This window comes from Aphelocoma coerulescens, chromosome 1A (genome assembly GCF_041296385.1).
Source record: "Aphelocoma coerulescens isolate FSJ_1873_10779 chromosome 1A, UR_Acoe_1.0, whole genome shotgun sequence".
NCBI classification, from domain to species: Eukaryota; Metazoa; Chordata; class Aves; order Passeriformes; family Corvidae; genus Aphelocoma; species Aphelocoma coerulescens.
Window position 1 is genome coordinate 62,342,137 of NC_091014.1, and position 242,040 is coordinate 62,584,176.

The 242,040-nt window shown below is 40.2% G+C and overlaps 1 protein-coding gene and 4 long non-coding RNA genes across 19 annotated transcripts in view; 4 read left to right on the forward strand and 1 right to left on the reverse strand.

Annotated features, from left to right (window-relative positions):
- Window positions 1–11,950, forward strand: part of LOC138104739 (uncharacterized) — a 104,076-nt gene extending 92,126 nt beyond the window's left edge. Inside the window, exons 3-5 of one of the 2 annotated variants that reach the window (XR_011148252.1) lie at window positions 6,369–6,459; window positions 10,704–10,858; window positions 11,067–11,950. This is a non-coding gene — a long non-coding RNA (uncharacterized lncRNA). Of the gene's footprint in view, window positions 1–6,368; window positions 6,460–10,703 lie in introns of both variants that reach the window. The other variant, XR_011148250.1, reaches the window with a different exon arrangement.
- Window positions 869–3,296, forward strand: LOC138104740 (uncharacterized). The gene is made up of 3 exons (XR_011148253.1): window positions 869–955; window positions 2,662–2,855; window positions 3,111–3,296. It is a non-coding gene; the product is annotated as an uncharacterized lncRNA (long non-coding RNA).
- Window positions 11,951–41,755: 29,805 nt separating the features above from the next.
- On the forward strand, window positions 41,756–101,574 carry LOC138104199 (uncharacterized). 7 transcript variants are annotated; one of them, XR_011147986.1, is made up of 12 exons: window positions 41,756–41,827; window positions 50,517–50,561; window positions 74,417–74,532; window positions 74,701–74,838; window positions 76,512–76,573; window positions 78,687–78,997; window positions 83,763–83,906; window positions 84,092–84,282; window positions 96,961–97,166; window positions 97,262–98,088; window positions 101,059–101,188; window positions 101,457–101,574. It is a non-coding gene; the product is annotated as an uncharacterized lncRNA (long non-coding RNA). The 7 variants fall into 7 exon arrangements; XR_011147980.1 differs by lacking the exons at window positions 74,417–74,532; window positions 74,701–74,838; XR_011147981.1 differs by lacking the exons at window positions 74,417–74,532; window positions 74,701–74,838 and having other exon boundaries at window positions 97,262–97,383.
- A 13,385-nt stretch (window positions 101,575–114,959) lies between these two features.
- Window positions 114,960–201,931, forward strand: CHRM2 (cholinergic receptor muscarinic 2). Of its 7 annotated transcripts, none has more exons than XM_069003132.1 (4): window positions 175,559–175,863; window positions 185,543–185,690; window positions 196,678–198,110; window positions 201,317–201,931. In XM_069003132.1, exons 3-4 carry the CDS (start codon window positions 196,717–196,719, stop codon window positions 201,336–201,338), a joined length of 1,416 nt encoding a protein of 471 aa, XP_068859233.1. In that variant the 5' UTR covers window positions 175,559–175,863; window positions 185,543–185,690; window positions 196,678–196,716; the 3' UTR covers window positions 201,339–201,931. The 7 variants fall into 7 exon arrangements, 6 of the variants coding, with proteins under 6 accessions (XP_068859234.1, XP_068859233.1, XP_068859236.1 ...); XM_069003134.1 differs by lacking the exon at window positions 175,559–175,863 and adding an exon at window positions 183,166–183,212; XM_069003133.1 differs by lacking the exons at window positions 175,559–175,863; window positions 185,543–185,690 and adding an exon at window positions 114,960–115,365.
- A 3,638-nt stretch (window positions 201,932–205,569) lies between these two features.
- Window positions 205,570–213,420, reverse strand: LOC138104741 (uncharacterized). Of its 2 annotated transcripts, none has more exons than XR_011148255.1 (4): window positions 213,298–213,420; window positions 210,565–210,631; window positions 207,253–207,308; window positions 205,570–205,772 (listed from the first exon to the last, which is right to left on the reverse strand). It is a non-coding gene; the product is annotated as an uncharacterized lncRNA (long non-coding RNA). The 2 variants fall into 2 exon arrangements; XR_011148254.1 differs by lacking the exon at window positions 213,298–213,420 and adding an exon at window positions 211,040–211,128.
- Between the last annotated feature and the right edge of the window lie 28,620 nt (window positions 213,421–242,040).

A 242,040-nucleotide genomic window follows, 5' to 3' on the forward strand; every position in this document is an offset into this window, starting at 1 on the left:
AGCCATCTACTTGCCAGGCACAGCTTAGGCACAGACTGACCAGATTTAAGAAGCATGAAGGTTGTTCTGGAGTCATACCTTTCCAGGGAAGAGGGGTTTGGCCTATGCTTGTGGTTTCTTCTCCTCTCTTCCTTTACACTAAAGATGTGATGCCAACCTGCTTCACATACAGCAGGCTGGCAAGGCAGTCAGAGAGCAAGCAGGTACTGTGCTAATGTATCCTGCAGAGACAGTTTTCTGCTTGTGTTTAGTGCCTTTTACTGAAGGTACCAAGAAAACCCACCACACATTTCTGTCTTTTACAGTGAGGCTTTATTCTGCTTTCTGTTAGGATGTTGTAGCAAGATGTCTTTTAAAAGGCTGTAGGATAAAGAGATAATGCTATGCAAGCTTTTCACAGAGAATTGAAAGCCATTTGTATTAAGGCACTGTCAGTAGAGGTTGTTCACCTACAAAACCATTAAATTTAAGGAAGTCTGAACACCGCATACAAGTTCCTGTAGTCAGCAGAAGTTATATCCCTATGTACTCCATCTTTTAATCTCATAAGTGGCAGCTGCTGCTAAGATTTTGTGACATGTGATACTAGGAGCAGGGAAAATTGCCTAACAGAGGAAGATATATGCACTGATGTGCTTTATCACCCAGAAGTCCAGAGGCAATCTAGCAAAACCAACTCTGTTCAGAAGCTAAATACAGCTACAGAGTTGTGGAAGAGTAACTCTCTCTCTGTCTCATTAATGTTATGCAAGGGACACTCAGCTAATGTCACAAAATGAATTGTATAAGTGCTAATGCTTCATTAAGAGTTCCCACTCTCAGTAGTCATTCCTCATTTATGTCCATTCACTGGTGTCTTCACAGGCAGATGGCTAGCAAGATATTTTGGCATAAAAAGGCAGAAAGGAGAAGGAACTCAGAAAAAAGCCACCTTTTCTCCTGGTTGGTGCATCAGGTAAGCTGCACCTCAGTTCATCATGCAGCTGCCTTGATAGAGCTGGCAACAGGCAGATTCCCAATCCCACCCCCCCCCTCCAGATTGAGTAAATTTTGAAAAAAAGTAAAAGGAAAACTTTAAATTCACTGCCATGAATCAGACCAGGAAACTAGATCCACAATAATCCTACTAAATAAATAAATAATAAACCACTACAGTGCCCCATTTTCTCAGATATAAAACCAGTCTTTCTCCAAACCAGGGAATGTTAAATTATTTATCAAAACATAACTGCTTCCCCAAAAGTGACCGAAAGGGGGACTATGTAGTCTTGTTTTGTCAGTCAGTTGGAGGGGGGAGAATTGCAAGTCTTGAAAATGAATCACCAAAATCTGAGAACAGTCTAAATAGGAGACTGTTGGCAGTTATATCTCAAGTCTCTCGCTCTTTGATTTGTTACTAGAAACATTATCTTCAAACATAGCAATCCTTTCCTGATGACACTTTCGTTGAAATTGTCACATTACTACACAGGATTTTAATTGAACCAAATCAGAATTTTCTGACAAAAAGCAGTCTGTCAGGAAATGCTGACCCATTTTTACTGAGACTATTTACTTTAGGTTTGATACTAAAGCCTTTTCTGTCAAGAAGAACCTGCTAGAAAATAAATTTCTAGTGGAAATCAAGTGAATTGAGAATACTGCTAACATTAAAGAAACATACAGTTTATTTTCACAAATAAACCTGTATTTCCATTATACTGCTATACAAAATATAACTACTTCCTACCTAAGAAAATACTATTAAGCACACAAATAATTACAAAGTAACTTTAAAACTTTACTAGATTTCTCTGGAAGATTTATAAAGACAGCTATTGAAGTGTGCTCATTTTTATATGTCTCGTAGGACTCTGCTAGTTCATCCCCTTATACCTGAGGAGCCTGGAGCCACAGAGCTCATATGTTTATGCCCTTCAGAAATCTTTCTAGGGAGCTGCTATGAAGCTACTGGCTTTTCAGATCTGAGTTTGGTCCTGACAGGATAAATAGCTCAGTTCTTCATTCCAGCATGGTATTTCTGTCCTATGTAGAAGATGTATTTCAGAATTTATTGCAGAGCAGAAATGACAGTTTACATAAAACCTTTGAAAATACATCATGGTCTTCAGAGTATTGGTGATTCTGTGCAAATCATCAGTAAATATGCTGTTTAAGGTACCTTTGCTCTCAACCATGCAGTAGTACTACTTCAAATGAACATTAGAAAAGGGAAAATTTCTGCTCATCATTCATCCCCCTCCATGCAGATGCTTGTGCAGCCCTGGGGCTTGTGGTAGATATTGTACAATGGGCATGTCTTACATCGATCAGCCCATCGCTGCTGGCAGTTTGGTTCAGGAGCTGTCAGAGGAAATTCTTAACCATCACAGCAGAACTGGAATTCAGCCCAGATGCTGGAGACAGCTCTGAGTTTATCATAGAGTCTATAAATAATTTATTCACACATTGTCTCATCATCCATGCACAATAGGAGGTGGGAGAGCTTCTTTTTGCCACCAGTGTAGCAGCAACTCCTTTTACAGTGCACCCATTGCACAGTGTTTGGGGGGTGCTCGCAGGAAATGTCACTTTCTGTGCTTAAACACAAAGGATGACAGGTTGGAATTGCCCATGCTTTTCCTACAGCAACCTCTCCACTCTTATGTCCCACTTTTCCAGGCAGAGGGGCCTTACACTTCTCAGCAACTGCAGAAGACTTTGTGTTGCAGAATACTGTAGTGACTGCTGAGCCTAAATGCTGTCACTAAGTTTAAACACACTTTCGTTTTGAAGCTCTGCTGCCCCGTGAGTTACTCAATGGAAGAAGGAAGCAGTCTTCATATGTAACCCCAATTCTGCCACTATTTCTCTGTGTAAGTTTCAATAGGCAACTTATACCGTGTTTTCACTGTGTTGTCTGTTAAATAGAGCTGACAGCACTTGCCTGTTTTAAAGACTTTTGGTGAGGTTAATTAGCTGATGTTTGTGCAGTGTTTTGACAAAATAAAAATGCTTTTTACAGTCTAAATGTTATTATAAGAAACTTCTGCATAAAAACCGTTTTCATTGGAAAATACCATTTTGTTGAAAGAAACATTATCCCTAAAAAGATGTTCTCTTTCTTCTAGAGGATATAACAAAACAGAAGAATGTTCCTTCCTTATGCAAGTAAAAACAATGGGGGAGGAACTGAGTGGTGTGTAGATCCTGCCTGTCTGCTCCCTGACTGACACTGGGTTCCAATCCTGTATAATGCCTATAGCCACCCTCATCTGAAGCACTTACACAAAGAAACACCAGAGCAGTCCAGAGTGGGCAATGTGCCAGAGCAAAGCCTCAATTAATTGTATAAACGGGATGCAAGATTAAAGTTTGCCTTCCTCGACTCTGTGTGTGTAAGATACTTGAAGAATGGGCTGGAGATATGGTTTTCTATTTATTCCATAACTGTATTTAAAAGCTGAGAAGCCTAAGTGAGCAAAACAGCATATCTTCAAATCTGTGGCAATTTGTTACAGGAATTCCCACAAATTTTTGATTTTATGATGTAGATACAGCTTATCATTTTCTTGTCCTAGTGTGGAAATGGAACAGAAATCAAAGCAAGTTATAAATGGATTTTCCACGGATACAAAGTCTGCTAAAATTTTGCCTTTGGCAACCGTGAGTGGCTAATAATAGAAATGAGCTACTTCTCTCATTTATTTTTCAAAACATAGAGGCAAAAGTTGGATTTCTTTATGCTCCTCCTACCCTCACACTTTCTATTTTTATCTGCTTCACTGGGACTGGAGGGAAATTATAATTTTTAGTGAAACAGGGCAACACTGCAAAGCCTGCAATGAATATTTTGACTTCTGGTTAATCTTTTCAGTTTTTTTCTGACTTCACAGAGCTCTAATAGAGATAAAAGGGGGTTGAGGTGTTAAATTTTTGTGTTTTGATTTTTAGTGAAAATTCTCACTGAAATATATATAGGAATAAGAGGAAAGTAAATTAAAAATTTTAATAATATTTCTCTGCTTCCCAAGCAGCTCTATCTCAGCTTTCCTGGCATATAAAATTCCAAATGAAAGAAGAATGTTTTCAGCAAGGTTTGCTTCCAGCTTTTCTTCTCTACAACAAATACATTTTCAAGTGGATAAAGGCAACAAATCAATCATACACATCTTTATTGCAGTTTTTATGGATTTTAAAGAAAATTTCTTTCCCACCAGCCTCAGAGTTCTGCTGTTTCCTGAGTCAAATACACAGGATCCTTTCTGGTTTTTCTCACAGGCTATGGCTGCTGAACTCCTTATAAGACCTGTCAGTCTCCCCCCAGTTTGTCTACAGCTTTTGTAGTAACAATACCCCAAAGACAACATCATGTTCTTGCTGAAGTCTCTGCAGAACTGCCAGGAGTTCATTAATTATTTTTATTCATACACCTCAGAATGATGGTTCCTTTCTCTATCACAGCACCATTCTGTTGACCAGTTCAGGCTTCCTTATAAGCCCTGAATTATTTTTTTTCTGTCTAAACAGACTTTCTCCATTTCCACTCATGCATTAGTACTTCTTAAATACTGAGCACTTCTTTTATTTGAATTTTATGCTAATTTTAAACTAATATCTCCAGCTAATTCTGAATTTGAATTCCATCTTCCCAGGTGTTAGCAACCTCTTCTAACTTGTCATTCACTTCCAGTTTTGGAATCATGATGTTTCCTTGGTCATGCAACTTCTTAAAAATATGGAAGTCAGTTTTAAACATGACCTTTCAACTCGCAGGTAACAAGCCTTCGCAGCTGGTTGTAAAGCACTTATGGTAGCCCTGATACTGAGAACTCTTTTCAAATTTTCTGTGTCCATCTGATAAGCCATGCCATATTCTCTAGAATATTGCCATAAAGACAGGATTTTGAGTTTCTTTTTTAAAAAGGTGACTTCTGCACTTTTTAATGTAAATATTCTTCTACCGTTTTTCATCATCTATTTGAGATTTTCTTGGAGCTTCATTTCTAGGAACATTTTCTCATTCAATTTTAGGATAAAGGTAACATTTTTTGCAGCTTCTATTATCAGTAGTACTCCTATACTCTGAGATCAAGCAGTTAAAAAGTTGAAAAGTTAAAAACTTACTGTTTGGAAATGACTTTAAGATACATCATGTTATGGGTCAGCATCTCAGAGGCTTTGCTTCCACTGGGTTTTAGAAATTGTCTCAGTTTTATTTTAGGCCTCTCAAAAATGGTTACAGGTAAATCATTTTACAGTGGACATATTAGAGCATTATTTTCAAACATCCCTTAGGCTAAGGGTTGATTCTACACTGCTCCTCACCTTTGCAGTCATCTGCATCTTTGCAAATTCTATGTGCCCATTCTAATCCAGCAAACTTTTAGCTTGCACCCACTGAAACAAATCATTCACAGGGGAATATTGATAATGCTGTATTAGCTTCAGCAGAAAAAGTCCTCTGTTATAAACTGGCTGAGGATGCCCATCCCATTTCCTTTAAGTTTTGAAAAATAACATCTAAATCCCTCCTTGATGGGTCCAGAACCCACCTGCACTAGTAGATAATTTTATTGTACAATCTGTTTAGTTGTGAAAGCAAAATACCGAGTAATTTCTGATAATTGCTTTGCATAAAAGGAGCAAAGAACACTACCTTTTTCAGTTCTAATTGCAGTGTAGATCACCTGGTTTACTGCCTCTAGCTGAATCTCCTAATTGCTGAAATGTTTTAATTATTATGTACTTTTGAAGTGAAGATAATATTATGACAGCTGTTTCCAATACAATGAACAGCAGTTGAACAGCATAACCACTCACTGCATGGAGCAAATCCCTTCAACGTCTTTGGGTCTCTCATCATTCAGCTCAATCCTTCATATCATGAATAGCTCAGGGGATTTTTTTTTTCCTCTCTGCCAACTGCTGTTCTTCAGTTCCAGGAGGCAATTGCTGGTGGGATTTGCAGACAGGTATGGTCACTTTCATACAATTGACTGGCTCATTAATGCTGTCTGCTTGGGCTGCTGCTGGCGGAGTGCAGGGATGTGAAGAAGGCTGAGATTTGACATGCTGAAGGGAAAAGAGTTGTTATCCAGTGTGGATCTTGGTTAGCTTGGAGAGCTGTGTTAAAACTCACAGGCAAAACCCAGAAAGGTATCTCTCTAATGAAAGATCTCATGGCTGTAGTTGTGAGCACTGCTTTAAATATTGATAGTGTTCAGAGAAACAGCTGTAGGCACATCAGGTTGTTTATAGCTTAAAAAAAAAAAAAAAATTACAAAGGAGTGATCTATGTCCCCTTGTGCCAAAATCTACTACATGATACAACTGTTTTTACAACTCCACTCCTGTAACTGCTGACTGCATTTTATGTTTTCTTCTAGGTGCTACTTCTCTCAGGAGCAGAAAGGTAGAAAAATGTGGAAGCTGCTGTTGTTGTAGAGCTGTTCATGGTGTGCAAGCTGTGTGGATAAGGTAAAGACCTTCTGATTTTCCCCTTAAATATAAACTAATGAATTTGTTTGATTAGCAAAAACTGTGTTTCTGGGAGAAATCTAGTCACTGAGTTAGGTGGTGAGAAAAGTCCAGCTTGATACAGCAAAGGGGCTGAACAGGCTGTGTGCTGAGTATGCTTAACCTTACAGATGTTGATGCCATGATGGTTTTTTGCCTTTTCTTTTATACCCCTGTTATACCTTTTTCACAACTTCTGTATTTTTAGTGCTTTTTGCCTACATTCTTGGACTTATTTGTCAAGCTAAGAGACAAAACATTTTAGAAGCTTCGTAGCCAGAGATCAGTGTGCCCCAGAGCCCAAGGTCCTCTCCAGAACACATTCTGTAAACCAAGATAGAACCATCCAGGGGAAGGTTCCTTGGGGAGGGGGGCTCACTTGAGCCTCTCATTGGGGAATCTTTGATAGATATGCTAATTAGTAAAACCTATAATGTTATACTTGATCTTTTGGGGGGCATTTTTGGCAGGGTGCATTTCAATGCACATGACCTAGACGTGTGCACCTAAGGATCCTTAAAATAAATACCAAGGTAAAATCCCTTTTCCCCTTCTAACCGTGTATGACTCTTGATATTAAGACCAGGAAAAGGCATCAATGTAAATAGAACTCCTAAAACCAATCCTGACACTGGCCTATCTACCATGTAGATATTTGAGGATTTGTTTCATTTATCAGAAATTATTATAGAAAAGATTAGTGGAAACTGCCTGGTCACTTGTTTTATATCTAGGAGTTAAGTCTGCATGTGCAGCACCTTTTCCAGCCTCCTTCCAGATTGCCTGATGTGGAATTGCTCCTTTTTTTTCTCTATAACCTGAGAACAGTGAGTGCAGTGCCACAGAATAACACTCTAACTACCATTGCCATCATCTGAAACTTATTTTATGCTTGTACTTGAACTACAAGCCCAGAGTCAAAGCCGGTAATCTGGAAGATTGTTCCCCAAGAGATTTTTACCAGACAGTGTTTTACAAAGATGTCACTCAAAGGTCAGATACTACATAATTCTTCTCTAAACCTGTCTTTGCATATTTTTCTTACTTTTACTAAGTACTTGCTCTGATCTAAGGGCTGCAAAGTCATAATGGCTTGCTTGTCAGTAAAGTAAAAAACACATTAAACATCATCTTTGTATTTCTTTTTTGGTGGGAGTAAACTGTCTCCAAGCAGATGAAAGGGAAAGAGGCATACAGACTCTCTGGTTTCACCCTTTCCCTAGCACCTGGAACAGGATAATACCCTGCTCATTTCCACGGTGAAGGGGAGCTGGCTTTCCCAAACTCCCGTGCAGCAAAGAGCTTTTCTTGTTACCTGTGTCTTTTATATTGTATAAACAAAATCATACTTGGAGTTCAGTGTTTCCAGGAAACTGGAGTAAGCAATGAAGAAAAATAGCAAATTTTGTAAAAAAAGATAGCTTTACTTTCAGAGAGTATGTTGGATTACTTCATAGTTGCCCCAGGCTAAGACTGTGTGGAAAATTGGGACCTGTGCTTTGGCTGACACATGGCAATTTATTAACCCACTGTAATTCTGCAGCATATGGGGATGAAAGGGAAAGGAACAGCACCCTGGGAGCATGTGGAGGTCACAGAAACTGGCTGAGCTGAAATTTGGTCCTACTGAGAATAAAAATTCCTGTGACCTATCTGCAACCTTCTGGATATTGATAATCCAAACCCTGTGAGCCAAGATGGACTTAATGCTCGTGTCCACACTTTCACGGTGTTTATCTTATGAGAAGGAAGGTGACACCTGGTTGTGCTGTCATGCTGCCTTCCTCCAGACACTGCCCAGTGCCCAGGCCCCACATTCGAGTGCATCACCTACAAACTGCAACACCTGTCTTTTACTATCCTAGTATCTCTAAATTCTACTGACATTCTCTAAACCCCACAAAGTACATCTGAGAGCATTAGGGCTATGAATTTTCCCTTCAGAAGCTGGAGAAGGTGAGAAACATAAATGTCCTGGGCAGACAGAAAATAACTTGTCTGCAGAGCCTGGGGTAGAAATCAAGTTTGGGAAGTCTTGCTGCCCCCCCCACCCCCCTTACTTGATCTCACTACACTTTCACATGCTAAAAAAAATTCCCCTCAAAGGCATCAGTGGAATTTCTTCAATTGCACTATATTCATCAGCTAGCAATTTAAACAAGAAAGCTCTTGCAGAGAAAGTTATTAGGCTATGAGGGAATAGGTCAGAGGGTAAATTCTGTCAGGGAATATGTTTAGAGACTTTTTCATTACGATTATTTCTGCAGCAGATTCTTGAAATTGCCTCCCTCTACCAGATACCCAGCAGCTTGTGACCCAGATGCAACATTGCAGACCCCCAAAGGTAGACACAGAAAAACTGTCTCTGAACAAGTCCATTTTGTAGCTATTTGACAAATGTTTAATAGCCATCTAAGTAAATCAGTGATTGTTATCTACTGCTTACTAAATGAAGCCCAACTACAGATTCAAGCCTCTCGAAATGTCAACACAGAATCTTACTGACAAGATGTAGTGGTTTTCCAACGGATCCATCTATATATTCGCTCAGAACTGCTTAGATGGAACCTTCTTTGGGGGGAAAATTACTTTCTCAAAACCAATCCTAAGAAGGGAAGTCCTGACTGCCATTTTTTAAATAGCATTTAGTGCTGAAGCTCTGGAAAAAACTTAAGCACACTTGCTAAATTTCTACTGCTCTTTACAGGAACACAGTTGTTACCTTCTGTTAAGGGACCTCTAACTGCAGTAAAATCTACTCTTACTGTTTACTTCACTCATTTTAGAATGCATTGCATAGGATTGTGTCCAGATGGTTTTTTGGTCTCAGTGAAAGGGACTCCACAACCTCCCAGGACAAATTTTTCCCTTTTCTGTTGTTGTATTGGAATAAGCCATTAAGTTTGAATGAATGACATGGAAAATGCCTAATCAGACAACCTGTGAAACCCAGAAAGTAGAAAACAGCAGAGATAGGACTTACAGGCAGCAACAAATTGTAGGGAACTGAAGACCTGATTTTCCCACAGGTGCTCACACTCAAACTCTTGGCTTCAGTTAGGGTTGTGGGTGTTAAGAGTTTCTGAAATCCATCCTCCCAAATTCACAGGTCGGGGATTGCAGCACTAGCTCAGCTCAGAATAGCTCTCAGGAGGTCTGACTCATGGTCTCTTGCTCTAATTGCCAGACATTGCAGAGTTTGCAGGGAAATTACTATTGTTATTCAGGAAGGGTGTATTCAACTGTATATATAGATCCATATGCTTGACTAGTGTAAATTGCAGTAATTCCATTGACTTCCAACAACTGAGAATCTTATCTTTACATTTTAGTAACAATTCACATAAAATTCTGACTATTTGAAAGAAAATAGGCTTGCTGGTTATAGATTCATGATTCCCTCTCCCCTCATTGCTAACTGTCCAGTCCCAGCAAGTATGTATAAATAGACTTACCATCATGCTTTCCTATTAGTACCTGCCTTTCAAACCTTTTGAAATTATTTCACAGGTATGATCACAATCCTTTCTTGATGCTGCAGCTAGTAATTATCACCAGGGAATAATGAGTGTATAAGCAAGGGTGATTAGGAAGGGTATTTTATTCCTTTTTTTTTTTTTTTTTAATGCTTTGTATATGGATTCACTGTTTAAAATATAAAGATGAATCTCCAAGGAGAAGAGCATTCAAGCTTATTAGGAGCACACACGTGTTCGTAGCAGTAGCTCTTTAAGCATGTGAATTGCTGCTTGCTGTAAATGATGTCCCACCTACAGAAGTGAGGACTGATGCACTGAAGGGCATTCTGTAGGTAGAAGCCCACAAATCATAACCCCTTGTTTTTGTTTCCCATTGCACTAAAATAATACACACAGCTATTAATTGCTTATACTAAAATATGGTTGCTTCTCTTTTTTCTTGGATGCTTTTTGGTGTAGTTCCTATTTCAATGCAACAATCCAATTGCATACTTTCCTCTAAGAGAAAAGATAGGTTATTTTGTGCAACATGAAAGTAAATGCTTAGTAATGACATAATGCAGTTCATAATGCAGTGCTTGGTCTTTGCTCAAGTTAGTCCTGGAAACTTGGGGTAAAAGACAAATTTTTAACAGCTTTCTGTAGCAATTGCAAGCATAAGAATCTGCTCTGCAAGCACATTCTGATTAACAAATTACTGCCACTTCTTCCCTCTTCCTCACATAGGCATCTTCAGCATAGATTGTGTGGAGGGCAGATAAAGCAGCTGCAGAAGAAAAAATCCCACTCATCCCAAAGAGGCCAAATGTTGAAGTGAGGCTGCTTTCATCCTGAGTGAAAATATGGCTCAACTAGAAAGGGACCAGCATTTTTTCCACAGGGTATGGTTTTATTGCTGTTGACTTTCCCTTTTTCATGTCAACCTCAGTGTACAAGTATATCTACCCTTCTTTTTTTTATCCTCCTCTATTATACAACAAAAGGCAGGATGTACTTTGCACTGACAGTTGCTCTGAGAACTCCGCTTGCAGGTTGTTGTAGTTACAGCAAATTCAAAGCTGGAGTGCAATGTCTGCTTCTTTATTGCAGATGGAAGGACTGACTTGGAAAAATATAAAGAACAGGCTGACTTCTATGTCATAACATGCCAAACCTGAATCTGATTCTGAGGAAAGGTAAAATACATGAGATCTGAATCTTGCTAAATCTGACCAAAAATAAATTCCTCACAATTACTTTTTGACTAACATAAAACATTTTTGTGTGTCTGTGTTAAGACTAATTCTTCTTTGAACTTTTGTTACTGGTTGTTTCACTTCATGTTAGTGATTCCTGATGAAGGAATGCAAGGACTTTTAACTCCCTCTGGAAGGACAATAAATCAAAAAGTTAGTTTAAGCAAAATTTCATAACCATCTTGTATTCTGCAAACCTTTTACCAAGTTTTTCTTATTCACAAGGTTTGGGCAAACAGCCTTATGTTTTCCAGCATTAATTAGAGCAATTCGGGCTACAACAACTGAAGCAGAGAAGGGGATATCAGTGCCTAAGTAGGACCTCTGGGCTCCAGCTACCACTCTAGAAAGCAGTGTCGCACAGGTTTTTCCATGTCTGTGAGCTGTGTGGACATGTCTCCAACATCATGCCACGTCCAAGGTGGCATGAGAGGCCAGTGGCCACCAGAATAGTTCTCAAGGTGTGTAGACATCAATTGTCACTAACCCTCCCTCCAGGGGATTGTGATGTTTCATTTTTTTCTCCCCATCTTTCTTATCAATATGTTCTGATGCTTTTATGGCATTTGTTCTTGACCTACAGAATTTTCACTTCATTCCTGACCTCAAAGAGTTTTCTGTGAAAGGTCTCTCTGGATTTATTTTTTGACTTGTATAAGCCTTTTCCAGTCACTTCTACACCTTAATCCTGCAAGACAAAACCCTGCTTCCAGGTGTAGACAGTTTTGCTTTTATTCATTTGGGATATATTAAAATAAAAATAAATTTGGAGTTCAGTCCTTCAGCACTGGCCTGAATGCTCAAGCTCAGTATATTTGTTCTTCTCTCTTTGCTCATTATGAACCCTGTGTTCAGCCTAGCGCTACCTAACAAGCAGTCTTCAATCCCTTACACAATTCCTGAAAACTCTCACTTTAATCAAGGCATTGAGAGAGCTGTGGTCTGAAAGCAGAATAATATCTGTGCTTTCCTAAAGTTCTCCCCAGTGGTGACCTTGCTCTCTCTGTGACCTTGCAGAAGTCATTTGGATCCATGCGTCCTTGGATTCACAAGCATTTAATTTGTGAGAAACAAGGCTGATGGCCCACAGGTATCTGTCAGGAGTGAGTGGTGAGGAGAAAATGAGACATAACTTTATAAGACAGAGGGCACAGGGTTTTGTTTAAAGGAATAGGAAGGGGTGCCTTTCAGTCTGGTAGGGATTCGAGGCAGAGTCTAAAGTGCAGGTAAGTTTAAAAGTTCGTGTGCTACTGTACTTGCAGAGCAATTACCAAGTAGGTTTCTGCAGAAATCTCTCCTGAACCAGATACTGATCCCTGTCTTTATTCACATGCAGAGTGATGGCATAGAGCATATGAATTGGAGGAGGGCAGCAAATTAGGGAGACCTATGAGCACAGAGAGGGCAGGTCAAAACTCAGAATATTTTTGCCTAATTGGAGAAAAACTATGATTCATGAGAGACAAATACAACCACCTGTGCTTAGGAGTAATTGTCTGCCAAAACACAGAGTGGGGAATGAGTGATTGGAAAATGATATTTCATTAGCCTGGGATATGGACAAGAAGCCAACCTTAATGCCAGTTAACTGTGTTGTGAAAAGGGCAAGTACTGAAAGAGAACATGTAAAAAAGAATAGATGTTACACACCACCTGAGATATTCCTTCTTTGGGTGCTTGTAAGGCATCAGTTGAGACACTGTATTCATTTGCAGGTACAGGACATGAAAAAAGAAGTGTGGGAATAAATAGCATTGCTATTCTAATTGATTGAAGTGACAAAGTATGATGGATAAATTCTTAAAGAATTTCAGTTTTATTTCCTGGTAGCTAACTTGGATGCTTTCAACAATTAGAAGGTCTTGGAAGGAGGGCTGGGAATCCTCTGAATCTGCCTGCTCTGCATAATAGGCGTTTTGCACTTTTCCAAAATACGTAATTGGTAAGGTTGGGGAAAAGGGAAAATTCCACTTAAGGAACATTCACAGTCTTGTTTCAACAGAGGTGCAATTTCCCTCTAAGAGGAAAAGGGGGAGTCGTAATTTAATTTTTCAACATTTTCTTTTGATCTGTATACTACTTTTCACATCTAGAGTTAATTGGTTTAAAGTGTGATTCTGGTCTCTGGCACCACAGGAGCTCTGTGTTTATTGTCACTCTTTAGTTCCAAGAGCAAGTTTGAAAGGGAATGAACAAACAAACAAATAAATAAATAAATCTACCTGTCAGTCACACAAATCCATCTTTAGTCAAGATTGGCTCTTTTATTTCTTTCTGACATTGCTGATATTGCTACAACTGTCATTCTTTATTGTGTTTATTTTATTTCTTAATTGCTCTCAAAGGTCCTCAGCGTTTTTTGAGAAATCCTTTTATTTTGCCATCTTATCATGTACAGCTATCTTGACCTCTGGGTGATGTGTGGCAAATGAAGTTAGGATGTAACCTCAGGAAAAACTTATGATAAAGTCGTAAGAACCATGCAGTACTAGGAGGTATCTATCAGAAATGGAAGAGCCACCTTCTGTGACCAAAAAATAAAGCAAGATGGTTTTAGAAGGAAAGTGGAGAGAAATCTATCAGAAGGGGTAACATCAGCCCTTGTTTTACCTTTGCTGTTAGCATGAAGATTATACTTTCAATGATGATCAAACCCCCTAATCGTCACAGGGTCCTTGATGCCTTTTGTGTACAAAACCAGTTTGAATGAGGCAGAGGAACAGAGTCCACTGGTAAGACCCGTAATGTGAAGCAATAGGAAAATACTGGTAAATCTGGGTCTTGCCAAGTGCCAGAGACTCTCTGTGCATCACTGGCCAACTCTGTTTGGTGAGGTTGCAGAGCTAAACAACACTGCAAAAGGGCAGAAATTTTTGCAGCAATATGTGAGTAAAGCATTAAGGATATTTAGATGCTTAATTACCTCTGAGAAATTGCTCCAAATCCCTAATGTGCTTCTTCTGGGACAAAGCTCTGGAAACTGAGAAACTTTGCAATTTCTCACAGGTCTCCTGAACCATGTATTTAAGAAGCTTACTCTAGACCTTGTTCAAAGTGGAATATGACACAATATCTTGATTCTCTGAGAGAGTGTGCAGGGATACAGTACAAATGTATTTTCATCTCTCCTGGTCAAATCAGAACCCCTTTCTTTCCTATTACTGGGATTATAAATTGCCTCTTTTATGCAGGAAATTCAAATAAAACTGAATACATATGATTAAAAGTATTAGTGGGGCTGTGATAAAGCTGATACAGGAATGGCTAGATGAACAATGAATCAGAAGTTTGTGTTGAATATTGAGGAAGAGCTTAAGACCATTAGCTCCCAAACAGTGGTTATGAAGCTCTTCTGAGCTGTCACTACCACCAATTTGAGAACAAAAGGTTTTAATCTACAATTCTTTTTGAACTGAAAATTTACAAGGAGCAAGAACAGTGCTAACAGAGATGAAACCAGAATAGCACTAGGTCAGTACACTGTGTGATTTGTGGTGCTATCACTTTTGCTCTTGGCTGATACCATCCCAGATTCAGATCAAAGTGCCTGTGCCTGGTGCTGACAGTGCAGTGCAGTGCTGGGGGTGGTAGGGGTAGCTGCTGCACCATAAGAAGGGAAGTTGTTCAGAGGACATATTAAATTGAGGCTCTGTTTGGTTGCCTATATGGAAATTGAAGATCCCAAGACAAGTTTTAAAAAGAGTGGAAGATAAACCAAATAATGATTTGCCTTCAGAGCCACTGGCCTATTCAAGCATCAAGCTCATTACTTTAGAAATCTTGTGGGAATACTTGCACAGCATATGAAGTGCACTAATCCCTCCATTTCTTCCTTTTTTTATTACCTGGAACTGTGTATGTTACACAGTCTCTCAACTCCATCTCTTTGCTTAGCTTAATTCTGAGCAGACTGAAACCCAACTCGAAACCAAATCAAAATCTCTCTGGAACACAGAGAGGAGTTTTCAGGCTGAACCAAGAGTTTTGCAGGCATACTGGTCTCGTTTGTCTTTCTGTGTTTGTGATTTGAGAGCAGTGATATCATCCATAATCACAGCTGCACTCTCCAGACTGTCCTGTCCCTCACACTCCTTCACAGCTGAAGTGGTGGCAGGTATTCGAGAGCCACTTACAACTTGTTTCAACTGCAGGTGCTGAGTACAAGCCAGGTGGCTTCATTTTTATCAATTTTATTTCAAGGCACCTGTCCAAAAGATGTTAAAATCTCAAAACTGAAATAAGATGATCTTGACCCTCCTTTATGAGAAAATAAGTTATTTACTTTGGTATTTGCTACAGCACCCTTGCATTCTCTGGTGCAGGCATCAAAGCATAAAGGCAAATAGGAATTATCTCAGGGCTCAGTTTGAAAGACAGGCTTGTTTGGGGAAGCAAATGGCAGAGGAAATTGTGAAGGATCCTGAACTCTGATCCTCCTGAAATCCATTGGTTTTATGGGTTACTTTTAAGTAGGAATCTCCTGCGTATTTAGAATGTCATTAGTTTTATTGTCTATCTCCTAAATAATGGAGATAGCTTTTGAACAACTTTGGGACAATTTCTAATTTTACCATGCACTCCTTGAATTTTGACCTGCAAAGCAATATTCTAAATTACAGAACATTAAAGCATTTGATAGCTTTCACAATAGAAAAGCATAAAAGTTGAAAGAAAATATCCATAAAAGTTAATTAAATCAAGAAAGGTATTAATATGAGAGTATTTAATGAATAGAATAATCAGCATCAGGGAAGAAGGATACTCACTATGTGGAAATAAAACTCTTTAGAAGACATAAAATACATGAGATATGAGAAGAGTTTTCTTAGATTGGAGAGATAACCACTGTACTCTTCTATAGGTCAGATCTTTTGGAACATAAATCAGGAAAACTTCTTTGGCTGTAACTGAACTATAATTATTTACTGCAACTGACAATCTGTTCCTAATACTTTTTGCAGTGAGCTAAGTACATCTTATGAAACAAAATGAAATGATAGGTTGCATCTCGGTATAGTTGTATGAGTTTGATATTTTGTGAAAGTTTCTTGTCTGAAAGATGCAGCCAAAGGATCCCTAGAAATAACTGTTTCTCCTCAGGATTGTCTAAATTGTTCCCACCACATAAGAAATGTCATGGAACTGTTTAAAATATTGGACTGGCCCAGAAAGTAAAAATTGGCTATCCTAGCAGAAATCCTAAGCACTGACTTCATTAGAATTAGATGGGATTAACACTGCTGAATGGGAAACTAGAGTTACTGGCAGCATTTAAGGAAATAAAGAGCAAAAGAAAGCAACACACTTTACCCCAAACCCAAAATGTGTGGCAGAGAAACAAAAGCATTGTTAATACTGTAGCTCCATGTATATCCTTACTGGAGTGGATAAAAAGGTGTGGCAGAAGGGACCTGTAAATTTGTAAGCTAAGAAAAGAAATTTCAAGGCACTCTCTCCAAATATCTTCTGGGCCCAAAGAAGTTTGGCAAAGCTTGGGTCCCACTATGCTCTGTGTGAGAAGAGCACCTGCAGGGTAACTGTAGGGAGGCAGTTGCTGTTACACTCATTAGAATGGCTCACGTTGAAGCACACTCGTAGAAACAATAAGATTTCTTGATGTGTGTTTATTTCCCACTGGTACACTGTGTTGAATTATGATAGGTTTGCAGTCACAGTGTGCTTGTTCTGGTTGAAGAAGCACATTCATTATAAGCTCCTCTTTTCAGATGCTTATAAATTTCTGGAAAGGACTATTCTTTGGCCTGACATTTCCTTTGTTCCTGTCCAACAAAAGGTGCTGATTGTTTTCACTCTTTTTCCTTCTGTATTTATTAAAACATATTTGTTGCTTTGGGGTTAACAAGCAAATAAAACTCATCCAGTTGGTTATCACATGTTCAAATAATATTTTTATCCATAGATAACTCAAAACATACTGTATTTTAACGTATTCTGTCTTAAGTGGACATAATCAGGATAAACTGTCTTGTGGAAATTTGAAGAAAATTGAAACAAAACTTGTAGTGATCAGAAAACTCTCAGGCTAAATGTTGCATAAACTTGATCCAGGATTCAGCTAGTTTCAGTCTTTCTTTCAAGTCATGAGCTGACATTTCCATTTTTACAGGGAACAAATTTTGTTGACTTTAATGAATTGAGCATTGATCTTATAATGCCTACTAGATGATTCTCCTGAAAAACCAAAGCAGAGTTTTGAGGCTGAGTATGGCTTTCAAAGTTTGGCTCTGTTGGCTATTCATCTGTCTTCCCTTGCTACAGTACTAAAATCCTGATTTCCAGTATATGCTTTGTGTGTGTGCCACTGCTGACATGTTTGCAGCATCACTCTCTGAAGCACAACAGCAGTTGTTTAACAGGTGTCATTTAGCCTGTCCTAATATTAACCACTCTTGAGCCTCTGCACACAGCCCTCCTTCCTATCAAGCCCCACCAGGATGTTCAGATGAAAGCGTGATTATCAGAGCTTTCACTCCAATTAGCTTTTTCATTCTTCACAGCCCTGCATCGTGCAGCACACCACAGTCTGCACTGTATGTGTATGCCTGCCTCATGCCTGAGCTGGGCATTCAGCAGCAAAAGGGAAGAAGAAAAAAGTCTGGCACATTTATATGGTTTACCATATCCATTCAAGGGTCATCTGCCAATTTCTCCATGCTGCTGCTAAGAACTGAGCAATGCTTATTAAAGTTGGTGGAATTTAAGTAGCTTGAAGCAGAGAATGCCAGGTTGAACAAAAGCTGCACCCAGATTTAAAAGTTTCTGTGTTTTCACCAGAGAAAAGCCAGGATGAGTACTGTGCAGGTTACCCCATCCATGAAAATTTAAACAGCAAATTTAAATGCCTCATACATTGTATTCGCTCATGAGATCCTAGGGGGAAGATTTATATTCAGATATATACAGTCATGCCTTTTAAAGACATTAGACATTTATCTTTTAACATGGGTTTCTGAATTGCACTCCTATATAAATGTGCTAACTCTCTTATTTCATGAAATGTGTTGAAGTATGAGTATTACATTTTCTTCATGGGTTCAGGGATACTCCTAGAGCTTTTATGAAGTGAAAGAGACTACAATAATTTACAGCTGCTCTTCCATAAATATGAGTAGTACCTTTCAAAACTATGTTTCCTGGCCCAGATTTACAGTCACCTTGGGAATGATTACTCTGTATTGTACATTTAGATTCTCATTGTCACATCTTTCCTGGTACTGAATCCTAGAAGTCACCCCCAGTGTAAAATTCCCAGCATGTAACATGATGACAGGCATGTCCCACAGCATAGGAACAAAATAAAGGGAAACTACACAATAATTTAGTAAAGGCAGTGAGGGTCTGGTGTATAAGGAGAGAATCTGTACAATTATAGTAAGCAGATGTTCTACTATTGTTTTTAGTGGAATATACTCCTTGTTGTGGAAGATATGAGGCTTAATGATGGGATCAATAAAAAGTACAAAAGGAGGAAAAGACAAGTCAGAATAAAAACAGAGACTGATGTGCTGTAGGAAAATATCATGGATGTAATAAACTCCTCAAGGAAGGAATAAAGCAATGCCACCTCTTATTCCTTCCTGCCTTCTGAAAGCAGAGCTCAGATCTGCAAACTTGCTCTGACCATGGAAATTATAAAGAGATTGAATATTTATTTCAAAGAGTAACTTTCAGAAAGTTTCTCCCATTGGTGAAGTCCAGGAATCTAATTAAAGGTATGTGTATCTTTGCAACGTACATGAACATTCACCCACAGCAGTTTTTTTGACACAGGGAGAGACTGGGCATACAAAAAAAAAAAAAAATGCAATCAATATATGGCAATCTTTAGGTGCAGAGAAATAATAAAATACCCACTGTCCCAGGGTATGGGAATGGGAGCTATGACTTTTGAGCCTACTGTGCTGTTCAATTGACTAAACCTCTCTTTGTACCTTCCAGCCCTCTGACAGCATTCTGAAATTCATTGAGCCACCTGTGTCATAAAGTTCCATCATGAGATAGATATGTATTAAATAGTTGGGTGCTACTGATCTTGAATCTCCTAGAATTTTAAAGTATTCCCACAGAGCTGGACCTGTGTTTACTGTATGGAGCTTTGTTGTGTCTGGATAGCAGCTGCATCCTCATGGTCTTATGTGAGGTGTCTGGATCAAGGATACCTCAAGTGTTTCACATTTACTTCAGATATATTTCACTATTCCACTACAGAAAGAGCCTAAAACCTCAAAGGAAAAAATCACTTTGCCACAGGTATAACAAGTTTTTAAAATGTTTAATTTTTAGAGAGCAGTTGCACCATTACCCAGAGAGGCAGGAGACAAATAAAGTGAAGACAGCATAATCAAATCCTCTCCTAAAAATCAGTCTTGTGTACCCCCAGGATATAATCTATGTGTTCTATAGAGGGGCTTTTTTTTTCCTAGGACTGTTAAATTTAATTTAAGTTGTTAATTGTTCATTTCTATTAAATATATTGAAGTAACTTTGCTTCTTTGGCCAAATCATACCTGGAGTACTGTCTATCCAATGATCAAAGTTACCTTGATTATAGGGTCTTCTAGAAATAGGAGGATGTGTTTGAAACCTGAGTTTCAAAGTTTTTTATCCCCATTTTAAATGCAGTAGAAATTAGAGGTAACTGATCTATCACTAGCTTGGAGCAACTTTATGTGGTATTATCAGGTCTCAGATCCTTGTCTCAGTTTTAACACAGATTTAAAGAAAAGATCTGGATATTATCACTAAACTCGCAGCATCAGAGTTTCTTGTAGGTAGTGCAGAAGTGACTGTAGTTCATTGCCAACTTCTGATTAGGGTGAGTTATGCTTGTAAAACTCTTTATAGATCAAATGAGCTATGTGAGCTTCACAAGGGCTAAGGTAATGTTCCTTGACTGTGGATACCCTCAGGAACTAGAGTATAATAAAAACCTTTCCTATTGCCACAGCAGTAACTTTTGGTGCTGAAGCAGACAGATAAGAGATGGACTTTGTCCTCTCTCCAGATCCCATTTGATCCTAGAGGTCTGGGATTAAAATCCAGTCTAAAATCGGTATTTGAAAAAAAAAAAAGTGTCTGGTGGACTCTGTAAATCTTTTTTTGATATATCATTGCCAAACAATGCCCACCTCTGCTTCCTCCTAAGGACAGTGACAGATGTGTGTCTGCACTTGAAAGGAAAATGGTGTAGGTTCCTCTGTTAAGGAAAACAACCCATAACTTTTCCAGCTGTCCTATTTTTGAAGTGATACTGAATAGATCATCCACATCTGTGATGATCTTGGCAAGCGAAGGAGGGACTGGCAGCACCAGGCAGTGATTTTCTGTAATGGAAGTAAGTTGGATGCTTACAGTTCCAAAATGATTATATTATGCATCCTTTCTACAGAAACCTCATTTACATAACTGAATCATGAAGCATCTTTGTGCTAAAGAAAGCTAATGTAAAAGACCACCAGAGCTTAGCTTTTGCCTAGCTAGCTTGCTTTTTCTTTCTCTCTCTGTTTTGAACATCTGGAATTAGCTGTGGACAAGAGTGACATTTCCAAAAGTGCTCTTCAGAGGAGCAGTACTGGGAATACCACTCCTTGTTCCTCCACTTTCTCTTTTTTGCCTGTCAGTGATTTTTTCCTCTCCATAAGCTCCTTTTCCACCCTTGCTTTCTCAAAACACCCCTTGAACAAAAAAGCCTTCCTACTCTTCCCCTTGCTACACCAGCAAATATCTTGCTTGGTTAATCATTTATCTACAGACTTCCTGTCATCACACCTTTTTGGTTATTTATCCCCTCACAGCACTTTTATGAGATTTTATGTATCTTTCCAAGCATGAAATAAGTACATGAATTTCCAGGAAATATATTTAACAGACCAGTGGGATAGATATTTTCACTGGCATTAACAGTTCTATTCCATGTTTTGAATGGCATGGGGACAGCTGGTTTTCCTTGAAACATTTTGATCTTCTTTTCTGGCTATTATTTTTCACAGCAGTAATATATTCATTTTTAAATTTACTGGAAATATTTTGATGATAATAATAATTTTAACTTAAAATCCTCATCGCCTTGAATATATGGCTTCATACCTTTGTGTCAATAGAAAGGTACTTGAACAAGTTAGTGAGACTAAGGACTTTTTAAAAGTGTTTTTGTGATAAATGTGTCAAATACTCCCCTCTTTACCATGTAAAAAGATACATTTGGGAATTTTGCTTCAAAATGCATTCAAAACTTTTAAAGATGTTTTAAAATAAAATTTTTAAAGATGTTTTTAAAACATGTTAGGATTTTGCCAATCAATTGCTTAAGGAACCAACCAAACAAATAAAAAAAACCCAAATATGACACAATGCATCATGGATGTCTCCTCCAGTACAAGAAAAGCAACGATTGAGCTTTCAAATTAATATACCAATCAGAATTTTGTCTGCTGCAAATTTCAAATTATCTTTCTGGAATACAGCGATCTATTCTTCAAATAACTAAAACAGTAGGAAAGAGGTTTTCCATCAGAGAAAAATTTGAAACTTAGTCTGAGGCAAATTATTACCTCCCATAAAGAGATTTATATTTATGCTCTGGGTGCCAAAAGAAATTACTAAGTTACTGAAGAACTGCTGTCTTGACACATCCATATTTAATCAATGTACTGAGTTATAAGGGTGATCTGTGTTAGCCTGTGTTGTTTGTTACTTTTAAGAGAGTGACAGTCAAGTGCTGTTTGAAAACATAGTAACTTGTGTCCCTCACAAGTAGAAAGCTGTGGCTTGATAATTTTTTTTTTTCCCTTGGGAGAGTGGGATTCAACTTACCACCTGCTTGAATTCTGGTGTTTTACTATGGGCAGTTAAATTTCCATGGCATAACTAGTAAGACTTTTTTATCATGTAACTGGGCCAAGAAAGCCGTTGTCCTTATGCTACTTAAACAAGTATCCACTCAATCATCAAAGTCCACAATCCTGGAATGCATCTTTTTTTCAATATTGAAGCATCTCTTTTTTTCAGCATTTAAACATATACTTAATTTTCAGCATTATCTTAGGCCCTGCTGCTGTCAATAGGACAGGAGCCTGTCACCAGATGCTTTCCTGAAAGAGGGTTTTATCTCAGCTAACTTTGTCATCATAAATGTTTTTTCTAGTATGGGAAAAATCACCTTTTGGAGGTTTTCCCAGTCCTTACTTGTCCTGACTCTTGTTGGGAGAAGAGACCCACCCCCACCTCACTAAACCTTCCTTTCAGGTGGTTGAAGGGAGCAATAAGGTGTCCCCTGAGTCTCCTTTTCTCCAGGCTAAACACCCCCAGCTCCCTCAGCCTCTCCTCACAGGGTTTGTTCTCCAGGCCCTTCACTGGCTCTGTTGCCCTTCTCTGGACATGCTCCAGCACCTCCATGTCTTTCTTGTATTGAGGGACCGAAAACTGAACACAGGAGGTGTGGCCTCACCGGTGCCAGGAACAGGGGAATTACCACTTTCCTAGTTCTGCTGGGAACCAGGGAATATATTCCACCAGAGACTCAATTAATGTTTTTTTGGCTTTCACTGAGCCTTAGAGAGGCTTAGTTCAGACCTTTAAATCATGTAGACAGAAATCCACTCAGTTTTGCCATTTCAAACCTCTTGGTTATCCAGCTCATGGTAGCAATAATGCTTTAAAAAGGCATGGATTTAAGTATAAAACATTGTTATTTTCTCATTCACAAGTCTTTCTTTGGCTACTGCCAGGCACTTGGGTGTGCCCTCCTGTAAGTTTCTGTGGCAGCACACCAATTTTGCTTGAGACACTACCCAATCCAGAAGGACAAAGATGCAGCTCTGCACCAAGCAGACTGGCACGTCACACAGTTTGCTCTCTCTAATGACTGGAATCTTTCCTAGGGCTTGCTGATGGGCAGGATGTGTGCTGAACCAGGGCTGCCTGGGCTGTGCTAGCAAGGCTGGCCTTAACTATTGTGCAAGTGTTTATAGATTCCCTGTGCTCCTGGCTCCCCTCGGCCCTGTGAGGCATGTCCAAATATAGAGAAATTGATTTCAGCCTTAAACCACAAGATAGGGATTGCTGTGAGCTTTGCATAAAAAGTACCAAATTGTTATTTCTTTTACTTATCTTCTCTTTATTCCTTTATTCTGCTCAGTCTCCCCTTCATGTCGGTGTTCTTAACACATTTCTCCTTTTAATTCACTTCTGGGGCCTTCTGGTTATTCATTTTTGGCTAATTTAACACAATAGTTTGAATTGGATTATTTGAGAGGCTATTAGCCATGCATTTCTCCATGGTGAGGAGCAGAAAAGTTCAAGTTTAAAATAGGTTTGAATGTAGCACTGCTGAATTTCTTTGGATAAACTTGGACTCTTTCCTAAAACTTTTCTGCACTGTTAGTGGAGAAAACGTGTAGCTGACCTTTTTTTAAAAAAAAAAAAATCCTAATTTTATATATGCATGCATAAATATGTATACTCCTTTTATAAATGTATACTCCTTTATAAATATACACTTACAGTTTTGTAGTCTTCTCACATTGATAAAATCAATTCTCTTGGTATTTCCAGCTGGGATCAAAACCAGAAATGCCAGGCAGCTTCAAGCAGATTGGTGAGATTTCAGGTCAGGCTTTACAGACCAGATTTATACATTTGGAATATTTATTCAATTATACTGAAAGCACTGTCTTTCATTGAAGCTATACAGAGTCACAAAAGTTTCCAATCTATGGTAGTTCAAGGCTTTACAACAGACTAGGAAGGTACATGTAAAGTGCAATTTTTGTTCTAAAGACATCACGCTTTATCCTCAGCAGATGATTCTGTCCTGGTAAATCGAATTCCTGGAGAGATTTCAGTAGAAACATACTCCAGAACCAAAAAAGAGTGATGTAGATGGTGCATTTTTGGAAAGACAAAAATTGAGTGAGAGATACATTCTGTATATTTCTGCAAGAGGAAAGGGACAAGGAAAATAAAACTTGCTCAAAGGTCAGAAATACAGGCGCTTAAGTAAAGTCTGACTCTAAAAGCTTTAGCACCCAGAGACTGTTAACTCCTCACCTGCATGACCTTGACTTCAAGTAGAGTTAAATATTGCAATAATTACTTTTCCAAGTTCACTACCAAGTAGCACCTCCGAGGCAACTCAGTTCTGACTGGTGATGTGCTCCAGCCTCCTGTTTTGGATCTCTCCCAGTGGACATTATTGACTGTGTGGCACTTAGATTGTAGCTCAGTGAAAAGGAAATATTTTGGCCCTTGGTGGCCCAGGCTGTGCATGACTCCAGCCCCAGAGGTTTTTGCTATAGCACTGTGGTGCTCTCAGGTCTGGGGTGAACAGTGAAATATGCACAAGCCCAGCAACTTGCAGCTCTTCCAGTGCACTCAGGTAGCTGCCAGCACCACCCCATCTACCAGGTCGTGGACTTATCCCATACCAGAAGCTGGCACTAATTTGCATCAGCCAGGGCAGACCATCAGCCAGACTTGCACTGCTGCTACAATCCAGGATTCACAATCACCTTGTCAGATTTATGGCCTCGGATGTGATGCTCTCCTCTTCCTTCTCACCCCACTGTCATCCAGCACAGAGAAATCAGAGTTAATGCCGTGGGAAACTATTCCTTCACAATTCCTTCTGTTTGGAAAAGCTCTTTGCAACTCTGATTCAGTTGACTTCTGTCTCTTCTTGTGTCATAACTACCATTTCAACTTTCTTTCTGACACACCTCAGTTTTGTAGCATTTTGTTTCTATTTCTTTTATTTATCTAATTTTTTCATTTTTCCAATGAAAGTTATTCTAGTAAATGCCAAACTATAGCTACTTCCTTAATATCTGTACACAATAGTTATGTGCTTGTCATCTCCCCCGAAATGTCTTTCACTTTTACCAATATTTGATTGCATTTTTTATATGGTTGCCCATCTCATAAATGTTCAGACCTCTGATTTCAATGGGACTTTACCTGGACTTAGTGGGGATAAGGCACTTACCTATTTTGAAAATGACTTTAATCTAGGGACTGGAGAAGCCTTTTTCAGAGCTCAATACTTTTCTTTCTTTTTTTTTCCCCAACTACTATGAATGAAGCTTTGCAGGATGGGCCCTCCTTTGTGGCAATGTCAACAATAAAATGATTCTGTTAAATAAAAACCCATGAAAAGTTATTTCAAAATGACAGGTTGTGTGACACATCACAAAGAGGCTACAAAGCACAAACAAAACTTGTCTAAACATAGACAACCCCACAAGATTAAAATAACTCTGTCTGACTTTGGTTCTCTCCTATATATATACAGACTCTCTAAATGACACATGCTTAGCAAAGCCACTGGAGTCCGTATGCTCCACCAGAGATAATGAATAACAACAGGGAGTTAGTTAGAAGTAAGACCAATAAAACCATGGCATTCACTTTCCTACTATAAGAGGATACTTTTGTTTGTCTGTGTGTCTTTTCATTTGGTTTGGTTGTTAGCATTTGATGATACCCAACAAAGCACTGAGCTCATGTGCAATTCAGTGGTTGATTTATTTTTCCTGTTTACATGTACATATATTTCTGGCTGCACTCTTTACCCTCTGAAACTATTTCTCTTTGCTCTTATGGACATAAATGACAAATACTGTGCATGACAAGACCTACTCAAATTGAGTGCCCACAGCCAGTGTAATTCCTCTAATAACTTTTCTCCCAAAAGCTATGAGATGATCACACAGCATATGCACAATGGTAGATTTGTCAGTCATTATCTCCCAAATGTGTTTGTTAACAGCTAGGTTCTGGGCAAGCAACCCAATATGCTTGAGTATATTCTGGCTCAAGAACTACCAATGAATGTCATAAAAATGTTATCCTATTTCATCTGAGAGAGGTCCTGTTTTGGTTTTTCTTTTCTTTTTCAGTTTCATTTTCCATAGTACCTTAAAGTCACCATTTTCACTCACTAGCTTATTTGGGTGCTTGCAAGATTTGGAAGCAGAATGCAGAGTATGGGTAAGATCAATGTTGTTTTTCTAGCATAGCAGTGTTGCATTTCTGTACCATGGCATCACTGTGTTTGAGCCTTCAGTAAATGAATATCACATTGTAGCTTAGTAAACAGTTTTATATTACACACTGCTGTAAATTCTGCCAGGGAATTAATTCCACAGGCAATCCACTGATGCCCAAAAAAAGCAGGTATGATCATATAAATACAAAGGTTTACTGAAACTAGATAGGATTAATTCTGTACAGGCAGTGAGATTAATTCCAAAGATAACAGGGTTTTTTTCATAGAGAGGAGGGAGCCGCTTTGAGGTTTTTGCAAAAACTACATAAAAGCTGAAGGTATTACCCTAGGTTTAAGCTCAGGAGAACAGGTTCAGAATCTGTGAATTTCACATCAGTTTTATCTGAGGCCTAGATAGTAAGATATGTTTAAGGAAATTCAGATTAGTTTTGTCTTAACATGAACATATTTCATATCTATAAATAAGAATAAACTGTGTGTGTGTGACTTTTTTTCATAGCAATTAGGGAGACCTGAAGAAGTAGTAGCTCAGTAGTAAGAATTTTTAGTAGTAAGAATTATCAGCCGTCTTTCTTTTCAAATCACCTGTGTTGTTTTGATAACACTAAAGGACTGTCTTGTATTTAGCATTTAGAGACAGCTCTCCCACCATAATGAGACATGAAAACTCTTTCAAGGGGTCCTTAAGAATCATAACTGTCCAGAAACTATAATTTCATGTACAGAGCTCTGATATATATATTTACCTATGCATGCATGACAAGGCAGATGGATGTGAACAATGTGCATGCAAGCACATGTACATATTCACACACTCACTAACTCATGCAATCACTGGGAATCGTGTATGCAAGTGCTTTATGACAGATAAACACTGGGAATGGGCTAATTTCTGCAGGAAAAATTGAAAATACTTCCATTGCTTTTGCTAACACGTGTTTCAAAAAGACAGCGGGAATTAATAACAATAACAGCACGAATTGTGAGGCATGTTGTTCCTGTTGTTATTATTATTATCATTGCCTCATAAAATAGCACAGAGAATTCTAGTTTTGCAGTGAAAGTGAGAGCAAAATATTAGGTCACTGTTTAATAACTGACAGCTTGCCTGTCTAAGGAAGACTATAGAATAACAACAACCTGCAGACAGACTCTGTTCCTTGTAAATGATCCTTGTACTGTTTTAATTTGTAGTAAACCGTAGAATTGAAACTCCTTGGAATTCATTCCTCTGCAGCTGAAAATGTCAGCTTTTTTTACAAAACACGCAAGCAGATATATTTGGGATAGAAAAACAGCGCTGAATTTGAAGTATTAAATGGTAAAAAGTTATTTTTGAAAATTCTGTAATATGGTTTTGAGTTATTTTTCCTATTTTTGCAGCAATTTTCTTCAACTGTACTTTAAAAAAAATTTATACAATGTTTATGGGGGCCTGTCCTCTGTACATCAGGCACTGTGCAAACACATGATGAGAAAGAGTACCTTCACCAAGATGCTTTCAGTCCCACCTGGAATTTCTGAAAAGAGTTGGCTTCTACATCCCACAGCTATTCAGTAGCTCCTCTCATCATTTTGTTTAAACCCCTTGGGAAAGTTCACCTGAGATTTTTATCAAAGAGGGATAAAGAAAGGAAACATAACAGGTTGGGAGTTGAGGTAAATGTACCTGATTGCAAGATGCTCTTTAACACCAAGGACATTTAACTGCATGTCAGTGTGATGTCCTTGTAGCTTAGGGAGATTTAAGGTGCTGTATCCAGAAGCAGTTCTCTCTCCTCATTTTAAGATATGCAGCTTCATCTATTACTGTTCTTCTTTGGAGTAGCAGAGTGGTTTTGAAGCAAGCTGCCTGGTTTGAACAAACCACATCCAGAAGCTCCACTTTCAGTCCACAAAATGCAGCCCACTCCCACAGGCACAGGAGAGTCCAGAACATTTCTTTTGCCACCACACAGGTTCCTTTTCATCCTCTTTCTTCGTGCAAGTAATCATACTAGAAACATTTCCTAAGCAGAATAGTTCCTTTCAGAGACCATGCTGGTTGAATCTCATGTGAATTGTTTAAAATTACATAGAAAATGAAACAAGTCAAATTTCTTCTTTCCAGGACAAAATGTGAAGGAATATAAAGGAACAAAGCAAGACAAGTCATCTTACCTAATATATTTTAGTGGTTATATTTTCTTAAATGACATATAATGTCATTTAATCTAATACCTTAACAGTGAGAAAAAAATTGTTTACAAAACAGTTTCTTCTTTGTATTTTCTTTTAATATTTTCCAGAGGGTTTTTTTGGTGGCATTTATGATATCATTAAGTGAGAATAGTATTTCCTGAAATTAAATAACCATTCCTGCCATTTTATAGATAATTTTGTACTATTCTATTATGTTCCGTGTGTCTTAGCTATTGCCAATTAAAATGAATAGAAGTGGCTTTGCGTAGTAAGCAGACAATTAACAAAAATCATATCAGAGGCTATTTTATATTCTGGATCCCAAGTGCTTTATATTCAGGAGTTACTTTATCACTGAAATGGATTGACCCAGTTGCAGAACAGTGGGGAGCCAGAGACAGGGACAAGGGATACTGAGTAGTTGTAATGTTCCTGTCAGAAAGGTCTAACCCAAAACTCCCTTGGACTCTACCCTGCATTTCAAACATCTGTAAAAATGCACACGTGTATAGTATTTTCCCCTACATCCAGGGAATCAGAAAAACCTGTCTCTATTTAATCTAACCTATTCTTCCTGAATAGGTTTTTGGCTGTGTAGCTTTGTAGCTAAATTCTCTGTCTTTTACTGCAGAGCTGGAGGTTTGAAGCCCAAGAGGTTTTAGTTTATTAGGAATGCCTCATATCTATTATTCGTGCAATTTCAAACAGATACATTTTCCACAGATAATTAAATTTGGCATCCAAGGGTACTCACCACATTTAACAAATAAATTTAATCTTTCTTTTATTTAAGCACATACTCATTATAGTTATAAGTACATGGAATTTTAAGAAAAAATAAACAATACATTTCTGCTTTGAATCACGCACATCTGTATGAACAACAATTACAGAGGTCAACAAAGGAAGCTGGCTGGACACACACAAACAAGCAGCTAACAGATATTTTGTATGGCTCAGAAGGAAGCAGGAACTTTCTCAATTTGAGAGGAAAAACCCAACTCTTCTCCTGTAAAATGCTACACATATCTCACTTGTCAGAGAGCTAATACAAACCCCCCAGTCACATTGATGGAAAACTTTAACTGGCATTCAAAGGCCTTTAAATGAGGCCTTAAATCTCCTCATGTAGGCCACTAAAAGTCTCCCATCAATCAGTTTGTGACTGTGAGCTTGTTTATCCCTTCCTGTTGTGTTCCTGTGTGAACAACCAGCTTTAATGCTACTGAGAAACTAATTAGACCATCATTCTTTACCCAGCAGCAGGACTGGAACCTGAGAGTGAATAGGTCTGTGGCCAGAGGAGATGGACAGAGTCTGCTTGGAGTTGATGCCTCCCGCAAAGAGTAACGTTTTCCTCACTCTTTGCTGCAATCCATCTGTCACAAGAGAAAGGGGCAAAGAAGAAGAGTTCAGTATAGTGAGTTTTGAGCAAATTAGCTCTAAACCAGGCCAGATGATAAGGAAAGTGAATGTGTTCCTGGTCTGGAGTCAGCCCAGGCCCAAAGTCCAGGTTGGCTGTAGTGGCCAAGGCAGTATTTTGCTGCTTTTGCCCTGTTTAACCATATTTGCCATTGTCCCGAAGGAGTGAGAGAAAGTGTCTTTGTTCTTCACCACTGTCTGCAGATATTAGGTCACTTTGTGCTGTGGAGCAGGTGTCCAGCATCCTGGAGAACCCATCAGGAACCATAAAATATTTAGATCTGTTCTCACTTATGCCAAGCCTTATCTTCAATTTCCAAATTCCCAGAGTGACAAGAAGTAACTATGTACAGTCCTATTGCAGGCAGCTTTATCTGACACAATTCAAAGACGTGGAGAGATGCAGAGTGTCAGTTTACCTATATCCAATACTGCTGTGCATGCCATACCCACTTAGCAAGCTATTGCTGTTTTGAAAACATATTGATTTCATCCCTCCTTCAAAGACAGCAGAGAGATTATAAGCACCAAAGGTTTTGTGGGACTTTACATCTCCTGCAGGTGAAATCCCTCTCCCCAAAGAGAGGGCCTTACATCACAGAGCATTGTATCCCCAAAACAGGGAGCTGAAGGTGTTTGTTCTTGGATTTAGGCATGGCAGAGACAACAGTTAAATAATATAGGTTATGGGCTTTACAAATGTCCTATCATTTTCATTCACTTTAATTCTGCTACAATACAAGAGTTCCTCCAAATCTGTCCTTCGAAAGGCATATTCACAGATTCTAGAAAGTTCACAAGCACAGAGAAGGAGAGTCATTTTTACAGGAAAATACTCAATATCATGGTGCACAGCTTGGTATGTGGGGACCCCAAATCTGAGCAGTGAAAGGCAGCTCATCTCACTGCTCTGTGTCTTGGCTTTCCCACTCTCCACACATGGACAGGAGAGCCAAACTTACCCTTTTTCACGCCACTTTGGGATCTCCTGGTAACAAATGCTGCAAAATAACTAGAATTTGTCAAGGATCTTAGTAGTCACCCTGCTGTGACACGGTGCTGCTCTCTGTTGTTCCCCATGCCAGTGATGTCCCTTGTAACATATGTCCCTTAGGTGTTCAGACTTCTATAAAAGCAAGTGTCTTTAACCTCTAAGTACAGCCTGTAATGATATGGGCTGTCTTGAAAGCAGAGTTAGGGAATTCATGATTTGTCAAACCACAATCAGTTCACTGTATAACCTTAGTCCTTGAAAGTCCACTTAAGAAAAAAATCCCTTATGTTTTACCTAAAATGTAAGCTTTTTGTAGTCCAGTAGTCTTCAGGTGATATGCACAAAAGTGAAAGACATAGGAAAACGAACCTGTGGTTGCATTATGGTTCTTTTTGCTCCTTCCTATGATGTTTGGGTACATTGGCCAGTTTCAAAATAAATATAGTAAGAAAGTAAAGACCTCTGAAAGTTTTGTGAATGAAAAAAAAAATATTGAAGACCTTTCTCAGCTTAAATTAGGCGTTAATGAATCTACTTCATGATATGGATACACCAGTTTTAAATTTGTGGCATCATAGTACAAACATGAGACAAGCAGTATCACTTTATCACCCCTCATCACCTTATCCTTTATATCAGCCTGGAAACTGCATCTCAGTTGACTGTCAGCTGACAGACCTCATAAACATAATGGAGGCAACCTTGGATGAGTCACTTTACTTCTTTTTTCATTTAAAAAACTGGTATAATAATAATAATAATGATGATCTAATATGTATTTCACAGGGGCAAGTAGCTTAATTGTTTATGAAGTACTTCTAGATGAGGCCTGATGATGAAAGCACTGTGCAAGTGCAAAGTATTATTATTTTTTATTATAGTTTACAGCTACATAATTGATGAAATAGTCCAAACCTAATCCCACACAGACTCATTTCTGCATTATAAACCCTGATTATCCTCATGCACAGACAGCTGATACTTGACTTGTCCTGATGACATTAACTGCATCAATAGTCTCTTTTTTGTTGCTATTTCTATGTTCCAGATGCAGACCTACTCCTCCATTATCCTTTTTGTCTTTAAATTCAAATTATTTGCTCTAGTCACTAATGAATGCCAGCAAAACCTGGCTTTGGTATTAAATAACATCTTTAGGTGGCAGCTATCATTCTTTAATGATTTAAATTGCTTGGGCCCATAAAAGTCATTTAAGCTTTCCTGAAATCTATGGGTTGATGCCAACACAAAGCACCTGGAGAGTCCAGGCACCTTCATTTTTACCATGGTCTCTGCATGGGGAAGAGTGGCCACACTTTAGCTGGGGAAGAGAGGATAGAGGCAGTGGACAAGGCAAATAAATCCCTGTAAAGTTCCTGAAGCCGAAGCAACGGAGGAGAGTGAGTTAAGGGGCCAGGCCATTAACAGCAGATAATGGAGTCCTGGTCAGATCCTTTACATGATTTCTTCCCATTTATTTGTCAGACTCCAGAATGCTGACAGTGCCAACTAATACCTTAGGACTGTCAGATTGTTGTTGGATTCCCTCTTTGCCATATGGGCAAAGAAAATGTTTTTATTGTTACACTGAGATTTTAGTTTGTCAAGCCTCTTACAGATTTATCACGTTTGGCACTCTCACTTCCCAGAAGTTTTGTGGAGAATAGTAGCAGACATCTCTGAGGCCCTGACCCACAAACACCTAACATCCAGATCCTTATTCCTTCCATGAACCAGAATGACTGGATTTCATCTCTGTTGGTAGGATGACAGGAAGAGTAGGAAACGTGATGCCAAAAGCTGACAGTCCTTCATGAGCTAAAGAAAGGTTTCTGTTCAGAAGAAAACTGTGGAATGAAGTGCACCAAACCCTGGATTTAAATCAGCTAAGATAAGCCCAGAACTGAGCCTTTTCCTCTGTATGAATCTAACAACCTGCTTGGAAATTGTGAAATAGAGTTCAGAATCCCTAATTCAGAGCTCACAGACCAGTCATACAAATGCCTTGTCTGGGGACACGTAAGAAGGGCTTTTTCAAGAGAAAGAAGGGTATGGAGAAAGATAGAAAATGACAGACTAATCAGGGTTGTGAGGAAAGCAAACTTGAATGCAGAGAGTAATAGAATTAAAGCTCTTCTTGACCTTTTATCCAGTTTGCTTTCACACTGAAGAGCTCTTAAAGAGATTTATCTTAAGACAGTGGCAAACAAAAATCTGCAAAGAAACTCCCAAGTGGCAAACTGAGTTCCTGACCTGTGTCTGGTGTCTTTGCTGGCTTATAGATTCCAGTTGCTCTGTGTGAGCCTAGAGCCATACAAGGATATCACAGAAAATACAAACCATTAACAGGAGACATTGTCAGGCATGTTGATGTTGTCTTCCAGCAGAAAGGAAGACTGGAAGGTGCTACTGCAATGCCAAATCCCTTCTTTGTTGGTGCACCTGTAAGAGAAGTCAGATTTTTCAGTAAAATAAGACTTCCTCTTCTTCCTGAACGCAACAATGAGGTCTCACGATGGGAATCAGTGCTGCTGGGTGGGTCTTATGTCAATGGGCCTACTGCAGGACTGTGTTGGGTATGGAGATAGGCAAGCCCAGGTTTCACAGGACAGAAAATTAAAGAGTGTTACAAGAGCCTCTGGGTATCCTGTTTATTTAGAGATTCTAAAAGAGAGTCTGAGTGTTGACAGCACCCCTACTGTGACTGAGGGTAAGTTTCTTTAAGGGTTACAAGAATTTATAAATAATCTTTCCCCTACCACTTCTCTGTGTGAGGAAAAAATTATCCTCTTGCTGAAAATACACAAACAAATGAAGTTTTGCGGTTTTAGGAATGACAATGTCACAGATTTTTACAGTCAAGTGTGGGTAATCACAGTGTTTGAGTTTGCTTGCTTTATTTTTTTTTCCTTCAAAACCCTTCATGTCTGTTTAATTTGTCTCAGGTTTTACCTGGGGTCTCGTTACACCGATTTACAATTTTCCTGGTGCCCTGTGTTCTCAGTATTTCAGGGGCTCTTGGGAACTTCATTTGTGCTGTCCAAACGTTGACTGAAAGGGAGTGACAAAGGAAAAGATGGTTCTTTGTAATCTCTAATGGCAAACAGTCCTGACACCCTGAGAGACCCACAAACCTGACTGAAGAAAAAAAAGTCAGGATACACAGACTGTCATCCTCAGCACTAACAGTGTAAAAGGGGACAGGGGCTTGCTAGGGGAGCTTAACTAGCTTGTTTCCATGGCAGCAAGTTTGCAAATGTATAACTAGCTACAACCCTTGTTAAGAAGAACTTATTAACATAGATCTGTCCTGAAATCAGGAGAGGTACCAAAAGGTAATGGCTCACAGAGCAATTCTAACTGCAGAATTACATTTCCCATTTCCTGTATCCTCTTGCCCTTTTCACTGTACAGATCTCCTGCCAATCTCGTAAATACTCAATTCTTTCAAAGTAAAGGAGATGTAGAAAAGGCTACATACAGATGTGTGCTACACATCTGCTAGGTGGAAAAACTGAGAGCCTGAAGAATGCATGATAAATCTTTCTCCATTCTGTACACTCTCATAGACAAAAGGATTTAAACCAAGTGGCACTAAATGTTCCTTTTTTCTAAAAATGCTAGGAAATCAAATACAATCTTAATTTTACAATCATGTCTATATGTACCCCTTCCTTATTTTTTGTTTTCTTGTCTTGCTCTTCCTTAGCAGAGTTGGTAAATGTTTACATTCTCATAATCCTCTGATGCTTTTCAAAGTAGATTCCACTTCATTATCCCCAAGTTATGGTATCATAGAGAAATGCCATATAAATGGTGGTCTTCCAGTATTCATGTACCAAACCGAAAGTTAAAAGTTAGAACAAGAATGCAGCCAAGAGATTTGGACTACGTATCTCTTACTCTGCTTCATCTGTCCCTGCCTTGGCTTTCCCTACAGAAGAGGATGTGTTGCCTTGCAGAAAGATGTGGGCAGACCCAAGGTTATATGCTAGAGTAGCTGAGGCCTTGCAAGCTGGGCAGTTGCAAGGAAGTGTTGAGGTTAATGGCCAAAGCAAACTTCAGTCTTGCCCCTGGAGGGAGAGAGTCTGACCTGATAGCTCAGATTCAAAAAGCTCCTCCAGAAAAGCACAGAAAACTTTCCAGTGGCACAGGTAGATCCCTTTTTGCTCTTGCACATGTTCATTTGATACCTTCTGCCAGCGTTGTCAGTCAGTTGCAGCCAGAGGAAAAAATAGCTTTGTGCATACTGTAGTTGATGGAGAGAATATCTTCTGTCAGGGTTCCTTGTTCCAGTCTCAGCACGAATCTTTACTTTCTGCTTTATTTGTACAGGGAACTCCCCTTGGCATCAAAAGGGCTCTCTCTCCAGAGAGAGCACTCCTATAGCAGTTGTGGAAGAAGCAGCTGGGTCTTATAGAATTGTAATTGTATAATGAATATGGGAGCTGTTTTGCTTCTGCAGGATACTGTGCTAAGCTTTTAGTCCTCTGGCAATCCAGCTGTGGAGCTCCACCCTTCACTATCTAGTCTGTGGGCTGATTTTTGTCCCTTAGGAAGACAATCAGTCAGTCTTGATCCAGATTTGTTGGGTTTCTTTTCTTTTCTTTTCTTTTCTTTTCTTTTCTTTTCTTTTCTTTTCTTTTCTTTTCTTTTCTTTTCTTTTCTTTTCTTTTCTTTTCTTTTCTTTTCTTTTCTTTTTTCTTTTCTTTTCTTTTCTTTTCTTTTCTTTTCTTTTCTTTTCTTTTCTTTTCTTTTCTTTTCTCTTCTTTTCTTTTCTCTTCTTTTCTTTTCTTTTCCTTTTTTCTTTTCTTTTCTTTTCTTTTCTTTTCTTTTCTTTTCTTTTCTTTTCTTTTCTTTTCTTTTCTTTTCTTTTCTCTTCTCTTCTCTTCTCTTCTCTTCTCTTCTCTTCTTTTCTCTTCTTTTCTCTTCTTTTCTCTTCTTTTCCTTTCCTTTCTCTTCTTTTCCTTTCCTTTCCTTTCTTCTTTTCTTTTCTTTTCTTTTCTTTTCTTTTCTTTTCTTTTCTTTTCTTTTCTTTTCTTTTCTTTTCTTTTCTTTTCTTTTCTTTTCTTTTCTTTTCTTTTCTCTTCTCTTCTCTTCTCTTCTCTTCTTTTCTCTTCTCTTCTTTTCTTTTCTCTTCTTTTCTCTTCTTTTCTCTTCTTTTCCTTTCCTTTCCTCTTTTCTTTTCTTTTCTTTTCTTTTCTTTTCTTTTCTTTTCTTTTCTTTTCTTTTCTTTTCTTTTCTTTTCTTTTCTTTTCTTTTCTTTTCTTTTCTTTTCTTTTCTTTTCTTTTCTTTTCTTTTCTTTTCTTTCTGTATTAAAGTATGTGAATAGTTCCTGTTATTTCTGCAGAGAAGTATTTTGCAGCCTTGACTCCAGTGGTCATCACAGTATTCTTGTGAGCTCTAAGTTGTAGAATTTGTTCTAGAAGAGAGCCTAGTGGTGGTCATGTCGTGTCAGGAGGGAAGACTGCCCACCTTAAGTGACATGACATCAATGGACATCTTGATGGACCTTTTGATGGCCCTTTCATCCTGTATCCTTTTTCTCTTGACTTCTGCCATGGTCAAGTCACCTGAGGTTGTAGGACTGTGTCCCTAATCCACAGCCACACAGAAGTACCCACTGTCTCGTTTCAAAATCCTGCAGAGGTCAGAAGATTTTCCTGGGGAATGTGACATGCAGGAGGAAGGAGCCAGTGGGACAGACAGTCAGCAATATGCAGGACTTGCACAGCAGCATGGGGAGCTAGGACCAAGGCAGGTGCTACCCCATGGCAGCGAGCATCTGCTTGTTAAAGTCACAAAGAAAATTTATTGCAAAGAAGAGATTTGAACTTGTTTCTCCCAAGCCTCTGAGTTATTGCAAGAGGATAAGCACAGAAAATGCCCATGGACCTCAGTACTCACTCGTTTCCAGGTGGGCCCCCTCCATGTCCCAGCGTGATAAAAAATATTGCAAGCTCTTCACAGGTGTGAGAAAACAGGTTTTCAGAGCTCTGCAGGGAAGTCCCTGCAGCCATTTCAGCCTGTTTCCTGAAGGCTGCCTTCATGGGAGAAGAGGTGTGTCAGAATTGGGCAATTTAGGCTCTTTGGCATTTTTCTCTAGGTGCCCCAGGCAGAGCACACCATTTTGCATGCAGTGCCATGTGGTGTCCCTGCAGTGGCACCTTCAAGGCTTAAGGAGGACTGTGTGGAACTCAGTGCCACGTTGACTTGCTGGTTTCTGACTCACTGACAGCTTTAGCTACAACTTGGAGGGACATGAACCTTTCTGTGGACTATTGAAAAGTCTAGTGCAGGTCTTGATATGTGTTTTCTGGAGACAAGCATACTGATACCCAGATGAAAATAAATCCATCAGAATTAAGAGAGCCAAGCAGAATTAAGAGTGGCTGGAAAAAGAAGACCACAAATTTCCAGCATCTAAAATGCAATTACAGGACAGCATGCTTGCAAAAAATTGTTGGAGCAACCTAGTGAATCAGAGAATTGACAATGTTCTGTCTTCATTTCATTTTTTCTTAATATATAGAGACTTATATTATTAGGCAAAAAGACCTCTCTGTTTATAATGCTGGTTGCTTTTGTTCCCCTTCTCAGAAAAAGGAAACATTTGGAAAAATTAAATAACCTGATGATGTCTTGATTCAATATTTGCAGTGAACAGTCTGGGCTGATGGTACTTCTTGCAGAACAAAGAGGCAGACAAAACACAATGAATACCCAGGATGGCTGAAACCCAAGGTATTTTGGACTCAGAAGCAGGAATAAGCTTTTAATTGGTGTTGAAAAATAAACTAGGCAAAGAAATAGAATAAATAATAAATATGTCTTGTGGCAGCACAGCAAGAGTCTTCTTGTTTGCTTGCTTCTAAAGATGGCCAGTACATCGTGTTCTTCCCACACAAGTTCCAAACAACTTTGTTTGGACTGAGAAATTTAAATCCATGTTTCTAAAACAAATCTATCTAAATATTTTTATATTAACAGCAGCACAAGAAAACCCAGCCTGCCTGCACTTTCTACACAGCAGTGATGTGTTATTGTTATTGTTGCTATTAATTTCAGCTGCTATTATTGCTGGTGACAGCAGAAGACAGTCCACAGCCACTGCATCTCATCCTCTGCTGGAGGAGACCATCCCTGCTCCAGGCAGGCTGTAGCATATAGATAGGATAGAAAATATTATCCCCACAGTTCTGCAGACCTCTAATGAAATGGTGACAGAACAATCTTACTGCAAACTCAAGAAACACATCTCAGGACCACAGTCCTAATAAACACACAACAGTATTTGTATGCAAGTCGAAATGACAGGTTTAGAACAGCTGCCTTTAGATATAAAAAAAAAACCAACAAAACCTTTGTAAACTTGGCCCAAAGCACTTAGGCTTCTTTAACAATTGAGAAAAAAATTTTAAAAAACAAAGGTCCCTTCGTCCTTCCACTGAAGAAGCCAAAAGGTGAGACTTAATCTAACTCTACAGTTTTTAGGGTCCCCTTAGAGTCCAAACTGTGTTCAGAAAGAAATGACATTTGCTGATCAACTACATTTTTAACACACAAAATGGCTACAGGAGCAACAGTGATGTAATTCTGTTGGTATCGTGAAGTGGGGAGTGATGGAGTAAAAGTATCACTACATACCCAGGGGAGTATTTATCTCTTAGTTTTCCTGCCAGCCCATTTTCTCTCCAGTTATAGAAGTTCATCTCCTTCTTAATAAAATCAGTAAATTAAGAAGAATAGTAAATCAGTAAATCAGTAGATTAAAAGAGAAAATCAGTAAATTAAGAACAAGGATAATTCCATCTCCTTTATTAAAAAAGCTGTAAGACATCTCATTTATTCTGAGTGTTGCAGGCATAAAACTTAAGAAAAATAATTTACTAGAGATGGTTGGATCTTTGGAACAAAATGCCTTCATCTTGAAGGGCACACTGATTTTTCCAATTAAATATTTAGCAAAAAGTTGAATCTATTCCTATTATTTTTCAAGCCTTATGAAAAGTGTTACTCCATTAAAAATTAAGATTATTAAAATGATTATTAAAAGTGATTAGCAGAAGGGAAAATATCCATAATCATTAGCCTGGATTTCTTAATAATATTCACTGAGAAAATCTACAGGTAAAGGTTATAAAAAAAAATTTAATGGAATGGAAAATTGCCCTACATTTTTCAAAAGAGAACAATTTTTCTTTCTGAAGACTTTTTTGTGTGTGTGTGAGTAGGCAAATGAAACTGTTTTTAATGGTTTCCTCAAGCTTTCTCCAGAAAATTCAACTTGTGTTTTAAGCTAAGGGCTATTTCAATTATTCCTTGCATATAGAATTGCTCTTCTATAAGGAAAAATATTTTTTCAGGATAACAGGAAGAGGGGGGAAAAAGGAGGCTTTTGTGCATACCAGGAAGCATCTGATTATCATAAATGAGCTAATGGATCCAAGGCATATCCGAGATGGGGATTCATCTCACTTGCTCTCAGACGTTTGAAAGTTATCTGAGGTGGCTTAATTCTGTCTATAACCAATGGAGGGAGCCAAGAGTCACGGGCTGACAATTCACTGTCCTCAATTAGTGCCTCTGATAGATGGGATGTGCTTCCTTCGGGGTACACCTACACTCCTAGCTTGGATGCTGGTGGAACCTGGATAAATCCAAATTTCAGGTGAATCCTTCTCTGTCTGCTTCTCTCTAAGCATTCCTACCAGCACACAGGAACCTCTGCCTATTTCTATAGTGGAAAAGAAATTATCAAAGCTGCTTGAGCAACAAAACAAAAAGACATTGCTTTGATATGTACAGCAAAAATATGTGGGTAATGTTTCCTGGCTGTGGAGACAAGTGAATGCCTCTTTTATTTAGATGGTAGTAATTTCTACTGACTCAGAGTACTTCTCAACTGCTTTTTTAGCTGTCACCCTAAATTTATGGCAATTAGATATGCAATTTAGTTTTCTTTTTAAATTTTCCAGCATATGCAGTAAGTGAATTCTAAGGGTTTTACATCTCCAGTGTGATAATGATTCAGAGCAATGGATAAAGAAAGAAAATGCCTTTATGCCATAAATGGAAAAAATTGTGTGTAATCTTAAAATGTACTCTATTATCAGTGAAAAGTTCTTACACTTGGAAAGGTACTTCACAGGATGACTCTGAATTGTTTATATCTTCCCACCTTGCAATATTATTCATGCATGCCTTGTCTGCCCATTCAGTCCATCTTCTCCTCTGCAGATGATGCTTGTTTGCAAAGAAAGAAGCTGTAATAAAGTTAAGCCTCTCTTTAAACTGACAATTCAGAATTTTGAAGGAGACCTGACATCAGCAGAAAAATAATCAATCTCCTTGCTATTTAGTTTAATTTCATGCAAATCTTGTTCCCTTCCCCTTCTCAGGCTTTGCACAAGCAGATCTGGACAGATCTGGCCTTTTGTTTTTACTTGCAGCTTGTGGTGCCATACAATAATGACAAAACCTCAGCTTAAAAATCAAAGCCCAAACTGTAGTCTTTAACTTTTTGGAGCTCCTGCTCACTGAGCTATGTATAACTCTCCCTGTGTTGTCTGGCTGAGTCTGCAGCAGCTGCTGCTGCAGAGCTGCGTGGGAGACACACCAAGGTGTGGTGCTGGAGTTATTGCAGTGAGTCCTGTCTGATGGGCTGTGAAGTCAGCGGATTTCCATCCTGTGGGCCTCTAGAAGTGCTTTCCTCTACAAATATGCTGAAAGAGCAGCAGTTCTTCTACCATAAACCCAGGGTTTTTTTTTGTTTTGTTGTTTTGTTTGTTTTTTTTTTTTTTTTTTTTTTTTTTGATTTGCAAAGAGAAAGAAAATTCTAATTGCTACTCAAGAATGTGAGCAAAAACACTCAGGCAAAGCCAGCAGTTTATAATCTGGAATAAGTACACACTCCCAGAACAAGCTATATTTGCAAGGAAAATTTGACACAGGATTAAGGAAGAGAGGGATGAAACTCTAAATACATGTCCATACATGACTGCAAAGAGGAAAGTCTTGAAGGTTGTGAGTGATCCTGGGATTTGTAGACACAGTTTCTAAGCAAAGCTAAACAGTTTTAAAACATTAGCCACTGAATCTCACCCCTACCATCATCTGAAAAACAAGTCAAAGACCTTGATCAGAGTCTTGGACTTCTGGATTATACTTTTTAACTGTGATAGAAGAAAAGATACTACTACCTGAATCTTTTGCCCCAACAGTCATTTATTTCCCTCTCACCTCCCCTGATACCTTTTAAAAGATAACTCATCCAGGTTTCTCAGAAAGAAGTCTTAAGTCTCCTTCCTGTGTAGAGAAGCTGGTCATACAGCAATTTTTGTGTCTTCTGTCTACAGTAACATCACAACTTAATGTATTGTAAACCCCAGACTGCTCTCCTGAAACATGAGAAAAACTTCCTACCCTTGCCTTCTCTCCTAAAGGGATGTGTGTGTGTGTGCATGTGTAATACACCTGGGTTTCTGCCAGTGGATAACCTTACTGATAGTTTGGAAGCCCTAATAAAATTATGATGTCCTTTCAGAATAACAGTTGCTGTTCTTAAGTGGTCCTTGACATTTAAAAATGTTATATACTTTGATTTACCATTTGGTTAATCTTGCTAGTTAAAAGATCATTGCTAGACTAATGCACCCCCACTTCTCAAAAATCCCATGAAAAACCCCATAAACTCCTGTTGTGGTCTAACCCCAGCTGGTAACTAAGTATCCCCAGTTAAAACCAGCACAATTTAACACCCAGGCAACAAACAACAGCCATGACTATATCCAAATCCTCTCTGTCTTTGTATTGCCCGCAAACCAATAATAATAAGCAGTTCAATATGGATGGTATTAAAGCAGATTAGAAACAGCTGTTCACAGGGGCTGAACCAGATTTGCAACTGATATAAATCAGGGAAAAACCAATGGCTTTGGCTGTGTGTGGTGGATACCCTCTGAAGATTTGGGCTGCTGCTTTTCATGTCTAGTGGGTTTTTCCTTGCAATTTCCTATTTTAAATGGCTTATAAATGACTTATGCTTTAGACAGAAAAGGCAGCAATAGTCGGCTGGTTTTGTTGGACAGAATTTGTGCCAAGGCTATTACCTCAAATGGTTTGCATCAGTAAATTTGGGAGGAGATAATTTTAAAGAGTTACTAGTGATGATAAGCTTTTTTTGCTGCTCCCCGAGAAGTAAGGGCACTTCTCATGTAAGCAACTTAGCAAAGTTTCAAGCTATTGTTTAATTAAATAATGTATGTGAGAAAGAGCTAATGTAAGAGAAGAAGGCTGAGTATAGCAGTTCCTTGTCTTTCTAGGAGCTGAAAGGCTTGCCATGGTTTTACACAGTGCAAAAGTGGGGCTATTTTCCCAGAAGACAAGTACATAAAACAAACAGCTATGTTTGTAAAGCAAATCCTGCTTTCTTCATCATTCTGGAAATATTTTAATGTTAGTATAAAAACCAGGAATCATTTCCAACAGCAGTAACTGATATCTGCTTATTACTGTATACTTCTCTGTTATAATCTCTGTGAGGCAATTAGAAAAAGCCTTTAATGTGCAGCTCTAACTATTTATCATTTCACTAGGCTAAATATTTGCAAATGATGAAGAGGACTCTAAATTTCTAGGCCAGACTTGAGAGTAGGAGTTTAGCATTTGATTTTTTTTGTTTGGGTTTTGGTGAGGGTTTATTTGTTGGGGTTTTTTTAGTGTCTTAAGGATGGGACTCTTAACTATGCAGAACAGAAGAGACTAAATTTTTCTACAAATTTTGGTAAAGAAAACTTAGATGGCAAATCTGTGCAACTGCAACTTATAAATTTCTTCTGTAGCTTTCCATAGGGCAATTCAGATGGGAAGGGATGTGGGGTGGTCTCTAGCTGAGCTTAGTGGTTAGAGCAACTTGTTCAGGGCTTGATTGAATTATGTCTCAGATTTTCAAGGATGAAGATTCTGCAAGCTGTGTTCAACATTTAGAACGGTCAGTTATCTGCATAATGAAAACTTTGTCTAGAGACAGTGGCAGTCTATCCTGGTTCAATTTAGGAGCCCTGTTTTTCCTTTCTTTCTATACATCTTTGGGGAGGGAGGACACATATCCCTCTTCTTGGTATTCTCCTCATAGGCATAAAGTTACTTTTAAGTCTTTCCTAAGCTTTCTCCTGTTCCAGGATAGGGTTGATTCCTATGCAACCTCATTCTGAGTCCAGGAATCACATTGGGTGGTTTAGTTTTTGTTTGGTTTTGATTGGGGTGAGGGGGCTGAGGAGTGGTTTCAAACTGAGCAACCAAACTAAAATGTTCAGGAAATATTAACCCCATTTTGTCTCTCTAAGTAATCTACTCTACACACCTGTCTGTATATAAATGCACAAGTGTGTAATGAGAAGCAATAGTAAGCATGTGTTAAGCTTTTCATCTTGCCTTTTTTCCCCTATCCTTTGTTTTCCTTTTTTTTTTTTTTAATTGTCAATTCTTCAGAAACTGAATTTTCTAATTTGACTCTACTAAACTTAAGCCAGTGGCTAAGGATCTCATTTGTGGTACTTGAGTGTGAGCAAAATAGTTGTCACTATTAGAAATATCAACATTGTTTTATGACAGCAAAATCCTGTTTTATGACAGCAAATAATGAGATTACTTCGTTCTCTGCAACTGTCCCCAGCCTTTGTCACTGGCTACAGCACCAACTCAGGAGATTATTTAGCCTAAAAATAATATTTAATCCAATTGTACCTGAAGAGAGGTTTTGAGGTAGATGGAATCACTGCATTTGTCATACAGTATTGTCTTGTAGTCCTCACAGCAGTGCAAAGAGGAGGCCAGAGTGTGTTTGTGTTCATGGTTTTTGCACTATTAAGTTGATATTTGGTAGGATACAAAAGCAGTCAAACAAGATGGACAGGTCCTTGATGGCCACTGCCTTACAGCCCAGCATGATACAGAACTATTTCATGGGAATATGACAAACAAAAATGGAATACATAATCAGGCTTTCTTTCAAAAATGATGCACCTGTCAAGATCTTTTGACACAAAGAATTAAAATATTCCAAATATTTGAAATTATCCAAAAATTATTTGTCTCAAATTTCCTGCTAAGTAGCTACATAATGGGAGAGCTGGAAAAGACAGGAAATTTCACCTGCTGGGTGAAAATTAATACCTTCTTTCTATCAAGACAAAATAAATAAAATTGAGATTTTTTTTTTTTTTTTTTTTGTGAGCTGCTGTTTCTAAGAGAAAAGAACTACCTCTTAACTTTAGAGACATTGACAGATCGTGATTCCTAAATTGGAAACCAGGTACCAGCTGTGGTCCTGCTGTCTTCAACATACACTTGACTCTGCCATGGTCTGCAGTGGCTCCTCCGAGTACAATGGATCAGCTGACTGACTCTAGCTCTTCAAACACTCCTGTGAATGCAGGACGAGGGTTCACACTGAAAACAAACGTAGTGGAGAAGTGGCAATCACTTGGAAGGCCAGCCTCAGCTAGTCAGTTTACTCTGTCAAATTCTGAGTGTGACATAAATGATATTTATGCCCAGCATTTAGAGTAAAATGACACCACTCTGTTCAGTATTGCAGTACTGAACACATGCCAGCAATGGTTGTGGGGCATACAAGTATTGTTCTGCAAACTGTCTGAGGGAAGTACTGGCAGCAACTACTCAGTCCCCTCTGATTGTTATTGCATTTAACACCAGCAACACCATTCCAAAACTTTCAAATAAGAAGGAAACAAAAGCACTGAACCTCACATCATCAACATCAGCTGGTAGAAATCTTGCAGACTCATTAGGCAGCAAATTAGCACTGTTTATAAAAATTATGATGCAAATATGAAACATGATAATCAGCTACAGCTAGTAGCTCCAGCTAGCTAATTGAGCAGATCTGTAGATTAGGTGTATCTATCCCATCCTTCACTTTCTGCAGAGAAAACCTTCACCTGCACTTCAGATGAACTGAAAAAGTCCCTGTGACAGTCTAATTCTGTCCTCACTGAGGTCTGTGGAACCACTGGGAGCAAAGTTACCTCAGCAATGAGTCCTGTTCTTCACATGCAGCTATCTGGCAAAACAAGTACAGAATGAGGTGGCAAATTCTAATGACATAAAATTAAGTGAGGTGATAAAGTGCTATGTGAAGTAGCAGAATCTCCTCAGAGTACTAAATGATTGGGTAAAGAAATTGCAGGAAAAAAATTGGTGCTGATGGATATAGAATAATGCAGACAGAGAAAGCCTGTCCTAAATACTAAGTGCATGCTGATTGATACCAAAATGTCTATTAAAAAAAAAATCTTCCCAGTGCTGTAGCTGATAATTTTTATGAAAATGTCAGCTCTTCGCTCAGTCATTAGTAAAGAAAAGTCAATACCAAAAAACCCAGCAAAACAAAACGAAAAACTGCTGTGTCACAATGTTAATCCAGAGTATGTCCAAATTATGAAGAGCCAAAGAATTTCTGGTTGTAGCATCTTGAAGAATTGATGCAGCAGAACCAGAAAAGGTGCAGAGAGTAGTAATAAGAATGATCAAAGGTATTAATGTTTTCATCTGAGGGATATTAAATAAATTAAGGCTCATTTGCATAAAAAGAAGAGATAATTAAAAAGGGTAGAATATGGGGCTGTGAAACTATCGGTGGCAAGGAGATGGTAAATGGGGAACCATTATTGACTGGTTTTGGTAACATGCAGATGAGAGGCCATCAGGTAAAATTATCAGAAGGCAAGTTCCACTTAAATTATGATTTTTTTTTTTTTCCTTACCTTTCAATTCACAAAGTGTCATTAAACCCAAAGGTAGCGCCTCTGGCCTAGGAGGGTTTTGAACTGCATATCATTGGTTCTGGGCCAGTAAATAAAGAAGAAGCATTATATGCTTGCTCTGCTCTTAGGATTTTCCATTGCTATCCATGGCTAGACATAGCTGGAGACATTTTAGAGGGTAAGTAGACCTTTGGCTTGACTCTCTCTCTGTTGTTCTTAAATATTAGGTACTGAAAAGTACTACACATTTGCAGATGAAGCAGAATCAAAATGCTTGTCCTTGCTATAAAGGCTTAAAATGAACTTTTCCATCCTAAAATTATTGGCTCGTGGTGGAGAATTCCTGGTGTTTTGCTTCAAGCACTTAAGAATTTACATGTAACTGCTATAGAAGTCCTAAAATCCTCATGTGCCATAGAAATTAATTCCCCAATTCTTCTCTAAAGAGAAGTTTTTTAGTCTGGAGTTAAGGTAGGCATGAGGTACTGAAGGGAAAACTCTAACAGAGATGCACTGAGCTTTGTTTTGAAGATTCTCAGTGTTTCTTTTTTTTTTTTTTTAATTACAACTTTCCCTTAATTAATGTATGTGTGCAGCCTTATTATTGCTCCTATGAACTTCTTAGTGCATTTTTCTGGTATAATCTTTACCCCATGGGGCTGCAGAGATAAAGTCCCTTGTTTGTGATGCCTACCTTGTTGAGTGTTCTACGTTATGTGCAGAAGAACAGCAGTTCCCAGTCATCTATTTTCCTTTTGGATTAAGAGATATTTTACATCTGTGAACCCTGAAAACTGGAATCATTCCTGAGACATATAATTTAGCATCAAAACCACAGTAGGAGTTCCTGAGTGCCCTGACAGTAACCCATGTGCAGGTGCACAGACAGAAAGAAAATACACATGAAGAATGAACCAGGCTTCTATTTCTGGCATCTGTCATTAATCATGAATAGAATAATAACTGAATTGTGTTAGACAACAGCTTGACAGGACATGTTACTTCATTTTCTAAGGAAAATGAAAGCAGTATAATGCTAGTACAAAAGAGAAGATCATCTCACTGCAATATATCTTTATACTTAGCTTAAGGCTGTGGTTCAGCTCTGCAAAACTACAGTTATGGTTTCTTGATTTACAAATGTCCTTCTGTGCATTCAAAGCTGTGGTTTAGTGCCAAAAGTTAACAGTGCAAACACAGCCCAAATATGAGGAAAGGAGCTGAATTTTTCTCCTAACAAACCTGCCTTCAAGAAAATTTTTAACTGATTTTGAGTGATGAGGGTAGAGTCTGCCTTCAATAACAGTTTGGGATTATACAAGTTTTATGGCACACAGAATATTACTCGTGATAATGAGCAAGCTAGACAAAAAGCAGCTGGGCTTTTAAACCCCAGGTTGTTTGTAGAGCTGACAGTTAGAAAAATCCCTTTATTTTTCCCTCCAACTGGCCAAATTGCTATGAGAGGAACAAGGAGAGAAAAGAAGTGAAACTTAGGTTGAGATTTTTTTTTAAAGAGGTACATTTGAAGGCTGAAAAAAAACAAAACAAAAAGAAACCTATCAGAAAAATCTCCTAGGTTATGTTCAATTCTCCAAATCAACCTGATATCAAAAATCTGGTTTTTGTTTCCAGAGCTGCTGCTATGTGTGCTCACCACATTGTCAGTTCCTAGAGATTGCTTTACTCACCAGATAGATGTGGGAACTCTAGGATTCCCATGACCTCAGAGGACCCAAGTGTCCTGAAAGTACAGTGTCTGAAGCAAAGGGAAATAGGAAACAAATCATAAACCTCCCTATTTAAGGTGAATGAGTGGAAGCAAAATTTAACATTCAGTGTCTCTTTTTTTGCTATCCTTTAGTTTTCCATTCTGCTTCCCCATCTGAAGTGAAGCCCAAAAAATACTTCCACCTCCCATTTATATCCACAGTACTAAGATCCAGACCCCTTTTGTTGTTGAGTGATCCCCTAATAGGCACCCTTCCCATTCTGTTGCTAGGAGAATATTTTCCCCTTAACATATGGTTCTTGCTGTGCTGTAATTTATTGTCACACAGATATTTGGTTGTTTAAATAAGTTATTTTTATTGCCCTTCAGAAAGGTCATGTAGGACTATTCTTGTAATTCTCCTCAATGAACACAGGTGGCTGGGAACTTAGACTATATACAAAAAGTGGTAATGAAACATTAATTTATTCAAATTTAGAAGGAAGGAAGAAAGACACAGCACAACTCTGAGGTGGTTACTCTGCTGTCAGCACAGAGTCTGCTTCCTCTGCTGCTGTACAGCTCTTGAACATAGTGATGCTCTGCATGACATCAGCAGTCAAAAGTTTCTGGTGTCATGTCATGGTTTAATTTTACCTCTTGACTCAGCAGTGTTAGTTCTAAGATTTATTTCTCTCTGTAATTTTTTTTTTTGATGAACATAAGTTCCCTTTTATACAGAGAGTGTGTGCACTATTAAGTCCCTTTTAAGCACTTTGTGCAGTAGTTTATAGCCATTTGAATTCAAATATCTCTTTAGATTCCTAAATTTGAACAAAAATCCAGCCTCTCTGGATAGCAATTGCTCAGCAACTATTGATGTTTCCAGTGGAAATGCTTTAATTCTTCAGCTTATTTCAGAAAGTTTACACCTAACAAAATGCTCATTCAAGGAGCCTACGAAAGGTGAAGGTTAAAAAGCCAATTATCTTGGTGTACACTTCATGGTCTGAAAGGAGAAATACTCATTTCAGGTGTTTTATATGTTTGATTTTGCATGGAACGTATTTTACTCTTCACTTGAAATATGAAATATATAGTAAGAGGCATCTTGATATCCTATCTTAAATAATATGAAACAGAATAAGGAAATGCCTGTGAAATGTGTTCAAGAGCATGGAAGAATCATTTCTACACTGTAGTTTTAGCAAGTGTCACTCTCCTTCCTGTACTAATGTGGGCACAGAGGATGGTCTGAGTGCTCTTCTTGTGGCAATGGCTACCTATGGCATTCTCTAACCAAAATGTTTAATGATACCACACATGTACCTTTGCTCTGTCCTTCCCTGCAGGCATGAAACCAAATACAGAACAAAGGTGCAGAGCATGCGTGGTCCTTCTTGCAGTTTATGAGCCTTTTAGTGGAGCCCAGAAACCAGAGAGCACAGTATTCATTTAGCATATGCAGCTGAAAATTAACATATTTGCCTCTTGCAAGTGGTTACCCTACACCAATGCCCTTTTCCATACTTTTATTACTCTCATATGTAACAGAAGCTTCTGCAAGGGTTATTGTGGGTTTGTTTGGTCGTTTTTTTTAGTCTCATCCTCTTGAAATTAAGAATCAATGGTGAAATAAGGTCTAAATAGTCAAAATTCTTTAACATTAAGTCTATTGCAAGATAATTTGGCAGCAGACAGATACAAACGAAGGATAACTTTATTCTGTTTTGTGTAATGAACATCAAGTGCTGATAGCATCAGATAAAAATGTGAGTCCCGTTCTCTGTGCATAATTCACTGTATTAGGGTCAGTGGTGCATAACTTCAGACATTTATTCACATTCATACAACCTGATCCTATGATGATGTTTTATGCTTACAGCAAAATGGAAATACTCTTTTAGAGATCAGAGCACAGATGACTGAAAAATAAGTCATCTTAAGGGGAACCATGGAGTTTTCATATAATGATTTAACTTTGATCACAGAGATCAGAGTGTTCTACTGGAAAAGCAAACAGGGAATAGTTTAAAATATTTATTTAAAATGAAGCAGGGGAAAAAAAGCCCTTCTATGACATGTACTTCCAAATGTGTCATGGGGAAAACATTAGAAATGCTAGTTGATGACAAACCATTTAATTAACATACGGTAATTGGCTTAGGTATGCAGCAGTCAAAAAAATAGGTAGCTTTTACATATTTAAGATATTAGAATATTAATCAGGGGAGAGCTTATCATTATTATCAGACCAGAAAGGATGCAGACAGAATAGTTAAGCAGAGATTAGCTAGAATATATTTCCCAGTGTAAATCAGGCTGTAAATGCATTTGTTTCTCTGCTAAGCAATATTTCTGGTACCTGTTCAGCAAGGGCAACACCACCCACCACTGCTCTCCACCTGGACATAGAGCCCTTGAACACAAGTCTTTGAGCATGACCATCCATTCCTTATCCATCCAGTGGTCCGTCCATCCAATCCTTGTCCCATCAGTTTAGAGATCCAGATGTGTCAGATGCTTTGCACAAGCCCAGATAGTCTGTCAATTGCTCTTCCCTTATCCATCAATGTTGTAACCCCATCAAAGAAAGCTACCAAATTTGTCAGGCATGATTTACCCTTAGTGAAGCCATGGTAGCTATCACAAATTGCCTTCTTGTTTTTCATGTGCCTTAGGATAGCTTCCAGGAGGGTCTGCTCCACCATCTTGCCAGGCATAGTGGTGGGACTGACTGCCCTGTAGTAGTTCTGGATAGAACTCAGCAATAATGAACATGTGAAGGACAGAGTTTTGGGCAGCTTGCAAAGCACCACAAGCTCAGCTGGCTGGGGATTGCTGCAGGAACATCTGCTGGGAACATCAGGACCAAAGCAGGTGCCAGCCATGAGCTGCCCTGTCAGGATGGACACTTCTGTCACACAGCAGCCCATGAGAGTGTGAGCACCAGTCCTTCAGGCCACAGCTAATGCCTTGTGTATGCTGGAGAGCATCTGGCACAGTGGAGCAGTGTAAGGAGATGAGCTGTGAGCATAGTCTCTCACCATCTCCTTCTGGGAATAATCAACACTGGGGAAAGTAGGGCCATGCATTTTGCTGGAAAAAGTTAATTGCTCTGGCTGTCTGAAGGAAGAACAGTGTATAATTTAAACTGTTTCTTTTCTTTTGCTTTCAACAGGTTTCTCATCATTTGCTTTGGAGAGACATAGTCCTCTTCAGACTGGTGAGGATTTTTTTTTTTAAGTAATTAATGTTTCTGCTAAGTAGTTATGAAGCATCCAGCTGTTAAAAGCCTTTAATTGGTGAGTCTGCACTTCTTTAGCCCCTAAGGGCTGGAGAAAAATAAGCTTGTCTTTTAGAAATACCAACAATAACTGCGGATGTTATTGAAGTCAAGGTGAAAACAGACAAGTTTGACTTACTAAAATCAATTCAGAATCTAAGCACACCTTTTTCTGTGAAATTATAGTAGTATACCCAGAATTTTCCATGCTGCAGGGCAATGATTTTCTGTTTGCCTTGTTTTACACTTCTTCATTAAGACTGAGGCTACTGGGAGCCCCAAAAATTGACCTGGAATATTGTGGCTTATCTCTGTTGATTACACTAGAGCTTAAAATACATCTGTATCCACCAGTATATTCCTAACTTTCCTTAACATGATAATTTGAGATTTGTGAGCTTCAGTGCACTGAAACACATACCTAAGAAGCAGTAGCTGAATTCTGGATTATCTTCAGTTTATTCAAATATTTGTATCTACTTAAGTTATTTCAGAAATTCAGTCTTTCTGTGACAAGCACATTAGTTTCTCACCTGAAATCTGTGGTTTCTGTCTTTATAACAACACAAGTTGAAAATCTGGCAGCAGCTTCTTTTAAACTTTTTTTCTGAAGTTTGTACTGCTGTCTGTTGTACAAGCATACAGAGGTGCAGCAGTTGTCCTGCTGCCTGGTTTAAAATTCAGCTGAAGGTACTTTGCATTTTCCTCAGGTTTTCTCTGTGCTGTGGCTGCTTTAATTTGTTACCAATTAATGGCATTGTCAAGGCTGCTTTGGGAAAATGACTGACAGAAAGAAATGGAGTCTGGGGGTATAAGAGATAGGATTAAAGCATTTTGGAGTTATGGGAATAATTAATTAGTGAGGTGGCTTGGAAGGTGGGTGGTTAATTCCCCAGGAAAACGCCTCCCATAATCTCTCTCTGCCTTGTGCTTACTATAACTCATGTTCTCCCTGTGCCATTGTCTGGTTCCAACTCCACACACTGCTTGTGAAAGAGGGACTGGCTGTTGCCTGCTGGGGTAGGTGGTGTGCAGGATGGTCTGTAGCACTGCCGTGTCTTCCTTGGCTCCTGCAAGGCAAAGGATGGGAATCTCCTATCTCTGCTCTCCTTCCTTGAGGTGCCGGAACCCCAAATTCCCAGGACATCAATCTGGCCTGGGCAGAGACACATTGTCTACAGAGACAGGTTTGTCCAAGTCCAATTCCCACCCAGTTCAATATTATTACCTGACAGGGTATAAATGAAATCATTAGTTCAGGTGAGAGTTAAGCACTTATTTACAGCAATTACTGGATTATGAAGAGATAAAATCTTAAAATAAGTTGTTTATGACTTCATTGCACTCTTAGTTGAGCACTAAGGATTTCTCCCTTAGGCTAGAGGCATATCCCAGTTAACCTTAGCTCTGCCGGGACAGTGTCCTTACTCTGTCCTTTCCTTTAAGTCTAGCTCATTGTTTGGACCTTTGTTTCATGTGAGACATCAGGGAATGTGAATGATATCTCAAAGGGGGTTTCTCTCAAGAGTGTTTACTGACTGAAAGATTCAAAGCATGGCTGAATAACTCCCTTTCCTTGAAATATTTGGGAGCTCTGTATGTAATGATCTTTGTCATATGGTGCTGTTTAACGTCAGGAGACTGCTATGGGAATGCTCTTTCACCTGTGTAAGAATTCATGGTACATGAAGAGGGTTACTGATGTGCTCATCCCTTTGTATCCTCCACTGTGATCACAAATCTACATTTTTGTAAACTCTTCTACCTTTTGCAGTAATTTCCCCTTCATTTTTCCCTGCCATGCTCCTCCTGTCCCTTAGCTAAAGCGAGATACAACACAAGACTTTCTACCTGATTCACAGTACCCTTTCATGTACCCAATAATAAAAGAGCACTAGTAATGTATCTGAGAGACCTAACAGTGGCTTGTAATGCCAAAACTCTGTTTCCCATGGATTCTATATAACAAGCCAGAAATTATATAATTAACTTGTTAGCTGAAGTCTCTCCATCTTCCTGCCTCTGACATATCTGATCAGTTCTGTCACAATTCCTACCTAAAAAATAGTGATCCAAACTATACAAAGGCTTTATTTAAAAACTTTTAAAATTGATTAAGGACAGAATAAATTGAGAAGTGTTGTTCTTCACAAGTGCTGCTTTTCTCAAAGTCTTCTATGTCAACACTGCTGATTTTATACATCAGACCCTAATGTTTCTAAATGCTGGGGTTGAAAATCCAAACCACAGTGGAAAATTGAACTGCATTCTTTCTCCATCATCAGAAATAGAAGTCCTGCAATCAGATCTGAGCTGTGACAGGTTTATTAATGATGTGTGAAGCAAAACTGAATCCAACTCAGCCTTCCTTGGCTGTGTAGGCTCTGCAATGATAACAGTAGTAAAATCATCATTACTGTTACCACTAAAAAAAAATATACCCAAATGAAATTCAAAGAACCGCAGAGGGAGCCAATATATTGAGTATGATGGTGCTGGTTTCTACAATCCCTCTGCTTGCTATAATCACTTTTTAAGTAACAATTTTTTTGTGTATGCCTAATTTTTTCTGTATTCATACAGAAATAAAATGTAATTTGATGACACCGACTTCCTTGGAGAGTGAGGCTATATTTACAATACGTTTGGAAGAAAGCAAAATATCTCTCTGGAATAACTAAATAACAGCTAGTCAGAATCAAAGACTGGAAAAAGAATTTAACATGCTGACAAATGAGAGAAAACATCCAAATATATGATCCTAATCTTTGGGAAGCAGTAAGACATATAGAAGTTGTGAAGTTAAATGTAAAAAGACAAAATTCTTCTAGTAGAGAAGGTCTCTATAGTACTGCTAAGTGTTTGAAGGTATGAGATTTTTTTACATTAGAACATGTAAGAGAACAGAGCAGCATTCCTTGTAGAATAGCTGCCAGAAAATATTATACAATGCAGTATATTTTCCTGTTTCTTCTTATGATGATATGTTTAGGACTACTTTGGAAGGAAAACCATATGGGATTATTCTTCTCTTATTTTCTTCCCTTGAATAATATATCTGTAAAGCAGGTCTGTGAATGTCAATGGCTGTTTGTCATTGAAGACATAGTAGAACACCATCTGAACTCACAGTTTTGCATTACAAAGCACAGTATTTAAAGGATTAGAGTATAATTTCCAGATAGTTTTTAAAAAGAGGGTCTGGCAGTCCAAGAGGAATACACTAGATAGCGCTACTTTTTGTCCAATTCTGTGCCTGAATAAATGTCAAACTGTGAGTAAATGACTTGGATGTCATCCAAGAATGAAAGTTTTCAAACAGTAATTGTGCTACATAAGCAAATCAGAAATCCTGATAGTAATTTAAATAGGAAAAAGATGTTATTCATGATCAGAAATAAAAGTTTGTGAAGGAGCCTTTTTAGATGTACATTATCTTGTGATTTTGCTTCAAATGGAAATGCTTCAGTATGACTACCCCCTTGCTAAAGAAAGGGTTCCACTTTGGGATCAAGCTACCATGAAAGCCTTGTCCTCAAGCTGAGTCAACTTGTAGTTATTTACTATTGAACAACTTCCTTCTATTTTTACTATGACAAGTAATTTTTGTCTATTACATCACCCCAGAAAAAGAGATTGTGAATGGGAAGACAGGGTACATAAGATCCTATGTACCCTAAGTCCAGGTAGTCTGTCAATTGCTCTTCCCTTGTCCATCAGTGTTGTAACCCCATCACAGAAAGCCACCAATTTGTCAGGCATGATTTGGCCTTGATTGTTATTGCTCTTCATTCACACCAATCATTAATTAAAGCTCTTCTAATTAAGTGCTTTCCAGGCAAAAAACCCACCAGTTTTTCTCAATTAGAATCATGGGCATCAGAAAGTGTAAAGGTAAACGCAGCTGAATATTCACCTGTGTATTGCTTGTTTAGGTTGCAGCAGTGACCAGGCTGTTTCCAGGTGGAAAGTCAGAGACCAGAATTCAGCAGTGCAGCAAATGCTGGTTTAGGACTCCTTGTGGTGTTGAATGAAAGATAATGATGGGACATGGTATACTACTGCTGTAAATTAGTACCAGTATTTAAAATTTGCTCATTCATTTGTAGCTGTGATTATGATGTTTTACTAGGTATGCTCTGACATTCTAATGTTGTGCTATACCAAGTGCTGCAGCTTCTTCTACAGCTGCCATCAAAGCAAAAAATCAGTATAAACTTTATATTGTGTGTTCTTGCACAGGAGAGAAATTCAGTCATATGCACACATTTATTTGGATTAGGTTTATATTGGAAAAAACCCTGCAGTTACTGATCAGATATTTAAGACTGTGAATCCAGACACACCACTGCTGCCACAGACCATGTTTAGTGTTTGCTGTAGAAGGGCGTGGAGCCAAAGTGAAACCACAGTCATCCATTTTGGATTGGGTGTAGAATTCCAGTCCCTCCTGGCCCTGCAGCTGGAGCCACAGGTATTCTCTCTACTTCTGAAAGAACAAAGTATGTTCCTGCCCTCCTCATGTAGGAATATTGTTCCTGAAACTCATTCCTCTTGTACTTAACAGCCCTTTAAGAGGAACCTGGATGTACTCATGGGTCATTTATCCCGATCTGGTTTTGTGCTAGCATAATTCTTTAGTTCAAATTACCCTCCCTTTCTCCTTTGTTTTTAGCACACACTACATTTAAAATGAGCAGTCATGTCTTCTACCACCTTCCAGTCTGATGAGATTAAAGTCTCAGCTCGCCAAGTTTGTTCTGACAGAATAAAACTCTTCTGCTCATCCCACAAACTTCATTCATTTAAGCTCATACTGAACTTTTCTGGGCAGGTGACCAAACTTGTTCTACATTGTGCCACCAGCATTTTCCCAGTGAAGTGTCTTTCCTAAACACTCCCTACCTTCAGCATTTGCAGGCTGCATTTGCCCTCTTCACTGCTACATCACAGAGGGGTAGAGTCAGGTGTTCATCAACTCAAGTTCCAAGGTTCCTCTCTTCTTTTGGGTCCAATGGCGAGATCCAGCTTGTGGCAGAAGTTCTTGGTATAAGCCCTTCTGCATATGGCCTTGCATGTTGCATTTCACTTCGTTTCTGTTTAAAAAGGTCAAGCACTGTTTTTTGTGATATGCCAAACCTTAGCAATATTTGTATCTCCCAATGTGACACTGTCAGCAAATTTCATGAAAGCATGGTTCCACTCTTGCTGTTTGAATCACTAATGAAGAACAATAAGAAGTGTAATTAAGCTCCAAATAATTATGTCTACTGGTTCTATAAGATTGCATACACTCTGGTAATATTTTACATTATTCACAAAGAATATTTGTGATTGTTTCCAAGTTTATTCACTACATGACCTCTAAGAACATACATGGAAGTAAATTGTGTACTGCTGCATGATTGCAGGGCTCAGAGAGAAGGTGGTGGTCACTTGTCTCCAGACTAACTTTTTTTTTTTTTTTTAAAGTTTCTGCCTTCTACACAGAGCCAACTCTCAGACAGTAACCAAAAGTATTAACTACTACTTTTGTAATTCCTGGTTCTTCTCGGATTTTGTAAATTAACCAGTAAACAGATGATGGAGTCATCTGAACAAATAGTCTTCATGGTGCAGAGGCTGGCAATCTAATCTGAAAGACTAAGAAGAAAGGAATACTGGTCTGCAGGGCAGCCAGCAATCTGCTTCTCTGCATCTGGTTCAGAATTTAACAGTGAGATTACTCTATAGCATAAACTCTGCTCCTCCTCTGGCTCATTGGAGAAACAGGGGAAGTCAGTGCTCTTTGTCTGCAGCCAAGCCCTGTCTGTTCTCATTCAGGGTGGACACGGTAGGACTGACTGACCTGTTCACCCTTCATTACCTCTACAGCTAAAGCAAACAGGTCTCTGAAATGAGTCAGTGCTTAGGAGGGTCTCAGAGGTTGATGCCACAGAGACACTGCTGTATTAACCTTTATGATCACTGCATAGCTCTGACACTCCTCACAAATCCAGTAGAAATAACTGAAACTCACACAAAGGTCTCCTGGAGAAAGAAAGAAAATCCAATGACATTCCTGTTGAACAAGAAAATGATGTCCTCTTTGGTGAGGAGACAAATCTTATGTGCATTCTCTTCTAGGCCAGGGAGAAAGTAAAGGGGTGATCCCTTAATGATGTCATTTCTTTGCCCTCTGCACAGCCTTTAGATGGCTGTGACTGGGAAGGTGAGATCTGGTGGAGAAATTACATTTTGAGGCAGCTTGGGGCAAAACCACATAATGTTATTCATTGTGTCCTAGGAACCTGGTACATTTTTTAATACTGAAGAAAATTCCAGCATGTTGGCTGGATTTTTTTTTTCCTTCTCCAAATCACAGCAAAAGTTAAGAAAAAAAGTGCAACAGAACATTCAAACAGAAAAGGGGTTGAATTTACTTGCAGACTGATGTTAATCCAGCTGAAAAGATGCAGCCCTTCTGCCAAGTTTGCCTCGACTCTTGTGCTCCTTTTCTTGCTCCTTCATGCTCTGTGGTTTGTTCATGATGCAACCCTATCAGGAACTGGAAACAGAATGATTTCCTTATCTTCCTCTGGTGAAAATATTCAAATTATATTATTTTTCTAACAGGAATTTGTTTAAACTTACAAAGTTATTTCTGATGAAAATATTTTCAGTGTGGTCTTCCATGCAGTCCTAATTTGAGCCTGTTCAAACAGATTCATTTGGATGGCAAAGAATCAGACCACAACTTCAGCGCTGTATATATAAAGTGTATTCTTTCTTTGGCAAGCACAGTGCCCTTTCCACAATGAAATCAGAGTGTTTTAGTTTGGTGCCAGAGACAAGCCAGTTAGTTGTGTTTATCCAGCATAAGAGAATGAAGATTGGTTTTGCTCCCAAAGCCAGTTACAGGCTTGATGTGAGCATGGTGAGTGACCAGCACATGGGAGAGTGTGGCTCTTTGTCCCATGGCTGAAACCACAGCCTCATTACTGCTTCATTCTAGTAGCCACTTAGAAATTTGTGTTTGTTTGGTCTGCTTACAAGCACAAATTGCTGCTTTTCAGCCTCACAAATACTGAAATGGCAAGTTTTGCTGATGTTTGCTCCAAGGTTTTGGTCTGTCCCTTAGCGGTGTTTGGGCTCTGCCACTTGCTGCTTTGCATGATGCCTTTAACTGTGGGTCAGCAGCAAACATGGGCAGACTAGAATCATGCTTAACTCCTACTATCAAACTACACTTGATGTTGACTAAACAAACCTTGGGGAAGGAAGAACTATAGAGAAGTCACTGTGAAGACAAGGGATCTGCTTGTGGGAGTAATCCAAAAGCCCTGCAGAATTGCTACGCTCGTAAGACTGTCTTAGGTCTGACTATTATTGAACCCTAGGTTTTAAAATATTATTTCTGTGACACAAAAGCTGATTTTTTTTTTAATTAGATTTTTAGTAAATGGAAATTCTGAAAAGATCTTGAAGCATTTTGCTGTTACATGTATCTGCATAGCTTGATTCTCATTTTGCTCATGTTTCTTCTGCTTCGTCTTTGAGGAAAAGCAAAGGCACCCATTTTTGGCACGAATTTACATTCTAAAGACAGTCAATTTGCACAACACTGATATTGCCTTGTGCTCTTCCCACTTCAATGCACCCAAAGGAAATATCTAACTGCAAAGAAAAGTGATATTTTTCTTTCTCAGGCTTTAAAGTTGCAGAGCAATTGTCAGCCTGGCACAATGATTAACACACTGACTTTCTTTTAAACCTGAAAGAAGGTAGTGTTTGTCTCCTATATTTTGCTTTGCTAAAACTGAAGTTTCCAGTAATGAAGGCTGTCCCCTAAAAGGCTTTACCAGTACAAAAAGGGAGCCCTAGATAAAATGTTTCCTGAGAACCAGGTGTTACCACCTTTTCTGAAAGAGAAAAATTACTTCATTAGTACAAAAATTTCAGTCTCTTAAGGTAGCCTATGTCACCAACACCTTCAATTCCAATAGGATAAGTCTTTTCCAACACAACCTTAGTTTATATGTCCTGCTTCCTGTTAAATTATCTGTCATTTCACCAGTAGCGATCCAATTACCAAGAGTCTGCTAAGAGCTCAACATTCACACTTATCCAAGTTCTGTCCTGCAGACAAATAATTCTTCTTCTGTCTTCTAATGAGTATGTCATTCATGTGTGCAAGCATTGCTATTATCACCTTCCCAATGACCAGAAGAATGTTAATGAAAATGTCTTAGGTGGCAGGAGCTTGTCAACTATTTTGATTACCATGAGAGGAAAACTAGTCTGGGCCTGGTTAATAACTGCATAACTTTGTACTGGCAACACTGCTTTCTTGTATTCAGTCTGAAAAGGCAGACTGTAGCCTGCTGTTTGTGTTGAGCTGCACTGGAGAAACACGTCAGGTTTCAGCAGGGTCTTTTGGGTTGTTTATAGTCTCCTGCTGATGAGATGAGACAATATAGATTTTAAAAAATCCATTTATCTTTGTATACCTTGAGGGTAATAAGTAATATCTCATTAAAAAAAAATTAAATTGCTTTAAAAAAAGTAAAAGAGAAAGGCATCCTTTGGAATTAACATTGTAATTAACTATAACTAAATAGGAAAGGTTGTCAGGACACGTAACAGATGTTCCTTACTTTTATGTCACCTCAGCTTGTAGCACTGCTGATGTGTGTCATGCTGGAGAGATTAGAGAGTCTGTTCTGAAACTCAACCTGAGGAGAAAGAGGAGAATAGTTTGGATGTACATATTTGCTCAATATTTGATCAATATCTTCTCTTTACCAACTGTTCTTCAAAAAACACAGAAACTATTGTTCCTTTATAGCTGTGCTAACTGCTTGGCAGGTATGAGTAAAATATTTTACATGCTGTTATACTTCTTTGGCCCATCCTGCCCCTTTGAGTGGTGAAACTTTCTGAATTCTGTAGAAGGACTTTATTGCTTGGAGTGAAATTTTCTCACTTTTGGAGAAACAGAATAAGTTGCATTTGTCTTTCCTCCATTGTCTCTCTCCCATTGTACTCCACAGACAATAGCGGGGGGGGAGTGTTAACAGCATGCATGGGAACAGTCTCATTATTTGTGAACTGATTGTGTGGAAAACATCTGTTTTCTGCCCAGCTTCACTTGTTTGCACACATTCACTGCTTCCAATGATGCAGTGCAGAGGAGAAAAAGGAAAACAAAACATAGCAAATCTGCCATGCTTGTTGGTTGTCCCCATGTCTCTCAGCCCCACTTGTTCAGTAGCTTTCAGTTCAGCAACAAGTGATGATGAGCCGCTGAACCAAGTGTATTAGCTGAACTCAAGTCAGTACTGGAATGGCATCTAGAGAGTTTTCATTTGTGTATGCAGAATAGTAAGCTTGGTCTTTGCCTTTTCCACTGCACTGTGGACCACTGGAGTCCTTGGTCCCAGTGTGCAATTTTGAGTGCTCTGCTTACTGTTTGCTGCTGGACATAACCATATGATGACATAAAAACGAGTGATAGATGACAAACAGCACTACTCAGCTGTATCCCAAGACTAGAAACAGGGCTACCAAGCAGGGGAAACATTCCTTGTATTTAAATAGATCTTTACCTTTATCAAACTTTAAACCTGTTGCCACTTCTATCTCCCCCTTTGCAACTGAAGCTGTAGAGGAAGTTTCCATAGGGTTGATATTTGACAAAGGAAAGGAAGCCAATAACGTTATGCTTCCTACCTGTTTCCAGTCACCTGCTTTTCTTCACTGCTGGATTCTATTTCTCCTTGTAGAGCAACCTTTTCTCTTTCAAACTGGGATGCTGATGGGTCTCACCTATTCAGTTCAGCAAGGACCCCTTTTGTCATTGGGTGATCTTTTTTTACACTTGACATCCTCACTGCAGCCTTGAACTTGAATCTGTAGTTGTTGTTTTCTCTGAATAATACTGAGTTCTGCTGGATGGCCTGTACATGCCTGTACATTATTTTTGCAGTACAGTTTGACTCAGCATGAGCCTGTTTTGATGTTTTCTCAGAAGGTCCCAAGCAAGACCAGGGATTCAGCTGTATATATCCAGTTGTACAGCAAGAGAAAATACTGACGAGAACCAACAGGGCAGGAATGGGTTCTTACCTCACTGGGCTAATCCTTTCACAAGCTTTATTCTATTCATGCCCTCCAAGACTCTTTTATGTGGTAGCTCATGGCCTCTTCCATATTGAGATGAAATTCTGTGGCTCTAAGGCCCTGCTATCTGTTCATTATGAATACACTTCCTAGAGCTGGCTTTTCAAAAATGTCTTAGTGAAAACAAGTGCCTGTACATATTCTGGTATTGCTAATGGACCCAACATTTTTCTCATTTATTCCCTTAAGAAAGCTTCTTTTTCTTCCCATGGCAACTTTCGTAAGGTTGGATAAAGAGCAGCCCTTAAAGTGTTCCAAAATTTTATCTTTACTCAGCCCCACACTGATATAATTCAGTCCCATAAAGAGGTACTTGCAGAAATCCCACAGGGTAATTCTGCCCTAAGCTTTCAATCTTCAGTGTAGACCCTGGACTCCATAAAACATTCACAATTGGGAAGGGGGCCAGGCTATATGAAGATAGACACACCCTGAAGTTGGTTCAGATTATTCCTTGTTGACCTAACTTTTGTCTCCTCTAACAGGGTGTTTTCCGACTGAAATGAGAGTTTATGTTTTATAAACTGTCCCATGATCAAAAAAACCTCAAAAATTCTGTTGGTAACACCAGTCTCAAAACCAGATGTTCATCTGCATGATTTTCCTGTTTCTTGCCCCATCATTCCCTGCAACTGGTAGTACAGAAGGGGACACAAATGGTGTTTCATATCCCTTGACCTGTTGTCCCAAGGCTCTTAGGATGGCTTAATACTAAAGGCTCTTTAAGACACAAACACTTGGAAAGCTTAAGCTGGCTTTGCTCAAGGAGGATAGGATTGTGTGGACCCTAGAAAATGACTCTGACTGAACACAGAGGAAAAATATTGAGGACATCCTCTTCAATTTTTTAAAAAATAATTTCTGTTATCCCTCAGGAAGGGTTCTCTCACAATCCTCACCTTTTGTAGGGGGTCATGTTAAAGAGTATGGCTTCTTCTTTAGAACAAATACTAAACTGGAAGTGGAGGAATTCCTCTTCCTCCTCCATCCCCAAAAATAAAGACTGATCATCTACTCCTTCAGTTCTACCGTCAATGTTGTCTTCTTTTATCACCTAGAAATAATCTGTGTTCAATGCCAATTCAATAAGCTTGTTAAAAAAAGAATCTGTCTTTTAAAGTATTGGTTATTCTTGCCATGGCCAAGGGCAGCAGTCCAGCAACCATAAAAAAAATCTTAAAAGAGAAAAAAAGTGCACAAAAGACACCACTACCAGACAACCTGCTCTTTGCAAACTTTATTTTGTTAATGTTGGGTGAAAAATAGAAGGAAGAGAGGACACTTATTTCACCCACCTGAACACACAGACTCACTGTATGGGAGACCCCCCAGACCCTGTAAACAATATGGCCACATTATTCTACAGGAACAATATCAGTAAACATCCTGGCAAAAGTCATTCTGTAGTTCAGGATGCTTACTGCAACTTTTCCCTTTCTATTGGCATTTGCTAGGCTGAGCTCCTTCCCTTACTATTATCTTCTCACTTCTCATTTTCTCCACTCTTCAGTGCCACATAAGTTACCATTCTGCAAAGACTGGAATTACTTCATGGTTCTCACAGGACAGTACAGCTTGCCAGCTTTTGCCTCAATGTCCTTCTTCTATTGTTTGTCTTATACAATGCAGGCAAACCACAGTGTCAAAGACAATTGTATTGCAGAACAAATAGTGTTCTTGTGTTGGAGAAGGCAATGATCTGGGTTTTTTTTCTTTCTTGGACACAAAGTATTTGGCTTTGTTGACCTTTCTATTTAGAATTTGGATTAGTACCCATAAAGGAGTACCCTTGAGCTCTTTTTACTTAATTATAGCTCACAGCCCCTGAAAGTAATTTTACTTGGATTTCTGCAATCATGACAAGCAGCTCTTGCACGGTGTTTTTCTTGCATAGATCTCAAAGTACTTGATGCAGGATGTTAAGGTCATTCTGCAGATGTAAAATCCAAGAACTGAGGAGATGGAGGGAGTTGCCGAAGTTCATCCAGAGTTTGAATAGGAAAAAAAACAAACAAAAATGACATAGAAGAATATTAGTTCTCAGTAGTCCTGGCATTGCAACATAACTATCTTGAAGGAAAAATACAGTTTCCAGTACAGGGGGCAAGCAGAAAGATCCTAAATACAAAGGAATTAAAAGCAACCATCAGAATGTTTTTCAAACTATAAAATGTGTCTCTCTTTTCTTTTAATTATTTCCACAGGAAAAGATGTTCTGGTACAGAACCAATTCTCTCTATCCTCACAACTTTTTATAATAATGCTGTGGATCCAGACTTTTTATCTTCTCTCTCTTTCAGCATGAGTCTTTGGTTCTGGAACATGCTCTATTTAAGTCAATGTGTAGATGAACTACTCAGGGAAGCACAATAGAAGATGATAAATTCAATGGAGAAGGTGAAGTGGCTTTGGCCACTAGAAGAAAGGGACGAACATTTGAATTACCCCTCAAAACCCTGAAATCTGGCCATTAAAAATGTGGTCTCCAAACTCCATGGTGCAACACAAGTCATATGTATATTTTCAGCACAGTTTGAGTAGCTTGGCTGAAGTAGAAATTATTTCTGGCTATTAACAAAAAGCAGGTAACACCAGCTTTCCATTTTAAAGGATTTATACAGCAATGATACAGACCTTAGCATTTTTAAACTGCCTAACAATTTTTAACTTGGATGGGACTCCCACAGCTAGCTGAATATATCTCTCCACTGTCATTTATACCAGCCTTAGGACAGCTAGCATTTTCTAGATGAGTAGCCAGATTACACAAAGTGGGTTTAGATCCAAAGATTCCTCACAATGTTACAAGTAGTATAAATGATGAACAGCTGCATTAAAAGTTTCCCATCTTTGTTGTCCAGGTCAGTCTATGACCTTCATGGTATACTTCAATGAGACATTAGTAGTTTAGCATTCACATCAAAATCATGATATTACCTGATACATTAAGAAATCTTACTGAAAAAAAAAGGTGAAAAAACTTCATTAGCTGACAAATGGATGTGTCTTCTCATTAAGGTCAGAAGACACAGGCTTCTATAACCCTCGGTGTGTTAGGATTTCACAGGAAAAATATTAAAACCAAACAGCACTCTTTAGATCCCCTACTGTCCATCCTCCAAACACAGCAGGCCACTTTGAAAGAAGGAAACTGGGGACTCTATCTCAATACTTGTTTTCTTCTCTCATACATTTTCTAGTCACAACCCAAGTGTTTTATCATCCATTTCTGTTATGTTGAAATCAAAGGTTGATCCAGATAGATGGCTTTCAGCATGTCCACGTGCTTTTGCAGCACACTTTGATCGTTGGGAGCAACAGAAAAGGCATGATAGCCTCCAACTGCAGACATGGATCAGTCTGTGGGAGGGACAGGTTCTGCACCCAAGTCATCAGAAATCATCTGAAAGTGGGGCATCTACCTCCTGTTGGCTCCCTTTAAAAACTGTAGCTTGACTCTGTCCTCGACTTTGTTGCTTCTGTTTTAAAAGGAAGTATTGCCTCACCCTGATTGTTTGCTTAGGTGATACCTTCAGTGGGGTCAAAGGCCATCTTTTGCTATGCAATTTGAGTTACATTCTTAAATAAGAATCTCTTATTGCAACCATATTGTAAATCTCTCTGATAACAGCAGAAATATTCTCTGCAGTCTTGAACACAATGTTGCCTGTGACCCTTTAGCCTCAATGCTAAAAGCAAACTTCCCCTAAATTATTGCTACATTTCAAATGCCATTCCCTTTTTTTCCCTGAGGAATACAGATTTTGAAGAAATAGTTGCTTCGAGTATGAATAATCACAGCTAAGAAACTTTCAGTGTGCTCTTAATTTGCAGATGAGAAGCACTGATTTGGCTCTAACAGAATGGTTACATGCTCCACAGAGACATCAAGTACAGAGATGTCACGTGGCCTCTTCATTTAATGGAATGACAGTGAGAGGGAAAGAAAGCACTTGAGGGATTAACGCAATCATTACTTTCAAGATGCTTCTGTTTGAAGGAACCTTGAAGAAGTTTCCATCATTCTGCACTGATTAATTCATTGGAAACAACCTAAAGCAAAGACTGGAAGGGCTCACTGACCATCTGAGAATGGTACAGGTCCAGAAAGGCACAAAAGTTATTCACGGAGCATTTTTGTTGAAACTTTTCACACTTAGCTGTCAGTACCAACATTCATATCCTTGCCACCTGGACTGAAAAATCTTCTCTATGAGTCTTGCTTTAGCTATAGCTCATAAATCAAGTCACTAAATTCAGCTAGTTCTTTCACTGCAACACACCTGAAAGCACATCCCTCTTCAGGTCCCACTGAAATAATCTCTCATATATCTTTCATCACAGTTACTTCTACCTAGTCCTCCTAATCCCCACAGTAGACAAGAGTGACAGCAAATCCCACAAAGCACTTTCTGTTTGTATCAGCTTATACCTAATTCAGCTCCAAAAACAATTTAGAATCTTGACAGAGAAAAGCCTGAAACCAAACATGTGAGCTTCACAACCCAGCAAGGTCCAGGTACCATGTTTAAAAGGGAAGAAAGCCTTTCAGGAGCTTTTTGAGGGTAGGGCTGGGTCTATGAAGGTGATGCCCTATTATTGATGTAAGAAGGGTTTTTACACTGAAGCTCTAGGGAGGGTACAGGAAGGTTATGGAAATCATCATCAGTAGTCAGGGAAAGATGGAAGTGCCCTGCTGTTAAGTGGAATAATGTTTTGAGACATTAAAGTATAAGGAGTGGCTTCTCTTTCTAAATAGCTTTCAGTCTATCACCAAAGTGATGGCTGCTAAATTTTTGGAAATCCTTCCTAGGCAAACTATTACCATGCTACTGCTTCCTTCTGAATTTAGCAACAAATTAATTTGCTCCATCTCCACTTGCAGCTCTCTGAGCATAACTTCTGCATGAATCTCCACTCTCCTTTCTCATCAAACTGGTAGTTCTTGCAGTATTGCTTTTCTATCTCATTACCCTCCCCTTTCTCTTTATTTTCTCTGCATTTCCATCTCTATATTTAATGATCTCTCAGTTCACCCCATTGGAAAATCTTACCTCTATCCTTATAACATCTAACTAACATTCAAATGTTAGTTCACACTACTTGGTTAGGCAAGGAACATGTCTTGTAGTGCATCGTATTTTGGTAAATTAGCATCTCAGTGTTCATACATCACCACTGAAAAATTACTTGAAGAGCTTCACTGTCTCTGAGCCTGCATTTTTTCTTATGCTGGATTATTAAGGAAAGGAGCCAGGTATCTAATGTAATTTTATGTAAGAATTTGGATGTCAAAATGAACTCATGCACTGGGATAGATTCTTACTGTCTTCACATCCTTAAGATAGTCACAGTAATGATTGTTCTGTATGAAAGGAGAGGTGCTTAGGGAAAGCACAAATAGGAAACTGAGGACAGGACTTGAGACTTTACTCTCATATTTTCATTTTTTCAGGATTTTATTTAGCAAACAGATCCTAAGAGCAAATACCCAAACCTAAAACTCTGCTTACTTTTAAATGCTCAGTATTGATTATGAGGGTGAAGCTGTCAAGATGACTACAAAGAATATTATAGTATGTATTCTCTAGATTACTATGATAACACTCTCTCTTAACATTTGTAATGGACTTTCACAGATGAAAACTGACTATATTATGTGTGAGAGTTACCACATTTGATGAACGACAGGGGCCACAGGTACCTGGACATGAACGTTGTTATGGCTGCTCAAGTGCAAAATGTAAAGATTCTTGCCATATTTGGAAGTCAGAAACAATTATTTCTCTGTAATACAGACCTGTGTAAGTTGTGGTTATGCAGAATGATTCATATTTTCCTTGTGCTTGTCAGAAGTTAATGCATCAAAAGTGTTTTCCTTGTTCTACAGAAGCTATCTGGACAAATACATAGATAGAGTCTGATATTATTTAGGTACCCCATGTAATTTTAGCCATAAACTGAAGCAAATATTCCTTTAAAGAAGAAAAAACACTCCCAGATTTGAAGCTTACTTGTTATCTAAGAGGCACAGAAACTTTCTTCAGAACAGTAATAAAGATGGAAATGCCACTTACTGATCTAGGTTTCCTCTTTCTCATTTTTTTCTAGTATAGGCTGTGCACTAAATGTTCACATTTTCTGTGCATGTGTGACCAGGATACTCACTAAAATGGTTTTATGAGAATGAATATTGAGTCTGGCAGTATGGAGAACAAGGCAGACTGACTAAAAGCAATGACACACAGGCAATTCTGAGTTCAGAAATACACTTTATCTCCTTCTGTTTCTAGCTCCCTGGGTTTTTCATGAGAGAATTTCTTTTGCATAATGCACACTGTGTTCTTCTTTCCCTGTCTCCTCCCTGTGGAGTCAGGTCAACATTATAATTTCAGTCTCCCTGAAGTTTTTTATGACTTCTGCTATCACTAGATGAAATATTTGCTCTCTGCATTCTTGTCACGTCTTGCAAGGAAGCACTAAGGCTGGAATTTAGCAGCCCTGTAGAGGGAGTGTAATTCCCAGACAATGTTCTACAAATTGACAATTTCCCTGTGCCTTTATAGTGTGTAACCATCAGTAGCTGTTGTCTTTCCCCCACTTTATTTTGTTTCTTACCTGAGTGCACACAGGGTTGCCACCGTGGGCTGACAACTTTACAAGATGAAAGTGCCACCAAGCACTTGAAGCTTCCAGCCCTTTTGCCCAACAAACACTAAGAGACTTGCACTGATGACATTTTTGGATTTTTGAGAACAATCAAGGCCCTGCCATGCTGATTGATCCCTTGTGTTCTAGATGTTAGTCTCCTGTCTACATTGCATAGAAATTATGCAAGCAATGAAAGGTCATGGACTATGAATAAGGCTTACTTAAAAGAGTAGGAAATAAATGAAGAAGTTGATAATTTTCATGAAATCTGTGTAGATTGCAACTATTTTTAAGACTGAAGAATTCTGCCTTCTAAAGGGTCCACTCCAGGAAGGGAGGAGTTTTATCTAAGATCCTAAAAACAAAACAATGTAAAGAAAAGATCCACGTGTAATTACCAGAATAAAATGAAATTATCATGTCCTTTCAGGTGTGCTGTAAAACACTTTGCTGTCTGAAGGCTTGAGCTATAGTATCCTCCTTTTCCTTGTGCAAAGATTGCAGTTTTGTGTTAGAGACATTAACAGCTCTCCCAAAGCCTTCATAACTATCAATAGTAGACAGGGAGAGGTTATGAAATGCTTCACATTAATTTTTTTTTATTCTAAGACACTCATGAGGCCTGTAGACATTTTGAAGTATTAAAATAAAGCATCTATCTCCATTAAGGGATTAACAATAACATGCTCTGTGTTTTATAAACATTTATTGTCTACAAGAGAGACAGATATGCATACATTGAAGTTACAGGGGTACAGAGCTGTGGAAAGAAATTGGTGTAATTGAATGAGGTTCTTCATTAAGGGAAACTGATTAGTTTATGGCTATCATTTTGCCAACTCATCCCAGTAGTCTCCTCACAGAGAAGTGGACAGTTAAAACACAACTTCTCCATCTGCTTCTCTTGATTGGAAAGAATAAGCTCCTGGTTTTCTTCCCTCACTTCTCAGGTTTCCATCTTTCTCCTTTTTTCCCCAGCTCATTTCCCATCTCGTGTTCATTTCTCTCACGTCATGCCCTTTCCCTCTCATTTTGTGTTTTGCATAAAGTATGCATTTCTCCTTGTTTTCCTGAGATTAATTTTTGTTCATAGTTTCCAAGGATCTCTGTGGTATCCTAGACCATCACCACCATCAAACTGAATGCCTTTGTTATTTATAAATGAAGAATCTCTGAAGCCTATAAAAGGAGCTAGTGAATGTGGCCAGAGTTTTCTTTTTCCTAGGTAGTTATCTCATGTTTGTATTTTACCTAGTCAAGCAGGTGACTACTGGAAATATCTAGCTGAATTACTGTATGAGAACAAAATACAAAAAATTGTTTTCTCATTAGATTAGGAAAAAAAAGTGATAAAACACTTGAAACAAAAATAAAAGTATGAAAAAAAGGGAAAACACAAAACCAAAGAGCAGTTACATCAAAAGAGAAATGTCCTGCTCAAATTGTGTCCTACTTGCTTAGGTAAGGGGTTGTTTAAACACATGTAGCTCTGTGTTTCTCTAACAAACTACAAAGAATTTGGATCATGGCTGGTATTTCCAACAGTAGGTGCTGACACAGTTTTAGACACAAATGACAACATCCAAGCATGGCCCATGTCACAGTGAAAGGAAGGAAAGACTAAACTAAACTACAGATTTGAACAAAGTTAATGAATTCCCTTCTCAAATTTCATATCCTCAGTGTCTTTTTCACAAAATGACTGTTGATCAATAGATACTCATGGCAAGCTTTTGAAAAATACTTACATTATTATGCAATTCTCAAATATAGAATAGTTGTGAAATGAATAGCGGTAATGTTCACTAAATGCAACCAATATAAATTATATACATTTAAATTTATTTGGTATTTTTATTTCAATTTATTAATGCTATTCTAGACCCTTAAGGGACTGTGTGAAACAGCTTTATCTTTTCTTCCCTGTATTTCTTGCTATTTATTTTGCAATGGGAGTGAAAAAAATAATTCCTTTGAAATGCAGGACCAAAGTTTTGGTTTATTTTCATGTTTTCCATTTTTCCCTTGTAATCTAAACCAAGTTACTCTCTAGCCTTTCATTTCAACAATCTGTCTTTAAATGGTAAAGTAAGGAGACTTCTTTTAGCCATCTTTTTTCCTGTCTTGTCTATTTTAGTTTAAAGTATTTGAAGGCCAGAATTCTCTTTTTCTTTCCCAAATATTGCTTAGTCCAGAGATGCCTGATGCCTGAGACTAACTGGTGTCACACAAAGGTGTTGCAAGACAAACAACCCACAATCTCACAACTTTTGGTAATAATTCCATATAATTTATAACATGCCTTTCTTGGGTGGTTTTTGTTCCTTATCAAATTCAGAGCTGTTCAGTGTGCTGAGAGTAATTTCTCTGTAGAAAGCTGTGGAAGGCTCTGTAGGGAAAGGCAGTGTTAATTTCTTTTTTTTTTTTAGCTCAGTTTTCTGCGTTTGGGACTCAGCATATGCAAAAGCACCTAATGAATCCTTTATAGTGGATATCTACTCATCAATAGGCAGTTTTGCTCTTGCTGAGTCCAAATGGAAAATGATGCAGCAGAAAAATTTGCTAGGCTAAAACTTGAAGTCCTTGGTTGTTCTCACCTTTATTTAATCACATCTCCAAATAAGCCGGATGAACCGCAGGATTCATCTTCCTACGTTTCTCTTATTGTTGAGTTTATCTGGGAGGTTATTTCATTCTCTTACCCAGAAAAAAAGAAAGAGGCTGCTATCAAATAAATATGACCCATCCAAATGAGCTGCAGTAAATTTTTAAAATGTTGACAACCACATTACACCAACAACTTCCATATTTTGGCCCTTGGTAAGAGACTTCAACAGACATTAAAGAAAAAAAAGCTTTTCCTGAGCCCAGCCTCAATATATTTCTGAAGCAGATAATTTTCATTAGATTACAAAAAAAAATGGGAAGGAACATGCAGAAGGATGAGACAGGTCAAATTCTCCTCTGATCAGCCAAGGGTTTAGAAGAAAGGGTTAAGCATTGCTGCCCATCTTTCCACCCTCTTCATAAAAACTCAGATTAAAAGTTGCAAGCCCTTACTTTTCATGAGCTTCCTTTAGTTTCTCTGGGACTTAGAAGGGCTTTTTCCAAAACAGGAAGATTTTGAAAACCTTTTAGTTGGAGATTGAGTTGACAATATGAAATTTTCTTCATGTTCCTTTGCAAAGGAGCCCTGTGAGGAAAACAATTCTTCAGAGCTTAGAAGTTCTATATCACACTGTTTCTTCATGTGTTTCAGAAAACTTCTGTTCTCATTCTTCAGTTAGGGCAGTCCTGTGTTTCCTTCAGAGAGGAATAAAGACAATTTGAAATATTTCTTCTTTTTATTTTTGTCCCACCACCATCTGCCACCTTGTCCCTCTGAGTGTGGGACATACAGGATTACTGAAGCTTTATTGTACCAGGCAAAATATGAGAGGATAAGAGGAAAGAAAATTTGAGTGAGACATGAAGATGATGAACCTGAATTTCAGCAGAGACTGAGACACCTCTGACTCCAGTGGCAGACAATGACCTCCAGGCCGTTAAATTGAGTGGGATAAAAGCACTACCAAAGCCACTTGTTTCCCTACAGATGTGAACTATTCCCACAAAATTCCTGAGATCCAGGCAGAGAACGTGAATTCCCTCATCTGTGTTTGCTAGTTATTAAATGAGAGAATTTTGAGTATAATAGGAGTGGGTATTTTGAGCTGGTCCATTCCAGTCCTGAGGAGAATGAAGAAACAGCAGCTCTCTAGTGCACATCTCCACTGGAAACAGATACTCTTCCATATCTCCATTGAATCTTCCCAGAGCAGTGTCTTTTGAGCATCTTTCCAAACCCTGCCTCAGGTACCTGTTTATGGTTCATTTCAAGAATACGTGACCTTATGAAAAGCCTGCTATTCAAACATGGGCACATAATTAAAACCTCCAAATTTTGCATTTGTACATTCAAACCTGTCACCAAAGGCGCTAGCAGCTGCTCCTGCAAATAAAAAGAACAGTCGTGCATTTTAGCACAGCACCTGTCTCTGGCAAAGGTATCTTTGCTATGCTAAGGAGAATTATTACAGATAAGCAGAGAGTGTATTTGTGGTTTGGAATTGGCTTGTCTATTTCCACCTGTCTCTAATACAAAAATAAAAATCTCCCCTGTAATTTCTGAGTTAAAAGTCGTGGTGACCCTGGCAAATATACTCAGAAACTCAACTCTTTGGGCTGAATTTAAAACTTTTTCTCAGTTTGGGATTCGACAGTAGGAAATACCTTCTTAAAGGAAAGGCTGTTAACCTTAAAAATCTCTATCCCATCAGCAGTTAACTTTTCTGTACAATGAATCATTACACTCCCCACAGTCCAAAGGGCCCCAGTGCAACCAGCTCTCCTGGGCAAGAAAATGAGGGCTTAAAAAATCTAAATGATCCTCCCAAACACAGGTTGCTCGTCATTGACTATCTTTGGGGTATTTAGAAGTGAAACCTCTCTTCCTCCTCTGTCAATCTTCCCCTCTCAAGTTTTCCTCCATTCTAAGCTTATGCCATGTTTCCAGTCATAACATCAGCTCAGCCTGTGGCACAGATTTGCTCCAGATGAGAACACACAGTCAGGTTTGTGCCCAACTACCCCAGCACTGACAGAAGCAGAACCTGACTTTCTGCTCCTATGTCAGCTGTGGGAAGAAAGACAAGACTTAACTGGGCATAAAGTCTGGTCATGTAGGGTAGACCTGTGTTTAGCAAACAGGAGTCTTGATGGGATATATAAATATAGATGATATAGATAGATGATATAAATAGAGATATATTAGATAGAGATAGATATAGATAGATATAAATATGTCTGGCCTTGTTTTGTTTGGATTTTTTGGTTCTTATTTTAAATATAAATCCATTCCATAATCTGGTTTGCATATAAACACAAAAAAAATTGTGTTGGTACAACTGTGACATGAAGGCAGGAACAGCTGGGAATGCCCAATGCTGGGATTTCTTCACATGTCTCTGGAGTATGGGTTTATGACCTCAGTCTCTGTCACCTGTAAAAAGTGACAAAGAAGGAGCAATCTCTGGCTAGTTTCCCTCCTCGTTTAATTTTTTTTTCTTCTTCCACAGCAGTCTTTCTGCCTGTATTTTAACACACTGACAAACTCCTTAGTTTCTTCTATTGAGTGGGATAATTAACACAGGTGTGTTAATTGTGCAGGTGAAACCTTATAGATCACAGTAAATACATTTACATGACGAATGTATTACTTATGCTTTTATATTCCCATGCAACATGGGCATTTCAATACCATCTTCTGTTTCAGGGTAACAGTACACAATGCAGTCAAGGTGGAAATTAATGTATAGCAATGGACAACTTTGTGCCTACAATTTCCATGAGGATTGGTAGGTAAGGGAGAGAAATCTGATATTGGTACAGGTGGTGTTAGTAACTAAAGCTAAAGTGTGCCCTAAATAATTGTCTCAGTATGTTTCTCCAAGGCTGTAGGCTAGACAGGGATATGACTATAGCTGACTGAATATATTTGGTAAAGTGAGGAAAAATAGAAAATAATTTCCAGGCTTAGCCTAAAAATCTTACAATTGTTTTGACACACCAGAAAAGTTATGTGTCAGAGGTAGAGTAGTTTCCTGATGATTTGGCTGCTGCTTGAGTTCATTATGTCTTAACTTAGGGCTGAAGTGACCTGTTTCTCTGAGGAGTGAAAAAAAAAAGAAAAAACCCACAAAGAAATGTGATAAAGGAAGTGTTTTAGAGAAGAGTAAAGTGTTCTTTAAACACAATCCAAGTATTTTAAATCATCTATGATTCAGTATGACACATTATATAAATTACTAGTTTTTCTCTCTTGCTCATTACTGTCTGCCATTCCTCCCATGGTCTGAATTCCCATGCCTCCCTGCAGTTCCCAGAGAAGGCAAAACCTGATTTCAGCTGCACACTGCCATTTCCAAAGGTCTTGAGGAAAGGGTGCTGCTGGCAAGGTGATGTACTGCAGGTTTGCTGACCACTGTCCAGGTCTGTCTGGAACTCAATTAATTCATGAGCCACTAAGTAAATGGCTGCTTCCCTGTTTCTCTGAAGTATCAAGGCATTAGTGCAGTCTGCTTGGGACCCAAGCCATTTAAATAACACAGTCATTTAAACCCACACACTCATCATTTTCAGGGAGTTCAATCTCATGCCTTGCTCTTCTCATTAGAAAGAAGACAAATCATATTTGCCTCTTTTTTAAATTCCTTTTGTTTTTTCCCTCCTATTTATATTCCCCCATCCTTCCTTCTGGAAACCTTCCCAGAATAGCATCCCCTCTCCTTACCTGCCTTGCCTGGGGAAGCACCTCGCTGCCAGCTGTCTTCCCAGGGGAGGTGAGGCAGCCAGATTTATTGCAACAGGGCAACCTGAGCCATTCTCTTGTCTGGGCTGGGAGTGAACAGGAACAGCAAACCCTTTCACATCAGCTTGCCATGTCACCAACACATTTGAAACTTTCTGGTCACCCAATGTGCTATTTAGTCAGTGCAAGCATTTTGCTTGCCAAAAGACCAGAAAATTATATTTGGCAATTAAGATACCGATTGATGGACTATTGTCTATGCTAGGTACTTATGTGTCCTGTGTGACTATGTCCCCAACCCACAGGCTTTCACTCACCTATCTTCAAATGATGCCTCACAGCACACTAAAGAGACTCCAGAATTGGTTATTATTTATTAACTGTAATTTTTTTTTTTTTTTTTTTGCTATTGGAATGAAAAAGCTGAATACATGAGGAAGATCTGAGTATTCTGATAATATTACCAACTTCTCTTAAGGAAGAATGCAAGTTTTGCCCTTACCCTCTTCTGTCCTGTGTGTTGCACACTTCCTGCTTTACATGGTTTTGCCTGTGGGGTGATGAGTAGATACTTTGCCTGTTCAGGCTTTGCCTACAGCTTGCATCATGCTCACATTCCAAATATTTTCTGCAGTTCTTATCCTGGATAAGAAAAGGTGCCCGAAAAGGAATGAATATCTATTTGTTGGCTTGCTAATGCTGTACAGCCCAGTGGAGGATGACTTCTTTTCACTCCCTAAATTAAGTAAGGTACACGGCTTCTTTTTGTCTCATTTATTCCTTCTATACAATGAGAGGTGCTTGCCTTCTTTGTCTGGAACAAACAAGTTTCTTCTTTACATGGTCTTGGATGCTTTGATGCTTTCCTGGATCTTTTTCTCCATGCTGCTTATAAAAACAAATGTCTGTATTCTGTAGTCATGCCCAAAACAGCATCAAGAAATTGTATTTCCAATGCTTCTGAACCTTCAGTCAAGCTGTTTCTGGCTTCCGCTGATGAAAACCCTAAACTCAAGCTTGTGCAAACTCTGTAATGATTCCTACCAGCCCCTCCAGGCAAGTGCTGCTTCATACTACATGCAAAGTAATGTCTTTGGATGGGCTGTTCTAAACCTGTTTATTTCAAGTCTAACTCAAGAAATCTCACCTTTTGGTTGTTAGAGGTTTCTTCTCTGTGCGGGGGCTCAGTGGCCAGCTGCACGGTGTTTAATTCCAAGTTAGGCTTAAACCATGACAGTTGTTTTTCAGATACCCCGAGACTGCCACAATATTTCTTAGCCTTTCCCCAAGGCTTGGATTTTGGTTTATGAGCTGTCAGATAACTGCTCAAGCAGTAAAGAAACCACAGATTTGGTTTATGCATTGGTAGGAGGTAGGTGAAAAGTAGTCTACTTGTAGCTATGCAAAAACTGAGAAGAATCAACACTTTCAAAAGCAAAAGTTTTGCTTTAAAAAAAAAAGATTGCTTTATCATCAATAAGGACAGAGTCATCAGTAATGATGAAAAGAGAGATGTTGTATAGTACCACTGGCCTCCAGTCCTGCTTCCCCTCACTGTCTCTCCCTGGATATTTTCAGTAAAGGTTGTTCTTTGGTTCTGCTCCAATGGTTGGCTTCTTCTCACTGACCATTTGAAATCAATTTGGGTACCTGAAACACTGGCTGTGGCAAATATGAATAACCAGTATTTACTAGACCCTTGAAAATGACTTAGCGAGCACAGCAGGGTTGCTACTTGATATTTATTTTATTTTGAATGTAGAGAACCAAAATCTGTGATGTTATCTTAAGGAGAAAATGTCTGGGTGTGTCAGAACTGAAAGAGTGATGGCAGAATATACACGGTTGTCAGCACATCCACAGTGAGGCTGTTCTTTGCTGTTTCCATAGAACAATAAGGTCTTCTCATTGGATCACTACAGCTGTATTATGTCTAGGGATGGTGGAATTGGGGCTTCCATTCAAAAATAGCCCAATTCAAATTCTGTGCTCACGCCAGAATAACTACCAAGTAATCTCTGAAGGCAACGGAAGTATTCCACAGTGAATGGATAGAAGAGGATTTGGTTCAAGTAGGGCCGTTTGTAAACTAGTGGTAATTGGTGAATTTGGTGCTAACCTTTGCAACTCCTATTGATGGTTGGTTGTCTACTTCCAAATATATTTGCTATAGCTACAAGAGGTCCTCAGAAGTCTCCATACAGAATTTTCCAAATGATGTTAATGTAAGGAAACCTCCCATTCCTGCTTCAGAACCTCTGACAGCCATCAACCACAAACCCTTGAAATTCTTTTTTTTTTAATTTGATTTCTGTAAATTCACACAGCCCAGTGTTACATCTCATTAGAGGTTTTAAAGCATGCATAACCATTTTGGTCTTCTAGTTTTGTGGGGTTTTTTACAGTTGAAATGTGAATTATAACTTTAATATGTTCTTTTGTGTTACTTTAACTTAGTGTTAATTTTAGAATTATTTTTATTGCAAAGAAAAATTGAAGATCATTAACTGAGTTCCCCATTGAGTAACTGACTTTCCTCCTGGAAAACAACAGTTTTATAATTTTTTATAAAAAAACCCTGCTTTCTTTCACTCTGTAAACTGATATTGTCACTAGTAGAAATACTGGCTTATAGCTCTGAATAGTAAATGTGCTGATTATCTATAAAGTCCCATGAAACATTGTCAGCAATCACTCCATAAGCTTTTCATCTATGTCTAATATTACAGTCATCCATGCAGGAAGGTCAGACCACATCTTGGAGTGTTTTGGGAATTCTGCTTCTCTAAAGGTATTGTTTCCATTAATTATTTTATCAGAACTGACCTTCTGTAGCTATTTCAGATGTTCCTTTCAGTCTGCCTGTCTGGATGTTTAAGTGAGTAGCTCTCTGAAAAGCAAGCACTGTTAGACTATCAGAGGCTCTGTCTAAGGATGGACACTGCAAACCACGCTGAAGAAAATAGAAAGGCCCAACTGATTTCAGTGGGATGTAAGTTAGATCAGATTGAAACTAATAATACCTTTGTGGCTTGAAGAAGATTTTTTTATATATATTTGCTTTAATCTCCTTTGACTAAAGCAAACAAAAAAATCCTTGAGGAATAAGCCGGTTTCTGTTGGCAGGTTATACTTGCACAAGTGAAACATGAAATGATGCCAAAACACTGTAGTGAGGTTTTATTTGAAGTGGACACCTGCACACTGGGAGCTGGCTTGCAACCAACGATTCATTCCTCAGTTCAGTTCAATTCAAAAATATTTAATTGGCATGAGAAGCTATACAAATGTATCCAAAGGATCAAAGAGGAAGATGCTTTAGACGATGAATCTGATCTACTTATCTGTGCTTAGAAGAGTTTGGTGTCCAACACACATTCAGCTACTGTTAGGTTAGTCCACCCCTCATCTGATATGAAGTTAACATATGTTTTTATCTGTACAGACTATGCAGATTTTTCCTTGCTTTGTGTGTATACCTATGAAAAATTATGCTGTCATGAGTTTGATGCTTATTCCTAACTACCCACAGTAGAAAAATTTCTTGCTGGTCACTGTGTTTTGGGCATTACAATGGAAGCCACACTTTGTCTTCCCACTGTCACTTTGTTTGCAAGGACAGTAATGGATGGGTTCGTCCTGTGGCTTTCCTTAACTGTTTGAGGAAGCCATAGTCCAAATGAGTACATTAAGAAGAAGGTATTTGAAACAAGTGGCTCTGTTTCTTATGAAATTTTTTTTTGAGACAGGCAATCCTTTCCTAAAATATATGAATATCTAAATGCTAAAAAAAGTTCTTCCCAAAGAAGATTAATCTCTGAAATACAAAACTAAAAATTTACAATTTTTTTAAAAAGTATTTTTTCTGAAGTAAGCATCAATTGTGATGGCAAACCAGAATCTTTTTTGACAAGGTAAAAATGCTGAAGCATCTTTTAAAATTCACAGTTCACATATGGCATAATGCAGCTGAAATTTCACTTCATTCTTCTCTTTGTACCAACAGTAATCTTGGAAGACTGTCCAGTAAACAAAAAATTAATGTACCAGGAAAGAGCATTTACATCTAAGTATGCAGAATAGTTTCCCTAGGCAACTAATTCTTTTCCCTTTTTCCACCTTTCCTGTGATTCCAGTGCCGTCAGTAAAACTTCTTCAAACATGGTCAAGCACTTGCACTGTGGAACCTGCAAAGAGAACATCTCTTATTGCCCAACCTCAACCTCTTCATAGGTTTTAAAAACACCATCTCTGAAATATTTATCCCAGATATCTTAACTGACCTAAGAGTTCAAATGGATAATACAAGAAAGAATCCCTTGGAAACAGGAAAAAGCCAAATGTAGAAATCGCATTGGAACTAAATGCTAGAAGTGCACAATTGACTATTTGGCATTAGTACCAACCATGATGAGCCCTAAGAGATGCACTCTGAGATTTGCTGAGAGTCCCTAACATCTTTGTGCCCTGCCCACTGGGGCCTCCACACATGAAGCAGTGGCTGAAGTTTGAGCTGCTGGCTTGCAAAACCCAGGCTTCAGCATAGGGCAGGGGAGAAGATAGAAAGGGGAGCCCTTGTTCTCTTCCCAGGAGGATGAACTCTATGTGCCTATTCCTTTTCACTTCCATGAATGTGTTTTGTAACTTTATTTTATGAAATTTTAAAGGCAGGATTTTGGTTGCTAAATCTTTAAGGAAAGCCATGGTCCTTATCTTTATACTTGAGTTTATGTAGTAGCTACACCAAGATAATTTCTTTTTGGCTGAAGCATCTCCTTTCCTGCATTTAAATAATTTTTGTGTCTGTTGTCACAGTGCCCATAGGCTTCAGTTCCACTCTACTCTGTGTACATAAATAAAACAGAAATCCTACTCCTACAGATTTAAAACTTCTACATTTGCAGCCCTTGAAACAGCTTCTGACTTATAAGCACAGCTGATAAACTGCAGAAAAAGGAAACTGTCCTTCAATCTGAGGTAATCTGAGTGACCACTGATACCACCCAAAACTGAACAGGAAATGAATTTTCACCAATGCATATTTAAAAGTTCCTCTTTCCTAGGAAAACTAAAAATATGAAGGCTACTTTGGTCTTTATTTTTTTTTTCTTGAAGGGGAAAGAAAAGAACTAAGCAGACTGAGAGAAAGACACCCTAAAAGACCCCGACTCTGCAACAGAGAGAAGACTGGAGCTCACACCTCTGCAACCTTTTGGTGAGCATATTAAACATCCTTCCCTCTGTGATCATTGCTCTCAGGGTCTCTCTCACAGTGCAATTCCCAGCCAAAGCATCCTCCTGAGATAAGGAAGACTGGGAAATGCTGTGCTCCATAGCTTGCTGAGCCAGCACTTGGACCTGAACTTGGACTGATCTTCAATATGCCCTAGGTCTGCAAAATCATCATGAGAAAAGTTCTACTAGAACAAGTAGTTCCTTCCCCAAGAAAAAGTTCTGTTTTGATACTCAAAGCTTTTTTTCAGTAAGAAAAAGAGAGGTTCATTAAAAACACTGAATAAATTTTACCCAATATTTCTGTTGCAGAACTGGCACTACCTAATGTGTTTCTTGTGTTTTCTGCATAGGAAGTATCTTACCTGTGGAGTCAGACCTGTTCATCTTCTGAGCAAGAGAAAATCTGTTTAACTGAGCTAAAAAATACAAGCCTAAGTAGTGTTAGACAGAGAGTGACTGGTTGAAATGAACACAAGCATGTAAATGCCACATCAAACAAAGCAAAATGCACAAGTACAGTAGGGTACAATGTTGTTAATTTGGAAACATCGAGACTTGAAAGAGACATCACAGGCTTGAAAGTTACCTTTCAGTCTGCTGGATATGGAAACTCTCTGCTTTGATAGCATTCTGATAACAGCTCCTGCATCTACCTTAGTCAATACTGCAGAGAGAGGGCAGCTGTAAGATCCTATTGTATGCTGCTAAAGGGAATGCTGATGAGGCTCCTGAAGCAGCCTTCCTAGTTCCAACAGGGGATGTTAAAAAATAAAGAAAACCTGTTCTGTAAATAAGAAAAAAAAAAAAGAAAAGAAAAATCAGACACAGGTCTAACTTAACAACCTTCTATGATGAATTGTCAAAATACAGTTTCCCAAGGGGTCTACTTCATCTGATATCTAGTTCACCTTTCTAAGAACTGGTTCTATTATAAGAATCAATCTATGTGGTTGGTGGAAGAAAAAAAAACAAAAAAACCAACACTGCTTTAACCAATTCTTGATAACCAATTGCTGGAAATTTCCTTCTTTCAGTAAGCTGTATTTAGTCTTATTCAGAAAGAAGCTAAGATTTAGATTCCACAGAACATCACTTAAAGCACCATGTGCTGGTCTTGTGTCCATACTCCACAGACACAGGTGTAATTTTCTGACTCCTCTTTGAAAAACCATCCCCCACCCCTCACCTCCATATACATTACAGCGATGTCTGTCTGCCTGCAGAGATCCTAAAAGAATAGTTTCAAAGGGAATTGCTTGATCCTGTCACCTCAAAGGCTGTTCAGCCCTGAGGCTACTCCTCATCTCTCATCACCAGCAGAGAGCTCAATGTGGGGCGGGACTGAGAAAGGACAATCAGCTCCCCAGTCAGAATCTCTGGGATTTCCTTTCCTGCCAGTGTGCTTCCCTAAGAAGAAAAAAATAGAAAGGTCTCCAGCTACCACTTGTAGAAGCATAAAATCATTTAGGATGAAAAAGACCTTTAAGTTCCTGAAGCCAAACCATTAACTGAGCACTGCCAAATCCACCACTAAACCATGTTCCTAACCACCAAAACTCCTATATTTCTTTTAAACATCTGCAGGGATGGTGACTCTAGCACTTCCCTGGGACGCCTGTTCCAGCCCTCTTCAGTGAAGAAATTTTTCCTAATATCCGAACTAAACCTCACTTGGCACAACTTGAGTCTGTTTCCTCTTGTCTATCACTTGTTACATGGGGGAAGAGTCTGACCCCCATCTCACTCACCCCAAGTAGTTTTAGAGAGCAATAAAAGGCCTCCCTTCAGTCTCCTTCCCTCCAGTTTAAACAACTCCAGCTCCCTGAGACACTCCTTGTAATACTTGTGCTCCAGACCCTTCCCCAGCTCCCTTGCCCTTCTCTGGACACATTCCAACACCTCTGTGTTTTTCCTGTAGGGGCCCAAAACTGAACACAGGATTGGAGGTGTGGCCTCACCAGTGCCAAGCACAGGGAGACAATCACTGCCCTGGTCCCACTGGCCACACTATTGCTGACACAGGCCAGGACACCCTTGGCCTTCTTGCCCACCTGGAAACAGCTGGCTCTTGTTCAGCTGCTGTCAACCAGCACCCCAAGGTCCTTTTCCAACAAGCAGCTTCCCAGCCTGTAGTGCTGCATGGGGTTGTTGTGGTCAGTGTGCAGGACCCAGAACCTCATCTGTTCTAGTATTTGATGCTAATATGGCCAGATTCCAACCACTTCCAACAGCAGAACTGCGTAATCTTATGATGAGACATCACAGTTTCAGGACTAAACAGCCTTCTGAGAATACAGCTGCTGAACAAGGACTGGAGAAGCCAAAGGGAAGGCAAAATAACAGCCTGCAGGTGTGTTCATCATCCTGTTTGTCTCTCTCAAGATCTCCTTCTGAACACACATGCTCATGCACTCAGGCAGACTAATTTTGCATTGGTCATAGACAGTTCTTTAATAAAAGATTATATTCATTATGTGAGCATTATTACTTTGAGGATGCTTCATTTTATGCTCACCTTGAAAACTACTGGCAATCAGCCTGTCTCAGGTGGTTCTGTGCCAAGCCCAGCAGGTTGTTGGATTTATTGCCCACAATCACCACTTTTGTCCAGATTTATCACGCCTCACTGTGACCATTAGCACCCTTGATTATCTCTTCATCTTCACTGTTTTGAATCATGACTTTGATGCATAATATCTCCTCAAGCAAGGACATTTCCCCTTCGACAGCAATTCTGGATGGTACACAAACAACTGGAAATATCCCATCAGCCTTTTCAGGTGCAGAGAGTTTGTGACAAGGCTTTTATTTTTAAGAATATCAAGGATCTTTTTTTCTGATGATTATTCAATTCTGTCCAGTAGTCATCATGGTATGCCTGTGCAATCCAGATCCAGGACAACAGTCTTAAATAATAAACGCTAAAAGGAGCAGAAACTTATCTAGAAACCACAGGACTTCTTAAATGATTCTTCAGACAAAAATATTCTTCCTTATGATCACCTGTGCTTCATCAGACCTACCCAGAAATACCTGCAAACTTCCCTGCAATTGTCTATTAGCTTTCAAGTGAGCAACAGGAAAAAAAACAACATAACTCTGGCATATTGGTCAGTTTTTTCTGACTGACACAAGGCTGTTGCAGTTTTCCCTTGTTCTTCCTTTCTTCCTATATTCACCTTTTGTCTCTTGCTGCAGGCTACAAAACTGCTTGGAGCAAAGATTAGGTTGGTTTGGCCTGGGTTTAGAAAACACCTATTAACAATTCATGCTAGACCAGTTATGCATCTAATGATAGTAGTATAGTGAAAATTTCTTTAAAATGTATTTCAGAAATAAAGGAATTCTTTTAATGAGTTTGTTTTCTCCCCCAGTGGAGTATAATGTTACAGTAGGCAGCAAACTTCATGGGAAAAGCTCTGAGGGACAAAGTGCTTCTGCTGGCATTGATGACAAGTAAGGTGTTTCCTAAGATTCCTGCAGGACTTGTGTTTGAATATTTCTGACCTTGAGAAATGTGATTCAGAGCAATATTGTCCAGGAAAAAGCAAGTGGATAATTATGAATGTTCTTGCTTCTTGGGCCCAGAGTACAGAGGCAACAGGTGAACTCAATCACATTTCCTCAAACAGCTTATCCTCCTGCCTGGCACACCAAAAATCCCCAGACTTATGGCTGCTGAACTAGCTGTGAGCACAGCTAAATGGAGGCACAGTGCTCACAGAAGTAAGGCTCTGCAGACATCACAATTCCCACCACAGGATGCAGTGCTAGCACAGTGGGTACCAGCCCAGCAAATTCACCTCTGGCAAGATGAAAAACCACAAGAAATATCACAGTATGACATCTGAGGAATTTTACTCCCTTTCCTCTGCCAACTTTGCTTATTCTTTGAGTTGTAGAATTCCCTGCCTCTCTCCTGCATCAGTGAGGGCTACAGGTTAAAAAATTTCACACTTTACCTCCAGCATACCAAATAATTTTATTGTCATTCTAAACACCTCTTCTGCTTTTGTTCCATTCCTTCTCTCCTAGCCTGGCAGACTCTTAAGTATGTGCCTTCTCTATAACTATAAACAGTCCCACAGAGGAAGTCTGTAATGGCAATTGCCCTGTCAGATGGAATAAAGATTAAAACTGATAGATAAGGAAGAGGTTCAAACAAAAACTGTAATAATGAGTCCACCCAGTAGCCTGTATTTTCTTAGCTTGCTTGCTACTTGGATCCTAACAGCCACTAGACCACCTGTTTTCTGTCACTGCAGCTCAGCTGTTGTTCACAAATTTCAAATGTTTGTGCCAGTAATTAAATTGCCCCAGCATAACACTATTAAGTTTAGTTATTGCAGAAAGGAGCTAAAATAATTTATCAGATCTGAGTGGATCATCAATGTGTTTTTGAATATAATGAAAATGAGAATTGGGTCAGCAGGAGGAAGAGGAGACATCAATTAAAAAATATATCTAAACTGGAGTCTCAAAAGCCATTAACATTGATTTCAATCCAGGACAAAGGGCCTGGCTTGCAAAAAACATTGAAGAATAATTAAAGAGGTTATTTGGGGTTTTTTTTCCTATGGCTAGAATACAATAACAGAGCTTTAAGAAGTGGAAGTAAATAAGATGTAATCACTCCAGAGAGCTATAAAGGGCTATGAGAAGCTGTTAATGCTACTGCTTTTGTTTGGTCTCCTTTCATATCTTTATTTGCATTTTTAAAGTTAATGTTTGTTTTTAATGGACAGGAATGTAGGACTGGAGCTGGAATTCATTTTGCCTCTTCAAGCTGTTCTTCTCACAGGCTCATCAATGCACTGAAGCATTGTGAGAGCTTCTGTTGCTGAAGATGACACAGTCAGACAGGTTCCTCACAGCTGAATCCTGTTTAGGTAAGGGTGGTAACACAGACTGGCTCGGTTTCACTGTACTTTGGTGTTTGTAATATCCCCACCATAAATAATGTGACTATTCTATTCTTGAGTCAAAAATGTGTCACTTCTTCATCAGCCCAGTCATGTGGAGACTAGAGATGACATAGATGATCTTCTTTCATCTTCCTGCTCTTTATTTTCAGGTCTATATGGTCTGCTCTGAATGACCCAAACAGGACTGACTTTTCACTAAAGAATTACTCACAGAGCTGATATATGGCCATGGGAATTTTGTTGCAGACTGGATGGAAGTAGACCTTTGGGTCTGCCAGCAACAATTCTTCTGCTTCCATCCTTGAAGGATTTTCAAAATTGCAGCTATCTGACTACCAAGGTTAGTGGTTTTTTTTCAGTGTGGTGTGTGAATAAGAGAAGTTACATGATCAAGAACTTAAGTAAAACTCAATCTCCATAAAAATGGAAAACTGTTATGTCTTCCTCCCTCACATACTCTTGAATAGATGGCTATAATTCTGCTTTTGCATCTTTGGTAGACTTTTTCTGATTTAATGCAATGCACTAATCCTGCAGAAAACTCTCCAGACTCAAGGGTATCTCTTTCTTGTTAGCTAGCAAGGGGCTTTTTTTTTCTTCAGTAATGAGTTGACCACTCACACAGCGGACCAATAAATGCCAAGCTTCCTTGAAGTGAGCAACGGGGAAGACAGGCAGTACAATCCAGGGCCTGGAGTAATCCCTAAGAATTGGCATCTATACCACCTGTCTTGTTTGTACCCAACTTTAAGAGCCATTCACTGATATTTGCTAGACTATAATTCACAAGGAGGGAAGGTATGTTTATATTCTTCTTAAATGTATTGTGCCCAGACTAGAAAAATAAAAACAAAGCAATTCTGTATGGGCTTGGTTGGCACATTATTAGCCCTAGTTCCACTAATTAATGGAAAGCAGCTGTTCAGAGGCTGAGTATTCTGTTTTCTGCACAAGACAATACTTGAAAACCTTCTAGTGCTATATCAGGCACACAGGTTTGCTAGTTTATGTGTGCCAAATCAAGTTACCCATCAGAACCATAACAGCTTGCATTTCTGAAAAAGGCTATTTACTTCATTCAGACACAAATGTATTTTAAGGCATTACTAATGCTTATGTTGGAAATAGTTGTCAGAAAACTGACAGCATCTTGATCAGAAATACTGTTGGTCTAAGACTTGAGAGCTGGCAGTCAAACATCTTCTGGGGATCACTTTACTTTCTTCCATTTATTTTTCCCATTGGCTGTGACAAACCAAGCCAAACGGTATTTAAGGAACCCTGCAAAACTCATAGCTCTTGCCAGGTTACTGTCTGTAGGTATGAAAATCTGAGCTTGTCGTTATTTGGAGTCACTGTTCCTGCAGGTGTTTAAGTAAAGACTGGATGTGGCACTCAGTGCCGTGGTCTAGCTGACAAGGTGGTGTTCAGTCATAGGTTGGACTCAATGATCTCAAAGGTATTTTCCAACCTAGTTAATTCTGTGATTCTGTGATTTATGTGTCTAATTATTTCATATGAGCTGTGTAGCTAAAAAATATGTATATCCTGAGATGCACATTCAGGTAATTAAAAAAAAAAAAAAAAAACAATTGATATGCAGTTGTATTTTGCAATACAAACATTCCCTGACATTTGCCTGGTGGATACATTTGCACCTTTATAGTGGCTAAAACATTTCTGTACATGCAGGAATTCTGCATCAGATGGCCACTCTATCAAGTTGGATTAAAAAAATATTTAAAAAAAATCACCTACGATATTAGTTATTTTTTCTGATATTTTTTCTTTTCTTTCTTAGATAAAATCAACTGATATCACTATTGTCTTCATTAAATTGCAGGTCAGTCAGTGATACACTGCATGTAACTGTTAGATATTGTTGGCAAACAAAATTAATTGTCCAAAAGATGGACAATTGCAGCATGAACAGAGGCAGACAGAAAATAGAGCTACAGATTTTGAAGAAAATACCACACTTTGGCCATCATTCCAAAAATTAATTTTACTGGAGTATGACTACCATTATTAGCAAAATTACTTGACAAATAAATGGCCCAGCAATTACTGGTTTGCCATTTTAGCTAAACTCTCATTAACCTCTCTTACAAAATAAAGAAGTATTTTGGTGCAGATCATATCCACCTAATATCATGGGGGCTGTTACAGTGGGGATACTGCAACACGCATATATCAAACCAGGAGTCCCGTGGAAAAGAAACAAATATATACGGACGGATTCTTGCTAGATGTTTCAGAGATGTTTATTTCCCCAGCCGCATGGCCGGGCTCTGCTGAGGGACTCTTACAGTCGGGGCCCGAGCTGCTTTGCCCGCGCAGGGGAACACAAACCAACCAATGGGGAACGAGGCTGAGCAGGGGCAGGGAAACCCCGTGCCTCCCTCAGGGCTACATGGCGCGGGGGAGGGACCCCAACATCTCACCCGTTTTATTTTAATAAAAGGAGAATGAAGACAATTGGATAAACATAACAAGAACAGTTTCAAAACAAAACAAGCCACCCTCCTGAGTCTTTAAATGTCCAAACAAATTCTGTGGAACATCTCAGGGCTGACAGAAGGGAGACAGAACTCTCTGGACATGCCTGTGGGGAAACTGAGGCAGGAGAGGGTTTAATTTCTTTCCTCCCCCTTTTCATCCCCCCATCGGCATCGGAAAGGGATTTTTGGGGAAGCAATTGGCAAAGGCAGGGGTTTGTGAGGGAAACCATGGATGAAAAAACGGATTTGGAATACACTGGGGATAATAGGACATAGGGTAAAAGGGAAAGGTGGGATTAGGAAAGGGAGACTGTAGGGGGGGTTTACAATGGAGATATTGTCTAACATGACTATGATTTTTTGCATATATACTGCCTTTTACAGGAACACCATCAGGCCCAGTGACCTGCGACGCTTGTAACCCTTTTCTACCATGTATGATTTTGAATTCCACCACCTCTCCATCTCCCAAGCTTGGGATGCATTTTTCAGGGTTATTCTTTTTAATAGCAGTTCTATGCACGAATATGTCTTGCTGGTTATCACATCTTGTTATAAAACCATAATTTTGTTTAACATTATACCATTTCACTGTCCCTAAGATCTTAGCTACCATGGTCTTTTCCTTTTTCCGAGTGGCTGCTGTTTTCTGTCTCGCTGTGTCTTTGCTCTCTCTTTCGGTCGCTCCCGTGTTGGAACTATCGGCGCGCTTTTCCCGGGGTCGCGTTTGGGGCCGCGCGGGCCGGGCCGGGCCGCGCCGCTCCGTTCTCCGTGCGTCGCCTCCTCTGCTCTCAGCTGCGTTGCCACTGCCAGGCGCTGCATCTCGGCCAGGCCCCCGAGCGATGACCCCCCCGCGCCCTGCTCCAGCGCGCGTTTCGGCTGGGCACGGCTCCACTCTGCTGCCAGCCGCCGCCCGCGCGCCGCCCCTCTCGTTCGGGCGCTCACGGGGCTCGCTCCACCACGCGCTGCGCGGGGCCGGGCGGGCACCGCCGGGCCGGGCCGCTCCTGCCGCGCCTCGCTCCACCACCGACACTGCGGCCCGCGTGGCTCCGCCCGCGCACGGGAACCGTCTCGCTGCTGCTCGCAGAGCGCTCGGTGCACGTGGCCGGGGCCGCACGGTCCCTGAGCCAGGCTTCCCTTCGCCAGAACACAGCTGACATTGCTCAACAGTCTCGGTTATTAAATAATATTCACGAAAATATTCTTCCATCGGCATATATTTTGACTCAAATATTAACTGGGTCCAAACGGTCTTCCAAAAGCTCTTGGTAAGAATTAGATCCCAAGAAACATAGAAAAAGTTCTTAAACAACCATGCCAGGAAGTGTTTCAGTTCTTTCTGAGCTTGAATCAAGCTAAAATTTACAAATCGTTGTTCAAGAATCATTTTAAGTTTAAGATAAATGTCCATATGCGGCTCTGAAAGCCAAGAGTCTTCCCACGGTTCCTCCATAGTTTAGATATGGAATAGCAAAACAAAACCAAGAAGAGGAATCCAAAGTTTCCAGGGTTTACTCACACAAAGTCGCTTTGGGATCGGGGATCGTTCTGCCCGCATTCTCCACCATATGTTACAGTGGGGATACTGCAACACGCATATATCAAACCAGGAGTCCCGTGGAAAAGAAACAAATATATACGGACGGATTCTTGCTAGATGTTTCAGAGATGTTTATTTCCCCAGCCGCATGGCCGGGCTCTGCTGAGGGACTCTTACAGTCGGGGCCCGAGCTGCTTTGCCCGCGCAGGGGAACACAAACCAACCAATGGGGAACGAGGCTGAGCAGGGGCAGGGAAACCCCGTGCCTCCCTCAGGGCTACATGGCGCGGGGGAGGGACCCCAACAGGGGGCTTCTGCAGATCAGCTGGAATTCAGCTCATTTTGTTTACTGGCATCTGCTTTCAGCACATTTTTGCATGATTCCTTATCTTGCATTTACACTGGTTTGAGAAGGACACATGAGTGATCTCTGAAACCTCTGGAAAAAAACAAATATGTTGATTAGTTTTGTTCTGCTGTTTGAAATTTTGGGAAGATCAAGGGGGTATTTTATTAACAATTTCCTAAAAGTCTGTAATAGAATTTTTTCTCTTTTGATCAAAATCAGAGGCTTAATTTAAAGCCAGGTGCTTTAATACTAATGACTTTTATAGAGCACCAAACTGGCCCACAAACCAGCTCTTGGAGAAGTCATTCTATTTCTGAAAGTATTTGCTTAATTCACTTTTAAACTCTCTACAAGCTGTTCTTTTGCACAGAAATTACTTCATGTGGAACTTGGGAGTAAGTCTGGAATGAAAGAAGTGACATAGGAATATTTTCCCTTCACTACTTCTGGAAAAAAAAAATCTTATAAGGCCTCAGGCTCAAAGCTACACTCTTTGATCACAGGAATAAAATATCATTCAGTTTTCAGATATAACCCCATCATAACCTTTAGAACCAAGGTCAAATCAAATGTTCAACAGTCAGTGTTAAGAGACAAGAAGTTGTTTTAGGGATCACGAGTAGTCAGGGCTGGAAAATGAAACTGAAAAACTTCTAAAATTCCCTGATTTTACACAGGCAGAACCTAGCATTGAACCAAGCATTGAACATTGAGGATCCCAATCATATTTGTGATCACAAGCCTCATGTGCACAGCTAAATTTGTCTGTTCAACATGTGTTGCTCTTAAAAGTGCAGATGCTAAAATGAAGCCATTTCTAAAACATTTCAGAATACCAATTTATTGTTGGCTAGAAAGGGTGTTCTCATAGAGGAACCACTGGTAGGGGTAGGTCAGAGGCACAGCCAGTGTAGCAAGGGAATTTGAAAAGCCATACCAGATGAGTGGACTTCAAGATCTGAGAATTTATTACCATTTGAACATATACCTATGTAAATTGCACCCATACTTAATAAATAAGTTATATCTGGAGATAGAGGATTTTAATTTCCACTCCCCCCCCCCGCCCCCAAGAGAATTCCAAGTTTCTTTGCCTTGATGACACAGCCTGTCCCAGGCTTTTCTACAGTTTGGCAGCAAGCAAAATACTATCCACTACCTTGTACTTGTCATACCAAACCCACCAGTTCATAACCCTGCTGTTTCCAGGGAAATCCCTGAACATCCCATTAGTCAGGCACTGGCTGCAAAATGCCTGCCTTGTTAGTGCACTTCCAGGCCTTGCATTTGGCAACCCCTTCCTCCTTCCTCCACTGGTTTAACTCCAGCTTCCTCTGACCCTCTGCGTAATCTCTTGCCATCTGCAACATCCTTCCAATATCTCTCTGCCTTATCAACTCTCCATCCCTTATCAGATCTCATCTGCAGACCTCTCAACATTCTCCTGCCTGCAGCTCTTAATTTCTTCCACTCTCTTCTCTCTGTTATTTACCTTTGTCTCTCTTTAATTTGTTCTATAGGCAGCATCTTTCTGCTTCTGTTGGTCTGTAATTTATACAGTATAACACCTATGGTCTTGTATTATTTATTTTGTATAGCATTTTAGGAGAACAGTTCACATGAAAGGAGCTATGAAAAATAAATTTGCATTGAATTATTGATAGTCTGTTTAGATGAGCTTGTTCTACAGTCGTCTCTCGTTGCGGTGGCTAAGTCCATTTTACACCCCCCAAGTTCCCCTAAAAGTGGTCTGTCCTTACAACACTGTGCTAGAAACTTCTCCCTTTGTCTAGATTTTGCTGGTCACTGGCTCTCTCCCCCCTCCCATCCCTTTTGCCATTGGCCCCTGTTATGTCACTGAACCTTGCCTCTGCCCCCTAGCCCTCAGACTGTTGGTTTTGGATGCTCTGCCCGCCTTTGGGAGTTTTTGGGATAAAACAGGCGCGGGCTTTCGGTTTTGTGTTCCTCTTGCCTCTGTTCCCTTTGGGGTGTGTTGCCATTAAACACCTCGGAACTGCATGCAGGAACCCCTCTCACCTCTCTGTCTCAGTTCGTGCCCAGACTGTGGGTGTGAGCGGCTGTTCCTGACTGCCTGTGAGGGTGAGATCGTGCGCACGCGTGGGGCTGGCAGAGCGCTGCCTAAGAGGTCCACGAGGGACCCAGCAGGGACAAACGCGGCATCGATCCACCGAAGTTCTTATACAATGGTCTCTTTTCTTACTTTTTCTTTTTTCTCTTTTTCTTTTCCTTCCCTTCATTTCCCACCCCAGAAATTGATTCTGAGTCTGGAGTGTGCACCTCCCACTAACTGAGCAGTGATAGCTTCACAGAGTTAAATGTGGGTGATAGGTAGGGTCTGAAAGCAATGCTGTCCAGGACACCTCAAAGAAAGAATGAAACTTTGAAACAGAGGTCACCAAAAGAAAATGGAAAAAAATTATTGATGTAATTCTCAGAGGCTTATGGCCTTGGCTAATCAAAGTGCATAGTCACACTCCTGGGGACAGAGAAAGAAAGCAGCAGGAGGCTCTGCCAGTAAGATCTGTTAACTTGCAGATACACCAGCATCACAGACCTAATAAGCACTGAGTAAATATGAGGAGTGCAAATCTCTTCTTTCTTCCTAAGGTCATGTTTGAGGAGCATGGTGGAGGTGCCAATGTCTCCAGAGTACAACAGCCACCTGGTAGATTTTACGTCCAGAGTATTAGCTAAAAACTGTGGAGTCACATTATTTGCCACAGCGGTGTCAGACCTTTAATAATTTGGCAAAGGGTTTTACAGAAAGGAAGGAGGTGTCAAGTTGGAGTGAAACTTTTGAATGAATCTTGTCATTCTGGTCAACTGAACAACCCACCTGGATAATTACAATGCAGCTGCAAAGACAGTCAGGCAGAGTAATTTATATATATATCTTAAATTTATTCTTTAATTTCCTTTTCAATTCTTTCTTCATTAATTGCATAAGTATGAATATAAGTCATCAGTTAAAGTAGATCTTCAAAGTTTTTCGTGAAATTATTACTTTAAGTCTCCATTTTCATTATGCCTTTCTATTTCTTCCTCATGGGCTTGCTTTTTTTTTTTTTCATTCTTTTCATTTTGCTTGCAATTACCTTCATGAAACTTATTTATATGTTTAATTCACTTTATGATTATAGGTACATTCTCACACACTGGTAAATATCTCTGGAGCAGGATGTGATTGGCATAGGTAAAGATAACTAGCTTTAACAGAAGAATCTGCAATTCTCTCCTTTTCCTGAGAAATGACAGTTTTACTCAAAGATTCACAATAAAAGAGAGGAAGGTTATCTTAGTCTTAAGTCAGGTCCTTGGCTGAGGCAAGTCTTTGTAACTTTGGGTTACTGGAAGTGAATTACAATGTCAAAAGCTCTGCTCCCTATTTCTTATGTACAGCCCTTCCTGCACTGTTAACATTGCAGAATATTTTATGGCTACTTCATGTTCTGCAGGTAAATGAGATGTTATGAGAAGCTCAGGGAAAATTAAAAAAGAATATTAAAAAAAATTAAAGAATTTCCTCATCAAGGTAACATTTCTAGGAAGGAGAGTGTAGAAGTAAAGTGTGAAAAGACTAAATTGCAGCCAGATACCATATCTGAGTAAAAAATGCTCTGAGATTTATTGTATTAATGTAAAGATGGTTGAGAGTTATCCCACTACGAAATTTGTGTCTGCAGCCGAGGGATGGAGAAAACAGCCCCATTAGCTGTACCTGGTGGCTGCAAAAGAGGCAGCAGGTAGGGACATAGAAGGGAAAGGAAGACTGATGTGAAGGAACTTAGGACTTTTAGGGCAAATACAAATTCAGCCGAAGTAAGTGAGAGACATACCAGTGTCTTGGCCAGTCCTGGATTCTGATGTGGCTGAGCTGCCCCATTTGTTACTGGTGACAGGTATCAGTCTACTCAGTGCTGGACTGCTGCTAAGGAGGAGCTAAACTGAATTTCAGTTTAGGAGAACTGCCTTCAATAAAATCAGGTGGGTTTTCTTTTCCCAGTGGGCTAATACATACAATTAATAAAAGAGAAGTCAGGTCAATGATCTGATATTTGCATTCAGTGTTGCATGGAATGAATCAAGAAATTTCCTTGCTTATATCTCCAGACAAAGCACAGCCTAATCAGCACTACATCTTCTAAATTTGCATTTGAGGACAAAGATGAAAGAATTATTTTAGCAGTCATGTAGCAGAAGTTGTGATGCAACAGATTAGAACTGGGGCTATACAGTGGCTTGTTACAGATGAACTGCTGTGAGGACAAATTATTAGATGACATTTAACCTATGCTGGCATTTTTGTTTGCCCTTCGAACATCACCTAATTAAATGTGGATTTATTCTGACAAGCCAGATGGTCCTCTGGTTACTGCAAGGAGTCATGACATGCCAGATCTATTCCTGGCTCTGCCACTTATCTGTCCTGCAACCTTTGCAAATCACTTAACCTCTTTACACCTCCAAATTCCATTTTTGATACCAGAAGAATAATGTGGTTTTTTACTGTGCAAAGGCTCTGCACAGTTCAGTGCATTATGATCACTAGCTGCTCCACTGTTAATGAGAGGAGAGCAGATTTAAGTTTGTGGAGCTACATGATCAGCTGGCATTAACTGCTCCACCTCCCGTGACTTAAATGGACTCTCGCTAATTCATGCTTTCTGAAGATTTGCCTTATTTTCTGTTCTCATCTAATTTGCAATCTGAATATTTCATTTTCTGTATTTTACCATTAAGGTCCCCTCCTCTTATATTGTTTTTAATAAGCTATTAATAAATTTATTCAAGGGTAATAAATCATTAGGAAGTCATACAAATCAGTGACTTGCTCTTATTGTTGCTAATAGATACCTCACAGTTCAGCCATGTGTGTTTCCAAGATGTTTTATGAAAAGTAGTTATTGCTATGTCAATTTAAATTTTGAAATTAGAAGTACTTTTAATCTCTTCTCAGAATTCAGGGGTTTTAGGAAATACTTCTATGCCTTTAAAACCTAAGAGGTTCTTTTTCCTTCAAACTGGGACATTTATCAAAACCAAGAAAACGTCAAAACCTACTCTTACGCTTTTCTCAGGCTTTCCAAGAAATACCAAAGTTAATCAGAAAATATGACTTGTTTTTCAGGAAGGAAATATGGACAAAAAGATGTAGTTGTCGCAAAATGCAAGTAGAGTATTTGATTAAAAAATTCTCTCTATTACTTTATACTTTGCTTTCCCTGAAAACTTGGGCTCAGGGATGCTCTTAAGTATCAGACTAAATATACAAAAAAGTCAGAAAGAACTGATAAAGTTGTGTCCTTTCTCACTCTTCTCATATTCACCTCCTACATTTCTAAAATTTTTACATACTTTAACATTTTGAAGTCCATTTACAGAAGATTTGTTTGATCCACAGAATCACTCAGCAATAAATGGGTCCTTCAAAGTATTTTGTGTTAATTTCTTTGCAGCCCTTCCAGTAAAGATCATAGACTGCAAAGCAGAGGTAACTACTTTTTTCCCATGTTTTGCTGATGTTGGAACTTTGATTTTTCAATTTTAAACATATTAATTTGAATATTTAATTGTTCGCTTCTATAATCTCAACTTTCAGCGCCATTGTGCCTACATTTGGAACCTGAGGTCTCTGAGGCATGTGATTAATTGCTAACAAATTTCTCTTAAACACTTTTTCTGTTGACTTATTTACTTGTTAGAAAATGAAGGTGATATGGATGTGTCCTTTGAATCCCAAATAGCAATAGCAAAGTTGACTCTGTTTCTGCAAATGCTTCTTGCCTTCCTGATGCCATGGATCCTTGCTTCAAGCTCTTCAATAACAGAGGCAATTTTTAAAAATAAATGTAAAGTGTGAGGAAAAACTTATTATGGCAACACTGACATGTCTGAGCTACCTGCAAGAACATGGCTCAGTCTATAATATATTGGATTGCAATTGGTTACTGGAACTTAAACTAGGATCAGTAAGTTGGCAGGATCAGTACCAGATGAGATATTTCTATCAGAAATCTCAGTGATTCATCAAGTAGACATATGGCTACATTTTCTTTAGGAGCCCAAGATATATAATGGAGTTTTAATAATATCCCCAGGAATCCAGTTTTAGCAGCTTGATTTAAAGCTCTTGGTAGGGAGTCTTTCCATGGGCACTACTGGCCTTTCAGTCAGTATGCTCATACCACCATAAAGCCTTCATTTACCCTGGATGTGCTACCAATGAGTCACCACAACATTTCTGGCACTGAGCCCAGGCAACAGCATTTCTCTCTAGAACCAAATTTGCCTCAGGATGATGGATGTGTAGATCTGGGGTTTTGACTCTGACTCCTACTTGAAATATTATTCCTTCTTAGCTCTCAACTGAGATGTAAAATTATTAAAAGATGGAAATCCTGTGGCATTCATTACCTATGCAATAGCACACGATTCCAAAAACACTGAGGTACTCTTCCTCGCATGCAACTTCTCTAACCTGACACTCACAAGGACTCTCCCCTCAATTCAGCAGTATTGGTGTGTTTCAGCCTTAAGCTTTTCCACAGCATTGTCCTGGCTTCACAAAAACATTTCTCACAGACTTGCCTGCTACTTCATTAAAATGACCATGTGTTTCTGTTCTCCCCAACAGTGGCAACAAATCCACTTTCCCAAGCTCTGACCCTTGAGAAAAAGATGTGCTTTAAGTGACCCCAGTTTCAACAAGTGCAAGATGGGAGGCTCTTTCTAGGGCTTTTAGCTTGGTTTTGCTGTTCTGTGCAGCTGTGTTGGAGAGGTTGTAGGCTGTATAAACAACATCCAAATTATTCAGACTATTTATTAGAAATAAAGAGTTCAGTCATGTTTGCTCATCTTGTCCTTGATGCATTTCATATGGTTGCTTGAGGCCTAGCTGTGTATCACTTAAATACTCATCCAAACAGAAAAACTGCGATCTTTCTGTGCAAAGAAAACCATTCACTCTCTCATTTCTGATATACTTCACATTATTTGCTGGTTGTAAAATGTTCACTAATTCAACTGGGGAGCAGAAGCCTTGTCATGTGATGTAACTATTCATCCCCCATGAGCAACAAACAATATTTAAATAAAGGTAACTATGTGTGGAGCTGCCATATGCTGAGGTTTACTGCTAGAAACTGTGTGATGAGAGCTGTGACTAGCAGACACTTGCTGTTTGTCTCCCAGATAGATCCAGGAGTTACATCTGTACAATGAAATTTGTGACCAGCTTTTCTCAGAGTATATAGCAGTGTAAAATAATATTTTCTATGCAATGTCTCTCTAGAAATCTCAAGTATGACTTAAAGGGAAAAACTCAAAATCCTAGCATGGTGCTATTTTTTTTCCTAAGGAATGTATTCAAGTGGCTTTCTGGGTAGGTTTATTGCTCTGAAAATGTGAGTCAAGTTCCATGAAAAGTTTGCAATGTTATTTTGAACAAAGGCTGAACACAGTGAAACTTGCCAAAAAGGTTGCATAAATTTTAAGTCTTCCTGGTATGAGCAACACTGTGGGATTAGAAATAAAAAGGCTGGGTTTATAAACATCCTATCTATATGTATGTGAAACAAAAGAATAAGAAGGTAAGTGAGCTCATCATGTGTTTGGAACAAAAACTGAAAAGTAAGCCTTTGCTGCAAAACTTCCAAAAAACTCAATTGTCTTTTCCATGAGTCTTGTTGAGAACATGACACTATATAAATCAATTATACTTTTGCAATTCACATTGACAGAGCCAGGATTTGGCCCTCTGACTACAAAGTCATGAAAAGTTATTACAAGTTTGTTGTGTTATTGCTGTATGGTAAATTTTCTGCTTACCTGCAAAACACACACACAAAAATAAAAGGGCAATGAAGGGAAAAAATCATATTCTTTTAAATTACTTTTTAGTAAAACATGTCCTTTTTTCTACCTCTTTTTCTCCGAAGAGAATATACCATTTCTTCTGATTCATTTTTGGGTATGTTTTGAAGTGGACAGGAATCATCTCTTTTGCAAATGACTTTCTGCACTGTGGAAGCTGTTCTCCTCTCCATATACAAAGTAATGATATGGTAGCAAGCACAAGAAGGAGTTTGTCCTCTGTTCCCTGGCACCAACACATGCAACTATCCCTACCTGATAACACTTGAAGATGATAGCAGAATACCTTTAGCAGTATATATATTTTCTTTTTTTTATTAAATCTTTAAACATCTGTTCTTCTTCTGAGTTTTAACCACTTTGAAGTCTGCATGATAGTTATTATATTCATGAGCCTTCATAAAGGTGTTTGGATTTGGCAAAAACCTTCTTGCAAATTGAAGTAGCCAGGATAAGTTATGAAGAAGTTTAAATGAAACCAAATGTATCTCAGGACTTTGTTTGAACCTATACAAAATATTGTCTATGGCAAGTATCCAGCATTTATTGCAATCTTCTCTTAGACCACAGGCCATGGTTCTCCTTTCACTTACATCAGCACTAAATGAGAATAATTACCTAGATATATAGCTGCCCTAGTGCAATTGGCAGAGAAATCAAGCTCCACGGATTTATGTTCGTTCCCTTATAATAAAATTGCTTGATCTTATTTTAATTCTGATTCTGTTTTCAAAGGTAGAAGAACATGAACCAACATGTTTTCTCAGACACACAGCTACAAGCTTCTTAAACTGATCTGTGCTTCAGCATAAGCTGCAGAGGTTTCACACTCGCAGCAGAAAATTCCCAACGAGATCTTGGGAACATTCAGTATCTGCCTCCAACAAATTAATCCCTCAGGAGATAAATATCCAACATCTCAGAAGAAATGAAAACCTTTTGTAAGTGAATGGTTTTATGTTCTATTACAGTCCTCATATGAGTTTACTCAACAGAGAGTTGCCAAGAGACCACTGACACTCTGCATTTTCTGCAGGTCCTTATGTATTTTCTGGAATACCCAGGAAACTGCTGTGAATTTATAGAACAGTTTGTTCTGGTGCATCCTAGTCACAGCTGTGTGTGTTCATGTCGTGAGTAATTAGGCAGGCAAAAGAGGTGTGTATAACATCTTTACTCATTTTAACCAACAGCCTCTTTTCAAATTCCCTCCTGTTGTTTCCTCAAGAGGTGGCATGGAAATTTCTGCTAGCACATCTAATTAAGTAAAGCAGAGATTAGTTAAGACCCCTCTAGCTCCATGAAATTAAAACACATTCCTCCTAGGGAAGAGATCATGATAATTTTTTCTACACCTGGTCATGATTGCAATTCCTGAGTCCTAGAAACCGCCTGAAAGCCTCTGGCCTGTGTGTGCAAAGGCAAAGAGTGCTGGACAGGTGTGAGATGTATGGTGAGGGTCAGTCACTCCAATGATGGCTCTTGATACAATCTTCTCAAGTACTGCCAAAAGTGTTAACATCACAGGTCTCAGGTGTATCTTAACTGGAGCCATCAGTTCCCAAACTGAGTATTGTACCTGCTCCATGACCTACAGCTGCTCAGGGGGTGTAGGCAGTGGCATCCTTCCCTTGGCAGATTTGTAGCCACTCACCCTTGCTGGTGGCAGGTCATGCACCCAGGAGATGCAGATGGGAACTGCAGTCCTCCAGAACCTGTAAGCTGATTAAAGGACCAGGGCTGGTCTCTGGACCTCAGAAATCACTGCTCATGATTCAGTACTTTTAAAGCACCTGCTAAAACAGAGGAAGAAGGCAGAGGATCAAGCTGCTCTGTTTAATGGCACGCTTTCAGCTTTAGCAGGTGGGGAGAAATGAAAGCAAAGAGGATACCTGAGATGTGGAAACCACTTTCTCCTTCCATAACCCAATGCTTGATGCTGGTATTTGGCTCAGAGGCTATAACCTTTGTTTTTTAGCTAGAAGCAAGAAAAAGGTTAGTGTTTATTAGATACAATTAAGCACTCTTAGTCTAGACACTCTACAATGAGTGTTCTATAGAATATTATTTTTTCCTTTTTTTTTTTTTTTACTTATTTCTGTGCAGTCAATGAGAGATAAGCAATAGGTAATCTAAAGCAATCCAAATCCATCACTATCCCAATGAGTCAGGTCATTCTACTCGATAGAGATAGGCTTCCTCTGGGTTTTCTGAGCTGACTAATAGCATCAGTAGGGAGGACATTGTGGCAGCAGTGTTGTTAGGAATAAATTTTAATCTCTCTCCTTCACTCACCCAAGTGGTTACAGTAACTGGAGTGTAAAGCAGTAGGTTTTTAGCATATTTGAATATAACACAAAATAAATCAGGAAGGATCTAGCACACCTAGAGGCAGTTACAGACAAGGGAGGGCAGCTGGTTTATATGAGTCAGAGTGTGTGTGAACTACAGCTGCAACTACAGTCCAGTAATTGCATCTTCACTGCTTCTTTTTTTCACCTTAAGGAGGTTCAAACTGTCTCCACTCTTTTCCCGTGGACATTTTTTTATTTCTTATGGAATTAGCAAGGGAACTTCAGACAAGGTCCAGCCTCAGAAATGTCTGCTGAAAAGTCAGGAGCACTTCAAAACTAGAAAAACTGTAGAAAACCTTAGGCCATAAAATTCATTTATTATTGCAACTAAAAAGAACCTATCCTTTCTCATACAGACAACTAAACATAAGTATGTATGTTCATATATAGAGATCCCACAAGGATTTCATCCAAGGATCTCTTAATGCATACATTTTCCTCTCCAAAGCCATTATTTAAAAAGCCTGAAATTATTTATCTGAATTTTATTACAGGTATAAACAAAAATTGACTCTGTCTAAAAATCTTATTTTTAATTTCTACTGAGTTGTAGGCATATTAAATCTTAAAGTCTGAACTCTCTTTGAAAAACAAATGTGATACTTTTTATATTCAGACATATGCTGAAATAGGAACAATAAACACTGCCTTTTCCATAAATCAGTTCCACCATGACAAAAAGCCATTTTCTGAGGGTAGCAAATCATTGAATTATTTCTCAGCTACTATTCTCACTGATAATCTATTGAGTAATGTAAATTTGAAATATATAAATGAAAAAATTATTATATGATACATTGATCTACCAGTGCTGATCTTAAAACCATTTAAAACACCATACACATATTTTTGCAACTTCCACTGCATTTTCTGAACAAATAGTAATAAAAGAAAATATACTTTTGCTAAAAGAGCTGAATCCCAAAGGTACCCTGTGCTCTTCAAAAAAAGAAGTATTCTGTGCATTGTTATTGTACATTGTCTACCCTGAGACACTGAGATCTACTCCTGCCAGACTAAAAAAGACCTGTTATAGTCCTTAGTCTAAAAATATTGTTTCTCTATCTTTTTGTTGCGTGTCAGACTGCATCAACTCTCTCCCACAAGATATGTTTTGCTACCATATCCCTACATCCATGCTGCAGAGGAGCTTTCTCAAACCCCAAACTCTGCAGAGAACACCTGAAATTTTGCTTGACTCTAACCTCAAGGCACAGGAAACTCATCTTTTATGTCTCTGTTTTCCAGTGGTTTGTCTACAACCCCCTGGAAGTACTTTGGCTATTTCTAGGGAAGGCAGGAAATATAGCTAACAAAAATAAATCTGTACTCACTAGTCTTGTATTTGCAGCTCCATTAGGATTTTTTTTCAGGGTATATAAAACACAAAAGTTTGAAAACTTTTGATCTAGGCTCTTACAGGATAGACATTAGGCACTGTCAGTATATGGAAAAAAGACAAGTAACAAGGAAACTGGGGAAAAAACGATGCAAATGAAATTTACTGAAAGTGCAGATGTTGATGGGGTAAAATTATTATTATTACTATTTTTGTTATTATTGTTGCTCTTGCTGTTGTTATTAATAACCTGAAAAGAAAACCATAACACTTGAGCAGAAAAGTATCAGTGCAGGGAAATGTTCCATATGCCTGTGTATAAATAGATCTGGAAGAGAAAATAACAATAGCTCTGCTGCTGCTCTCTCAGAGCTGGGCTGATCCTAACAAAAACAATGGGTAATTGTTTCTTGCTGCTTTCACTGGAGATGAGAGAGAGCCAGTGTAATGGGACTGCCTATTAACGAGGATGCAACTCAGTGAGGTAAACAGTAATTATGCAACAGGAAGAAAAGACTGGGTAGGTTTGAAATGTCCTCAAATTGGTTGTTGCAAAGCAGTGGCAAGTTCTGCCTCTGCCCCCTAAATGCTTGCAGGGAAGAACAGACTGCTTAATCACTGCAAGTGTTTGTTGCCCTGTACTGTGGGTTAATCCCAGAATAATCATTTACTGTGAGTCATGTCTGTAGGAGTCATATACAGCCACAGAATCACAGAAAGGCTTGGGTTGGAAGGGAGCTGGAGTTCCCCTGCCATGGGCAGGGACACCTTCCACTAGACCAAGTTGCTCAAAGCCCCATCCAACCTGGCCTTGAACATTTACAGAGATGAAGCATCTGCAGCTTCTCTGGGAAACCTGTGCCAGAGTCTCACAATGCCCACAGTCTATTTCTTTCTGATATCTAATCTAAACCTACCTCTTTCACTTTGAAGCCATCACTCCCTGTCCTATCACTTTGTGACCTTACAAAATGTCCCTCTCCAGCTTTCCTGCAGGGCCCCTTCAGGCACTGAAGGTGCTCTAATGACTGCCTGGAGACTTCTCCAGGTTGAATAATCCCAACTCTCTCAGCCTGTCAGCATAGCAGAGGTGCTCCAGCCTTCTGACCATCTTCATGGCTCTCCTCTGGATTCCAACAGGTACACATCCTTCTGATGTTGGGGTCATCCCCCATCCTTGCTCACCACACAGAAGAGGAGCTGTTCTGTCATGTCAGAACCAAACTAACTCAAAAGATGCCAATTAGCTGATCACTGTAAAACAAAGAAGGTAACTGCACTTCACATTTAGTTTGGGCAGTGGGTATTTTCTTTTAGAAACTAATTACATCAAAATAGAAACTGTTCTTTAGCTTTTTGTTGCATTTTTTCCTTCTTTTTTGTGTGTGTTTGGGGCATTAATTTCCTATATCCTAGCAGTCATGAATAAAGATATATATTTCATTTTGTGGGTAGTGAGTCTGACTACACCATTCAAGGGAATATGCAATGGGCAGTATTTGTATGATTTAGTGAAGATAAATATTTTTCTTCCACAGTGGTGATGTGGCAGATCATACTTCATTACAAAAGTCACATCTGGGAACACCATCTTGATTTATAGTCTGTGGCAGAATTGGAGTGCCAGTTCTGAGATATACTTTCTTACATGTCAAATTCTGAAGTACTAATACATCTAATTCTTTTTTATATATCTGTCTGAGGATAGATAATGATAAGAATTATTAAAGCTCTTCAGTTCTTCAACCCTTATTTTCAGTCTTCGTACTTTTAATTACCAAAGTCTACCATTTAGATCTAATGGAAATGTTGTAGGAAGAATATATTTTTTCTATTTTATTGAAGCTTTTTTTTTTGAATTTTATTTGTTGGTGGTTTTAAGGCAGATTCTTTTGGCAACAGAAATCTCCCTGGTTATGGAGAAAAACCTTTCCCCTGCCCTCCTCCTCTAAGGCTGACTTCATAGAACAAGTTGATGTTCTGACAGTTCTCTCAGAATAAAAAACTTTTTTCAGTGTTCTCCTCTTCAGAGGGAAGAACAACAAGAACTAGTGAAACACTGATGGGTGTCACAAGATGAAATTGGCCTTCTCCAGCCTGTTATAATTTCCACAGTCAGCACACACACAGCTTCCTTAGTCCTGTGTGAGTTCATCTACCTGAGACTCCCTGTGTGGGCATTATACCATGAGCTGCCACACACAGGGCATCTTCAAGTGGCATCCGTAGTATTTACATTAAAAAATTTTCTCAAAGGAAAAGATAACCTATAGTCCACATTATTATTTTAATCAGAAATCCTGGACAAGCACCATGTCTAATAATAACTTAGTTTTGCTAGATTTTAAATATTAAGAAGGAAGCTCTATTTGAAAACAAAGGAAAAAAATGGGAATTTGTGAATGCAGCAAATTTCCTCTCATTGTCCATTCTACTGAAAAGGAAAAAAAATCTATTCATATGTCCTACCCAAAGTCTGCCCAACCTGAACCCAGGGGTCTCACGTGCATTAGCAGACATTTAGAGCTTAGGATTTTTGCACCACATCACACAAACAAAACAAAACAAACAAACAAACAAACAATCAAACAAACAAAAAAAAAAGAAAACCAACCAACCAACCCAAAAGCCAAAACCTAACAATATAAGCAAGTGGTGCAAAAAAATCCAGTTGTTCACCACCAGCCAACAGATGCTCAGTCTGCCCCCAAACAATGTCAGTCCTGGCAAACGTCCTCTGCCTCTGTATTTATTACTGAGCACAGTACCACATCATATGGAATATTCCTTTGATCACTTGGAGTCAACTGTCCAGGCTATGTCCTCTCCCAAATTCTTGCCCACCCTCAGCTCCCTCACTGGCAGGGCAGAATAAAAAGTAGAAAAGGCCTGGAGGCTGTGTCAGCACTGCTCAGCAATAGCTGAAACATCTGTGTGTTATCAACGCTGCTGCCATCACAAATCCAGAGCACTATACTAGCTACTATAAAGAAAACCAACTTTATCCCAGACAAAGCCAATACAACTGGCTACCAATATTATTATGTGGGCAGAAACTGGTCAGTGAGAAGTCCCAAATCTCTTTGCCCATCGACACACACAGAGGATGAAACTTAGTCTAGTGGTATATAAAGAGCCAGAAAGATTGAGCACAGAGGGTCATTCTTTGCCTGGACTCTTATTAATCAATTGCTGCTCTTGCCTCCTGACTGAACTACCTTTTATGAATCCAAAGTCAAACCTCTACAGGAAGACTCAAGGGCCTAGGTCCAAGCTCTGGAGTCTGCAAGTTAATGTTTTACAAACTAGTTCATTTTGCAGGGCTAGATCCAGTTGCTTCTCCTTCAGAGACCCAGAGGATGGCTTGGGATGATGAAAGAGAATTTTTTCTCCTTCTGTTTCCCTGTATATTATTATTGCCTGGAATTGAAAATATTTTGGTCCTTGTTCTCCAGAGTGCTTTTTTTGGGCTCAGCTCAGGTAACAACTTGTACAAAAAACCCGGGGTTGATACAAGGAAGTCTGGTACTGCCATTTTCTTTCTATAAAATCAAGCTCGGTTCAGATCAGAGGTGGAAATCTCTGACAGAAAGAACCACTAGATAACAATATGAATTCTGTAAAATGTGCTGAAAAAAAGAAATAAACAAAATCCCAAATGACCATAGCTAATAGATAAAAAAATGACATTTCCTGATGCATTTTTCTTTCGTTTTAAAGAATATAAACAACGTGATCTATTTCTGGTTACTGGTACAGTGAATAGATCCTAAATCAATGAAACAGCTGTACAGATATGTAATATTGATTGTGAACATGAATCTAATGTTATTTATGAGTATTTAGGCATGTAAATTTTAACTTTGTTGAATCAGAGACATGAGTAGGAGGAACGAATAACCCACCCATTACATGAAAGATACATGCCTCTCTGCTCCTCTTTTACTAATTTGTGCTGTAGCATCTTTGCCACATACACCTTTCCACATGTGAAAGACTTCAATTAGTAATGCCTCACAACACACCTTTGAGGGGGATAATCACTGTAGTGAATTCTCAGGTTAGAAAAGGCAGCCAAGACAGATTGTAGCCTATATTTTTACTAATTTCTTCAGGTTTTAAACAACTAACCTGACAAAGCAAAGCCCTGGTTCTTAGTGACAGCTGCTCTGCTCAACAGCCACACACAGTGGATATTCAGCAGTTCTGGCTGAACAGCCTTGTGTTTGGAGCACAAGTGCTGTATAACCTGTACTTGAAAGAACTGTTTGGAAAACTGGCACTTAATTGAGTATTAAAGTAATAATTCTGACTCCTGAGCTTATTCTTTACTCCCTGAGGTCCAGGTGAGAATATCATATCCATGTTCAGGTCCTTTAAGCCAACACTTTTGTGCTGAACACTGAGCACTCAGGCATTCTCATGAACTATTTTCATGAACTACCAGAATAATAATTCTGATGACCCCATTTTCCAACAGATACCAATATCTAGGTTTATCTTGCATATGGAAATAGGCAAGAAAAAGTCTTTCTAATGGTTTACAGAAGTGACCTTTTTTACTTGGCCCAGCTTATGTGCAAAAATTCAGTTTTAATGTTAGCTATAATCTTTCAAAATATGCTACAAAGTTTGGCAGTTCAGGTAGTCAGGTATATCTTTTGTTGAAGAGAAAAATCAGGAACAGAATATTAACAGTCTCAGTAGCTTATTAAATGTGCACCAGAGAGTGACTTCTAAAGGTTCTAAAAAACACTGACATGCTAACATTCCAAGTGGCTCATAATTGAATGCAATTAGCTTTACTCACCGTGCTTGTCATGAATGTCAAAAAGGGTCTATCTATTTACTCAGGAAGAAAAAACATACTTTATTCTTCTTAGAAGGCCTATAGAAAGTTTCACTGCATCATCTGTTGTCTCTACAAGTGATGCAAGAAGGAACTTATCTTAATAAATGCTATTCAGTTGTTGAAACGTGTGGTACAGTGAGGAAGAGTAAAAATTAAAATAATTTGGCATTTCTGGTAGAAAAGATGGTTTGATGAAAATAATGTTTGGTTAAATAGTGCTTGACCTAGCAGAAGTCCATGCTGATAACTTGGAATGTGAAAAAACATATGAAAGGAAGGGGATTTTCAGCTATTTCTCATTCTAAGGATTCACAAGGGAATCAGACAGCAGTGGATTCAAATCTCTGTTCCTGTGTAAGATTGCCACATGCTGTGATCTACAGTCTTGCTGAATCACCAAACAGCATTAAAAGTGTGGCTGCAAGACACATTCTAAAAGTGCTCCAAAACTAATTGAGTTTGCTGGCTAAGCTTGACCCCACATGATTCATTGCTCTTAATAATCACTGCAGCAATGTAGAACTTCATCTGAGAGCTTTCTCCTTCTAATTTAAAAGCTTATTAGAAAGGCTGCTTATACTTGATTTAATGACAGCTTGAGCTACAAAACTACTGCTATGTCTCCCCTCAAGAGAGTCTGTTCCTTCCAAAGTAAAGCAATTCAACCAAGAACATAATGCACAGGAATGTGAAAACAGGTAATTTTAAGATGTACAATATGGAAATACTGACAGAGGGTCTATAAATGTTATGTTTGTTGAGTCAAACTGAATCAGAAAATTTTGTTACACTTTTTATTAATATTGCCTCAATTAAATATATGCTGTTGACAAGAAATAGCCTAAAATAATAGAAAGAGGAAAAGAATGGCTTCTTATTGTCATGTTTCATAGGCACATTTCACCCTTTCTAGCTGGGATAAGTTTTCAGCAAAATACACAAGTAAATTCTCCAGGATGCTTAGGAATATAATGAAGTTCTTTCTGTGTGGATAATGAAGAGATAAAAAACATGGTAGGATTTGTAACTTTTATGGAAAGATAATATGGCTACAGTTCAAAGCTGCAGAAGAAAAAAAAATGTTTAAAAGTAAAAAATTGATTTATGGGATATGTGACAGTAACTGTTACTAATCTTACCTTGATTTTCAAGCTGAAGGTTGAGAAGCTGTAGGTACACAGCTGAACTGAGTTGGTATGACTTCAGTGCAACTGCTAGAAGTAGAAAGGAGGGGAAGTCTAAGCAACTCCATTTGGTGGAGTTTTATTCTCTTTCAAAGTATAAGCAGGTAAGATAGGAATGGTGTAATAAAGGAAGAGTGGGAATTTAGAACTTGACCATTAGTAATAAATGAGTCTGCAAATTGTTTCTGACAAAGGGACTGCAATAGAAGTTCAGAAGAGTGCAGTGAATTGAGAATGGGTTTTGTGCTGGACTGGAACCAATAGAAAAAGTGAAGAAAATTGAATGCATTTAACAAATTTGGTGGTTAATGAAGCTCATTGTTGAAAAATACAAAGCAGAAGACGCTGAAGAAGAAAAAAACTATATGCTGTTGTATTTTGCTCAAGTTTTTCAGTTAAACACACCAGTGACACAAGTATAAATCAAAACAGATTAGCAAAGATGTTCAGAGTTTAGCTAAGTAAATAAGGCAGAAGGATGTTAAGCAACAAGGTTTATGCTGATTTATGAAATAATATTAGGCAATCATATTAGAACATTATACGACATTATATAGACCATCTATCTAAGTGGTGTGGTTTCATCCAGAATAGTATCTGCAATAAAATGAACTTGTCTCGAGAAAGATGCTGTAAAAGGGAACCAGAAAGGGGGAAAATAATTGCCATGAAGAAAGAAAAAACAGAGACACTTGGCTGAACAGGGGGTGAAGAAAAAACACTGGAATCCTTACCCTTACAGAGTAGGGAGACAAGAAAAAATATAGAAAAAGTAAAGATACAATGAATAATTCCAACCTGGGAATTTGCTTTTGCAAGATGGGAAATCATTGTTTTTGCCACTTCAGACCAAAAACCAAAACACTGTGGGGCCATCAGTTGACATAATAGGTATCAACTTCAAAACTCATATAAGAAAATACTTTTTTTCACAGACTGTGAAGTGTAGAACATGTATTTATACTGTAGTTCTCAAAGCCAAGGATGACCTTAGGCCTGAAAAGAACTGGGTTTTTCTAGGCATACCAGCAATACTATAAGTTACAGTATTTAATGCTAAGACAAACAGGAGAAGAGACAACAAAAAACATGCAGGAGAATTTATGCAACTGTAACTCTCTGTGATTAGGAGGAGCCTTCTAGGAGGAAGCAGATTATCTCATGTCTAAGGGATAAACTGCTTGGCTCTTTCTACAGAAATACCTGAATCTGGCCATTGCTGGAGACAGGCTGCTAAATTTGCCAATCTACAGATTGGAAATTCTTTCCTCATGTAGTGAGCCTGAGACAAAGACAAAAAACTTCAAGAGAAATTTAAGCTGTGAAGTAGAAGAAGTGAAAAATATAGAAAAAAAAAAGAACATGAAACTCAGGTTAAAGAGTGAGGTAAACAAATGAGAGAAGTGTTTTAAAGGCCGTATCTACAGAGAACACTGGGGTGTAATGGTTCAGGTGCTGAAAACAGAGCCAGCACAACTAGGTGGAGCTTCATCTGAGCCTGTAAGCCCTGATCCATAGAAGAGATACTTGGAAATATTGTGCCTAATTGCAGAAACACCTCTGGCACCTCAGGATTCCTGGCACTGTGTGGTGCAAATTCACTGTGTGGTGAGTGTGTAACTGCTGTCACTAGCAGTGGGAGAAAGGAGAAGGCTAAAATAGTGTCATATTATTCCTGAGCATGATGAGTGATGTCTTCCCCTGAACACAGGACAAATAGAGCTCCTCTCTCTCTGATTCCAATCAGCAACTCACTGGACACTAAGGAGAAGGTGCTATCCAGCATTGTTCATGGAATGTTGTTGTTAATGCTTGTTTTAAATGAAATGGCTGTTGGTTTCGCTATTATTGCTTGAATTCTCATTCCAGCTGAGTGTATGTGTGACCAACATGAAGTTAAGCCATTTAATCAGGCAATGTTCTTCTGCAAGCTTCACTGCTCCAGTAAGTGACAAAAGGCACAAAATACAGCGTTTTCAGGAGGAGAAAACAGGTATCTCATAGAAACAATGCTCACAGGGAACATAGAAGTTATAGTTTTCAATACCCTCTCCCCAAAGAAACTGAATTAGTTTTCCTCTTTGTATTTTTTATTTTTTTAGGATGGATCTGAGCTGCTTGCTGAAGTAGCTTACTAAAAAAGTTTTCAGGATCTGTGATTTTAAGAATTCTTTTTCTGGATTTATGTGCTTCAGATGGGCTTCAGATAACCATTCATTCCTTGTGTGTGCTTGGGTGAGCAGTACCAGTATTAGATTTTATACAAGCCCTGTGGCAGAATCAAAAGTTCAAAGGGGAAGTATCTCCAGAGTTACACTGCAGGAGAACTTCATATGTGGGCTTGAGCACTTAAAGAGCAGACAGAACCCTTGACTTCATGCCCAGTGAAGATGAACTATTGAGCCTGTTTGTAAAGTAATATTTGGGGGGAAATATTTCCCCCTGAACTGTGGCCCTCTTTAAATCTCTTCATCAAACAAACAGTCCTCAGTGCATCTTTGGAGTCACTGGAGTGCACATAAATCTGCCAACAGTCTGCCTGCTCTAAGAAAAAATTGTGATTGAAATACCTCTTGGTCTTTTCCCAGCTAATTAAAATTAAAAGAAGTGCATAGCCTGCCTGACACCTGCTTTCCCGTGTCCACACACCATCCTGGGTGTACAACATGAGTCAAGTGGGCACGTTTCCAGTGACTGAGGCTCTCTGCAGAAAGTTCATTTTTTGCAATAACACAACTATTTACTTAAGCCCGTACTGAAAGGAGCTATTCCTAGTGCGTAGCTTCAAGTTACTCTGTTCTTCTGTGTGTTTGAACCTCTTCTCTTGAAATATTCAGAAAGCATCTGAACGCAGTCCTGAGTAACATGCTTGAGAGGACACTGGGAGGTTGGACTAGATGTTCTCTGGTGGTTCCTTCCAACCATCCCCATTCTGGGATTCTGGGATTCTTTGACACTCTCAAAGGCACAATGAACTCTTCCTCATTTCTACAACTGACTCCAGCTCACGGGTGCGTGCAAGGCACAGAAACACCCTCCTCCAGCTTCCTGCAGGGAGTCATCTTCCAAGTAATGTGGGATTGAAAACTAGAGGTGTGACCTCAAGGAACACCTCGCCAGACGTGCAGCTGTGTTTGCCTGAACAGCTGTGAGCACAAATACGAGCAAGGGGTGTATGTGCAAAGGGATATGTGTCTGTGTGTGTGTGTGTGCACAGACACACGGGCACAGGGACACACGGACACGGGGAAACAGGGACACTGCGGAGGCTGGCAGGTCGCTCTCCAGGGTGCTGCAGGCGGAGGCTCCCAACTCCTCCGGCGGCTCCGTCCATTTCAAGGTTTTCCCATTTTCTCCCAATTAGAGACACTTCAGGTCAAGGTGGGTCTGTTTTTCTATGGCCAACGTCAAATAAAGCTTTTATAAGGCAGATAACCCACTCCACACACCTGTACACAATTTAGAGGGAATTTTATTTAACTTTTTGCCTTTTAACAGCTTCGTGCCACAGCTATAAAATATACCATGTTATAAACAAAACCATATCCCTGCTTGTCCTTTCCTTAATTTTTTTTTAACTCCTATATCACATAAATTGAGGTGACATACTTCTTTCTTGTTTTCCTTTTCCTGAAACACACTCTTCTGTCTGTACTCTGAAGTATGTCTGACAACCTTGAATATTTGCTATAGCGTGATTATCAGTCACTGTCTTCCCAAATCTGGACACTGATTCTCAGCAGATATGTTTTGCAGATTGTTCTGCAATTCTTTTCAGATCTTCCCACCTGGGATGCTGCCACATTTTCAAGAAATAAGTATTTCTACACAAAAACAAAACCAAAACCCCTAAAAACAAACAAACAAACCAAAACCAAAACAAAAAACAAACAAACAAACAAACAAAAATGCAGTGAAGATATGCAGTTGGTAGGGGTTTATTGCTAGGATGATAACTGCACGCATGCTTATATTAAAAAGTGCTCCATCAGTTTTGCTGTGCCTAGCAGAATGCTCTCCACGTACTGTGCTTATCCTTTATAAAACAGTAGATTTGATTTTCCAGTTCGCCACCTAGCTGCTCCACAAGAGAGAGGATCAGCTTGGCTCTTAGAATTAGACCCTGAGCCCCATCTAAGCCTGCTGGGAATTTCCACTGCATCCATTTCCATCTGATTTGAATAATTCCCAGTATGTTGGGCTTTGAGATTCAAAGGGGACACAAAAATAATATCATCATTCAGGGGAAAGGGGAAAGAAAAGCTTGATGATTTTGTATTAACAAGGCAGTTTAATGTAGCTGGTGGGGGAAAGCAACACCCCTCCTCACCAGCTGTTCTGAAGGACTTTAAGGCTTGAACTGAGAAGAAGAAACCAAGACGTTCTTAGTTCCCTGGCACTAGTGAGATCCAAGCTACCACGTGTCAATGTCTCACTGCCTACCCTGGCAGATCTAACTGTGGTTTATAGCACTCCTAGAAATGCACTGTCCTGGACATAGCTGAGGGATTACACGTCATTTTCTGTTAAAGGTTTGACCATCAGTTTATTTAACTCATTTAATTTCCTCATATATGTGTCTATTAGGAATTTATTTGTGTGGACTCTGGCTTGCCTTTGTCTTAGTTTGGATTTGTTCCTTTCTTTCTTCTTGCTCTCCGTGTTGCACACTGTCAGGGTAATTTGCAGTTCCATCATCCCACTCTCACCAGCATTTTCCCATCAGCTCTCAGACACCTGCCTCCCTATGCACTAAACTCAGCTATCCATTGCGAGGCTGGGGGTAAATCAATGTGGAATTTTAATGGCCTTTCACTACTTGCACTAAGAACCTGTTTGCCTGGTGTTTTCGTCCACAGAGAAATTAGGGCTTTGTCCTGCTCTCCTCAGTCCTATTTGCCTAAAACTGCTGGCAAAACCCCACAGGGAAGAGGTGTTCTCAATAAACATGGCTCTTAGACCCACTTCCTTCCCCTGGGAGGTGACACATCCACCTCCAGCAGGCACCAGGGAGAGGACCACACCTCCGAAGGGAAGTGAAGCATTTTGGTTAGCAGAGCTGGCTGTTCCCTGGGCTTGCTCTCTCAGGCCCCCAAGAAAGCTGTCTGCTGGCTGGGAAGCCAGTCACCCAAGCCATGAAGAACATATTGGGAGGGATCTGAGGAAGCAGATCCCCATCCACTGGGCATCTGCACATCTAAAAGTGCGCTCTCCCTGCTTCCCTCCTCCTAGGAAACTTAGCAAGTGGGAAACAGCAAGTGACTGGAGCTGGACTACTCTCCTGGTCCGTCGTTATCCATCTGGGGACAGAAAGAGGCTAACGGGAGGGAAGCTGTCATGTGGCCTGGCTCTAGGTGGATGTGGGAGTGAGAGGGAAGTCACAGTCTGACCTTTTCTCATACCCCCTCTAACACGAACCCTGTGGCAATGGGATGAACAGGCGTGGAGAGAGGCTGAGAAGGGGGAAATAGGAGCTGTGGGAGCACGGGGACCACCTGCCCAGGCCCTTGGTAGCCTCCCTCACTCTTGAGGGAACCTTGAGTTTCTGCAGATATCTCTGTGACCCCCAGGTGCAGATGAGAGCTGAATCGGAGAGGGAGCTCACCCCGATGAATATCATAGAAAAGCTCCCTTTGGAAGTGGTTCCCGGGGACACCCCTCCTCCCTCTCCACCCAAGCTATAAATCCCTGGGGACAGGGAATTCATCTTGCTGGAGCAAACCCCAGGGAGTCAGCTCCATACCGGGGGAAGGAGCCATTTGGGAGATGTGTAGCCAAAACCAGGGAGAGCCCCCAGCAAAGTCTCATTAGAGATCACTCGGCATCTCTGGACACAGACGCGGTTTCTTTTGGAAATAGCCTCGCTGAAAGTTGCCGTCCTTGCCTGCGCTCCCCGGGAGCGACTCCCGGTCCCTCTGCGGGAGGGGAAGTTCAGCATGAGCAAATACCCGCTTCCTCACGAGCTTTCCCTTTTTTTCTTCCAGGGAAGGGCTGAGTGCTTTGTTCTATGGTTCTACTAAGAATTTAACTCTTCAGCGGTTTAGCGCCCTGTAAATGACTCGGCTCCCTCACCCTCCCTCTTCTTGCATGAGCCGGGGACGAGGGGATTTGGGGCGGCGGGAGGTGGGGGGGGCTGTGTTTTAAACGTCTTACGCACAGAAGCGGCAATTTTTCCCTCAGGAGGTGTGTCTAGCACCCAGATCTACAAAGAGGAGAGCCGGCAATGACGGCTGCTCCGTCAAACTTAAGAGCTGCCGATTACGGCGGAGTCACCGGGTGCCATCAAGATGTATCTGCTGAGATTGATTAAGAGCCGGGCTCGGCGGGCTCGGGAGGGCAGCGCTGCTGACACGAGTGGGGGTGCGGGGAACCTCCGCTCTCCCCGGGCGGGCTGCAGACAAGGCACGGAGGAGGTGAGGGTCACACGCCAGGGGGTTTCAGGCCCGGGCTTTTATTTCCACGGGAGGTCATGGTGGGGGGGATGCTTGCGAGGAAGGGAGATGCTCCCCGCTTGGCCGAGGTTGGCACGGCGGAGGATGTCCCTCCAGCGGTCCGTGACGACCACACGGCGCTGAGCAGCGTGGCACTGGGGAGCCCCCTGCAGCTGGGTAGAGCCAGCTCGGAGCTACCTCCTGCCTTCACTCCAGCCGTGCTGCTGGAAGCGATCCCCGGCCCCAGACCTCTGTCCTTCTTCTGCAATGGAGGGAAGGAGGCTGGGGAGTCCCCAGGACTGTCGTGTACTGCCGGGGTCATCCCAGGGCAGGGACGCCACCCACTCCCTGCTCCCCCCGCTGTGGGAAGGGCTGACTCGTGCTCGCAGTGACTGAACTCTAATTAAATCTCCAGAAATCAACGTGCACAATCAAACACTCGCTGGGAGGGAAAAAATAACAATAATGATAATAATAAGGGGAAGAAGAAGCAGGCGTTGTCACTTTTGAGGCTGCTGATCATCCTGATTAGTGAATGTTAAAGCGTGTTAAGTGCCAAGGTCTGAGAGACAACCCGTGGGAGGTGCAGGGGGCGGCCGGGGCTGAGGCTCTGTCTGGCAAAGGAAGGGGCACCCAGACTGTGGAGGCGGCTGTCCCCTGTCCTGGCACGTGAGGTGGAGCAGCCCCACGAGGCTGCAGTGTGCTCATGGCCATCATTCCAACCTCCCAATACGAAATATCATCTGAGTTGCCTGCATAGCTGTCTTCTAACTCTGAAGTCCAGGTAAAATTTTCTGTGAAGGCTGAGAAACCAAGGGGCAGAAGTCAGGTCCCAGCTGCCTTGATGTTCCCGAAGAGCTACAAGTAATCCAGCCCTTAAATCACGTGAAAGTGCTTTCAGGTAGAGAAACACAGCTTTGTCTAACACTGAAGTACAAGTACCTCCAAAATTCAGAGCTTCCCATCTCCAAATTAGCTGGTAGTAAGGAACATAAAAGATCATCTAGTTCCAACCCCACTGCCACGGGCAGGGACATATTCCACTAGACCACGTTGCTCAAACCCCCATCCCACCTGGCCTTGAACCCTTCCAGGCAACAGTCCTACCCTGAAGGCACATCACCCCGTTTGGGGTAAATCCACCCCTAAGGCTTCCAGGAGCTTCCAGGAGCAACAGCTACGTGTGTGTGAGTCAGCTACGTGTGTGTGTAGACAGCTCCAGCTCTCTTCCTGGAGCAATCTCAGACCAAGAAATACTTTCTCCAAAGCAAAGGGGGTTTTGGAGTTGAGACGAAGGGAGTGGTTGGGCTGTGGCTCCTTCGGCCCTTCAAGACAAGAGATGGGGCAGGGGATGCAGTAGCCAAAAGCCAGGATTGCTTTCACAAAGTCCCCTTCTCTTTTCTGCACTTGCCGCTTCCCCCCTACTATTCTTTGGACATTAGAGGAGATGGGTTCCGCTCTCCTGCTTCCCACTCCGACAGCCCCTATCCCAAGGGAAAAAGCAACCTTCACACCACAAATCAGTTCTGGTCCAGGAGAGAGGTGAATAGAAACAAAGAAAACATAAAGATTTTTATATCTAGATTACATCCGTAGAACTGGCAAGTTTCCTTAAGCAAAACAAATACTTCTTAGCCTAGTGACTATTAGTTAAACAGGAATGTTTTACACCCTGTGAGAACTAACTCTTATTCTCAAAATACACCTGTTTTCCCTAATTTGTCATTGTGCTAAGGAAGCCTCTTTCCAAGAAAATTTCAGAACAATAATCAGTTTAAAAACCTGAACTGGATTTAGTGTAAGAACATTTTTCCACAATGTGTGGAGCCTCCGATGACTGCAATAATCTAAAAGCAAGATCTCTTTCTCTCTTTCTCCTCCCATACATTTCTTTAGACTTATAGCTATCACAGAATTGAAGAAAAAAAAAAAAAAAAAAAAAAAAAAAAAGAACTAGAAATAAAGAGAAGAGTATTGCAGGGAAAGATGGGGAAGAGGTAATTGAAAAAAAAAAAAAGTGATTCTGATGTGCAAATTGTAGATAAAGACTTCTGATGAGAAAGAGGGGAGTGCCTGATGAGGAAGAGGGGAGAGTGTGTTGAGAGATAACAAGAACCAGTAATTTCTATTCAGCAAAACCACCAAATCAGAAAGCAGTGCGATCTTATTGGAGGAGAGCCTTCAACAGCAACTAATCCTGTCATATTGAAAGAAACTGTAAATGTTCTCTGCAGAAATTGCCTTCCCATTGCAGCTAATCGAGCCCACTTCGCGCTCACACACATCACACACCCCCGCACACCCCTCCGGGCGGTCAGCGAGCGGACCCAGAGCCGCAGCACCCAGCAAGGACATTCACCCGAGATGCTCACCTAGGCACCCTGCTTCCTTCGCTCGCCACCAGCCCAGCGAAGGCGGCAGCTTACCCTCATTTCCCCAACGAGCTCTGGGGGAAGTATGAATTATTACCGGCTCATTCACGAGTCCCGGCTTCACCTGTTTTTAATTACTCCAGTTTTGTCTAAACCTTTGAGCCAGGTTTGATAGCACTATTGCTCTCAATTTTATTTATTTATTTTTTTAAAAAGCTCATCTTGGCTGAACTAGAGCAGAGACTCCCGAGGGTTAGAGCCACCGAGGGTGTGCGTGTATATGTGTGTGCTTGTGGGTGTGGGAGGGCGAGAGGGAGCGAGAGACAAAAACTCCATCAGCCCGGACAATACCACCTCTTGTTTAAAGCTCCCGACCTGTTATTCTTTTCCCCCGTTATCACGGTACCAAGTGATCTGTATTTCCCCCAGCCCAACCCCCCTCCCTCTTCGTGGAAGATATGGAAGAGGAAGATAAAGCCGCTGGCTGCGGGAGCTGACGGCGCGCAGCCCGCATGCCTCTGCCGCCACAGCCGCGGCCGCTCCGCGCCACCGCTCCAGCGAGCCGCTTGCAGCGGGATGAGATGCAACTTCTGCTAATTGGATCACAGGTAGGAAAGCTTTGGTTTTTACTGACGTTTCCTCTCTGTCTCTTTTTCCTTTTTCTTTCCATCTATTTTTTTTTTTCCTCTTGGCTTTTCTTTCGCGTCCTCTACCCTCTCCGCCCCTTCTTCGCCGCACCTAGGATTTCATCCGCTGCTGTCATAGGAAAGCTCCCGCCAAGGAAATAATGTCTAAGAAACGAGCTTTTGCTTCCTGGTAGAAGAAGCAGAGCAAACCACAGGGAAACTTTTGCTGAATGGGTCACAGCTGTGCGGGCCACCGGTGAAAGACAGCGAGAGGAGATGAGGCAAAGCGATTGCTCCCAGCACTGAGCCCTTCTCTGTCGAGTTTCAGTTGCGATATTAATCCCAGAACCCAGCCTAGCATGGTATAGCGGGGAAGGAGAGATACAGTAGCCTGATTTAGAGAAATCCTCACATTCTTCAAGCGCTATACACAAGGGATTTTATTATAAATGTTACATTCCGACACAGGTTCATCTGCCAGGCTACCCTTCCCAAATCCCGCTGTGACATGTTTGTCGACGACTCCTGCAAAATGTCACCGGGAGCGGGGAGCGGAGCCGGCCCCGGGGAGCGGAGCCTGCCCGCGGTGCGCGCTCGCTGGCGGGCGGGCGGGCAAGGACGGGGCGGGCGGGATCCCTGCCCTGCCGGGAGCAGGAGCGATTTGGGGTATCAGGGGAGGGGGCTGCCGCTGTGCCGGCGCGGTCTGTCGCCCTCAGAATCCCTCCTCTGCCCGGGAGCAGCTCCCGCTGCCTCAGCTCCCATGTCCTGCCTCGGGGAGGGGAGCGCCGGCTGGAGGCGCCGCTGGAGGTGGGAAGGGTCTGGGGTTTCCCCGGCTCATTTCCGGCCCCTCTTCCCCGGATCTTTGCTCCTGGGGTTCGCTCCCCGGAGCAGGAAGCAGCGTGCTGCGGGAGAGGATGCTCCACGGCAGGGTCCGGCTCGCTCCTCGGCCCCGCTCCGGCTGAGACCCGGCAGGGCTGTGTCGCTCCCGGCCGTGCCTCCGAGCTCCCTTTCCTTTCGCCTGCGCCGCCGCCCCGGGGTGCTTGTGGCCGGAAAGAGCGAGCTGATACTTTGAGAGGGAGCTCAGATCAAGCTGTGGGAGGAAAATTGCGTCCCAGAAACAGCCCAGGGGCATCGAGGTCCTGGTGCAGCCCCACAGTAAGGCCGTATCGAGGGCTCTGAAGGGACAAAGTGCTTTCTGCTTCCTCTCGGGCAAAAGCCGATTCTGGCCATCCCTACAGGCAGGGCACTCTCCTGGCTTTGCGCCTTCCCACCACTCTGTGCCCCGTGCCATGCTTGGCGGCTGCCCCAGCAGCAGGATGATGGGGAAAGGCAGGCTGGGAGCTCCTCTGCTCGGCCCCCTGCAAGGCGGCTGAGCCGCAGGGCCCTGATGCCAGGTGCTCCTGGAGGATGGCTGTGCCCGCTGCCAGCTCCCAGGGGGGCTGCCAGGGCTTAAAACTCATCCCCACTGGCCCGTGGGTGAGTCCTTACCCCTTTGCTGGGTGAAGGACAAGCAACGCTTCTTTCCACCCCTGTAGGATTGTTTATTCCTACTATTTTCATCTGCTAAACTTCCTTTTAGGGCAAGGAGATGGCTTTATTTCCAACTGGAAATTCTTGCTGCAAATCTAGCCAAAATGACATCTATTCCCATTTTTATGTATCAACCAGTGTGTTTGCACACGCTGACTTGTCCTTGTCCCTTAAGGAAGATATTCTCTTTGCAGAAGGAAAAAAACAAGGACAAAAAAAAAGAAGGTCTAACCTCTGCTTGACAGCCTGCTCTTGCAGCTATTTGGGGGAAATACCAAATCCACAAACTATAAGAAGCAATAAGGAAGGTTGATACAGGAGAGCAGAAGTATGCATGCTGTCTGCCGTTATGGTATTGCATCACTTGCAATCACAGCCCCTGTCTGAATACACACCAGCTTTGATTATGTGGTTTATGACACCAGCCGCTCTCGGTGACTCATCTATAAACCCCTCTAAGCTACAGGGAATACACTTCCTCTTTCCTCTAGGATCTCATTGAGTATAAGTTTGGTTGAACTTCCCTTCTGCAGGACCCCAGGACTGTTTGCTTTTGCACCAGGAGAGTGAGAAGTGCAGTAATCTCGCTGGTCTGTTGAGCATGTGCCCCACTGAGCTGCCCTCTCTGTTCCTTCCCTCAGCACTCTGTGATTTCTGCGTTGCAGTCCACTTGGGAATGAGACCCAGTACATGGGGAGGGGGGGGTCTAGGATGCCCCCAACTTGTTTTGGATGGAAGGCAAAATTATAAAAAAGGAAAGGTCATGCTTTTCTCCCATCCAAACCCAAGATTTCAAGTAGTGTCCTCTACCTGAATGGTTGTAACTCAGCATCTGGGCAGAGCTCAGGGAGATCTGGACCATGTGTGATCAAGAATGACCCGAGGAGATGGAAGAGACAGGACAGTGCTCTGTCATCATCCAGGATGGAGACCGAGACATAGAAAGGGGGAAACTGAGACCATCAGTTTAAAAGAGAATCTATGAACAAAACTACTTTTTTTTTTTTTTTTTTTTTTTTTTTTTTCCTCCTAAGTGTTCAGCCCAGTGCCCACTGTCACTTAGGTTGTCACTTCTGGGCTGAATCCCTGTGTGTGTGTGTGTCATGGTTCTCAGCTACTCAAAATGCTTGGCTCTTTGAGCCCATTGGGTGCCTCATTCAATAATCTTTCGAGGACTTCTATGAAACCCCTCACAGTTGTTAATATAATCCCAGGCGGTTACTCTGTCCCACTTCACTCCTGTAACCCACTCACCCATTCACCCAGCTATCCCTTCTCCAGTACTATCATGACCTACATGCAAAAGACGTATTTTCCGGTCCTGTTTCCATAGCAATGCAGCATGGGGAACTGAGACAAGCCAGTAGTAATGAAGCCAATTCCCTTTCTGTGAAATCAAGACCTCTTTGAAAGTTGAGTTCGGTTTAAGGCAAAGTCGGAAGCCGCGGAGAGTTGGATTTCCAGCCCGAAGCCCAGATCCCCGCGCCCTCTAGTGCCAGCGGCAGGCGAGGAAAAGCATCCCCGGGCACAAGGAATGTGAGGCTCCATAGCAAACTGCAGCAGAGGGGGAGAAGAGAGTGGTGTGAGAAAAGGACATTCTTCCCAGTGTCTGTTTCCAGTCAGATCTTTCCTCTTCTAAATCCCAAGCTGAAAAAAAAGGCAGGTGGTGTTCAGCTGATTCAGCTGATCCTGGTTTGGTCACTAGGAGATTATGGCTTGGGTGGGTTAAACTGTGGAGTAGTAAGTGGGAAGAAATTGGAGCTGGGAGGCCCAGACTATGTCTGGCCATTTATTCAGAAATTTTGTATCTCTCTGTCTTTGAGCTTCGCAGCTTGAAGCAGCTCTCAGCTAACTCTGAGAGATTTGAAGGCACAGAAGAGGAGTACTCACTTGTGAAACTGCTGCCCTGACCTTCTACCAGATGTTTAGGTGGGTGGATGGGATAGGCAACAGTAATCAGGCTAAGGAAAGCTGAAGGGGCTTAGATCCAGCTCATATGAATGACAGGGATAACTTTTTCACAAATACTTGTAGCCTTAAATCTTAAAAAGCTTAAACTGTATGCTGGTATTTAATGTATGGTAGCATTAAATTGTGTGGTGGCACTTCAAGCCCTGTTAAGCCCATCTTAGAGATTCCCATCTCTAAGAACCAGGCTGCAGAAAGAACCTAGCACTGAGAACTCCTGTAGCTAAACGAGACTCCACGCACACCTCCTACCCATCTTTTCCAGTTCCTCTATTTTGGCAAAGGTAGCTTTCCGTTTTGACAGGGTCTCCACAGCTTTTCCTGTGTCAGAGCTGCCCAAAAAGATACAGTTCCCTACTTGCTTGTCCTCATCCCACCAGCTGACTGCCAAACACCTGTGCCTAGCAGATTGCATTCCCTAGCTCTCCATATTAAATCGAGGAGGGATCCCTTGCTGACTTATCCCACCGCCTTCCTACACTTCTCTGATTGAAGTGGGCAGAATTAAAAGTTGAGACCACTCCTGGAGTTGCATTAAAGGGCTGCCTCCTTTTCCCATGCACCCTGAGCTTGCTTCTGTGTAAAAATGCTTTAGGCTGTGGAGCTGCCTGTCGTTTTGGCCTGCCTGTCCTACCTTTAAAGCTATATTGCTACCTATGTCTAACATCATCTATTCCCCATAGAAAGGGTTCTATATCAGCAGGTCTTCAAGAGAATATCCCTCATATAACGTAATTTGAATTCCCAAGAGGATAGGACAGGGTAGAGTGAGTTTCATCTCATTTCCACCAAGCACTACCTAAAGAATGCTTGCCAATGCCACAAAGATATGCAATGGGATTTCAGTAGTCCACGTGCTTCATGTATTCATTTTTAAGACTATGATATGGATAAAATGAAACAGACCACATTTAGGGCCAGCTGCTTTGCTCAGAGTCTTCTGCATGTTTTCTGTTTGACAAGATGATTCTCTGATTCCCATCATTCCAGTATTTCTTTAGACTCCATGGGCTAGATAAGCTCTGATCTTAATTACATTCCTTCAAATCAGGGGTGCCTCCAGTGATTTTAATTGCGTCTGGTTTATTCTGGAGCAATTGAGCTCAGAATTTGACTTTCACAGAAACATAGTAAGTGTTGTAATTAGAATATGGCAGTGTTTTGACAACTGTTCATGGAGCAGCTCTGTTTCATCAGACTCTGCTGAAAGGGAAATGCAATGTGATAATGGGCATTGGGAATAGCACGGGGCACCTCTCGCAGTGACGGCAATAAAGATCTCTGTGAGCAGCCACAACATAAATAGGCCAGAAATTCTGTAAATCAGCATTTCCCAGGGTTTCCCTCAAGCTCTTAGAAAAGCTTTGGGTAAACTGTGGGTATGTGGTGGGGGTTTTCATAGTTTTTTGGTTGCTTGTGTTGTTTTTTTTTTTTTTTTTTTTTGGTCGGTGTTTGGTTTTGTTTGGGGTTTTTGGCTTTTCTTTTGAGAGAGATGTAATAAGACAAAAATATCTCCATAGATCTTTCTTCTGAATCATTGTCAAAATTAGTGTTGGAAACCAAGGTGATAAAATAAACCTAGTAATTTAAAAGAATTCTCTTGCTTAGTGATTTCTCTGGCTCAGGATTTTCAGGTAGCCTGAATATATAAAGATCTCTTTATTTCTGTGCAGATTGGATGATCTGCAAACACTAAAGATTAGATCCTTCTCTTTTGTAATCTATTCCACCATGTGAGAGACAAAAATCAGCAAAAAATGTACATGGGGAAAAATTAGTTTTCTGATATAGCCCATAGCATTTTCATAGATTCCTGAGAAATGTTCTCTCAGCTTTGCAATGAATTACTGATGCCTATTTTAGACTCATCTTTCTCATGTTCAGTCAATTAGAAAGCAAAGCAGTCATATATTGAAAATTAGCCGTAACTTTGTCCATGAGTAATGGCAACAAGCTTATTCCACTATTATTTCTGAAGTCGTTAAATGAAGCCAGCGACCACTGATTTATTCATGAAAATATTCACATATTTCAAAAGTTTCATGAATGTTAGCATGAATAATTAACAGAATTTGTGTTATTTGTTCTCATTGCTCATTATTTTCCTATTCAAAAAGGCATCAGTCATCCACTTAAAGAGCATTAGAACATAATGATTACAGTATTGGATCAGACAGGTGTTTTGTCTCGTCCTGCAGTGTTTCTATCGACGTAGGTTACCAAAAAGGCAGGTGTAGGGAATAGATAGGAATAGGGTGCCCTAGATATCTGCACTGCCCTCAGGTAAAATGTTTTTATCAGGTTGGGTTTGCTCACTACCCAGAGATCTTTTCCAAATGACAAAAAAACCTCCTCACCTCCCTCACCAAATTTTAGCGATTTTAGACAAGCTGCAGATGTAGCCACTGGCCAGATAAGCAACTAATCCAGTTCTGCCTCCCAGTAGGGTCAGTACCGTAGTGATAGCATATATCAGTGAATTTCATAGGTTAATTAAATATTTTCTTTGGAAAATCATATTCCAGATAACTTTTGGTCTATTTAAATTAGTTGTCTTTCAGTGTTACTGGTACCTCTCTGTTACACAACACAAAAAGACCGACTGGAACAGCCACTTCATTGTGTGTCATTCATTTACTCAACCGTGAGAGAAGAAACAAACAATAAAATAATTTCCATTTTAACACCTCTTACTCCTCCCATGCTAATTGAAGTTTTGTTTTGTCTGTTTGATTTGGGCTTTTTTTTGCTGACCACTGCTGACCGCTGTAATAGAGCAGAATTGGGTAGTTCACTGTAATTGAGCAGCCACAGCTGGCTTAGAACCCAGAAAGGCTTCCAAATATTTCACTTCACCTGTGATTGTTCTGCATCAGCCAACGTGAATTTCCATTAGAGGTCCAAATTTTAGGTTCACTCAACTTAATTAACGTACTATGGAATATTTCAACCCTTATTCCCTTTTTCTAAGAGCAGTAATTTCAGGAAAGAAGTTCTAAGTTCTTGGCCAACCCCACTGTTAATCTTTTATAGTGAAAAAGGATCATTCGTATGTAGTTTGTTTTCTCTTTCTTAACTAGCTTCCAGCTTGTAACAATAATCCACCTATTCTACAACAATTTAAATTTGTCAAAGAATTTAAAACAATGTACAAAAACCTGTATGTGTAAACTTGTCAGGTGGTTTTTCTTGGTCTTTTAACTTGATGCTTCAAAGCATATATATCAGACAACATTTTTTTAACAAAAGCTAGGATTCTTTTATCCTCTCCTATACGTAAATCTAGTTTTTGTTAGTCTCAATCAATTAAGGTGGAAGTGAAACAAGGCTTTTCAGTATATAATACCTAAGATTAATCCTGTGCCTGTCCTAAAGATAGGTATGCTTGTTGCTGCCCTCCTGTCCTTCTGTAGCGTATCTGACTTCAGCGACAACTTGCGTATTTTTGCTATCAGCACAGCCACTTCAATTTCAAATGCCTTCCAAACCCTTGCATATATAACCATGAGGTCCTTGTGATAGGCTGCTGTTTAGTTTATCAGTTTGTTCCAATGTTTCCCCTTTCAGTGGTTCGCGTTCCGACAGCTCATGTGCTTTCTTGTCTTGAAAAAAAAAATAGGTCTAACATGGATATTAGCACAGCATCGTTTGCAGAGAAGATTTAACAAAAAAAAATAATTCAGAACCTCTGTAAACTCCTTTTCCTCACTAATTATTCCAAATAGTCCCTTGATGTGCAGCAGATCCCATTGGTTCCCTCCTCAACAGGGTGAATTCAAGACCTGTCAGAAATGTCCCGCAGTTCCCCCCTCTGCACACCCCCACAAGCTCTTGTCAGTTTGTGCACCCTTGGCCCTCTTTGTTTACGACTGACATTTTGTTTGTGTTTTATTTTAATTTCCTCCCTTAGCCATGGGCTTCACCAGAGATGAAGAGTCTTTTCCTCAAAGCTGGTTGCTTGGCTCAAACAACCTCTTGGACTTTCACATTTCACAATAACTTTTTTCCTATCTTGCTTTCCAGTTTTCTTTCTGCATGACTTCACTAAACCAGAAACTGTCTGTTGAAATACCTGTTGTTTTGAATCCATGGATTTTACTTTCTTTCTCTTTCATTCTTTCAGTTTTTTAGTTTTGAATTTATTTTATTCCTGCCTTCAGTGCTTTTTAAGCAGTTCACTAATTTTAATTAGTTTTAGCGTCATGCTCTTAATGTAGTAATAAGTTTATTACTTTCCAGTGCTTTGACTGTACCACATCTTCAGCTATTTAGTTAAGACCACCTACTCTTATGTTCTCCACTTATTCTAGAAATCACTTAGGAATTGCTGGGGTTTTTAATCTGTTTGTACCAGTTGACCTACCAACATGTAGGTGGGTGAACTCACCCTTCTATTAGACTTGGGTACCTCTTTGATCTCTCTCCATAATAATCCATTGAATATCCCAGACATTTCCTGGAGCAAGGGTGCTAGTGCTTTGTGCAAGCATCAGGGTTTAATTAGAGAAGGATATTTTTTCACTTAGCACACTGGACTGAGACCAAGTTGATCACAGATAAGCTCCTGACCATGCCACCAAACTGCTGCCTGATTTTTGACACAGTCCTATGGCCTGACACAAAGTCTGCTGAGGTCAGAGATCAACTCTTGTTACCTTGGGTAGGTTTTGGCTTGGCATCCTGAGGCAGGGACAATAATTCTTCCTGGTCCCATGACAGTGTTGTAGGGATTCACTTCCCACAGATTGTCAGATAATGAGGTTCAGCTGTGGTGCTGCCAAATGCAAGAAAGGAGCAGACTCCATCCACAGGGTTTTTCTTTGCACTGGAGTGCTGGAAAATTGAGCCTTTAGGAGTTGCTTACTGGGAAAGCTTCTGTTCAGAAAAGGAGGATAAGATAAAATATTTGGGATCCCTCAAACAAACAAGTACTGAAGCTGCAACTGCTCCAGATCTTGGTGAGAAGTAAAAGAGAGATGTTTTCTCTACTGTTGCTTTGCCATGCTTAGGCTAAGCTCAAACTGATCCCCTGATCCATTACTGGCATCTTTCACCCACACTAATTTCACTTTTTTAGCAGTGTATTTTCAGCTGATGAAAGCTGTCAGAGCACGAGTGACATGAAAGGAGAGGCCATCACCAAAGAAAGTGCTATATTTAACCTGGCAATGTCATGCCTTCTTATTGTGACCTTGAGCCCTAGCAGGGAGAATTTAAATGGGGAGTCTTGGTTGTAAAGTTTCTTCCTTTAGCCAAACATAGAAGGCTCTTAACTATGAGGAAAAGCAGGGGAGAAGGAAGGTAAAATAAGTTACCCTTCTGCTTTTGACATTTGTGATAGCCAGCACACTTAACTGCCACTAGAAGGAAAGAATACATGAAGGGCTCACTGTTAAATTCTCATAAAAAATGTCTGTTTGATGTCTGCTAGTCATTTTCACAATCTGATCCACTGGGAGTAAATGTAGGGATTTTTACTGAAAGGTTTTGACATCAGAAACGGTTTCCTGCAAGGAATATCCTACTGTTATTAGTTATTTTGCTATGTGCTTCAGTAAAGAGAAAAAAATGCAAAAGTCTACAATTAGAAAAAAGCAAGGAAAGAAGAAAGAAAGAATAACAAAACCATGTTTTGTCTGAAGAAAACCTGTAACTCTCTCCCTTTCTTTACCAAAGAGTGAGACTATGTATCTCCTACTTTGAAGCACGGGGGAATGCAAAAAATCTGGTTTAAAAAAAAACCCAGATAAGTCAATCACTGCCATCCTTTCTGAATGGCAAATCTGACAATTAATATTCCACATTATTGTCTTTAATTCCTCTTAAAAATCAAAGTGGGGTGTGGAAATGACACATAGCTAAAAAGATGAGGAGTAATTTTCTTGTTACTGCTTTCAGAAAGTAGTGACAAGTGCTGAATTCCTGGTTTCACCACATGGCCTTGGACAAACTCAGCAACCTCCTGTATCTCAGCTTCTAACAGGGAAATAGTATAAAATAACATTTTCATTCTCACAAGCTTTGTCTGTTCTTCCTGTTTAGATTTTAAAGCATTTGGCAGCTTTTCTGGAACAGCACTGAACTTACCCTTAATTTTACCTAAATCTGGGCATCCATAGAAAGAAATTAATGATATATTATCTTTCAAACATTCAGTTGGTTTTATTCCATGTGCAAATTACCTAATAACATGGGTCTTTGGAGAGTAAGAGCCTTTCCATTGATCCCGGGTGTTGCTGGCACAGGCAGCCATCCATGGGATGGTATCCCAATTTATGCTGGGGTGGTGTCACTGTATGCCTGTTCCTTTTGCTTGCTCACTGCTGCCACACACTTCTGAGAGAGAACAGTGGGAATATGGGTTTAGAGAGAGTTGCTTTTGCACTCAGAGCCCCACTCAGAGTCATCAGGTGAGCTGTCTTCTTTGGACAATGCTCAGCCTGCTTCACTTTCTCTGCTCACCAGAAATTGTCCTTCTTGGCCAAGTTCTTACTAAAACTACTACAAGATACTTTGGAAAGTTGTTTAATTAACCCTTAATCCCACCAGAAGACCTCCTACAAATAAATTCAAAGATTCTTTGTTTTATTTGTTCATTGTAGCAGTTGGAGAATTTTAAAATACACCTTGTTTCCAGGCTGATCTCGATGCCATCCTCAGAGTGTGCTTCCTGCCCCACTGTCTATAACTACAATATAAGATCCTAACCTTGCAGACTAAATTCTCTTTCAGTTTAAGGCCTTTTCGTGCCCGTTATAGGTGTTCTCTTTAGAGTGGAACAGTGAGTTGAGAAAGGTAAAATGTGGTCACATCTCTGGCATTTCTTCTCATTCTTCCACTACCAGCAACAAACATTGTCTCTAACTGTGAAAACTTTGGAAAAACATAAAAACAGAGGAGAGACAAAAGAGAAAGGGGAAGTTCTCATTGTGCCACTCAGCTGGGAAGAGAAACAGCCAGAATTTCCAGACCTCTCCTGGCTGTTATTGCTTGCTGTTGGTGTTGACTGGAGCATGCACTGCTCAGGGCAGGGGCTGCATGACCAGTTTCTTGTGCATACAAGAGCATTATTGTGTCCCTTGCATAAACTGAAGGCTATAACTAAAATACAGTGAAAGGAGGGGGAAAAGAAATCTTGTTATCTCCCAGGTGGCAACTGCTGCCCATGAGAACCCAGCACAGAAAGGCTATTGGGAGGTGCAGGTGCAAGGTTCTGAGGTTATCAGCATGAGAATAAGATTGGGAAGAGTGAGGGGAAAACACTGTCCAGGGACTCTGAAAACATGGTCCCAACAGACTGGGTGGGAGGGCTCAGAGCCCTGAGGGAACGGCAGGTGCAAAGCTGCAGAGAGAAAGCACTTAGCCACCCAAACCAGCCACAGCAGTATTTACCCAGTTTGGGAAGGTGTGACAAGGTGACATAGTGGCAGCCTAGAAGTCAAAAGTGCTGCTCTTCAGGGGGAATCATTGGATCTGGCTGCTGTAGACAAAAGGTGCAGTTTCTAAAGACTCAATCCCACTGTAGACGGAATCGCCTTTTCCTGGGGCACAAGCAGGCTGGTCGTTCTCTCTCAAAGGGGATCTTTCTTCTGGTGATCAGCATATTCTATGATGCTATGACTTGAATGAGAATGAACCCCTTGCCCTCCTTACACCTTTCTTTTCTCCACAATTTAAGAGTTGAAACATCAAGTTTCCTCAGTGCAGGTCAGTAGACAGGACCAGCTGAGAATGCCTTGATTTTGTGCTAAGGATGACAACACAACAAATGCCTACAGCACAGCAGCAGAGGAGAAATGCATCCTCTGCATTTTCTGATACGCTTTGGATGCTATGTTCTGGTTGAGTCAGCTGGGAGGCTCAGCCACTCCTGATTGCACATCTCTTAGCAGGTGAAAAGCTCTCAATTTAACTTTTATTCCAGTTTGAGTAGATGGAGCAAACAAAAAGGTCTTCATCCCTTTCCTTCAAGGCATGAGGAAGCTGTGGTTAAACCTATTTCCTAAACCTCTGGCAGTGGTGTTAATGCAGTACAACAAAAAAAAAAAAAAAACAAGGAGAAAAGCCCAGGAGAGCTCTCACTTTTTGTTTTCTTTAATAATTTGTTTATTTCACAAGAATAGCTCCAGATCAAGATTTTATTCATTGCACATTATTGCTTCTTAAACAAAGGAACAAAATTAAAAGCACAACAACCAGGAAGGAAGAAATTTTTTGCAGCTGAACACATAGGCAGGGAAGAGATGATAAAGAGGAATCATTTGCTTATTTTGAAAGTCTACTAATACCTCTGTGTTAGGGATCACACCAACATATATTTGTCGTGCTGACAAAAACCCTCATCTCTTCAACCTGCTCTTCTCTGCCATAAAGCCAGTTCCTGCACTGCAGCATTAAAGAGTGGTTGTTGCCTTTTCTTGTGTAATAATTAGTTATTGTATAGGCCACCTAGAAGATTTCTGTGGTCATCATGCCAATTCTCTCCCCCACTCTACTTTAACCCACTCCTCTTAGCTGGAATGGTCAGCCACAGGTGAGGTTTGGGGGACATTCAGGCTGTGCACAGCCCATCCTGATTTCACTGCATCCTGGACACTAAAAGGGCCCACAGGATCATCGAGTGAGTACAGACACAGGGATTTTGAAGACTGCTGTCTCCTGCTCAGCCCATGTTTCCCTGCCGTGATGTGAGAGGATTAGTACGTGTGCTAGTGCCAGACCTCTTGCTGCTCTGCAGTGAACCACTCTGGGTGCTTAAAGTGCAGCCTCAGAAGGAGCCTAATCCAGGCCTTGTCAGCTGGCAGCACGTTTTCTCTGATACCAGGGCTTGACAAGCTGGGTGTTTATGAGGCAGGCATGAAAGCAAGAGGAGAGGTGCTAAAAGAAAACAGCACCTCACAGAGAACTCAGATGCACTTCTTTGCTCTGGTAGGAACCAAGGTGTGTTTCCAGTTAGCCCTCAGTGCTGCTGCTGCTAAGATGTCAGTCCTTTTTAGTGGTGGAATTGATTAGCTACAAAGTGAGAACATCACTGTTTTTGCTTTAAAGTGCTGTGTACGTCTCCCAGGGAATAAGGGAGAAGGACTGCGCCTTGTCTGATCTCCCACCTCCCTTAAACTCGAATGGAACTGCACAGTGAGGAAAATGAGAGCTGATCTTTGCTTAGATAAGCATTCTCAGGCAAATTAACAGAGCAATGACATAGCTGTTTGTGTTCCTATAGGAAATCATGTACATGACATCCCAGCTACAGGGGCAGTCCTGCACACTGAATGGTGCAGGACCAGAACCACTCCCTCAACTCAGGAGTACCTGGGATTTGGTACAATACCTATTTTTTTTTTTTCTCTTGCTACTTGCTGAAATGACTACCTACAGTGCCTCAAGGGCAAAAGAAAAAAGAAGTTCTGAAAAAAACCTCCACAGTCTCCACAACAGAGTACATGCAGTTGCTCTTATCACTATTTACACATAGATGATTATGCTATCTTCCACCCAGTGAGGAATGAAAGGATTAATTGGGGAAATAATCTGAAAATCAAATACTTTCCTTGATGTTTTTTAAAAGGATAGATTTTGCCAAAGCTGTCCCACATTTATTTATTCTTTTAGCAATCTATCATTACTCTAATTAAACATCTAACTGAAGAGAGCAACTTTTTATAAAAAAAAGTTAAAGATTTATTATTATATGGAAAGCAGCTCTCTGTTTTGGGTTGGGAGAAGAGAGAGGAAACTTCCTCTCTTTGGTCTACATCCAGCAGACTGAAAACAGAGAACTCCTGTTCAGTTTCCTGTTTATTCCTCCACCCTCCATACTCCCTTCCACCATGCACTTCTCATCACTCTTTTCAAAGACACAGCCTAATGAGTCAGCAAATGACTTAATCTGCTGTTTGAGTCTTTGAGTCAATGTGCTGTGATCACCTAACCAGCCCCATTCACATGTAGAGCTACTGATTTTCTTGATTTTGCACTTTCAGTGCAGGAGCACATTGCTGTTTTGAACAGTTTGCAGTCTGTCACTTCTGTGGGGTTGTCTGGCTCTTATCTCTGCCTTCTCAGCCTAAGGAAGAGAGGGCAGGACCCAAAAAGTTGTCAGGCTATAGGTAATGAATAGATGTGGGACAAAACCACACACTTCCCTTATAATCCTGCCTGCCACCCTCCCCACTCAGCTTTGCTCATGGGGTCATTATAAGCTTGTGCCATCCTCTGGGGTGATGGTGATGGAATTTGTTTGCAAGCAAAGCCATCTGATCAGGCTGGTGTGCTGGAGTGTAATGCCAACACAAATGGTTATTATGGGGACATAATTAGCAGGCTTCTATAGAGGAAAATGGCTGTAAATTATTGAATGCCATTAACCTGAAAGACGTGAGAAAAATTTTGTCTTCCCAATAGCCTCAAAAAGGGTTGTGTGAAGATGGGCTTTTCTGAGAACAGACATGCCCTCAGTCCTGGGTCTCGTCACTGGTCTCATCAGACAGCTGATGCTTTCTTTTGCTTTCAGATCATTGAAAATAAAATGACCTATGCTGAACAATCTGTTAATTGTCATTAATTTGTCCACTGGATATTTCCCCCCTATATTTTAAATTGTACATCTGCAAGTGTGCTGGCTAAGCTTCACAGTCTGATTAATAGTTCCAATTATCATGTCAAGGCCAAGAGATTCTTTAAAGCTTTTCACATTCAGTATTGAGAACTTGGTACTTTCCGTGTGTGACTTTCCACTTAACACATGTGAACCAGCTTCCTGCCTCTAATTTAATGACCTGACACCTGTAGGCAGAAGCTGAAGGTGCTCTAGATGGCAAGACAGGCTGGACAACAACTGCTCCCTTTTGCTCTAAGAAGAGCTCAAGAGCAGCATAGCTGAAAGGAGAGATCCCAAACCAGAAATATCTTGGAGAAAAAACAAAACCAAAAGCATGGGCTGTTCAGCAGGGGCTGTATTTATTGTTCCTTTCCCCCCATCAGATAATTATTGCAAATCACTGGTGGCTGACTCCATACCTCAGCCTGTTCTTGATCACATCTTGCAGACTGATCTTTTGGTTCAATATCTGGGAACATAACACTGATATGTTATGGTTTAGCATTATTTGCATCATGCACTTGTCTTTTTAAAGACAAGTGCTTTTAAAGAGATATGAAACTGCAGGTCTACACTGTGGCTAGTAGTAGTGATGCCATGAAGATTTTTGCCCTTTCCTTTATACCCCTGTTATACCTTTTTACAACTTCTGTATTCCTAGTGCTTTTTTGCCTACATTCTTGGACTTGTTTGTTAAGCTAAGAGACAAAACATTTTAGAAGCTTCGTAGCCAGAGATCAGTGTGCCCCAGACCCCAAGGTCCTCTCCAGAACACATTCTGTAAACCAAGACAGAACCATCCAGGGGAAGGTTCCTTGGGGAGGGGGGCTCACTTGAGCCTCTCATTGGGGAATCTTTGATAGATATGCTAATTAGTAAAACCTATAATGTTATACCCAATGTTGGGGGGAGAGGGAGAGGTGTGGAGACAGAAGACGAAGACAGAGATAGACTCGGTGGGGTACATCTCGATGTATATGACCTGGACGTGTACACCTAAGGATCCTTAAAATAAATACCAAGGTAAAATCCCTTTTCCCCTTCTAACCGTGTGTGACTCCTGATTTTAAGACCAGGAAAAGGCATCAGTAGAAACTCCCTTCAGGCACATTTTCCTTGCATACACCAGGACTGCTTCCACACAAGGAAGAAACTGTGCTGCATCTCCTCCATCCTGGACATGGCACAGAGTCCAGTCCACTCCAAAAGTGCAAACATGTTTGGCTGTGTATGTCCCAAGGGAAAATGTGTGATCCTAAGATAGACTTGGCTTCCCTGGGGAGTTAATTTCTGTCTCATGGTTTCCTTCAGTTCAGCGTTGGCTGCTCCATCATCTCTTTTCTTGAAAACTTTGCAAAAACTTGCAAAGCAAGCAAAGGGATTCCTGTCTTCTCACCTGCTGCTTTAGCACTGCCTTTTTTTTTATACTACCTGCTGTCTCTTCAGCTCATTTTAGGACTAAGGCAACTGCTCTTTTATTCACTTTGGGTAGTACTTCACCACTGAACAAACACCCCAGAAATGTTTGTCACATCAACTGCTCCATACTGTGAGTGATGGTCCCTGGATCTGGCACAAAATACTAAAAGGAATGAAATAGTATTCAATCTGAGCAAAGACTTCAAAATCTTTCATGATCTTTTCACCCACATTTGTTAGCATCTCCTGTTTTACACATAAAATCTGTTCACACATGCTGAAAATACAGGGCAGCACATTTGAAAATATTTTCAAAGTGTATTTTACTCAGTGACTTTCTTACTGTTAGGCAGCAGCCTATAGACAGTTACTGTACTGAGAAATTTAGTGCATTTTTAAGAAGCATTGATCAACCATGTGGAAATAGACATCACCCTCAAGTATGATTAGAATTACTAGTGGTATCAGACCTTATGTGCCTGGTTTTACATGGATCACAGAGTTCAGAGTATCCTTCCACTTAATAAAAAGCTGCTGATTATTGAGCAAAGTGCATGATTTTCAAAGAATGAAATATAAATAATTACTATATTATTGTATTATAGTATTATTTATTTACTATATAATTTATTATAATTACTATATTATTATATATCTAAAAATACTTATTATATGTCAACTTGTGATTGCTCCACTCTTGGATAGGGGCATCAATGATGTCTGCCTCCTTGGAGATTCTTATGTTTCAAAAATGTCTCAGAGCCATAAAACAATGGCCAAAAAGAGCATGGGAGACTCACAGGGCCCCAGGGACCTGTAAATAGAACAGACAAGCGTCATAAGTGGCAGAGCTAGATAAATTCTATTTGAGATGTCACTTCTAAAGAGTCTGTTCTTCATTTGTTGCACTTTGTTAGCAAAGCAGAGCTTCTAGAAATCTATTTCAATGCATCAGAGTAAACAAAGGCAGCAGGAAGAATAAATGGGTTCTGTCTAGTGTCATGCTGATGCCAAGGGGCCAGAACCCAGATGTCCTGACTCGGAGTTCAGCACCATGCTCTTATTATTGGACTATAATTTTACATGGAGCTTTCTTTCTTTTTCTTTTATTTTTTTTCCCCAGGGGGTTGGAGGGTGGTGGTACATTGTATTTGTTCACATCAGCCAAGGCTGAAGAAAAAATATTATGTATAATTACAGAGCAAGGCAGGCTCGTACGTCATCCATCAGCATTGTCTAATCGCTGGTATTATTCTCTGTTCTTACTCACCCTCATGTCACTGCTGCCTCTCTTTCCACCTCGAGGGCTTAACTCCTCCTTCCTCTGACAGGATGTACAATAGCCAGAGCAGTATAAATCAAAGCCTAGAATCAGGAGAATTAGAACAGATTGGAAGTGCCAGTACCTCAAGAAGGAAAAGGATGAAACAAGGCGGCAGGAGATCAGAAGAGTGATTGCAGCTTCATTACAAGGGCTGTTGTACCCTTGCAACAGGCTAGTGCCTGTCACAAACCCTTTCTATTTTCCAGCTCCTGACTGCTGCAGATCTTCATTTGAAATAAATGCCAGCTATCCACTTTATAAATCTCCTTGCTGTGCTCACATTTAATATTTACTTGCCTTCACGTTTTTCAAGTTAAATATCGTTTTATACTTTTGGTATCCTTATTGGAAAGGAGCAGAAGAGAGGTTGAGAACTACAGAGGGGCTCTTACAGGTGGAACTGAGAAGGAATGAATTCAGGCAGCTCAAAAGGCAGAAAAAAGTGTGATGGGGCTTCCATGCAGTGACTCTCAATGTAAACTGCTTCCTTAATCAGGTCCGGACATTAATCATATAAGTGGTCAAAATATTGCTGTACTGAATTTTTAAAGCTTTCTTTCATTAATTTACTTACTTGTTAAAAAAAAAAAAAAATAACCAACGAACCAACAGAACAAAACAAAACAAAGCCAAACAAAAAACCTTATTCTCAGCAATTCTACAGCACCAAGTTGAAACCTAAGCGTTTCAACAGCATGTCATTAGGAGTTTCAGGTTTCAAGAGAGCAGTAAAAAAATGCCCTGAGCAGAAAGAGGTAAAGATGGTTTCTGCCTGAATGCTGGATCTCCCTTTCCTAAGAAGTTTTGTTGAGAGCAGATCTCCATACTGACTTTTCTGTGGGGGGTGTTTGAAAAAATTATCTCTTTAGGGTAAAGAATTTATTTTAAGATTTATATGTAAAACAATAACTGATTTTTGTGTTAGCAACATCTATAATTGTTAGACTTCCTACTTATGCAGCCAGCACAGTATACCCAGGCTTGTTGTATAGAAGTTGTGTTTGGAGGTAACTTGAGCAACGTTTGCAGTATGGCTCACAAACTCACGGGCTGGCTTATCCTCCCCCTGCTCTGCAAACAGCAGAGGTCGGGGGTTATACTTTTTGAGTAGCTGCCACCTCTAAAGCAGCCTCTGTGTTCTTAGCCTGAGGTAGAGTGGGTGTTTTTCTCCTGCTGAAACTTTGCAGACTGTCACTCTCACAAGTGGTCCCTCAGATGCAGGTAGGAGATTTGGACGAGTAAGAGGCATTTGTTTAAGCCAGGACTGCAGGATTTGAGTCCTGAACTGGGAATAAGGAGCTCTCATTCGCTGTCTCCACACAGTGAGGGAGAGATCCAGCTCTGATTTCCCTCCTGTGCAATGTAAATCTGAGGAGGAAGGCTGCTACTGACATGGCACAGGAATTGTTATTTTTGAAACATGCAGGATGTAAGTGTACCTGTAGAAGCATGAGAAAATCTGCTGGCATTCAGGACTGGCTCACTGTAAGAGCTGGCAATGAGCAGTCTGACTGGGTTTGTACTTATGCAGCAGCACTGCACTTTACTGCTGAAGTTTTGTGCCCTGGTCTCATTAGTCAGGTTTTTAACACACAGCCAGACTTGGAAGAAAAAATGTTCACTCCATGTTTTACAATAAGTTGTTGGAGACCAAAATGATCTGATTTTGGTACTTTAATGAAGTGTCCCAGTGCTGCTTTAGGTTAACATGTCATTGACTGGATAATTGTTCTGAATAGATCAGTCTAAGCTGAAGTCTCATGGCAATAATGGGAACAAAACAAAATCATCAGGTTTGTTTCATGAACCCATTTCTCACCTGAGATGTATTTTCACTCTCTGCATGGGATTGAAGAGTAAGAGTTCAGCTATCCTTATCTCTCCTGAATGTTCAGATTTAGGATGAAGTGTTACCATTTTAGTGAATTTTTTCACTCTTTTTCTTTACATTCCTTAATTAATTTTTAAGACTCTGAGCTGACACCATAGTTGCAAGGAGCTTTCCATTTCAGATGGAGTCTTTTCTTAAACAGTCTTACTCTTTCATTTTCAGTCATTATAGTATTTCTTAATGTATTAAACTTCCTTATTAGTATATTTATTATAGAATTACTGCTGTCTCTAATGAAAAACACTATTTTAGGGCAGAGAGGGTTTATTTCTTTTTAGATTCAGTAATTTCCTATGCTTAAGAACAAGAAATGACCTAATAGGAGAGGAAGATAAAAAAAGGGAACAGCTCCAACTGTCAATAACTGCCATTTATTTGTATTAAAAAGCAATGACTGCCAAAAACTGCAGAAGCCCAAGAAAGTTATTACTTTAATATATTTATAAAAGATGTTTCCTCAGTAAAATATTTGATTTTCTATTAGCTAAGAATTCCAGTGAAAAACATTTGCCTAGATTAAAAAGAAAGGAAACAACAAAAACTACTAATTGCTTCATTAGAAATGCAAAACAATGCATTGTCTCAGGTTTCAACAGCTCGTGGAAACTCTTTGCCTTTAATTTCTTACACTTTAAAACAAAGTTTTAAAAACCTTGCTGAACTTTTTTTGCTTAATGTTGTTTTGAAGGATGAAAGTACCAGATCAGCAGTGTGCAAGGTATATGTGAAGAAACAAAATACGATGAAAAATCTAATTAGTGGAGAAAAAGAGAAGAGAATAAGGAGATAAAAACCTTAGAAGATAATGGTAGTTTTAAAAAATACACTTGTTACTACCATGATATTCCCCAATACATGGTAAGCTTGTGACCTAAAAGTTTATAATTTTTCTAAAGGAGAGTAGAGTATGTAATTGATTTGACTGGATCCATTTACATTTAGAATGTTTTTAAATTTCCTTTTTTTTTTTTTTTTTTTTTTTTTTTTTTTTTTTGGTGATAGGCCACTAGGAGAATTTCTTAGAACAGACTTCATTTGCTACCTTGAGCATAAATACTTTTTTTTGTGCCTGCTGTGGGCTCTTCATGTCTTTGGGCAAAGCAGGAAGGGATGAGTTTGAAATCAACTCTTCTTCCATATTTTCCTGCTGAAAGTCCTGCAGGATGATTGCCTTTCAACCAATATCACCATAAAACATCAGTGCTTGTGTAGGATGAAATATGATCAGGGTTGTTTGTGACTGCCTGACTGTGGCAGGGCTTTGACTAACAGGCCATTTTAGTCATCTGCTTCAGTTTCTTTTTCCACATGAAGACTTGGAGGAACAGGGGCAATGTATGGACAGGACAGACCACAGAGCTGGAGAGAATAATGCTGAGGCAACATTTTTTTGGCCAGACAAAAGCCAAAGCCATCCCCATGGGGTGGGGAGCATAAAAACCTGCTAGTGATGTTGTTGATTTATGTTTTCTGCTCTCTCACTGGCTCTGGAAACAGTGTGTGGGAGCAAGATGAAAGGGAAAGAACCTGGGACAATCCACTCTGTTCCTCAGGAAATAATTTAGTCTTGAAATCTATTTTTTGTTTGCAGCTGAAAGAAAAACATTATATGATCTAGAGATCACCCATACATATATATAAAAAAATTATACCTCAGTAAAATTATCTAGCTTACACAATTTTTCAAATCATGATTCCAAACCAGTTAATTATGCCTCTCTGTTCTGAGCTAAAGTGAGTACTAATATGTGTCTTATCTTTATTGTATGGAAAATGTACAGGAAAATAAATAAAAACATCACAATACTTCCCAATATCTGCCCCATAGAGAATGTAATTTAAAGATGAAGGAATGGATTTAGAAGATAATTTGAGATAACCACTGTATCCTTGCAGCAAAACACACACAAATCAGTTGACTGAGAAATGAATGATGTTAGCAAACAAAGATAGTTGTTTTAGATAAATAGATTAGGGATGGATACATCCCACTGCTTTAAGCCAAACTCTTGTTTGTCTCTTAAACTCTGTTTAGCTGTCAGTCATTTCTTCTCCAGTTGTCTTTCTCCTTACCCTGTTTTTCTTTAAACTAGACTACATTTTTGGCTGGGGTTCACAAGGAGTTTGATTATCTTACCTAATTCATTAGTTTGGGAGTTTTTTCTTTTTAATTTCTTGGGAGTTTTGTTTGGGGGTTGGTTTTTTCTTTGTTGTTGTTGTATTTCTGGTGTATGATTCTTTCCCATTCTTCTTTTTCATGTTTCAAAAGCTTGTTTTAATAGTCATACACAGGGGTTTTCCCACTTTATTCCTGCCTCTGCTTTCTCTTTTCCACCTCCCTACCTCTTATTCCCTATATGTTCGTCTGTAGAGATTTTTGCAGAGTGAATGAGATGACATAATTCTATCCTCCGATCCTTTGCAGGCTCTCAGTGTCACAGAGGGAATTCTAAAACCAAGTAGCTAGAATTTGGTTCACAAATGTGGAGCTTGATTTTTACTTTACTTTTAATGCATCCTCTTGAAAGTACAGTACAAACTTCATTTTCTGCCTCCCCTTTTTTCTACCAACATGGAGGGGTTTGGTATTCCAGCTCCTGTCACACAGGGTGGTTGATAGAGACCTATCCCAGGATAATCTATAACTCACTTACCAGCAAAGATGCATGCACCAGCTTGGTGCATTTTACTGTGGCCTTCCATCATATCCACAGGTGGCATGGCTGGCAAAGAGAGTCCAGCCTCAAACCCACTGATATTTCTCACCTCCACAGTGCTTGGAGCAGGCTCACCCCAGTCATGCTGCTGGGGCAGATACTGTCAGAGCCCTTGCATTTGTATTTCTTTTTAAAATATCTGGATACAAGAAGAGGGTAAAAGCAGTGTCTCCTTCATGCTGTCAGCAACCAGGAACAGCAATTATTTCAGAGGCATCAGATAAACAGCAGACTAACAGCCTTTGCCTGAGCCCAGCACCCTTACACCTGCACTCTTACCTACCAGCAGTATCCACAAATGCAATAATATAAGGAACACTAAATTAAGAGAGACTGGCAATTTCAGGCCAGAGAGACTTCAAAGGCCTCTTACATTAAGCACTTAATAATGAGCCCTGAAGGGCAGCCTGTGTGCCCGGAGCAGAAATGAGAGCATACACGTGTCTGCTTCATTTGTGTCATATTACCTCAGCACAGCTTTGGAGTGCAGGGTATTTCCAGACTCCCTGGGCTGCCTGGATATAATACACCCCCCTGATGCTGCCTCTGTGAGTGTCTCTGTGTTAGTCTGCTTAGGTCAATGGCCTGACTGCTCAGAATGTGCCACAACAGAGCTGGCAGAGGGTGAATTTTGTCCTGGTCACAGTCCCCTGAGATGAAAAGAAGCACCTTTCAGCTGTAAAGATGGCTTCTCAAATCCCGGGCTGCTCTGGAAATAAAAAAGAAGACAGTTCTGTTCTTTATAGTTTTAACAATCATAATTTTCTTTTTTTTTCTACACTAGAAGATAACTTGTAGGCAGATTTATAAACAAGACCAACAAAAAAAATGCACAGAGAAACCATAGCTCTTGTTTTCCTTTCTCCTTATTACTGTTATTATTATTATTATTCTCTTCTTATTTTCATTCTACATTTCTGTGTGGATTTTCTTGAAGTGTTACTGAAAAAGCTCCTGAAAGGCTTAGAAGAAGTAAAAACCTTAATTGTAAAGCCCTGCTTGCAGTTCAAATTCAGTAGCATTCTTCAGAAGGAGACTTTTCCTTGCTAATGCTAATGTTTGAATAGAAATCTTTTTTGTCATCTATGGCCTCTCGCAGCTAGAATCCTTTTATCCAGGACCAGTGGGAGCAAGTCTTACACTTTACCCTGAAACTGTTTAGGAAGTAGTTTGGTCCTTTGATTGGAGAAGGAAAATCGTTCACAAGACAACCGGAGTTTGTGGGCGATAGGAAAACCTACACAGAATTATAGAAAGCCTTCTGCTGAGGAAAACAGCTTTGAGTTGTGTTGGGAAATTACCTGACAGCTGGTAAATATCACTTCTATGTGATACATTGTTCTGCTTTTATTAAAGCAAAATGTCTGGAAAATTACTTAAAGCCTGGGATAGCAAAAAGCCTCACAAAAGCAAGGATAACCAAAATACCTTTAAAGAGTCTCTTGTTCCAGGGTATTATCATGAGGATGCTTACTGTCCATTGTTACCTGCTTTCTGACAAGATGCAAAGTATTTCATGGCATTACTTAACTAATTCTGTGCAGTGCAGTTCTTCTAAGAATTAACATGAAAGTAGCATTAATTAATTAATATCTGCTCTGGTTTTTATTTTCATGCACAGTGAGCTGAATTGAATTCAAAATTTCTTTCTGATTTTGTGTACTTTACCAGGCTGTTCTACCCAGTTACCTCCAATATGCACAGCAGCCTGTTCCGAAAATACCATATTTCTTGGGAGCTTCAGTAGAAAGAGAGAAAATCAGATTTCATTCCATTTAGCTGGGAAAAATCAGTTCTTCTAAAACAATGTTTCAACTGATGGAAAGAGCAATCATCATTTTCTGAAAGCAAAAAGTAATAAATCCCTCATCTTCCAGGATTTTGTTCTGTTGGTGGTGGTTTTTTCTCTTTGTCCTGCAACACATCACAGCCCTTTAATGTAATTTTGTTTTCTTCATTTTAATCAGTTTATCCTTTAACTACAAGATTTCTCTGCCTGCCTGTCTTTTCCCTTTAGGTTTTAGACAAAATTATTACAAAGTAGGAAAACCAAAAGAAAAGCAGACCAAACCAAAGCTGGATTTCCAGTTAAGTCTCCAAACAAGACCCTATCTAAATGAGAACATCCTGCTGGAGATATTTCTGTTTTGAAAGAGCAACTTTCCTTTAAGATAAATGTCTAGCTTTTTGTTTAGTTTGGTCAGTGTCATTGACAAGAGAAGAGATTATCATACTCTATATATCCGTTTTTCATGTAATGCATTGTGTAGTAAGCAGCATTTGAGTTTCTTTGGGTAGTACTGCTTCCCTTTGGGTTGTTCTTTCTGCTTTGGTAAGTGTTCTTTCTCTTTGAGACCTGTCATGAATGATGTGTAGCAGACTTATAGAATTTAGGAGCTTTCAGACACTGGCAAAGCTGTGTGTCTCCCAGAAAATTAACCTAATTTCCTGAGCTTGGCATTACAGCAGAAACACAAGAGAATGAGGAATGCTCTCTTACCTTTTGCTCTCACCAGTTTCTTTCTGGCATCATGAGTTTTGCCCTGTTACTCAAACAAGCAAGCAAGGAAACACCAAAAGTAGCATTAGAAACAAAACTCCAAAGCCTTATTAAATGCACTTACTCTTCAGTCAATGTGTATCTTTCTGTGAAAGCTTGTGCTCAGTTCTTAAAAGATCAGAACCCTCGTGACAATGCTGGGTTTTCTGACACCAGAGTTACACTCCTGTGAAAAATTGTTCTCCATTAGTGAGGATTGATGCCCTACCTAAAGCACAGTTACAAAACAGCACTATGAAAAAGGACTACTTTTACCAGGCTAAATTTTTTTCATAGTGTAATAGATAGAGTGCAATTTGTTAAAATACCACGTGGCTATCTTGAATTGAAGTTCAGCCTTTCAGTGCAAGAAATGGCTTGTGATGTGCTTGAGATTTCATTACTTAGATGGCTTATTCTTTGGCATTAAGCAAATGATTAGCAAATGAGGAGTGAGCTGGCAAGGAGTTAAAAATCTGAATGTGAAAGATAATCTCTTTTGAAAATGCCAGGGACATCAAGGTGTTCCTTGTCCCATTTGATCAAGATTAAACATCCCATGTTCCTCACAGCAGAAGCTAAACTCATCAAAGAGGCAAGGTTTTGTAGGCAACACTCAGTAGGCTATTTGTTTTCAATATATAATGGTACAGCTAGTAGGAACCTTTTTCAAAGAGTGGTCTGATTTAAATCCCTGATGGGAATGACCACCTATGGACTGGGGTAGGATTGTCTCTCAGGTGAAAAAACCAGCGGTCTCCTAGTTTTCAAGCAAATTTCTCTAATAACTGAAGCCTCTGATATCCCTGTGGATGACTATGGTAATATTTTAGCATACTGTCCTGTGCAACACTCTTCAGGACTCAAATTCTCTTCTCTCTTTTTATGGATGCATCTCATGAGCAAATGTTTCACGATGATGATCTCTTTATCTCACACCTCAGAGTAGATGAAATTTTTTCAGACTTGTGTTTTCTCTGGGCTTCTGGCACAGTGTTATCGTAGAATCATAGAACATCCTTGAGTTGGAAGGGATCCATGAGGATCATCAAAGTCCAGCTCCTGGCCCTGCATAGCATCATCCCCAAGAATCACCCCAAATGCCCAAGAGCATTGTCTAAGTGCTTCTTGAGCTCTGTCAGGCTTGGTGCTGTGACCACTGCCCTGGGGACCCTGTTCCAGTGTCCAACCACCCTCCGGGTGAAGAACCTTTTCCTGATATCCAGCTTGAGCCTCCCCTGACACAACTTCAGGCCATTCCCTCGAGGGGGTCCTGTCCCTGGTCACCACAGAGCAGAGATCAGTGTTTGCCCCTCCTCTTCCCCTCATGAGGAAGTTGTAACTGCAATGAGGTCTCCCCTCAGTCTCCTCCAGACTGAACAGAACAAGTGCCCTCAGCTGCTCCTTGTACAGCTTCCCCTCCACACCCTTCAGCATCTTTGCTGCCCTCCTTTGGGTGCTCTCTAAGAGCTTTATGTCTTTCTTATATTGTGGAACCCAAAACTGCACACAGGACTGGAGGTGAGGCTGCACAGCTTGGAGTAAAGCAGGACAATCACCTTCTGTACTTATCAGAGAGCTGCTTGGTTTTATAGGACAATTAAAGCAATTATAATAAGCCATTCATCTTTTCAGTATTGGTTATAACTCTTGGATGGAAGAGGGCATGTGGCAGTATTTGGGGACAGGCAGTTTGCATGGTCAGCTGCTAAAATATTGGGTAATGTCAAAATCATGTCTGAAATGATGGATTGTGCTGTCCCTTAAAAAGATTTTAGCTGCCTGTTGGTCTTTATTTGTCTTCAGAAAAATGCTGGCCCTTAGAAGAATCATTTCATTTTTGACATACTGCAAAAACTATGTGACTCAGCAGAGTGAAATGCCCTGCAGATACCATATCAATCAGGGACTATTCATTAGTTCAATAGTACACAACACACAGTTCACATCAAATTAATTCTGGCCATTCGGTAGAAATCTGTAAGTCTCAGCTCACAAACAGTTGGATTGGGAGAAAGCTTGTTTCCACAGGGGTTAAAGTAGATCTTCTTTCTCTCCTGGTTGTCACAAAACTTCATCTTATACCTTTCTGGCCAGGTAGTATTAGACAACATCTTACTCCAAATTAAAATGAACCAACACAGACACACTTCCCCCAGAGATCCTAAGAGATGTGAAAATTTTTAATCTTTTGAGAAGCCTGCAATTTTGTAAAACAGGTATCTGTCCTCATCAAGTCCTCCACAGAAATTACTGGAAATTTTTGACTCGAATTCACTTTGAAAAAAATCTACCCTGATATAAATTTTATACAAATACTAATCAATTCCTTTGACACTTCCCTTGGACTAGTAACTTTGCATAGGCAGGAAAAGCCTTGACTTGGCAGCATTTTCATCTTATAACTTCCACCCAGGAACTTTCACTTCTATGACGATTGTAAAAATTATTATCCAGAGCTTTCATCTTGCCTCTGTTGCATTCCCTCATGTTACTAGCAGTAATTACAAGTCTTCTGTAGCATTTTAGGGAAGCCCATGAGGCTGATTTACTGAGATTTTGGGAATCTCTTTGCTTTCATAGTCTTCAGCTGGGGCTGTTAGAGCCCAGCACTTCCAAAAATCATGCTAGATTCTCCATAATCAAATGCTACTGGAAATGGTTTGCATTTGCATGTTATCTATCACCTTAAGGGAGCAATAAAATATATTACCAACTTATTCAGCTTCAGTACACTAAAAGCTCTCCACTGCATCATATTCAGCACACTTCTGGGCTGAAACATGCCAGCTGTGTCAGAGTATTTAGGAGAATTACACCTTATCAAAGGATAGGAAATAGAGTATGGTATCCCATTGCAATGCCAGATAGAATTTTATATATTGGAATTTAATTACCCAAGTTGTATTAGGGTAGCAGTTCTGTATCTGCTTTAATCCAGCTCATTATCATTTGAGAGAATAGCACAATTGCTGGTAATTTACTGCTGGTGATACCAATGGTCTCTAGAGATAGTTTTATCCAGCCCTTGTAATGTTGAAAGAGAAAGGCACAAAAACAGAACTGTTTAAAGGAAAAAGTGAGGAATTAAAGAAAATCTTCTATGAGGAATGCCTTTCACATGCCTTTAAATCAATCACTGAAAGACTTTGCAATAACATACAGCTGAGATCTAATATTTTACAGACGATAATATTTTGTAGTATTATAACGATAAATCTGAGCTCCAAAACAACTCTAACAGAATTCATGGCTTTTGGAAGGAATTGACTCTCTTAAAACTCCTCTTTGCCTTCTGAGGACAGAGGATATCACAGAGATGAGCTTGTCTTTTGAGATCTACCAAAGATCTTTGTCCCCTTTTCCATTGCATCAAATTCTGCTTGATATGGGATCTGGACAGTGATCAGTCAGCAGGTACTACATATAATCGGGCACGTTAAAGAAGCCTTGGAGCAAGTCCCCAGCCAGGAAGTTTGACACAAATAGAAACAAAATCTAAATATTTCCTGTGCCAAGAAAGAACATTTCAAAGTTGATTTTTTTTTTTTTTTTTTTTTTTTGGCACACTTATCAGTCTGCTCTGTTGTTGACAGTCAGAAAGTTCTTAAGAAACTGTCTCTGGAGGTGCAGTGAAATTTGCTGTTATAGTGATAATATCATAAGGGAGACTGACAGACTGCAACATCAATTATCTTTCCACAGTACACTGGCATCACTGCTGTCAGTCATCTCTGCCGCATATTTGAAGTATAGGCTTACAGTCCTACCTGAGCAGGGAAGGAGGCAGGAGAGGTAAATGAAAATGAAAAGAGCACTGGAAGGTCAGACTACAAATTTCATCTGTCTTTCAGCTTCCTTAGTACCTTTTGGCAGCTCCCTATCCCCATTCTTTAAAGATTTTCTCATGGCAATTGCTTTAGTAAAACTTTTTTCTGATTCATGTTTGATGGAAATGAAACTGGGAACAACAAATCTACAGTGCCATTACACTGTAAAGTGATCAAAGGGCTGCTGATAAGTTGTAGAAAACTTGCAGAAACACACAGTCTTGTAATTTAGTTATGTATGAGATACTGTGTCTTTTATTTACTTTTTCCTTACAGTTAGATCTTGAAACATTATTTCATTCTGAGAAGATGTAGTTTTCCTATCAGCCTTGCACATTTCTGTGGGTTTACTCAGCAGCAGTTCATGTATTCCAACTGGGCTATTTGAAGAATAATGTCTTACTAAGCAGGAATCCCATGTATTTCCCCACAGCAGCTCAGGGAGTAATGTACTCTTCACCATAAAGTAAGTACATTTCATCAACATAATTTGAACTACTGTGCATATATTTACTTGAAATGACTGTTGGCAAATGCATGAAAGCAAAGACTAAGATTTCATTTGTCCTTTCTGCTTATACTCATTATTTGCTCCTGCTGTGACATCATCATCATCTCAGCTGCAACTAAAGTTAATGGTACAAACAGCCTTGTAATTTCAAATAAAGATAAAGCTGCAAGAACAGATGCACGTCCCTAAAACTCCTCAGCTCTAGCACATGTATTTTGACTCTGAGCAAATAATAATCCCAATACATTGCAGAAGAAAGTAAACACCAAACATATCCATTGTAGAAACCAAAAATTTCTTTAACTCAAATACTTTCAAGACAATTATGAGACATCTTTATAGGGATGAACTGCAAAATGCAGCAATAATTTCTTTGCCCTAAGTAGTACTTCCTTGATACAGAGTAGTTTTCAAAACTGTATTGCCATTGGCATCTCTTTATATGTTTTTAGGAATGTACCATACTTATCAATACTAAATGTTAGATATGCTTTCTTGTTCCTTTTCTGTAGTTCTAGAAGAGAAGATTAGTGAGTAACTGTGCTGCTGAACAGGAGCCTAAATGTGCACAAGGTCTCTTCTTAAGCTTCTCCTGGGTTTCACAAGCTTTTTCAGAGTGAGGTGGCTGTGTGTGCTTCTTCCCTGTGACAGAGTGGTGGGGCATGCATGAGTCTTGTCTCTGTGTCTCTGTGTCTTCTCTAGCCAGGAAATGCTGTCATGTATTGTTATTGTATATCAGTAGTGAATAATTACAGCCTCTTTGCCCTGAAAAGAAAAAAAATATTATTTGGGTGGCAGAAAAATGAATGGCAAACCTACCTGCCAACTTAATTAAGAAAGCTACGTTGCAAATCAGTAGGGGAGATGAGCTCCAAAATAGATGCCTATTTATTCAAAATGTCCTGCTATCGCTCCCCAGTGAAGCTAGCTAAAGACTCTTGTCAAGAATATATCACCACACAATTTAATCACCACACTGGTCAGCTGTTTGCATAAAATAATAATGTGACATTTAGTCTTTCTGTGAACCTCAGCATACCTATCTGTAAAATGCATAGCATGTTGTAAAATTCATATAATACCTTAGAGGAGTTTTGTAAGGCTAGGCTAATTAGTGTCAGGCAGTCAGCTCAAATTTGCTCTTTAAGCAAAATTAATTTATCTAAACCTTCACAGAAAGAAGATTTCTTAATACTTTTCCCTAAAGGTCCTATAAGCCATCATGCTGACCATTTATTATTTATACATCAAACCCAAAGTGTAGGAGAATAATGGGCAGGCCAGAAAGCTTGAAAATAATAGGTTGCAAGTAAGGTCTCATTAGAGGCACCAAAGTGAAGTACAGAGTCAGTGGAACTAAAGAACAGCTTATGACACTTTGCTCACACATTTGTACTGTGCTTGGAAATGATAGAAAAATTTCTAAGATCACCATGATAATCACCATGATCACTATAGAATCTTCCTTGGACATAAACATGTGATTTGAGGCTGGAAAGACAGTTCAGATTCTGCTCATCTTTGAGAAATACTGAGGAATCTCCTTTTATAAGTCTTTCTTGGCCAACCAGAATATATTTCTTACATTATTACTCACTTTCTTCAGCATTGCTGCAAAACAAAGCAGCTACCCAAAAAACTTATTCAGACTTGGTTAGGACATGAAAGGAATCCCAGATTTTGTAATTCCTGATGGAGGTCTCCACCCTGATGCTCTAATTGATACAGAAAGTACTGAGTGTGGAAGGAGTAGCATGACAGCCATTTACCAAATGCTGAAAGGAAAGGTGCGTGTGACCTCTTATCCATGTGTATCAAACTGTACAGTGGTGGAAAAGGGGGTAGAAAAAGGAACAAAGGAGTTTGCCTGTCGTAGAAGAAATGGTAAAGGACTCAGCAATTCCCTGTCCGACGCACTGAGGATGAAGAGGAACACTGGAAGCAGTGCTGTCTTCATGAGTTCATGGTTCGACACCATGGATCTCCAGGTGGGTCAAGATTATAGAGATACACCAACCTGGAGGACTCCATGCTGTTGAGCTGTTCATAAGCAGCGGAAGCCAATAAACTCCTCTCAGCCACCAGGTTATTTTCCCTGTCTGCCTCTGGAGCTCTTCTGACTGCATTGTTTGCACTCACTTTGGAGGAAATTACCCGTGGAGAAAACCCCAAACCTTCCACAACTGACGAGACGGAGCAAACCATCTCTCTGTTGGGGACTAAAGCACAATCAATACTGATACACAGCTGAGGAGATTTCCAGGCTGCTACCAAGCGAGTGCATGTGCGTGCACATGTCTGCAGTGGATTTGCTTCCACCTTGCTGTGAATGCTGCAAATTTCAATTCTTTGTCAAAGGGAGAGGTAAATGGGCAGATGATGTTCTCTGTGAAACCATTGAAATAGTAAAGCAAAGAAATCAGGCATGTTCTGAAAGGGTATGACTACACTGACAAAAATTTATGGGCATGAGGCCATTCTCCAGCACACGTGGATGGATGCCTTCCATCCTCAGTGAATACCTACAGTGGTGGTAGCGGTTCTGAATTCAGGTTATTTATGATTTTTTGGAGAGAGGAGAGCCTGAGCCCATTCCCAACCTCTGCATGAACTCAAATCTTGTTTAAGTGTTCTAGGCAGAGCAAGCTATGGCTGGGCAGAGCATGTTACTCTCCCACTGCATCAGCACATGTGAGGTACAACTTCTGCCTTTTTCCTGGAAATTTGAGCTATAAATACCAGTGTGGATGGAAAGCTCTGAGGTCATGGGGAATGGCACCCTTACATCTACTTTTGAGCCCTCTTTACACCTGGAAGTGTAGACATACCTACAGAGGATCATGTCTTCTGCATGATCGTGTGTGTTTATGTGCAATGGTGTAATTCAATATCGAATCCTCTGTTGTTCGCTTTTGTCAGTCTGGAAGAGGGGAACTACTCTGGAGCAGAAGACAGCCACTCATGTTGAAGACCTTGTGGCTTTTGGGTCACTCACTTTTTGCATCTGAGAGCACCAAGGCTCTTCAAGGATACTGACAATGAATCGTTGCAAACCAGGAATTTTTTTACCTCGGGAATTGTCAGTGGTAAAGCTTAGGCCATTGCTTACTGGACTTACATTTTCTTTTTACTGTACAGGATTTCTATTTGAGGGCAGAATAGGATGTTGTAAGAGAATAGATATGAGCAAGAGCTCTGTAAAGTGGGATGCATCCTTATGCATGCTTCACTGAACTGTGATTTAAATATATCTTGTCTGCCACTGACGAGCAATCTAAAAGTGATGGGATTTTCAGAGAGCTCTTTTGCTTTCCGTAAGGCATTTCTCTTTTCCTTAGGGAAAAAAGAAAAGAAAAGAGATTAAGGGAGTGAAAGAGTTCTTTGGGGGATAAAATGACTTTGGGAAACAAACAATGCACCTGTATTATACAGTATTGATTGTGACGTGGCTGTGAGTTACATGGAATTACAAGCTCCCTTGCTCTCTGTTTCACCAGGGCTGTTTCATGCATTATGAATTGATACAGGACCCACAGCTGAGGGGATATTTGTTACATTCTTTTACCTGAGCCCTTGGAGCTGTTGGTAGTGACTGGGAAAAGGGGGGAACTGATAAGCAGGGAGAGTGGAGGCAGTGTGTTACTCACTTTCCAGTGCCCTATTATCCTACTGCTGAGCTGACTCGGGGTAACAGCCCTCTCCAAAGCAATCTGCACTAGTGCCATTTGCCTCCAGCAGACAGAGAGCAAGAAAGCACATGGGGTGTCACTTTTGTGCTGGTTATCTAATGTCATAAAATAAACTTTTTGGACTCCAAATTGGCCGGCAGTCACCAGATATTGTTACTGAGCAAAAACAGCTTTAATCAGAAACAAATGAATGCTCCCACTTATTCAAAAGAGCTTTGCGATGTAGCATGTTAAATTTTGGCTGTGTGAGTGGATTGTACTCAAGCAGATCACTAATGTTTCTGGAAACAGTGTTCACCCAGTATTGCATCTTTCATTGTCCTCAAAAAACTCCTGGCGTAGAGTGGGACCTTGCTGAGGCTGAGGGACTCCAAACCACCTATACCCATCTGTCCAGACACGCTCTTAGAGAGTAGGGTGTAATCATTGTCCCTGTTTTTCTCTTGTCTTCTGAAAAAGAAAACATGTTGCTATTTACTCAGGTTCTTTTAAGAAACTCTGCACCAACTTTTATGGGTTTAGGGCTTTTATCCCCATATTTATGGATCTTATTTTTGGACTGAGATTTGTGCTGAATTACAATACCCCATGGCAGCTGCTTAGTCACATGTTGGAGCCTGTAGCTTTGACTTCAGTTGCTCTGTCTCATCGCAACATCTCTTAAAAATGTAAACATGCTTAAAAAGTAGATTATATTTTGAACCAAAGTGAAAAAACGTGACCACTCATCTTTGTTTATGAAATTTCATGGCATATGGGTGTTTACTAGCTGGCTAACTGCTCCCAGCTGGTGTGTTTAGTTTGCAAAGTGTAAAGCATACTGCAAACTGGCTAATCAACTTGTCCTTTTCAACCTGCTGATTTCATGAGTTATAAATCTATCCTTTCCATTCTGGTGTGGCTGGATAAACAATGTAGCAACTATTTGAATATGGGTGCCCCAAGCTGCAAAACTGATCCATCAGACGAATCCAGTTTAATATGGCATGGGGAGTATTTCTGAATCTCTTCAGCACAGTGCACCTCAATATGAGTTAGAATTTACTTTTTTTCTTTCCCTTCTTTGGACATTCGCACAAGGAAAGAAAAAGGAGTGGAGACAAGTGAAGGAATTCTCATCTTCTAGCATGGAAGCTAAGAGAGTGTGGGTTTTAAGTTGTGCCACCCTCAGCACAGTAAGGGTTTTTGTCTTTCCTCAGCAGCAGCACAAGCCACTCCATATACAGGACACTAGACAGCAACAACACAGTGTTAAGGTTTCATTGGGCTCCTTTGTGATTCCTTTCTACAAACAGCAGACACAGAACCATCTTCACTTTTACCCTGTAATTCTCCCCAGATCCATCTCACAGAAGATTGTTCCTCAGCAAGCACGTTTTAAAACAAAACATTTAGGCTGTTCTCAATTCCTTCCAGATGTTGGAATGTTTTGAGGACTGGAAACTTACATTCTTTCAAAATATTAGATACTATCATAACCTGATTCACAGAACTGGGATTTAAAGGGAAAAAAACATTAAAAAACCCAAACACATGACATATTAAAATTACAGGATCTGGAAGTACTGGATTTTGCATCTGATTTATAGACAGTTTTAGGGTTTTTTGTTTGGAGGGTTTTCTTCCTAGTACAATATTATTATCATCTTTAGAAAACAAACAAACAAACAAACAAAACCAACCAACCAAAAAAAAAAAAAAAAAAAAAAAAAAGAACAAACCTACAAAGCAAAATGAAACAACCAAAACCATAGATCAAAGTTTCATTTTGTTAATCAATATTATTTTATTGGACAAGGAAATTAACAATCTCTTGAAGGAGTTCAGTAAGATGAAAGCCAGTTTTAAATATGAATAGAACCTATTCACAATTTGGATTATTGCACTCCCTTTCTTTCTTTAGTTGCTTGAAGGATGTAGCCACCTCATTGCTTTGTTTTCTGCTCAGAGAATAGAAAGTGTGACCATCATGCATATACCTTCCTACCCCTAATTACAACACCTGTGACACAGATTCCTTCTTTGAGGGCTCGGTGACAGGAGAGATCCTGCATTAAATTCCCAGCTAATATCAGGCCACTCATGTTAACTCTGCTTGCCATCCTGTTGAAGGCAACAGGATGAGCTTTCTTGTTTTCTGCATCAAAGATCTTTGCTATTAGGTTCTCCTCAGCAGGTGCTTTGGATGGAACAATGCCATTAACAGTGTTGTGAAGGAACAGCAGAGCACAAATCCACACAGTTAATGCAGCCTCAGTCTAAAGTGTGAAAAAGACACTTCTTGATCTACATTATGTATGTGTCCTTGAAGACTTCTGCTTAGTTTACTGACCAAGATTTTCTATTGTTAGCAATGCTCAGCTATTACAATCTGGAAGAATGATCTGATGTGTGTGTGCCGTCAGCAAAATTGTCAGCTCTGCCTTAGTCACTGCACTTTTATTATAGGAGGGTTTAGGCACAAGGCTGGGTTTGCAGGGCTTGTAGACACTTAGATTGACTTTTGATTTGTGCACTGAGCTAATATGACATAGAAATCTACATAAGGTAGCAAACATGATCTAGAACACTACTTGGTACTTTCACAGTGTGGCTTTTGTGGTTACTACCATTCTTTGCAGTGAGGGTAAAGAAAAATCCCATTATTACTCTGCTTTGTTTTCAGAGTTCCCTTGTAGCTCACTTCCACCAACTGTGAGTTCTGTCTCACACACATAATGGAAAGAAGGAAGTAACACCTTTAGCTTGAAAGCCTTCTAATCACAGGCTAGAGGATTGACATTTTACCTAACAATAGCCAAAGAAACCTCTGTGCTTTAAGAGCCCTTTCTAATGCCAAGGAAAATGAATAATAGCTTTACTACTTAGTAAGCACTGAGAATTCCATAACACAGTTGTGATGCTGTCTTTTTTCTTGTAGTGGGAAGCTTCACAAGTGAAATTTACTCAGTCCAGTGAGGTACTCCAGGTCAGCACTGGAGGTAGGATTCCTGCCAGTTAGGCTTCAAAACCCACTTACAAGTTGGCCTTCTGGTCTACAAGGCCTGGCTAGGGTTGCTGTGTAGTAAAGAAATATCCACTGCTGGCACTTAATTCCATCCTACTGTGGGAATAAGGAAGAGGGGGCAGATTCCCTTCTGGAGGCATCTCTGTGGTGTTCTTTGCTGTAGAGGGACCTTAGAAAGCTTTGTTAAGGTACATAACTTACAGAACACTAAAATCAGGCAAACAGTATCCCACAGAAGGAGAAGGAAGATTTCTGAAGTCTGTTTTGCTTGTTGTCTCCTCTTTCCAGCCTCAAACCCCAATGAACATTTGTTTCAACCAGAAAGGGGTACCTTCCTACAGCCCTTGATACAAAGCTTCTAATCAAACACGAAGAACAAGGAACAAAGGGTGAAATACCCTCATGAAAGAGACCTCGTGGGGTACCAAAGGGGCCTCTTTCCCCTGGCATTTGAAAGAAGAGATTTTGCTTGTTCTTCTCCCTTGTCACCTACTTTGTTGAGACTTCAGAATTTTCTGTGGAAATTTTTGGGAGCAGATTCATTGATTTCAGCAGGATTTTTATCAACAGGGCAAGGTGTGTCTGTGAAGAATTTGTTATGCATTTTCACAGTGACAATCATTTCAGTAGCCTCTGCTTTTGAAAAAGAAAATGTCTATGATTGGGACCCTGAGCCTGGAACATACCCTAACACCCAGCACAGTATTTGTAATACTCTGCCTTGGTTGTAAAGTACAGAGCAAGCTACTTCTGTAGATTAGGTTTTTTCCTAACAAATAAAGGTATGCCCAAAGTTGCCATACCTAATTCCTATTTAATTAAAGGTGCCACTAGAGGAGGATTCAAAGTTCCCAAGAAAAATCCCCTTTACTGAATAAACAGGGAGTTCTGACTTTAGCTCCAGACAGCTTGAATCTTGAAGTTCCATAAATAAATTATTTTCAGAAAAAAAAGTAGATAACCAATGCTCCACGAAGTTACTTCTATCAGTGATCTTAGTCCTCCTTTCTAATTTTATATTCTTCATGTCTCTGCAATTTTTAATATGAAAACTCCGCTTCTGGAGGCGGAAAAAATGTTGTGGGGTTTTTGTTGTTGTTGTTTTGTGGGGGTGTTTTGTTTGTTTGGGTTTTCTTCTTCTTTTTCTAAGTCATATTACTTTCTAAAACTATGACATGTGCACTGTTTATCTACTACAATTACATTTGCCTATGTATAAAACTCTCTGATGTGTCAAAGGATTACTTTTCCCAGCAGAGAAATTTAATTTAAAATTACTGAATCTGATATGAATACTTTATTTTGGTCATGTATTAATTTAAGAAAATCCATCCAAACAAGATTTCAGGCAATGAAATTTGGATTTCTAGCTTTTTCTTTTTCCCTGACGCCAGACAACACAACCAGTGAGTGAATAATGTTCTCTCTTTTGCAATGTACAGTTTTCAAAATACCATTGTGTAGTTTCCTTTCCACCTATCCATTTTCTTGAATCAGCTACAACTTGCAACAGTGTTATGATTTCAGGTTGCCTTTTCTCTAGTTGGTTTTAGGTTATCACAAAATTAAATTGCTGTAATATAAAATACTGGAGAACCACTAAAGCCTACAAAATTAGTTCTTCTGCATATCCCAGAACAGGTGAGCTCCATGTTACAAAGCCAGGCAGATTTAAATTTATAGTGCAGGTAAGTTCCATGCACTTTCTTAATGTATATACACTGGGCTTTTCCTGCTGTGAAGGATTGCTTTGAACTCCTGATAGCCTTTCCAAAATGGACTTATATTTGAAAGTAATGCCCAATTGAGTATGTTTTCAGATGTTCTGTCAGCAAAGAGCTGAATCATAAAAACTGAAAGTACTGAGTGGGTTTGCTTTACTCTGAGGTTCACTCACTCACCATTGTTGCCATGCCCTGTGGCATTTTATAAGTATTGGAAGCTGGAATCTGGTTTCAGATTCCAAAGATCTATGCAGGAAATTTTGCATCACTTCTTTTTAGTCTTTGACCCATTTACTTCTTTATTTGATCTTGGCAGAATTATTAAGGGAGCCCAGTAGAAGTATGAAGTGACTTGATTTAGAAAACATACATAGATAAATGCTTGTATTTTTAGATTGTATGTAAAGGCAAATGACTGTAAATAGAAATCACATTAAGTCAAAAGGCATTTTATCTTTAGTAAGCTCTAATGTCAGCGTCTCAGCAACTGTTACGTGACACAGCTTCATTACAGTCAATAGAAGGACAGTTTGGTATAGACAAAATATTTGCAGAAGCTACAGGGAGCCCTGTGCAGTGAATTCTTCTTCCATTTGAATGCAAGTCATTTAGCTTACCTTTTAGAAGGTGCATGCAAGTAACTTCCTCAAATTATGTCAATACGGATAACAAACTCAATCGTACCCACACAGGATTTTTTTTTTCCCTTTCTCCTCACTTTTACAGCCAATACCACCACCACCATATCTGAGGGTCTTTTACCACTGATTTCTCCAATTTATCCTTCCTGAGCTCATTCCAGAATTTTCAAGAAAGAGAGAGGCATGCAGATTGTGTTACACAGCTACACTGAAATGATGAAAGAGATGTCTTTGCTTCTTCCCATGTGTTCACATGTTGTATGAGAGAACCATTTCTTCATATGGAAGAATTACCATTTTTTAATATAGCTTAGCCCACTGTGATAGAGAATGGTACTGCTGTTCTGTGCACTCACAGACATTCACTTCACTAAAATCATACATGACTTTGCTAGTCATCCTTAAGGATGCCAAACAAGCTCAACAAGGTAAAGGTGAAAATAACAGAGAGTAAAAATGGAAAAGAGCAATCAAACCACCCAGTGGTGTATGCCCCCTCTTCATGGTTTTCCTGCAAGCCTTGTTATGGTGTCATGATTAGACATTTTAGAAATTATACCAGAAACTGCTAAAGGGGGCCTGTGATGCTTTTACTCCATGGAAGCAGTACCAAGGATATCTTGATTATCATTGATAGGTATCTGTATACCCTGATATTAAAGGCCTCCATGGATGGAGATGCTACAAAACTGTTGGTGCACTGATCCAGCATTTAACTCTCCCTTTAGCTAGAACCTTTACCTAATTAGGAACCTAAATCTTCTTTTCTGCAGATCAAAGTAATTATTCCTTCTGCTGTTGCTTATGAGTGTAGAGAAAAGCTTCTCATCCTTTGAAACAACCTTCTGAAATTCAAACTTCTCTAGAATTAAAAAATCCAATTCTCCCAATTTTCAGTCTATTGCATGATTTCTTGACCTCTGATCAGTTTAATTCTACTGGCCTGGACCTTTGAAAATGCATTTGAGAATTTCTGAAAATGGTGTGATAATAGGATGTAGTATTCCACCTGAATACTCATTATTGTAAGGTGCTGAAATAATTATTTTCCTCAGCTTCAGATTTGCACATTCCATAATCATATTTATCTTTTCATAGTAACACTGCATATTGGATCTTACTGATGTGAAGATCTTTTCCATAAGAACAATAGTCTCCATTTGGAGTTTGTCTATTTAATTTCCACTTCCTTCATGTAGGACTTTGTTCTTGCCTTTATCAAATTTTAATTTCTGATTTATTTTTTTTTCCAGGGCACTAGATCACTAGAGATTCTCATTCTTGTGCTCATTGCTTATCATACATACCCACATATTAACATTGGCAAAGTTTGTGAGTGATCGGGGGTTTTTTGGGGAAAGATTATCAGCTTTGTGGAACCCCCTGTAGTTTGCCTCCAGCTGGCCCATTGAGGGGAAATGTGCTCATCAATGTTGTAATATCAGCACAATGGTGTGAGAGGGCAGCTGCTGCTTTTTGGTTGGTAAATTACCTTTATAAAGGAAGTTTTCATTAATAATGTTCTTTGATATCCGTGTTGCAGTGTAGTACACTACCTCGTCATTTTTCTTTATTGATCAAACCTCTCTAAATGTATTACTTTTTCTCATTTTCATTGTAAATTAATATTCTGACAATTTTTCTTCAAACTTCACAGTTGGTATAGCTTTACTCCTGCTCTGGTTCCAAATCTCCTGAGAACCCAATTCACAGAAAATATCCCCTTGAAGAAAAAGTTTAAAAATATGTTTAAGGCTAATAATGAATTTCAGTTCAAAATTGCAGCATCATATTTCACAGCTAAGGGGAAAAGTCTCCTCCTCTACTCTCATTCCTGCTCTGACAAGGACATATGACAAAAAGAGGTGTCATTGTGCAATGGGCAACACTGTGCAATATCCTGGCCCCCCACCAGCAATACAGACATATTCCTAAAATTTGATATTTCATTCTAAGAATTTTCCTGAATAAGGGCCTGCTTAAGTTCTTTCCTAAATCAAAGCTCAAGCTAATTTGTATTATTTTTTCATCTGCTCCATTATTTCCTATAATATATTCATATTGTTTCATTTCTAAGCTGTTTATGTTCTTGAATTAATGAATATGTTAAATAAAATTAAATCAAACAGCTCTCCCTGTAGCCACATTAGAGAATATCACTCCACAGATCAGACATATCACAGAACTGTTGTCTTTATTTGCAGTCTTTTGTTTTTACTTAGTTCACAGACAGTAGTGTTCCTATTTAAGTCAGATGGGGTTTCTGGGGATAGCAACATTTCATGGAAACCTACATTATGTACTTTAATATAATATTACATCATATTATAAAACTGTTTGAAATTCTGTTTCCTAGAGCATTATCTGCAAAATTAATATGAAGATAGAACACATGATATGGATGCAAATTTAAAAATCTATCTATTATTCATTTATTTTTTAACTGCCTATAGTTATTGAACTGAGGGCTCTGGTACTCATTAAACACACTGTGATTCTTCAGTGAAACTGCAGGATGCACATAATTAAGAGCTGGGTTAAGCTTCTCACTTGTGACTGAATCTTGCTACCTCCAGCACAGGGGCAGGAGAAGGTGGAGAAAACAGGAATAAGTAGAGGAGGGAGCCAGAGGGTGAGAGCCTGGGGGAAGCAGTCAGCAGCTGCTGGTCTTGTCAGGAGCCATCACTGCAGCAGTGCCTGCTCTGAGGTGCCTGGCAGCAGCAGGGGGGCATTGCCAGAGCTGTGGTGTTGGCAAAAGCAAGGCAGCAAGACCTGAGCTGTGCCACTGCCCTGCTCATCTGACTCTGCCCACCGTGGGTGGTTCTGCCCATCACAAGACTTGTCCCCAAGAGTACTGTGGCCAAACACTTGTAAGATCTTTACTGAGCTGGTTAAAACAATAGCATTCTTTCGTGCAGACAGGATACAAGCCAGATTCCAACAGAGGGAACATCCAACTTTGTATACAGGTGGCAAAACACAGGCCCGTGGTGGCACTGCTGTGATGTGCTCTGGCATGCTGGGGACATGCAGTTAACCCCCTTTCATTGCCAACACCAGACATCACCCCTCAGCTCAGGCTGTGGAGGTGAGACAGCAGTGTACCATGTCTATTTATAGCTGCAACCTTTAGAGAGTTTATTTTCAGGACCAAGCTCAACAACGTGATAACACCGCGGGGCTGCATCTCAGTGTGGCGGTGGTGGTGTAAGACAGTGGCCTGGAATGATGCAGTGTTACCCTGCCATGTACTGGCTCAGATCACTTACAGACAGAGCACAGTGCTGCTAAGTGCTCTGGGGGCAGCATGCAGGCTCCTCTTATGAGCTACTAGCTGATATTCATATGGCACTACACTCAGTTTTACTAAAAAGCATTAGGCTGACCAGAAGCATCCTGAAGCACCGTGAGAAAGCAGGTTTTTAATGGTATTTCATTCTTCCCTCAATATCCTTTATCAAGGCTGACTGTACAGCTTTCCTAAGGTAGAATTTATGGTGATCTGATGAAAGTAGATAGATGACAGAGCTCTGGTATTTAACTATGCGCCTGCAACATCCTTTTTTTGTCTTTAATATTTTTTAGCTTGAAAAAAGTCTAAGATAAAAAATCATCGGTCTTTATCAACAGCCTCAAACTTTTCTTCTTACACATGAAAAGAACAAGGATATTCACTAGTCAGGCTGCTTCCAGCTATTGGGTGTCCAGAAAGCAACTGAAACTTCTGAAGCTTCAGACATGGGGTAATTCTGCCATTCTACACCAACTACACATCCTGCAGGGAAAACCTGTGCCATTTCTGTAAAAGCTTCAGAACATCTCATTTACCTTTTTTTATGCCATTCATTTTCTTGCCCTTCAATCTCCCCATTTTTCTTCCTTTTCCCTTGGTCTTCCTTCTGCTGTCCCTCTTTTCACTCCTCTGTCTTCAGACACTTCCCATTGCCTTCACTCTTTTTTGTCAAGGATTCAGTCCTGTGCTATGGATGGAGCAGATGCTCTCACAGAAGGTTCTATGTACAGATTAGAAACATCCAGCATGCTGTATGGGAGAATCCCTCAGCTGCCAGTATTCAGCCAGGACTGGGGATCTACCCATTGCAATGCAGTTCTGAGACCCCAGAGACTCCCATCTCTATCCCTAATGGGCATCCAGCAAGGAACAACCAGGGACCCCAGGATATTGTTGTGGAGTTTTGGTAACCAATAAACACAGAAACCTCCAGAGATGTAAGTGCAGAGTAAGGTTCCACTTAACTGCAGGAGAGCAAACCTGTGTTCAAACCAGGGGCTGCAGAAGGCTTTCAACAGGAATGTTTTTACTTTGCAAGGAGATTTGTATTCATTAGGTAGCCTCTAAGACCAGTGGTCCACTCTAATAAGTGTGCTGATAACAGAGGTCATGTCCCTAAAGGATGTCTGACTGGGACGTGTCACTTCTCCTGTAAAAGATGATTACAATAGTCAGACACTGATTGTCTTCTAATATCCTTAAGGTGACAACCTTTTTTTTAAAAAAGCTGAAGAAATTACACTTCTCTTTCAAGGTTGTTCAGTGCTGATGAAAGTTATTAGACTGATGACTCTGAGAAACAAAGTCCTCTGCTTCACAGCATAAGCATTGTCAGTGCAAGAAAATTTTGCATATTTAGCAGCACTAAATGACCAGCAGGGTTCAAACCTGCATGCAGGGACAATCCTCAAAGTCAAGGATAATATGACTTCCAATTCTTCTATTCCAGCTGGGATAGAAACCAATACCATATAAGCTGCATATGCTTCAGTCTGTAACCTCCATACAGCCCTTTGGGCAGGGCATGACCATTAGAGCAGGTAAACCAGTCTGCAATTTAGTCCTAAGAGATTTCAGAAACAGGCATGGAATGAGCTGAGGGATAGCTACATTATTTCTGGGAGCTTCCCCTTCGCTGCACTGTCTGCCCATGTCACCAGAGTGGAAGGGACCCTCTTGTCTCCTGGCTGGATGTTGTGGATGTCATGCACTTGAGATATAGGACCAGGCACGGAGCTGGTGCATGAGGAGGGTGTCCACACTGTGGGTCTTAGGAGGAATCCAGAGCAGCCAGCCCTCACGTACTTTTGCTAGATGCTGCAGCATCTCCACACTGCTTTCACGACATGAAATGGTTTTCGTCTGTGCCCTCAGAAATAATGAGATTAAATGAGGAATCTGAGTGTTATTAAGTGGCAGAGAGTTGGGAAAAAGGTCTAGAAAACAGAGAAAAATTCTTTACTGATTCTTCCACAGAAGACTGAGCTCAGTAGAACACTGCCCAACAGAAAATACCAAGTGTAAATAATCATCCAACTGCTTATTTGAGGCATGCACTGTAATGTCAAAATTTAATTACATAAAGCCAAAAAAGACAATGAATAGTTTACTAAACTCTCTTTCCTTGGTTTTGTGTTGTTTTTTTTTTATTTCCACTGTCCAGGAAAGTTTTCATTATTCAATTTTCAGGAGTGTGAGAGGATGAACTAATTCATCGTATGGTGAGGTTGTGAAGTGTTCAGATAACAATGACACAAAGCCTGCACAAAACAGACACCCATCTTTCTTCTGCTTCTTCCTTCTCATTTGCACCTTTCTTCCATTCCCATTAAATGACTTTTTCAGTTTTGGAAACCTAAATTCTGATTTGCCCTCACTGTTCAGACTCTCAGGTTTTCATTTGTTTGTTTTTGTGCTCCTTTCCAAATCTAGATGCTTTTTACTGTACCATTCTACCAGTGCAAATAACAGGGACAATTTAGAGTCTGATGGCCTATTTTGGCCATCTAAATTTTATGGCCTTTTGCTTTCCTTCTTCAGTGATGTTTTTATTTCTTTCCTAATACTGTATCATTTTGAAACATATCTGGACATTAACCTGTAAGTAAATTCTGTACTTCAACATGTGTGGACGTTCTGAAAGGAGTTCTTTTTCAGACCTGCCACTTTTCTATTCTTAAGAGGGGTAATTCACATTTCAGTTAATAATAGTTAGCATTTCCTTCCCTCTCCCTCTCGAAAGGTTTCCTTGTCTTGTGCGATTTCGTGAAACCAGGAGGATTGTCCCTTTTTTTGCTCCTGAATTTCAAATATCTACTTATTTATCTACACCTACTAGGTTTGACTGGACAAAAGATGTTAAAACTCCTACCTAAAACAACCACACTATTTCTAGTGCTGCACTTTGATAATCATCCTCATCTTGAGCACACCTCAGCAATTGCAATTACATCTGTTTATGCTTTGGCATTAACTGCTCGTATAACTGATGGATTTCCCCAGTTGCATAGTGGAATTTTGCCAGCAGACTTGGCAGAGAGTAAGGCTGCCACAACCTAAATCATTATGGAATTTAATAGAATTTCATTGTATTTATTGTTAGAGAAGAGAGGAGAAGAAAAATGGCCCACTATAATATCACTCACAATCTGTCAAACAGAAACATAAACTTTTTTATGAGAATCAGTTTCTCAGAATGTACCAGAATAGCAAATTCCACAATCAACTCTTCCTTAGTGACCTTTTTTCTTGAATTTTTTGCAGCCCTGACACGTTGGCATTGCTGGTGCAGAGTTTGCAACATGCTTGTCACTGCCAAGATATTTTGTCCCCAGTGCTTCCACAGTAGGGGCTCAGCCTCACTCTCTTAATTCTTAAGCCAGAATCAGAAGTCAGGTTGTCACTCACATCACATTTACCTGCCTCTGGCAAGAAGACAGAAGTGATGTTTTCTTTGAAAAATTTCTACTGCAGTGTTGCCAAACATAAATTAGCTGGGACAGACATCTTTCATTTGCTTAAACAAATGAGACTGCCAATGTCAGGTCAGGGCAGACAGACTAAGGATAGGGAAAACAATATAATTAGGTCTTTAATCACACAGGTTTCTGGAGGAAGGGGTCTGTGACCAGAAACTCTAAGCTCAGTTATGATTTGGAGCCACGCATCCTCTTAGGGCGTGGCTGAGAGCTGCCTCTTCCAGGCATCACTGCTCATTGAAAAGGAAATTCTTTGCCCTCTTTAGAGCTGGTGTTGCTTGCAGCCACATTTTCTTTGATGACTTTTGGGGACACATAAAGGGACAAAGGAATCAACAGTTTGCTTACAATGAAGCCTACCTCTATGAGGTTGTTTCCTCAGCTTTATATAAAGTATGACCCTGATGTTCAAATACTGTTGTCTCACCTGAGCACTACAGGGCAGGGCTTTGGGCAGAGGTGGCCATCAGGCTCACATGTGCAGGCAGCAAGGTTCCACATTCTGGAGGAAGCCCCTCTGTATGATTCATATTGAAGGAAAAAGCCAAAATTATGCTAGAAATTGCAAGCAGAAACCTGCTTGAAGTATGTCAACCCTGCTACCCACCATGATTTTAGGGAAAAACTGGCAACTGAGAGGATTGCACAAAGGTAAAGTGTGTGGGACAAGCCCTCCACTGCTAGGAGTGTATTAGACAGGGTTCAGATGTGTCTCAGTTTCTGTATTACAGAGCCAATGTCCCCAGATTCATCGGTTCTTTATCACCCTCTGTAGCAAAAGCCTGAAAGAACAAATCATTCCCAAGTGCTTCCTTGCTTTTAGTGTGCAGCTTCTCCCTGGTTGACCAGCCCATGTGTGTTTAAGGTATGACTGATGAAAATAATTTCTGTTGGAAAAACAGGCTCCACAGGGAGCATTGTCTTCCCCAGGGAATGTGTTTCTTTCTTGCAGTTCTCTTTTACCCTTGTACTGTATGGAAGGGGGTTTCAAATATGCAGGCCTAACATGATAAGTGAAGTCCATAATTTGCATTATCAAAATCCTAAATTCTGCATCTTGGTGAAGGTTTCAAAAGTAACAGAAGCAGAGGAATTTAAATCTGTGTCCTATTCAGTGGAGTATTTTCCTCCAAAACTTTGCTTTGTATGGTTTGGTTTTTTTTTTAATATATTTTAAAACAAAAATGTATTTTTTAGCCTTGTAAACAAGGAATTGACATTAAAATTTTGTAAATTCTTGTATACATCTAAAACATTAAAATAAAGCCTCCAATAACTCTTAATTTACAATTACTTCAAAATACTTTCTTAATGTAACAATAATTCTGTCACAGCAATATCCAAGGTTTTTCTCTCCTTACATTCTTGTGTTCTTCATGACCAATGAATATTTCAAAGGTAGCCATTTATTGTAAGATAACTTTTCTTGTAGTATGAATATCAATTATGCAGAAGTAGGAGTGACAAAGTTATTTTTTCTGAAGACAAGATAACCTGCAAAACTTAACTGTTGCAGGCACTTAATGAATTACAGAGGTTTAAGCCTTCATAAACCAGAACTGAATTTGACAATTGCTATAAACAGTGGAATAACATGTATGCCTCTGTGAAATTGGCTGCATGACTCCTCTGTTTCCCTAACACTGTCAAGAATCCAGCTAATATATTTTCCCTTCTTGACCAGATGGAGTCTCTGGCATTGTACTGAATTTTATTATTCAAGAAACTTGTGCAAGTATTGATTGTATTTTCCCTGACAAACATGAAATCAGCCATAAAGAGCGATGTCAAATTGTCTTAAGAAATCAGTCTGGAAGAGTAGTTCAACCTTTTGCATCTTTAATAAGCAGTGTAATCATGCAGAAACAATTTTGACTTATAAAACACCTCTTAGTTAGGTTCTACAAATTTTCTTACATATAAAAATATGTCCCAGAGGGCTTTAAATGCAAACTCCATGTAGGAGATGGTGTGCTGTTCTCCTTACACTCCATTAACTTCGTGGTTTCATTAGTACCAAGTGGTAATGTAAAATACTGTACTTTTGTGTTGAATATATGATGCAGAGGGTTTGATTTTTCATTCTTCCTCTCTGATTACACTCTGTGGTTTGTCCATTTCTAAAGAGCAGATAGATGTCTATGCAGGGAGTGTTTGCTATGTGCAAGCCATGCAGATGATTAACCTTGGCATTGTCCCATGTCTCTCAGTGCAAAATTTTCACTGAGCAGATTCGAAGTAAATCATCCAGCCCACTTCACTTAATAATGCCTCTTTAACATGCTTTGCAATTATATCATTTGTGCTGTTGAGCTTGGCCATTTTCCTTCTTAGCTATTCATTTCCCCCCAAGGAACAGCACTTCAGCAGGCATTGCCAGTGACACAAGTGGTTAAATGAGGCAATGAGTTATCTTACTGACCACAGGATTTCTCTCTCATGGCAACCACTGCAGTCAGGTGTCATATTCTTTTCAGGAAGAATTCTTCTTCCATCATAGACCACCTGGGAGGACTGGTAAAGCTGGTGACTTCCCTGCAAATACAAAACAGAAGGCTAGCCAGAGAGTTCCATGGTTTATGTCCCATTCTGTGGTTCCTCTGGTGTATCCACCCAGCCTCCAGAGAGTCCAGCAGCAGCACTGCCCAGCAGCAGACAAAAGGCACCAGGGAGATGTTTCAGCTTATCCAGGAGTACCAGCCATCCATGGCTGCCCCACTGGGCTTTGGTTTCACAATTTCCAAACCCCTGACAACAGATTGCAGAAGAGTCCACAAGCCAAACCTCAATTTCTCCAAGATTCTACACATTTTGATGAATTCATTTTTTTCCCCTTCCTGCAAGGGGAACTGTCACCATGAGGAGGAACACAAAACTATACTTGCTTCACTCTATTCCAGTTCAGACCCAGCTCCTGACAATTTTAGGTCACTAGCAGGGCTGTGGTAATTTATCTTTGTGCTTAGCTGGTATTGCTTTTCTGTGGGAAACAGGCTTGCCTTCCCATCCTCCTCCTTCTCTCCTTTGCTCTTTTAGATGTTGTGGTCATTCAAAAAGCAAGTTTCTTATACAGCAGTGACACTGCAGGTGTTCAAGCAGCTGTGACGCTCTCGAACCACTAACACCTGACTTTGGGTTACCCCTTAATTGCTGATTCATTTTTTGCAATGAACAGATTAAAAATATTTTGAAATTTACTGTTAGCTAAAGACTACCTGCAATTCACAGCAAGACAAACTACCTTCTTGGACAAGGAGTGCTGACAGGGATGTTGTTACCAACATTTTCCATGCAAACTGCAATGAGGAGTTCTGGTAGAATGGTTCCCATCCCAGTTCACATTTGAAAAGGAGTAATACCTTGTGATTCACCATGCTTCTTTTCTGTGACTCCACAGAGTCACATAATAGCTCCATAATGTCAGCAGCTCGAATCATAGAGGGAAAATAGTTAATATACTTAGCAGGGTTCCTGAATCAAAGGCATCCTGACCTGTTAATAGTTTTTTGGCACAGTTTCACTTTTGTAGGAACATTTGAAGGGTCCTAGTTCAGTTTCAGCACTGAATAAAAACCAGTAAAAGACTATCAAAGCTGCCCTCAAACAGAATGATTTCCTCCTGAGTAGTGGGATATATCATGCCAGATATAGACTCAGTGTGCAATAAATGGATGCAAGTGAACTGAAATTCAGAAAATTTTATCCCCTTTAGGATGGATTTCCATCATTTAAGCACATGATTAAGTGCAGGATCAAGTACAAGAAGTGGCATAGTCAAAATATAACTTGGTTCTAGTGAGGCATTTCAGATAGCTGTAAATGCCTTTCTCAGTGCATAAAGTAACCTTGATAACAGGGCCAGTGGTGGGAAATAGAGGGTAAAAAAAGAAATCAAGAGGAAACTTGGAAGACTTTAAGTATAAGCAGACATAAACAAATCAAAAGATCAATAGGAAGAGTGTGCAGTGGAGATCCAAATTTATGTTCCTGTAGTCTAAATCAAAGGGAAGCTGCATTGAAAAATATTAGGGAACAAATACAGTAGTGCCTAAGAAATCTCTGAATGTGTCCTAGGATTATTCTTATAACACCTGGTTCCTTTTTATCTGTATTTTAATGACAAAATGTGGTCCAGCTCTTTTTCTTTTTTTTTTTATTTCTTAAAAGGGTTAACAGGGTATTCCCTTAACCAGAAATAAAGATAGAAGAAATAAAATATGTAGGAAGGGCAATTTCATGAACAGGAAAGCTACAAACATACTCAAAGCTGGATTCCAAACTGTACTCTGTCACGGACTTCCCAGGCTTTCCTTTGGAAAAGTTTTGAGCAAAGTTTTCTTTTTTTTTTTTTTTTAATTCACACCACTTGTGAAAAAGATTGGTGTCGTCACTGCTTGTACTCAAAGGGAGTTTCTCAATGCAAATCATCTGTAATGGAAGTCTTCATCTGTCACCTTTCTTCTCCTCTTCAAGGAGGAAGCACAGAAAACAAATCTCTTTTACACCAGCCTTCCAGCCATGGAGAGTCCTCTGAGGGGACACCAAGCACAAGGGCTGTTCTAAGACACTACTTGTCAGTGACTGACCATGTAAATTAAAATGCTGCAGCCATCAGTAAGGTCCTGATGTCTTCCCTTACTCTGCTGCAGAGATTTCTTGGTGAAAAAGAAAATGTAGTGCTCTATGATTTTATCCCTTAATTACTTGCCTATTATAAGCTAAGTTTTAATACAGACAGTAATATTTCCTTTCTTCCACCCTATCTAGCGAGTTGATAAAGTCATTGAGAGGGAAGAGCTTCCTTCTTCAACTATTCAAGGGCAAGATACTCAGGGACTGACATAATTGAATTAAAGCCACAATGCAGTTATAGTGCTTTATCTGAGCTGGTGACTTTGTCTGAAAATTTTAAAGGAGCACACTCCAGGACTGCTAAGTCTCTGATCCTAAAGCAAGGAAGATATCTGTTCTGTCCCAAAACAGAGTCAAAAAGTGCTGCCATCAATTCAGAGAAGCAGAGCATTGAAAACTCTACACTCCTCTCATCTTTCATGTACTTAATATCATCTTCTACAGGCACCCTGTACTCCTCACCTTGTTGTTTTCCACTGAGTTCTGAAGTGCTAATAACACTGTCAGGAGAATCATGCAGTTATCAGACAGGGTGGGTTTCTGTGCCTTTCCTCTCTCCTGTGTCATGTTTGGAGCAGGTGTGCTGTCTACATACACTGAGACTTAGATTAATCTCTCTATTACAATCACTGCTTGGCCATGAGCCCTGGTACCTGAAAGTAATTGAAACTTGGAGAAACTTGTGGTTGTTAATACAGGAGAACACTAATGAACTCCTTCTCAATCCATGAGCCTGACTTGCAATTATGGAAAGATTCGGTTCATATGGGACTTTCTCCTTTTGTTATTTATCCATACTTGAAAATATTAAGAGAGCAAAACAAAGACTATTCTAATCAAATTAGTTCAAAAACAGAAAAAATAGGAACTCTTAGAAATATCAAATAAAGAGGTAATCAATAGTTTAATGAATGAGGCCAGCTACTTTTCAAATTCTGGCAAAAAAAAAGTGGAGATCTATTCAGTAAATTAATTTCTACTCGTTTCATTTCAGTGTGACAAAATAAGTGATTTTCATGAAATTTTTCAATAGGATTTGCTTACCAAGTTTCAGAGAAATTAAATTTATCTTCAGTGAGAATTTTGAGCTCTTGGATACTTATCTGAATTCAGTTATGCACTTGGAGTGTCACTTACTGCAAATTCAACCAAAACACTTCAAAACAGAAGATGATTAAAGGTCACCTGTTCAATGTTACCCCACTTGAGCGGGAGGGTAGACAAGATGACCCCCAGAGGCCTTTCCAACCTCAACCATTCTGTGATTCTATGATTAATTTTTAAAATTTTGTTATCCTAATCTCGGTCTGGTCTTTAAAAAAAGATACAGTATTTACTCTTTATTTTATTCCAGTATCAGCAATGAAAAACAAAAACACTGTAATTCAGTTTTCTGGCACCTTCACTGGTGGTGCATTACTGTGTGCCATGATTTTGAAGGTTAAGCTGGTATGTGCTTACTGTGTGTTCATAGAGTTTGAATCCAGCTTTATTCACCAGGAGAGCTGAAAAAATTTCCAAGACACAGCAGCAGTGAATAGCTGAAGAATGGAATTCATGTTATTCCTTGGTATAGCTCCAAATATGGCATGTGACTCTTCAACTGCGTTTTGAACCACAGATCTCAAAAGAGAAAGCTCAATAGACAAAAGATATCTCAGATGGGTCTAAGCAGGCATGAAACAAGGTGCAGTGGGTGTTGTTGATAAGTAGAGTATAAACCCCTTCTCTATGGTGACATATGCAAATAGAGCACAGAATTTGGATATTAGGTGGTCTTCTGCAGTACCAATTAGAATGGTGTGTCCTACTGCACTCTCATGCCTGCTCCTGTGAGAGGATGCAGAAGTGTCTGAATTCCCTTGTATGGCAGTACCAGTTGCAAATGTGCAACTTTTCACTCCTAGAGAGCTGATAACATTGGCTAATTAAAAAAAAAAAAAAAAAAAGAGAAATAATATTATTTCAGCAGTCAAAACATTAGCAGCAAGTGTATAAGAAACTATCCTTGCAATTCACTTGCAGAGAAACAGTGACTTCCAGGATAATTTAGATGACACCTACCTGAGCTCTGCTGTTAAACATTTCTTGCAGTTTTGTCTGTGCATTTTATGGTAACTGACAGTCTTTAGTGCTCCCACTGAGTTCTTGTTTCAAGAGTTCCTTGAAACTGTCATACGTGAACCAAAAACCTCTCATCCTGAGCCAGAGGGAAAGTGGGGAGAAGGGCTTATGAGCCTGGATCAAACAAGTGGATGCATGGGAGAATCACAAATATTTGTGTGTTGTGGTGAGACTGTCCTAAATTTATCAGATCAAATATTCAGACTGGAAGAGTATCTAAGCTCTGTGCTTTGAGCCAGATGCACAGGCACAGAGATGATTGGCACCATGAGTGCCATGAGAGCACTCCTGGCACTGGCATGCACCCAGAGCAGAGCAGCAGGCAGTGCCAGCAGGTCGGAGTCACTGGGGACATGGACTGTAGAAAATGGGAGCAGCAGACATTTATTGAAGAAAAGGATCTGAATAGGTGTCTCTATCAGCATGTTGAGGAAGGAAGCACTTCTTCAGGGACTCCAGAGTTTCCCCTTCACTCAATATCCCCTACCATTTGCACAACTGAAAACTCCAGAGCTTAACAGCAAAGAATTTCAATCAAACTGCTTAATCTGAATAACCACTGAAGAGAAACTTGCAGTTAGAGGATAGAATTGCTGCCAGGAAAATGAAAACATTTAAAAAAGAGAAGCCCTAGGAGCGGAAAAACAGCTTTGGTGGGAACCATGTTGCAAAGGTCAGCCCTCCCTTGTGTGATTTTAGCAATTCAGGTGGAAGCCTTTACAGGTTCAGTAGCTGATTGTTAAACACACGCCTTCAGCCTACAGTGCCTGCTGTTGGCACACAAAACCTGGTTCTGTATATACAGGATTTCTCTGTGGCTCAGAGGGCAAGTGAGCCCAAGGCTCTCACATCTGCTGAAAAGCACTCAAGGTTTTAAAAGGGAAACAATGACAAACTGTGGAGAGACAGGATGGACACCCATATCTAGTCCAAGTGTAGGAGAAAAGAAAAACAAGCATGCATGGGAGTTAGAACCAAGGGACTTGCCCTCAAAGGAGAAGCTGTCTCCTCAGTGCATATTATTGGGTTTCTGGGGTAAAGTTTCAGAGCTGCTTTTTTAGCCTTTGAAATGTGCTGCACTGAACTGCAGGAAGGCAGGTGAGAAGAAGAAAATGAGGGACTCTGGGTCTGTAAATGAAGTGGTTGTCTAATCCAACAATTAACCAATTTACAATGTTTTCTTCAAGTAAATTCCCATAGAGGAGAATTCAGCTTGAGTTTGAACCATAATAAAAAGAGATTTGTGAATTAAACTCTGATTTTGGGGGAAGAGGGACATTACTGGTCTCCTAAGTATCTATGGATTTTAATTAATTCTGATAAAACTTACATTCCTCAAGTGGCAAAGCATTCAGAGATATGTTTGCTTTTCACATAGAGACAGCAAGAAGTGAGATACCAGGACTTGAACACTTGAAAGTGTGAATTTTTCACTTGTAACCTATGGCAGACATTTTAATTTCTATTTCTCATTGCTTTTATTTAAAATGTAACAGTTAAATATCTCAGAAAATCAAAATGCAACCTTATATTTCACCTAGTTTTCACTGGAAAGTCTAGTTTGCTTGAAAAATGCTCTCATATTTCCAAACCAAAATATGAGAGATGATGAGTAGGAATCAAGCATTGAATATGTTTGGAAATATGAAGTCATGTTGCTTGGGTAGAGCTTAGCAGAGAAGCATTTACACTGCAGCTGTTGAAATTCCCCTAACCCATTACAGCCTTCACCAGTTCCCTCAGCTTGACTGCAAAATGTGTGTCAATTTAAACCCATCTACCCCATGCAGTTGCAGAAGAGCTTTCAATATTGATATTTATGAAAGGCCCTAGTATACAAGTGATTTTCTAAATTGCAATATATAGCAATATTCCAGTGTTGTCAGTACGAGCAACTGGAACCAAACCACAGAAGTGCAGTTGTACTGACTTTTTCCAATTACACAACCAATGAAGGGGGATTGAAGCAAGGCAGATGAAGACTTCTAATATGAAACTGGGTAACCCAAGAGGATTGAAAGGTGAATGGAAGGTCAGTGTTAATTTAAAATACAAAATGCTTTCTTGATGTTGTTTCTCTGTGCAGTTTGGTAACTCCTGAAAGTACAGTAGCTCCAGCCTGAATCTGGAGAAAACGATTAACAAAATACTAATTGTAGATTACTCTGTGGCCACATTCCTGTCACTTCTGATCTAGTTTTCCTGATATGACATCCTCGTATTCAATCACTAAAAATGCAAAATCCATTTCCACTGTCTCAGATGGCTCTGTTGGAGGGCAGCACCGTGGTACACACATTCCTGTACTTCCTGTGGTGTCATTACCACTGCTATCAGCACAAACTTGCCACTTCCAGGATGAGTGGAAATTTGCCTGACATCATGAAGCAATTCAGGCTTTTGTGCAGGCCAAATTTAGGGAGAAAAAAAACTGAGGGGGAGGTAAAAAAAGTTTAATTAAAATATTAATTTTCTGTCATATGTAAAAGGTCAGTGCGATTCAATGAGAATCTGTAAATTCATAGATATGTAGTCTCTGCTGGCATCAGACATTAACTTGTAGGGAATAAACCTACTGTTTGTTGGCAGATAAAACACATATGGCAATGTCTTCCAAAACCCCAGTTCCCATTTTATGTAGTCACAAAATCCAAAAAAAAGCATTAATGTCTAGCATAGCTGAGAATTCTTCCTAATGGCTCCTATGAGCCAAGCCTGCAGTGAGGGTGAGAACACCATAGGCTACCTCCCTGTGGTGGCAGAGATGAGATGGAGCCCTCATGAAATCTGAAAAGTGCCCTGCATTTTGCCACAGAGCTCTCTCATCAAAATAAGACAAGGTAATTCAAATAAAACAAGGCAACTTGAACATTTAGTTTCATCAAATTTCTCTTTTGGTGGCAGTTGTAAAAAAAAAAAATTCCAGTTCTGCAGATGTTTACCTGAAATCAAAACCAGGATTTTGGTTCCTATTTCCAGGGTTTTAGGTTCCATTTCTACACGGAAACAAGCTTTTCCTCCCATATTGTATTAACAACTAAGGCAAATAAAGAGAGCACTACCATAATTTATCAAAAATTTTTTAATGAAAATGACAACTAGAAACCCTTAAGAAAATGTGTTAACCAGCATGTCAGAAATAATCCGTGGCCCAAAATTACTAAATGAACACAAGTGAATTTCTGAGTTCCTACAGAAACATGTGGTGTCTTTTTAAAATGCACATCTCTTCAAAATGCCTCTTCTCTGGCACGTTCCAGGAAGGGCATTTTCATGGATGCACCTGCATGAATGGTCTCTATGTCTTCAGTGAACCAAAAGAGAGTCGTCTCAAAGATGCCTCTTCCTTGTTTTTTTTTTTTTTTTTTCTGAAAAACAGAATAGGAGAGAAGATGTCTAAAACCTTGTGACTGACTCTTTTCCATAAAAATCTAGAATGTCAAAGAAACAAAAAATTTAAAAAAACCCACCACCACAAAACAAAACAGGATGTTCTCTCTATAATATTAGTTACAGAATATTTGAAGTAGAACATTTCAAATAAACATTTCAATCTAAAAAAATCCCAACACCAATATTTCCAGCTGTCAGAAATATTGTACAAATTTCTGAATGCCAAACACATCAGCCTTTTGAGATTAATAATCTCTTTGATCAAGAAAGAAAACATTTTGCAGTCCAATATTTCCACACTGAGATTGTTTTCCACTTTCTTTTATGTGCAAATAGTTGAGATGTCAAAATTTCATCAGTGTGGGCCGAAAACAAATTAGTAATATTTCCTACAGGGAGACAATTCAATTTTCCACATTTCTCTGACTGAGAAGCTATTCAGACCAATGTGTGTTTTTATAGCACGTAGGCTTTGAAGTACCTGAATACGCTCACATCCTATTAAGACTTGGTTTATGCTCTTTAAGAGTCTTCACCTCCATCCTTCAGCTCTCCTCAGAGCCCACAGTCTCAAGGAAAAAAACTTTCCCAAAGAGATAGTAAGCCAACAGAAATAATATCTGTCAAGCCTCTGTATAAGATCGAGCAGATAAATGGACTACTCTCTGCAAGAGTTGCTCTTAATTATCTGCAATTGTTACCTAATGAAGTCAATAGGCTAAAAGGAAATACAGATTTGGCAAAATTAGCTGATGGAAGTGGTTAGGTTAGCCAAGATAGAATATGTAAAGTTCCAATGTACTCCTAAATAATCACATTACGTATGAAGGTGATAAGTGTAATGGGCAGTCTCAGGTGCATCCATGTACAAACATCAGCTTTGAAATCAAAGTAACCTTTCTAGGGAAAGAAAAAAAAAACAAAACAGTTAATGACCTCTTGTTAATGAGAAACATAAAACTGAAGAGGCAAGAAGTGAATAAAATGAAGAGTTAAGTGTCTCATCCACAGTGGTTTCAGCCCTCTTGTCTTTTGTTTCAAATATCTTGTCTTTAAGAAAGAAAAAAAACAGAAATATGAAGGTCTAAAGACAGTGAGGGAAAACATCATTCAGTGTAAGAAAGAAATGAAGAGGCTAGGAAAATTTTTTTGGCAAAGAAAATAGTTACATCAATCATGACAGAGTTATAAAAATTAAATTAATTGCATTGAGAAAGCTAAATAGACCTAAATAGAGATGTCTGTTTACCTTGAGTTGAATAGCACAGGATGCATTAATAGCAAATGTACAACAGGGGAAAAGAAATAGTTTCATGCAACATTTAATTGAATTGTTGTTTTTCACTGCAGGGAAATTTTACTGACAGTAAAAGCTTGGCAAGATTAAAAAAAAGTTTGTGTTTGCATGAATTACATGTTGGATACATGCCTATGTTTTGGAAATTGGTTGAGTACAGAAGACCCATTACTGCTGAGCAAGATGAATGGCTGGAAACCTGGGGCTTGATCCCATTATAGTATGTGTAGAGCTTTTAGGATGGGAAGAATTTCAATTCCTTCTCCTGCTATGACCTCACCAATATGACTGTCGAGAGTACTTTGATCTTGGCTTTAAATGGTAGCAGAATAAAGCAAATTCTAGACACCTCTTGGAAACCCTTTCTTTAGTTCTTGCTCTGAGACACTCAGTGGCAACCAAGGTGACAGAAAAACTTTTGACCACTTTCTGGATTCACCAAAGGCCAGGTAAATACATCTTATCTTTAGTCCTGCAACACAATCGATCTCAGCAGTATAGGGACTCTGTAGTCTATGATCCTATGGTAACACTGACAAGAAAGAAAATAGAATTTTATATGGTTTACCCCATTTTGTTATCTTTGATTCTCTCACATATTTCCTACCATGTCATATTGTTAGAAGATAAGCCACCAGTAACATAACACCATCACACATAAAAGCAATACTACATTTGCACTGGAGACAAAATAATTTTGACAACCTTTATCAAATGCTGTTTTATACAACCTAAAAATAATAATACCCACATAAGCAGAAGCTGAGCAGTATAATGATCAATAACCCTGTTTTGCAATATGTCGTGTTTTATCTTGCACAGTTTCACAGGGGCTCAATCCCAAAACTATTTAAACATAGTGGAAAAAACTCCCTCTGGCTTTAGCAAGCTTGGATCCAGCTCCAGAAAAAAAAATTATCTTTGACATAACTTTTTTATTTGATCAGAAAGCCAGCTTTCTATGCTCCTTATCAACCCCAGATGCCATTCATTTACACTTCTAGATAATTTATAAATATGGTTTGGGAAGCTAGGGAGAAAAGCCTGGAGAGCACATGCTGTGCTGGAGAGCATTTACCAAAGGGAAGGTTTTCTGCAGTGAGTTAGCCACGTGTCCAGTGGTACTGCATAGCATTGTCTCATACTAAATTTACATAAAGCTAAGAGTTAACAAAACATGTGAGATTATCCTATCCTCTTTTTTATACTACTTAATATTTTCTAGGAAGCTTTCTATTTTTCAAGCCTGGCCTCAAGCAAAAAATTGCTCTCCCAAGTTGTGTAGTGTTCTGCTACTTTTTGTTCTTATACTTGTTCTTATCTTGTCTCTCTTCTTGCCTTCTGGAAACACAGTCTCTGAACCCAAGTGCAATTAATAGCAAATAAATTTAGACTTGGGCAAATTCTCCAAATGAAACTGGTGAAAGGAGAGCACTCTTATCTCCTGTTATATACTTCTGACAAAGTATAATTAAAATATTTTCATGCTGGCTTGCCTGCTCTGTCTGCCTTTCATAAATGATGAAGTCTATCAAGCTATTATTTGTCTACACATTGTGTGAGGAAGGATTAAACCACTGAAGTGTTCAATATCAGTAAATGATCTGGAACTCCATAAAAACATCAATTATTATGCAGTTAAAGACATCTCAGTGGTCTCTCAGGAAGCTGGCATTTTGTCTTCATTCCTCTGCTGATGGAGTGTGAGGATGAGCATTTCCAGAGACAGACACAGCATGTACAACTAAAATGTAAGCTACAGGACTGTGCAGAAAGGAGGGGAATTTCTCAGTTATTTATTAGGATATGCTGGAAGAAAAATGGAACGTAAGTCAGTGCAGAAAAAGATGCCTTACTTATATCTCGGTAAAGATGGGCTCCTCTGCCTAATCCCCTGCATTTTGGGCTGACACAATGTAATGGTGCCATGTCCTGAGGTCACATAACCTTTGAGGTTTTTTGATGAAGCAATCAAAAAGACTGTAATTAATTTGAATGTATTAGTGTCTGGCTGAGTGGTAGGCAGCCTGGAAATGTATTGGCTAGGAAACAGATCCCTGCTCAAAGCCACATTGTCCATTTTTTTTTTTTAGTGGTAGGGCTCTGCTAGCTTCAATGTATCTGTGCCAATTTAGGGCTAAAGAGGATCTGAAACATCAAGCAGGCACCATTCCCAAAGTCTTTCCCCTAAGGAAAATAAAAGTTTAAACTAAAGCAAATAATCTATTTGCGCTCTGTAGAGATTGCATGTAAACCTCAATGTAATTATGACATACAAAAAGTACTGCTGATGACCTTAAATTACACAACAAAACGACAGAGGACATCTAAAAATTAATTCTAACTCCTTAAATGCATTGCTCACTTCATGAATGATTCATGACTTGTATTGCTCGAGTTGCCAAACATTACCTCAAATTATAGATTGGGTGCATCCTGTCACCAGTATTAATAATTGCAATTATGTCAGTGTAAGTACCTTCAGATACAAAAGCCAATACATTATCTTCTCCAAGACTTCCTGTCTCACCCTCAGAGCAGGACTAAGCTAAGGTCCCTGGAGCACATAAGACTTCAGAGAAGGAATACATTTTTTTCAAAAAACTGCCATACTTGGAAACCTAAAGGTCTAACAAAGGCTGAAAAATGTGCATGGTCAGGCTTATCTCAGCACACCTCGTGCTAGCCAAATAATGTTGGACCATGAGAACACAGGACTTGCCCAGTGAGTTTTCTAATCCTCCCTCTGCTTGTGTCCACTAGTGCTTCAAATCTTATCAGCTATTTAGGAAGCTCCTAAACAAACAGCAGGATGAATAGCTGTTACGAGGAAAAAAATTTTAAAAAATGTTTGTGTGAGTTGTACTGCTTAGAAATCACCCTGGAAATCCAGCCACAGGTGAGTAAGGACCAGCATGCCATCTCCCTCTGCATATAGTCTTGAAGATTTGTATTATGAACATTTTACAAGTACTTTTTGTGAGTCCACACATTCAGTCCTGTTTAAATGATGGTGAGACCACAAACCTCTCTTGTGGCAGTGAGCTCTGCAGCCATATGTACAGCACATGAAAATCCTTGTGCCAGATTCACATCTGTGGACTTTCAAATTTCTCTGAAGTCCCCTTATTTGAGAGGAATGGGGCAAAATAAGCATGGAGTTCAACCTCTGTCTGACACAGAACATTTCATGTGATCACTGCATCCTCTCCTTTTCCTTTTCAAGCTAGACAGTGGCAGTCTCTGATGTCTCAGTAGGTCAGCTAAATTAACCTTGGTGGAGACAGAAGAGGTAAAAGACCTTTCTATCTGAAATGTTCAGAGAGAAGACTCTTAACCCAGTGTAGCCATTATACAGCTTGGAACCAGTTCCTTAGAGTATTTTGTGATAAATACTGGAATGAAGCTTTTCTTTCCCTTGCAGTTAAATTGTTTATTTATTTAATTACCTACTTCTTGGACAATAGGGAGCATTTAAGCTAACTTTTGAGGTAATAGAAACCATAATTGAACAAGGATATGAAAAGACAGATGTAAATTGGTTTTGGATCTTTTATAGCAGGGAATTTTTTATGACTCAACAGGAAAACAAGAAGCAGGAAATCTATTTCTATAGTGAAGCACAAAAAGTCTCTGCCTGCTGTAGTGACAGGATTAGAAAATGTAAATATTGTGGAGTTGTCAAAGCATCTGCTTTAGGATTTCAGATTAACTAGATGGTTTGACTGTAACCATTTCCAAAATGTGTTAACCAGAAAGGTTTATTGAACTTTCTAGAGCTGGACATGATTTACTTTCATTAAGTGCAAAAAATCAAGGCAGTCTTTCTTCATGTTGAAAGATTGCAGAGGGCAAAGTCACTTTGCTGCTTATTGAAGTAGATATTGAACTGCCATCACTGTTTACTCTGACCTTTTGTCTCAGTTTGACTCAGGGAGAGAAACTGAGCAGTTGCTTTCCTATAAATTACCACTATAATCTTCTACAACAACCTGCTTGAATTTTTCTCTTTTTTCCCCCCTCATCTCACAAAACAGCTTTTTCCTTCCCCAGTGAGTGTTACTCCACTAGAGGAGTAACAGCAAATTTACACTGTTAGTTTACTTATAGGTAAACTCCATTTTCCTGTATCTTCCCTCAATTATAGTGCCACTACACACTGCTTAGATTTTACCATATCGTTTATTCTCCATCCTGAATCCCTCTATATTGCCCTGGCATCTCAAATAAATGATACACAGCTGTCTGACATGCCAAGGAATGCCTTTGTGGACTGTCCAGTTGCAATCATCTATTCCATAGCAACATAAGTCAGGAGAAAAAATTATGGGGGAACCCTTGTATTTTTATGAGACAGTTTATTTGCCATGAGTGGGCCACAGCTGGATCTCTCCAGCCCCAAGAGACCATGAGTGTCAGCAGGTTTGACTTGCAACCCAGCACAAGATGAATGGGCAGCATTAGGGGAATGACACTTGCAGCTGAACACAATAAAAAGCAACCCATGAGGGAGGCTGGCTGGTCAACTTTATTGCCATGCTGTTTGCTCCAGTCATCACAAGGTATTTATAACATACTTGTTTGACTGCCATTTTCTCCACATCAGGTTGCACAATAATTTGTGGAAGGGAGATGAGACAAAGATGAGATATTGAAAGACTCCCAAAGAACAAACTGGATAACAGAGACTAAATAGCACAGTTCACTCTTTGGCATGATGGGGGCTCATGCTCCACTAAGCTGCAGCTGAGATTCTTGAGTCAGAAGCCTAAGAGGGATCAGAGAGAAAGGTTTCAGAAGCCTGATTCAGAGGTCTGAAAAGTCAAATGACTGTGAAAGAACTTCCCCATCTTCATTCACTGAAGAGCTGAAGGTGAGTCTGCTAACTTAGGTACCACTGTTAAGCATCAGCTGCTATAGGTATGAAAACTTTCTCCTTCACTCTCTCTTTGTTCTGTAGTAATTAACCAGTAAGTCTGTAACCACCACAAGAAGCCAGGTACTGAACTGCACGCTGACACATGGCAAGGCTCCTGATACCTGCATGGCTTTTATTCCTATCTAGTAGTGTTAATAGTAACTGAAATATTCTTTGCAGGAAGCTACTTAGGTTTTTATTGAATATTACCAGATAAACCAGGAAATAAAAAAATAATAATTAAAAAGTTATACCCCTCTGGGCACCCATACTTTGACTTTCTTTCACAGGATTCAAAATACTTATCATAATGTACAATTTCTTTCAAGGCATGTGATAACTGTGACTTTCTTTTAAGCTGTGAGCTTCTCCATTTAAAGTATGCTTTAAAGTGGTAGTTCAACTATCTATGATGTTGTGAAGGAATGAACTCATCGAAGTGTTATAAAGAAGATTTCTTCTGGATTCAGATAGCCTTTAGAAAGCTTGCCTGAGCATTTTCAGAAGGAACAGCCAAATGTAGGGGACTTGCTCTGAATTCAAAGAACAGTAACCCTCTGATAAGACCTTTCTTACCTTCTAAGCACCACAGCCCTTCAGGTCTCAGAATTGGCACTTTTATTTCCTGAATGCCTACAACACTGGAGAGAAAGATTAGCAGGAAAGGCAAATACAAGGCAGAATGTTTTTCAGAAGTTTGTTCCAGAAGGAAAGATACTTTCTCCAAGTAGAAAAAAAATGAGCATGAAAAAAAATGCCGCTTTGAAAGCAGCCCTGCAGAGTTGTCAAAACTTAAATAACTTATCTTGTTAATCTCCTGGGAGCACAGCAAACGACAGAACAGAGAGAGAGAAAGACAGTGCAGAGCTTAGTGGATACAAATGATGGAAAACACTGTGGTATGCATCAAACAATCTTTAGGGAAGAAAATGTGTTTGGAATATTTTCAGCCCTTTCATTTCAAATGGCATCAGAGAACCAGTTAGGGGAAAGGATGAATTAATGAATCCAAACTTATAGCTATTCCAGGGAGTTCTTCTGTTCCTGGATCCACTGATAGAACTTTTAAAGCAAAAGAGAGGTGGTTATGATAACACAATCTTTCTGGTATCCATGAGGCAATAATATATAACAATTGGCAATATTATGTCTTTCCAGAATAATTTAATATATAAAGAATTTAATGAAAACTGAACCAAGGTGGTGGTGGGCTTCTTGTTTTGTTCTTGCTATTTTTGGTGAAAATACTGAAAACCTTTCAGGCCCTTGCCAGATTTTATTATTATAGCTGGAGCTGTAAAAATACTAACTTGCTTATTTATGGTTTCACTGAATGTAGCAATATGGCATAAGGATTCACTTACCTTCAGCACACAAAAAAGAAAGAGAGGGGGAATTATAAGCATGAGTCACTTATTATTTAGCAGTCTCATTTGGGCCAGTTCTACCAGGCTTCCACCAACTTCATGGTATAATTTCAAGGCTTTGATCCAGGTTTTAGCACAGCTCTGCTGCATTTAAATGGATCCTCTTAACTTCTCTTTTTCCTTTCTTAGACCCTGCTTTCTCCTTTCTCTTTGAGCATTATTGTAGCTCTCCCTTAGCAAAAGCTGTCTGTGTGTACATGGAAATGCCTGCCATCAGTGATGTGCCCCAAAATCCCACGACCTCCCAGCAAGCACAGGCTCTGTATAAAAATGTGCCAAAAATAAATTCAGTGCTTGCCTGTTTCATTGCAAGAAAATGAAAAGGTGAGCAAACCTTCAGCCCTCCTCCATGCCTTGGACTGTGGCATGCCATGCAGTTATATAGCAGCTCTAGTGTCTTGGCCTGCCTATTGTGCTCAGCATCGTTCTGATGTGAGTGAGACATCACCGATGCCCTGCAGATCTTTGAGCTCTGAGTTCCAAGATAAATTTGGAGCAGAAAAAAGAGGGGAAAAAAAGGGACAGACAGGAGACTGAAATGGATAAATAGACTGTCATAAGCAATAGCACCTCTGGGTGCCGGAGGTGCCTTTGAGGTCAGGGATGATGTGTTGTGCCCACAGTTTTCAGAGACAGACAGTGATTCCAGAAAAGTTTAATCTAAGTCATTGTTTTTATGCCAAAACTCTTGTTCCTTCAAAAGCTCTGTGTTATCATGTGCAATATCATCATCATTTCTAGTGTAACAGTTCTGCCACAACACATCCTTCTGCTTTTTTTTTCCACACTCAAGTATTTTACAAAGTATATTTCTGATACTATAATGACAGTCAAAAAACTGAGAATGATGTTCTGGCTGGGTTGTAATTAGAGCTGGACTAATTATAGAGGTAACTCTTCATAGAGCATCAGTGAACTGACTATTCTTTAAATGGAATGAATCTCTATACCCTCATCCTCTTCAACAATGTGTGAATAACAGAACCTCCAAGTTAACAGCAGAAATGATAACCCAAAGAGTCTGGCTACTTTCCTACAAGCCTTTGTGCTTGAACTGTATGTGGTTGGCTCTCTTGATGCTGCTGTGCTGAGCCTTTACACTGGAAAATGAATCTCAGCTGCATCATCATTGCAGACTCCATTCATGTCAGGGCTATTATGCTCAGAGGGGAAGCAGCTGCTCCTTCAAGACCTGTATGCTTGGGATCAGAGACGGACAGCTCTCATGGCTGCTTGTAAAAGCAATTTGGAGGGGGGGGGGAAAGATGCATATCATGTAATGGAGATGGAAAGGCTGACTGCTGTGTGATCCTGTTCACTACTATTGCACAGGTCGGCCAGGGCCTGCTAAAACTGTCATTTCTCTTGCTTATGCACAAGGTAGCACTTTTTTGGAAGACAGTGCAGAGCTTGGGATCTTCTCATGTGATTCATTACAATGGCTATGTGAACTTGTGGTAGGACAAGAACAGAAATAAGAGTTAAGGACAAACATGGAACCTGATTCACTTGTGCTTAAAGGCATTTTGCTTTGGCATGAGCTGAGGTATGCACCTGAGTACTCACTCTTGCAGTGAAATTTTGCCAGCACACAACTTTGCTCACATTATACCTTTCTCCAGGAAAATGCTGTAATCAGGGCAGAACTGTAAGAGTCTGATCTCTACTCCTTCAGATGTTCTCTATGGGCCCTTCCACCCACCCTCAGCATCTCTTTCTTTCAGACTGCTAAGGCTATCTAGTGGTCAGCAACAGGTCAGAGCTGTGGAAATCGGGGCAAAGAGGATCTCTTTCTGATTCTCTGAATGATCTCAGCTTCAGCTCCTGGGAAGCAGCAGGTATCCCACACTGCAAACTGCAGGCAGGTGACTAAGGGGCAGTTCATTCTGGTGCAAGTCAGATGTTGACTTACTCTGAGTGAGAAGCCAGGGACCTGCATGATGCTGTTTGTTTTTCCCTCCAATGTGCTTCTCCCAGACTCACAGACTGCTTTCTGCACAATCACATGGGTTGTTTTCATCATATCTGACTCCATATTAAACAAAGGTATTTGTGTTCCTGCTTTCCTGATCCAGAGTACCTGCAAACTTCATGGCATATGCTAGAATCACAGGAGCATAGAATAATTCATAGGGATAGAGCCTCAGGAGGTCTCCAATTTCATCCTCAAAGTAGGGTCAGTGTGGAGTTCAGACCAGGTGGCTCAGGATTTTATCTGTTTTGGCTTGAAAAACTTCCAGGGATGGAGCCTGTACATAAATCTGTGTCCACTGCTTTGCTGGCCTCATAGTGATTTTTTTTTTTTTTTTTATGTCATCAAAACCTTTTGTCTTCTTTCTTTCATCCTCCCACTACACACCACTCTAAAAAGACTGGCTCCATCTTCTCAGTAGATTCCCTGTAGGTACTGGCAGGCTGCTACCCCAGCCATCTCTTCTTCAGGCTAAACACTCTCACTCCCCTCAGCCTTCCCTTCCAGGTCACGTGCTTCACTCTATCAAACAGTATATCCCTTGTCATTGATCTTGGACATATGGTCTGCTCTTAAACTACTTTCCAAGATGCATCAGTCCCTGGACAAAAGCATTTTTTAAAAAATCAGAAATCTCTGCTATATTACAGATACTTCTGATCTGCTGGACACAGTCCTTCTTGGACATACCCTCTGCTTCATGGCTGATGGGAAATGAGGAGATATCCAAAGCTGCTGTCTGGTGGATGAGAGCCACTGCCACTGCAGTGATTAGTGACTTAGGAGAATCAGGGCAGAAAGCAATGTGAGTAGAAGAAGGAAAGACCATGTTTATCCCAGTGGTGATTCTCATCCCCAGTCTTGCAAGCAGAGCCCAGTTGCCCTAGGGAATCCTGCATCACTTCAGGCCCTCTGTGTGGGTTTGGTGACTGAACTGAAAGAACCAATCTTCTGTCCAACAGTTCTCTAAGAAATTTCCTGTAGTCTCTATTGATTTTCTTTTGAGAGGGAGACATATATATAGCATTGCTTTTTGCTTTCCTTTTACACAGAGAGCTGTAATTAGTGGCCTTTGTACTAAACTGTTAGATGTGGCCACCTGTGGTATCTTGAGGTTATTCACACTTGTAAGTGTTTTTAAATGTTGGGTCTAAGCCACCCAGAGAACTTACAGCAGGGGGAAAATATTCAGTTGCCTGGAAGCTTTTCCATTACCTTACACCACAGGAGTGGCATAAAGGAGCTACTGAAAAGTCTGAGTCTCGTACTAATGTTTCTACAAACAGAAACTTTTTTTTTAAGAGGTGATAGGGCAAATGTGGGGAAGTTCAATTCTTTTTGCTGTTATTTATTTGTTCCTTTGTCTTATTCACTTAAGGGACAAGACCTGAGTAAAAATGATGGTGACTTAGGTCTATTTTATTTTGTTCAGAGAAGCACTTGCTCATGGCAGTCATAGAATTTCCTTCCTCTCCTTCTGTTTGTACTGATGACCTTGTCTTTGTCAGGACTTCCTCCAACTTCTCCCATCCCGTGACATCCCAGTAGCTCTTCTCCCTGCAGCTTTTCCCAGAGTTTTAATTTCCAATTTATAAAGGAAAGCCTGTTAGCCACATCCCCTCCATAGAATAGGTGAATGAAAATGATGTTATTTTATTCCTCAGTTGTTCTGCTGATTATCAAAATCTTCATAGGACTATTACTATGCCCTTTTTACTGATGATGCTGCTAGTCCCTGTCATTTACAAAGTCCTTTTATCAGTTAAGGTTCCGTGTTACTTTATGAACTTAGAATAGTCATATACATGGAGATCCATTTGGACATGAACAGGATGGGTGAACTGCAGCAGGTGCTTAAAAGGAGGGAACCACTGTCCAGTAAATACACCTGGAAAACCAGTCTGCAAAGCAGACTGTATCTACAGCTCTGGGGTATCAGAAGCCCACTAGGTTCCAAACCTGAACCCAGCATTATACTTTGCAGATTTTTTTTTTTCCCCAAGATATATATGGCAATGACCTGGCAACAGTCACAGCCCCAGATAGTTTTGCATGACCCTGTGCTAAGGGGAGAAAAGAGAAATATTGTCCTTTAGAAGGAGGAAATGCTTGGTTGGGCACTCTTAATGTTACAAACAGATACTGAAGACAGAGTTTTCTCCTAAGTGATGAATAGCAAGGGTGATCCCAGGACAGTTTGCAGCAGGGAACAGCAGAATATGATTCTGGATCTAATAAAACAATGAACTAGGACTAGTCCCCAGACACCAATCTTGGCTTTTTCCTGTTTTCTAGAAAAGTCGTGAGCCTACCAAAAGCAACAGAAGTTTTGCCATTGGCATACACAGGGCTTTTGACCTATTGATCTTTCTTCAGAGCAATTTACCATGAGATTTCAGGCTCTGAAATTGGACTGTGGATGAGTAATGTAGCTTATACAGTGGAGCCCTGCTCTCAGCACTCTCTGAAGTCAGGCTTCCAGGGCCAATGCTGATGTGTGAATTTCACAGCTCAGTCCATGAACACTCTCTAATATCCTTCCACTGATTGCTGTTTTTATGAGCAGCCGGATATTTAATTAATTCTTAAACCTGCACAAAAGTAGCATGTTTGCAGAGCAGATGAAGTGAATCTAGCACAAGCAAACATTATCTGTGTATTTTTGTCATGAAGAGATAGCTCTGTTAGGTACAGAGGGAGCTCAGATTAATTGTGTGAATCTCAAACCCAAACAATATAGAGGAGAGATATAAACACACCGTACATTCAATGGGTGTGCACCTTCTGACAGAAACACTGGCTATTGTTGATTAGCAAATATAATTGGATCATATTGGATTTATTTTCCTTTGTCTAATATTCACAGTTCTGTCCAAACCCCTTGTGTACACGATGACAAGAAAAACAGATAAAGAGGAAAAAATGCAATGCAGATCAACCATATTGAGAAATACATTAGTAGAGAATGAAAAAGATAGGGAATAAAAAACTACAATAGAGCATAAATATGTAAATATACATACACACAGAGAAAGAGAGATTATGCTTTGAAGGCATTATGAGTTTTTGATTTTCTATCTGTTGCAGAACAGACTCATTTTAAGGAAGCAGGAAAAATGATTTCTTGAATAGTGATTAGGTCTAACAAACCTCTGTGTTTGCTGGAGTAGTTGCTGTCAATCTTGGGGATAAAACACCTCCTTGAATAAAAATAGGAGGACAAAAGGAAAAAAAATATCTAAAGTGAAGCTTTAGCCTACTTGACATTCCCTTTCATTAATACTACTACCTTTGTCACTTTGCTTATAAGTCACAAAATAGAGTTTATGAACTTTCTTTTCAGAAAGAGAAAAATCTCAAATGTCTTTTGTCACTTCCTGCATAGAGCCTTGAAAACCCAAAACTTCTGGCTCACTTATCCAAATTCACCACATAAGCTTTATTTTTATCCTGACCCTAGCAAACACAGATAGAATGAACCACTCCCTGGCCACAGAAGTACAACGTTCATCACAAGATTTAGAAAGAAAAACTAGGAGATGGATGATTTTTTCCTTTTTTTACTGCATTACCTTTATTACCAAGCAGATACCAGAACAAGCTGCATCACCATTTATTTGCCATTAACTCGCTCTCAAACGTCACCCTGTTTCCCAGCATTGAAAGAACAGGAGGTATCACAGGTCATGTGCTGCAGGTTAATGACAAATTTGCTAGAATGCCTGAAACACAAATTTCTGCTTGTGTTTGAAGTCCATGTGTATTTACATGGGAGTTGAAGTTATATTGACTCTGTGTAGTACAAGGCAAATTGCATCAGGTTCTCAGTACCTGATGTAGAGCAACAACCCCCCTTCACCTGTGAAGATTACAAGGCAGCAAGAAGAGATTCTCCCAGAGAAAGTGTAAGAGTTCAGCTCTTTTAATCTCTCTGCCATACCTGTAGTTGAAAATGGCTATGAACTGTGTTATTATGTTTAATTATAAACAGATTGTGCAGAGGTATGGGGTACGAATTTAGTAAATCACAACATCCAGCAGGATTCGCTAGAAAAGACATTTTTCTTCTTACCAGATATGATTATATTACTTGTGAATGCTATCTTTGGGATGCTTGATCTTCTCTGCAAAGGTGATGCAATGCAAATGTGCTGTCATTGAAATGCTTTTAATAGATGGTGGGGTTAAGGAGAAAGCACGCTATCCCTTAAGTTACAAGGTCTGAGATCTACAGACCTTACACAATTGAGAATAAATGCCCAGGTTAGTGGCCTGGTGGGTTGGATAGCATTTGTTTAGGATGACCAGTATCATTATGAGTGTATACAAAATTATGAAAGATCTCTGTAAAGAAAAATGACATTTTAAATGCTCACTTGCAAAGTAGTAAATGTACAGAAGCAGATAATTAAATTTAAAGGGCATTTTCCAACCATAACATTAGAAAGATTAAGAGGTTAAACATTAACCTGACTGTAAATACTTCTGCTATGTCTTTCTACAAATAAGAGTGTCGGCATTTTAATTATTTGATGTTGTTCAATGCTTCGAACATTCAATGGGATTGCATTGCATATCACAACAGATCAAGAGCAGATCAACAAATAGATACAAACTAATTAAAAATTTAAAAAGAAATCTAATCATACTTTTATATAGCTTTATATGTACTAAAAAAAAAAAAAAAAAACAAAAACCAAACCCAAACCAAAAAATGCTTTAGAAAGTTTGTGAAAGGCATTCAGGACTTTATACAGATCTAGGACATTGATGTTAGAGATAACATGTTAAAAGCCTCAAAAGTATTGAATTTAGAAATGAACCTCATTTACATTAAGAAACAAGAAAATGTCATGTTAATGATTTGCCTACAGCCTGAAAGGGCACCACCAACCCTCAGGGATTTTTCTGTTTACTCTGTGGCTGGGTCTGCAGCAGGGAGCAGTAGTGCTTTAGCATGTACTACTGCTGAAAGCCCTAAAATAAAACACTGAGTGAGAAGAGTTCCTGTCTTGGGTCCTGCTTGACCCAAGGAGCCTGGTCTTTGACAAGCCCACTCTAAGATGAAAGCATCTGGATTGGGATCACACAGCTGTTTTCTTCCTCACTGCCAGGGGTTTTTTTGAGGCTTTTGTAAAGTAAGAAGGGAAAAATAACCCACTGAGAAGCAGTTATACCAAAACATCCTAAGCCTGTTATATCATGAACAGAAAAAAAGGGACAAGCAGACAATCTTTTTCTTTTTTTTTTTTCCTTTTTCCTCTGAAAACATTTCCTTTCAGCTGTCCCTTTGAAGTCACAGGCTTATAGCATGAGTGACTGAGAGCAAGGAGCTGTGAAATGAGCCTTTGAGCCACAGATTTCTCAAGGAGTATCACAAGGCATGTGCAACTGGGGTACACGGCATCTGCAAATCAGGGTGGTGTTACTGAGGCTTTGTTCAGCCTCAGACTCGGAGAGCTGCAGAGCCACAAACCTCAGCAGGACAAAATCACCTCCCATCTTCCTTCCACCTTCCCACCTGGGTTATCTCACTTCCACCCTGGGCAGTGACTGTGTTGGTGTGACCAGTTTATGAGGAAATAATTGAGCATAGGCACACGTTCTGTGTGTAATATTATTGTTCATTATAGATACATAAATTAGGTAATGTTACCATCTCCTGTTCCCCTTAGTCCTGCTGTTGCTCTGTTACTACTGGATACTTTCTCATTGTTAGAATGCTGTTGTAAGGTCATCCTTTCAAACTACCCACACCATAGATCACTCTCAATGTTGCCTAAAAACAAATCCTACTCAGAGGGGTCTGATTCACTTCACAGTCTAACACACAGATTGGCAGAATACTCCAGTCATGGTTATGTCTCCTCATTTTCCAGTCACAACTCTTCTGCATTTCTCATCCAAAACAATTTTCATTACTTCTCCTACATAAAGCATATTGCAAAAAAGATACTCTGCCCCATGGATAATTCTCAAAGAGGGAGCAAAATTGTCTCTCATGATTTTGGAACAGTCAGTAATGATGTACCCATTTCTTACAAACTTCAGAGCAAAGCTGTTGAAGGTTAGGATTATTTCTGCAAGTTGTCTGGTAGAGACAGAGGTCAAGTTCACCCAACATTGGCTTTTAGTGGGAGGGCAGCACCATAATGTGCTATCACAGCATCACTTCCTGCTACACCCCTTAGGAGGTTTATTTGAGACTGCAGGAATCTCTTTTGTCTTTCTGCAGTTTAAAGTGCTCAGAGAAACAGGAGCTGAGCACTGCCAGCAAAACCAATACCTGTTAGTCCAGGAGATGAGAAAAGCAACACAGTGGTAACCTAAGGAAAAATGATAGCCAGAAGATGGACGTGAACAGCAGAGAGCTGATGAAGAAGGTAAGAAGGACCAGAGAGGCTGAAGGGGAGCAGATGTTGCATTAGGCAGCAAGGAAAAATGAAAAGGGAAATGGATCAATGAGAAGAGTGGCATAGGTCTGTCCCAGACCTACAGGCTACAGATCAGGTCCTAATGCAAAGCTGCTGCAAATATCTGAAAGAAAAGTGTCACTGTTAAGGAGAGGAGATGCTGAGGCACCCCTTGTTAATACAACCAAGAGCAGGGGGAAAAGAGACAGCAAGACAACTGAAATTCCCAAGATGTGACCTCACGGAGAGCTGTGGCTGGTCCACAGCACTGAGCTGCTCCTCTGCCAGTTCAGCTGACACAGAAGGGATGTACCCCACTCCAGGGGTCCCCTAAATTCAGTCACAGTTTCCCTTTTCTGCTTACTTTGTGTCATTTCTTTCCATTGTGTTTTTTGAACATTTTACTTATCCCCAGGGACGACAGGCAGAAATATAGAAACCCTTTGATAACTGTCATCCTTACCTGGAGATAAAAATCTGAATCCCACTTGATTATCAGAATCCCATCTCATTTAGAGGCAGACCCTTTGTGGAAATTATTGTTACTGATCCCAGACTTGAGGTCACGGCTTTGATGCAGAACTGAGCAGGAAAATAATGATAGGAAAAGGAGGAAATAAGTTCATGTTGACAACATAGATAATAGCACACAAAAAACCAAAACAAGTTTACTGGAGAAAAAATAATCTCTATACAAGTAATAAATACACTGGAATTTCTGATTATGAAAGAAGACGATAACTTTTTGAAAAAATAATTTCTATCCTCTTCTTTAAAGAGGTTATAGAGGCCAAGTCTCAGTGAATAGCAGTGGATTTAAGAACTTAAATGTTTGAATGACAACTGAGGTGAGATTCCAAACTTCAAGTCACTTCAGTGTTTCCACACTACTGTTCAAAGTGCAAGGCTTGAAGATATGTTACCCTGTCTCTCTGTGGACTGTCATAGGATAATACAGGCAGGTACTGAAACTAGGGTCAGTGAGGTATTTCTACTAAAAATAGGTATTTAAGGGTGACAATTTGAAGAGTCCACGTGAATGCATTGCAGAACTGCTTCTCTTGCAGTCACCCTTTCTTGCTTTCCTCTAATTAACTTATTTTCTTTTTTATGCACACCTCAATCTTGTCCCGATTTCCTCCCTCTCACATTCACCCCATTTATTATTTTCTCTTGCCCCACACGTTTGTATGTCTTTCTCTAGGCATGTTCTTGTGCTCTTCAAACAGGTTTGCACTGTGTGGAGGCACGTTGCAGTGCAGCAATCACTGCTGAGTGGTTCTGCTGCTGTTGCATGGCACAGTGGGAGGGATTTAATCCCCAACATGACACTTCAGGGACACAGCAGATTGATGGAGGAGATTGTTCCCTAGGCATGCTGCTAGATACTATTCCTATCTAGATTTAATTTTACTTCCCATAAGTTTGCTTTACCACAAAGTCCCAATTTAAAGAGTTGTTATGTAAAGATGGACTTAGGTTCAGGGAAGTGGACCACTGCAGAAGAATAAGGTAAAGTGAAACCTCAGAAAACAAAATATATTAGTTAGTAGTCTTTTTGTCCTTAGATATGTTTGCTGTGGAAAGGTGGCCTGAGATGCAGAAGCAGAAACAGGAAACTTGCAGACAGTAACAGATAAGCCTGCCAAAGAAAGGCAGAGAGCAATGTACAGCATAATTATGGAATTTAAGGACTTTAATAAAAAGAGTTTGAGATCCTCAACATCAGAAATTGGAGAGGATCTGACTTCATCAGCAAGTCAAGTCATTCTAGAAACAGTTGTGCTGAAGCTGGCATGGTGCTTCTGCCACAATGTGAAGGTTCCCATGTGGTAAAAATACAATGGCACAGCTTCTAAATTTCAAAATCAACGTCTTTCTCTCTTAATTAAAAACTCATCTTTGACGTAGAATGGAATGTGCAAGGGACATCAAATACATTCATCACCATCACTCTGTGGAAATTTTGTATCACACAGACCTCACTGATAAAGTACCAAGATGAGTTTGTGAAGTTTGCAGATCTGTGCACACAGTAATGGCCTTGCTTTTCTCTACCCTGTGCTAAGTTAATGCCCCCCAGGTTTTTAATGGTTTTGGCTTCAAGTAATCCAATTTAGCCCTTCTGAAACCCTACATTTCAAATGTTTCCATTATTTTATTTTGGCAAATATTCAAGAGAGGTCAAAATCTGATGTGAACAGACTTTACAATGTCTCTTTAAAAACCAAAATAAGCAGAGAGCTTGAGAGTATTTGCTTATGCACTTTAGTCTTCCTGGCCCATTGATGATGAACATAATTTTTGCAGAAGGTACATGGTCAAAGTCCCTCAGTCTCCTGTTATTAAGTTAAGCTTGTTAAACATTACATTATTTTTTGACAGAGGGTAGGGGCTTCTCTTAAAGGCATGGTGAATTAATGCAAAGCTAAGGTATTTTACCTTGCTAAGAGTAGCTGCAGCATGTTAGGACCAATATCTGGACCCATGCATCAGATCCAGATTCAGACACAGATTTGTTAAACCCGTAATGGAGTCAAAATGCAATTAGTCTGTAGCTATAGTCTATGCAATTAAAGTTGGTAGCAGTCATGCAGTGAAACAGCATAGTCAGAGACTTGGGGAGCCTATACTAATGCAGTGGCCATGAAAAGCTGCTGAATAAATATCTCCTTTCATTGGCAAGGACTATGCAATCTTTGAGCTTCTCTGCTCACCAAAGGGGAGATGATCATGCAGACCCACAGCAACCATTCATAGCTGTGACCCACATGTTTAAAATTAGCTGCATAAAACACTTCCTTTGAGATTTTAAAATGTTTTTATAAATATTTTGTTAGGCGTTGCCACCCTCTTTCCATCTTTCACAAACTTTTCTCAGACTGCAGAATGAGCTTGGAAATATAGATTCTGGTTGGAAATTTAAGTATCACTGCTTTCTGGTAAGGTAAGAACCAAATAAAGTTCTTTCAGTATTTCATTATCACTGCTTCAAAAGCAATCTTCAGTAATACAGACATAAAAAAGATTTAGCTGCTCTCTCAGAAGCAAGTTTGAACTTCTGTTCAATATATGCTTAAATACTTGCAAAGGATTTGAGCCATTATATATGAACCCTGTTATATCTGAGTCAGCATTCTTCTCTGTGCTTCTAATCTACATCTCAGGTAAGCTGTTAAGTGAGATGGAAGATGTGTAAAAATCCCCAGAATTTATGGACACAGAAGCAGAACAGACTAGATTCTCAAGCTCTTGAGAATTTCATGTAAGACTGATCATGATGGTGTTTAAAAGAATTTTAAAATCATTTGCTGAGTAAAGAAATGAGGCACTTTCCAAACCAGATTCAAGGATCATCTGATTGATCTTAGTGAGTGAGTAAGAAAAGCCCATGCAAAAGCCACATACTAACACTGTTTACAACCTAGGGAAAAGGAGAGATTTTCTTTCGCTTCAGGAAGAGTCTCTTTGTCTCTCATGTGTTAATATTCCTGTCAGAAGCCCTACTCTGACTCTGTCTGAGGAACAGAGTCAGAGTCTCCATGGGTTTATCCATGATCCCAAAAGGACTTCTATGACTTGGAGGGATTTGCAGACATTCACTGAAATATCACAGCATCTTTTCTGGGCTCACTGGCAGGTTGAGGGGGTTAATCCATGGTTCCTTGAGAGACCCTCCTTGTGCTGTACTGCAGTTCTCTGGGGTTTTTTCATGACCGATATTCCTACAGGCTCTTCCAGGAAAAAAAATTTAATCCGGGAAAGACTAGAAAGACTGGGATTTGGGTTTTGATTTTTATTATTTTGTTTTGTCTGGGGGGGGTTGGTTGGTTGTTGGTTTGGTCTGGGGGGATTTTTATAGGTCTGCTTGTATGTTTTGTAAAAGAGATACGTTCCTTTTATACACGAGCTTTGGGTAAGAATAAATTCTAAGTTGGTTTCAGTCAGCCTTCTGATCCCTCTCCTCTTTCAGCAGCTTCACTACTTGTCACTCAGGGACTTTGAGTAGGTCTCATAAGGTTTTTGTATTTAAGAGCACAGGTGTGATAGCTGATCTGAGGATAATGAAGTACTGTGCCTCCAATTTGTGCTGGGCTGCAGAAGGACAACTTGACTCTCACCACACTGTTCCTTCAGAGAATATATCCTGGAACCTAATGATCCTCAATTCAATCTGAACAGAAACTTAAATAACTCTTCTGCTGAGGCAACCTTTCTCATGGCTGAGGATAGGTATAACTTAGACTAAGTTCTGGCATGATTATTTTATCTAAAGTGTTTGAAGAAGATAGTTATAGTCAGATAAAACTTGCTGGGTGATGGGTGTGTGGAGCTTCAGTCAACTTCCAGCAACAGTGGTGCAGCACAAGGAGGAAAAGATTGACTTACTGACATCTGTCAGTGTTCCTGTCAGGGAACCTTTTCTAGTTCTCCTATAACCTCTGCAAGTATAAACCAGTATAGGTGCCCTGATGAAATGTGTATGTGCCGTGAGCTAGACCCTAGATTTTACCTTTTGATGACATCATCCACTCTTCTGACCCACTTATGGCCTCTCAAAGGAGTTGGGTCATGCCCAAATAGATGACTAAATGATGGTGGTTGCAGTGAATAAGCTCAGGCCTAAGCATGTGCTTCTGTGCAATGTGTGCCCCAGTCTAACTAGATCACAGAATATTCTGATTTGGAAGGATCCACAAGGATCATCAAGTCCAGCTCTTAAATGAATGGCCTATCCAGGGATTGAACCCAGAACCATGGTGATATTAGTACCATGCTCTGACAGACTGAGCTAATCCTAGGGCCATATACCTCTTCACCCAGACTGCTTGATCCAGGAATATTTAACTGTAATGGTTTCAGGTTTTCATCAAATTATGTCTCTGCCCATTAATTATAATAAAAAGTAAATTGCAATAAAATGTGGGGCTCCTCTGCCTAAGACATAAGTAATTATCTAAGTTTTTAACATATTTTGAAGCTATCCTACTGCTGGAAATTAGTTTTATGTGGCAGCTGCTTATCTGTGCCTCTAGATGGAGATCCTATCCATTTAACTCAACCCTCTAGAGAAAGCTGTGGGATGATTCAGTAAGAGCTCCAGTTTGCCTTTCATACTCCAAAGACTAAATTTTACTTTTTTTCTCTGATTTCTGGATTATAAATTTATTTTGATCTTAGCAACTAAACATATTTCACAGCTTACCTGAAAAAAAAAAAAACAACCCAGAAAAAATGCTTCAGTTCTAGCTTTCAACAGCAAGAGCATGCCTAACTACTGACTGCCTGAAATGTAGTGCTGAAACCCTCTGCTTTACAACTGCTATCCTGAAAATTCCCTCTACTGTGTAAGCACCTCTGACAAGCTGAGGTGCACAGCATTGCAGGTGGGACTCAGAAGGAATGATATGGATCATTGTATTCAGTCACTTTTATCATAGGGATATCTCTCATGGTTCCACAAGAACAGTGAGGAAAACCTTCCATAACTTCACCAAGAGACTTGGCTATTTCCCTTCTGGTTTTAGACCAAGATTTTTCACATATAATCCTAGCAAGAATAAGGAGACATGTGAGTCAATGTATCTTCTCTAGTCCAGGAGGTAAAAATCCCTTTTTGTGGATCAAAACCAGTTAGATAAAACCATGTTGATTAAGCATATTTTTCAGGTTTGCCCAATGCAGTAGGATGCAGAGTTTAGCTTGTAATGGTATCAGCTCCCAAAGACAGAATGTAAATTCTCTCTTGATTACACAGGTCCTGGAAAACAAAAACATATCTGCATCCAAACCTATACTTACAGAAAGGTAATATTTCATGTGCCCCAGTACCAATGGGTGACTATCAGCATAACAGCTGTAATTGTAATAACAGTACCCATATATTAGAAATACTTGGTTATCCAGATCTTTGAGGAAAAACTACCCTGTTTTTTTTTCTTTTTAATTTCCTGAAACCAGAGAGGTTATTCTTTGTTTGAGTTTTTTTTACTATACTGACTATACTTTTCTTTGTGTGATATTTAATACAAACAACTTGGGCTCATTGCACTATATTTATACTTCTAAATTGTTTTTCTACATTTGCTTCTATATAGCTTTAGACTGTAAGAGCAGCAGTGTGCAAGATGTAGTTAACAGCTTTACAAATCCTCAGACCCTAACTTGCCCTGAGGCAGCACTTTTGGTGCCAGCATTGACACCTTCTCATGTACAGTCCCCTGCTGCTTTTGGGGGAATATTTTCATTTCTGCCTTGTTCAATTGTTTGTGGCACACTGTTGGTTTGCTTTTTTTAATACTCTTTGACTCTGATCTACTTGTTGTTTCAAGATACATGCAGAAATTTTTAATTTTGCCCTTAGGTATTCTTCACAATGAGATGGAGAAAAGCAGATCCAGGCAGGCCCACAGGATACCTTTTTTGTAGGACATGTGTTGATTGAGATAAACAAAAGTGCATGAAAATTAAAACAAATGGACCACACCAAGACCATAACACTTAGCAAAGATGTTTCTAGTTTCAAAAGGATTGCAGAAGATTACCCATGTGGTGAAGATTTTATTCTTCAGGTGTTTGGGTATTTTCTGAAATGTGTTTTTACCAAAAATCCAGACTACATCTATAGTTCTCTCTTAAAGTCTGCAATAAATTCTGGCTAACAGACCCAGGATCTTTGTCACAGATGTAGGGATTTTGTTTCTCTCTTTTTCTTCTCACACTGTGAGTTTAAAATGGTATGAGGAAGAAATGTAGAATCAAAATCAATTCAATTCAGGATAAAAATCGGTTCAGAAAAAGAATTCTATTATTGCTACAGCAAACATCAAATCCATTTTACATAGGTTTGGGCTGAATAGGAACTAGATCAGAAAAAGAAAGTTAAAGAAGTAACTTCTGCTCGAGAGTTACATGTTGAAATGCACTCAGAATGGCAATGCACATAGATTCTTGGGTAATCCTGTTTAAATCACAAATATAACTTTCAGGTGCAGATCATTTGTTGCCTCTTTCACGTCTTGACCTTTATATGGTTTCAGAGAATTCAAAGAAGACATTAAATCCTTACCAAATTTAACTTGTCAATATGCACAATACAGAAGAAGGGTTTGTCTAACACCCTCTGACAGGCATGATGTTTCAGCCATTTTTTTCAATATACCAAACATTTCTATAGTCTGTTTTGTGACAGATGTTGGAGATATATTTTTAAACTTAAAATTACAGTGTTTGCTACAAGATTCGCCTGCACCAAATAGATGTGTTCCTGTTGGGGTAAGTGGAAAGAACAACTCAGCAGGATGTAGTGCTTAAGTATGCCCCAGTTCTGCCCTAAACTGTTGCCCAGTCAAAAGAAGGGAATGATTTTCAGCACTATGAGTTCTTTAGAGGGAGGAACTACTGCACTGGGAATGCTTCCCATGTACATATCAAATATAAACAATGAATTAATTTATATGTGGATTTCTTGGCTTTGGACATTTTCCGTGCAGTGATTATGGTGTTTCCACTCCACGAAGTCATATATATTTTGAAATATATTTCAGAATATTAACTTGGTTGCTTTTCAGGTCCCAAGAGACATTCCTTGCCTTTTCTGGGTATCCTCTGTTTAGCAAGAATGCACTTAGTATAGAAGGATAAATTATGGTAGCCCATGGGAGTCAGTGCCATATTGTGTAACTCACACAAACACCCATGGGCTTGCAGAGGAGAACTCTGTTTGCTCAAGAGTAAGATCTGGTATTTCTCACGCAGGAGGTCATATTACCTTAAAATGCCTCTGCCCCCTAGGTCTGCCTGACAAATAACATCTGCTCCCATAACAACTGCCACTCCAGCAGGAGAGATGGGCTCTGTGGCAAGACAAAAACAAAAGCAGTCCGCAGGCAGTCCTGTACTGAGGCAGCAAGTGGCCACGATAAGAAACAGAACCCTCTCTGTGCACCTGATTCCAGCTCTACTGGAGCCAACAGGAAGGAGCCCAGAAGATTGCAGGGGCTCTTGGGTTAGGAAGCATGCACACCCCTGCCTCTGCTCATGTAATATTTGAACTCTCAGCAGTGACAATAAATGTCAGTGGAAATCAGATGTTTCTCTCCAGCCCTACACCCTCTCATCAACATGCACAGCAAAAGATGCTTCACTTTACAATCACACTGATGCAGGCAAAGGAAGTTTTCACTGAAGGTGGTGACAGCAGATGTTTCCCTGTACCTCAGAAAGCTGTCACTATCTATGGAATTTGCAGTCCAGAACTACCAACCTTCTTAAAGGCTGGAAAGTTTTGTGCACAGATCACTGGGAAAGGGATTACTTTGCTTTGCTTCCATTTGCATTAACACAGGGAAATCCTATTCCTAGCAAGTAAAATTAGCTTTTAGCTTTCATCTATCTCCTTGCATCCCATAGATTCCCATAAAATCAGGGGAATTGAATTACTAATAGTTCCAGTGAAAGTGTGTAAAAATTTTACCTGAAAAGACTCAGGAATAAAGTTAGCTGGGAGATGGTAATTTAGTTTCACAACAAGTTTCAAGTTTTTAAAATTAATTTTGTTCTTTGGCGGAATGAAGCAGAACTTCTGAACAGTTTTTCAAAAATGTATTGCAGAGAAACACTTGCTTTCTTATCATAAAGCACTATTTTTTCAGCTCTGATCCATTCTCAATCTTTTCCATTTTTGCTCCCCCACTCACTTTCTGTCACCAGAGGTAGCTGCAGAGCCCTGGATCACAAACCCTCTTCAGCTGATTTTTTTTTTTTTTTTAAATCAATACATCTCTATGTGTGATTCTGTCTTTTCATTAAAAAATGCATTCTGTTAAGAATGTTCATAAACAACTCTGCTTGGGAGTAATTCTTAGCTTGTCCAAAAAACGGATGTCTTAACACATCTAACTGGATAACCAGCTGCTCAGCTGCGAAGCTTTGGGAGAAAAATACAGAAGGAAATGCTGAAATGACAGTCCTATATATTAAAGGTGTCCTGTGGATGTGTTTGCACAGAGTAGAAATTCTGCTCCATTGCACTCAGCCTATTCTTACTGTACAAAGCACACACTTTGCTAAAGCATTCCTCTTCCTTTTTTTTGTTGTCTTGAACCTGATCCCAAGAATTTTAGGGATGTACCTCTAAATAGATAGAAGGAAAATAATGTCTGTCTAGCCTTATGTTCCTCTACTTATTCATGTATTCACTTCAACATGGAATTGGCAAACAAATTTTAGCTGGTTTTGAAAGCAAAAGCTTTCAAAGAGCCCCACCCTCTGCCAGTTGTATTTCTTTAAGTGCAAATTGCAAGATTAAAAAGTTGCCTCAGACAGAAAACCTTTTACCCTGGTTTAGCATTTTGATTTTTCCATGGAGACATACTCTCTTATTTTTCTGAGAGGTCAGAAGGGGTTTTGCTGCTGTGCTGACATTTTTCATCATCTTCTTTCTTTCTTTCACATCTGAAAAAAAGAAAAGAAAAGCACAGTTCTGAAATGACAGTAAAAATGCATTGCTCCTTTTAAATGACGTGGACTGCCTATGCCTGTGCATCAGCAGGTTAGTCAGAGGGACCAGAGGAGAATTCCTTAATCCCTGGTGTTTGGAGGGGCTATACATAGATGAATTTTTTGTCTTCCTTTGATTGCACCACCACATTTAGAAACTCTTTCTTAAGGAAGTGAGGCCTTATGTGTGGGGGGAAAAAAAAGGAGAATATTGTAATTAGAAAAAACCTAACTTCCCTGTCACATCTGGCCTTCATGCTTCAATAATCCCTTGAGCACAGCTCATAAATAATGAGCAGTCAGAGATGGGCTGTACAATTCCAGTGCATTCTATTGACTTCCAGGGGATGCACAAAATGATAGAACATATCCTGAAGGCAAAAGCATGCACTGTTTTCTTAGACTTCTCTCAAATGTGTATTGCTAGCAATTTAATTGCTATTTATTGAGCACTGCCAGTAGGGTATACAGGGCACAAAAAGAATTGCTATGTGTAAACAGAACTATTTTTATCTGTTTCTTTATTTAGCAATACCCTGCTATCCCTTTCAGACCTTTTGTTGTAGTTTAATGTGATACCAGTTAAAGATATTGTGATTTGAAAAATCATGGGAAAAGTATCAAGCAAGCATCAAAAGATAATCTCATTGTGTTTTAAAAAACTCCACACAAACAACACTGCCTTATCCAGATACAAATACTCAAAACTAATCTTATTGAAAAATTGAAATTGAAAAAAATAGAAATAAATTATGTATGCATCTAACTAGATAGCCAAATGCTCAACTGATGTGAGTTTACTAACTCTGTTAACTTCAACAGAATCACCCGCTTTTGCTTATTGACAGACTAATTAGCTTGATGCAGTACCAAAATCTTTGTATGTGTTGACTATAAAAGGAACTGCAGGGTAAGAAAATTGGGAGGAAATATGATAAAAACCCATTCCATAAACCTCACAGAAGCATGCCCATGTGGAACATGAAAGAAAGATGGAAACAGAGATCTCCTTCATGTCATCTGCCTCTCTGTAAATCACAGCTTCACTTTGGGTTATAAGGATGTTACACCCTCAGGTCCAGACTTTTTATTTGGAATACGGTTTGAAATGAGCAAAGTGAACTGTTCTGTTAGCAAGAAAGAAGACAATATGCAGGTTCAGTTCCCAAATATTCAAGTCAACATTAGTTTTAAAAAAGTAACTAAGAGAAAATTGTATCTGAGAACTTAAAAATGTAGTGTTGGATCCAAATGTGTGCCTTTCTCACATGCTTAGAGCTAGCCTATTGTTCTGTTAAACTGTACACTGTAAGGTGTCTCCTTTAGCCAAAGCTGACTGTTTTTTTCCTGAATACATCTACCTTTCAACTCCTGTCATGTCGGGCTTTTTTGGGATCCATTCCTTAAAGGCAAAGAAACTAACTTCCTGATGGTATCTGTTTTCTTTTCTCTGCAGGCTTAAGTTGTAACTGGGTACCTTGTTATCAGAAGCGAAATGAATAACTCAACGTACATAAACTCTTCCACTGAAAATGTGATGGCTTTGGAGAGCCCTTATAAAACTGTTGAGGTGGTGTTCATCGTCCTGGTGGCAGGGTCTCTCAGTCTAGTCACCATAATTGGGAATATCCTGGTTATGGTGTCAATCAAAGTCAACAGGCATCTCCAGACTGTCAACAATTATTTCCTGTTCAGCCTGGCCTGCGCTGACTTGATCATCGGCATCTTTTCCATGAACCTGTACACCCTCTACACTGTGATAGGCTACTGGCCCTTAGGGCCGGTGGTGTGTGACCTCTGGCTGGCTCTTGACTATGTGGTCAGCAACGCCTCCGTAATGAACCTGCTCATTATCAGCTTTGACAGATACTTTTGTGTCACCAAACCTCTGACATATCCTGTGAAGCGGACCACGAAGATGGCAGGCATGATGATCGCAGCTGCCTGGGTGCTGTCCTTCATCCTGTGGGCCCCTGCAATTCTCTTCTGGCAATTCATTGTGGGAGGAAGGACTGTCCCAGATGGGGATTGCTACATCCAGTTTTTTTCCAACCCTGCTGTCACATTTGGCACTGCCATTGCAGCCTTCTATTTGCCTGTTATCATCATGACTGTCCTTTACTGGCAAATCTCTCGAGCCAGTAAGAGTCGGATAAAGAAAGGAAAAAAGGAAGCCACCCAAAACCAAGAAACAGTTTCCCCCAGCCTTGTCCAAGGTAAAATAGTGAAACCAAACAATAACAATATCCCAACCAGCGGAGATGGGTTGGAGCACAGCAAAATTCAGAATGGAAAAACCAGTGAAGAGACTGTGACTGAAGACTGTGTTCAAGGGGAGAAGGAGAGCTCCAACGACTCCACCTCCGTCAGTGTGGTCGCTTCCAACTTGAAAGAGGACGAAGCTACCAAAGATGCCAGACAGGCTTCTGCCTCCCAAGACCATCTCAAAGCAGAGAACTCCAAGCTGACATGCATCAGGATAGTCACCAAGTCCCAAAAGGGGGACTGCTGTGCCCCTACCAACACTACCGTGGAGATTGTAGGCACGAACGGGGAAGAGAAGCAGAACAGCGTCGCCCGGAAAATCGTCAAGATGACAAAGCAGCCAGCCAAAAAGAAACCACCCCCTTCTAGGGAGAAAAAAGTGACAAGGACTATTTTGGCCATCCTCCTGGCCTTCATCATCACCTGGACCCCATACAACGTGATGGTGCTCATCAACAGCTTCTGCACATCCTGCATCCCTAACACTGTATGGACCATAGGTTACTGGCTCTGTTACATCAACAGCACCATCAACCCCGCTTGCTACGCGCTGTGCAATGCCACTTTCAAGAAGACCTTTAAGCACCTTCTTATGTGTCATTACAAGAATATAGGAGCTACAAGGTAAAAATAATAATGAAAATAATTATGGAAAGGGTGAAGAAGTTCCAAATTAAATTTTAAAAAACCCAATGCTATAGCACTTTATGCTCTTCTATGGAATGTGCAATCCAGGATGTTAGTGGAAATACTGATAAGGGGCATCAGCTGAACCCCTGAGGACTACACTTAAAACACTTTTTTTATAAATGAAAACAAATCTTTGGGACATGGGGATGTTTGAGAAATTATTCAAGGATGTGGACTGGAGGCACAGTTCCTTACTTTCTGAGAATATTCTGCAGAAGGGCTTTAAAGTCTCTGATTTTTAGTCATTCTGTGTAAAATTCTTGTTCTTTCATTCTCTTTTTCTTGTTTTTTTCCTGTATGTGTTTAATACATCTTCACCTAGGGCTAAAACCCCCAAATTTTAATAATAACTGTGCGGAAGAGGCACAGGAGTTTGGAAGATCATTGTATAATCCAAATCAATCATGGCAGAAATTTTCTAAAGCTCAAAGTTGTCTAAAGCTGTTTTGCCACTGTCATGTAAGAAGCTTAATGTTAGGTAAACCATGATGAAAGTTTTTTATGTTGTTTATGACACTACTGTTTCCAAAACTGCCTCAGTTCTGAAAGTGTACTTATGCTCTCAACATGTAATCATTGTATATTGTTTGAAGTCTGCCACTTGCCCCTTCCCAGGGGCTTTTGTTCTGTGACTGCTTCATCACGTCAAGATCAAAGTGAAAAGACGTGGTCTTGTCCAGATTGCTACATGCCAAGACTTTTTCAGCCTCCATGTAAACCAAAGCTTTTGAGATGATTTTGTTCACTTTGTTCGTCACATAACATCGACCTGTGGATTTGTCTTTTACCTCCATCAGCCTTTTCTTCCTTTCTGTACCTTATTTGTCCCGGGCAAGACTGAACATCAAAAGAAGTTGTAAATTCAAAGGTCTCATCCAGTCAGCCACCATGGTGGCCAAACAAAGGGTCTCAGCTGAAGAATAGAAACAAGATTATTGCTAGGAAGATGAATGGTTACATCCATTTAAAGTTGGATGTACAGACGAAGAGGTATGTTGAGGCTTCACAGAATGAATAGTTAATATTAGATGACCATGCTCTTGGCCTGTCAAATGATTCTATGATTAAATTATTGAGGAAAAGAGTAAGATAGACCAACATACCCACCTTGATCAAACTCTGCTAAGCCCTTAGTGTGAAACTTGGGTCCTTTCTGGGTGAATCCTGGACAAGACGTTCACTTTCTGGAAAAGATGGTGGTCACATTGCCTTGTGTACTGCCCGGGAGCCATAATTTGACTGTAAGCCAAGGGATAACATTAATAAAAAGGCAGAGAGGAAAACTGTGATTATAGGAAACCAGATACTGAAATAGTCTGGATGGGAGTCTGGCAAGAGTTAAGCTCAAATATTTTCTGCTACTCCACACTAGGCAAAATTTAGATTATTTCTGCCTGATAAAGAATTTAGTATTCCAATATTTGATATTTACTGTAGCAAAACTAAGCATTGTGTGGACAGGTCAAAGGGTATCAGATTACTGACAACAGAGGTTGTCTGTGAGTTGTGCCTATTTTATTTACCTCTTTCTTAGTCGCTCTAACTTCCAGGCCATATCAAAGGTACGTTTATATATTTTGTTACCCAAAAAGAGCATAGACAGTGTCCGAGAGTCTCTTTTCTGGAATGAAAGCCACCCACCAAACAGAACACCAATTCATTCTGTTATTTCATGCCACCACATTAGAGTATTCCAAAATGTACCTCAAAATAGCAGCCTCTGAAATTGCAGAGAAATTAATCTTGCAGAATTAAGTTTTACATTTGACAAGCTTATTGGAACACAGCGTCAAAGCACTTTGGTATCACAACAATTTTCATGTTTCGTAGTACAAGTTCCCCACAGAAAGTGAAAAACAGGAGGATTAAACTGCAGTAAATTAAGGCCACGTTAAACTCAGGATTAATGTGTCTTAATATAAGCCATTGAATTTATACCCCTAGTGATTTCATCCTAATTTAAGTGTCTCCATACAGCCAAGGATCTAATTTTGAAACTCCCACCTGCCTCGAGTCATATCTACTATCACTGTTTTCATCTTCCTGCTTGTAAGGAAGAATAACTCAATGACAAAGCTTGCAAAACTGAGCACTACTTGCCTTTTAAAACTTCATTCACTAGGTTTATCTTGACAGGTCAAAGGAAGGACTTACACATTCCTAGGTTGTTCATTCTCTTACAGTATTAAAAAACCCAGATAAAATCCCAAGATAAAATAAAATCAAATGTGATCAATTTCTAAATCTGACTTCTTTAGAAAAGTTTCATAAAAGAAACACACCTGCTTCTTTCATTCAGCAAGTGCTGTGGATATCAACAGTATAGGTATTCAAATTGAGAAATAATGGTTTGTACAGCCATGCTTAATCTTTTAACTCTGGTTTTCTGGCAGGTGTGCAAATCCTTTATTCTCACATTTGAAGCTGTCACTTGTTCATAATGAATTAATCTAACAGCTAAGGACACCTCTACAGGTTAGGAAGTGTGACAGATAGATTATAATTATACTTCTTCATCATGTGATAACACTCAAAATACCACAGGAAAAAAAGTATTTTGGGGCCCAGCATTCATGTAACAAACAAGCTAAGAAAAAATATCCGTTCAAATCTTTCTAGTGCTTTTCCCTGGCACCACCCTCACTTTTGAGCCCAAAAGAAAAGGTGCTTTAATTTGTGTTTTAGTATATTTAAAAGGCTTGCAGGACACACAGTCCTTTGTGTTTCCACCCTGCAACAGTTCCATGATACCTTTACATTTGCAGACAACTAAACAGTGTAAAAGTAGATGACATAATGCATGTGGCCACAGGCAAGCAAACACACAACCCAATATAGTTTATATACATGAAAAATAACCAACTACTAATCAAGATATTGCATGGAATCTTGTCTGCCTTGTGTGCATTACCAGGTGCTGGCAGCTGCAGAGCCAACACTTATTACACTACCTAGCCTCTCCTGAAAGCAGAGAAGAGGTACAGATAGAGAGTGCCCTGAGATACTGGGAACCTCTTGGGTCTTCAGCTGGCTCAGTAAGACAAAAATGTCATAATGGTTCAGAACCACGAAATAATTTGTTCTTGAATATCCTTTGAGCTTTCATGTCTTTCCTTTGTGTCCCAAACCACGTTCACCAGGTTTCACTTCCCTTCTGAGTGATAGTTCTGCGGGATCTAGATGTCAGTCTAGAAGAGCAACTCTCCCTGGGTAACTTCGGCTTCCCTGGCTGTCACCTGCACCCCGTGGCCCCGCGGCCCCAAGTGGCCCTGCTGCTGGAGCTGCCTCATCTTCACCTTGGGCCAGAGGATCCCAGTGGCACATCCACACCACGCGCTGCACTGACCACTTCTGCTTCACATTGAAATCAAGCATACTGTGCAGGTGACTCATGAGAACAAAAAAGAAAAAGAAAAAAAAAAACCAAAAAAGGATAATTAACAACAAAAACTGCAGCTAGAACTTCTTTAGAACTTCTTGTTCCCTCGTTTTTTTTCCTCTTTCATTACTTTCAGAAAGAGGCAGCCCATGGGGAGTGATTTGTGTTGTCACAGGACAGCCCTACCTTCACTCTTCAGGAAGAAAACAGCAACTTGAAGATGCAACAATCCAGTGGGCAACTTCTCTGAGTATTAAAGGTGTTGTGGTAAAAGAGAAAGGAAGGAAGAGAGGAAGAAGAAAAAAGAAAAGAAATGAAAAGAAATGAAACGAAACTAAATGAAACGAAACGAAAAGAAGAAAGAAAGAAAGAGAAATCTGAAGCCATATTGAAAATCTGTTTTCCAGTGAGAACAAAATCTAAGAAAAACTTGTCAGCCTTCTTTCTGTTTGAGATTTTCATTTGATTTATTAGAAATCATAGGATCTATTCAAATATAGGAAAGTATTTGAATGTTGCCTGATGAAAGACAGTCCAAAGGCAGCAAACACATCTGCATAGGTCAGATTGCTTTTTCTTTCCTTCTTTCATTTTTTTTTTGCTGTACAAATGCTGACGGGGTAGGGAGTGCTCAAGTGGACCCCAGAGATCAGTTGTTTGGCATTCACAAAGCATGAAGGGGACAAAAGCAAGTGCTAAATCTATCAGCCCTCTGTTTTATGCTCTTCTGGTGGAGGAAAACATACTGACTAGAAGAGGTGCTTTTACGAAGTGTGACTGTGGTGAGAACAGCCCACACACCACTGAAGAAACCTTGAAGTGGCCCAGCAGCTCCTGGTCTCCCATACAGGGTTAGGAGCAGGAGGGCACAGAATTTTTTTGGTTTTATCTCTTTATGGATTTGAATGTGTCCGTCTGTCTGTGGGACTTGCTAGCAAACTCACTGTCCACTTGCCCAGTTTTGACCACTTTTGGTCTCTGTTCTTCATTCCTATGAATGAGACATTCCTGTGGATGAGTGTTGCCTCAGGATATGGCTCCCGGTTTCTCCTGTGGTGCTGAGGTGGCACATTTTGAATTTTTCACTTCTGTTGACAGTACCTCTCCTTGCCACTTCTGTGCCCCAAAACTAATCATGGCAGGGGCCTAGCAGGACCATATAGGTAAAGCATCCTGACAGCCCCCCTGCTGCAAAGCTGACATGAGTGCAGCTTGGGGTGGGGGGGGAAGTGGAGAAGAGCGATGCTGATGTTTTTCTCCCTCCCCTTAAAATATATCCTAAAAATCCTTATTTTTTGAAAAATTGTGGTGTTTTGGGGGTGAGAAGCTAAAGTCTTACAAAAGAAATGACCGGAAAACAAACCCTGTGCATGGGGGGTGTTTTCTGACAGTGAGTTTGGAGTTTAATAGTCCCAGATGACAGCAGTACAAGTGGTAGAAATTAAAAGGCTAAAAAGAAGTTCGCTTTTCTTTCACACTGGGTCTATATACTATGTCTAAAGACACTTACAAGGGCATGATTTCTATACAATATTGCTTTTACAGTTCTTGTATGTCATGAAATGCTGTAGGTTTTTAAGGAATCTTTTTTTTTAATTTATAGAAAATCTGGCCTTGAAGGAATCTGAGAGATGGTCTTTAATTTGCTGTGGCCTCTCTTCTCTGCCTGTTTTTCCTCTTTTACCACAGTTTTAACAAAAAGCTTTCTTCCTTCCTCGCTTTAACAAATGTCACCTGTGTTTCAGCTCCAGGCATGCAGTTTCATTTGCCTTTCAGGCACTGTGAACGCTGGTACTCAACCTCTTTAACTCCACCCAAAAACTGCCTTCCCTAGCATGCACATCCCCCTCCACTGAAGCCCAAGCTACTGTGTGGAGTGGCAAGTTCCATAAATCCTTTCTGCATGGGTTTTAAAATGGAAGTAAAACAAACCCTCAGATGAAACAAAGCCAAATCAGTTCTTTTGTTCCCCAGTTTTGTTATCTCTGTATTAGGCACAACAGTGGATAATGTCAAGGAGCAAATGTGCTCGTAGTGGAATATCATGCTGCAACATGCACGGATTATTTTTATGCTCTGTGCAACGGAAAGGCAGCCCTGCCTTCCCTCAAATCCCCTTTCATTCATGAGCTTACTAGCAGAGTATGCACTGAGAGCCCAAACCTAAGAATGTAATTATAGCAAGGCTAGGTTGAACATGAATCATTTACCACAACTAATGCAATTATTTCTCCTATAATTTTACTTCCCTCCTTTTGCTATGGCCTCTTTTGCTACATTGTGGAACTAGTGGGTTACACGAGCGTATTAGTCCTCCCAGGCCTCATATCTCAGGGTACTGGGTAGATTTGTTAAACACATTTTATTCCAGTATTAACCAATTAAAGGAAAATAAATTCTGGTGTCTTTTTGCCTTCCAAAATTCTGCATTACCTGAAAAGTGCCATTCAGTAACTACTCTTTTTCATCTTTCCACGGTGAGTTTCTTTCCTTTTTTTCTTTTTCTTTTTTATTTTTTTGGATCATACTTGCCAAAAAGCACACAGAAACTATTTTCTGAGAGATGTCCCAACGTGCTCTGACTCTGACAGAAGCAGCTCTGTGTGGCACATGAGGCAGTGTGATCACACCCCGTGTTACAGTGCCCCTGGAAGCAAGGACTTCGCTGAGTGTTTAATGTCTGGACTCACCTGATGGAAATGGAGAAAGCACAGGGGGGCAAGGTTGGTGTGCTCTTACTTGCAAAGGGACAAGCAAGTCCCAGCTGGATTGCTTTTCTGCTTCCCCCAGCTCATGTAGGCTTCAGGGAGGAGGTAGGGATTTCTGCCCCCACTGGAGACTCTGTCTCCACCTCTACCCCAAAGACAACCCTTCTCTGAAGCACATCATGGTAGTAGTGGCAGTAATAATAATAATAAAAACACTGGTGGGAGTGCCATGACTGCCAAACACAGACCTTCTTCTATCTTATCCCTTATTTCTGGTGCCACTTAGCTGAGGTGGTTGGTAAGTTAGAGACTAGCAATTTGTAAATACCTTTAGATAGTGTGTTTTAACATGACCAATACCATATCCTGACTGTGTAAAAAATAATACATTATATGTAATACTATCCAGATAAGGTTGTAATGTAAATATATCTACAATGAATGTCAAACTACTCTTCAAGTTCTATGTACAAGGAAGAATCTCATCTCTTCTTGAGATCTTTTTTAACTTAAGGATATGAAAAACTTGTTATTCATTTATATATGTATTAAAAAACACCTGCATTCTTTTCCTCAAAAGAAAATATGACTGCAAAAAAGAAGGGAGTGCGTTACCTGTATGTGATGTCCAAAATCATGTGGTAAAACCAGGAACTGAGGATCTTACAAGTCGGGAACTGGTCAAATTCTTGATGCCGTACATTTGATCTCATATAAATAAGATAAGCACAAGTTTATGGTTAGCTGTGTAAAGCTGACCCACTTGATTATATATACCTTATAGATATATATTTATATATGCTGTATAGATATACATATATTATACACAACGTTCATACAGTGAAAGCGAAGTTTGTTAAAGTCATATTAACTGGGAATTTGGATGTAATGTTGTATTTCATTTGGAGGAAAAATGTCTGTGTTATTCAGCAGCATTCTAACTTGTTATACAAGATGAAGAAAGAAGGTATTTCACCAAAACAAGCCATGAAGGAATAAGATGATGAGGGTTTGAAACATTTTGAAGAGATGACTAAAATTACATGCAATATATGTGTATGTATTTCTGCTGAGTTGTATTCCTAGTTAAAGCATTGCATTAAACAGAGAATTATAACAATAGTAAAAATATGTTTGTATGTGGTATCTCTGTTTAATTTATCTTTCCACCTACTGAACTACTCTGTGAAATATGAAACAGTGATAGATCGAAAGAAATGGTTTTCCTACAGTAGCCACAGGCCGTGGGAATATCTGTAGTAACCAGGAAAAAAATTCTAACCTTCTTTTGCTTGACTTTCTTGGCAAGTGTGAAGCTCAAAAGAGGTCTGAAGTACAACTTCATCTGTCCTTGTTTTGTCCACATCTCTGTTCCTCCTTCAGAAAATGTCACCTTTAACCACAATGTCCCTTGAGCAGTCTGACAAGGGCCTCCAGTAAAACATTCCTCCAGATATTTCTGTCATCCAAGTATTGAAAGGGAATAGGTAAGATTCTTTTGTAGCCATCCTGTTGTATCCAAGCAAAAGAATTTTTTTAGTTATGAGGGCAGATGGCACCACTAACAACCAAATATATGTTGAGCTCCCTTTGCCTTATGAATGCAAACCTAGCTGCATGGCAGCCTCAGAAAGCATCTGGGAGTAGAGGTAAAGATATAAGGTGCATATTCATCTTCTCAGGGTCTCAGAACACAGTTTCATGCCAACTTTGGAAGCAGACAGAGCTCCAAAGCAGCAGAGGGAGACAGTGGGGGTGATGTGGGGCCATGCCTGCCCAGGTAAATCTAGGTTTTGGAGCTGTCAGTCTATCAGTCTGACAAGTGATTAAAGAGGGGGTCTCTTGGGCATGGTGGATGCATCAGCCATGGCAGGGCCAGCTTACTTTTGTCCAGCCACTCCAGAATGGGAAGAAGCCATTTTGATAAGGTGGTCTATGTTGGCTTCCTTTTTCTCAATTTTTCCTTTCTAAAATTTGAGGATCTTCACTGGTTCCACCTTTAGAGGACTTTACACCTTTGTCAACCTCTCTGCCAAAGACTTCCTGCCTCTGCCATTTGCTCTACTGTTTCTTCAGCCCAAGCTCACCTTCAGCCATTTCACCACCCTCCTGCCCACCACCTTTCCACAATAAAAGTGAGAAAAGGCAGTTTTTCAACTGTCATTTTCTCAGGGCAGTCAGATAAATTGATGCGTTTAAATAGATTTATTTTCTTGCCCTGTATGTAAGGCCCCTTGAACCCTGCAGATGAAGGACTCTACTGATAGGCTGTAAGGTGGGAAAATTTGAAGGGGTAGACCCTGATGGTCAAAAGACATTTGTAAGAATCATAATAGAGACACAAACAGGTACCTGAACTCTGCTTTCCCAAGGCACAACTATTTTTGGCATGCACATTTCTTATTTATACATGTATTTAAGATCAACATTGCAGAAACATACAGCTAAGGTTACCAGTAAATTCAGAGCACTGATGCTAAACCTTTATTTGTCTTCCCACATATATTTTGAGAACTTTTTTGCCAGTGCTGATTGTACACAGTAGAAAAGGTACATGGATATGCCAGAATACCTGCCTAAGCCTTTCACTCACACTCACAGTTTCACCACTGGGCTCTGAGCAAAGTTACGTTTTTCTTTAAAAGAACAGAATCACTCTTAGCACAATAGAAATTGCCACCTCAATCTTCAAGTACAGCCAGCAATACTTGCAGTTAATGTAATACCTGATAATATCCATCATCTCCCTCTGGAGAGACATCTTGAGACAATGGCCACCAGGCCAGAAGTGTCTCTATTAAGTGCTTCTCTTTGAGGCCATTTATTAGCAGAAAATATCAGGTAAAGCATAGCTACCTACTTCACCCTGAGTTCTGGGAACACCCTAAGAAAATCAATACAGAGAAATGCTGCTATTTAGTAAATCCATTAACACTGTTTCTGGCCTTTTGCCAATCATTGCACGCACCGTCTAGACGTGGGAACCTACTTGGCAGCACTAGGAGATTGACACCTTCTTCTCCATGGAGCTTGCCAACTTCACTTCTGCCAACACACAGAATGAGGGAAAAGAAGAAAATCAGCAAGAATGATATTGAAGAAGTTGAGACACAAAAATACCCCTTTCCTTCTGCTCTCAGTCTTTGTTCTGTCTTGCCACCCTCTCCTTCCTTATTTTGCTCCTTCCTCCCTCTCCCTGTCCCTTTCTTCCTCTCCTGTCTCTGACAAGTCTCATCTATCTCTCCAGGTTTCTCTCTCTCATTAACAGCTTGCAAAAGGTGCCAAATAAATCACTAAGAAATCAAAGCCTTTGGCTTAAAAATGTGAAGCAATGTAAGAGGGAAAAATATAAGAAGGAATGCCTCAAAAAACTGGAGTTAATTCATTTAGTTTAGGGACCAAAGGTTTTCCCTGACTCCCCCCATAATCATTGTTATCATTTTGCCTGCAGTTGAAAAACACTTATAAACAGGGCTGAGCAGAGATGATTGAATCCATATGGCACAGGAGCAATATTTCTAAATGGAAGCATTGGAGCAATATTTCTAAATGGAAGCTGATGGCAGCTGCACCAAACAATTTTCTGGAAATATAGATACAGTGGATCTGTGGTTTTACAAAATTCATCCTACTAAAATGCAACCTAATAAAAGAATAGGGAGTAAGGTCAAAGCCCTCCAGCACAGATCTACCTTAGCTCCCATCACAGAGGGGAAGACTAAGAAGTGCCAGGAGCCCAAAGAGCAAGAACTCCATAAAAGTGGCACTCTTTGGCACAAATTAAGGTACTCCTGGGTTGTCTGGCCAGGCTGTCATTTTGGGTACAAAGAACTAAGCTACTGCCAATATTGCATGTCTTGCAACATGAGGGTTAGGATTCAGCATTCCTGCCAGTAGCCAAGAGATGAGAGCAGAATTCAGTGTATACAGGCTTAGTTATTAAAACCGTGGATGTTCCGGATGTTTCTCAGAAAATATAAATAAGACATATCAAATATGGACATCAAATCCCAGATTTTGTTATGCTGTCTTTCTAAAATTAAAAATAAATATAGAAAAGGTTTCCAAGTGTTTAAATCAATATATTTTCCATGTAATTTCCTTGTGTGGAAAAAAGTCACTATAATTTTTTTAAAGGGAGGGTTGATGTCTTCTGTTCAGTGGCTTTACATCATGCTGAGAGGACTAGACAACTACAAAATAATGGAGTTGTTTTGTGGTAGCCTGTTAATCCCCCTGATTCTGTGATGCCACGTTCCCCCTGTTCCCTGCCCTAGCCCTGGCCACTCCCTCGGTTTCTCGCTATTTGTTCTGTACCCCAACCCTGCCCAGGGACTGCCCTTGGGCCCCTGACAAAACCACCCCGCACCCAGACCACGAAGTCTCTCTCTCTCTGCCTCCGAGGGTGCTGGGGCAAGATGTGATTAAAGCCATCTCACACCCTCATGGGAGACCCTTCTCTGCCTTCTTTACCACCACTGCTGTGTAACGCTGCTGGCTGCCAGAGCCAGATCGAGGGCCTGTCCGAAATGGACTCTGGGATGAGACTGATCTCATGGCCCCAGGAAACCCCCACTGAGCTCTCAGGGAGCTGCAGCCTGCTAGGCAGAGTCCAGCAGTTACAACAACAATTGTTTGGGAATTTTCCAGTGAAACTTTTTTCCTGCTATGAAATGCTGATTTGTTAATTTTTTTCAGGGGGGTGGGCAAAGCAAGAGGAGACTGAGGGGAGACTTCATTGCAGTTACAACTTCCTCGTAAGGGGAAGAGGAGGGGCAGACACTGATCTCTGCTCTGTGGTGACCAGGGACAGGACCCAAGGGAATGGCCTGAATTTGTGTCAGAGGAGGTTTAGGTTGGATATCAGGGAAATATTCTTCATCCAAAGGGTGATTGGGCACTGGAACAGGTTCCCCAGGGAAGTGGTCACAGCACCAAGCCTGACAGAGCTCAAGAAGCTCAAGAGCAATACTGTTTGGGCACATGGTGTGACTCTAGGAGATGGTGCTGTGCAGGATCAGGAGGTGGACCTGATGATCCTTGAAGGTCCCTTCTAACTCAGCTTATTCTGTGAATCTGTGATTTCAAATGAATTCCTGGTTTTGAAATGCTCTAGGAAAAAAGAGGGATAAATTGTATGGCTTATGCACAGCCTTGAGCAGGAGCTCAACAGAGACATGCACCAGGCTAGAACAAGCATAAGCAGATCTCCATAGCATTTCACAAAGAACAGGAATGACCACCATTTCTGTTCTGGGCATGCTTGGGTCATAATCCAGAGCATACAACCAGCATGATTATACTTTTATGAACAGTTGTAGTGGTGCTGCTCTAACATGTGGGACCCTGCAAAGAGGAATAGAAGGGAGGAATATATACTTCAAAAGATACATGCTATAACATGTGTTAATCCCCTGGCAGACACAGTTCAGAGTGGAAAGGGCTGAAAAGTGAAAGTCAATGGTGTTTGCAAAGAACTCTGAAGCCACAGCAAGAAATGAAGATGAGGCATATCACACTTCATCTGTCAAAAGTAGGACACCCTCCTGGGGGCAATGTAGAAATATAATTTTCCCTAGAACAGGAACCTTATTGAAGTAAGAGGCTTGAAGGCTTCTTTGGATACAGTTTTTTCTGCCTATACTGATGATAGGGAGAGCCAGGGGGACAGGCTCAGATGACCCTCTTGTGAAGTGCTGCAGTTAGACAAGATGCTTCTCAGTCCACGTGTGCACAGCTCCAGGGTTTCATAGGTTTTGTAGATGTAGCTGTAACAGTAATTATAATAACTGGTGTCATGCTGGGAAAATATAAGAAGTGGAGAGGGGAGGAAAGAAGAGAAATCCATTATGCAAAGCTGCAAACTGGATGGGAAGAAAATAAATCTGATTAGTTCTTACGCCTTTGCTCTGTATCCAGGAGTCTTTTGTTCTGAGACAACATTTGGTTCTTACAGCAGCGACGGTGACGTCCAGTTTTGCATGTCCTTGAATGCAGTAGAGCCACCTTTGAGATAAGTTTCCTGAGGGCACAGAGCAGTGTTCTTTCTCTACTCTGGGTGCAATGGTCACGGCTAGCATGGACTTGCCCCTCCCATCATGTGAAGTGAACAAGGCAATAAGGCAAAGAGCTCCGGCCTGGTGCAGTGCAAGCTGCAAAGGGCAGAGCAGGACTGCTCTGTTAACAGGGTCTGACATCCCCATCATGTTTTCACCTCTCCATCACTCCCTATTAGCATGCATCCCACCGAAGGTGCCAGGAAAGCCACTTCACGATAACATCACCCCACATGAATACTAACCTGAAATGAGAGGAGCCTTACAAAGGCAACTGTGAACCTGATTGCAAAGGCCTAATGTGACAACCACCTAGAGGAAAAGAAAGGGACAGGCAGCAGTTTACATGCATTTCTTCCATTTTCATCCTCCCCTCCCCCTCAAAGTTTGCATTTTGTACAGAAGGGACAAATAAAATAACAGATTTTGAATCAATTCCACACAAGTCACTTCTCTTTCTGTTAGGCTGGACACAGGTTGTGACTGTAATGGATAAGCTGTAAATATACTGAACAAAAAAATACACCCTTGGCTGTTAATTTGCCAGGAGAAGCCTTGAGACTCCTATTTAAAGTAATTTTTGTTGCACAGCCTATCTCCTTCTGTATTGCCTTTTGCCTATTTTTCCAAGAAACCTCCTCCAAGGGGCTTTCTTCCTATTGGGTTATGGACCTAATCATAAAACAGTAATTTCTCAGGGGCCCAGACAGTGCTGATTACCTTCTAATGAGATAAAGTACCCCTCATCTCTAGGTCACTGCCTTGAAACCACCTCTAGTTTCTCCATGGCTAGAAGTGATCACAATCTGTTGATGACAAAATATGTTAATGGTGGTGGGTACTGCTGCCACAAAGCAAAGCACTTAAAGGCAGAACCTAGATGAAATGTAGAATTTAGGGAGGGAAGGTTATGAGTTTTATCTTTAATTTCTGCTGTTTTTCATCAGGTCGGTAGCTTATCTGAAACAAATTCAGAATTAACCTTCAACCCAGAGAAAATACAAGCCCAGCAAGCATTTGTCAATAATCTTGCCCATAAATTTGTCAGTAAGTTATTCTAGAGTGAAAGTGGCAAGGGGAGGGAGGGGTATAGTATTACACATGTAGTGACATAAACATCAGAAAAGCAATTCAAAACTAGAAATGAAAAATTGAAAAAAATGAAAATTTCATTTAACACAATTCCATCATTTATTCTTTGATTATTGTATGTATTTCTAAATGATGCTGTAATAAATCAGTGAAATTCATGCACCATACAACATAAGATACTGAAAACAATTTTCAGGATTTCTCATTTCATAGAAAGTTGTAGAAACAAGCTTTTGTTCCAAGCCTAAAAAACAAAATAATAATTTCCTAGTTTTCCATGAGTTGAAAAACTGTATTTCAATGTCCCTAATATTTGTGTGTCTACCACATGAGAATATACACAGACATAAAACTGAAAAACCTGAAGGCCAGGATGCTGACATACTAGACATCACAAAAGCAGGCACAGAAGCTGAAGTATAAATAATTACTGTCTCCTCAGTATAAATACTTAATTTCAATATTTAAAATTTGTATTCAACATAATTGTGCAGTGAATATGGTTTGATCAGGGCAAAACAAAAATCTTCTATTTTAAACCTCAGAAAAACACTGAAAAGCAGTACTTTTTCACAATCTGGGAGAGGGGGGTGACATTTGCTGTCCTGATCAGCCCCTCAGCTGGGAGGAGGTGGATCAGCATCAGCACACAGCCTGTCTTTCGTGCCTCATACAAACACACCTCTCCAGACACCTGGGAGTGATTGATGCTTGTAGGAGTTTAGGCCAGCTGAGCAAGGGCAAGAAGTATCTTTGTAGGCTAGAAGGGAACTCCTCTCCCTGCACAGCCTGGGTGCCAAATTCCCCATACCCCTGTTTCAGGAGCACAGCTCTGCGTATCGATCAGCACAATACAACTGTCCACCCACGTGGTTATTAATGGGTAATAAACGGCTCAAGCACCCACAAGCTGCATTTTTCTTAGAACCAGCCTGGCATCAATTAAATAACCAGAAGGGCTCCAAGAGGTGCCATCAATTGCAAAAGTTATTACATTCTCAGGATGTTTCACTGAAAACTCCCACACAAAGCAATTAGGTGTCAGATGCTGCTGTGTCTTAATCAGGGGTTTTCAGTGGGGTTGGGGCCCCTTGTGGGCACTGCCTGGTGCAGAGTGGCAGTGCTGCACAGAGCCCTCAGCTCCCTGGTCCCTCTGTGTTCAGCTACCTGGATTGACTGCTCTGTGGTCCTCAAGAGTAAGAGAGGAAATTAGAACAGCTTGAAGGGAGCATGGAGAACAATGAAAGACAGAAAAAATCATCTGCAGCTGGCTCCCAGTAAGGAGCAAATCCTGTTTGCTGGTCAAAAAGTCCCAAAACATTGGGCTCTTTCCAAGGGAAATATGAGGAAACTTGAGTGAGATATCCCATTTTCACTGCTTAATTTTACAGCTTGCTGTTAGTGTATGTGAAAAAGGAAATGGTAGCAAACACAGAGAAAATAACCTGTGCAAAAAAAGAGTTAGACAGATATAACATTTATGTTCAGAAAAAAACAAGACAAGTTTTCCTGGTTGTTTTTCCTAATAATATACAAGTTATTTTAAGTAGTCTCACTTATGTTCTGTAGTGTAAAGCAACTTCCATCCTTGTTTTATGACATTTCTCATACTGAGATTGTAGTGAACAAAGCAGAAGGAGAAGGTGATTGACTTCAGGTCACTAGACCACAACAAGGAGAAAAAGTAAGCAAACATCTTCAGCAGAAGTCACCAATACCTAACAGGTGTCATTTCCCCTGTGCCCACACTTCTGACATAAGCAACAGATAGTCCAAAAGTTTCAACAAAACATTCCTCACACACCCAAGACCTTAGCCATAAGGACACAGAAACAGCCATGCAAAATGTCAGAGAAAAATACTTAAATGAGGTAAGATCAACTTACATGGTAGCTGAGGATAGACTCTGAGTTTGCAAGGCTCCCTGTGCAGTGACAGGAGCAGAGGTAGAGGACTAAGTAGAGAACTGGTAAAACATCCCCAGGGCCCAAATACTTGCAGCTGCATTGCTAGAGCTGCCTCTGCCCGCAGAGTGCTGACTATGGAGGGTCTCTGTTCACCCACAAGATCTGCTGGAATTCAAAAACTCATAAACAAATATTCTTCTGCCTGTCTGTCCTGGTTTCAACCAAGACAGAGTTAATTTTCTTCTTAGTAGCTGGCACAGTGCTGTGGTTTGGATTTAGTATGAGAATAAGGTGGTTAATACACTGATGTTTAAGTTGTTGCTAAGTAGTGTTTACCCAAACTCAAGGACTTTTCAGAAAGCAGGTGCACAAGAAGCTGGGCGGAGCATATCCAGGACAGCTGACCCGAAATAGCCAAAGGGATGTTCCATACCACAGAAGATCATGCTCAGTATATAAACTAAGGGGAAATGGGCCCAGGGTGGCCAATCACTGCTCAGGGACAGGCCGGGAATCAGGTGGTGAACACTTGTACTCTGCATCACATGCCTTTCTTGGGTTTTATTTCCCTCTCTCTCTCCTTTTCATTACAAATATTAGCATTGTTATCATTAGTATTATTTGTATTATATTTACTTTGTTTCAGTTGTTAAACTGTGGGAACCTAGAATGCAGAGAATATTTCTCTGCCTGTTTTGAAAGGTTTTACCCCCCTGGACAGTACTGGTTTTGACCTTTGTCCATGGGAAAATTTGCCCAGCCTCTGAGAAGAATTTGAATCTACAATGGTGTGAATTAGGTCATAGAATACTATGTGAGATTATTACAGGGTGAAAAATTTAGAGTTTTTAGGTCTATTTGCATAGTAAATAGATAGAAGTAGAAAACCTCAAATTGGAGGATAAGTTGTAGCTAAAAGCTTCTTTCTCCTTCTTCACTAACTCCATATTTTGCAGCAATAGTGTTTTGGGATGATTGGATACAGAATTCTGCAGTTCCTGTCTACATGATTTAGGAACTTGTTGAGCATTGGTAAAAAAGTGAAAAGATCTTGCGTTTTAAGTTTTCATTGGGTAATTTACCTTTAAAAAGGCTGTGAGGTCTTGATAAGTTGTCTTCCTGCTGCATTCTCTGCTCTGTACTAGGTCTAGGCCATGCCAGTGGCTTGTACTCCTTAGATAAGAATAAATAAACACCTATCTGGAGACTGAGAAGCATGAAGTCCCATTCACCTCCTTTTTTGTCCTGGCAAAAATCTGAATGTGTCCCCCATCAGGGAAGACAACAATTAATGATGTGGACAGCATTATTATCCATGAATTTTCACTTTTTTCCCAGTTCTTCTCCCAGTCCTGCTGTCAGCAGGGACTGTCAGCAATGCCTCCTCATATCTCCTGGCTGAACTTTTCCTACTTTTCAAGAACTACAAGAGTGGAACAGAAGAATGACTCCTTACCCGCTGGATACCTGCTGTTAGGATACTCAGCTGTGGCAGAAGATGCCTGTGGGTGCCTCAGATATTACCTGGGACAACTGTTAGCACTGACTTTCCCCCTTTTACTTCCAGTGCTCTAAACAGGAGGTTAGGTGGTCACTCTCTTGAGTGTATTAAAAAGAAGAGATTGATGAATCTGTTGCTCTTATGGATTTAAATGGAAGATGGATATTTCAGCCTTCCTGGACACGACAGACAGATATGAACCAAGGTTTTCTAGGTAGGCAACCATTCCTGGGCCACTAAAGCATTGCTTTAAGTCTGAGAAACTGGCAGCAAGCTGGGAAAAAATTGTACCTATAAATACAAAATAGACTTCCCTTTAGATGGATGGAAGCTCTGCATCTGGAGACATCCTATAAGGTCAATTCCTATTCATGACATATATTGGGAGTAATTCAAACACAACAGAATAATTACAGCAATAGCCTCAAAAAAAATTGTCCTTTCCTTCAGTGCAGTGAGAAAGCAGTATGTTCCCCATGACACACTCATCCTTACCAATGCATTTGCAGCTGAAAACAACAACAATTAGGCCTGCTGCCTAATCAGAGGGAAATGCATTGCAGTGATAAATCATTCCCATGGAGGAGCTTCTCAGGCAGCTCTTCCAGCTGGGGACACCAGGCTGTCATCAATGGTGCTCTGCCACTTGCCCAATGCTTCAGGCTTTTCAAATCAGGATCCAAACGGGTTTCTTCTCTCCAGCTCTGGAATTGCACAATGCGGTTGCTCACCATTTGCTGACTGATGCAAGATCCCCCTTTCCCAGCCCAGATCAGCCACCCTTCTGGATAACTCCCCCCAGTTTATATACTGGCATGACGTTCTGTGGTGTGGAATATCCCTCTGCTCACTTTGGATCACCTGTCCCAGCTGTGCTCCCTCCCAGTTTCTTTTGTGCAGCTCCAAAAGGCAGAGCATGAGACAAGGGGAAAAACAAGTCCTTGATTTAGGATAAACACAACTCAGCAAAAAAAACCCAAAACATCAGTGTGTTATCAAGACCATTCTCATTCAGAATCCAAAACACAGAACTGTAAGATAGAAATTAACTCCAACTCTGTCCTGGCTGAAACCAGGACACATATGCTGTTCTGTAATCTGATTCAACAGCTGACCACAAACACAAAGTAGGCTAATTAGAATTACACAGAAATAGGCCTGGGAGCTAAGATGATGAATCAACTCAGGTTTCATTGCTCAGCAGTATTTCTTGAATAAAAATTGAGCTCTTGATCTCACCCAACCCTCTCCAGCTCTGCCCTTCCTCTTTCCTCTCCTTCAATCTCTCAGCTTTCACCTTCAGGAAAGACCCAGCAGCAACCCTTTGCCTTGTGCTTAGGGCAACAGGCTTCTGAAATCCTGGAGATCCCAGTGGTGATGCTCTCACAGAGCAAGAGGCTGCATTTGAACACAAACTCATTTCCTTGTAGGCAAGAATCTTCCTTGAAACTAAGTTTCAGGGGTTACTGGAAACCTGTTCATTTTTAGGACTATCTGAAATGAGATGCCAACACAAATGAAGGTGGATTCTGAACCCTTTTTCTCTTCTGAAGTAGCAACATGCAAATTGTTGAAAATAATGAGATGAGGTGATTACTACAGTCATCCAGCTGAGACATTTTTTAGATGTCACTATTTCTTTTAGAAATAAAGCAATTCAGAGAGACACTCAGACAATCCAAAGCACGTATTGAACCTTCTTTGAAACTTAATCCATTTGCAAGCTTCTCATTTTACACTTAATGAAGGAGTGTTCAAAGAACTGTATTTTTTAACAGTGTGTTGGATTCACCACACAGTAAGAAAGCACAAGGGATGCCACTCCAGAATGCCATCTCTGTGTTTTTAGGTGTACCACTTCTACATATCCCTGAGAGCATTCCTCATCTATGGCATGCTTAGTAGGAAACAAAAAAGAGGATATTTTGAAAACAAATCATCAAAGATTTGGTCAAAATCTTCTCATTAACCTTTGCCTTTCAACTCTGTGGAAAGATTCACGGGTGCAGGGAACTGTCCCATAAAATAAAATTATAAAATTTTCATTAGAAAAAGAATGAAATTGGGCAGGATCATCTATTTCCTGTGCCAAAATCATCACTCATACTGGTGAAATTCAGCATTTGTGTTCTCTTTTAGACAGCTATAACCCTATTCAGCAATGAGGTGTTCTGATACTAATTAGACTTCATCAGTTACTTATCTGCCTTTATCATGGCAATTTGCTACTCTTTATTAACCATAACTAGTGAACATCCCTATAAACAAGAATCTACAAATTTCTTCTATCATCTCTCTAGAACTAAGACTGCTATTTAACTAATCCTGAAGGAAAAAGGTGACATGTAAGCCCAGGGCTTGCATGCCCTTCAGTATGGGGAAAGGTACCAGAGAGTAAGTTCAGATTCTTGTCTCAAAATCCTAACATTTGAGCTCAGATGATAAGGCATAGATCTTCTTAATGCTGGGGTTTTAAAAATACATATTTGAGGCAACAAAAGCTATTTGTCAAGTGTTTCTCAAAATTTATACTGAGGGAAAAAAAGAAAATTTTAGAATGAATAATTGAAATATTTTCAGGAAAATGTGAAAAAGAAAGGAATATCTTTGGAAAATGGCCTACATTATAGTTTAGTAAGTGGAAAATAAGGAAAGGAATAGTAAAACAAGCCTTGTTTCATTTAAGTAGATTTCAGCAGAATGTCTAGTGAGAAAACATTTCATTTGACCTAATATTTTTTATCATTAATTTTAGATTAACTTCTGAGGCAGAAAATAATTGCAAAACCTTGACTTCAATACAGTCATCAACTCTGACCTTCTGCAGAAGAGATACCAGGAGTCACCATCAAGAGATTCCCACTGCAAGTTCAGAAATTGCACTAGAATTAAAACTTGTTTTATAGAAAAACTTTCTGCTGAATCTTGAGACATTTTAAAAATAATCCTGGTTTAGTGACAGCTTTTTCTGGCAGGTACAATCTATTTCTCTTAAAGATGCTTCAGTGATTGATTATTCTTATCTTAAACATTTGCCATTGATTTCTGTTTTGAATTTGAGTAGCTTCAGCTTCCAGCCATGACAGCCATCTGCAGATTTTTATACTTTCAGAAGGTTAAAATGTTGTCTTCTAGTAAATCTGCTCCTCTCATAGGCACTTGTGTGCTGTGAACAGGCACCATTTACTTTTAAAGATAAACAAAAAAGACATTTTACAGTAAAAAAGATTTTACGAGACTCCAGTATTCCTTGTAGCTCTTTTCTAGACTTCTCAGTTTGTCAATATGCTTTTAAAAATATGAAATAGAGCTGATTGTGAGCAGTTTTATTTGAAACACCTTTCTCAATGTAAAACAAAGTTTTCCATGGAAACACGTGGATTTACAGGAGCTTGCCAAACTGTCTCAGAATTAGACCAACAATGCAAATATTTTCTAGGAATGTGGCTGATACATGTACAAGTCATCTAAGTTCAAAGCAGGGATCTCAAATCTTTAACTCTGGTAATCCAAGGGATTGACCTAACCACTAAACCAGCAGTGCTCTGCGTTGATTGTCTCCAGCTGGAGTTCTTGCACTTTTTGTAACTCACTGAAGCTCAGTGGAGATAAACTGAGGAAATTGTAGTTCATCATGTGTTGCACAAGCTCTCTCCTGGCACTGCTCCTGGCATGAATATCTTGGGTTCAAATTCCTGATCCAAATCCAGCAAAGCAGACCCACAAACTGTGACACGTAGCCTGGTGGGAAGACCACCATCTTGGGTGTCCTGAGGGACTGTCCAAAGGGACAAACATGTCCAGGCCTTGCTGCAGCACTCCCACAGGATGGGAGCTCTGCCATGGCAGGGAAAAGAGGTGGCTGTGGCTGGGGACCATCAAGGAGGCTAGAATGCACCAGGTGCCAAGAGGTACCCAGGCTCCAAGGCACCCCTTGGGACACTCATCCAGCCACTGAATTTAAGTCCACGATGTCCCACGGGAGGGCAAGCACTACTTGCCACAGGCTACTTTGAATGCCTTTGAGTTCTCTAGCTTTCACGCAACAAATAACAGACAATTTTGGTTTGCAGGGCTAAAAACGATGACTATGCCTTGAAATACCCGGTTAATCCAGGCTATCCCAATCTCTACCGGTGAAACACCATTCCTGCTTTTCAGATAATCTTGGTTTACATATAAAAGCTGTATGTAGTCTTGCTACATATGGTGGTAACAGCAGCTCTGCTTGTGATTGATCTTTACACAATCAAGGACTGCTTAGCCTCTCATCCTGCTACTACACCATCCTTAGAGCTCATGTTGCAAAGATTATTCACCCTGATCCTTATCTCAATCATGATCTCTAAACACATCCTTCATCTTATATAAGTAAGGCCTACAATTTTCATTCCTAGGTGAACAACCTTGCATTTAGCTGTATTAAATAAAAGGTGATACTTGTTCAGCTGAGCCCCCTATGCTGTCATCAACGTGCAGCTTTGGAAAGTCCTCACACATCTCATCCTTCCAGCTGAAGGCAAGGTATCCACAACTAATGTTGCTGAGGGAACTAAGCAAAGGGAAAAGGATCAGGACAAAGAGGATGACCACAGGAAACCCGGGAGATTTGCCCTTACTTGCATATTGAAAGGCAACTCCAAAAATGGCTGTGAAAAGATTTCTAGTTCTTAATCACCTGCTGTCCGTTTCTCGCGCTTTCACGTGTCGGAGGAAAATAACTTTAAGGGATGGGACTGTGCAACTACACGAATTTATTGTTTAAAATAACAAACGCATCAGTCGAGGCGTGAGATTTTAAAACACATACGAGTAATGGCGACTAGTCCCAAGATTTAGGGTTACATCATAATTTATAACTTTCTAATCCAATAGATACTTAAAACGACACTTTGTTTTAGATTAATGACCTATCACCTGTGGCACTTCTCACTGCAATGCAGCTATGTCTTGACCAATAACTTCTCATGTCACGTACACACAGATGTCTCTCTTATACCATCTAAATTCTTAACTTAAACTATATAAAATCACACTATTATATTTTAAAACCCTTCACCAAAACACCCAGTGTACAATTTTACTTATAATGAGAGGAACACAAGTTTGTAATCCTTTTGCTTAAAGTCCACAAATCTTTGTCAATTAAGCCAGACCTAGTCTCTTCCAGGGTTGTAAATCAAAGCCTCCTTTAATTGCAGGAGTTTCTACTCCTCTGTCTCCCACAACCTACCAGTTATCTCTTCCATTCAGGAAAACCAGGCCTCTGAGATGTGGAGCATCCCACGTCTTCTAAAGTCCCCTCTTGCTATGGAACTTGGCATTTACAACATTCATCCCTCCTGCGGCTTCAGTTCCTCACACAGGCAGTGAGTTTTGAAAGCAGTCACGGGCTTCTCCCTCTCTCTGTGACAAGAAACAAAAAGCAGTCCAGGCAGGAGATTTTATGTGACTGGAAGGAGGGCCTGCCTATGTTTTTTCCCAAAATACAAATATAATTACTGTGCCTCAGGCAAAGAGAAAGAGGGACAGAGAAAGAATGTGTGCCTATAGGCACACAGCACAGCTTAACTAGGTCCTGTACAATTCTTCTAGGTAAAGGCAGCTGTTGCATGCCCCAAATTACATGACAGCCAGGTTCTTATTTCTCTCAGGCCCACTGTAGCATTTGAGGCTTGGTGTGGATTTTTTTTAATGACTTTCCAACTTGTGCTGTTTATTTCAGTACTTGTTCCAGCCTCCTAAAATAGAGCAACTTTCCAAGAAAAATATTAGGAAGCAGTGAAATGACTCTGTCCCAGGTAACATGGGTGTAGTCTCTTCTGTTTGGGGTGCACTTTATGAAATTCTACTCACAATTTCCTCTCTCTAAAGTGAAGCTTTTCAAAGATGTGCACAAGCAGTCTTGTAGGACTACACCTTATGCATGCAAGTTTGTTGAGTTTCTCTTCTGAATATAGCATCATACTGGCTCAGTTGGTCAGAGCATGGTGTTAACAGCACCAAGGTTGTGGGTTTGATCCCGGGATGGGCCATTCACTGCAGAGCTGGACTTGAAACTTGTGGGCCCCTCTCAACACACAATATTCTGTGATACAGTAGAACACTTGTAATTTGTCAGCTTGAAGGACTCCTCTGATCAGAGTCTCTTTTTCCTATTTATCTGTGGATGCACAGGAGAATTATTCACACCACATTTTGTCGGAAGAAGCAAACTCTGTCTCTCAAGAGAGCAATCCCTGAACCATTTACTGTTCTGTTGACTCCTGAATTATCCCTCCATTTCAGAAGACAATAACTTTCAGTGTTAGGGGTTTTTTTGCTGGTAGACACTCAGAAAGTTTTTCTTGGAAATGCAGCCTCCTGCAAAGTTCATTTTTGCCAGCTAGAAACAAGCTGTGTTTTCTCCTCTGCCTTTTGTTCATCTCCCCTAAGCCACTATACTTTCAGGGCCAACAGAGCCCAGCCTGAAGGGGCAGGATATATCCCTGCATGGAAAAACACACTGTGAGTAAACAAGACAGTGTTTTCAATATACACAAGGGTTGTGATTACAGGTTAATCCAGGCTACCCCAATCTCTACTGTTACACTTCTCACTGAAATATGCTCCCTGTTAGTTTCAGAGTTCAAATTTTAAAATGATGATGTTTGGGAACTTTTTTTTAAAATCCCACAATTAAAATATTTCTATCCAAACCTGCTCAACACTCTTACCATTTAACTGTAGTGAAAGCCCAATCTCTTGGTTTTACAAGTTTCTTAATGCATGCAAATAAAATTCCCAGGGAAAACGGACAGCTTTTATGAAAGCAATATTTAAGGGAGAGAGCTAACATACCCATAAAATTATATTTCAACAGGAAGATTCTCTTTAAATGTAATCACTTATTTTAAAATTGGTAATATGTTCTTGGTCTCACAACCCACTGCAGCTGCAAAAAGAAAACACAGAGAGCTGCACATTCCCTGAGGTTGTGGTCAAAGGGAAGGACTGATAAAATGCCTGTAAAAGACACCTAGGCAGCTTGTATCAAACAGGAGTGGCTCTCTATCACCCATTTCACAACCCCAACTCTGTATTCCCAGGCCCAGCAGTGAGGGTACACAGGCTGAGGCTGCTGCTACACAAACACAACATCATTTCACACTAGGAAAACAATCAGCATCACAGCAGATTAGCATAAACCCCTTTTCTTTCCCAGAGTGGGGAATTTCTTGATTACCATAAGATGTAACCTCATTAAAATATCACAAGGAAAATAGTATTTCTGACACTCACAGTGCTTTTGGTTTTTTAATTCGCTCATCCTCACCAGGAGCAGTTATCGAGAGCGTGGGAGGACAACTCCTCTTAACCAGAGGCAGCCTTCAAGGGCAAACAGCTCTGATCCAGGCTGCTGAGGAAGGGGGAAGAGACAATCCCCAAAGGAAGTAAATCTTCAAAGGCTAGCATCAAGACTATTCTGGCAAAAAGCAAAATGGGTATACCACTCAAGTTCAACATCCTTTTTTTTCCTCGATTTTCAGCTCCTAAAACAGATAAAAATATAAGACAAGAATTTTTTTCCTTTTTTACAGAGGTACTCCTTTTGGACTCCTTTACGAGCAACCCCCAAAACTGGTATCAATGATGCTGCAGAAAATGAACAGTGTATTAGCTAGGCTGAATGCAAAACATGGGTAAAATACTGGCAACATTGTGAAAGGTGAGGTGGGAGCAGAGCAGTGGAAACACTCACATGCAGCTACTGGCTTAGCAGTTTGCAGTTTGTTATGATGTCTGTGGAGAACAGCACGCCAGCTGAGTCCAACCAATGAACCCCTGTTTACTTCAGACAGCTTGTTCCAAGCTTTCACAGAAAACAGGTGGTGGCTTAGGGAGAAATGTGATGGATTTTAAGTAGGAATACAAGGACAGGTCTCCCTCCATTTAAAGTAATGCCTGGCTGCCCTTTCTAAGCACTACATAAATTATTGGACAGGCTGAGCTAAGGAGGGGGTAGAATCCAGCCTTGAGGTAGTTCATTTCCTCCAGCAATGCTCTCCTAATCAGTAGAATATGTGGGACTAGATTAATATCAAACAGGAATCAAATTTTTTTAGAAACTACCTTGTTTTCATTCTGCATTGGATTAAGGGCCAGAATTCTGTGAGATACTCAGTAAAATGAGACAGATTGTGCTCAGAGATGTTCAGGTCCCTGCTGCTCTGGAATTTGCTTCATCCCAGGCACAAGCACCCCACAGCAAGCTATAATGTCAGTCTCCATGGGGTTATCCATTTGGCAGTGCTGCACATTCCTTGCACATGCAGCAATTAAATTTTGAGCAAAAAGAACATGACCCAGACAGGTTCTGTTTCTCCCACATGTTGACATTAGCTGAGAACCAAGAGAGTTCAAGTAACCCACTCCAAGCAACTGTAAGAGATAAAAAGAATTTTCATTTGAAACTGCAATGCAATGATGTACTAGTTTGAAAACAAACCAGTGAGAGGCACCAAGTCAGAATAACAATTTAATGGAAATTAAAGAAAAGGAAAAGAAAGTAAAAGAAAACACTGACAGAGTCAAGATACAACCTGAGTCCCTATTAGGCAGGGTAGTGGTAGCAGTCTGGTGGAATGGTGGCTGCAATCCTCTGAAGTGGTGATCCTGTAGTAGAAGGGGTCTGCTCTTCCTCAGAAAATCCAGCGGTGGCTGTGTAGCTCCTGCCCTCTGGAAATCCAGTGGAGTCCCTTTGATGCTCAGAGTCCCAGTTATATCCATGATGGGATGCTTGGTTCCTCCCTCTGGGTGGAGCATCTCACAATGGGGTAATGAGTCATGAGGCCAGGTGTTGATTAGGCTCGTTAACAGAAGATAGTCCAGAGGGAGTTATCTCTGAGTCATGCAGCAGGACAATGATGGGCCATTAACAGAAAGATAGTCTGGGGGGAGGAGGCAAGGAGACACTGCCCCACCTGATTTCAACAGCTCATGAGGATGGTAATAGAATACACCTCAACCCAGGACATTATCCACCCCTTATTCTATTACCATCTACATCATCCCAAATCAATACCTTCTTAAACTCTAAATACACATACATATATATATATATATATATACAATGAAACCCTACACACCGTTCTCACCTAAGATTAGGTCTCCCTGTGGTACACAACGGGTTTCCCCATCTTTTTGCATTACCCACCAAGTACAACCAGGTCCTTGAGCAAAGACAATCCCACGGATGGGTTTGCCTTTGCCTGAGGTAGGATTAATCCAAACAGTCTTTCCTAAAATACCTCTCAGGTGTACCACAGGGACTCTATCTCCATCCACTGTGTGCAAGGGTTCGGACTCGGCAGGACCAGCTCGATTGATGGACCCTCGGGTATTGACCATCCAGGTAGCCTTCGCTAAGTTCGCTTCCCAATTTTTGAAGGTTCCCCCACCAAGTGCCTTTAGGGTGGTTTTAAGTAGTCCATTGCAGCGTTCAACTTTTCCGGCAGCTGGTGCATGATAAGGAATATGATATATCCATTCGATACCGTGTTCTCTGGCCCAGGTGTTGATGAGGCTGTTCTTAAAATGAGTCCCGTTGTCTGACTCGATCCTGTCGGGGGTGCCATGTCTCCACAGGACTTGCTTTTCCAGGCCCAAGATGGTGTTCCGGGCTGTAGCATGAGGCACAGGGTAGGTCTCCAGCCATCCAGTGGTTGCTTCAACCATGGTCAACACGTAGCGCTTGCCTTGGCGAGTTTGGGGAAGGGTGATGTAATCAACTTGCCAGGCTTCCCCATACCTGTACTTTGACCATCGTCCGCCGTACCACAGAGGCTTCACCCGCTTGGCCTGTTTGATTGCAGCACAGGTCTCACAGCTGTGGATGATCTGTGAGATGCTGTCCATGGTAAGGTCCACCCCTCGGTCACGGGCCCATCGGTATGTTGCATCTCTCCCCTGATGACCAGAGGCATCATGGGCCCAACGAGCTAGGAATAATTCTCCCTTGTGCTGCCAGTCCAGATCCACCTGTGATACTTTCACCTTGGCAGCTCGGTCCACCTGCTCGTTGTTGCGATGTTCTTCATTAGCCCGACTCTTGGGTACGTGTGCATCCACGTGTCGAACCTTCACGGTCAGCTTCTCTACTCGGGCGGCGATGTCCTGCCAAATTTCAGCGGCCCAGATGGGTTTCCCTCTGCGCTGCCAGTTGGCTTTTCTCCAGCGAACCAGCCATCCCCACAGAGCGTTAGCTACCATCCACGAGTCGGTGTATAGATAGAGCCTCGGCCACTTCTCTCGTTCAGCAATATCCAAAGCCAGCTGGACGGCTTTAAGCTCTGCAACCTGACTCGATCCACCTTGTCCCTCGGTCGCTTGTGCAACTCGTCGTGTGGGGCTCCATACTGCAGCTTTCCACTTCCTGTTAGTGCCTACAATTCGGCAGGAACCATCAGTGAAGAGGGCATAACGTCTTTCAGTCTCCGGTAGCTCATTATATGGTGGGGCTTCCTCAGCACGAGTCACTTGCTCTTCCTCTTCTTCAGAAGATAATCCAAAAGTCTCACCTTCAGGCCAGTTTGTTATAATTTCCAGAATCCCAGGGCGATTCGGGTTTCCAATACGGGCACGCTGTGTGATGAGAGCAATCCATTTGCTCCATGTGGTGTCAGTGGCGTGATGCGTGGAAGGAACCTTTCCCTTGAACATCCACCCCAGCACTGGTAGTCGGGGTGCCAGGAGGAGTTGTGCCTCTGTGCCGATTACCTCCGAGGCAGCTTGGACTCCTTCATAGGCGGCCAAGATTTCCTTCTCTGTGGGAGTGTAGTTAGCTTCAGATCCTCTGTAGCTTCGGCTCCAGAATCCCAGTGGTCGGCCACGAGTCTCACCAGGCACCTTCTGCCAGAGGCTCCAGGACAGACCATGGCCCCCGGCTGCAGAGTAGAGCACATTCTTCACCTCTGGTCCTGTCCTGACTGGGCCAAGGGCTACCGCATGAGCAATTTCCTGTTTGATCTGGGCGAAGGCTTGCTGCTGTTCAGGGCCCCAGTGGAAATCGTTCTTCTTGCGGGTAACCAGGTAGAGAGGGCTCACGATCTGGCTGTACTCAGGAATGTGCATTCTCCAAAAACCTATGGCGCCTAGGAAAGCTTGTGTTTCCTTCTTGCTGGTCGGTGGAGACATCGCAGTGATCTTGTTGACGACCTCGGTGGGAATCTGACGTCGTCCATCTTGCCACTTTACTCCCAGGAACTGGATCTCTTGGGCAGGTCCCTTGACTTTGCTCCTTTTGATGGCAAAGCCGGCTTCCAGGAGAATCTGGATGATTTTCTCTCCTTTCTCAAATACTTCCTTTGCTGTGTTTCCCCACACGATGATGTCGTCGATGTATTGCAGATGTTCTGGGGCCTCACCCTTTTCCAGTGCTGTCTGGATCAGTCCATGGCAAATGGTGGGACTGTGCTTCCACCCCTGGGGCAGTCGGTTCCAGGTGTATTGCACACCCCTCCAGGTGAAAGCGAACTGGGGCCTGCATTCTGCTGCCAAAGGAATGGAGAAGAAGGCGTTGGCAATGTCAATAGTGGAGTACCACTTCGCTGCTTTAGACTCCAGCTCGTACTGAAGTTCCAACATGTCCGGCACAGCAGCACTCAACGGTGGTGTGACTTCATTCAGGCCACGGTAATCCACCGTCAGTCTCCATTCTCCGTTGGACTTACGCACTGGCCATATAGGGCTGTTGAAAGGTGAATGGGTCTTGCTGACCACCCCTTGGCTCTCCAGTTTACGAATCATCTCATGGACGGGAACCACAGAGTCTCTGTCTGTGCGGTATTGCCGACGGTGTACTGTTGCTGTGGCGATTGGTACCTGTTGTTCTTCAACTCTTAGCAATCCCACGGCAGACGGGTCATCTGAGAGGCCAGGCAATGTACTCAGTTGTCTGATATCTTCTGTCTCCACAGCAGCTATCCCAAAAGCCCAACGATGTCCTTTTGGGTCCTTGAAATATCCATTTCTGAGATAGTCTATGCCGAGAATGCACGGGGCCTCCGGGCCAGTCACGATGGGGTGTTTCTGCCACTCGTTCCCAGTTAAACTCACTTCAGCTTCCAGTACAGTCAGCTGCTGGGATCCTCCTGTCACCCCACAAATGGAAATGGGTTCTGCTCCCACATACCTTGATGGCATCAGAGTACATTGAGCGCCTGTGTCAACCAAAGCCGTGTATTTTTGTGGGTCAGCTGTGCCAGGCCATCGGACCCACACAGTCCAAAAGACCCGATTATCCCTTTCCTCTACCTGGCTAGAGGCAGGGCCCCTCTATTCCTGGTTCTGGTGCATGTTGCTCCCTTCCGGTGAATATGTTCCTGAGGTCCCTTCAAGAGGATCAGTCATACTATCATTCTGGTATCGTCTGGAGTTCTGTGTGTAAGAGACCGGAGCAATGTTGACTCTAGATGCGCTTCTTGTGGTAGTTGTCCCTCTTTTTAGTTCACGTACCCTGGCTGCTAAGGAGGAGGTGGGTTTTCCATGCCACTTACTCATGTCTTCTCCATGTTCCTGAAGGAAAAACCAGAGATTACCTCGTGGGGTGTATCCTCTCTCCCTGGTTGGGGGACGCCGGCTCCTAATGGCAGAGACTCTTGTTGGTTCTGGCGAGATCTGGTAAATCTCTTCCTTAAGTTCCTTTTTCAATTTCTGATGGCCTTCTTCAATCAAACTCCGGACTTGCTCAGCTGAAAGACTTGTTTCCACGGATGAGACATGGGTGCGAAATGGGGCTGTGACGGTGTCCTCGTAAATCCTCAGCTTGTTCACCAAGACGCCCACCCTGTCCTCGCCTTCCCTCCATTGCAGCGTTGCCAGGTAACGGGAGTATATCTCTGGTCCCAGGCGTGCGAACCTCAACCACATCTGTGACGTGCACTGGACACCATCTGGGCTCTTAGGGAATCTCTCGTCTTCTGAGAAAATTATCTCCAGCACAGCCAATTCCCTCAGGCACCGGATACCTTGTTCCATTGTGCTCCATTTCCCTTGGTGCACCTGGAGGTCTTCTTTACAAAGGTACCTGTCCCTGACACTTGTAAGCAGTCGCCGCCAGAGGCTGAGAGTTTCTTGGGTTCTCCCGATCCCCTGGTCAATGACCACATCCCGGGACAGAGATCCCAGCTGCCTGGCCTCACTTCCGTCCAGAATGGTGTCATTGGCTGCAGCATCCCAAATGCGGAGCAGCCAGGTCAGGATGGACTCGTTTGTCTGGCGTGTGAATTCCCTCCGCAGGTCACGCAGCTCACCCAGGGATAGTGACCGAGTGATGATCTCTGGCTCTGCCTCTTCTGCTGGGTGCGAAGGTCCTGCTGCATCCTCATCAGTCACTATGCGGACTGACTTGCTTTTTGATTTCTTCTTCTGCACGGGGGCAACTGCAATCGGTTTGGGCTGTTCTGGTTCAGTGGTGGCTTGCATGGGGACGCTGACAGTGCTTTTGGTTCCTTTCTCCTCTGAGTCAGTCTGCATAGTCATGGACGCTGTTGTTTTGTATTTGGTTCCTTTCTCCTCTGTGATAGTCTGTGTAGAGATGGACGCTGTTGCTTTGCATTTGGTTTCTTTCTCCTCTGTATCAGTCTGCGTAGAGATGGACGCTGTTGCTTTGCATTTGGTTTCTTTCTCCTCTGTGACAGTCTGCGTAGAGATGGGTGCGGTTGCTTTGCTTTTGGTTCCTTTCTGTGTGGCAGTCTGTGTAGACATGGTATTTGCTGCTTTGCTCCTTTTTACCTCCTCCTCAAGCAGACGTTGCACCACACTAAGTAGCGTTCTGTTTCTAAGCATGGTGTACACAATGCAGGCCATAGAGAAAAAAGAGAATAGAACTGACAAGAAGATTATACCATCCTTAACATCCAGAGGGAACTCAATATTTTCAAAAACTGCTGTGCCTGGCCTGAAAGGCTGGAAGAAACCACTCTCTACTCCTCCCACCAGGGGCTGGGTGCGATTGTTGAAGAGATCCCAGACAGAGGAGCCCAGACTAGGACAGCCAAACAAAACTGAGTATATATTCCGAATGGTATTCATTGCCTCGCAGGTTATTATGCTATAGACATAATAAACCAATAAAGCAATTCTCATACCAGTCCCTGGTTTTAACAGGAGTAACACAACAGGCAGGTAGTTCCCAATGTGAGGAAAAATATAGAGAACAAGATACAGAACCCATGCAGACAAGCTGAGCACCATGGTGAATAGGTTTCTGATTGTAATTCTGACTTTCTCTCAGAGCAGGCCCCACGTTGGGCGCCAAATTATGTACTAGTTTGAAAACAAACCAGTGAGAGGCACCAAGTCAGAATAACAATTTAATGGAAATTAAAGAAAAGGAAAAGAAAGTAAAAGAAAACACTGACAGAGTCAAGATACAACCTGAGTCCCTATTAGGCAGGGTAGTGGTAGCAGTCTGGTGGAATGGTGGCTGCAATCCTCTGAAGTGGTGATCCTGTAGTAGAAGGGGTCTGCTCTTCCTCAGAAAATCCAGCGGTGGCTGTGTAGCTCCTGCCCTCTGGAAATCCAGTGGAGTCCCTTTGATGCTCAGAGTCCCAGTTATATCCATGATGGGATGCTTGGTTCCTCCCTCTGGGTGGAGCATCTCACAATGGGGTAATGAGTCATGAGGCCAGGTGTTGATTAGGCTCGTTAACAGAAGATAGTCCAGAGGGAGTTATCTCTGAGTCATGCAGCAGGACAATGATGGGCCATTAACAGAAAGATAGTCTGGGGGGAGGAGGCAAGGAGACACTGCCCCACCTGATTTCAACAGCTCATGAGGATGGTAATAGAATACACCTCAACCCAGGACAAATGACTAAATAAGTAAATAGTATCTCATACATGTCCTGTCTCACAGAGATGTAAAGGGTACGCAGCCAACAATTACACTGAAAAGTGCATGTGATATGAAAGATTATACAAAGTAAATGTAAAGATTATTTCTAAAGAATTTAATTTACTAAGGCAGAAACCTTACCCAAGCAACCTACATTCTTGAGCTAGAGTCACAGAGGTATTTTTAAGGTATTAAAAGATGAGAATCTGTTGATGAGCATGGGATTAATGGAAGGACAGGATCTTCTCCATGGTGGTCTTTCTTTTATTTTTATTATTTGCATACACATATCAATAAATACCTTATTTAAGGTGGTAACATATCAGAGTACTCTTTTATCTTAATCAAAGTACATTATAAAATGTTGATCAGGTGCCTTTTGAACAGACTTAACTCTTCTGATGTGTGTCCATAAAGTGTCCCAGTTACCTAACTTCCTAATATAATAAATTAATCTGGCATAAGTGGCCTTTATTTTTTCTCATTTGTGCAAAATTACTGTCACCATTTTTATCTTGTTCCATCCATAGTGATTTCCACATACTATTTCCTACATTGTCCTATAGAAGGTCTTACACTTGGGCCTACCAAAAGGCTTAGAATTGATTGACAGCTTTACTAATGCACATGTGCTCTTTGACCAGAAGTCCATTCAGTCTGATGTGCCATCCTAGCAAATCTTCAGTATCCTGCAAGAAAAAAAAAAAAAAAAAAAAAACATAAACAAAAATTACTCTGGAAGATATATCTCGAATAACATTTATTCCTATATATTTACAAATCATTAGAATAATGTTCTCTATTCTACTTTAGTGAGGCTTTGAACTTTTAATTAAAAGAAAAACACAGAAAGGAATAGCACAAACTTTTTAAAACAACTTTCTAACTTAATGAATGCTTCTAATCAGCAGCTATGACATGTCACTTGGACTTAGTTAGCACAAAGTATCAAAGCCAGGTCCCCTCTAGGATCCCTTGGGGCTTTTATTGTCCTCAGTTTACACAGTCAAAGAACAAAACTGTGTGCCTCCAAGTCATCTGAAAACTATTTCAGGGGCAGCATGTGATTTTGCTCTTCATGCAGACTGCATCGCTGCATTAACTGTGAATGAAAAATTAGTCATATTCAAATTCCAAATAGCTCACAGCCCAATTTGGCTGGCTTTTCTTTGTCCCTTCCATCAAGCAATCATGAAAATTTTAGAAGCTCGGTTTTGCATAAGAAGTCAGCTTTTTATTGATTGATGAACTGATAGTGAATCACCATGGTACACATGTTACCTCCCTGAAGAGAACATACATTTACATCATCATGGGAGAGATCCCCAGTTAATTCAGTGTAAGGGAAGAGAAGGCTTCAGCTTTCAGTTTCCTCCAGCACACTGAACAAGGACTCATTTCCAGGAAAAACAGGAGTTGCTTACCTCTGGTTTAGACTGAACTTGCACCTAAGTCTATATTGGGTAGATGTAATTACTGCCATGTACTGAAAGGTACTTTTTGTGTCCTTTTTGAACTGCTGTAAACAAATGCTGCTTCAGGACAAAAACATTAAGCCCAAAAGGACACATTTTATGGGCAGGGGTGCACAGACCATGGGTCATGGCCTACATTGGGGCACCATAAAGAACTGCTGTCTGTTTACCCTTGTTGCTCAGCTCCACACAGCTGCTTCCTCACACCCAAGTGGGATAGGGAGAAAATTAGAGGGGTACAAATGAGAAACCTTGTGGGCTGAGATAAAGACAGTTTACTAGGTAAAGAAAAAGTTGCACACCTAAGCAAAGCAAATTAAGGACTTCATCCACTCCTTCCCATCTGCAGGCAGGTGCTTAGCCACGTCCAGGAAAGCAGGGCTCCATCACACCTAATAGTCAGGGAAGACAAACACAAACACTCTGAATGTCCCCCTCCCCCTTTCTTCCCCCAGCTTTAGTTGATGAACACAACATCATATGGCATGGGAGATCTTCCCATGGTCAGCTGGGGTCAGCTGTCCCCACTGTGACCCTTCCCAATTTCTTGTGCCTCCTCACAAGCAGGGCAGTGTGAGAAGCAGAAAAGGTCCTTGATTCTGTCCCTATGTTCTCAGCACTCTTCTCATCACAAAACCTAAACAGCAATGTACAAGCTTCTATGAGGAAAAATATTTTTTTCTATATCTTTTCAATCTTAGTAGCTTAAATGGAATGTAGTGGCATAAAAACTTGGATTCAATGGTTTAATTTTAAATTCTGGATCCCAGGCATGGTGCCTGATTCTGCCTTGCCTTGCATTTTCTCTCTACATCTGTGAGAGGGTGTCGTGGTTTGACGCTGATAAATTGAGACTATAAACATGAACTGTTTTCCATTGGAAACACAGGCATGCCATAGGAAAGCATTGTGAGCAGATGGCTTTCTGAAGCCAAGCACCATGTAGGTGTGAGCTGTGCACAACTCCTCCATCTCAGACCTCTCCATTTTCTGCCCCAGCACAAGACAGAGACTGACAGAAGGGCTCGACTGGACTGCTTATGCTACAACTCATCTACTATGCCAACACTCAGACTGAGGTAGGTAATAATTCCTTTGCAGGTTTTAATGAGAAAGATTGAAACCACACCACCTCCTTCCTCCCTTCTTTTTTCATTTGCTGGTGATACGAGGGAGAAATCAAATATTGTTCTTTGCATGCAGTCAGTCACTGATTAAATGCAGTCACCTCCCTCTATGTATGTCCACAGTCTTTTAATACATTTAAAAAGTGTCACACAAAAAAAAATATTGGCCCTAGGCAACAGAGGAAAGAAAAATAAAGTTTAGCAAAATAAATGCACTTATACCCATGGGTCTCAAAGAGTTTCTCTGAGCTTATTACAAGATCCAAAGAAATCTAATGAAACTTCAAGAGGATTTTAGAAAACAATCATCATGCTGTTACTCTGTGGATAGCCTCAAAAGTATGAAGCTAACAGAGAAGGCACTTGAAAAGACAATAAAACATCTCTTTTAAATTGAGTGTGCTAAATGTCACAAAGCCAATAGGAGTATCTTATTTCCACTAAATGCAGGAAGGACGGGAAACACATTTTTCCTGATAAACAGCCCTGGTGCTCAAGCAAGTGAGATAATTACAGGTACACTTGTCTTGGGGATGGCATGTGGCACATGGGAAAAGCAAGACATCCAAAAGTCCCAGCTCATTCCCACCTTTCTTCTGTATTCCTGGAGATCATAAATTACAGGAACCTACTGGGAGAGGTCTCTCTAAGCTCTTCCTTACTTTCCCTCTCTCCTTAGGATATTGCCAAGTCCATATAATGCTATAACCCCCTTTTTAATCCTCTCTAAAGATTAAAGATTAAAGATTAACTAGCTGCCCCTAATACTGACATGATAAAGTCTAACACTTGCCTAATTGCTCCTCCCTGTGTGGATATGAAGGTGAGAAAGTAATAAGCTTTTATACATTTATGGTTATAGTGAAACAGGAAAACCTTTGCTTCCTCTCACATCTGTGTGGGAGCATGTGCACATGTGCCTGTATATTGTGTATGTGTGCCTATACGTGGACACAGGCTGATCCCTGGGTGAGTGTTAAAGTGGGTGTCTCGTTTTTGTGGCTTACATTTCCAGAAGGTTGTCTGGTGGCATCTGATAGTTTATGAATGTGTGTTTGTTGTGCAGTAAAACTTTCCTTCAAAGACTCCCACGGCCCTGTCTGGGTTGCTGCCCGTAGGAACGCTGCAGGGAAAGGGAGAGCTTGTTTCCAGTGTCAATTTATCTGCAATAAAATTGCTTTCACTGTCCCACCAGAGAAATAAATCTGGAACTTGTGGCTACTGTACAGGTTATTATAAAATAGGTCAGTGACACTGACAAATGAACTGTATTCATTCTTGCCTCGCACTAGAGCTGCAGGGAACTTCAGCTTCCTTGAGATATGCGGGAAATAACAAGGTGGAATTATTTAAACATTATCAGGTAAAAACCTACAATGTGACTGAAATCCATCTTCGCCTTCAGGGTCTCTTTGCATGACATCTAAATTAAGTCAGTTCCCCATCAATTTAGGCAATAATTTTTCTCCGTGCAGAATCTAAGGATTAATGGGTACTACTCCATCATGATACAACAAGGATGACATTTCAGAAGCATCTTTGACTTGTTACAGTCTTTTCCCACCAGTGCTGCAGTGGAGTTGTTCCAGGAGGCAATTTCCAAAGACAGAGGGATAGATATCATTTAGGATGTTGTGACACATGCTTCTAACTCTGTCACATGCACTCTCAGTGTAATGACATGCCCTGATGCCTTGTAAAGACCACAATCAGGGAGTAGAGTAATTGTGCCAAGATTAATTAAGAGAATTTATAAAATCAGAAATTCGAAGTCATTGAAGAGATTAATTCAAATTAGAAGAGTTCTACTAAAAGCTAGACTGATAGAGATGATGGATAGCTAGTTTTTTCCTCTCTCTTACAGTTTCTTGTTTTATTTCTTCATTCCCTTAGTTAAAGTCTAGTTCAAATCATTGAAAAAGATGTTTGTTCAACAGACCTTTGAAAATATTATTTTGAGTTTCTTGGTAATTCAAATTATTCACTTTTTTCAGGGGAGGAAAGACTTGTAGGTGTGTGAGAAAAAAAAAGCATGTATATATGTAGCCACTAATTTACCAATGCAGCACGTCAAAGATGGAAATACTGACAGTGAATTTTTGCTTTTATCCACAACATTGAAAATTTGAAAAACAAACAAAACAGAAATCCTGCAATCATTTCTTGAAAAAGCAGATTTTCCCATTTCCTTAAGAAAGGCCATCTGGGAGGCAAAAATAATGTAATGTGAATATGTCATGATTTCTTTCCACTAAAGGAGACATTTAAACCAGCATCATCATGGGTTTAATCATAGCATTTTTCACTTTGGGATTTCAGAACACTGCCAGTATTTATTTTTTTCCACTGGGTTCATCCTCAAGCTCTTGCTGAATATGCATAAATAAATTCCTTCCATTCATATTTACCTTAAAGAGAAACAGTTTAATTGTTCTGGTCATGAGAGACTATAAATTAACATTAACAAAGAAGTTATGCCTTCATTGCAAACATTCCTCAAGCATTCCTGAGGCAAAATTTTGAGGTATAGGAAAGAACAAAGGAATTTCATGGACCTATTTCATCTCCAACATGAAAAGCCGAACAAAACCCATCCTGGGTGCACTTGGCAGTAACTTAAAATCCAGAAACTTCTCCACAGTCTACATGAACATTCACATATCAGCAAAAGTGTGGGGTTTGGGGTTGCCCAGTGCAGAGCAAAGAGCTGAACTCAGTGATCCTTGTGTCCCTTCCAACTCAGGCTATGATTATATGAAAAGGGCTGTGTGCCTCTTTGCTCACAGACAGGGAAGAGAAAAGGTGGTGACAGGATAATGACTCTTCCCCTCTAACTGTAGCATGTGAGGGAGCAGGACCAACACAAAAGATTTTGCACCATTTCAATTGGTTGCTGGTGTCAGGAACAGAATTTGAAGCTGCTAAACACTGCACTTCTTTTCCTAGTCCTCGTTCTGCTTGCAGCTTCTCTCTCACTTCCTTGAACTTAAAGGAACTTAAAGCTTTATCTGGAGAACAGAGAAACAAACACTTACCCAAAGCTGAAACAGCAGCAAAAAGTATTCTCTCATCCTTTAAACAAGAAGTGTGTGCTGCTGTTGTTTGTGGCTGTGACTGTCAGATGGAGCTGCCGAGGCTTCCAGCACGTTGAGCATCAAGAGCCATTCATCACACAGCATCACACCTAACAGACTGGGATAGCCCTTGCCCACAGCTTTCTTCTTCTCTCATCCACTCTTCTAGGTTGCATCTAAACATCTGCTTGAGGAAATGGAGACAAATGCTTTTATGCTTTTTCCCTACATATTGGGAATTAGAATTTGGTTTTTGGTGCACACTGAAAAAAAAACTTAAAACAAAGCCAGTCATCAATAAAAATTCTTCAACAAAATGAGTGTTGATTCTTCTGTAAGCAGTGCTGCACAGATACATCCATAAATAATCCCAGAGTGCCACTGTGACAGTCGAGTCTGGCCAACAGCACAACACAGTTCACGTGATTTTCAGGACTGAATTATTTCTGTTTGGACAAGCGTGTCCTCTGTGGAAGAATGATAATTTTTAATGCCACAGTTTTCAAGAATGGAGAATCCATCACAATTCAGTAGACATTCTTCCATGCCTAAGTATATTCATGGTTTAAAATGTGCTTCACATTTTTGGAATTGTCTCTCAGGAATGATATTTGAAATGTCCAGGTTACTAGATGGCTTCAAGTTCAGAAAAAAATCAAACATTCTTTTTGCAGAACAGAATATATCGCTATCCTAGAATACTTGTAATTTGTTATTTTGTGGTTTTCAGTGTTTCAAAAGTACAACTCTCAAACTGACACATCTGTCTGACCTTCAGTGTGGTTATGGTGTATAATAGAGGCCCATAGGGCCTTTGCTTTTCCTTTAGACTTTGCACCACTTGGAACTGATAGCAACATATGGATGCTGGCTAGCACTCCCCTGAAAGAACCTGGAGTGATGTTTACCTGGAATGTTTACCTCACCAGATGGGCTTCCTGTAAAAGCTACTTCTTCTTCTTGCAATAAGGCACCTACCCTTGTTTGACCCTGCATTTGATGTCAAGATAATATCTTGCTAAGGATGACATGAGCGCAGTGTAATTTTTCTTCACTAGAAGCTCAGAGACAGTCAAAGGAGGAGATGGCTTCAGAGGAGGCAAGATCCAATTTAATTGTAAATATCTACAAGATTAGTGTGAGATAAATTGGTTTATGACCTGTGATTAAAAAAGAGCTAAGATTTCAATTTCTAGTGTGGTCCTTGGTCCTACTGTGTGGCACAGACACACCCTTGTGGGCTCCTTATGTATGTGGTAAGTGAATGAAACAGCACAACAGCAGCCCTATCCACCTATTTCCTAAGTATATTTGTGTATCTTACACCACCTACTCTGTACAAGTATACTGAATGCAGTCAACGTCAATAATTTTGTAGACTGAAAAATGGCAGTCAACAACTACTGCATGCACTTGTGTATTTCAGATTTTTTTAAAAGGTAACTTTTTTTCATGTTTTCTTTTCCATACTAAGGAAAAAAATCCCACGTTTTTTCCACTGCAAGGTTTTTTCTTCCAGTTAAATGCTTACGTCTTTCAAAGCCCCTTTAAAAGGAAGTTTTGGCATGTCATGAAAACAAAGTCAAAAATGAAGTTTTTGCAAAAATCTAAAATAAGTAAAGTTTAGCTCCTCTGTGGCAACACTAATTAGCTTTTGCTAAACGATTGCACTGAATAGGCTTACCTGTTACAACACCTTCTAATATTAAAAAAATTGACCCATGCCAGTGATTCCAACCCAAGGGTATTGACAACACATTATTTCTAACAGATAAGAGAACTGATTGTTGCTGAGCTCTTGCTGAGCTCTGAGGAAAGGATCTTGTGAGAAAGTATCTCCAACTCAAGAGTAACTGAGTGCTGAGATTTTTGCCTGGGGAGACCAGGAGGCTAATGTCACACAGGATCCAGAGCAATTCAATTAATTTAAGCAAAATGACAACTGAGGCTTCTCTAAAACTTTGCCTTTGTCAGCGCAAGGGCTGCAGACAAGATGCAATCACTGTGCTCTTCTTTACAGAAGAGAAAATATTTTTATCTCCTATAGAAAGTACTAATAAATGTTTGGAAACCTTTCAGATAGGAGTTAGGAACACTTGCAAGTAGAATTCAGTGTAAATCAGACGGATGCCTTTCCTCTGCCACCTCCCACTGTCATTGACAGTTGTTAGTGACAATGAAACCATCCAGCAGGTGCTGTATTGCTTTAAACCCTCAGAGCTAAAACGCTATGCCACATACTTACAACATTTTAACATCACTGACATAATTTTTATAGCTCTTCATGGCACAGTGCACATCCACATGGCCACGAGTCAGACCGAAATCTCACAGCTGTATTTGCCCGCTGTCATCCTTTATGTAAAGTGAGTGAAAATGTCAGCAAATGGGAGAGAAATAGCCCCAGATTTGTCCAAAACTTGTGCACTAGGAGGATTCACCAAGCATGTTAAAGGCATGGTTCTAAGAGAAAATACTATATATTCTGAACAATATTCCCAAGTGGACTTAATGAACATCTCAAGATGCTAACTATATTGAAACCCAGCACTGCTCAAATCATGTCTCGTTTCCTGAAGCATCCTCTGACACACTCACATAGTCCTTAGGTATACTTCAAAGCTCCTTGTACAGGCAGATATCACCAGAAGATCACCCTTAGAGAAAGGAATCCTCCAAAAGATAAAATAGTCACAGTAGAACACAAGACTCAAATTTTATTTCACCTCCTAAGAGACTGATTCTTTTATATATTTTTTTTCTTCCCTAAATGAGTTCTTTTCTTTGCATCATGTCTCTTGCAACTATGAAAGTTCCTTCCTTCCTTCCTTCCTTCCTTCCTTCCTTCCTTCCTTCCTTCCTTCCTTCCTTCCTTCCTTCCTTCCTTCCTTCCTTCCTTCCTTCCTTCCTTCCTTCCTTCCTTCCTTCCTTCCTTCCTTCCTTCCTTCCTTCCTTCCTTCCTTCCTTCCTTCCTTCCTTCCTTCCTTCCCTTCCTTCCCTTCCTTCCCTTCCTTCCTCCCTATCATAGCCACCTTTGGTATTGATTCAGTTTGGAGGATTTTGTAGTAATGTAGAACAAGGATATGATTTTCAAGGTATCAAAGGTTTATCACTATGCTCTGGGGGCCACAGAGTGCTAAAAGGCACAAATGCCTGAGGCAAGGACAGTTTACATGGCACAAAAGACAATTCATAATAAATGATAGCCTGTTTCTAAGGATGAACCCATTTACCTTGGCTGGCTGTTGAGTTTAAAAATAATTATAAAGAAAAAATAAACTGACATACTGTACAGCCAAAATAGAAGTTGAGTAGGGAACAAACCAGCACCATACTGCCTGCAATTCCAACAGTTTCTGAATTGCCTTGAGATTATCTTTTTCTAACATCTTTTTTTTTTTTTTCTTTTTAAAGTGAAATCAGTTCTCTTTGACTGAAATTTCTTGTCTTCCCACATTACTTTTTGCTACTATTGCAACAGCAGGGAAATGTGTTGCTACTAGATATCCATCAAAAAACTGGGCTGAAGACCCTGTGCCAAGAGAGGAATGAGGTATTTCCCTGTCCTGGGAGTGCTGTGCTGGAGCCAGGTATGCAGACAGGAGAAATCAGCACTGCTGACTGATCGGTGAATGGGTAGAGCTGGGACACACAGGCAGAACTGCTGGCAGCAAGGGAATGTGGCTAGAAGATCTCTGACTCTGGCAAAAAAAGTGGGCCAGCCTATGGGCCTGTACAAGCCCTGGCACCAGCTCTGTTTTTTCCCCATATTGTGCTCTTTTTCATTGCAAAGGATTTATCTTCCTTTCTAAATAGACTAAATCAAAATCTGAAAGAAAGGAATGATCTTAAAGAAAGTGAACTATCATCTGTTACCTGAAATAAAGATTTAATAAAACCAACATATTTTTATGAAAGCAAACCAAGCCACTACTAAAAATCTGTAAGGTTGCATGAATAAATAATATTTATATTGATTTGGCCAAAGTCTATATTAGTGCCTCTAAATTGTCAAAACCCAGTTCATAATTTTATGTTGAACTTCCCTCTTGCCCTCAGAAGAAGGGGTCCTTCATTAATACCAAGTTCACAGTATCCCTGCTACATTCATTCCTCAGTTTCTTTCTGTAACTATCCTGTGAAGACTAACATCAACAGGGTAAAATTGGGAAAGAGGACACCAATCCACAGCTCTAAATTTAATTTGTGAGTGGTTAGTCTCCCAAGCATGATAATTTCCTAACACAGAGTTCTTACATTTTACTTAAGCTTCAATTAACAGGACTTTCTTCCTCTGGTGCACATGGAAAATGGATTCTGACATATTTACTGCATAAGTACCTTCATCACTGAGGCTGGCTCCTCTCAGACCACACCTGTTAGTAGGAGAACCACAGATGTAATTTATTGCTGGTACAAATGAGTGAGCCCACAGATTCATTCCCTGGAGGAGTATTTGTATCCCTACTGTTGCCTTTGGAGATGGCAAAGGTTGGTATGGGATATTTCCTTAAACCTTCCAATCTGACCCTGCAAAGTCATATTTAAAGTGGGGATTATTTTCCTGTTCCAGCTGGATAAGACACCACAGTTGTTAGACCAGCAGTTCAGAGATTTCAGGTCACCATGAAGAAGAACATACAACAAACCTCGTTAAAGCCTTAGTGCCTCCTCCTGAAATGCTGATACCTCAAAGACCCTACCAGGATATGGTCTCATGGTTTCAAAGCAGTAGGATTTCCAGTTTGGAAAGCCCCTATTTGTCCACAATCAATTGCTGCGTGTATTTATTTTGTCCCTGCGGTGACACAAGCCCATCTGTATTTGTCAGACTCCAATGTCAATTCTGGCTTCCATTAGCTATGGAAAGGTTGCTATCACTAATCCTACTAATAACAGCATCTTGCCAGGCCTCAGTTGCTTAATGGACTTGCAAAATGCACACAGCTAGTGATTTCCTTCATTTGCTGTCAAAACTAAGGTCAAAAATAATCTCAGGAGACCCCAAACTTGACCTTTTCAAAACTTTATGCTTGTCAAATTTTACTGCAGAGGATGAATTATCAATGCAAGCAGTGGGAGAGCAACAGCTCGATGTGCTCAATGCCTTGCACTGATTCAGGTAAACGGACGTTTGCACGTCAGCACAAATCAGAATCAGAAAAGAGGGTGATCCGTCAGTGGGGCTCACAGCAGATGTGCCAGCTCCTGTCCAAAACAGACCTTTTAGCATTAGCATTTCCCTGAATGCATTCTTCACTTCCCATGTGCAAGAGCAATGAGGCTCACAGTAAAGTAATGCCATCCGTATTGCCTCCCACTCCTCCACAGTTAGCTTTGCTTTTAAAAGACTGCTGCAGGCTCTATTAATTGTGGGAAAGAATCGAGAATTGTGCAGGAAACCTATTTCCCCTCAGGGAAGGAGTGGGCCATAATTTCATTCCTTAACATTATAAATTATGGGAGATTTTCTTTTTTTTTTTTTTTTTTTATGTTTGAAAGGTTAGAAAATGCTGTGGCGATTAATAACATCACTGTTATTAATTATAACCCACCAAAATACGTATTTCTACAATGAGGAGGGAGTATTCTCAGTGGGAGATTATTCTGCTGGAGAAGAGAAATTACTTAGGAAATAGCCATGCCTGGGTCAACTGACAGAAAGCAATTAGAGCTTTTCCCCCACATGTAGGAAACAGGCAACAGTATAATTGACTCATTGTACTTTTTGAAATAAACCAGTAAGAGAATGCACAGGAAACATAACTGTGATAACTTGTGCCAAACTAGAGTCAGATCCTGAGAAACAAAATGACAGCAAAGAAATCCAGCAAGACTGAGGGAGGTATGAAGACCCTGACATCAGTAGCAGATTAGACAGCTAGACTGACAGACCACTTATAAATAATGATGCAAATGTACTTACCATAGCATGTGAAAATATTTCACTTTTTGATCCCACCCTCAGGTGTTACATATTCTTTTGACTCTGGGCATGTACATGCACGAGGGGAGCGACAAAGATATTTTATAAATGGTCTACACACGCAATCCATGTCATACAAGCACACCTGCTGTAGAAATAGAATATAATTTCTAAAATGAGTTACATTCTGAATCTAAATAAAAGCTTGTAGATACCTACAGGGAGAGGCTGTAGGGTGCTGAGAATCTTTTTAGAGTTCACAGACAGTCTGGAATCCATAACGCATATTTTCAGTATATATTCATAGAGCTAGCAAAACAGTGAACGCAAGCTGAGGCATTATGCCATCAGTTTTTGTTGGTAGGCCAGTGGCACCTGCTCTGGAAAGTCAGAAGATGAGGACATGATTTTATCCAGAAAAGGTGGCAGTCAAACCAGAATTCTTTTGCTTACTACAACCATTTTATGCCCATTCTCAACCAGAAGGAAAAAATGAGGAAAGAAAGTAAAGCAAGCAAACACAAGTGTGACTCAGTTTGCAGGCACTGCAGTTTCATCTCAGTGTATCCTTCGTGGTTTGTGGCATTTAATTATGTTTCTAGGTCTTTGATGGTCATTTTTAAAATAATAATACAATTAAATTAAAGTGTATAGTTCTACTGACTGATCTATGCTTCTTCTGTGCTTTATATTTCCTGCAAAGTTTTCAGGCCACAATAAAAATGCATTTTTTTGTCCCAA

What these genes read in the sequence shown, in the direction of transcription:
- CHRM2 (XM_069003133.1), top strand. Translation starts at nt 196,717, where the DNA reads ATGAATAACTCAACGTACATAAACTCTTCCACTGAAAATGTGATGGCT. An exon ending in AAGAATATAGGAGCTACAAG is followed by an intron (nt 198,111 to 201,316) that starts GTAAAAATAATA and finishes CACGTTCACCAG; the next exon opens with GTTTCACTTCCCTTCTGAGT.